Below are 288,358 nucleotides of genomic sequence, written 5' to 3' on the forward strand. Positions count from 1 at the left end.
CAGGAATGAGCAGAGAGTGTTCAGCAGGAGAAGATAAAAGGTAGGGAGGAGGGACTTGGAGGAGGGGCGTTGGAAATGTGATAGGTGGAAAGAGGTCAAGGTGAGGGTGATAGGTCGGAGTAGGATGGAGGCGGAGAGGTCAAGAAGAAGACTGCAGGTCAGGAAGGCGGTGCCGGGCTGGAGGGATTCGGCTGAGACAAGGTGGGGGGAGGGGGGATGAAGAAACTGGTGAAGTCCAAGTTCATCCCCTGTGGTTGGAGGGTTCCCAGTCGGAAGATAAGACGCTCCTCCTCCGACCGTCGCGTTGTTGTGGTTTGGCGGTGGATGAGTCCAATGACCTGCATATCCTCGGTGGAGTGGGAGGGGGAGTTGAAATGCTGTGCTACAGGACGGTTGGGTTGGTTCGTCCGGGTGGCCCAGAGGTGCTCTCTGAATCGCTCCGCAAGTAGGCGGCCTGTCTCCCCATTATAGAGGAGGCCACACCAGGGGAGGTGTGGGCGCAAGTGTTGCACCTCCTGCGGTTGCAAGGGAAGGTGCCGGGAGTGGGGTGGTAGGTGAGGACCAGTGGGGTTCTGTCCTGGTGGCGGTTGGAGGGGCGGGGCTCAAGGGCGGAGGAGCGGGAAGTGGAGGAGATGCGGTGGAGGGCACCGTCGACCACGTCGGGGGGGAAATTGCGGTCCTTGAAGAAGGAGGCCATCTGTGTTGTACGTATTTTGAACTGGTCCTCCTGGGAGCAGATGCGGCGGAGACGAAGGAATTGGGAGAATGGGATGGCGTTTTTACAGGGGGCAGGATGGGAGGAGGTGTAGTCCAGGTAGCTGTGGGAGTCGGTTGGTTTGTAGTAGATGTCCGTGTTGATTCGGTCGCCTGAGATAGAAACAGAAAGGTCTAGGAAGGGGAGGGAGGAGTCCGAGACTGTCCAGGTGAATTTGAGGTCGGGGTGGAAGGTGTTAGTGTAGTGGATGAACTGTTCAACCTCCTCGTGGGAGCACGAGGTCCTCACCTACCACCCCACCAATCTCCATGTACAGCGCATCATCCGCCGTCAATTCCGCCACCTCCAAACAGACCCCAGCACCAAGGATATATTTCCCTCCCCTCCCCTATCAGCTTTCCGTAGAGACCACTCCCTCCGCGACTCCCTTGTCAGATCCACACCCCCCACCGACCCAACCTCCACTCCCGGCACCTTCCCTTGCAACCGCAGGAGGTGCAACACTTGCGTCCACACCTTCCCCCTCACTTCTCTCCAAGGCCCCAAAGGAAACTTCCATATCCGCCACAGATTCACCTGCACCTCCACCCACATCATCTACTGCATCCGCTGCAGCCGGTGTGGCCTCCTCTATATTGGGGAGACAGGCCGCCTACTTGCGGAGCGATTCAGAGAGCACCTCTGGGCCACCCGACGAACCAACCCAACCACCCTGTAGCACAGCATTTCAACTCCCCCTCCCACTCCACCGAGGATATGCAGGTCATTGGACTCATCCACCGCCAAACCACAACAACGCGACGGTCGGAGGAGGAGCGTCTTATCTTCCGACTGGGAACCCTCCAACCACAGGGGATGAACTTGGACTTCACCAGTTTCTTCATCCCCCCTCCCCCCACCTTGTCTCAGCCGAATCCCTCCAGCCCGGCACCGCCTTCCTGACCTGCAGTCTTCTTCTTGACCTCTCCGCCTCCATCCTACTCCGACCTATCACCCTCACCTTGACCTCTTTCCACCTATCACATTTCCAACGCCCCTCCTCCAAGTCCCTCCTCCCTACCTTTTATCTTCTCCTGCTGAACACTCTCTGCTCATTCCTGAAGAAGGGCCTGTGCCCGAAACGTCGAATCTCCTGTTCCCTGGATGCTGCCTGACCTGCTGTGCTGTTCCAGCAATAAAGTTTCAACTTTGATCTCCAGCATCTGCAGACCTCACTTTCTCCTCCAGTTTACTGTTTCAGGCTTACATGTCTTAACTAACTCTTGTTGGTAATAGTTAATGTTTCAAAGTTAATATAATCTGTATATAGTTACTGAAGTGTAATAAACTACCTCTGTTATCTAAGGTAAAAGCCTCTTCTGCTTGAGACTTCATCACAGACACAAAACAATCCCTATATGGGCATAGACACGGGAAATGGTGGCAGCACTCAACTCCACCAATAAGCTGTCAGTAAATCAAGGTGACAATGATGGCCTTCTCATCACTGCTATAACAGATTTCCTACATGGGTAAATGACTCCTGTTTGCTAAAAATAAACCTCATTAGCTTCATAATCTTAGAGCAATGGCCGCTTCAGTGAGATGTTCCTTTGTCAAAAATTTATTTGGTGGGGAAAACATTTGAGCCTATTTGCAATGGAATTGCGGCTGATATAAATAATCTCCAAGTAAGTTCAGGACAAAATGGAAATGTGACATTTAACATTCCTGATAAATAGTTGTAAACTTTGTGCAATAGTGATAACCTTCGGGGAAAATGTTACATTGTGGCTGTTACCCAGTGGCCATATGGTTTGGATTTGCAAGGATGACTCATTTTTTTGATCGCATATAAAGACTAATAAGCATTATAATGATTTCAAAAGTTCGGATTCACAGTAAAATATTCTTGGAGAAACACATTGAAAGCTAAACTATTATGCTAAGAATAACATTACTGTCTTGTACTGTTATTGAACATAATGATAAGGTTATGAATTATTAACCAGAGTATAGATTGCTAAACAAGTCTTTGTGTTGAAATGTGTGCCTGCTGGTGGAGATGTGAACACACTGATGTGGAAGATGAAAGGAACAGCTCCTATTTAGAAAATGGCTCACCACTGGAACAGAATTTTACTCCTGGGATCACTGATCTTTCCATTATGCTACACAGCAGGTAATAGAATATATTGCTTTGTTAGTTAACTTGGTTATTGACATGTTAGCTCAGTTCATGTACAGCAACAGAGCTCTGATCTCAAGTGGTTAATGTTTATCTGCAAGTTTGTCAAGTTAACATGGGAAAGAGGCCCACTTCATTGAAGCCAAGAAAACTCATCAGCCCAATTACAGGTATATTCACTTGAGGAACAAAGACAGGGAGTATGAAGGCCACATTGCAGTAGATTCACTGCTAAACTGGAACAGTAAGTGTACAAAGACAAAAATGGAGACCCTGCCCCAGCCTGGAGCATAGGAGGTTCAGGGATGACTTTATAGAGATTTATAAAATCCTGAGAGGCATAGATAAGGTGAACAGTAAAGGTCTTTTCTCCACATGGGGGAGTTCAAAACTAGAAGGCATAATTTTAAGGTGAGAGGAGAAATATTTGAAAGGGACCCGAGGAACAATTTTTTCACACTAAGTGTAGTTTATATGTGGAATAATCTACAAGAGGAAGTGGCAGAGGCAGGTACGATTGCAAATTTTAAAAGACGTTTGGACAGGTGCATGAATAGGAGGGGTTTAGAGGGATGTGGGCCAAACAAAAGCAAATGGGACTAGTTCCGTTTCTGAAATCCAACATGGACAAGTTGGACCAAAGGGCTGTTTCTATGCTGTATGACTGTCTGACTCTATAATCTCTGCCATCAACCATGCACTGCAGTGTAGGTCCCAGATTCTAGTAGCCCTGCACTCAAATAACATATTATTTCAGGGAATAATCAACTTTTGTATTAAATATTCAACTCCTTTACTAATATCCTCCAAGCAACAAGATTGGCATTCCTCAGTCTGCTCTATGAACATCTCCAGAGCCATGCCAAAGTGTCTGACTCTCAAATGATCTCTGAAGTGGCCTCAGCATTATTTTACAACTATTTGGTACAGACAATAAATATTTTGCCACTCACATACTGAGCATGTTTTTAAAAATCACTAAAGTCCAAGAGGTAGTTTGAGATACGTATAGCAGAGCTATCAAGATGAAGTCTATTCACATTCAAAGTGTGCCTTCATCATTTTCCTATCTGAAAGAGGATATCTCAATACAAAGAAACCTGGAAAAATAAACTGAGTTCATGGCAAATTTCAGCAGCAATTGTTGAGTTAACTTGACAGTGGGCAATTGGTCACTATGTTTTTGTAGTCAATTTTTCAACTTTGTTTCTACCGTTGCACTAAAGAAAAGGGTTGCACGGTGCCTCAGTGGTTAGCACTGCTGCCTCACAGCACCAGGGACTGGGTTCAATTCCAGCCTCGGGTGACAGTCTGTGTGGAGTTTGCATATTGTCCCTGTGTCTGCGTGGGTTTCCTCTGGGTGTTCTGGTTTCCTCCCACAATCCTCCCCTAGCAGGTTAGGTGAATTGGCCATGCACAATTGTCCACAGTGTTCAGGGATATGTAGGTTCGGTACCATAGTCGGGGGTTAAATGTAGGGGAATGGGTCTGGATGGGTTACTCTTTGGAGGTTTGGTGTGGACTTGTTGGGTTGAAGGGCCTGTTTCCACACTAATAGGATTCTATGACAAAGCAATTTAATGGTCAGATTTCCCAAAGGGTGTGAATCTCATACAAATTGCCACTCTGTCCATTCTTTTTGATGAGAGAAGGAATTTCAGCATTTCTGCAGGGAGATTCCCCTCAGGACTTCCTCTGAAATGATGGGGTGTAAATCTATTATGACTGTCCCCCTGTAACATGGAACCATCAGAGGAAGACAAACCAGGCTCCCTATTCATAACAGTCAGCTGCTGGATTCTGACACTGAAAGGCCCTGACAGCCACTTTGACAGTTACTGTCAAACTGCATGTACATAACGTGAGTGAGGTTAGGATTCCATTGGAGGGAGATGGGAGGGCACCAGGTGGGGTGGGGTGGGGTGGGGTGAGGGGGAATAGAGTACTAGGTAAATAGGACTCACAGTGGGTGAAGTGATGGAGTGCCAGTTGGAGGGGAATAGAATGTTAGGTATGTAGAGTGCCAGGTGGTGGTGTGATGGAGTGCTAGGTATGTAGAGTGCCAGGTGGTGGTTTGATACAGTGCTAGGTATGTAGAGTTCCAGGTGGTGGTGCGCTGGAGTGCTAGGTATGTAGAGTGCCAGGTGGTGGTGTGATGGAGTGCTAGGTATGTAGAGTGCCAGGTGGTGATGTGATGGAGTGCTACGTATGTAGAGTGCCTGGTGGTGGTGTGATGGAGTGCTAGGTATGTAGAGTGCCAGATGGTGGTTTGATACAGTGCTAGGTATGTAGAGTTCCAGGTGGTGGTGTGCTGGAGTGCTAGGTAAGTAGAGTGCCAGGTGGTGGTGTGATGGAGTGCTAGGTATGTAGAGTGCCAGGTGGTGGTGTGATGGAGTGCTAGGTAAGTAGAGTGCCAGGTGGTGGTGTGATAGAGTGCTACGTATGTAGAGTGCCAGGTGGTGGTGTGATGGAGTGCTCGGTATGTAGAGTGCCAGGTGGTGGTGTGATGGAGTGCTCGGTATGTAGAGTGCCAGGTGGTGGTGTGATGGAGTGATAGGTATGTAGAGTGCCAGGTGGTGGTGTGATGGAGTGCTAGGTAAGTAGAGTGCCAGGTGGTGGTGTGATGGAGTGCTAGGTAAGTAGAGTGCCAGGTGGTGGTGTGATAGAGTGCTAGGTATGTAGACTGCCAGGTGGTGGTGTGATGGAGTGCTAGGTAAGTAGAGTGCCAGGTGGTGGTGTGATAGAGTGCTAGGTATGTAGACTGCCAGGTGGTGGTGCGCTGGAGTGCTAGGTATGTAGAGTGCCAGGTGGTGGTGTGATGGAGTGCTAGGTAAGTAGAGTGCCAGGTGGTGGTGTGATGGAGTGCTGGATATATAGAGTGCCAGGTGGTGGTGTGATAGAGTGCTAGGTATGTAGAGTGCCAGGTGCTGGTGTGATGGAGTGGTCGGTATGTAGAGTACTGGGTGGTGGGAGAATAGAATGTTATGTAAGTAGAGTGCCAGGTGGGTGAGTCGATAGATTGCTGGGTAAGTAGAGTTCCTGATGGCGGCATGCTAGAGTGCTAGGTATGTAGGGCTTCAGTGGATAGAGTATCAAGGTGTTAGGCAAGCATGATCCCAACTGGGGAGGGGTACAGTACTGAGGCAGGAAAGAAGATGAGTAGGAGGTAGACTGCAGGTTAGTAGAGTCCAGTAATGGGGGGTGGAGAGTAATGGCAGGGGGAGAGGATGTGGAGGATGTGGTAGTGACATAAGTATTAGGTTAACTGAATGGTTATTAACTTATTCTGAGCAACTGTAATTTTTCCCATAAGTCATCAGAATGCTCCAAAAGTCTCCAACTTAAATGGAGAATGTCAGGTGGTTCTAGGTGTAGGGATATTTGCTATTCGCCACCAGATTATTCAATCACTCCGGCAATTCTTTTAGTATCTGCTATGATTCCACAGGGTTTCCATCTTTGCTGAAATAATGACGGACCAGCCAGTAGAAAGTCTCGGCCTATGTGTTTACAAACCTTGAAATCAGAACGGCCTTAACTTGGAAAAGAATGTATTTATCATTTCAATTTTAAAGGCCAAAGTGCATTTTATGTAAGCACCTACACACGTACCCAGACTAGACATCTACAAAACAGACTGCAAAAAATGTACAAAAATTAACGAGGAAAAAATCTGTTTACATTACAGTTAAAGGGAACATTCCACAGAATTGTACAGATTTTCAAACTTCTTCTTGGAGGAATATTTTGCAAATGTTGGACCTCAGTGTCCAATTCATGCTGCACACCCGTCAGAACCCAGATTGTGCCCAACCTATCAATGACAGTAATGATATTCGGAATTCAAACTTTAATGGAAGTCTGCCCACAAAGCTAATAATGCATGGATACAGGTAATCAGAGACTATTTTATAGTTTTGGAGAAGCCTTGTAAAATATACTCACAAACGCAAGGGAAAAGTCATTAGTTGTGCATCATAATAAATAATTTTAACTGTAGGTAGGTGGGTAATGAAATTGGAATCCATCTGTTACTCTGGAAATGGTGTCCAGCCAATTGTAACGTCCTGTGCTTTTTACAAATCATGTTTTAGGAGATTAAACAATAGGAAGAAGTAGAAAATCCTGTAGTTCAGAGAGTGCCCAATAACATCACGTGGGAGGCTTTTACAGGAATTACCTCGAGGGACACTCTCATTAAGGAAAAAGGGAGCTCCTGGCAGGCAAGGTGTAAGGTTTATCGGGGGAGAACAGCAGAGCCCTCTTAAGCACTGGCTATTATTGTTGGTTGCCCTGAGCAAAATGCTGTCAGGACCTTTCCACCCGAGCTACCAATGAAATTTGCTGTGGAATCCCAGTGATGTTAACAATACCTGAGATGGCTAGTCAGGCAAGGTCTTGGTGGGCGTCCTTGCTGTCTGCTCAGTTAATATCAGCCAGCCTTGGTTCAGTGGTAATGTCTTCACTTCTGTCAGGATGTTGTGGTCTGTAAGGAATGCGAGGTTTTCTAAAATTGCTACATTTTGGGACTGTGTCTTTAAGTTAGGGCAGTGAGCAGAGATGGCCTGGTTCTAAAAGTTAAAAGTGAAGCACAGTGTGCGATACTAACAGCTGTAAACAATGACACATATAGAACGACAGTGAATTGCTATTCGCCAAACCCCAGGGAACTATTAAAAGTACCAAGTTGTGAATGGTTACACTTTAATCTGTCTGTTTAATTCCATGATAGAAACATTCAGGCAGTATTAACAGTCTTAAAATTTGAAATCTTGCTGAGTGATCCTTTCAGTCAGTAGCCACAAGTTTGAATACCTTTTTAAGAGTTATCAGTCTGCAACAGGAATCTAGCCTCACACCAGAGATCTCAATAATGAGGGAGTGCTGTTTGATAGAGACACTGTCTTTTAGATAAGTCTTTAAACTGGGGTCTCATCCATTCTGAAGTGGATGTAAAAGATCATGATGAAAGTTGTTGTGTTCTGTTTGTACAGTTACTTGAAAATGGTTAGCTATTTTCAAATCAGAACTTTGGATTTCAAAGTTTGTACTTTTTTGAACTCTGTTAGATATGTTGATGCCATAGAAATTACATGTTCAGCTCAATTAGGCATAATCCTAATATCACCCACTGAATGACTCTGTTTCTTAATTAACCAAAGAAATGTCGATAGAAAGGAAAGGCCTGCACATGCTGACTTTCAAAATTAATTACTGGAGATACAAATGCTCAGTTGAATTCAGATTCATTTGCAAACACACATGAATGCTCTGACAGCTCAGGCATTTTGACAATCCTGTGCATGTACATCCAACTGGCCATATCCAAACAGGCTCCTGATTCCTGCCAGCTGTCAGTCAGTGAGATCTCTGCCTCCACTGTTGCAATTTCATGGGAAGGCCCACTGGTGGCCCCACCGCTGCCTAAAAGGTTTGTGTTTCGATGTGCATTCCTGATAAGAAGAGTAGGTCACCTACCAGTTCTCCAGGCAGCAGTCAATACTTCCTATAGCTCAGCATGATTCCACTCCTTGTTTTTGTGTCTAACAATGGGCCATAATTTGCTGTCAATAAGGCTGAAGCCATTATCATTACTTTTATGCCAATTTTTTTTGTATTGCTCATTCATGTATTGTGGGTGTCACTAGCTAGGCCCACATTTATTGCCCATGCCTAATTGCCCAGAGGGCAGTTATGAGTCAACCACATTGATATAGGTCTGGAGTCACATGTTGGCCAGACTGTGTAAGGATGGCAGATTTCCCGAAGGACACTAGTGAAGCAGGTTGCAGAAACAAATGGTGAGGCACTAAAATACACTTGTCTGGAATGTCTCTCTTCACTGAAATGTTATGCATTTGTTAAAATAGCAGAGAAAGTCATAAAGTGAACTTATTCGATCTTTACTCATTAACATTCCACTTCACAGAAAATGTTGTGAAGAGCTTGAACATTTTTATGTTGATATTTCATTGTTTGTTCATTTTGCTGTTTCTGTCTAGGATCACCGGCAGTAAACCATCTTGGGTTGACACCTTGGCAAAAGAATTGCTTGATGCAATGGATGTGAACGTTGTCATTGTTGATTGGATTATTGGTTCAACAGCTTTATATCATAATGTAGTGCAGAATTCTGCTGAATTGGGTTTGAAAGTTTCTATTCTTATAAGAGACTTAATGGTAAATACCTGAATAGATATGTTAACTGAAAGTATACCCTCTAAGCTAAGCAGCTGTATCAACACCATTTTAAAAAATCAACCATTCAATCCCTTACTAAAACCAAAGTAATGTATAACAAATTGGTAAAGTGTAGATTTGGAGGCATGATGTCACATATCAAATCCTAAGCAAATCTCCATCCTTAACCTACCTTCATTCTCGGTGATTGCTTTTCATTTCCATGGATATCAGTTCCCTAAGGATATCAGTTGAAATTCCTACCCCTGCCTTGGCCCAGGTCTGCCTTAGCTCTGTAGGTGCCTCCAATGTTAAATCCTGTTTTATACATAAGAACGTAACAACTAGGAGCAAGAGTAGGCCATCCAGCCTGACGAGCCTGCTACACCATTCAATACGATCATAGCTGATCTTTTTATGAACTCAGATCCACCTACCCATGCTCTCACCATATCACTTAATTGCTTTATTTTTCAAAAAAAATCTACCTTAACTTTACAAACATTTACTGAAGTAGGATCAACTACTTCTCTGGGCAAGAACGTCCACAGATTAACAACCCTCTGGGTGAAGAAGTTCCTTCTCAGTTCAGTCCTAAATCTGCTCCATCTAATCTTGAGTCCTCTTGTCCTAGTTTCACCTGCCAGTGGAAACATCCTCTCTATTTCTATCTTATCCATTCCCTTCATAATTGTATTTGTTTCTATCAGATGCCCCCTCATTGTTCTGAATTCCAATGAATATAATCCCAATCTACTCAGCCTCTCCTCATAAGCCAACCCTCTCAACCATGGAAGCAACCTAGTGCCTCTACACCCCCTCCAGTGCCAGTACATCCTTTCTCAAGTAAGGAAACCAAAACTGCACGCAGTACTCCAGGTATGGCCTCACCAGCATCCTGTACGACTGCAACATAACCTCCTTGGTTTTAAACTCAATCCCTTTAATAATAAAGAACAAAATTCCATTTGTCTTCCTAATCACTCGTTGTACCTGCAGACCAATCTTCTGTGATTCATGCATAAGGACATCCAGATCCCTCTGCATAGCAGCATGTTGCAACTTTTTACCATTCAAGTAATACCTTTTTTACTGCAAGATTTGTGAAGGTTTGTAGCTCAGCTTGAGGTCTAGGGTGTAGGTTTGCTCGCTGAGCTGTAGGTTTGATATCCAGACGTTTCATTACCTGGCTAGGTAACATCATCAGTGGCGATGTTACCTAGCCAGGTAATGAAACGTCTGGATATCAATTCTACAGCTCAGCGAGCAAACCTACACCCTAAACCTCAACCTGAGCTACAAACCTTCACAAACCTTGCAAAAACCTATGGGCGCAACATGCTACAACTTGCCCAAAGATGGGAAAGGAATGCCATCCGAGAGAGTTCCACCCGCGAACAACTGTACTTCCTGCATGAATGTTTGAGAAAACAGGTACTGCCAAAATGTCTCCAATACAAACTGCCAATTCGCCACTGATGATGTTACCTAGCCAGGTAATGAAACGTCTGGATATCAAACCTACAGCTCAGCGAGCAAACCTATACCCTAAACCTTTTTTACTGTTACTCTGACCAAAATGTATGACTTCACATTTATTAACATTGTAGTCTACCTGCCAGACCTTTGCCCACTCACTCAATGTATCTATGTTCCTCTGCAAAGTTTCATAGTCCTCTGCACACTTTGCTCTGCCACTTACCTTAGTGTCATCTGCAAACTTTGTCACCTTACTCCACCCAACTCCAAATCATCTATATAAGTTGTAAATAATCAGTTGAAAGAAAAATAAGTTTTGCTTCCAATGTTTACACTTCTCTCACATTCACCAATCCATCTTTGACTTTTCATTTTCCTTCCTTGTCTTGACCGCTCCTACTTCTGGGGTTAGGCTTACACCAATATCAACTACAAACCCAACTGACACAGTTACCTTGACTATACTCCACACAGTCTGCTTCCTGCAAGGAATCCTCATCTCCATTGTGTCTGTTTTGATGATGGGACTGTCTAACTGGCTGCCTCTTATGTTACCTCCTTTTTTCTCAATGTAATTATGAACATGAACTTATATGTGCAATGCAGTGTTATCTGGGCAACCAATGTGCTTTCAGAAGCTCTTTTCCTCATTCCACTTGCTTTGTGAAGGATAGCTCTTGGCTGGCAGTGCTTGATGGTGCACTATAGCCGTCAAATATGATGCCAGTGCTGGGAATCCTGGGTGGTCCTGGCAATGGCAAGCATTTCTGCTATTTCTGAGCACACAATAGCATGAGGAGTCACCACAGAGATGTGTGCATGGACAACGAGATGAGCAGTGGAGGATTGCCTGAGAAAATGCAAGAGGATTTTCATGGAGAGAAGCCTTCTGTGAAACTGTCCAAAATGATACTCAGCCGGTTTTGGTAAAATTCAGTCCTAGGGTCCTTAAATGTCCTTACCTTAAATCTATCTAGTTAACCAATGTCTTGTCATCTCTACTAACTAGACAACTACTCTTTCATGTTATTTTCACCTATTTGAACTGCCCCTAACATTTTTTACAATATATATATAAAGTATTGTCCAATTGCTGCAAACTTATAAAGTTCTTCATAAATAAGTTGTATTTGTTTTCTGTATCCCCAATAAAACGATGAAATATAAATTAACCATATCCATATTTTCAGTCACATGGAAGCACAGAAGACTCTTTCCATTTGATTGGAATCAGTTTAGGGGCACATGTAGCCGGATTTGTGGGTCGCATGTTCAAGGGAAAACTGGGACAGATCACAGGTAACTTTATACAAAGAACTGTTTAAACCTCTTTTACTGAGAAAGGTTTTACTCATGAATAAATATGCCTCAAATTCCATTTGTTTCCCTCACTTTCTTCTTTGTTTAGAATACACATACATACTTCCAAACAAAAGGACATGGAAAGTATGGTGTTTGGGCTTTTCCAGAAGGTACTGATGTGTTTGATGTCCAATTAATCAGTTTTGAACAGTAGTTGCTGTTTTAATGTAGGCTGTTGTGAAAGATTGCACAATGTTAGCTACTATAAATTGCAATGAGATCAATTACCAGATACAAGTTGAGGAATTCAGGTGGATATATTTTGAGAACACTGATTTGCAGGATCCTTTCCCCAGTTGGAATGGTAAGGTCTGAGGCAGCCAGAGATTGATGCTCAGACTCCATTGTACAGGGGCCAGTAGAACGTGCCAATCCGATGGCAAAGATCAGGCATTCTGAGGTTAGAGTATGTAGGTCCATCACTTGGAATGCGGAAAGGATGGGAGGGACCTAAGAGAATATAAATCCAGGGATTTCCTAAGAATTAAGGGCTGACATAACACGTAGCTGGGGATTGGATTTCACATGTATAGATGTTGAGAATCATAGGAGTTAGAACCAGGAACTTAAAGATTACCTTTCAGCTATCCTTGCCCAATGGTGTGGGTGGTATAATTCTAGCTTTCATGTTGGACCCAAATGGCCTTAGAATAGTTGCTGTACAGTTCACTTTCTGAGTCACTGAATACAGCTACACTGTACTATTTTAGGGTAAATAAAGCTAGACTTATATGGAACTATAACTTGTCTTGAAGCATTCAGAGTTTTGATCTAAGTGATAGAAAGTAACAAATATTTTATGACTTAAAAAACATTTTTAGAAACAATAATTATTGTAATAGGCAATGGCTCAGCGTCATAAACAGAGTTTAAGTGGGTAAAGTGAATTTTAACTCTAATTTCTGGTGTCTAGTTTATGCTTCAGCAGGAACAATATTATTTGGTCAAAAATAAGGCCTGATCTATTTGGAGGTGGTGCAATAAAGTATTTACAAGGATGATACCAGAACTGAGAGGCTATGTCATACTGGAAATATTGAACAGGCCAAGGCTCTTTTCTTTAGAAGAGATAATGCAGATTGGTAACCTGATCAAATAGGCAGAGCAAAATGTTTCAGCTTGCGGGGAGAAAGCAAAACCGGGGATCATAAATATAAAATAGTCACTAGTAGATGCAACAGGGAATTCAGTAGAAGTTCGAGAATAGTTACAATGTGTTAAGGCAACTACCTTTAATATATTGAAGGGAACACCAGATAGATATGAGGAAGGAACAGAAGAATAATTTGACATGTAGACGGGTGACAGTAGGCGAGAATGGAGCAAAAATACAAACATTCTAAACAAAGGTTGGCCCAACAGTCCATTTCTGTGTACTTCCAATATAATTAAATATAATTAATATATATGTCTTTTGCATGTAGATCTGAAAACGTAATAATAGTGACATATTTTAAAAAGTATCTCATTACCATCCTATTTTCTCTATCTTTCAGGTTTAGATCCTGCAGGGCCCAAGTTTTCAAAAGCAGGTGTTGATGAGCGTCTTGATCCTGGGGATGCGGTCTTTGTTGAAGCCATTCACAGTGACTCAGATTGTAAGTGTGAGAAGGATTGCTCTCCTCTCCACAGTACACTGTCGGAGATAATGTTCAGCATTCTTCATGTTAGGAGAGAGTCTGGGTGACAGAACAAGTAACAGCAAAAACTGCTGCAGCTTTGGTAAAGGAAGAAAATTGAGGTACACATTTGTCTGCACCCTACGTGATAACCTGATGGAATGGTTTACTTATCTATTATAGAACCCTTTCAAAAATCATTCCATTCAGGTAAGTGAATAATTGGCAAGACTGAATGGTGAAGAGGTTTCTACATGTACTTGTCTTTTCCTGTTATTTCCTTTCTGTGCATCCAGGACCATTACTATCGCTATCCTGGGCCTGTCAACACCTTTTGCCAGAAAATCCCAGGGATAATGGTAACAAGAGTAGTCTAGAGAGAAATGGGGACCATTGATTCCTGATAAACAATGTTCTGCGGGTTGTAAGATTATGAAAATCTGCAACTTTGCATTTGTAGATCTATACTTCCATAACAATGCCAGTTCATGTTTAAAAAGGCTACTAAACAACAGCCTTAACTCTACATCTTGAAATAAATTCTGATTATGGAAAGCAACATGGAAAACCAACAGTGTGTAATAGCTAGATAATTGCAAATTTTCAGTTGTCAATCTTTGATGCAATTTATTTTAACAAATACCTGATATTAGTGTGCCTGTCTGTTGCCTTTCTTTTTTTTTAGCTAGCTAAAAAGTTCAAAATTAATCCAATATTCGGTATGATTTTGGTAATTTGCAGACTTTGGAATTTCTCGACCAGTTGGGCATATTGATTTTTACCTGAATGATGGAAAAGACCAACCTGGTTGTACAAGACCCTTTTTAACCTCAGGTAATGCTTTAGAATCATTAAACTTGCATTCCAAAACATGGCTGGTTTAATCTCACAGATATGATTGATTCAGTTACTTGAGGCTATGCTAGAGACGGATAACATCTTATTATAATTTGTGAATTTGAATTTTAAAGTTGAGGCAAAATAGATATTTCGCTTCAGTATCTGAATATATTTTTGTTAGGAGATCAGAAAGTCATTTGGAACAGTGAACAAAATACATCATTTCCAAGAAAGCATGTGATTTCAGTTAAATGCCTTGATATGTATCTGTGTAGTTAATTAATAAAGTGTTTACTAAGTTGAACTTTAATGACATATGAAAAAACACCGGGGCCGTTTAAGAACATTTAGGTTTCAGTTTAGAAGAAACACTTCATATCAGAAGAAGAGCAGATTTTATTTTGTTTTAAGAATTTTCAGGTTGTGAGAGTTTATAAAAGTCAGGTGGATATCAGAAATGGAAAAGAATCCAGCACCTCATAATTGGAAAGATGCCTTGAGGCCATAAAAAGTGGAAAGTGTCAGTTGAGTAAGACATCTTAAGTTAAATGGAAATGATCTTTCACTGGCATTGAGTATTTGTAAAGGATACTGCTGAGAAAAAGGCTGAACGTTCTTTTTGTTGATTATATTAAGATCTTTCTAAACTGTTTTATGTATGTCACTCTATTATAGGTCTTTTTCTTCCTTTATGTAATTAATTTATGTTCTTTTACTAAAAGATATTGGAAGCCTCAGGTGAAAAGATTCAGCGACTACCACAGTAAACAAACTGCAAAATTGAAACTGTTAAAATGATCTGTCATGCTGTGTTTTACTCTGATAACTGACTTGTTCAATATTACTATAAACTGGGATCATGACAAGCTTGAGAAGAGTTGCTCCCGAAGGATGTTATAGATTCAAAGCATTTGATTATTTTGCATTTTACTGATTTCTGCAATTTTAAATTAACTATATTATGAAATTATGTAAGGCTTCACTTAGGTCCTGGTGAAGAGCCTTCTTTTACATCATTTTAGCCAGAACATAACAAAAGCACAGGAAAAAATAATTACCTCATAAAGTTATTTATGAAGGAAAGATTCTCCACTGTTCCTTTCTGCTCCTACCCAGAAAAAAATAGCATAACTCCAGTATCTTAATCTGAAAGAACAATCTGCATTATACGTCCTAAACTGATGTTTGACATAGAATTCCACTGTCCCTGCATTTAACAAAATGATATGAAATGTATGGTGAATGTTTTAAAATGGGGCAAACATCTGCCTATGCTGTTTGAAAAATAAATGATGCCTGAAAACTTAACTTATTATCATTAATAGCTTAGATGTTTAAGAGAGACAAATAATGCAACAAAGGGGTTTCTATATGTTAACAATATTAACAGACCTTAACAATATTAACAAATCCTTTATCCTCCATTATTGTGAAAAACACAATACCCTATCAATGTGGTAAGCATATATTCATTCATATTAAACCTTAGGTGAATACTTTTCCATTGTTGTTATATAACTAATTGGTTTTGATAAATTTTGCTTCAGTTTAGTTAAAAGAAGCCAAGTTTACATCAAGAAAGCCAGACAAGCTTTAATTTGATTAGGGTAACCAATTGGCCTTTTCTCCTGCAACATTTTTGCGGTGCTGGTTTTGACCACTAGATCTTGTTACTAATTACTACAGACCAATATTCACAATTTGGAACTCAAGGGCTAAAATGTACCTGTCATTTTACATGGATAAGTTAAAGAATTCCATTTCATTTAAATGGATGGCATGGTGGCTCAGTGGTTAGCATGCTATCTCACAGCACCAGGGACCTAGGCTTGAGTCCACCCTTGGGTGACTGTATGGAGTTTGCATGTTCTCCCTTTGTCCGTGTGGGTTTCCTTCAGGTACTCTGGTTTCCTCCCACAGCCTAAAGATATGTAGGTTAGGTGGATTGGCCATACTAAATTGCCTATAGTGTCCAGGGATGTGCACACTAAGTGAATTAGCCATGGAAAATGCATGGTTACAGGGGTAGGGGAGTGGGTCTGGGTGGGATGCTCTTTGGAGGATTTGGTGTGAACTTGATGGGCTGAATGGCCTGCTTCCACACCAAAGGGATTCTATGCTATACAATCTAAAATTATTTCATTTTAATTTATGTATAATTACAAACATGTTTTAGTTTTATTAATCTAATATGTATTTGTTTTTCTTGTCTATACTTGTATTTTCATTGCATTATTTTCTATTTCTGATTTATTTTTGTTTTTCATCTTTCATTATTTTATGTTGTCTTTCTTGTTCATTTTATTTTTTATTAGCAGAATCAACCATATTCATGGATTGATCTGAACAGGTTTGTACTCTTTGCAGGATTGTGGGATATATAAACAATTCCTAATACTGGAATGATACAATATCAATATTTTCTCAAATCACTGAGTAAATGGAGATCTTGTGGATTGACTGAGAGGAGCTATTACAGTATCTTATTTAAACTTATTCTTTTGTGGGAATGTGGGTATCTGTGGCAACACCAACATTTATTGCCCCCCTCTAATTGCACTCAAGAAGGTGGTGGTTTAATAATATTTTGATACCTTCACAATAATAAGTCATTATAGAATTTTTAAAAACATGTCATTAGAATGCTTTTCACTATCCATCTCCTCCCCTGTTTGGGTATTGTTCCCATGGTGCCATTAGCAGTAGCCCGTAATTCACCCAAGCACTTGTTCTTTGCTTGTGAACCTGGACAGAGTGTAGGCACACTATTTGATTTGTGGAGAGCAATATAGTTGTGCTTGATTTTTGTCTCACCAATGCCTTCTCAAGTGTTCACAAACAGATACTTTCAAGCCAAATGGTGATAAGGACTATCATCCCCTAAAAGCCCAGGGGTGGCAACACCAATTAAAGTATTTTTATTACTGTTCTGTCTTGAATGCTGTCTTCAAGTTTTACAAACCTCAATATCTTAAGCAACATACTGAGTAGAACAAATAATACTAAAAAAAAGTCACATTTTATTCAGCTTTATTGTTTCAACAAAATTTTTCCAGATTACATTATTCTTTCATGTATTCTTTGTCAAATTAAAGTATTTTCTAAAAGAAATTTACAATGTACAGTAATTGTGAGCAAAAGGTATTATGAATTTATCAAGTTGCTTAAGCTTCAAAACAATGTTGATTCAATAGATTACTGTCACTGTTTACAGATGGCTCTTTGTTTTTCAGTATACAAATACTTAGTTTGTGACCACACCAGAGCAATTTTTGTGTATATCAGCTCCATCAAGAATCAATGTCCTTTGGTCGCTTTCCCTTGTCAGACCTATGAACTCTTCGCGAATGGACAATGCACCAATTGCAATATCCACCCACTACAGCGCTGTCCACGCATAGGTACTGACGATGCACTGGCATTTTTATTAGCATAATAAGCAAAAATAGAAAATACTACAAATATCAGCAGGTCAGGTAGAATATGTGCAGCGAGTCAACATTGTTCAGTTTATTAATCTTTCATTAAAGCTGTTTGGTTAGTATATTTACTCAGTAATGTTCAATCTAACTGACAAAAATTATTTAAAATATTTAACTGATCTCATTCTGAGCAGCTTTTAAGGAATCCATTGTAGATTCACTGGTTAGTCTGTTCTATCCATGTACCATGGATGGTGTATGTGTGGTTTATGCCACTTTGAAAACACTGTGAAATGAATCCCAAAGATGTTTTGAATGCATTAATCCTGTGTTTTGTGGAGGTTGATTGATGGGTGTTGTCAAATGTCATGTGCATGTTGCTCAACAAACTCTGAGCACTGCCTACTGGATTCTCTCTGGGAGGAGGAGTGGATCTGCGCTTGGTACACTTCTGTAATGATGTCAGTCATGCCCAACCAAGCCTTGCCCCCAGGAGAGCAGTTTGGACAAGCATGAGCAGACCACCACCAGTGACAGTAAGAAAGCTGCAGGCTACATGCTTTCATGTGACTCTATGCCAGTTAGTGCAAGGGAATGCATACCAGTTTCACGAAGGGCAATGGACTGGGCAAGACAATGAGTTCGGCTGGAGAAAGAGAGCAGACAGTAAGAGGCGCTAGGCAGCACCAGGCCTGTTCTGTTTGTATTGTTGCATGCACAGTGATGTCAACCACCACCAGCTTGAGGTTAAGATAATTTGCTGCCACCATTCTCTTTCCTTCACTGGGTCTAAAGGCCGTACTTTACAGTAATAAAGAAAAGCTGGTTACTCTTGTCTGCAACAAAATATTGTTTATTACATGATAACAATCAAGTAAAAGGTTAAAGAGTATGACTAAACTACTGAGAGCCGTGTGGATATGGGATGTTATAGGATGAAGATCCAAGGTGATCTTTTCCCCATTCAAATCTTTATAATATCATCAGATTGTGGGGGCCCTAATGCAGCCTTCAACATTAACCCTTTCAAACTAATACCCCCTCTGATATGTTTTCAGTGTGTGGATTTCCAAGGTCTATGCACGACATTGACTTCTGGAAGCTGAAGTCAAATTGTCAGCACATTAACTGGCATGTGCGGTACCTCAAAGGAGCTGAATTAGGGATCCAGAAACAGGAATAGCACCAGAGCCCCTGATTTCTCTTCTGGGCCCTGGCAGTAACCTTATCTGTGGATAAAAAGAGACTGCACAGATAATGATGTGAATGAAATCATTGGTGCTTTGTGCTCTGAGGATACCACACAACAGGTAAAATTAGTTTCTGTGCTCCAGGCAATGCTTCAAGCCATTCCTGATGTTTGCAGCTCAATTGTAGAAGCATCTTTTTCTTTAGTAGGGCAGCTGTGACCTGCATACGAATTAAACTCAGGGACATCTGTCACTGTTGGCCAGATGTAGAATGGTTTAGCATTTGAATGGTTTCGTCACTTTAGCCTCATTTGAGTACCATCACGATGCTGCTGTATGGGCAACTGCTCTGTGACTGAATCCATGTTGAGGTGGCTGACAATATGTCACTGATAATCCACCTACTTATTCTTGAACTGCCCAGCTCCTGCTATTTCTAAGGATGGCCCTTGCAGAACATGCTTGAAATATTCTGATTACATGAAATTCTCAGAGGAATCAATAATATTTACAAACATAAAATGTAATTTACTCAAGGAAAACAGATTAACATCTAAGTTCAAAAAAAGCTGAGATTTGGGTTTCCATCCACTGTGTACAATAAATATAGGACATTGCATTCTGCCCATGGTACATTAAACAGAAGCAAGTAGTTAGAAAATATACAACAAAGATTCTGGGGCACCTATTGAAGAATTAACACTCCTTCAATTTATGCAAACACTCAAAATTACTAGAATAGTTATAACAACACTGGCACATAGTGTTAACTACAGCAGCAAGCAGAACCTCAAATATAGTAATCTCTAGATATTTAAGTGATTACAGAAGTAAAAGGAATAATGATGAGGGAGAACATTTTTAGATTCTCAGTATACTGGGACTAGCTCTTGAGAAGATGGCGCCTGTATAAATAGGACATAGTGCACCTCAACAGAACTGGGGTTAAGTCCCTTGCAGGACATTTTTCTGGTTCTATTGGAGGCACTTTAAACTAACTTGGGTTCTAACTAGCTTACTCTTTGGAAAAGTCCCAGAGAATTGGAAAACTGCCAATGTAATGCTTTTATTTTACAAGGAAAGCAGACAAAAATGCCAGTTAGCTTAAGGTCTATTACTGGAAAAATCTTACAGCCGAATATAAAGGATCTAATAGCAGAGCATTTGGAAATGCATAATATAACCATGCAGAGTGAATGTGGCTTCATGAAGGCGAAATCATGCTTGATAAATTAATAAGAATCCTTTGAGGAAGTAACAAACAGTTTAGATAAAGGAGAAGCGATGGGTGCAGTATATTTGGATATTCAGGAGGAATTTGGTAAAATACCACGTATTCAGCTACTTACCAAAATAAGAGCTCAGGGAACTGGATGCAGTATGGATAGCGGATTGGCTAACTAATAGAAAACAGAGAGTTGGATTAAGGGGGGTATTTTGTGGATAGTAACCTAAAATTAGTGGAGTGCCACAGGGATCATTGCTGGGGTCACAATTATTACAATAAATATTCATGTCTTGAATGAGGCAAGTGAATGTACCATTGCCAAGTTTGTGATTGACAGAAACATAAATTAGAAGGCAAGTGATGAGGATGACACAAAGAGTCTGCAAAGGGATATAAACAGATTAAGTAAGTGACCAAACACTTGGCTGAGATAGATTTGTAATCAGTTCGGGAATCTAGGACTGTTGGGAAAAGTCAGAAAAGTGGTGTATCAGCCACGATCTCATTGAAAGCTGGGGCAGTCCTGATGGGCTGAATGGCTTAATTCTGTTCCTGTGTCTTATGGTCTTACTTTGCTATCACAGTTTTCCTACCCACTTTTGACTTATTTCTGATACCTACGTATTTTACATTACTCTTATAGGAGCTTTATGTAAGATATGATATTAAAATGTTTTCACATTATAGGACTTTTGGAGCGTGGGGGCTTGAGTGCAGATGTGCAGCCAAAGGAAGTTAAAGTGTACCTGATGACATCAAGTCAGCCACCTTTCTGTGGTAAGTGAGTATATCATCCCTCCACAAAGATACTTGCACACTCTGTCATTCAAAACATGAAACCATTTTAATAATGCATGGATGATGTGCATCACAGAGGTCATTATGGTGCTGGGTTGCCTTGGAGGCAGTATGAACTCAATAAGCTTTCTTCTGATGATTTATTATGTCATTTGAACTCTTGATTATATTACAACATTATAACATAGTCCCAACAATTTATTAATCCATATATAACTCAGATGTACCTTTGGGACCTATTGATTTGTAATACACCATGACTGGTGAGTAGTCCTATATTTATTAGGTCCTCAGAGTAGAATTTCAAACAACTCAATTTTAGACACATCAAAAGAAATCAAAATTTCCATCATTTTTTGAAAGCTACTGTGGTTCCTGACAATAAAATGAGATACACTAAAGGCTCAGGGCATTATTCATATATTTATCATTTAATAAGCTGTGCATTTATATATGCTACAAAGTTAAGGGACTGCCCAGATTTTAATGAGCACAGTGGGGCTAGTCACTTGCATAAACAGTCTGAACAGTTGCTTTAACTGCATGCTTGTACCTCCTCATATCTAATGATACAATAGCATACCCAGTGGTGTAACAAGAGGCTCTGGATACCTGTAACTTGTAAAATGTACTTTGCTATTGTTTCAAAGATGGACCGAGAAAATATTTGATGAGAAAGATGCCAGCTTATAAATAATTTAACAGCATATAAGCAAAAAGAGCAACAGTTACTTAGAGCAATGTTCACTTCATAATTACAATTGATACAACTGTTCCCATATTGTCATACAAAACAATGAGAACATGAGTGGCTATTTGAACAAAATCAGTCTAACTTTATCCCTTTACTGGGCGGAAATAGAATGCGGCAGGAAATTGATTTAAAAAAGGGTAGCTACCTTTAGTAGAAGGCAGTTGTGCATTTTAGAAATAGAATCCCTACACTGTGGAAACAGACCATTCAGCCCATCAAGTCAACACTGACCCTTCAAAGAGTAACCCACCCAGACCCATTTGGCAATAGTATGGCCAATCCATCTAACCTGCACATTTTTGGACTGTGGAGAGAAACCAGAGCACCTGGAGGAATCTCATGCAGACTTTGGGAGAATGTGCAAACTCCACACAGACAGTTACCCAAGGCTGGAATCGAACCCGGGTCACCAGTGAGCCACCATGCTGCCCACTGTATGCTCTGACTGCTAACAATTTTTTCAAACCACAGGAATGCCAGCCAACATTATTAAGTCAGATTGTGGAGGAACGTAACATTTCCACCAAAAGAACATGTGGCTATTTGCACACTAATCACACCCAGATTAAAATTCAGAATCCTACCTAGAGTTGTGGTTCTGCAACAAGGTTAGGGGTCACACTTAGATCTGTGCACGATCTGATTATGTTTCTATTTGCAAACCATTCAATTAAATTAAATATCTACAAGAAGCTTTATTATCTTCTATATTAACTTCTATGAATTTTCTGAGCCTGATCTGTTGGAGCCTGTTTTTATCTGGTATCCTATGCTATTTTTGGACCTGTGTACAATGAGATATCTTAATGTGTTATTTTGTGAGATCTATATTAATTAGGTTTCCTGTAAAAAGATACTTGCAGTAGCCTTAGCATAATTACGGGAGCAGATTGACAGAAGGAGAATCGACATTTCCAGCATAAGCCCTTCATCAGGAATGAGCCTTATTCCTGATGAAGGGCTTATGCCTGAATCTTCAGCTCTCCAGCTCCTCGGATACTGCCTGACCTGCTATGCTTTTGCAGCACCACACTCTCGATTCTGATCTCCAGCATTTACAGTACTCACTTTCTCCTGAAGAATGAGAACCACAACTTCCAAGGTCCTAGATACCAATGCGATAGATTCTTTTGGAATGATGCATCTCGGAAGGTGAAAAATATATTTGGTATATAAGACCACATAAAGAGACATCTAGTGTCATCTGAACTTATTGGGAGTCAGCCATCTGAGCTCCAGGGCATCTCTGCAGGAATTCCTCACGGTAGTGTCCTTGACCCAATCATCTTCAACTGCTTCATCAATGATCTTCCTTTCATTTTAAGGTCAGAAGTGGGGATGTTTATTGATTGCGCAATGTTCAGTTTCCATTCGTGACTCCTCAGATACTTAAGTAGTCCATGCTTAAATGTACCAAGACTTGGACAATATCTAGGCCTAGGTTTGGGGGCGGAACAGTGGCTCAGTGGTTAGCACTGTTGCCTCACAGCGCCAGGGACCTGGATTCGAGTCCTGCCTCAGGTGACTGTGTGGAGTTTGCCCATTCTCACTGTGTCTGCGTGGGTTTCTTTCCACAGTGAATTGGCCACGCTGAATTGCCCATAATGTTACGTGTATTAGTCAGAGGGAAATGGGTCTGGGTGGGTTACTCTGGTGGCACAGTGGATCAGTGGTTAGCACTGCTGCCTCACAGCACCAGGTTCAATTCCAGCCTTGGGCGACTGTCTGTGTGGAGTTTGCACATTCTCCCTGTTTCCTCTGGGCGCTCTGGTTTCCTTGTGCAGCCCAGGTAAATTGCCCATAGTCCTGATGAGGGACTTTTGCCGAAACATCGATTTTCCTCCTCCTCGGATGCTGCCTGACCTGCTGTGCTTTTCCAGCACCACTCTGATCTAAACTCTGGTTTCCAGCATCTGTAGTCCTCACTTTTGCCTAAATTGCTCCTAGTATTAGGTGCATTTGTCAGAGGGAAATTGCTCTTTGTTTCTGTGGTCCTCCCCTTTAAGTACACGCTCTTTAATGTAGCAATTTTTTTTTCATTGAATGTTGTATAGCTAATAGTTCACTAGATTTATCCACTGTTATGAGTCATTACAAAAGTCAATGATTTTATAAGGGATGCAATTTTGTCCAACTTACCTAATTTTCAGACCTAGCCTGATAGAAAATATGAACCAGGTTTCTGTACAGAACAAGAATCATTACTTATTACAAGTAATTAGACTCTAGCTACAAGTTATAAACCCATCAGCATATAATATTGCTAATTAAAAGTCTAATCTTAATCCATTTATACACACGCTTATTAGATGGAGGAGAAAATGTTCTGTTGTTGAGATGCATGTCACTTCAGTCCATTGCTTAGTTAGAGACACCAGGTGGCTGGTGCACTTTAAAAAGTCTCTCTTTTGTCAGTTAAAAGTCACAGCTTGCGACAACTGTTGAGGGAAAGGTCGGCTGGTTTTCATAAGGCTTACAATGAGTTTTTTAAACACAGAGGCTGCTTCTGAGCTGTGAATGAACTGACCACCTCTTTCTCTATAACTTGTTCCCAACTCCAAACTGTTCAGTTACCCTAGAATCAATCTCTCATTTGTTGGCAGGCAAAAACGTTTCCAACATGGATAATTAGTCATTAGTCCACAGACCAATCAACTTCTTGTTGTTGGAAAAGCTGCATCTGTATAACAGCATGACTCCAAATTGACTGCACTTCAAACTTCAATTACTGCTGGTTGAATCGTTGTTTATGATGCTTGCCTAGGATTGTCAGTTTGCTTGCTTTTTAAAACTGCAGTCACCCTTTCAAATATAGGGCTTAAAACAGGTCTTTCTCATTTCAGTAAACAGCTTTTTAAAGCAACACAAAATCATAGAAACCCTATAGTCTGCAAGCAGGCTCTTCGGCCCAGCAAGTCCACACCAACCCTCCGAACAGTATCCCACACAGAACCATTCCCCTATTATTCTACCTTTACCCCTGACTAACATGCCTAACCTACGCATCCCTGAACACTATGGGCGATTTAGCATAGCCAATTCAGCTAGCCTACACATGTTTGGGTTGTAGGAGGAATCCCACACAGCCACACGGAGAATATGTAAACTACACACAGACTGTTGCCTGAGACTGGAATAGAACCTGGGTCCCTGATGCTGTGAGGTAGCAGTGCTAACCACTGAGCTACTGTGCCACCCCACATTATAATAAATAGATTTGGTCCTTACACTATGTATCTAAAATGAGACCTACAATTCTATATGGGTTGTTCAAATGCACGTCTCATAGGAGTGTCATCAGAGCTGTCTGTGGACACATTATCAATATCATAAGTTACAACTGCCGGGAATAGCCCCAACCAGCAAACCAACCACCTATTACTGTCATGAGTCATGACACAGTAGATTGTCACATGATGAAAGCAGCATGGCAATTTTCTGACTGGTGCATGTTCAGAGATACGAGGGGGTGAGTCATTTCATATGTAAGATTAATGACAACTATTGTACCTCTCCTGGTCAATTTTCTGCACTTGTACATTATGTCACTTGTCCTTTCCACCGATGAGAACCTAGCCAGACTGAAGAACTGTACAAAGCTCTTTCTCTGTTTCCCTGATTTAATTGGGAAGAAATAGATTCCATGGCCCACCTATAGGTATCAAGCTCAATGCACGAACATACTCATCCTGTACTTAAGGCCACCAGATATTGTTGAGTATGATCAGTTTTGAAGAAATACAGAGCAATGGTGAAGTTGTCTACTACAGACAAGGCTGTTCTCCCAATTGAAATGGGCTGCATCTCTTCAGCTAGCTATTGACAAACCACCCAACAGAGAAGCACTGCTTTCTGATGCATCAAGGTACAGGGAAATTTAATTAACAGTTTTCCAACCTGAAATCCCAGCTGAGTTGGTGTCTGTGTGCAGACGGTAGAGTTTCTGTCATGTCTCACTCTAACTGCCCTCAGTTCAGGCCCTTCCAATTCATCATCTGAAGGAAATAGCAAAGCAAAAAGTAATTCCTGTTTGAGAAATTGATGTTCTCAGTACAAAAGTGAACTTTTTGCAAAACTGACTAAAATCACAATGAACACACTGATAGACCCAACAGACTAATAAAAAGTAAAACTGGTATGGGGACAAAGCAGAACAAACTGATACTGTAGAAATCAAAATGGCCTCTTCAGTGGAATGTGAGCAAAAGGCAGAAACAAAAAGAAACTTCATCCACATATGACACATTGACTAAATGTTTGCTTTTTCTCCAACCAGTGAAACATTTTCTACTAGAAATATTTTATGAACAATTAGGATCTCATGAGCAACGTGTCAAAATAAAATTTTTGAGCAACAGCCATTCTGACATATCAAACCTTCAGCTAACAATGTAAGTATTTAATTATAGGGGGCTCTCTTACCTCCAAATCAAGAATCCCAGTTTCAAGTCCTACTTACTCCCAAGATCTACATTAAAACCCTAGAGCAAGTTGAATAAAAAAAAAACTTTAATTTATTTTTTTTTAAACAGGATGCACATCATATTAATTTCATGCTTTCTGAAATGCTACAGGAGCTTAATCTGATCTATAAACTTTCCTTCCAAAGGATTTTTGATTACTTGTGACAATTGGATGTTAACCATGTAATTTCACATAAGGAACCAATTCAAAAACAGTGTGGTTCAGAACAGTGTACTACCACTATGGAATCTTGCAAGACTAATTGCATTTCACAAGGTTCTGTTATTTTAGTAGTTACTGTAGTAGTAACATTAGAAGTGAAACATACACAACAATCTGGTCAAAAGCTAACAACAAGGATGTAATGCAATAAGAACATAAGAAATAGGAATAGGCCATGAGGTCCCCTGAGTGTGCTCCATCTTTCAATAAGATCATGGCTAATTCGATTGTGGCCTTAACCCCAATTTCCTGCCCACTGTACCTAACCCTTGATTCACTTATTAATCAAAACGCAGTTTTGGGCCCCAAATCTCAGGAAGGACGTACTGGCCCTGGAGTGGGTTCAGTGGTGGTTCATGAGAATGGTCCTAGGAATGAAAAGCTTAACATGAGGAACATTTGAAGACTCTGGGTCTATACTCGATGGAGTTTAGAAGGACGAGAGGGGATCTGATTGAAACATACAGAATACTGAATGGCCTGGACAGAGTGAATTTTGGAAGATGTTTCCATTGGGAGGAGAAATTAGGACCTGAAGGCCATCCTTAGAGTAAAAGGAAGACCTTATAGAGTGGAGATAAACAGAAACTTCTTCAGCCAGAGAGTGGTGAAGTTTTGCAAGGTTTGTAGCTCAGGTTGAGGTTTAGGGTGTAGGTTTGCTCACTAAGCTGTAGGTTTGATATCCAGACATTTCATTACCTGGCTAGGTAACATCATCAGTGGCGACCTCCAAGTGAAGTGAAGCTGGTGTCTCCTGCTTTCTATTTATACCTTTCTCCTAACCCCTCAGAAAACGAACAGGAAATGACATCACCACAAACCCCAGCAACCCCATCCAGGAGAAAGATATAAATAGAAAGCAGGAGACAACAGCTTTGCTTCACTTGGAGGTCGCCACTGATGATGTTACCTAGCCAGGTAATGAAACATCTGGATATCAAACCTACAGGTCAGCGAGCAAACCTACACCCTAGAGTCGTGAATCTATGGAATTCATTACCACAGACGGCAGCAGAGACCAGGTCATTGAGTATATTTAAGACTGAGTTAGATAGGTTCTTGATTGTCATGGAGATCAAGGGTTACAGGAAGGAGGTGGGAGAATGGGGTTGAGCAACCTATCAGTCATGATTGAACGGCCGAGCAGACACGACAGGCTGAATGGCCTTATTTCTGTTACTATGTCTTATGGTCTTATAAAACAATGAAATAGATCAAATGCAGTTGTAGTCATGGTAATGAGGTCAGCCAGATGGATCTCACAGAATATGAGTCCCCTGATTGGAGCTGCTAATCTGGTCCAATCAGGGAATACTGGCTGACAGAGGAAAGAGTGTATCTGGTCTGCACCTGGGCCTGGCCAAACTGGCCATCAACAGGTCCAGGCAGCGGGCTGTGGAGGGGGCCGTTAGGGCCGACTGCCTGCCCCTCTTCCGCGGTTACGTTAGAGCCCGGGTGTCCTTGGAGAAGGAGCACGCAATGCCCACCAACACCCTGGAGTTGTTCAGGGAGAAGTGGGCGCCGCAGGGAGTGGAGTGCATTATTTCCCCCTCCAACTCTATTTTGATTTAGTCCCTACCCTCCCCTTCACTGTTTTGATCACACAGCACTGCCCTTTGATGTGAAGGACAGTGTTTGTCACTGGCCACTCGGGTGTTTTCCTATCTTCCTGGCGGTGGAAATTGAATAAAGATTTGTTCACTTTGTATCTTTCACTGTGTCTCACACCTGCACACACACACCATGGGTGCTGGGGAAAAAATAAGCACTACCGCGGTTAGGTGGTAGTGTGGGGGTTAATAAATAAAAAAGAGAAATAAGAAAAAAAAAAGTGTATCAGTAATTCTGACACTCTGGATACTGACTCTGATGTGGTTGTGCCAGAGTCAAGGACTCTGCACGTGTAAGTAAAAGGTGACTTGGTGACAGGATCTGTGGAGTTGTTTCAGAACTGATAAACTGAGGTGAAGCTCACTTTTATAAGCAAAGTAATACAAGGACTTTTAAGTCCCTCATCCAATGGAAACTAGCAGAATTTCCAACTCACTTATCACTCCACAGCATCCTACTGATTCGAGTAAATCAAGGGCTGAAATCAGGGTTACTATGCTATCCTCATGAATTTATTTGGGAGTATAGTGTAAGTTCCAGTTATGTGCATATAGAAGGACTCAGCCACACTTCTGACCATGTTAAAGTGATGGAACAGAAACTGGTTCAAAGAAATTCTGAGCAAAGGCATATCCAGAGTTTTGTCAAGTCAACATTATAAAGCCCAGCAGCAAAACAAACAAGAAATTTTGTGAATTCTCACAACCAACATGGACAATTATGGAGCAAGATTGAAAAGCATTATCAGATCTCTCACTCTTTTATTTTCCTTATAGACCTAAAAAACAATCAAGTGAAAGCATAATAAGAAAAGTAATACCATACGATGCCAGGTTTGGGAACATGGATGACATCACTATTCAACTGTTATCCAGTTGGCGTAAGAAAAGATCTCCAATTCATATTGAGAAGATACGCATTAGGGAGCTCCATTTCAATGGCAGGTAAATATTTCCCTGTGGGTAGCTGAAGTTGTATCATAGTATGACTTTTTCTTAAACTTCCTTCTCTTTCTTTATGGAGTCAAAGAACCATAATAGCAGACCCTTCCGTTCAACCAGTCCATGTCAACCATAATCCCAAACTAAACTGGTCCCACCTGCCTGTACTTGGCTCATATCCCTTCAAACATTTCTTATTCACATACTTGTCGAAATGTCTTTTAAACATTGCAACTGTACTCGCATCAACCACTTCCTCTGGAAGTTCATTCCACACACGAACCACTCTCTGTAAAAAAATTGCCTCTGAAATTTTCTTTAAATCTTTCTCCTCTCACTTTAAAAATATACCCCCTACTCTTGAAATCCCTGGGGTAAAGACACTTGCCATCCACCTTAACTATACCCCTCATGATTTTATAAACCTTTATAAGGTCACTTCTTAACTTCCAATGTTCCAGTGAAAGAAGTCCCAGCCTATCCAGCCTCTCCTTATAACTCAAACCCTCCATTCCCAGCAACATCCTGGTAAATCTCTTTTGAACCTCATTTTCTAAATGAGTTGACTAACTTCAAGACATGGTTCCACGTGGACCAGTAACTTTCATTAAAGTGACCACTTGAAATGTGAAAATTGTAATCTGTTTGACTGAAATGGGAATTATTTTGAAAATCCAATCCTCTCCCTCTCTAACACCTATTGTCAGAGTTTTTGTACACAAAAGTAATTGAATGGTATTCACAAATGGGAACTCAATTGAATTTTCCTCTTCGTATACAAAGGAGACAACAGGTATTTCTGACCTAATAAAAATCAGCAGAATTTGCACTCCAAACCCCACCTCAATCTCATGATCTTCGAACTGATGTGGTTTCTTATGAAGGTAATATTTTGGGGAGTAATATGGTTCTTTATAATTCTTCTGGAGGTGACAAATGTAATCCGTCATACTTGAATCTGAGATAAGATTCTGTTCATGTTTCACTCCCTCAGCAGGACTATCTATTTCTGCTTAGTGCCTCAGATGAAACCATCACTCATGCCTTTATTACCTCTGGTCTTGACTCTTCTAATGCTTTTTGCTACATCAACTGGAGCACATTCATATTCATGCATTGGCTGTCCATATCCATACTCAAGCCCTGTTCTGATAAACCATCATACATGATCTTGCTGGCTAAAATTGATTTCTCTGGCTCCTGGTTAAGTAACAGTCAGGATGTATCATTCTTCCCTTGTTAACAGATCCCTAAATGATTTTCCCTCTTCCTCATCTTTGTCACCTCCTTCTGCCTGACCACGTTTGGAGATCTCTGAGACTTCTCCGTTTCTGCCTTCCCTTTCCACCATTGGTGGTCATACCTTCAGCTGCCACTGTGTTAAGCGCTGGCATTCCCTTCTTTAACCTCTCTCTCTCTTCCTATTTACACATATAAGATTCTCCTTTCAATATACCTCTTTGCCCAAATACATGGTCATCTCTCCTCATATCTCTTTTTAAGCACAATGTTTTTCTGGTGAAATGTCTTAGGATGCTTTACCATGTTAAATGTACTATATAAAATTCAAATCCTTAAGCTGTTGCTGGCGATATTAATTTGTTTGGATACCTGCAGGTAGAAGTGAAGTAGACCATTCGAGCCCTCAAGCCTGCTCCACCATTCAAGAAGGTCATGGTAGACCTGTTTGTGTTTCAAATTCTGCATTACCATCTATCACTATTACCCAACAAAGGTCGATCCTGCATGTCACGAATGTGGGAAATGACGCACTTGTGTTAACACAAATGACTCTCGATCTCAGCCATAGCATGAGGAAATTTGATGTGTAGAATTCCATTTACTTACATCACAAAAGCAGAAAAAAGGCTGTAATGGGAATTAAAGAATCTTAGTACTATGCACAAGAAAAGGTTAATGTTATAACAGCAAACTAACTCTGGAAATGCTCAGAATTTACTTGTCCCATTACTAAAACCTTTTGTCTTGCGTCAACATGCAATTTTCATTTAATCTTTTGGGTCCAGTGACCCTTCCTCAGAACTGTGTCACTGGACCTGAGACATTAACTCTAATTTCTCTCCACAGATGCTGCCAGACCTGCTGAGCTTTCCCAGCAATTTCCGATTTTGTTTCTGATTTACAGCATCCGTAGTTCTTTCAGTTTATTTTTCACTGAATCTTTCCTCTTTTTCATCGCATCATATCCCCTCCTTATACACCTCTGTAAAAATTTGAAATGTGTTAAATTTAGTGTTGTCTTTGTATCTAATTATCTCCAGTTCTGGAAGTTCTATCTTTACTGATGCTACCAGATCTTCTAACTATTTCCAACATTTCCATTTTAGAACATAGAACAGTACAGGACAGCAACAGGCCCTTCGGCCTTCAATGTGGTGCCGAATATGATGCCAAATTAAGCTAATACCTTCTGCCTGCCCCTGGTCCAGATCCCTCCATTCATTGCATGTTCATGAGCTTATCTAAAAGTCCCTTAAATGTCCCTATCATATTTGCCTTTTTGTATTTCGTACTTGCAGCAACTGCATTGTTTTGCTCTTATATATGTTCTCCTATGTATCGTATATATACTATACACAGGAGAACATATTTAAGAGCAAAATGTATACTATACATCCATACGTATTTCAAAGTTTGATTAGATTTCTTACAGTGTGGAAATAGGCCCTTTGGCCCAACAAGTCCACACCGACCCTCCGAAAAGCAACCCACCCCCCTAACACTACGGGCAATTTAGCATGGCCAATTCACCTAATCTACACATTTTCTTTTGGACTGTGGGAGGAAACCAGAGCAAACCCACGCAGACATGGGGAGAATGTGCAAACTCCACACAGACAGTTGCCTGAGGTGGGAATTGAACCCAGGTCTCTAGTGCTACAAGGCAGCAGTGTTAACCACTGTACCACCATGCCACCCTATACTATGGGTCAAGCTATGAACCGATAATGACCCATGTAATGGACTGTCTTATGCAGATTGTTACCTTCTCTAACTCTAATCTTCTTTCTCTTTTTAGTGAAAGACCACCCCGCTGTATCTATAACATCCTCTTATACAGAGAAATACTGTTTGAGCAGCTTGCTAATTGTCTTTAGAAATGGCATGTCTCTATATCTTCTGTTGCTTCAAGAACAAGACATGGCTTTAGTTACCAAAATAACACAGTAAGATTAAATACTTCAAGATTTCTCTTCTAAGGAAAACAAACATTATGCCATATATTTAACTGCAAAGATTTATTGGGTAGATTATGAACAAAGAAGACTCCTGAATTTGGTCACATGAATTGAACGTAAAAATCTGTTTGACTTTGTTATAATTCAAGGAAATGTCAGCTAGTGTAATGAGGTACCAACTGTAGGGATACTATCTGTTTGGGACATATAGTTACAAGCAGCCTGACAAGAAGACATATGACCTGTTTATAGCTGTATTGTAGCTTTCACAATTACTCCACTTTTAGACTAAATCTTTCAATCAGTAAATTAAGGTTATTGTTAAACTTCATTCATCTAATTTTCTTTCCAATTCCTCCTCAAATTATCCTCACCTATTCATCCTGAACAATTATGAGAATTAGGCATACCAACCATTTATTTTTAAAAAATATATCACTTCCTAATTGACTTCAGTTGGTTTGCAAAGTGACATCTCTGGAGGAGATAATAGGCTCCAGTATCTGCAAAATACAAGCTAAATATTTACTTACTACAACCTTCCCCAGGCAGCCTGTCTAAAAATTTCAAGGATTGATATTTTAAATAAATATTAAGCATAAATGTCTGTCAAAATTGCAAGTTAACCCATTGGCTTAATGAGCATAGATTTTGATCCTTCAATTCATTTTATCTTCATTTTGATCACATCCTCCACTTCTACCAGAGTAATGGAGAGAAAATTAGACTATAAAAGATTAACAATTAACTTAATTCACAGCTTTAAATGTTTAATTCTAGAAGCAGTACAATGTTGACAGCTACAATACAACAATAAACAAAAATGTCCTCTTATTAGACCTATCGTAATGATATGTCTATTACAGTTCGTACATAAATATGTAAAAAAACTTGCCTGAAACTTTTATTGTTTTAGCACATAACGTGCAAGAAATTAACGGGTGTGCATTTGCACATGAAGAATGAGTGAATAAATGATTTATTGTCTCGTATATCTGGGGAGACACAGTGAAAAGTGTTCTGTTGCCACAATCTGCTGCCATTTTGAGGTACAAAGCAATAAAAAGAACCTACTTAAATAGAGTTTGCCCTCAATGGCTGGAGTCCCAAACACAGCTCCAGGACTTTTGCAAAGTCTCATCCAGGCCCCCTGCTCTGGGCCAATTGCAACCAGGAGTCCCCGTTCTGTCATTGCTGCAGTCAACGCCTTGCTGCCAATTCCAGGAGTCCATGCATCGGGCCTACAAAGTCAGGAGACCCTGCCACACTGCCGTGGCTTCCCTGTGACATCAGGAAGGTGAAGAAAAGAGAAAAAAGAAAACGAGTTAAAAAGAGTGAAAAAAAGATGCTGCTGGCCTGTAGTTGTTTGCATAATATATAATGCCATGTTAGGGTTATAGATTTGAATAATTGTTAGTGATGTATGGAATAAAAAAGCTGTAAATGATAAAAAAATTTACAATAAAACTGGAAGATATTAGAAATGCACAGCTGGCCCTACCAGAATCTAAAATGTGGACACATTAAAGTTCTGAGTGGAAACATTTCAACAAAACTGAGAAAAGGAGACAAATGGTCACTAGGTCTGATCTAAAGAAAGATGAGGATAATGAACAATAAATAAAAAATCCCTGGACCCACTCAGATTCTTTCATGATTCTCTGTGTTCTTCAGGTCTCAACACTGATGATAGCAGCTCATAGAATTCTTGTGTGCTTGCTTCAGTGTGGTGTAATGCTGTGGTACACCTGTCCCAGTTCTCTGTTGCAGATGCAGATCTTGGAGAAAGGGCATCAAGATTTCCTACACAAAGCCTTGAAAATGCAGGTACAGCTTCTTTAAAGTGAAGTTACACAACCGGTTTGGTAGGAATTCGAGGTATTGATGAATGGAATTGCAGAAGGTGTTAGAGATTGATGGTGAAGTCAGACAATTCTACGATTGCTGGGATTAATTACAAAGCATTTGTTCAGGGAATTGCAAGGCAGTGAGTTACGCTGGGGAAGCACTTGCTTATTGTAAAACTCCATTTTTGGATGAGGGGAAGGAATTCTGTGCAGCGAATATCCCTCACCCAAATCCCCAGGGAGACATGGTGCGAGGTCTGAACATACAAATCCAGAAGCTGGAAGAATTGAGGTTATTCTGTGAGGTGAGCTTACTGAATAATTTGAAAGAAGGGGCTAAGCCACAGGTGTGTTGAGGTTTTGCGAGGGCTTGTCACTGTGGGGTCTAGTGTGTTTCCTTGATGTATCTTGCCAAACTCAAATGATGAAGTACTGAGCCCACCCCATGGGATCCTTCACATCCACTTCCAACCCTATCTTCCCATATGCCATTCCTGGAGCACCCTGCCATTCAGCAGATATCTGCTGGAAGACTGGCAGCTCTTGTATCTGTGCCATCTTTAAATGGTCACTGTGCACTAGTATTCCAAAGCTGCCCTGCTGATTGACAGACAGAATCTAAACATGGTGGAAAGGGGCAAGATGGTGCCACAATTCACAAACAGGGACTTAGAGCACCTGGTGAATGGCCTGTGCCAACCTGACCTCTGCCCTGAGGTTGCCATGCAGATCAGTGCGGTCTGCAGGATGTGGAGGAATGACCAGCAGTGCTACAGTTTAGTGTGGCCAATCCATCTAACCTGCACATCTTTGGACCATAGGAGGAAACCAGAGCAAACCCATGCAGACACGGGGTGAACATGCAAACTCCACATAGACAGTCGCCCCAGGGTGGAATCAAGCCCAGGTCCCTGGTGTTGTGAGACAGCAATGCTAATCACTGAACCACTGTGGCAACCATCACGTAGAAGCAAGGTGAACAATATGTGTACATGGCCTTGAGTCAGGCTGATACCCTTTGCCCTCCTTATACAACATCTTTATTTTGTGGCCTCAGTGCCCGGAAGTCTATCTGTCAATGATTCAAATAGCCATGTATGTGTCAGGAAGGTACAGCATAGGAAGGGCAATAGATTAGGATGATCAAGGATTTCAGGCCCCATAGATCTGTATCCTGTGTAGTAGATGGGTCTGTGTGCAACATCCTTTCCCTTAAAAACCCTCTCATCATTGGCACGGTAACCCGTCCCACACATTTAGACTTATTTACCCACCAACACCGAGTATGGTCACAGTTTTACTTTTCAGCACAATGGAAGATGGCAGTGAGTATTCCTGGGTCAAGTGGTTTCCAACATCTGCCTGAACATCCCCAAACATCCAGATCCCCTTTCTGGTAACCTTTCCCATAAACTCACAGGTTTCATACTTCTTTGAGTCTTCCAATCCACCTACATAGACTTTCACCTGCCACCTTCCTCCTCCAGCCCCTGGTATTTGAGATGGCCATGCCATGTGCAGTTATTCATTGCTCCACCCATGACGCCAGGCTGGACCTGACCATGGATGATGCCCCTTAAGCATGACCCCATTCCCATCATGCTTTACCATAATTCCCATTTATAAATCCTGTTGCCCCCTTCACAATTGTAACCCTCCTTTCCCAAAGCTTACAGACCCCAGTTCCAAAATCTCACTTGCCGAGTCTCATTCCCACAGCACTGGTCACCATTGTTGCTTCTGACATCAAGATGGGTTTCGCTGGAGTTTGGGTTCCATTCAGCTATAAATCTGCCATTGCCTCTATGAGATTCCGACACCATTGTTTAAATTCATGACAGGGAGGGATAAAGCATCTGCTGAAATGCTGTTTCAGTGGGTTGGAGGATCTAGTTAGGACAAGGAGGGCAACAGGTTTGACAGAGAACAGGAATAATCATTTTTCAATATAAATGCTGATGGTGGAATTTGATTTAAGCAGAAACACTGTCAAATGTAAGAATAGGTTATGGCGAGTTTGGTGACAGACAGACATTAATCAGATTGGAGATGGGTGATGGGAGGATGCTACCATCTCTCAGCATCCATCCTCATCACGTGGGAGAGTGAAGGACAGGGTTCCCACTAACTGTGGCCCTTATGTGGGCTCTTAATGCTCACTAATGGATCCTCATCCCACTGCTGCTGGGATTAGCCCAGTGGTAGGTTGGAGGGGAGATGGGGTAAAGTTAATGGGGTGTCATCCATCATGCGTGGAGAATGAAAAGCAGACTTGGGCGTGTTTGCTTGTCAGCTTGAAAGGCATGTGCCTTGTCCTAAGGCTCTCAGTGCCTGATGAAGAGATTGTTTATGGGGTTCGGGGTGGGGGGCCACTGAGACCCACTTGCCAGCCCTTGATGCTGCCACCCTGTCCAGCACTCTCCCTTGACACCCATCCTGCTATCACCCAGCCATGCCTGGGCTCCTCCTCGAGCTGAGGTCTTGGAAAGGTGACTCCAGTCGTTTCCTCCTCAGTGCTGCTGCTGAATACAGATCGGTAATTGCTCAGCATCTTGTGGTGATTGGCTCCTACTTTCTGGGAGAAAGTGAGGACTGCAAATGCTGGAGATCAGAGCTGAAAAATGTGTTGCTGGAAAAGCACAGCAGGTCAGGCAGCATCCAAGGATCAGGAGAATCGACATTTCGGGCATAAGCCTTTCTTCAGGATTCCTGAAGAAGGGCTTATGCCCGAAACGTCGATTCTCCTGCTCCTTTGATGCTGCCTGACCTGCTGCGCTTTTCCAGCAACACATTTTTCACATCCTACTTTCTGGGGGCGATGCATGACGCTGGTCTGCTAAGTGCTTGATCGGTGTAAGTTGTGACAGATTTTCTCAAACTGATATGACTCGGAGATCTCAGCGATTCTTCAACCGGTGAAATTGACCCTCAGCCCCGGGTCAAGATTCCAGCCATAGAAGTGGCAAAGTTGTCATAGGAGATTTAGACACTGCTTATATGGAGGGTAAACATTAACGTGTGTTAGTTGTGCTGTGGTGGCTCAGTGGTCAGGGATTTGGGTTCAATTCCACCCTTGGGTGAGTGTCTGAGTGGTGTTTACACATTCTCCCTGTGTCTGGTGGGTTTCCTCCCACAGTCCAAAGATGTGCAGGTTAGGTGGATTGGTCATGCTAAATTTTCTACTGTGTCTAGGGCTAGGTGGATTAGTCATGGTAAATATAGGGCAGGGAGTTGGGTCTGGGTAAGATACTCTTTGAAGGGGTGGTGTGGACTTGATGGTCTGCTTCCACACTATTGGAATTCTATGGAATGCTAGACAAACATATCACCAGTGAAGATAGGTTCAATGCATATCTTTCATCTGTATCTATTCTGATTTTAAAATTCTCATCCTTGCTTTCAAATCCTTGAAAAGATCTCTTTCCTATTTCTGTAATCTCCAACAGCTCCTCTGAAACATCTATATTTCTCTAATCCTGGATCACCCCAGTTTTAATCATTCCACACTGGCCATTCCTTCAGCTGTCTGGGCCCTTCTCTGAAATACCTTCCCTTTAAAATACTTCTTAACCTCCGTCTTTGGCAAAACGTTTGGTTATCTGACCTAATACCTCCTTATGTGGTTTCAGTGTCACACTATATTCCATGATGCTCCTATGAAACAACTTGGAACATACAATTATGTTAAAGGCACTGTATAAATATCATTTTCATTTTCATTGATAACCCCATGAAAGAAGTTAAAAATCACACAACACCAGGTTATAGTCCAACAGGTTTAATTGGAAGCACACTAGCTTTCGGAGCGACGCTCCTTCTTCAGGTGATTGTGGACCCATGAAAGAAGGTTGATGTCAGATAGGCTTCATAATTTGTGTGTCCTCAGGAGATTTTGAGGGTCAACCCTGGAGCCATGGGTGTCTATAAATAGAAATAGTTTGTTATTGATAAGGAGAACATAGCGCAAATCCCAGGAGCTAGTTTCCTTCTGCAGATGCTGACTGACTTGCTAAACATTTCCACTATTTTAAGTTTTCCTCTGAAGATTCTCAGAAATTTCAGTTCCTTCTCTGTTGTCTATTGTTTCTTTAATAGGCAAGAAAAGCTACTGGTTTGTTCATGGTTATTGTTTTTCAGTAAAAGTTCTCACCTAATGGAAACATCTGCTACTCTGATGACTTCAGTGAACACTTACATTATCCAATTTTGCTGAAAATTGCTTGGTATTTCTTTGCCCAAAGCATTGTGTTTGTACATTTGAACGCACAAAATGGAAGGAATTGCATCACAGATTATTTGATATTTGGGCAAAAAAATGTTGAGCAATATTTTATTGGATAAATGTGGTATGGTTGCTTTGGCGCTAAATAAAACTTGTTTTAATCAGTCATAGAGTCATAGAGATGAAGCCTGAGTCTGAGGCACCAAAGCTAAGGGACATTAGAGGAATGAAAAATGATGAATGCTGAAGCTCAATGCAAAGTAACAAGTAGTGTAGTGTTATGCTATATACCTCAGTCAGTATAGTTTCAAGAGACATGCTCATGACATATGCACTGCATTATAGCATGTGACCTGAAGGTATAAAGGTCTCATTCTCCATCTTACCTCAGTTCACTTGAAGCATGACACTGTACTGGTAGGATGCTGCTCTGTTTTAACTTAATAGCATAATGTTAGACCTGAGAGTATGGTATCTGAGAAATGTAATGTTTGTTTGTAATAGTGATAATGTCTGTTGGATTCTTCAATACTATGACATCCAAGCCCTTTTTTTTATATTAGGAAGGATAACATAAGCATTGCCACAACACCCTGCTAGAGGCAAAATTACAACCAGTAGAATAAATGAGCTTCAAGCCGGAATATCTAGCTGACAAATGCCTCCTGTCACATGGGTGGAGCAAAATCTATCCTGCTAACCTCTTCATACAAGAGCAGGCCTAAAATAAAGCTAAAAGAATGCTAAAAGAAATTTGAAGGAAAAGCAAAGAGTGCAAATAGTTCCTTTAAACAGCTTTGTAAATAAATGCTCAGTTCTGGTGATTCAATTCCATTTGGGCTAAATCAAGAAATATGTGCATGTAGCATGAAGATGGAAAATAGCATTGCTTTTTAAATGGCATAATTTTTAGTTCAAGGATGTTCATTAACAACTTATTCTCACAAACAGAAATTTTCATTGTAGATGGAGAACTTTGCCCACATGTCCACACCCTTAAGTAACTAATTACATATCATTAAGAGATAAGGCAGGCATAAACATTGGGCCTGGATTGCTGCATCTTCCTTTTTGTCCCACATTGATAGTTCATTCCATGTTATCCTCCTTTTTGTCCCTTTATTGTTATATTTGATGATGAGCCTCTGACCACGTATGATGCCCATTCCTATTTTTATACTACTTTCCCTGCCTCAGTTCATCAGTTGCTGAAATTCCTATTTGTTACCCCTCCAACTTAGTATTCTAATGTATTCCTGGCCCTTTTACCTACATTTTTGCCTTTGTAAACTTGGGATCAGCCAAATCTCTGTTGCCTTTAACTCTCACTGAGTCTTATTCACCTATTATTTCTGTGCTCACTAAACTACATTGCTTGCCCCCAGTAAAGGGACAAGTTAATTTTAAATTGTCATCCATGCTTTCAAATTTCTCTCTGGTTCCACCTTTCCCTGGCTCTGTAATCTCCTATAGCTGCTATGTATTCTCAAGCTACAAGATACAGAATAAGCTTTATGTGTTGTAGTCCTAGTTTTGACCCCTGTTCCTCTGAAACAAGACATGTTGGCTGATATGACACTGAATTACTGTATATTTTTACAGAAATGATGCATCGTTATTCCTAAATGTGCCAGTAGGTGGCAGACGAGTAACAGTTTATTTGATACTGCCCGAGTGAGTTATTTTTGATTTGCAGTCATGAAGATATCACATCACCAGTGAATAAGAGAACATGGCCACCACATGCACAGCCTTTCTGAAATAATATTGTGGCTAGGCCTATTATAAAGGACTTTACTTTAGACCAAAGCTCAGGTGCATAACATGTCTACAGACATGGTGGCATGGTCGTTAACTCTGCTGCCTTACAGCACCAGGGATCTGAGTTCAATTCCACCACTGGGCCATTGTCTGTGTGGAGTTTGCACATTAGGGTGGCTCAGTGGTTAGCACTGCTGCCTCACAGCACCAGGCACCTGGGTTTGATTCCAGCCTCGGATGATTGTGTGGAGTTTGTACATTCTCCCTGTGTCTGTGGTTTCCTCCCACAGTCCAAAGATGTGCAGGTCAGGTGAATTGGCCATGCTAAATTGCCCACAGTATTAGGTCCATTAATCAGAGGGAAATGGGTCTGGGTAGGTTACTCTTCAGAGGGTTGGTGTGGACTTGTTGGGCCAAATGGCCTATTTCCACACTAATCTAATCATAAAGAGAAAGTGAGGACTGCAGATGCTGGAGATCAGAGCTGAAAATGTGTTGCTGGAAAAGCACAGCAGGTCAAGCAGCATCCAAGGAGCAGGAGAATCGACGTTTCGGGCATGAGCCCTTCTTCAGGAATGAGGAAAGTGTGCCCAGCAGGCTAAGATAAAAGGTAGGGAGGAGGGACTTGGGGGAGGGGTGTTGGAAATGCGATAGGTGGAAGGAGGTTAAGGTGAGGGTGATAGGCCGGAGTGGGGGTGGGGGCGGCGAGGTCAGGAAAAAGATTGCAGGTTAGGAAGGCGGTGCTGAGTTCGAGGGATTTGACTGAGACAAGGTGGGGGGAGGGGAAATGAGGAAACTGGAGAAATCTGAGTTCATCCCTTGTGGTTGGAGGGTTCCTAGGCGGAAGATGAGGCGCTCTTCCTCCAGCCGTCGTGTTGCTATGGTCTGCCAATGGTGGAGTCCAAGGACCTGCATGTCCTTGGTGGAGCGGGACGGGGAGTTGAGCCACGGGGTGGTTGGGTTGGTTGGTCTGGGTGTCCCAGAGGTGTTCTCTGAAACGTTCCGCAAGTAGGCGACCTGTCTCCCCAATATAGAGGAGGCCACATCAGGTGCAGCTGTGACTTCAATCCCCCAGTCTTGAGAATCAGTTCATCTCTTCCTTGAATCTTTTTATGACCGAGCTTAGATTTTCCCAGCTTCAAATAATATATTTGTCAATTGTTCTAATCTGTCTCCCTTCTTTAGGAGCAGCTGCTTTAATCCAGTTTCAACTAAGATACCATCAAACCTGAAACCAAAATGGCTTTCTTCAAGCTGTGGGCATTTCCCCTAAGACAAAAATGCACAATCTCTGGATCCTTCTTTCTGGAACCTAATTCAAAAGTGTTTGCATTGTTTGCTTATAAACCCACCCATAGAAACACAACCTCACTACTCTCCATGAAGTCTCTCACTTTACTGTGCTTTAAAGGAAATCTCCAAAACTACAGAAGTATGTACAAGCTCATCATTAATCCCTTTCATAGATACAGACCAAACCCACATGATGCTAGTTTAAAATTCAAAAATCCAAAATAAATAATGTTAAAATGAATCACACTTTTTTACATCACAATCCGGAAAACACAATTGTCTTATTTTCTCGGTAGTTATTCCTGATGAGATACCATAAAACTCCTCCACTAGCAAATAAGGTTTTAATGTTACAAACATATAAATTTGTTTGAAAAGTTCAAAAATTGTAAATCATATTTTGCACAATTTTAGATGCAGCTTTGGAATATGTGGTGCTTAGTTGTGACTGAAAGCAGATTAAACATAGAAGCATAGAAAATAGGAGCAGGAGGAAGCCATTCTGCCCATTGAGCCTGCTCTGCCATTCAGTAAGATCCTGGTTGACCCTCTAACTCCAAGCCATATTCCCATTTTCCCTCCATATCTCCTGGTGACATTGACATCTGGAAATTTATCTATCTCTCTCCTGAATATATTCAATAACCTGGCCTCCATAGTCTACTGTCATAAAGAATTCAATAGGTTCAGTAATCTTTAAGGAAAGAAATATTTCCTCAGCTCAGTCCTAAATGGCTTACCTCGTATTCTGAGACTATGTTCACTGGTTCAGACTCCCTAACAAGTGGAAACATTGTCCTTGCATTTAGTCTGTCCAATCTTTTTGGACTTTTATATAATTCTCCCTTGGCAACTTGGATTTCAAGCACACCCAGTACATTGCCCTCAGAGGCTATGAGCACATTTCCTGCATGTCCTACCTACATGGAATATGTCTATTGGTGTTCCAACCTCCATGGGGAGCCCTGATCGTTTTGTTGGGACCTGCATCAGTCAAGCAAACAAAACTCACGTTTTAATTTGAGTGAAGACTCCTCGTAAACAATATGGGCAAGAAATGTTTTGAAATCTATTTATCTTCTCATTCCCACTAGTGTCTGTTCTAGCCTTGGTATGATACTGTGCCAATCCAAGCCTCACTGTCTCCCCACTGCCCAGTATTAAGTGACTTTCATGTCTGGGATTTGAAATGGGGTCATGAGCAAGTCAATGTCATAGGCACAAGGCACCAAAGCATTAGTAACCCAAAATTTGCAATTAAAAATTAAACAGCAACAAATATAGGCAACACTTGTCTCGCCATTTAGAAACATTTTTTATTTTATCTTCGTCCTCTCAAAGCTCAAAATGAGATAGAATCTAATTACAGTGCTTGGAATTAAAAAGGAATCTGATTTATTTAATCCATACTTTTTAATCATGGTTAATGTAAACATATGGACATTAACATTAGTAGTTCATTAAATAAAAAATATTTAAAACCATTCTAATGGAGAGGCAATTCACTTAGCACAGAATCTATGCTATCATTATGGTTCTGTTTGTTGAGAAGATTGATGCAGTGATGACAACATTTCTCCCTCAAATTCTAAAATGCCAGCCAGAGCCCTGGACATCCCAAAGGAAATGTACACATTGCAAAAGAATCCTAGATTAAATTAGGACCAGACTTCATTTCATTTCATAGACTGCAGTTAGGAACTAGCACAAATCTCTTTTTGTTTATTTATTCCTCCATGACGTATGAACATATCGGGTTAGCCCAGCATTTATTGCACTTCTTTGATTGCCCTTGACATTAGATTAGATTAGATTACTTACAGTGTGGAAACAGGCCCTTCGGCCCAACAAGTCCACACCGACCCGCCGAAGCGCAACCCACCCATACCCCTAAATGTACCCCTTTTTACCTAACACTATGGGCAATTTAGCATGGCCAATTCACCTGATCAGCACATCTTTGGACTGTGGGAGGAAACCGGAGCACCCAGAGGAAGCCCACGCAGACACGGGGAGAATGTGCAAACTCCACACAGTCAGTCGCCTGAGTCGGGAATTGAACCCGGTCTCTGGCGCTGTGAGGCAGCAGTGCTAACCACTGTGCCACCGTGCCGCCCACATGATGGTGAGCTACCTTCTTCAACTACAGTAGTTCACTCTGCTGTTATTGAGGGAGTTTCAGGGCTTTGACCCATTTCTTTCAACTCATCTCTTCCAAACTCTCCTCCAGTTTAGTACAGGAGCATACGAAGCAGGAGCAGAAATAAGCCATTCAACCTCTTGAGTCTGCCACACCATTCTGTCCAATCATGGCTGATCAGCTACAGGCTTCAACTCTTCTTCCATGTCAGTTCCTTGTAGCCATCGCTTCTTAAAATACTTTCAGTGATCTGATCTCTACAACTTTCTGGGGTAAAGAATTCCAGAAGCAATTCCTTCACATCTCTGTTTTAAAAGAGTGCCCCCCCCCACCCCCCATTATTCTATATCTATGTCCCACTAGTGGTAGCATCATCTCAACATCTACCCTGTCAATGATCCTCAGGCCCTCAAATGTTTCAATAACATCATACCTCAATCTTCCAAAGTACCAGTTCCCACATAATGATGTCAGATACTAAAAATTCCGTCCTCCATGACTGTCAATGCCGCTGCTTAATACTGAGCACACCCAGTCTCCTTCTGAGTTATCAATTAGGTTTTTCATTTCAGGATCATAAACCCCATAAAAACAGGCAGGCTAGAAGGGAATGGAGGGCCAGTTTGAAGGGAAAGACAGAAGAAGGAGTTTCACTCAGGTCATGCCCAATGAAATAACTGGGCCTAATTACCAGATTGAGAGACTGTTGGTTGTCAGGCAGATAAGTCTGTGGTGCCAGGTCACAGCCAAGGCATCAACAGGAGGGATAGAAAAACCCAAAAGGGCCCATGGAGGGTATTGGGGTACCTGGAAGGACATGGCAGGCAATGGTAGACATGTAGGGAACATCAGATTGCAGGGAGATGGGTTGGAGAGGTATTCTTGGTGAAGAGCATTCCCACTCCTCTTAGCCCATGAGTAGTGCTACTCCAAACAAATGTCTTAATGTCATTTTGGCTGTTGCATATCCTGAAATCCAGGAAACATGGCAGGCAGTATTAAGACGGCAACACAGCAAAAACTCTGAGTCCTCCAATCTCACCAAAGTATCAAGCAATTGCCCCTCCTTGGAATGGTTAGCTGCAAGCTGCCCCAAATCCTTCCCTCTTCCCTTCCATCCAACATCCATTGAAATCAGATGTGTGCGCGTCAAGGCAGACGAGGTTAAGGTCTGTGCATTTTCTTTGTTAAAGCACATTTCTAAAATTTGTACCCCACACAAACCCAACCGATTTGAGGGTTAAAATTCACTGGGTTTACCACTCTTCTTTCGTTTCAGTGAAAAGATGGTGTACAATTGGGAATGATTTGGAGATGCCGGTGTTGGACTGGGGTGTACAAAGTTAAAAGTCACACAACACCAGGTTATAGTCCAACAGGTTTAATTGGAAGCACACTAGCTTCCAAAAAAAGCTAGTGTGCTTCCAATTCAATCTGTTAGACTATAACCTGGTGTTGTGTGACTTTTAACTTTGTACAATTAGGAAGGCACTCATGGCTTGCTAGCATCTGTTTAGCAATGTTTCAAATGACTCACCCACTCCTATTTCTCTAACCTCCTCTAGTCCCAGGCACTCCTCAGATCACACTGCTCTTTTGACTCCAATTTCTTGAAACTCCCACCCCCATCTGCACTAGAATTAGTTGTTATGCCTTAGGCAGCATTCTCCTGAGTCTGTTCCATATCACTGTCAAATGCCCCCTTCTCATTTACTTAACTCTTCCTTTCAAACAGCTTTTGGATACATCTTCACAGCGTTGGCTTGGCACTTGTTTTCTTCATAACTCTGATATCTCAAGGAAACTTTTTCTACATTATGTGAGTTGCTGTTGCCTACAAATAAGCATTAGCAGCACATTGTGTGGGAGTGAATGAGGAAGTGCACTTTTTAACATTGTTAGTGTAGGAAAATTTCTATGATTAGGTTAAATTTCAAATAGTTGTTTTGATTGAAAGTACCACCTTGTTTCATTAAGGTCAATGTGCTGCCAAGTCCATTACAGACCACTTCCCGATATCATGCTTCAGACCTTATTGTAATCTAAATGGTTTCTTGGCCAGCACAGGAAGGACAGCACTGATATAATTGCAGTGAATACGAGGTGTGTTTGGCTGGGGGCAACACACAAAACCATGCTTAACCTGAACAACATTTTAAAGAGACAAATATCGCTACAACTTCAAGTTTCTCATCTTTCTTGCATACACAGTGATTGAATACAATGAAGAATTATTCAGCTTTTTGATGAGGTACCAATATGAAACAGCCGAACAATCTGACTTGCCTACTGAAATATTGACCACAGTTCCTTTTTGCTCATAAATATATTGCAGTGTGTATACATTGATTGCTAGCAAATAACTAGTAATTACAAGCAGCAATAAGTATGTCAGCTCATGTAAAAGCAACGTAGGTCATCAATTTAGAATTATCACAGAAAGAGGTTTGGAGAAATTTCTTTCCACGGAATTGTCAGAGTCAGGAGTGCCATGCCATTAGATGTTATTAAGGCAGAGAACACTTTACCTTCAGGGATAATTAGAAAATACTTGAAGCAGGATGGTGGCAGAGGCCAGGCCAGTGTGATTAGTTTTAGATTGCTCTAGTAAAGAAATATACAGACAGAATGGGCCCAATAGTCTCCATCCAAGTTATAAACATTATGGCCCTTCTTCCTAAACTGGGGGTCATGACCCTCTGTGAGGACCTCAGTGACATTTTAAGGTCATGGGTACAGAGCAACAATTCTTTTTATTCATTCCTGGCATGTGGACATTACTGACTAAGCCAGCATTTACTGCACATCCTTAGGGAGCTCTCTTCTTAATCTGCTGCAGTCCGTTTACTATTCGCATCATCACAATGCTGCTAGGGAGGGCATTGTAGGATTTTGACCCAGTGACAGTGAAGGAACAGTGATATATTTCAAAGTCAGGATGATGAGTGGATTGCAGGTGGTAATGTTCCCATGTATTTGCTGTCCTTGTCCTTCTAGATGGTAGTAGACTGGGACTTGGAAGTTGCTGCCTAAGGAGCCTTGGTAAATTTTTGCAGTGCATCTTCTAGATGGTACACACTGCTGCTACTGAGCGTTGGTGGTGGAGGGATTGAATGTTTGTAAATGTGGTGCCAATCAAGCAAGTTCTTTTGTCCTGGTTGGTGTCAAGCTTCTTGAATGTTGTTGGAGCTGCACACATCCAGGCAAATGGGGAGCATTCCATCACACTCCTAACTTGTGCCTTGTAGATGGTGGATAGACTTTGAAGTGTCAGGAGGTAAATTACTCGCTGCAGTATCCCTAGTCTCTGATCTGCTCTTGTAGCCACTGTGTTTATGTGGTGAGTCCAATTGAGTTTCTGGTCAATGGTAACCCCAAGGATGTTGGCAGTGGGGATTCAGTAATGGTAACACCATTGAATATCAAGGGGTGGTGGTTAGAATGTCTGTTATTGGTGATGGTCATTGTCTGGCATTTTGTGGCGTGAACTTTACTTGCCACTTGTTGCCCCAAGCCTGGATATTGTCCAGATCTTGTTGCATTTGAGCATGGACTGCTTCAGTATCTAAAGAGTCGCAAATGGTGCTGAATACTGCAATCATAAATGAACACCCCCACTTCTGACCTTATGACAGAGGGAAGGTCATTGGTGAAGCAGCTGAAGATTGTTGGGCCTAGGACACTACCCTGAGGGACTCCTGCACAGCTGTCTTGGAGCTGAGATGATTGACCCTCCATAACCACAACCATCTTCCTTTGTGCCAGGTAAGACTCTAACCAGTGCAGTGTTTGCTCCCTGGTACCATTGATTCCAGTTTTGCCAGGGCTCCTTGATGCCATACTCAGTCAAATGCGGCCTTGATGTCAGAGGCTGTCACTCTCACCTCACCTCTGGAGTTCAGCTTTTTTGTACATGTTTGAAACAAGGCTGTAATGAGATCAGGAGCTGAGTGACCTGGCGGAACCCAAACTAGCCATCACTGAGCAGGTTGTTGCTGAGCAAGGTGTGGTTGGAATGTCACTCATCCAGGTAAGTGAAGAGGATTCCATCACACCTCTGATTAGTGCCTTGAAGATGCTGGACAGGAATTGGGAAGTCAGGAGGTACTGTAGCGAGATGCTGTAGATCCCTAACCTCTGACCTAGGTGTGCAATCTTAGAGAAAATTATCCTGGGAGAGATCTTAGAAATTTGGCCTCAGAGCAAGAAGATTGTGTATCCAAAATTATGGGAATGCTCCCCATGATTTGCCAGTATTCAATTCCAATAAATAAAGCCCATATGATATCAAGAAATTGTTGGAGACATTGCAAACGTATGGGCCCTGACAACATTCCAGCAATAGTACTGAAGACATGTACTCCAGAACTTGTCTTTCCTCAAGCTGTTCCTGTACAATTGCAACATTGGCATCTGGCTGACAAAGTGAAAAATTGCCAAAATATGTCCTGCACACAAAAAGCAGGACAAATCCAATCCCGCCAATGACTACCCTATCAGTCTACTGTCAATCATCAGTAAAGTGATGGAAGGAGTCATCAACAGTGCTACCCAGCAGCATCAGCTCAGCAATAACCTCCTCAGTGATGCCCAGTTTGGGTTCTACCAGGGTTACTCAGCTCCTAACCTCATTACAGCCTTGGTTCAAACATGAACAACACAGCTGAATTCCAGAGGTGAAATGAGAGTGACAGCCCCGACATTGACCAATTGTGGCATCAAGGAGCCCATGCAAAATTGGAAGCAAAGAGTATCAGAGGGCAAACTCTCTGCTGGTTGAAGTCATACCTGGCACACAGGAAGATGGTTGTGAATGTTGGAGGTCAGTCATCTCAGCTCCAGGACATCTCCGCAGGAGTTCATCAGGGTAGTGTCCTAAGCCCAACAATCTTCAACTGCTTCATCAATGACCTACCCTCCATCAGAAGTAGAGAGGTTCGGCAATGATTGTACAGTGTTCAGTACCTGTCAAGACTCCTCAGATACTGGAGCAGTCCATGTTCAAATGCAACAAGATGTGGGCAATATCTAGGCTTGGGCTGACAAGTGGCAAGTAACATTTACACCACACAGATGCCAGGCAAAGACCATCTATATTAAGAGACAATCTATCACTGTCCCTTGACATTCAATAGTGTCACCATCACTTAAACCCTCACTAACAACATCCTGGAGATTATCATTGACCAGAAACTCAACTGGACTTGTCACATAAGCACAGTGGCTATAAGAGCAGGTCAGAGGCTAGGAATACTGTAGTGTGTAACTCACCACCTGACACCGCAGAGTCTGTCCACCATCTACAAGACATAAGATAGTAGTGAGATGGGTAAAAACAATGACTGCAGATGCTGGAAACCAGATTCTGGATTAGAGGTGCTGGAAAAGCACAGCAGTTCAGGCAGCATCCTGATGAAGGGCTTTTGCCCGAAACGTCAAATTTACTGCTCCTCGGATGCTGCCTGAACTGCTGTGCTCTTCCAGCACCACTAATCCAGAAGATAGTAGCGAGATAAAATATTCCCCATATGCTTGGTGCAGCTCCAGCAACACTTAAGAAGCTTGACACTATCCTGGAGAAAGCAGCCCACTTGATTGGCACCCATCCACAAGCATCCACTCCCTCCACCACCGAAACTCAGAAGCAGCAGTGTTTACTATCTACAAGTTGCAGAAAATCATCAAAGATTCTTAGACAGCAGCTTCCAAACTCAAGACTAATTCCATCTAGAAGGACAAGAGCAGCAGATACATGGGAACACCACCACCTGTAAGTTCTTCTCCAGGTCACTCATCATCCTGACTTGAAAATATATCCCCGTTCCTTCACTGTCACTGGGTCAAAATCCTGGAATTCTCTCCCTCAGGGCATTGTGAGTCAAGCCACAGCAGGTGGATTGAAGTGGTTCAAGAAGGTAGCTCACCACTACCACCTTCTTGAGGGGAACTTGGCACAGGCAATAAATGCTGGCCAGTCACATTCCACAAGTGAATTTTAAAAAAAAAAATGCCTCTTATCGAAACAAAATCTAAATTCAGAGCACTACTTTGATATTTTCCATTTTGCTAACCAGCAATGCTGTGGTTTTTGGATTGAGGATGCTGATTAGTTCCAAATCACTGGCTGTACTTTCAGAAGCCTGTATATGTTGGGAGCTCATTTCCTAAAGAACACTTACCAACAATAGACAAGGCCATCTACCATCGGTCCCTTGCTGCTGAACCCAAAAATTAGAGAAAGCAGTTGGGAAGATGCCCGCAAAGGTGGAATTGGAGAAAACATTGAGAAAGAAACTGGCAGGAAGAAGCAGTGACATAGTGGGATTGTCATTGGGCTGGTAATTCAGGGACTCAGGCTAGGGACATGAGTTTGAATCCCACCACAGCAGGTGGTAAAATCTGAATCCAGTTGGTCAGTTAATCCCCATGGAAACATTGTTAAAATACATCTGATTCACCAATGGCCTTTAGTGAAGGAACGTTTGTCATCCTGACCTTGTCTGGCCTAGATGTGATTCCAGACTTAGAGTACTGAGGTTGACTCTTAATGCAAAAGGTATGAAATAATTGTTAAAACAAAACATGGGACAGAATTTACGACTCCCATCAATATATGTGAAGATGGTGGTGGGGTTGTAAAATAAAATGGAGGTATTGAGCAGAAATTAGTTCAGGAGCTGTATAGAGTCACCAGTTACCTTTCTCTGGAAACTGAACAGCCATGGATCTCCCCCGCAATGCAGTCACAACCTGCATGAAAATGCTTCCCTGAGTACCATCAGCCAGTTAGAGGTTGGCAGCTGTCCAGTGGCAGCAGTGTCACCAGGAGCAATAGGCATTGCATTGGGACTTAGCTTGGCAATCCCCAAGAGCTGTGTATGCACAGGATGAGGGTTCAGGAGGGTATTGATGGCGAGGGCAGAGCAGTGTCAATATCAAGGGAAGGGAAATGGTTTCCAATAGAGTTAATCCTCTCACCTCTTCCCACTATCAGGTCTATTGATGAGGTACAAATCTAAGCCCACTGGCAAACCCTGCCTGGTTCTTTGATCTCCCTGGTTGATGGGGTCTGTCAGCTGCCACTGGTTGAAAACATCAGTGGTAGACGAGACCCTTACGTGGCCACTTAGCCTCCAGTCAGGAGGAACACCCAGAAGTTTCCCAATGCGGACTTGATGAGAGGGAAATGGGAGGATGGCAGAATGTTCACCCTGCAACCTCTTGCCTGATCACATCCTGCCACCCGCCTCTCAACTCGCCTCAGGATGGCATTCAATTCTGTCCAATAAGTCAGATGACCAAAAGCTTGGTTAAAGATGTTGGTACTAAGCAGTGTCTTGAAAGGAGAAACAAGATAGAGAGTTGCAGACAGGGAATTCCAGAGGATAGGGCTAAGGTACTGAAGGTGGAGCAATTAACATTGAGCGTTCTCAATGGGAAAAATTGTAGGAGTGTAGGTGTCTCAGAGATGTTGGGGTAGAGGGGATTAGGAAGGGATTGAAAACTAGGGTGAATATTTTAAAATGAAGGTGATGCTTGACTGGCAGTTATTGAAGGTATAGAGTGATAGGTGAATAGGGCTTAGGATGAACTGGAATATAGCAGCAGGGTTTTTGGATAACTTCTGGTTTATGGAGGATGGAACAAGTGAGCGTGCCAAATGTTATCCCATCTCCCATAGCTCCCTTTGTAGCTGACAATGTTAACTGGCCAGCAGTGCAACCCAACATAATGATGTATTTCAATATGATTTATATCATTGCAACATGTCTTTGTTTACAAATTTAAAAAGGTTTTTCAAAGCACCCTTTTCAGAGTATGATGCATCCAGCAAGACAGTCAGACAACAGCTGTAACATTTGCAACATATCTTTTGTCAGAAAATTTCCAGATGGTCAAAACAATTACTGAAAGCCTGCCTACCCACTGCACGAGGCATGTCAATGCTAAATGATGCAGAAGGGAGCTGTTCAAAAGCTGGGTCACCATGGTAATTAGATGGGTAGTTTCTGAAGTGGCTGCGTGCAAATGATCATCAGAAGGTAAGGCTCATGCCTCATATCAATACATAGCAATGTTTAAAGGTCAAGCCTTTCAGCATCCTGTGTGACCTGCTCTGTACAATTCCAACTGAGTCTGATACATGATGCTGACAATGATATTTATGTTGAAGTTAATCGATGCCACAATATTTTGTCAGAACCTGTGTAAAGATCATTAATGCCTAAAAAACAAACTTTAACTCTTAGTCATTAAATGATTGAATCACACCCCTAGATTTCTTACTTTTAGACAGTAATAAACCATCGCTGTATATATACAAGTAATACAAATCTTTTTTTAGAATCCCTACAGTGTGGAAATAGGCGATTTGGCCCAACATGCCCACATTGACCCTCTGATGAGTAACCCACCCAGATCAATTCCCCTAACGACTGCACCTAACCTACACATCCCTGAATGCTATGGGCATTTAGTTTGGCCAATTCACCTGGCCTGCAAATCTTTGGAGTGTGGAGGAAACAAGAGCAAATCCACACAGCCAACATGCAAACTCTGCACAGACAGTCGCTCAAGGCTGGAATTGAACCTGGGCCCCTGACACTGTGAGGCAGCAGTGCTAACCACTGAGACACCATGCCATTCCTTGATTAGTGGTAAATGGAATTCAATCCAGATAAGTGTGAGATGATTCAATTGGGCAAATCAAACAAGGCAAGGGAATACATGATGAATGGTAGGTCCCTGGGAAGCACCAAGGTTCAGACATGCTTTGTTGTGCAAGACCACTGGTTCCTTAAGATAGCAGGATAGATAGATAAAGTGGTTAAGAAAACATAGGATACTTGCTCTCATTATCCGAGGCATAGAGTAGGGAGGTCATACTGCAACTGTATAAAACATTGGTGAGACTACAGCTTGGGTATTGCGTGCAGTTCAGAAATCCATATTATAGGAGGGATGTAATTGCACTGGAGAAAGTGCAGCAGAGATTTACCAGGACATTGCCTGGGCTGGAGAGTTTTCGTTATGAACAGAACCTTGACTGGGTAGGCCAGAAGGGAAATATTCTCCTTGATGGAGAGATCAGTGAACAAGGGCGTAGATTTAAGGGAAGGGGCAGAAAGTTTTGGGAGAATGTGAGGAAAATTATTTTTGGGCCAATTACCCAAATGGGATTAGAATAGTTAGGTGCTTGTTTTTGACAAGTGCAGAATTGATGAGCCGAAGCCGAAAGGCCTTTGCCTGTACTGTAGACCTCAGGGCTCCATAATTCCAATAACTTAACACTAGAATTCGTCAAGAGTCAGAGAATAAATTAAATTCCTTTTTTACTTCGTAATTCCACCTAAAGGTTGGAATCCACTCAAGAGGCTTGATCCACTTTGCCTTCTGGACTAAACCACACTTTGAAATTCACTTTAATTTCTCCTCAGTGTTTCAGCCATTCTCCATGCCCCAGGTTTCTTGGGCATCCTCCCATCAGCAATTGGCTAAATGACCATCTAACTTTCCTTCAGGACTGTTGGCTGCTCAGCTTACTGCATTAGATCTCAAGCAATTTACGTGTCAGGAGTATCCATGGTCCCCTGGATTCCAGTGACCTCTAGATTACTTGTCCTGGCTTGGACAGACTGACAGCTTCTCCCAGTCTGTTCCCACAGTGAGAAATTCTTGGTTCTACAGCTGCTTTTTCCAGTTCCTGGCAGATTCTCTGCCTAACTCCAAGGAGTTTGTTTTCAGTGAGAAAACAGAGACAGATCAAAAATACAGAAAATGCACTTTCCTGGATAACCTATCTTCATAGTAAAGTGGCATAGTAGAGAAATTCCCAATAGAAATATAAATCTTTAATCTTCAAAACAACTCTTTGATCCAGGACATTCATGAATAATGTACATTTCTAACGGAGTTAATGACTCTCTTTCCAAAGATGCTGGTAGCATCAAGAAACGTAATGTTTGCAAGTTTCTTTTAGTTTCTTTGCTCTGGGGAATCTACATGAATGATTGAAATCCTACCCCAGCTTACTCAAACTGCAAAGCATTTTCTGAATGCCTTGAGGAAAAATGGTTCCTCCAGATAGATGCCAATTAGCCTTTATAATCCTACACATCGATAATTCTTACTACCAGCAACAAAATAGAATCTCAGTTTGGAACTGAAAAGTTTCCATGTTTGAATTGTACTTAATTCATTCAGAGTTGTTTACCAGATTCTCAATTAAAGTCTATATTAATCATATTTAAATTTAATCCCAAAACTAAAATGTTATCTGTCCAAAACACATAAATTATGCATTTAGTTATCGGCAACAATTTTCACCAAAATGTTGAAGTCTTTTAATAAAGGTCCAGCAGAACAGAATTTATAAGGTTGCATTTCTTGCAAACAAATTATTCAGAAAAGCAATGTGTTTAAAATTAGAAACTATCATTACATCGATGAGACATTTTGTCCTGTCCTGGACCTGTCCCCAAAAGCCCCACAGAAATTTTCTGGGATACTTATCAAGATGTTAAAAACTACATATATGCTTTGGAATATAAACTGGGAAAAACAGAAGTTTAGACACAGCTGTGTTGCAGAGGATGTACCAGTTATGTGTTTTTGTGAAACTCCAAATTCAAAAACGGAACTGTGTGGTGTTCGCTTACTACTTTCTCAACATCCTGTTATTTCTGGAGGAGCTGAATTTGATATTTTTGTAAAACTAACTGACACTAGATGCCTTTGGGTTGAAAGCCTGTCTAGGAACAACATTTTGATTTTTACGTTGCAGTTTATCACAGATCTGAGAAGGGAGAGTTGAACTCCGATCTCTAGGAAGCCCTCAAGCCAATATAGGTCTCTCTCTTTCTCAACCTTTGTGAGTGAGAACACAACATTCAAAGACTCTTCAAAGAACTTCTAGCTCAAACAAAGACCTAGGTCTAACTGACTAGCCACCAAAATGAGGATTTTCTATAGCCTTACAGTCAACATGAACATGGCATCATCACCAAAAACCAAAAAAACTGCGAGAAAGTTGCCTCATTCCACTGTTTGTGTTTTGAGATCTAGATACACAGAATTTGTTACTTTTTGCCTATGTTTTCCACCTATGATATTTCTGCAGAGCTGTCTTGTCTGTCCTATTTATGAATAAATGTATGCATGTTAGATTTAAATGAGATACAATTTAAGTTTTATAGGAGTAGCTAAAAGTCTACTTGGTCACTGGTTAAGTAGTAAGCTTGTTCATAATAAATAAGATTTATTTGATTATTGTTAAATTTGTGTGAGTTTCTTTAGTATTAGAGAGCCTAAAAGTCAGACAATTAATTCATCTTGGTTATTTAATTGGTTATTTATACATTTGTAACCATTCATGACCTAGCAGGGTTTGACCTTGATGTTTCTGAGGACAGCATGAAACAGACTGATAAGCTTGAACAGGTTGATGTTAAGAAGAAGGATGTGCTGAAAATTTTGAAAATCATGAGGATAGATAAATCTCCTGGGCCAGATGGGATATACCCTAGGTTGCTACAGGAAGTGAGGGAAGAGATTGCTGCACCTTTAGTGATGATCTTTGTGTCATCACTGTCCAGTGGAGTAGTGTAGTTGATTGGAGGGTGGCAAATGTTATTCCCTTTTCAAGAAAGGGAATAGGGATAATTTTGGGAATTACAGACCCGTCAGTCTCAAGTCAGTGGTGGTAAAGTATTGGAGACGATTCTGAGAGACAGGATTCATGATTACTTGGAAAACCATAGTTTGATTAGAGACAGTCAGCGTGGCTTTGTGAGGGGCACGTTATTAGATTAGATTACATTATATTACATTACAGTGTGGAAACAGGCCCTTTGGCCCAACAAGTCCACACCGACCCGCATGCATCAGAAACCTTATTGAATTATTTGAGGATGTGACAAAACAAATTGAAAGTAGATAAGTGAATGTGGTGTACATGGATTTTAGCAAGGCAGTTAGAGTCATAGAGTGTTAGAGATGTACAGCATGGAAACAGGCTCTTCAGTCCAACCCGTCCATGTCAACCCGATATCCCAACCCAATCTAGTCCCACTGCCAGCACCTGGCCCATATCCCTCCAAACCCTTCCTATTCATATACCCATCCAAATGCCTCTTAAATGTTGCAATTGTACCAGCCTCCACCACTTCCTCTGGCAGCTCATTCCATACATATACCACCCTCTGTGTGAACAAGTTGCCCCTTTATATCTTTTATATCTTTCCCCTCTCACCCTAAACCTATGCCCTCTAGTTCTCCCAACCCAGGGAAGAGACTTTATTTATCCTATTCATGCTCCTCATGATTTTGTAAACCTCTATAAGGTCACCCCTCAGCCTCCGATGCTCCAGGGAAAACAGGCCCAGCCTGTTCAGCCTCTCCCTGTAGCTCAAATCCTCCAACCCTGGCAACATACTTGTAAATCTTTTCTGAACCCTTTCAAGTTTCACAACATCTTTCCGATAGGAAGGAGACCATTTGATAAGGTTCATATGATAGGCGCATTCAGAAAGTAGGAGGCATGGGATTCGGGGAAATCTGCGAATCTGGATGCAGAACTGGCTGGCCCATAGAAGACAGAGGGTGGTGGTTGATGGAAAGTATTCAGCTTGGAGCTTGTTGACCAGTGGTGTTCACAGGAATCTGTTCTGGGACCTCTGCTCTTTGTGATTTTTATAAATATTTTGGATGAGGAAGTAGAAGGGTGGGTTAGTACGTTTGCCAATGACACGAAGATTGCTGGAGTGGTAGATAGTGAGGAGGGCTGTTGGCGGTTGTAATAGGACTCAGAACTGAGCTGATAGGTGGCAGATGGAGTTCAACCTGGAAAAGTGTGAAGTGATTCACTTTGGAAGGTCAAATTTGAATACAGAATACAGGATTAAAGGCAGGATTCTTGGTAGTGTGGAGAAACAGAGGGATCTTACGGGTCCATATCCATAGGTGCTGTGGTTCTGTTCGCCGAGCTGGAAGTTTTTGTTGCAAACGTTTCGTCCCCTGGCTAGGCGACATCACCAGTGCTTGGGAGCCTCCTGCGAAGCGCTTCTTTGATGTTTCCTCCGGTGTTTATAGTGGTCTGTCCCTGCCGCTTCCGGTTGTCAGTTTCAGCTGTCCGCTGTAGTGGTTGGTATATTGGGTCCAGGTCGATGTGTTTGTTGATGGAGTTTGTGGATGAATGCCATGCCTCTGGAATTCCCTGGCTGTTCTCTGTCTGGCTTGCCCTATGATAGTAGTGTTGTCCCAGTCGAATTCATGTTGCTTGTTGTCTGCGTGTGTGGCTACTAAGGATAGCTGGTCGTGTCATTTCGTGGCTAGTTGATGTTCATGTATGCGGATTGTTAGCTGTCTTCCTGTTTGTCCTATATAGTGTTTAGTGCAGTCCTTGCATGGTATTTTGTACACTACATTCGTCTTGCTCATGTTGGGTATCGGGTCCTTCGTTCTGGTGAGTTGTTGTCTGAGCGTGGCTGTTGGTTTGTGTGCCGTTATGAGTCCTAGAAAAAACACACCGGATCATCAACACCACACTCACAGGAATCCGATTCACGAGAGAAGAAGAAAAGAATAGCCAACTCCCATTCCTAGACGTGATGGTACAGAGAACACCGAACGGAGAATTCACTACAAGGGTATACAGGAAAGCTACACACACAGACCAAGTCCTAAACTATGAAAGTAACCACCCCAACACACACAAACGAAGCTGCATCAGGACACTATTCAAAAGGGCCACAACACACTGCAGTACACCAGAACTGCAAAAAGAAGAAGAGGAACACCTATACAAGGTATTCGCCAAAAACGGATACCCGCGCAACTTCATCAACAGATGCCTAAGAGAAAGACCACGGAACGAGGACATACCACAACCAAAAGGACTAGCCACACTACCATACATCAGGAGCATCTCGGAACTGACAGCCAAACTACTGCGACCACTAGGACTCATAACAGCACACAAACCAACAACCACGCTCAGACAACAACTCACCAGAACGAAGGACCCGATACCCAACATGAGCAAGACGAATGTAGTGTACAAAATACCATGCAAGGACTGCACTAAACACTATATAGGACAAACAGGAAGACAGCTAACAATCCGCATACATGAACATCAACTAGCCACGAAATGACACGACCAGCTATCCTTAGTAGCCACACACGCAGACAACAAGCAACATGAATTCGACTGGGACAACACTACTATCATAGGGCAAGCCAGACAGAGAACAGCCAGGGAATTCCAGAGGCATGGCATTCATCCACAAACTCCATCAACAAACACATCGACCTGGACCCAATATACCAACCACTACAGCGGACAGCTGAAACTGACAACCGGAAGCGGCAGGGACAGACCACTATAAACACCGGAGGAAACATCAAAGAAGCGCTTCGCAGGAGGCTCCCAAGCACTGATGATGTCACCTAGCCAGGGGACGAAACGTTTGCAACAAAAACTTCCAGCTCGGCGAACAGAACCACAGCAATGAGCACCCGAGCTACAAATCTTCGCACAAACTTTGAATATCCATAGGTCCCTCAAAGTTGCCAGCTAAGTTGATAGGATTGTCAAGAAGGTGTTTGATGTGTTGGCTTTCATTAACAGCTGGATTAAGTTTTAAGAGCCGTGAGGTTATGCTGCAGCTCTGTAGACCCCTGGTTAGACCACACATGGAATACTGTGTTCAGTTCTGGTCGCCTCATTAAAGGAAAGATGTGGAAGCTTTAGAGAGGGTGCAGTGGAGGTTTACCACAGTGCTGCCTGGACTGGGGGGCATGTCTTATGAAGAAAGGTTGAGGGACCTCGGACTTTTCTTATTCAAGCGAAGAAACATAAGAGGCGACTTGATAGAGGAGTACAAGATGATCACATGCATAGATAGAGTGGATAGCCAGAGACCTTTCCCCAGGCTGGAAATAGCTATCATGACGGGGTATAATTTTAAGGTGATTGGAGGAAGATTTAGGGGAGCTGTCAAGAGGTAAGTTCTTTACACAGAGTAATGGGTTCGTAGAATGCACTGCCAGCAGTGGTAGTAGAGTCAGATACATTAGAGACATTTAGGCAACACTTGGATAAACACATAGAAGATAGTAAAATGAAGGGATGTAGGTTATCCTGATTTTAGAGTAGATAAAAGGTTGGCACTACATCGAGGGCCGAAAGGCCTGTAATGCTCTGTACTGTTCTGTTTTATGATTTATGTTCTATGTTCACTCTCTTCCCAACAGGGTCATGACAAAAAGTAAACATTCCTAATGTGATTAGCATCACAACATTTACCCCCAATATAACTGACTCTTTAGCTTGCTTCACTTATGTGTTTGTCACTTCTCGGCCTTTTGGCTGAGATCAAGTGTCTGTTCTTATCAGGACGGGTGTCGAGTTGCGAGTCATCAGAGCTAGTGGAGATCATGGCTGGATCGTGATTGGACATTGGAGGATCGTTTGGTTGTTGGGCAGCATGGTGGCTCAGTGGTTAGCACTGCTGCCTCACAGTACCTGGGTCCCAGGTTCAATTCCAGCCTTGGGTGACTGTCTGTGTGGTGTTTGAACATTCTCCCCACGTCTGTGTGGGTTTCCTCCAGGTACTCCAGTTTCTTCCCACAGTCCAAAGATGTGCAAGTCAGGTGAATTGACCATGGTAAATTGCCCATAGTGTTAAGTGCATTAGTTAGAGGGAAATGGTCTGGGTGGGTTACTCTTCAGAGGGTTGGTGTGGACTGGTTGGGTTGAAGGGCCTATTTCCACACTGTAGGGAATCTAATCTAATATGCTTCCAATAAGAAATTTATAGATTTTAATAGTAAATGATTGAGAATGAAATCGGCTGGCACTGATTAAAATAGGTGTGATGATCAATTATCCATGCAGGCAGTGCATTAAATTGGTGCTGCCTGTTATTCTAAGTGATAGATGTATACATTTAGTGGGATCTGCAATGTTCATGTACTGCATGCATCAGCAGTGGGCCCTACTACTTAAGGCTGCTTGGACCTCGGAAAGAAGAATTATAGTACATTGTGGCTGCAAGGAACTGTGGGAGATTTTTGAAAAGTGAATCTGGTTAAACCTATTAGAGTACATGCACCAAAGTTCAAATATTAACCTGGCCAAGAATTGGAGAGAGCATTGACATCCTATATCCAGGCAGTAGCATAAGGTCATCTGGACAGTAGTGGAGGAGTTCAAGGAAGATGGTCAAACATCCGTTTCCCTAGATGGCCTCAATTGTTGCAGAATATAACACATCCCTACAATGTGCAAACAGGCCATTTGGCCCAACATTTCCACACCGACCTCTGCAGAGTAACCTTCCCAGACCCCTGCCCCTATCCTGTTACTCTACATTTCTCCTGACTGAAGACTATGGTCAACTTAGCATGGCCAATGTACCTAAGCTGCATATCTTTGGATTGTGGGAGAAAACTCATGCAGACACGGGGAGAATGTGCAACCTCCACACAGACAGTCACCCAAGGCTGGAATTCAACCTGGGTCCCTGCCACTAAGAGGCAGCAGTGCTAACTACTGAGTCACTGTGCTGCCCTGACCTACAGAAGAGTTACAGTATGGCAGGAAGCCATTTGACCCATTGCATCTGCATCAGCTTATGAAACAAGCATCGTGACTTACTACCAATTTCCTGCTTTCTCCCCAGCCCCTTCCTCATTATTGTTATCCAAATAATTATCCACCACCTCTCTGAATGCCTCAGTTGAAACTGTCTCCACCACATTTTCAGGCGTCCTCACTGAGTGAAAAAGTTCTTCCTCACCCTTGCTTCTTTTGCACATCACTTTAAATCTATTTTGTTCTTGTTTTTTTTACAATTGAAAAGAACATTTCCCTATCTACTCTATTCAGCCCACTCATGTATTTGAAAATCTCTATCTGAGCTCCCCTCAGCCTTTTTCTCTCCAAGGAGTTTGAATAATTCAATAGTTTGAACAAATAAGCAGTTTAAAAATGTCCAATGAGTGAACACTTCCTGAATAGTAAACAAAATAACCAACATCTTAACAGCTTGCACTGGCTATTGTGCCTTTTGACAGTAATAAGATCAAATTCTAAACATAATCATCCAGAAAGTATGCTTTAAAACTACAGCTGCAAGCATCTCTCACACCATGTATAGTGCAAACTACAAGAACAGTTCAACTAATCAGTAACATATGGTCTTTTGAATTGCAATCGTGATGATTTCTTTCAAATCCTGCATGGCTATAAAAAGAATTTCATCAATTCCATAGCAATCTCATTCCCCGAATTTCATCTTGCATGAATTATCTTTTTAATTGTGTCAGGTTCACTTATGATTTGAAGGGATTGAGATTTTGAAAAAAAATTTTTTCCCCTGTACTGAAAAGAAAGAAGTAATAGAAGTAAAGAATAGCTCAGGGACAGTGACATTGATGAGGAATAAATTGATCCAATAGGCTGACAGCATATTTCCAGGAACATTGCATTAAAATTGCAGATGCAAGTTTAGAACTTGGAAGGTAACCAGAGAAATAAAGAACTGTCTCAGCAGAAGTGTATGATGCAGGAAATGGGAAATGGGAGAATCCAAAAACCACTTCAGTGCTGCAATAGAAATTGTTGTTATCTAGCAATTGTTGATAATGGCCTGGGCATTTATTACAATCCTTGAATTTAGTGGATGATATTGAGCTTCCTGAGTGTTATTGGAGTTAATCATAGATTCTCTACAGTGTGGAAGCAAGCCAGTCAGCCCATTGAGTCCACACTGACTCTCCAAAAAGCATCCTACTCAGACTCAGCCCCCTACCCTTACATTTGCCATGGGTAATCCACCTAACCTGCACATCACTGGACACTATGGGGCAATTTAGCATGGCAGAAGTGGGTAGATGCTGAAGATTAGAGTCAAGGTTAGAATGATGCTGGAAAAGCACAGTAGGTCAGGCAGCACCTGAGGAGCAGGAAAATCAACCTTTCGGGCAAAAGCCCTTCATCAGGGAGGATGAAGGGCTTTTGCCCAAAACGTCGAATTTCTTGCTCCTCAGATGCTGCCTGATCTGCTGTGCTTTTCCAGCACCACTCTAATCTTGATGGCAATTTAGCATGGCCAATCCACCTAACCTGAACATCTTTGGACTGTGGGAGGAAACCCCCACAGGCACAGGGAAAAAGTGCAAACACCACACAGATAGTCGCTTAAGGGTGGAATCAAACCTGGGTCCCTGGTGCTGTGAGGCAGCAGTGCTAACCATTGAGCACCATGCCACCCTTGCTTCTCTCTTTTCTTAAAAGTGAACAAAAGCAATGGCTGGGTGGTATTACTGTTAGACTGTTAATCATAGAATAAGTTGTACTCATTCAGGTACATGGAGAGTATTCCATCATGCTCCTGACTTGTGCCTTGTAGATGCTGGTGGTCAAAAGAATCAAGTGATTTGCTTGCTACAATATGTCCAGCCTTTCTCCTGCTCAGTAGCCAATGAGCTGAGGACCTCCCTATGGGCAGAACACACATGGAATAAAACAACAATTTCTCTGTAGCGTACAGCACTACTTACCAACTGAGTAGTGTTTAACTGATGTTGCACTTCCTGGCTTCCTGCCATCGCTGTAGACGGCAGGAAAGAATCAATCAGAGTACTGGGCTCTGGAGTCATAAGCCAGCCTGACTGGGTGAGATTTATTATTAATTGGATTTAAATTCCATTAGCTGCCATCTTGGGATTTGAGGTGTTCCCCCCAGATAATAAGTTTATGCCTCTGGATTACTCGTCTGGTGATAGACATTATCATTATGTCACTGCTTCCCCTCAATGTTAATTATTTATTGCAGTAAAAGTCTTAGAACTTGAAGTCTTGTCATGTAATCCCTTTAAGTTGATCACTGGCAATTCAAGTCTCTTTTTAAAGTTTGGTCTCTACAGAGATCATAACACAAGCAGGAAGCAAGAGATGCAAACAGGCAAATAGTAATGACTTGGAAACCTGTATGAAGTTCACATTTGCATGGGAATTGGACAGATCAACTGTCAAGCAATGCTCTGCAACTTTTCCTTTGACTGATTTCAGTTAAAAATAATTTTCAAGCAAAATGTCATTCACTGGCTACAGACAGTCTCAAACAAGATGACTGTTCTTCCAATCTCTGCCAAATCTTTCTTTTACCATAAGAATGGAATTTGAAGCTTATTGTCTTTAATTATAATGAGAAAAGGTAAAGAACAGTGTATTAATTATGATTTAAATATAGCATTGCACCAAACTGATGTCAAATGTCAATATGTCACCACACCAATACCTTATACTTAAGTTGTGCCTTTAACATAGAAGACCACCCCAATGCTCTATTTATAAAGCTTGATAGCTCAGTTTTAGATCAGAGCCAATTGATATAAAAGCAATATACTGCGGATTCTGTAAACCTGAAATATAAAGTGTTGGAAATACTCATCAGGCCTGGCAGCATCTGGGGAGAGAGAAAATGAAGTACTGTTTTGAATTGAATGTGATTCTTCTTCAGGACAGGACAGAAAAACAAAACATTTATCTTTTTCTCAACTGAGGATTCCGTGCTACCATGGTTGATGGGGGCCTCAGGTGGGTCCAACCCATTTCCCTCACTTCTATCCTCACCATTTCCCATCCTTCCTACAACAAAGATAGGGCCCCTTTGTCCTCACTTTCCATCCCACCAGTCTCCACATTCAAAGGATCAGAATCTGTCATTTCTGCATCCTCCAGCAGGATGCCATCATCAAGACACATATTCCCCTCTCCTCCCTGTCAGCCTTCCACAGGGACATCTTACTCCAGGTTTCCTCCACTCCTCAACTCCCAACATCCCTCCATATCACCACAGCACCTTCCTATGCAATTGCAGAAGGTGTAGCATTTGTACATTTACTTCCTTCCTCCTCACTATCCAAGGCCCCAGACAGATCTCCCAAATGAAGCAGTGATTTACCTGTCATTCATTCAGTCAACACTGTATTTGCTGTTCACAATGTGATCTCTTCTACAATGGGGTGAGGAAACACAGACAGGGTGACTGTTTTGAGGAACACCTAAGCTCTATCTGTGAAAATAACCCCTAGCTTCCAGTTGCTCACCATCTCAATAAACCATCATCTTCCCACGGCGACATTTCTGTCTCAAACCTATTGTGATGTTCCAGCGAGGCTCAATGAAAGCTGGTGGAATAACACATTATCTTTTGCCTAGGTACCTTACCGTCTTCAGGACTCAACATTGAGTTTAACTATCTCAGTGTGTTAACACCCTCCTCCATGTTTGTTACCCATCTCCACACTGCTAGGTCCTGTTTGTATGTGTTGCTCCAAAAACAGCCAACACATTTTCAACAATTTACACTTGTTGTTAGTATCCAACCTAGCATTTATCTCTCTCAGCTTACCATCAGCAATCTTGGTGCTTGCCTATTCCTTTTTTCTCTTCTTCCTGTTTCTAAGCACCATTTCAATATACTCAATTTGTCTCCTCCCTCCCACCCCACTACCATGGCACCCCATCATCCCACATCATCAGCATAAATAAATACTCTTTTCCAGCCGTTTTCAGTTCTGATGAAGGGCCATTGGACTAGAAATGTTAACACTGGTTTTCTCTACACAGCTGCTGCCAGACCTGGTGAACATCTCCAACAATTTCTATTTTGGTTTCAGATTCCGATCATCTGTAGTAGGAAAGATTATTGTTTGTTATTACTCATTATTTCAATAAAACTGTAAATAATGATGACTCTGTGCAACAGCAATGTGGGTTGACTACAGTGTTTAAAGAACATGGCTCACCAATACCTTTGGTGTGGACAATAAATGCTGACCTAGCCAGTGACACCCACACCCCATGAAAGAATTTTTCTTAACTGAAGGGATTAAAATAGAACATTAAGTTTCCAACTTTCAAGTCGGTGATTAATATCACTGTGATTTATATTTTGTGAACATGCCTATTTTAAAATACCAATAGGTTAACTCTTTTGACAGCATCGCTGAACTCCTGGTAGACAGCTGTATTGTGTATGCACTAGTAATGCAAAAGAAGGAATTGTTATTCTTCATGACAGCATCTAGAAAAATCTGAAACTGAACATGTTTCTGTCTCCGCTGCAAAGGTTACAGGTGACTCCTTCTCTACATGCTCCCTGTAAGTGGGACAGCAGGGACCAATAGGTTATCCTTATTCTCTGTCTTCTGTTGCTTACCCACTTACCTCAGAAACACTGGGAGGAAGATGGCAGTAGTTGCTGGGCCAGTGTTGGAAGAAATTCTGATACTCTGCTTGCAGTGAGATTGACTAATAGTGCAAATCTCTCTATACCCTTAGTCTGTAACCATTCAACAAATGAAGACCTTGGTCCAGTCTAGGGTGATAATGGTGAAACTACATGGGTCTTTGGAGTTCATTCTGTCCCATTATGCAGCCTCCTCCTGATCAGATGATAACTACACCTGCTCAGTAAGCATTTATTCCTGGCTAACAATGGTGAACTTCACAACATGACAGGGATGTCCTCTTGAATCTATTGAACTGCTCGAGTGTCCTGTCTGAGACATACAATAGGATGGAATAAAAACCTAACAGTCCTCAGAAAGACTCAGGGAAATTCAGCACAATATGTCCTCAGGAAATTCAAGTGTACTTCAAAATAAATTAAATGGCAAGTAACATTCACACCACACAAATGCCAAGTCAAGACCATGTCCATTAAGAAACAATCTAACCATCACCCCACGAGACTCAATGACATTGCCATCACTGAATCCACTATATCAACATCTTGGGGGTTACCACTGACCCAGAAGCTCAACTGGACTAGCCATATAAATACAGTGGCTTCAAGAACAGGTCAGAGGCTAGGAATACTGCAGTGAGTAATTCATCTCCTGATTCCCCAAAGTCTGACCACCACCTACAAGATTCATGTGAAGAATGTGAAGGAATATTTACCACACACTTGGATTAAAGCAGCTCCAAAGAAATTTAGGAAGCTTTACACCATTCAAGGCAAAACAGCCCACCTTAATTGGCACCACATCCAAAAATATTGCCTCCCTCCACTATTGACGGTCAGTGTACTACATATAAGATACATCACAGAAATTCACCAATGCTCCTCACACTGCACCTTCCAAGCTAGGATCAATTCCATCTGGAAGGACACAGGTAGCAGATATATGGAACACCATCATCTGCAAGTTCCTCTCCAAGCCATTCTTCATCCTGACTTGGAAATGTGTCACTGTTCCTTCACTATCACTGGGTCAAAATCCTGGAATTCACTTCCTAATGGCTTTGTGGGTCAACCCACAGCACATGGACTGCAGTGGTTTAAGAACGCAGCTCTCAAGGGCAGCTAGGGATGAGCAATAGATGCCGGCCTGGCCAATGAAACACATATCCCAGAGTCTCTAAAAAAATTGCTTTTGAATTTTAGTTGCTTTTGTCATGTAATGTATGTGACATCCCATTATGCTGAACAAAATCCTCCAATTAACTTCTTTTGAACCATCTTGGTTTCAGTGAAATGTTATCCTTGATGTCAGGAAAAGCATCAAAACCTTGAACCTCAAGGCACACCACTACTTAGCATGTCTGAAGCCTCTGAAAATATCTATTCAGTTAAATCCAACTTTAGATACATGGCCTTTGAGCTTACAGCCTTACAGTTGCATTTACATGTGTTTGTTAAATGTGATAGCTCTTTCTGACTTTATCACTCTTTCAAGTGAAGCTTTACAGACCCCCATCATCAACGGGGTGCAAAACTTTCTCCTCAAATAAAGACAGAAAGTATTGGAGAAATTCACCAGCATGTGTGGAGAGAGAAACAAAAGTTAATTATTCTGCCATGCACTTTCACTGTATTTTCCCTTATTATTGCTCTCTCTAAAGGAAGCTGTTCCTTCCTGTCCAGTCTGGGCCCTCCAGGATTTTAATAGTCTCAATTAAATCTCCCCTAAAGTATCTTCACTTTCAAAAAAAATCTATTCTTATAGAGTCATAGAGATGTACAGCATGGAAACAGACCCTGCGGTCCAACCCGTCCATGCCGACCAGATATCCCAACGCAATCTAGTCCAACAGCCAGCACCCAGCCCATATTCCTCCAAACCCTTCCTATTCATATACCCATCCAAATGACTCTTAAATGTTGCAATTGTACCAGCCTCCACCACTTCCTCTGGCAGCTCATTCCATACACGTACCAACCTCTGTGTGAAAAAGTTGCCCCTTAGGTCTCTTTTATATCTTTCCCCTCTCACCCTAAACCTATGCCCTCTAGTTCTGGCTCCCTGACCCCAGGGAAAAGACTTTGTCTATTTATCCTATCCATGCTCCTCGTAATTTTGTAAACCTCTATAAGGTCACCCCTCAGCTTCCGACGCTCCAGTGGAAACAGCCCCAGCCTATTCAACCTCTCCCTATAGCTCAAATCCTCCAACCCTGGCAACATCCTTGTAAATCTTTTCTGAACCCTTTCAAGTTTCACAACATCTTTCTGATGAGAAGGAGACCGGTATTGCACGCAATATTCCAACAGTGGCCAAACCAAACTCCTGGACAGCCTCAACATGGCCTCCCAAATCCTGTACTCAGTACTCTGATCAATAAAACAAAGCATTCCAAACGCCTTGTTCACTATCCTATCTACCTGTGAACCCACTTTCAAGGAGTTATGAACCTGCACTCCAAGGTCTCTTTGTTCAGCAACACTCCCTAGGACCTTACCATTAAGTGTATAAGTCCTGCTAAGATTTGCTTACCCAAAATGCAGCACTTCGCATTTATCTGAATTAAACTCCATCTGCCACTTCTCAGCCCATTGGTCCATGTGGTCCAGATCCTGTTGTAATCTGAGGTAACCCTCTTCGCTGTCCACTATACCTCCAATTTTGGTATCATCTACAAACTTACTAACTGTACCTCTTATGCTCGTATCCAAGTCATTTATGTAAATGACAAAAAGTAGAGGATCAGGTAGGTGTACCCCAGAACTCTGTGGGAAGCTAGAGAAGTGATTGCTGGGCCTCTTGCTGAGATATTTGTATAATCAATAGTCATAGGTGAGGTGCCAGAAGACTGGAGATTGGCTAACGTGGTGCCACTGTTCAAGAAGGGTGGTAAGGACAAGCCAGGGAACTATAGACCGGTGATTCTGACCTCGGTGGTGGGCAAGTTGTTGGAGGGAATCCTGAAGGACAGAATGTACATGTATTTGGAAAGGCAAGGACTGATTAGGGATAGTCAACATGGCTTTGTGCGTGGGAAATCATGTCTCACAAATTTGATTGAGTTTTTTGAGGAAGTAACAAAGAGGATTGATGAGGGCAGGGCATATGTGATCTATGTGGACTTCAGTAAGGCGTTCGACAAGGTTACCCATGGGAGACTGGTTAGCAAGGTTAGATCTCATGGAATACAGGAAGAACTAGTCATTTGAATACAGAACTGGCTCAAAGGTAGAAGACAGAGGGTGGCGGTGGAGGGTTGGTTTTCAGACTGGAGGCCTGTGACCAGTGGAGTGCCATAGGGATTGGTGCTGCTCTGACATTTTTTAGATTAGAGTGGTGCTGGAAAAGTACGGCAGGTCAGGCAGCATCCGAGGAGCAGGAAAATCGACGTTTCAGGCAAAAGCCCTTCATCAGGTGCTGCTCTAACATTCTCTAGTGTGATTGCACACTGTAAATTGGTGATCAGACTGGACACAGCATTCTTGCTGTTCTTTAAGTTGTTCTTTAGATCTAATTATACCTTAGCTCATAATTTTTTAAATAGAATCCCTACAGTGTGGAAACAGGCACTTCGGCCCAACGATTCCACATTAACCCTCTGAAGGGTATCCCACCCAAACCTATTCCGCTACCCTATTACTCTACATTTACCCCTGATTCATAATGAAAGATTTCTGCCTGGCTTTTGAACCACCTTGTCTATCTGGCCTGCTACTCACTAGGAATCAGCAGATACAATTGAACAAGATCCTTGTATTTCACTACATTTCTCATTTACTATGTTTTCCCCTCACTTTGTCTGTGCTCCCCAGGATTCATGGTTCTCCAGATTAAATTCCATTTACCACTTGTCTGCCTGCTCTTGTTTGAATGGGGACGTAGATTTTGTTTTGCATTCAACTGAACAGGTTGCCCGGGCTTTTGCTTATTACTTCACACAGTGAACGTTAACCGTGTCGGTCAATCAGGCAGCGTTGGTCCAAGTATTATATCTGCCATAAATGCTGTTGGTTGCGAATCTTATCAGATCAAATGGTTCAGTTAGACAGACAGTTACAAGCACTGAGGAATTTGCAACAGCAACAGTATGTGATGGATGGCAGTTATAGGAAGGGGGGAAAAGTCTCAGATACAGTCACAATGATGGGTTAACTCCAGGAAAGGTAAGAGAGGTAGGCACCTAGTGCAGGAGTCTTTTATGGCTATACCCATTTCAAACAGGTATACTGTTTTGGAAAATGTAGGGGGTGATGGATTCTCAGGGAAACGTAGCATGAACAGCCACATTTCTGGTATTGAGACTGGCTCTAATGCAACAAGGGGTACGTCGGGTTCTAAGAGATCAATTGTGTTCGGGGATTCTCTAGTCCGAGGTATGAACAGACGTTCTTGTGGCCAGCAGCGAAAAATCAGAATGATGTGTTGCTTCCATGGTGCAAGGATGTCTCAGAGAGGGTGCAGAATGTTCTCACGGTAGAGAGGGGCCAAAAGAGGTCATTGTCCACATTGGAACCAATGACATCAGAAGGGAAAAGGTTGAGATTCTGAAGGGAGATTACAGAGAGTTAGGCAGAAGTTTAAAAAGGAGGTCCTCGAGAGTAGTAATATCTGGATTACTCCCAGTGCTACGAGCTAGTGAGGGCAGGAATAGGAGGATAGAGCAGATGAATGCATGGCTGAGGAGCTGGTGTATGGGAGAAGGATTCACATTTTTGGATCATTGGAATCTCTTTTGGGGTAGAAGTGACCTGTACAAGAAGGATGGATTGCACCTAAATTGGAAGGGGACTAATATACTGGCAGGGAAATTGCTAGAGCTGCTAGGGAGGATTTAAACTAGTAAAGTGGGGGGGATTGGATCCAGGGAGAACGTGAGGAAAGAGGTCAATCTATACTGGTACAGTTGAGAACAGAAGCGAGTCAAACAGTCAGGGCAGGCAGGGACAAGGTAGGACTAATAAATTAAACTGCATTTATTTCAATGCAAGGGGCCTAACAGGGAAGGCAGACGAACTCAGGGTATGGTTAGGAACATGGAACTGGGATAGCATAGCAATTACAGAAACATGGCTCAGGGATGGGCAAGACTGGCAACTGAATGTTCCAGGATACAAATGTTACAGGAAGGATAGAAAGGGAGGCAAGAGAGATGGGGGAGTGGCGTTTTTGATAAGGGATAGCATTACAGCTGTGCTGAGGGAGGATATTCCTGGAAATACATCCAGGGAGGTTATTATAGACCCCCTAATAGTCAGAGGGAAATTAAGAAACAAACTTGTAAGGAGATCTCAGCTATCCGTAAGAATAATAGGGTGGTTATGGTAGGGGATTTTAACTTTCCAAACATAGACTGGGACTGCCATAGTGTTAAAGGTTTAGATGGAGAGGAATTTGTTAAGTGTGTACAAGAAAATTTTCTGATTCAGTATGTGGATGTACCTACTAGAGAAGGTGCAAAACTTGACCTACTCTTGGGAAATAAGGCAGGGCAGGTGACTGCGGTGTCAGTGGAGGAGCACTTTGGAACCAGTGACCATAATTCTATTAGATTTAAAATAGTGATGGAAAAGGATAAACCAGATCTAAAAGTTGAAGTTCTAAATTGGAAAAGGCCAACTTTGACGGTATTAGGCAAAAACTTTCGAAAGCTGACTAGGGGCAGATGTTCGCAGGTAAAGGAACAGTTGGAAAATGGGAAGCCTTCAGAAATGAGATAATGAGAGTCCAAAGAAAGTGTATTCCTGTCACGGTGAAAGGAAAGGCTAGTAGGTATAGGGAATGCTGGATGACTAAAGAAATTGAGGGTTTGTTAAGAAAAAGAAGGAAGCATATGTAAGGTAAAGACAGGATAGATCGAGTGAATCCTTAGAAGAGTTAAAAAGGCAGTAGGAATATACTTAAGAGGGAAATCAGGAGGGCAAAATGGGGACATGAGATAGATTTGACAAATAGAATTAAGGAGAATCCAAAGGGTTTTTACAACTACATTAAGGACAAAAGGGTAACTAGAGAGAGATTAGGGCCCCTCAAAGATCAGCAAGGCGGCCTCTATGTGGAGCTGCAGAAAATGGGGGAGATACTAAACGAGTATTTTGCATCAGTATTTACTATAGAAAAGGATATGGCAGATAGAGAATTTAGGGGAATAGATGGTGACACCTTGCAAAATGTCCAGATTACAGAGGAGGAAGTGATGGATGTCTTGAAACGCATAAAAGTGGATAAATCCCCAGGACCTGATCAGGTGTGCCCTAGAACTCTGTGGGAAGCCAGAGAAGTGATTACTGGGCCTCTTGCTGAGATATTTGTATCATTGATAGTCATAGGTGAGTGCCGGAAGACTGGAGGTTGGCAAACGTGGTGCCACTGTTTAAGAAGGGTGGTAAGGACAAGGCAGGGAACCATAGACCAGGGAGCCTGACATCAGTAGTATGCAAGTTGTTGGAGGGAATCCTGAGGGACAGGATGTACATGTATTTGGAAAGGCAAGGACTGATTAGGGATAGTCAACATGGCTTTGTGCGTGGGAAATCATGTCTCACAAACTTGATTGAGTTTTTTGAAGTTACAAAGAGGATTGTTAAGGGCAGAGCGGTAGATGTGATCTATGTGGACTTCAGTAAGGTGTTCGACAAGGTTCCCCATGGGAGACTGGTTAGCAAGGTTAAATCTCATGGAATGCAAAGAGAACTAGCCATTTGAATACAGAACTGGCTGAAAGGTAGAAGACAGAGGGTGGTGGTGGAGGGTTGGTTTTCAGACTGGAGGCCTGTGACCAGTGGAGTGCCACAAGGATCGGTGCTGGGTCCTCTACTTTTTGTCATTTATATAAATGATTTGGATGCGAGCATAAGAGGTACACAGTTAGTAAGCTTGCAGATGCCACCAAAATTGGAGGTGTAATGGACAGCGAAGAGGATTACCTCAGATTTCACGAAGATCTTGACCAGATGGGCCAATGGGCTGAGAAGTGGCAGATGGAGTTTAATTCAGATAAATGCGAAGTGCTGCATTTTGGGAAAGCAAATCTTAGCAGGACTTATACACTTAATGGTAAGGTCCTAGGGAGTATTGCTGAACAAAGAGACCTTGGAGTGGAGGTTCATAGCTCCTTGAATGTGGAGTCACAGGTAGATCAGATATTGAACAAGGTGTTTGGTATGCTTTTTTTATTGGTCAGGGTATTGAGTACAGGAGTTGGGAGGTCATGTTGCAGCCGTACAGGAGTTTGGTTTGGCCACTGTTGGAATATTGCGTGCAATTCTGGTCTCCTTCCTATCGGAAAGATGTTGTGAAACTTGAAAGGGTTCAGAAAAGATTTACAAGGATGTTGCCAGAGTTGGAGGATTTGAGCTACAGGGAGAGGCTGAACAGGCTGGGGCTGTTTTCCCTGGAGAGTCAGAGGCTGAGGGGTGACCTTATAGAGGTTTACAAAATTACGAGGAGCATGGATAGGATAAATAGACAAAGTTTTTTCCCTGGGGTTGGGGAATCCAGAAGTAGAGGGCATAGGTTTAGGTTGAGAGGGGAAAGGTATAAAAGAGACCTAAGGGACAACATTATCACGCAGAGGATGGTATGTGTATGGAATGAGCTGCAAGAGGAAGTGGTTGAGACTGGTACAATTGCAACATTTAAGAGGCATTTGGATGGGTGTATGAATAGGAAGGGTTTGGAGGGATATGGGCCGGGTGCTGGCTGTTGGGACTAGATTGGGTTGGGATATCTGGTCGGCATGGACAAGTTGGACCGAAGGGCCTGTTTCCATGCTGTACATCTCTATGACTATGACTCTTGGAGTGGTGCAGCAAGATGCTTACACTGAACCAGGCTGACTCTTGTCTGACTGAAACGTTGACCTTCGTTTGAATGTTGGACCAAATAGACGGGGCCCATCCAAACTTGGCGAGAATGTTGTCACAGAAACACTGAGGGCAGTGACTGAGAAACATCGAACTATTGTTCTCGTTTTAGAAAGAACTGCTTCCAAACTCAGCTTTGGGAACCGCGCAATGTGCATAATAGCCACTCAAGTAATCAATAGGGAAAGAAACGAAGGCAGGGAACAAGAAGTGAGAAATCTCTTAAAAGTTAACCCCTCAAATATAAATCAAACTATAATCAGTTTGCCTGTATTAGGTGCAGCAGGAAAAAAAAAGTCTGCTCACAATGTGGAAACAGCAGTGGATCACGAAAAAGTACCAAACCGTCAGGTCTTGGCTAAATTCACAATTATTGATTACGTTTGATAGTGGTCTGTAAGGTTTTCTAAGTCACTAAGTGGAGGAAAAGTTTTCCTGGCAACTGAATATGTTCAAAGGCGATGGTCAAGTTTTTTTTTGTAATCACTTTGCCCCATCTCAGAAAGCGGATTATGGTTTTAGAGCTTTGATTTCGTCCAACAAGGCGAAAAGGAATTGTGAAATGCCATTGATTTCAGTTTTAACATGTCACACTGGAACACAGCAATACTTCAAATCCTGGGAAGGAAGGAGCGGTCTAATTAAATTTGGGCTGGCGGAGAAGACAGAAACACAGAAAAATGGCAAAACCCTGAAGAAAAATAAAAGACGTCTGCAGAGAATTCTCACGGGACTAACAATTTCAATTCCAGGCTGTGAGAAAGCAGTGAGATTGAAAAAGCTCCAAATGTTCCACAGACCTTTCATTCCCTTCCGTTATCTGCCTGGTTGCATTAATTTATGAGACTGGGTGGTGGTGATGTGAAGGGGGGAGGGGGATGGTGAGTGTGGAAGAAATCCTAAACTGTTCTCATTCCTCTATCCTCAACTTTAAATGGTCAGGTGACCTCGGTTCCTCCAATGACGACGGTAAATTCCTGCAGCTATTCCTTCAGTCTCACTTAACCCCCTGCCGACTCCCTCGAAAAAAAGCTCAGATCTGCACAAATTCGCCACATCTGAGAGCGGGAGAGCTGATCTACTGGGAGCTGGGAGGTTTTCCCTTTTAGCTGGTGGACGGTGTTGGTAAAACTTGGCGCAGATCTGATGTTTTAGTGTTTGCTCCAAGCCACGTCAACAGGGGTGTGAGACAGCTTTAAATCCCGGAGTACTGATCAAATTTCCTTCGAGTCCCCTCCTCCCCGGGTGCCTTGTGTGGACCGAATCCCTGTCTCTCTCTTTCACACACGCTCAGTGCTAGTGCAACTCGATCATCGGAGCAAGATGGTAAGAGTCATTGCGCTTTCTCCTCATTCTTGCCTTTTCCAGCTTTTGTTACCTCTACACTGGCCGCAGTATCATTTTGTTGCATTGACGATCTGCCTCTTATTTTGAACAGGTATTCAAAAGTATTCCGTTTTTTGTCCTTCTAGCCATCGCCTTGATAAATGCTGAAGTAAGTTCGATCTCTTCATTCGCTCCCTTTTCACGCGATTTTCGTGTTCCCGGGGATAAAAGGGACCGATGTTTTGTTTCTGTCTGACAGGCTTGGGCGTTTTCAACGTGAAACAATCCTGGTTCTTTCTTTCTGTCTAGCGGGACTTCGTTGCAGGACAGTTAGATTTCAGGGATTGCTCGTGTTGTTTTTGTGTATGTAACAAATGGTTGGTTTTTCTTTGACTTGGGGGATGGGGCGTAGAGGGGGGATAACATTTGCTTGCTGCTGCAAGTTCAGACCGATCGTGAATGCATGCTGGAAGAGAGATGGAGAAGGGGTTAGTGGGTGGTACTGATGTTCGTGTGGACAAAAAAAAACACAAGACTGAGTCGAAAGCTGGTGGGAAGTAGTGTCTGTAAACTGTGAGATGGGAGTCCAGTGAAAAACTGTGACAAGTTTATCCTCTTGTTAGGTAGTTGGGAGCAGGGGATTACAAACCCTGTTCCCACAGCGACGAGAATTAACAAAAGAAAACTTATCGTAGAAAGTAAGTCGAATATTTTCTGGAAGTGAGGAGGGTCTCATTCTAAAAGTGATCCCCGCCCCCACATCAATAACCAAGAGGTGACACTGTGTAACATAGCCTTCCTACCCTTGGCTCTGCGGTTTAAGTTCGGCACCAGTGAATTCTCTCAGGGTTATCAGTGGTACTTTATCTGTCAGCATAAAGAGAGCTTACTTTGTCTTAGTTTAACTGTGAGCAGCATTTCAAACGCCCACTACAACCCAGAGCACCGTGTTTCAAGTGGCTGCATTTTCTTATTCTCATTGTTAAATCAGTCGTGAGAGCTACACAAAAAATTTTGCGAACTGGGTTCAATATTCAAGCTGTACCAACATGTTTGAAATCTCAAAATATAGAGGAGTCTTGTTACAACAATCCTTAAAGGGACAAGTATTTACTCATTAATTTAATTTACAACTACAAATAAATCTCAATAACATTATTGTTATTGCCATAGTGACTAATGTATCCAGTTTCATAAAGATTGAATATTTTTCTAGTTATTTGAATAAATCTAATTTTCCAATTTGAAAATGTCCATATGTCAATTGAATCTTATTTGTATTATTAATTCCTCTCGCTGTTGTAACTGTTAAATTTCTTGCTTGCAATACAGCTATGGTAATTGTTTGGGTAAAGGGTTCATTTCTCTAATGAGTGGGATCTGGCAACTAGTATTCCCAGAAATCTGCACTGGGTTGCCTGTCTTTCATCATCTAAGTTGACTTGGATAAGGGAATCAAGATTTGTCTATTCATTGCAGATGTCATTATTTTGGGAGGCATAATAACTCTTATATGGATGGGAGCAGCAAGTTGCAAAGAGACAGATCTTGGATCACAGTGAGTGCCAGATAGATTCAGTGCCAAAAAGTATGAGGTCATGTGCTCTGGATTTAAGATAAATTGGAATATTTCTTCTTAAGGGTGAGGGACTGTGGAGAAACAAAGAAATTTGGGTATCTATGTACACAAATTACTACTGTACATGTTACTTCACTGGTACAAATAGTAATCAAAACAGTCAAACCTCAAGGGGAGGCAACGTAAAAATGAGGAAGTGATACTTCAGTTGTATAGTCAATGTGAAGTACTGTGTACAGCTTTGTGCACTGCATTTCAGCAACTAAGAGAAACTGAGGACTGCAGATGCTGGAGATTGGAGTCAAAAAGTGTGGCACTGCAATCCCTCCAAGGATTCCTGATGAAGGGCTTATGTCTGAAACGTCGATTCTCCTGCTGCTTGGATGCTGCCTGAACTGCTGTGCTTTTCCAGCACCAGACGTTTCGGCACTGTATTTCAGGAAAGCTATATTGGTCTGGGAAGGTACAGTGCAGATTCATTGAAATACTACTTGGATTTAATGGATTAAGTTATGACAAAAAGTCTTGTAGGTTTGGCTTGTCTTCCCAAAACTTGAGAAGGTTGATAGGTGACCTAATTGAGGTGCATGGAATGGTAGTTCATGGAATAGGGATCAATAAAGTGTGGTGCTGGAAAAAGCACAGTAGGTCAAGCAGCATTTGAGGGGCAAGAGAGCCAGTGTTTCAGGCGGAACCCCTATTAGGCTGTAGGGTTAAGCCCGAAACATTTGACTCTCTTGCTCTTCAGGTCCTGCCTGACCTACTCTGCTTTTTCTAGCACTACACCTTATCAACTCTGACTTGTCCAACATCTGCAGTCCTCACTATCTCCTAGTTCTTGGAATAGGAAAGATGCATACAAGTTACACCCACTGGTGAAGTAAGCCTAATTGAGAGAATGCAATGTTAAAAGTTAAACCAACATTTAGGAATAAAATTAAGAAGCAATTTCTGATGATAAAGATTAGAGGAAGTCTGGAACATGCTCCCCTTCAAGAGATCATAGATAGTGAGTCAGTTGAAGTCTTCAAGACTACTATTGATAAGTACACTGAACACAAATCTTAATGACTCGTGACTCCGTGCAACTGAATTAAACCCTGCTGTTACTATTCAGTCAAAATCTCTCCCAAAAAATGGTCAGCACTGAGGATGACACATATTCTTTCTAATCACTTTACAAATCTATCTATAATAATTCATTTTCTCAAGGCCACCAGGGATGTGCAACAAATGCTTGTCTGATTTCTTGAATGAATAAATAATTGAGTGCATATAGTCTTTAAAAGATTCCTGTAGCAAATTCATTTGAAAGTGGTAGATGCTTTTAGTATCTACCTTGCAATAGACTTCTGGACAGATTGATGCTGAGTTATGATTACTACTTTGTATTTATTTTTAATTAGCCTATTCAGACATCCTGTGACACAATTCCAGGTCAAGTGAGATTTGAACCCAGGTAAAAACAACGACTGCAGATGCTGGAAACCAGAGTCTAGATTAGAATGGTGCTGGAAATGCACAGCAGTTCAGGCAGCATCCGAGGAGCAGTAAAATCGATGTTTCGGGCTAAAGCCCTTCATCAGGAATACAGGCAGAGAGCCTGAAGGGTGGAGAGACCACCGACACACTCCAGGCTCTGATGTAGGGACACCCTGGCACACGGTGACGCCTGGAATTAAGTCTAATAATGACCATGAAACCATTGTCAATTGTCAGAAAAAGCCCACTGGGTTCACTAATGTCCTTACGGAGGAGACTGCTATCCTTACCTGGTCTGGCATACATGTGACTCCATACCCACAGCAATGTGGTTGACTCTTAACTGCCCTCTGGCAAACAGGGATGGCAATAAATGTTGCCCTAGCCAATGGTGCCCACATCCCATAAATGAATAAAAAAAACTACCATTGTGCCATAAGATCTTGCATACAACCTTGTTGTGGAAAAAGTTGAGCTGGTTAAGAAAGTGGTTGAAAGGCAGGAGACAACATTAAAGAAACCGGCAGCAGCTGTAATAGGCAGGATGTGGCTTGTTTGGGGGCATCAACAATTCACCATGTTTATTGGTGACTTGGATGACAGGATAGAAATCAATATATTCAAATTTTCTAACAACAACAACAAATAATGGGAATTGTAAGCAACGTTCACAAGCATGAAAACACAAAATGATATGAATTAAGATTGGGTTCCTTTATTGGGTGGCATGGTGGCTAAGTGGTTAGCTGCCTCACAGCGTTAGGGTCCCAGTTTTGATTCCAGTGATGGGCGACTGTCTGTTTGGAATTTGCACACTCTCCCTGTGTCTTTGTGGGTTTCCTCTGGGTGCTCCGGTTTCCTCCCCCAGTCCAAAGATGTGCAGATTAGGTGAATCGGCCATGATAAATTGCCCATAGCGTTCAGGGATATATAGGCTAGGTGCATTAATCATGGGAAGTATAAGGTAAGGGGATGTGTCTGGATGGGATACTCTTTAGAGGCTCAGTGTGGACTTGTTGGGCCAAATGGCCTGTTTCCACACTGTAGGTGTTATATGGTCCTATGGAAAAACTAGCAAATGCATTTTAATGTAGGCAAACACTTTGATATCCTGTTTCCTTAAAATAAAAAAATTAAAACTCAGTTTTCTCCCACAGTCCAAAGATGTACAGGTCAGATGAATCGGCCATGCTAAAGTATCCATAGTGTTAGATGCATTAGTCAGAGGGAAATGGGTCTGGGTGGGTTACTGTTCGGAGGGACGGTGTGGACTGGTTGGGCTGAAGGGCCTGTTTCCAGCTATATAAGCCATCAAAGTACAATGAATAGGTACAAATAATTAGGGGGTTAGATAGGGTTGACAGTGTGAACCTTTTCCCGCGTATGGAGTCGGGTATTACAAGGGGGCATAGCTTTAAATTAAGGGGGGGTAGATATAGGACTGAAGTTAGGGGTAGGTTCTTCACTCAGTGAGTCGTAAGTTCATGGAATGCCCTGCCAGTAGCAGTGGTGGACTCTCCCTCTTTATGGGCATTTAAGCGGGCATTGGATAGGTATATGGAGGATAGTGGGTTAGTATAGGTTAGGTGGGCTTGGATCGGCGCAACATCGAGGGTCAAAGGGCCTGTACTGCGCTGTATTCTTCTATGTTCTATAATAATCAGTCAGCCCTGTGGAATGTTAGTCTTAATTATGCACAGGCCTAGAATACAAGGAGTGAGGAGTCATGCTCAAACTGTTCAAATCCTGGTGCAGGCCATGGCTGGAATCTGAGCAGTGTGGGAGCTAGACCTTGAGGTATCTGCAGCTATGAAGAGAATTGCAGTGACAATTTCCCAGCATGATGTCTTGACTCCCAATCATGAAAGTACAATAGGATTGTACAAAGAATTCAGAAGAGTAAGCTATGATTTCATGTTTCAAGATATGAAGGAAATGTTTGTGATGAATAGGGAGAAACTGTTTCCACTGATTGGAAAGTTCATGAAGGGTTTAAATGGCCCCCTTGTATTCCTATCATTTATTCATTGTCCAGAATAGAGGATCAAAGCACACCATGATGACATTCGGTCAAATATTCGATGAAATGTGGACTACGGTTTGTGAATTTTCTAATCCTCAGTAGAATATCAAATTAGGTTTTAGGAAGTACATCATCTTACAGAGAACTGTAATGATCCCAGCTGATAGTAATACTGGACAGGTCAGTGAGTGAAACATGGCTTGATAGATCATAACTGTGGTTTGCAGTTAGTTACTGAACAACCTTGACATAAATTGCAAAAAGCGAACCTCACCCCTTTTCCCGGCAACATCCTTCAGAGATCCCAGTGAAGTATCACTCCTATTTTAACTCCTTAATTTCTTTCTTAATGCTGGGCAAGAATTACCTTTCAATAACTTTCTATCTATTCACGACATTTGATTTCTGTTTGTGTCACACAAGTCCAAAGGTGTGCAGGGCAGGTGAATTGGCCATGCTAAATTGCCCATTGTGTTAGGTGCATTAGTCAGAGGGAAATGGGTCTAGGTGGGTTACTCTTTGGAGGGTCAGTGTGGACTTGTTGGGCAGAAGGGCCTGTTTTCACACTGTAGGGAATCTAATCTAAAAAAAAATTGCCAGGCAATAACAATCCCAAAGAAAAGCGAATCTAACCATTTCCCTTGACATTTTCATTGGCATCATTGTACTGAATCTCCACCATCAACAGCCTGGGAATTACCATTATTAACTTGAAATTGAACTGAATCAGCCATATAAATACTGTTGTTGCAGCACCAGGTCAGAGGCTAGGAGTCCAGTGGTTAATAACTTTCCTCTTGACTCACCAGTGCCTGTTTGCCATCTACAAGGCACAAGTCAGACTATGGTGGAATAGCTCCCCATGTGCCTGTTTGAGTGCAGCTCAGCAATAGTCAAGCAGCTCAGCATCTTCCAGGACAAAGCATCCCCTTTAATAGGCACCCAAACCTCCATCTTCAAAATTTTCTCCCTTAACCACCAGTGCATTGTGGCACCAGTGTACCATCCAGAAGATGCACTGCAGCAACTCACCAAGACTGCTTCAACAGCACCTTCAAAGCTTGTGATCTCTCCCACCTAAAAGGAGAAGGGCAGCAAATACATAGGAACACTAAGTCTCACCTCATTTTGACTTGAAATATTATCCCCATTCTGTCACAGTCACTGGGTCCATATCCTGGAAAATCCTAACAGTGCCCTGGGCGTGCCTGCACTCCTAGGACAACAGTTCTAGAAGGCAGCTTACTACTATCTTCTTGCAGGCAGTTGGTCATGGACAATAAATGCTGGTCTAGCCAATAACTTCTACATCCCATGTAGAAATTAATTTCTAAGAAACATACGCCAGGCAATGGCAACCTCCATCAAAATTTAATCATCTTCCCTTGGTGTTTGATGGTATTACCACTGCCAAAACTCCCACCATCAACATCCTGAGGCTTACAGTTGACCAGAAATGTAATCATTGTGGCTACAACAGGTCCGAGGTTCAGAACTTGGGAATTCTGCAATGAATAACTAATCTCTTGAATGCCCCCCAGACCCTGTCCATCATGTGCAAGAGAAAAGTGAGGAGCATGATGGAATATTGTCCACAGGTCTAGGTGAGCACAATTCTAACCACACTCTCAGCTTAACAGTTATAAGGACAAAGTAGTGCACTATTCAGTAGCCTTCTACATCCATCTCCCTGCACTACTGGTACACAATTGCAGCAATTTACCAAACCTTGTTTGACAGTACTTTCCAAACCAACAGTTTCTACCATAACAAGAGAAAGAGCTACGGAAAAGAAAGAATGCTACCAGCTACAATCTTCCCAACAAGTGACGCCCTATCCTGATTGCTCATTGTCCCTTCTCTATCACTGGGTCAGAACCTGGAAACCTCTCATTAAAAGTACTGTGAGTGTACCTCCTAACTAGTTCTCAAAGGAGTTACCTCAGAGTTCAACAGGACCTTGATCTGATGGGCCAATGGACTGACAAGTGACAGATGGAGTTTAATTTAGGTAAAGGTGAGGAGCTGCGTTTTGGAAAGGCAAATCAGGGCAGGACTTATACGCTGAATGGTAAAGTCCTGGACTGAGAGGGGAAAGGTCTATAAGGGACCTAAGGGCAACCTTTTCACACAGAGGATGGCATGTTTATGGAATGAGCTGCCAGAGGATGAGGCGGAGACTGGTACAATTACAACATTTAAAAGGCACCTGGATGGGTATATGAATAGGAAGGAGTTAGAGGGCTGTGGGCCAAATGCTGGCAAATAGGATTACATTTATTGAAGATATGTGGTCAGCATAGATGAGTTGGACTGAAGGGTCTGTTTCTGTGCTGTAAGTTTCTCATGCTGAGTTAAAGGTGAACAATGCAGGTTGGCCTTGCCAATTACACACCGACTGGTCAATGAATAAAAAGGACACACCTGTTTACTTGAACTGCTGTTTTCAAGGATCCATGTTCATGGTCTCCAAAGTTCCTGTATACAAGTAAGTATCCTGATATTTATGTGTATTTCTGTTTGTCTAAACTATTACCATTCACTTATCCAAAATGAATTCTGAAGTTTCTAGCTTTCTTCCTTACCGTATTTCCGCATGTTTCTGAATCTTGTCCCAACATTTAAGTCTAAATTATGTATATTTATTACAAAAAAGAAAGTGACTCAGTACTGGAAATATCCTTTTAGTCACAAAAACATCTATCACATTTTCCTTTGTTTCCTGACACTAACAATTTTTCTGGATTTGACTTATCTTCTCTTGGGTCCCAAGGGCTTTTGCTTTTCCTGACCAGCGAGCCATCTGGGAACTTGTCAAAAGTCTTCCTAGAACAAATGAAGTTCACCATCCCCATTAATCCTCCTTCTTAACTTCTTTTAACATGCTTCATCAACTTGGTCAGACCAGGCCTTTCCTGTATTGATTAATTTATTCCTTCTGTATGTGACAAGTAATCATGTCCCTCAATGTTTTCCTAAATTTGCCCATCTCTGATAATATTGAGTGATGTAAAGTTGTGAGCTATTCCACGCCCCATTTTGATATTATGCTACATTGTTAGCAATACCTAATTTCATGCCTGTGACAGGGAGGATTGGAAAATGATGGTCAGAGCTCCATTATTTCACCCCTAGCTTATTTTATCGTCAGGAATACATTTAATCCAGACCAGGCAATTTTCTTATTTAATGTATTCTCTCTGGTTTATTACATCCATTAACAATGATAACCATATTGTTCCTGTCTTTTGTGAAGACAGACACAAAGCATTCATTAAAAATCACATCCAGGTCTTATGTCTCCATGTATCAATTATTTTTCTGGTCTCCAATCAGCCAACTTTTTTCCTGGTTACTCAATTATGTATTTCTAGTATACTGAGATTTTCTTTTTATATATAATTGCATCACATGATGTTAGATATGAGAAATGATTATGAAATCAGTCACTGTGGTAACAAAAACGTTTCAGACTTTCTTTCTCCATTGGCCTAAGGCTAAGAGGCCTGTGTACTTTAACTAATTGGCTGTGCAACATAAAAAAGGTAAGAGACTCTGATGGTATGGCAGCATAGAAGAGTGTTGCAAAAATTGCAGAGGGTAGGGCAGGCACAATTGTTTGGATGGATCCCTCCCTTTGTTGTGCTAACGTTTTGTTTTTACAAGGTTCAAAGCCATGCATTGATTCCAGAAGATTGGCCAAATTCCTTTGCGATTCTATCTCCTATAACACTAGCTGTGTTCCTAGGTAATCTGTCTGACACAATTTGGAGGTGCCGGTGTTAGTCTGGGGTGGACAAAGTTTAAAAAACACATAACACCAGGTTATAGTCCAACAGGTTTATTTGGAAGGTGGTTGTGATGACCACTTGATGAAGAGGCAGCACCTCGAAAGCTAGTGCTTCCAAATAAACCTGTTGGACTATAACCTGGTGTTGTGTGATTTTTAACTTTGTCTGCAAAAAGCTATTGATCAGAGCACCAATCCACAAGTTTGATCTACATGTCTTAGCAAGGAAAGAGCTGGTAGAGTTGTAACTCCCAAAGCTGGATCCAAACTGAGCATGTGTGTTTAAAATCAGCTACAAGGTCTGCTCGCCGCATTCTTGCTCTAGAATGTCTTCCACAGTTATTGGCTTGGATCACTTTTCACTATTTTCAAAATTAGCTATCATTTTTTAAACCAGGGCTGTCAGTGTATGTAGTGAGCTACAGATCACATCTTCAATTTAAAGCGAGTGGAAAAGGTCAAATTCTATTTGCATTGAATGGGATTCAGATATTTGAAGGTATGGGAACAACATTCCACAATATCTTTTATTTTGCTGTGAAAACCATATCTCTTGATTCTAAAGGATTATCCTATTACTCATCAAGATCCTAATGCAAGTGTGTCCACTGCAATCAAATTTATGAGACATTTGTCCTGGAATGAACTTTCTCCTTCAGTTTCACACCAATGAATCCTAATGTGGCTCTGCTGAGAAACAGTATGGGAATCCTTCAAGTCCATTTCTATTTGACACATGGAGTACAAATTGAGTTTCTGATGAAAGAGGACTTTTTTTTTCAATAAAAGTATCCAGAGGACCACTTGAACAATTGTTCAACATTTAGAACACCTATCTGTAATTATTTCAAATATTTAACCGTACCATGACTTTCAAAATCCATACTTTTAACATATAATTTTTGGGAAGGGAGCTCATTGTCGTGCATATGTGAACCTGTCTCCTAGGCAGCAAATTCAAGTTTAACTCTGGCTGTGTTAGCGAGGCACTAACAACCTGAAACCTGAACTCCCAACTAGAACGAATCAAAGCCTGTAGCTTTAGTATAATGGATACTTAACTAATTCCTTCAAATCTACTATATTGTTTTGCTACTTAGAGCATAAAAACATGGTTAAGATTAAAGGCTAACATCTGTGTATGTGGGGCTCTTGAAAGCCAGACCATAACACCTATGTAATCACAATATGGGAGCAATGTGTTGCTGGTCCACTGGGAGCACAAGTAGTTTAATGTTGGCTGACTGATGAGGAGGATTTTACAAGCTCGGGTCACAGGAAATCTGTTGGTGTTGGTAGAACAAGACGCTAGATTAATGTAATTAATGTGATGCCTCTCTTTCCTGTTGGACAATTTGAGATTTTTCAAAAAGAAACTGCTGGAGAAACTCACCAGGTCTGGCAGTATCTGTGGAGGGAGATACAGAGACAACTTTTTAAATCCCATTTTACTCTTCTGTAGAACTGAAGGGGGCTGGAACAGTGAGCCTTGTGTTCCCATTTCATTCTGTGGGTGAAAAGATAAGGCGGAAAATGTAATTAATATCTAATGTTGCTTGCATTGCTTTCTGGATATTCAAACTGCTCAAATTTATAAAAATTATATCACACATCTATAATAGCAGAATATGAGGTTTTGCAATGTAACACTATTATCCTATACTATACCTGTACTGAACAAGTCTGATCCCTTGTTGTTGATATAAGAACATTGAAGCATAATCTGATACCACTGTGTCCACTAGCAAAAGACAGTCAAAACATTAAGATTCAAAAAGGTCAATACTTGATTCACTGTTTTTACGTTTTGTGAGTTATATTGCTTGAATGTTTGTAATTTTGTTTTTGATAATATGTTTAATTGAATTTCACCAGCAGCTTCTCCTACTTTGCAAACAGAATGAATGTTCATGTGGTAGAAAAGCAGTAAATTAATGAGTGAGAATGAGTCATTCACCTGTTAGCTAGCTTTCATAGGCAATTGAGTTAGCATACAATCAGAACAAAAAGTATTACAAGGCATTGCATTTGAAACGTTTAGGTATGTATGGAGCAGTTTGGACTGGGCTGGAGAATTTCTTGAGTAAATATCGTTCTTTTATCCAATAAAGAGATTTGTCCACATTTGATAACAAGATGCCTATTTCAGAACTTTTAAATTCTCAACTGGAGAAAAACATGATCACAGTTTATTTTAATAGAAATTGTCCAATAGATAAGGATTAGAGTACATTGGATTTATTATATCTCTGGATAAAATAAAATTTGATTTAAAGAAATTAAACTTCACAATAAGGAAGCAATACAGAATTGAGGAATCATAGGAGCTTTAGAAAGGAATTATAATGCTACAAGCTGGATCTTTAAAAGGTTGGACCATCTGTCCACAGACTGATGTGACGTTTACATTTGAATTTGAGGAAAGGCATTAGTTTCAACACATTACTGCTCCCAATCTTGCACCTACAGAGGAAAGTGGATAACTGAAAGTTAGCATACCAGCATCGCATGTGAGGTTGAAATACCATGCACTTCGTATCAATGTGATGAGGATCAAGGACCAAAGTGGCGTTTAAATCAAAACTCATCATATGATGGCAGAATGCTCAAGAGGATAAATAGCCTATTTCTTCAGTTCCGAGTTCAGAGGAATAATCTACTCTGAATTGCACTGTACCTGTAACAGTTTTTGCAAGTAATTAATATTTGAGATGTATGATTTGATATGAGTGTTGGTGTTTAAGAGCAGATTACAGCATGTTTACATTCTCATCACAGATCGGAGCTTAATATATGTTTGAGTCTGTTGTGATCGCTAATGTTAATGAAGTTCAGGGTCCAGAACTAGTTTCTATGTTCTGTAGTATCTACATGAAGAAAGAAGTTCACATGGTTAGTCCTAACTGGCTAATGGTAAATCAGCAGGACATTCCTGTACCCATCCATTTCATTCCTATTACACAAGAAAGAAAATTGTTTGTGTTATGAGATGTTTTCCATTATTAGCACAATTTGCACTCCAGACAAATTTTACCCCCAAGGAATACTCTTGATAAGTTAAGATTAAACAAAGCTAAGTGCTTGAATTCTGCATTGGCTGTTGGTAAAAATGTGCTGTCAGGATGTAATCACATGTCACATGGTTAAGTTGAAGGAAATGTGGGTTAGCCTAAATCTCAGTCTTTTGTGGTAATTTCGTTTTAATTTAATACTAGAATCATCGAGAAGTGACAACATAATCATATACTGAGGCAAAAGTTATTTGTTTAATAATCTCAGTGAGGAAGACAAACCAAACACAGCTTTATATTAAATTGGTTGATATCCCATGGTATTTTAGAAGCCACAGTTTTACCTGTCTTCATGCTTTCTTTCTTCTCTTTGACCTGTTACACTTCTGATTCTATCTTATCCTTCTTTCAAATCACAATCTACAGTACAATGGGAAAGTAATCACCTTATGGCTGCATCCTTCCCACCCTTACAACTATCACTTTCTCCTAGCCCTAAACTTTCACCATTGACAATCTTGCCTGTATCCTTTTTGATAGTACTCCTATATTTTCCCCTTTTAAATTATTAAAGCTTTGCACTCTCATCTCTCCTTTTTTCATCGTGCACTTAACATATACCGAGGAGGAAAATGTAACCCAAAGACCACTCATCTTCTACAGCTACTTTCTTCTGAATTATCATCGACCATCTCTTGACAATACAACTGAAAATAATTAATTGATTTAATAGCTTCCCATATTCAAAGAGGTTTCACAGGTAGGAGCAGTATTCCATGACTAGTTTCTAGAATGAGTGTGAATAATCTACTCAATTGAAGATGAAACTTGACCAATTTCGACTTTACTCACTTTCAATATCTGTGTCTGCCAAACTTAATGGGTCAGTCGAGAAAGATTAGCCATAGTTTTTAATGAAGCGATGAGGGTTTCCCCTGATGGTTGGAGAGTTGGCAGGAGGCCCAGAGTTTTTCCTTTGGGGAGGACATGATAGCTAGAAGTGGCTTGGACACAGAAGTAGCCAGTGATGGGCCTCCACTGAAATTAAGGAACCAGAGGTGGACGTCTCCTCTTCCCCACCCAGACTTAATTTAGATGGAAAGTGATCTGTCTAATTAAAAGTCCTACCCGACACCAAACTTGTGTCCTGAAGAGTCATGGAGTCATATAGTACAGAAACAGACCCTTCGGTCAAACTATTCCATGCTGAACCTAATCCTAAACTAGTCCCATCTGCCTGCTCCTGGCCCATGTCCCTCCAAACCTTTCCTATTCATGTATTTATCCAAATGTCTTTTAAACATTGTAACTGTACCTGCATCCACCACTTTCTCGGGAAGTTCATTCCACATATGAGCTACCCTCTTTTTTCTTTAACATTGCCTCTCATGTCTTTTTTTAAATCTCTCTCCTCTCTCCTTAAAAATGTGCCCCCTAGTCTTTAAATCCTCCATCCTATGGAAAAGACAACTACCACTAACTGTCTGTATCTCTCATTATTTTATAAACTTCTGTCAGTTTGCCTTTCAACCTTCTGTGCTCTGGTGAAAAGTCCCAGCCTTTCTTTACAACTCATACCCAGCAACATCCTGGTAAATCTGTTCTGAACCCTCTCCAGCTTTATAATGCCCTTCCTATAACTGGGCGACCAGAATTGGACACAGTATTCCAGAAGATGCCTGACCAATGTCCTGTACAACTTCAACATGACTTCCCAACTCTTGTACTCATGCCAAATGCCTTTGTAACACGCTGTCGATATGTGATGGAAACTTCAAAGATTTATATACCTGCACCCCTAGGTCCCACTTCTACAAGACTACCTGGCACGGTGGACGACACAGTGGCTCACTGGTTAACACTGTTGCCTCACAGTGCCAGGGACCGGAGTTTGATTCCAGCTTCAGGCGACTGTGTGGAGTTTGTACATTCTCCCCATTTCTGCGTAGGTTTCCTCTGGGTGCTCTGGTTTCCTTCCACAATCCAAAGATGTGCAGGTTGAGTGAATTGGCCATGCTAAATTGTCTATAGTGTTCAGAAATTGTAGGTTAGGTCCATTAGTCAGGGGTAAATGCAGAGTATTGGGGTAGGGGAATGGGTCTGGGTAGGTTGCTCTTTGGAAGGTTGGTGTGGACTTGTTGAGCCGAAGGAGTCTATGATTCTATGATTTACCCAAGGCCCAACCATTAATTGTATAAGCCCTACCCTTGTTTGATTAAATTCCATCCTAGGTGTGAAAATCCTACATAATTTTATCTCTTTCTAACTTACAACACTGAATCATTGCTTGAATGCTTAAATGCTCAGCAATTAATTTTGCAGGGCCTTGGCTGTTCATGTCCTAGAAATTGAGTCAGAGGTCCTACTGGGTCTACTCAGGCAGGAAGTATGCATGTATTTCCAGACAAAGGACTATTGTTAAAGAGCATTAGGACCCTGGAGTAAACTGATGATGATGCCACAGAGTTGCTGTAGCAATGCTAGTAGATTGTCTAACATCAGGTGGTAGAATTAGTGGAATATTCTTTCAATAATACAACTATAAAATGAGAACCATATATTTCTATGAATACCATCTATTATAGTGTTTAGTCTTCTATGATATAATGAAGTGATAATAAAGCTTTAGTCTAGAGTCAGTTCTTGACTTTGCCTGCTCCTCAACTGATGGCTTGAACCCAAACTCCTGAATGTTGACATGAAAATGCAAAACAAACGAAGGTGAACTGCCATGTTGGGTAAGAGTATATGAGAAGCATTCTCCACTCATTCCTGAGCAGACATGTGCCCTTTATATATGTAAATAAGAGGCCTTGGTGCTACTAGAGTATCAAATTTGATGGCAATTCTTATACAGCTGTGGCTCTTAAAGTATCTTGTGTGTTACAACACACTTTCATACCCATAACATCCCTTTGGCCAAAGTTGGCAGCATTTGTTGTAGTACAACCTATGCATCAGATTGTGTGATGTGGTTAGGGGTCTTAATAAAAGTCGTCAGTGATATTTTCCTGCTACAGTCAATGGGAGTGCCAGGATTTTGACCCAGCAACAGGAAGGAATAGCAATATACTTTTCAAGTTGGGACGCTGTGTGGTTTGGAGAGAAACCTGCAGACAGTGGTGAATCCATGCCTCTGTAGACCTTTTATCTTTCCTTTCCATTTGTAGAGGTCCTGAATTTGAAAGGTGCTGTCAAAGGTGTTTCATGATATTGCAGTGCATTCAACAAGAAACGTAGAAAATGATAGCAGAAGTAGGCCATTCAAAATGATCTTCTATCAACACTGTACTTTGCTGCTCTTCCCATACCTCTTGATGGTGTCATCCATGTAGCGGACCCAAAGTTTGGGTTGGATGGTTAGCAGAGCTGTTTGTTCGAGGCTCTGCATTACTGCCTCTGCTAAGAGCTTTGATATCAGAGATCTCATGGGTGTCCCATTGGTTTGTCTGTAAGTTTTGTTGTTGAAAGTGAAGCGGGTGGTAAGGCATAGTTACGTGGATGACCCCTTTGCCATCACTAAACGAAACAAATTAGAGGAAACCTTCAAGACGATCAATAATACCCTTACTGAATAACATTCACTAAAGAGGAGGGAAACAACAACAAACTGTCATTGCTAGATGTCACAGTAGAGCAAACAGCCAATGGGGAACTTCAAACCAGCGTCTACAGGAAAACAACACATATGGACCAAATACAGAACTACAGAAGCAATTATCCCAACATCCACAAACAAAGCTGCATTAGAACATTATTTCAATGAGCCACCACACACTGCAGCGCAGAGGATCTAAGAAGAGCAGAGAAAAATCACCTAGATTGTGTATTCAAAAAGGACGGGTACCCAATGAGCACAGACTGCTGATTTCTCAGCAACAAACCAAAACAAGCAGACAAAACGCACCCAGAAGCCCTAGCCACTCTCCCCTACATCAAAGACATCTCGGAAATGACTGCCAGACTACTCAGACTTCTTGGCATCATGGTAGCCCACAAACCCACCAACACACTAAAACAGCAGCTAATGAATTGAAAGACCCTATATTGACAACAAGCAAACCAAACATCATTTACAAAATACCGTACAAGAACTATAACAAACACTACATTGGACAAACAGGCAGAAAACTAGCCATCAAGGTACATGAACATCAATTAGCCACAAAAAGACATGACCCACTATCACTAGTATCTTTACATACAGATGAGGAAGGACACCACTTTGGGACAACACACCCATTCAAGGACAAGTCCAACAGACACGTACGAGAATTCCTAGAAGCATGGCATTCCAATTGGAACTCTTATCAACAAACACATTGATTTGGACCCCACCAACTACCCTCTGAGAAAAAGAACAGGAAATAACATCACCAACACAGGAAACGACATCAACCCAAGGAAGCCTAAACACATAAGTAGAAAATGGGACATAACACCAATGCTTCACCAGAGGCTCACTGATGATGTTACCTAGTATGATGACAAAATATCTGTAAATGAAAGTTCCAGTTAAGCAAGCAAACTTACATCGAGTAAGTACAATTTTATACATCTCATCTGCTTTATATTGGATGCACGTTTCCTCACCTGTTAGAGGTCCTAAGGTGGATGCTGGTGAATTGTTCCATCTTCAGTTCAGAGTTATAATGGGGAGTCTCTTTATCTCTCCTGTGTATCTGTTCTCCTGGTCAAAAGCTACGCTATAAGTTTCATTATGATATTTGACTATTGGAGTATCACATTTTAAGAGAATCCTGCCCAGGACCATGTTCATAGCCAGAATTAAAGGCAGAGGCAGTGGTCCTACCCACTAGTTCTTCAATATCAGTAGCTCCATAGGAAAAAATGGCCATTGCTGAGATTGCAGCCAGTTACTGGACCAAGTCAATGATGATGGTTCAAGGAAGGTGAGTAAGGCAAGCTTGCTAAGGGCTTCTTCACTGACTCAAGCAAGGAAGTGATTGCCTGTAGAAAAGCCAGGGTTGGGCAGTCAAGTAGACGAGGTCTGACCCTTACTGATGGGGCCTGGGGACCCTGTGTGGGAGAAAGTGGGATCAGTGCACTAAGTAGCTATGATTATGTTGAATGGTGAACAGGCTCAAAGAGCCGAATGGCCTACTCCTTTTCCTATTTTCTATGTACAAGGGGATGAAGTTATGTGTTAACTATCCAGCTGCTCATAAAATAACCGGAGGGTAGGCATCAAGCACAGCAACCACCATTCCAAGTAATTTTATAAACTTCACCCTCCAGTCCCAATGCAGGGCTAACATTCCATCCTGTATGCACATGTTCAAATGCATTCACTGAGCCATGATCAAGGTTGGGAGTTCTGGCTGAATGATATGTTCTTTAGGCCAAAGGGACTGAGATTAACTCTCTTACCCTTGCATGTATCAGCACATGTTAGGGGCTGAACCCAAAATTTAGCATCTAACTTCCCTAAGTTCTAAATATAGGACATTTTGCCAGAGTGCAATTTACATCTACCAAGTTAATGGAATCCTGTTGAGCAAAGAGGAGAGAAGACTCATCAGCTGGAATACTTTCCACAGCTTGAAGCCTTCGAGAATTTAGAACACTTTAGTGCCCCACAAAATATGAGCACATGAGCCAAGTTCAATATCATAGAATTGGCCTGATCCCATATTTTTTGAAGAATTAGTCGAAAGAAATCCATTTCTTATTTGTGTTACAGCACGGGAACTGGGAATGCTTCCTGTGTCGTTACATAGCCCCAGGGAAATGTTAAAATGTCTAGACGTTGCTGCTTAGCTTCACATTCTTTCAGGAAATGCCTAATTGTTTCACTTACAGGGGTTCAGAATAAGGGTTCTGAAAATTTCATTTGCACAACTTTTATTTAAGTATCTTACATGTTGTAACAAATTTCTTTTGTAAATAGTGAAGAAGCTCACTAAAATTACTTAACTTAATCCTTGTGTAGCGCTTTAATAAACTGGACATTATGGACAATTTCAGAACATTCAGAATTCAAAATGAGTTAACAAGATAATGTAGAGTGCTCCCACTCTCACAGAGCTAGTGAGAAGGCAGTGAAATGTGGATTCATAAGCATAGATGCTCTTACATAGGAGTGAGATTTATCCTAAATGATAGAGCAAAATGGACAATCACTTGGATTTAATTAGATACGTATTGAGGGCATTAAATGATGTTTCATTTGAGTAGGTCTGGGTTGAAACCTGGGCTAGATTTTCTACAATTGCCACTCTGTGCATTAATTTTATGAAAGGAGAGAGCTCTGTATCTCTGACAGGAGACTCCAGTTAGAGCACCCTCAGAAATGTGGAGCTACTGCACTTGCATGTTGATTAGTTCTTTCCTTGAGCAGAATTGGAAGGGGGGTTTTAGGGTGGGGTGCAGGCAGTTCCCCTTTTCACAGCAGCCAACTGCTGTATTCTGACACTTAAAGGTCCACTTTGACAGCTGCAAATGGTAAGTACTTGAGAATAACATGAGGGGAGGGTGGGTAGGATGCTGTGGGTATGGCACCAGATGGAGGAGAGTGACAAGTGTACTGGGGTAAGGTGCCAGGTGGTTGGGTTGCTAGAGTGCAGGGTAAATGATACGGTGTTTAGGGTAGCTATGGGTGGGGGAAGCTATCTGGTCTGGTGGATGAGGAGGGGAGGGTCTGGTGGGTAAGGAGCAAGAAGACAGGGCTGAGGTGGTGGGGGGGTTATGCGGAGGGATGTTAAGTCCAGCATTGAGGGAGGATGGGGCAGCAAGGGGAGGGACTTGGGTTCCTCAGGTGGGAGGAGCTGTGCAGGGGAAGGGAAAATGGGTCCTGGCGGTACGGAGGCTGATCAGGAATGAGGCAGGGAATTGGGAGGGCTGGCAGGGGTGGAGAGAGGGGAGGCAGATTGGGTCTGATGTGTGGGAAGGGGGCATCAGCAGGGAGATGAAGGTGTCACGTCTCAATTTTGGGGGGTATGTATGGGATTAGTTTTGCATTTACCCTGAAGTTTAAACTGTATATTTAATAGTCTTACTATTCCTGAGTAACTGTTTACTGAATTTCATTGGAATTCTCTGATCTGAATGGATACATCAAAGGGGTCTGAGAATAGGGGATTTGCCAGTAGAATCTTCAATTTCCCAGACAGGTCCTTCAGAGTCTGCTGTGAAGAGGATTCTGAAAGACCCTCATGTTCAACTCCTTATCTACACGGGAATAATAACTGCATCTGGCCGGCAGGAAGACTGGGGATCACATCAGCAACCAGACGGCTGGTGAAAGACTCGAATTGCTTGTCCCAGGGAAGACCCATTGATGCCAGATGAAGAGTTGGTAATGCCAGCAGTGAGTCTCCATCCGGAATGAAGCACCATCTCACCAGCAGCAACATGGAGGCTGTGGCTTGTGTGGAAGAGCATCCAGAAATGCAGGGGACCATGGAATAAGACAAGTGATATATGGGAGTGAGAGCAAAAATTGCCGAGATAAAAATCTTGGTGCTTTGGATTGAAAGATGCTTTCTCCCATTTGACATGTTGGGGAAGGAGACAAGACCAAGTGCAGTTGGGTTAATACCACACTTGGTGGGCTGATGCTATTAAGTGGTCTTTAATTGGCCACTGAAGAACTGTAGTTGGAAGTGGGATGCGGATCAATAATGGATTTTTTTCACCCCAAATGTAATTCCACTGAAGGCAAGGCAGCATCAGGGTTGATATATGCTATTATTCCACTGAATAAAATGCTCCACCTTCAAACTCTCCCATCTCCAGGAGCAGATTTTTCAGCCCATAAAGAAGCACTTACCAAAATTATGCTGGTTATTAAGTTGGGATAAACTTAATTGAAATGTTTCACTCTAAGTAAATGTTAAATGAATAAAGATTGGCTTGAGTATCCTCCTGAAATGTAACAGGCAATGGCAAATCAACAGCCTGTCTTACCCTAACACATCGTCATGGAGATGTACAGCACAGAAACAGACCCTTCAGTCCGACTCATCCATGCTGACCAGATATCCTCAGTTAATCTAGTCCCACTTGCCAGCACTTGGCCTATATCCCTCTTAAACCCTTCCATTTCATATACCCATCCAGATGCCTGATTTTCTTTTCAAGGATACTACTTCAAATGTCAGGAGTTCAGTAATACTGTTGTAAGTTTTGTTTTACATAACCTTAGAATGGACTCAAAGAAATATATTGGGTGCTAAAATTCTACAATCACCTAACCAATAAATGGAAAGTGAGATCAGGAACCATCATTCCTCTGAATAGATAACCTGGGCTGGAGCAAATGGTTTATCTCATCTCTAGGTTGTGTAATTGGAATTACTCTGTAAACTGGAAAGGGGCCAAGTCAATTCCATTTTAATGAAAGGCTAACTGTAAGTCTCCTTGTCTGAAGGTTGAAGAGCATTTAGTTTTGGCATATGACTGGAAAGTGGACTGAGCTCACTTTGCATGAACAGAAAGAAGTAAAATTCTCTCATCCAGGAATAGAAAATTGAGTGAGAGCACCCTATGTCAATGTTTGAGCGGTGAATGTCACACCTTACTGCAAACTGGCAACAACCTAACATTTTCTTGATTCTCTGTTGAGCTATGTGCTATACTGAATAGGTCTCATTTGTGGAGCTCTGCTATTTTTAAGTTTTCCTCTTTCAAACAATTTGCCTGTGATCCTTGTATCTCAGTGGGACTGGCAGCCAGATGCTTGGATTTAAGGAGAATGGTTTGAACTGAATTGCAAATAAATCCTGCCTTTCTACGCCATTGTCTGTCAGCTGTGTTCAGCCGTTATCAATTTATATCTGTCTATTCAGTGGCTGTGAAACCTCGGCATGAGGTGTATCGTTATCTACCATCAATTTAATTTCACACTAGCTAAACTGCCTTTGCACAACAACTGCATGCTGAAATTTTGTCTTAGATCTATATTAAATGAAGGATCCATGTCACAGAGGACTGCAGTGTCTTCACTTTGAATAACAAAAAGCCTTTTCAGTAGACATTATTTTCATGCTTTGCAGACCCGAGTCTTTAACTATTTTCATCTCCGTGAAATTAACAATTGGAAACCTCAAAGCACCATTTTTAGATGCTATAGTTCAGACATTGCAATCAAAGTAATAAAATTAAGAAGTTTTGTCCTCTGGAATATATTTTAATGAGGACAGACAATTATTAAAGTGCCAAGTTGGTGGAATTCTACAATGGTGATGTTACTTCATTTCATATCAGTATGTGAGACATACATAAATTCGTCTCACACACACTTTGGTAGGTGCATTGTTTGAAGCTTTACTTTAACTGTCACTGAAAATAAAGAGAAGCTGCTCTTTGTTGGGAATGGGGGGAGGGTGCTAAGCTCCACAGATTTGTCATTTTCTTGCATCCGGAGAACATGAAAGCAAACCAGTGTAATTCAGTTCCTTGCGTTTCACACTGTGAAAATGCTTCAATAGCAGTATATGAGTTTTTTTTCTGTGAAGGATTGCTAGCAAAGACGAGCACATGGGAACATTGTGTTTGAAGCAAGTTTGCAGTCGCACTTACCACATCAAAGCCAAACCCTCACCTTTGATTTGTGAACACTGATGTATATAAATTCATACTGTATCGATCCCAGGCTAATTTGAAGAAATAATTAATACAATCTGTCAACTACTTTGAAGTGGAAATACATATTGTCTTTCTGACAACTGAGCCGGATCATGGTCATAATTAAAAATCTTCAAATTTCCTTTTTCCAACAAGAAAGCAGAATGGTGGAGATGTTAGATCTGATTGATTGTACAGCAACTCATATAGCACTTCTAACAGAGTAATTTTCAATTGGTATAATTTATTCTGATTGACTTTAGTTTTGCCCGAAAGCTCAATTGAGTTTTCGAAAAGTTCCTGGGGCTAAAGCAATCAAAGGGTATGGAGTGAAAGCAGGAACAGGGAACTGAGTTGGATGCTCAGTCATCACCATTTTAATGGTGGAACAGGCTCAAAGGGCCAAATGGCCTATTGGTGCTCCTATTTTCTGTGTTTTTATGTTAATTCGGGGAAACGTTTTGCTTGATGCTTCCAGTTTTGCAGTAATTTGTTAACTTAGTGACAACCGACTGTCATTAAAGATTTCGGCTGTACTGTACTCAAACCATGGATAGAAATCATTATATATGTAACACCTTTCAATATCTCCAGATGTCCCAAAGCACTTTGCAACAAATTAAGTTTATTTTTGAACTGTAGTTACAGCTGCAAAGAAAAGCCTTGTGAAGACTGTTGCAAGCATCATTATTCACTAAAGTAAATTATGCTTCAGATACATACAATGTACTCCAATCACCATATAAATTGGGCATTGCAGCTAAAGTAGGTTCTCATTGGGATTCTAAAGAAACTGCTTCTTACACTGAATTTCTGTTGATGAATATTGCTTTTAGTGCTCCACTGGCATTTGGCCAAGCTGAAAAATATGACCGAAGGTAGAGATGAGCTGTTAAAGGTGTTAGTGGCTTCATGAGTCACACTACAGTATGCATTCACAAGATTTTCAACATCTCCTTTAATCACTGCTGCTATTTAACTTTGATCTACATAAAGGCTTAACCATAGAGGATGATACCAATTCAGAAACAATGCCAGAGTGGAAGGCCAACCTACATTTGATTCCTGATTTTGTAACATTCTCACTTAGAATTCCTACCTTTGTCTTCAAATGCCATTTTGATCTTGCTCCACTATATGTGGATCCTTCCAATCCTTTTATGTCCTCTAAATTCCTCAAGTGTTTGCTTGTGTGCTTCCTTCACAGCACCACTGTGGTTATGCGAGCAGCTATCTAATCCCTAAGTTCTATCATTTCTTTATAGATCTCTCCACCACTTTTTTTAAGATGTTCCCTCTGAGCCAAAGGTCTAGTTTCTGTGCTACAGACTTCTGGTTCTGAAATCCACCTTTTTTCTTGACTTAGCACTGGGTCATCTGCCTGAATATCCTTTTGTTTTGGTGTCCATTTTTGTCTCGATCCCTCCTGTGAAGTAACTTCAGACGTTAAACTGTGTATTTATACAGATTTTTTAAAAACAATGATACTGAAGGCGGAACCTCCCTTGTGGGATCCACTTGTCCTTTGGTGTCCTCCAGTTTTTTTTGGAAAAACTAACTTGCAATCTCTTCACTTCTCTGATGATCTGATTGAGCCTGGTGAGAGTCTTGGCTACTTTCCTATTCAAAGCACATGCACAAATCCAAGCAGACCGAGGACTCTAAATCCCTAGAATGCACCCCCTCACCTCCCCAGCATGATGAGCTGCCTAAACTGCTTTGTAAATCGGGGTGGGCGGCCCTTTTACCCATCCTGCCTAAGCCAAAATACATTGTAAACCAGGTGGGAATGGGTCTTTAAGTGGTCCTGCAGACATCACTAACTGACTGAGGACCTCAAATTGGTGGCAGGGTAGGAAGGTCAAGTTTGGGTTGTCTTGCCCTGAATCCAGTTTGGATGGAACTGGAAAGATGGTGGTGTTCTGGGAAGTCACTGTCCCACACGATTTAAGTTGCATTCCTGTCTCTGAACTTTGGGATTGAAATATTCTGTTCAAAAAGAGTGATTTATGTGCATGAAGTAGTTGAAGAAATAGAACTGTACGTAGATTTAAGGCTTGTCCTGTAGAATGACAGTCACCTATCTTATTGCAGGATTACAATGTATTCCTCCAAGGTTGAGGAGCTAGTGCCATGTTGCCCTGAAACTAGGGAGATCTAGGAATGAGGAAAGCAGATAGGAAAGGCAGTGACACCCCCAGAAAATATCAAGGGATGGATTTTAATCTTACACAGTAAAAATCAAAGCATTGAGTATGCAGTCAGTATCCATCAGCTGGTGTACCCAGGGTTATTTTGCAATGTGGCAATATGCTTGACTCTAACTCCATGTAAGAAGATGTACATGAGGGTTGAAAAAAGCGTGCAAAATCTCCCTTTATCTTTGAACATGTTTAGCCTAAAGTCCAAACATCAGCTCATTGGATGTACTATCTGGTGTGGAACTAGGTCATATTGATCAAGTAGGTCCCGGCTTTAATCTCTGGTCATTTGGTTGAGAGCTCCTAAAATTTCCATAAGTGCCTCTGGACTAAAGAGGGGCGCTATGGTGGCTCAGTGGTTAGTACTGCTGCCTCACAGCACCAGGGACCTGGGTTTGATTCCAGCCTCGGGCGACACTCTGTCCATGTCTGCATGGGTTTCTTCCGGGTGTTCCGGTTTCCTCCCATAGTCAAAAGATATGCAGGTTGAGGGAATTGTCTATGCTCAATTGCCCATAGCATTCAGGGATATGTAGGTTAGGTGCATTGGTCTGGGGTAAATATAGGGTAGGGGAATTGATCTGGGTGGGTTACTCTTTCGGAGGGCCAGTGTGGACTTGTTGGGCGGAAGGGCCTCTTTCCACACAGTAGGGTTTCTTCTATTCTAAATCTGCCAAGTTGCCATTGTAGAAAAAAATGTCTAATGGAAACTGTTTGTTCATGTAGGATTAGGAGTGATGGGCTTGCTTGTGTTGAAGCTCAGTAGTCCAGCATACTTGGCAAGGTCAAGGCTGACCATACTGCAGCTTATATCACCATCTTGGGGTGGGAAGAAATATGGAGTGAAAAGAAGTAACAAACAATGAGAATTACAGGTCATAGAGATGTACAGCATGGAAACAGACCCTTCGATCCAACCCGTCCATGCCGACCCAACCCAGATATCCCAACCCAATCTAGTCCCACCTGCCAGCACACGGCCCATATCCCTCCAAACCCTTCCTATTCATATACTCATCCAAATGCCTCTTAAATGTTGCAATTGTACCAGCCTCCACCACATCCTCTGGCAGCTCATTCCATACATGTACCACCCTCTGCGTGAAAAGGTTGCCCCTTAGGTCTCTTTTATATCTTTCCCCTCTCACCCTAAACCTATGTCCTCTAGTTCTGGACTCCCCGACCCCAGGGAAAAGACTTTGTCTATTTATCCTATCCATGCCCCTCATAATTTTGTAAACCTCTATAAGGTCACCCCTCAGCCTCCGACGCTCCAGGGAAAACAGCCCCAGCCTGTTCAGCCTCTCCCTATAACTCAAATCCTCCGACCCTGGCACTATCCTTGTAAATCTTTCCTGAACCCTTTCAAGTTTCACAACATCTTTCCGATAAGAAGGAGACCACAATTGCACGCAATATTCCAACAGTGGCCTAACCAATGTCCTGTACAGCCGCAACACGACCTCCTAACTCCTGTACTCAATATTCTGACCAATAAAGGAAAGCATACCAAATGCCTTCTTCACTATCCTATCTACCTGCGACTCCACTTTCAAGGAGCTATGAACCTGCACTCCAAGGTCTCTTTGTTCAGTAACACTCCCTAGGATCTTACCATTAAGTGTATAAGTCCTGCTAAGATTTGCTTTCCCAAAATGCAGCACCTCGCATTTATCTAAATTAAACTCTATCTGCCACTTCTCAGCCCTTCTGGTCCAGATCCTGTTGTAATCTGAGGTAACCCTCTTCGCTGTCCACTACACCTCCAATTTTGGAGTCATCTGCAAACTTACTAACTCTTATGCTCGCATCCAAATCATTTATGTAAGTGACAAAAAGTAGAGGGCCCAGCATCGATCCTTGTGGCACTCCACTGGTCACACGCAGGTCTTTGTTGCTTTGTGATAGAACAGCACGTAGTGTCGGGAAATGGTTTCACCTGCAAAGTAATACTCAGTTTAACAAATCCAGACACAGGTTTGAATAGGCTTGTCTATGAAGATCACACTGAGGTGACAGCAGCTGTTGGGCAGGCTTGAAGTTGAATACTGTTCTAAGGGTAGTGTTGTTTCTTATAAATTACGTCATTATTCTGAACAAACTTTGTTTTGTTCAGTGTGTTGCAGATGTTTGCAGTTTAAACTGTTGTGCGTGGGTCACAAGCCTATTCGGTCATAGACCTTGCACACTTCTTTTAACTCAACATCAAACTGCTTGCACTATGAAGGGTTGGGAGTGAGTATGTAATCTGAGCTCATTGTCATCATGTTGGAATGTATCGTTAAACTCTGCATCTGTTTCACATCAGTCTCGTTGGGTAATGCATGTTGAGATTACAATCCCCAAAGAAACAGGATTTCAGTGCTATGTGAGGCATTGTGTGGAGTTGTAAGGGCGAAAGTAAGGTTGGGAACGGACCTTTCATTAACTAGGAGGGCAGTTCACAACTAACTATAAAGAACCTAATGTCATTATTCTGAGAGGGCAACAAACAAACCCACTCAAAACATGCAGAGAACTTTTCATATATTTGTGTTTAACCAGGCCCCAGGTAGAGTTTAAAGATAACATCTGGAGCATTCCTGACTAGATAGCCTATGAGAGAAGAGAATGGGCCCCAGAGGAATCCAGAGTAATGTATGTTCTTCTGAGACCAACAAGTAAAACTCCTGCTTCCCCTACCCTGGGGTGATCTTCTTCCTTAAGAATATGCAACGCCTGTAAAATAGCACTAAATCTTCTTAAAGGGTCCTTGTTAGGAAGTTAACTCTCTAACATGGTTTCTCGAGATGTAACCCAAAATTGTACAAGTAATGAAGTGTTCAGCAAATATAAACCAGCATGAGGCCATTGGATTGGCTCTTTATTTCGAACACCAACAATTTTGTGAATGTTTCATCCCCTTTCCTCAAACTGAAGTGAGTGGAATTTAAACAAATCCTGAGTACATTAATTCATTCAAGTACAGCCTCTTGATAAGCAAAGGGGTGAAAGGTTATTGGGAGTCAGCAGGACTGTGAAATAATCAGATAGTCCAGGATGTTAATGAATGGCAGAGCTGTCTGGAAGGGTTGGGTGGCCTACTCCCTCTCCTCATTCATGTGTTTGTATGCAATTATGATAGACAGTAAATTCTGAAAAGACTTGATGCGTTATGGCAGAATGTTCAACGATCACACATGAGTAGTGAAGTTGAGTGGATGCATCTTGAAATGTCATATCCTAGCAACTGTACCACTTCCCGCTGATTGTTCAAATCACCACATCCCCATCATTCACTCACCTGCTAAGAAGCAGCAGCCTGCCAATATCCGCCTCTGTAGAAGCTCAGGCTACTGTCAGGAAATCTCTGCTTGCTGTCACACAAGTTCAGACCAATGCCATCACAGCTACGGATCATAGTGTGTAAAGATGCTTGGAAAGTGGCTTGCAACAGCCAAGCCATCCATCCGCCATCACATTGCTAGGATTATTGATAGCGTGGCAGTGCTCTCTCAAGATCTGAATTGTACCTGCTGCTCAGACTGTTACTGGTCAGGAAGCCAGTCAACTGCATTGTAGGTAAAACATTGAGCAAAAAGCAACTACCTTCAAGGTGGAGAAAGGGGAGATCAAACCAGACCATTACCACCAACCCACTTTAACAAATCTCTAAGCAACTAACATTTCTTATGGAGGCACAAGTAAAGGCATGGCTGAATGTAGTCTGTCCATCTTCTCAAAAATGGGAAGGCCATGTCAATGGTTTCATTCAATTGACGATAAACCAGAACAGCTTTTATAAAGATTATAGCCTTCAGCAAGAAAAAGACTTCAGAAGCTAAGTCTATTTTGAAGTTGTAATTTTATATTGGGCCCTTTATCGTATGGTTAATGAAGAAAACCTATTGGTTGTTTTGGATAGTAAGAGTGCAAAATTAGACCAAGATGGTTTTGGAGTGAAAGCAGTTTTTCACACAAGCAGTGCTCTCTTGTCTAGGTAGTGTGGGATAATTGCATTTTTGATGTCATATATTGATATAATTTTGGCTGAAAATATGTTGCTGGAAAAGCACAGCACGGCAGGCAGCATCCAAGGAACAGGAGAATCGACGTTTCGGGCACAAGCCCTTCTTCAGCCTTTCTCCTCATTGATATAATTTTGTTAAGTAAGTGCTATTGTGAAGGGGTTTCTCTTGTGGTCATGCGTTTTACTGTCAACACTTGCCTGTATTGCCCGTGAGATAGTAGTAGTGAGCTGCCTTCTTTATTTGCTGCAGTCCATGTGGTCAAGGCAGGTTAGTAGTGCTGAAAGATATAAAGGCTTTCAAAATTTTGATCCAGCAACAATGAAGGTATAATGACATATTTCCAAATCAGCATGGTGTGTGACTTGGAGGAGAACTTGCAACTGCACTTGCTGCCCTTGTCCTTCTAAGAGATTCCAAGTGCACTTGGCTGTTTTTTGATTATTACTTTAAATAAATCCAAATCTCCTGAAGGTTGCATTTAGGAAGTGGGGTTGAAGGAGGCTTGACAAGTTGGTGCACATCATCTTTTGATGACACAAGTGTGCTATGCTGGAGAGAGTGATGGTGGATGGGGCTCAGTGGGAATACTTTCTCTTGTCTTAAATTTTGCTAAAGATACTTGATGTGAGACTTGGTCAGATGCTGTTTTAATGCCTCCACATGGCTGGAATTGAGTTTTTATTCTTATTCAGGTTTGGCCAAGTCTAGAGCCAGATGGTCCGAGCAGAACCCAAACTGAGCTGACTTATTGCTGAATGAGTGTTATTTCTCTTTGCTAATGATTGTAAATGTTGACATATTGGTATCAGGCTGGATTAGATTTGTCCTGCATTCTGTGAGCAGGATATACCTGGACAATTTTCTACAATGTTGGTTAGATATAATTTTTTTAGCTGCTCCAGAACGGTTTAGCGAAAGGTGTAGCTACTTCTGAATGTGAAGCATTGCAGCCAGATGTTGTCAAGTACCATTGCCTTAACTATATCCGGTGCACTCAGCTGTTTCTTGATTTATTGCTTTAAATAAATCCAAATGTACAGTGATGCTGGGAAGCTCAGGTGGAGGCCAATATGGATCATCTGCTCAGAACACCATAATACTACCAGAGCATAAAGCTGTTCTCTCAGAGAGGGGTTTAACCTGAAGGTCACCACCCCTCAGGCAAAGGGAGAGGTTGAGAAGGAGAGTCCTTTATGATCTCATCTGGGATAGGAATTGAACCCACATGGCTGGCACCTAGATGGCACTACACTGTAAACCGTCCATCCAGCCAACTGAGCTTACCAACTCCACTCTATTTTTGGCTGAAGGTGGTTGCCTTGCCTTTTATACTGCCATATTGGATTTCCCCATCTTTGAAAGTGAGACGTTCATGGACCCTCCTCTTTTTCCCATTAGTTGTTTTATTTTCTACCACCATTCCCAACTAGATAGAATGGCATAGCGTAGTCTGTTGGTTGTGGGGTCACTTTTATTTCTGCTCACAGAATGCTGTTTCCATTGGTTAGTATCCATGTTGTCCTGTGTTTGAGCTTCAGGTTGACATCTGATTTTTAGGCCTGCTTTATGCTGCTTCTGCTGGCATGGCTTCTTGCAGTCCTTGAACCAGGATTAATCCCATGGCAGTAACACTAGAGTCAGAAATAGACAATGAGGTGATCCATTAAGGTGGAATGGTGCCAGGCTTGAATGTGCAGATCAGGTGATGACAACTTGAATAGCCACATTAGCCCTCCCTGGAAATTAGATTAGAGATTAGATTAGATTCCCTACAGTGTAGAAACAGGCCCTTCAGCCCAACAAGTCCACACCGATCCTCCGAAGAGCAACCAACCCAGATCCATTCCACTACATTCACCCCTGACCAATGCACCTCACACCACAGCCAATTTAGCCTAACCTGCCCATCTTTGGACTGTGGGAGGAAACTGGAGCACCTGGACGAAACACATGCAGACACGGGGAGAATGTGCAAACTCCAAACAGATAGTTGCCCAAGGCGGGAATTGAACCCAGGCCCCTGGCACTGTGAGGCAGCAGTGCTAACCACTGAGTCACCATGCCGGTTCCAGCCCAGCCTGTGTATTTAGAGTGGTATTTTAGTGACTGATCTTCAAAGAGATCAATACATAGCATCTTCAGCAAATGTCATGGCAACTCCTTCTCAAGTCTGCAAGATCTAGCTCACAGTATTGGGCTACCCAACCCCCACCCCGATCTATTGGCTCCAGTCCAGGATACTGTTCAATAGTACGGCTAGAACCCATCTCTGTAATCTTGTCCTTTTTTAAACCATAATTTGTATAATGTGACTATTTGAGCCAGCATCTCTTGGTGCCTGCTCCTGTGGCTGCGTACATTTTTGTAAAAGTGACACGGTAAGTTGAGGAACCGGCTTGGTTTCGGAAGCCCTTTCACAAGAGTTACCTCAAGCAGAGCCAGGGAGAGACATCATGGGCCTGATGTTTTTCCTGTTGCTGGGTGTAGTGATTTAACAAAGTCACCCAAGTGGACCTCATAGAAAATGAGTTTCCTGATTTGGGGCTGTTAATCTGGTCTAATCAGGGAACCCTGGCAGACAGAACCAAACAGGAGTGACTGAGGTTCTGCTCCCTCAGAGAGCTGGCTCTGAGGAATCTGCACCAGTGTCTGTGACTCTCCATGTGTAAATAAAGAATGACTTGGTGATGGATACTGACCTCTGGGGTTATTCATTGGTGTCGAGAGAAAAGCACACTCCTGAAGAAATTCATTCGCAACAGTTGTCTTTGCATTGGGATACTTATTTCTGATGACATGTCATTATTTGGAAAACTTGACTCATTCAATCCTGCTGTTGAAGACTGAGCCAAAAAGGTAGAAAGAATGCATTATTTTTTCCAGGCAAATCATATTGGGATAGATGAAAAGCAACGAATAATTTTCATGACAGCTTGTGGACGTGCAGCTTTTGTGGTTAATAGGAGCTTAACGTTTCCTGAGGCACCAGGAACTAAAACTTTTCAAGAGTTGATGGATTTCATTAAGGAAGTTTATGACCCCAAACTGCCTGTAATTCTGAAATACTATCAGTTTTACTCGCCAATTCAAGAACTGGGTAATTCATATTGGGGTTTTTGACTAGGTTAAGACAACGAATAGAGGCATGTGACTTTGTAAACCCTTAATGAGATGCGGAGAGATGTTTGTTTGCTTGGTTTGTCAGATTAATAGAATATAATAGAATAGCCTTTATTGTCACATATACTCAATGAGTGTGGTGAAAAGTTTATACGTTGCCAATTACAGCACGACTTAGATACAGAAGTACCTCGGCACAGCCTTCTTTGGTTACAAAATTTAGACAATAGAGAAATAAAATGTCCACCATTACAGAAATAAAAGTTCAGTACAGCAGACCACACTGGCACCTAGCTTCCAGTCCCCACTGGGTCCTGGCTCCACACCAGGACGCCGCTGCACCAGGTCGAGAGGTTGCCGTACCAACACAAGGAGGCCGCTGCAGTAGGCCACTGCGGCAGAAGTGATTGGGAATTGTTACTCACCAGAGGCTGAGAATCATTGCCAGAGGCTGAGATTTGAAGAGAAAGTAAAAGAAAGGAAGAGAAGAACGGGCGGAGCAAACACACTCCAGCTGGAGCTTCCTACTCTGCTGCCATCTTGCAACAATTAATGATGTGATCGTGCAAAAGCGCCTACCAGCTGAAGCCCAGATAGACTTCAATCTGGCGCTACCACTGGCTTTTATCATTGGAAAATGCGGCAAGTGCAGCTTATGAATTGCAGGGTATTCTGATGGGAGTGGGCACCCTCACCAGTCCGGGTGAGCTTTACCACTAGAGTAAAGGTAATTGCCTCGCCTCACTTAGGACATTTGCTGAACAGAGGGACTCTAGGTCAGCTCATAGTAAAACTCCAAAACAGCTCAGCCTCGGCCAAACAGATAACATTTTCTTCAGGATCTGGGCCGGCAAGCCATTGTAGCTGCTGCTGGTATATGGACTTGTGATAGCAAAGGAATCCCACGAGACCTAAATTGAGTAAGAGAACTCAGGCCAGTATCCAGGGGAGTGCACACTCTGGAATGTCTACCTACATCTGGTTTGGAGCAGTTAAATTGCTTAGCAACATCCAAATCAGAACCAATCAACATAATGTCTGGTTAAACATTCACCCGGTTATAATGGAAGTCAGTACCAGTGCGGCCATTTCAGTGATGGCAGAATCAGTCTTTAACAAAATTTGCTCTGGACTCCAACCCTTAAGTTTGTGCAAAACCTCAGCTAGACTGAGAACCTATACTGGGGAGCATTTACAGGTTAACTTTGCTCTGGTCTTTTATGAGAAGTGGCTGGTTCAGTTACCATTGATTGTAGTGAATTGGTTGAGAAAAATTCACCAAGATTGGCTCAGTGTTTCTCGATTTTGAAAATGGCTGCTCAAGTGAAGTCCGAACTAAATATCCTGACGTTTTTCAGGAAGGTCTAGGGACGATCAAAGGAGCCAAGTCCACCGTGCATGTTGACCAGGAAGTAATTGCACAATTCTGCAAGTCCTTCCCGTGCCATTTGCCTTACGGCCAGAAGTAGAGGCAGAAATCAGAAGGCTGGAAAGCGAAGAAATCTTCAAACCAGTGCAGTGTGCAGAATGGAGCACCAGTTATACTGATTGTGAAGCCCGACTGGTCGATTTGCTTTTCTGGGGATTTCAAACAAATGGTATACTTTTTTTCAGCTGGATAAATAGCCAATCCTTCACATGGAGGATTTACTTCCAAAACTGGCAGGGGGTACTATCATTCATGAAGCTGGACGTGAGCCATGCAGACTTACAATTGCAGTTAGATAGAGTCATAGAGATGTACAGCATGGAAATAGACCCTTCGGTCCAACCCATCCATGCTGACCAGATATCCCAACCCAATCTAGTCCCACCTGCCAGCACCTGGCCCATATTCCTCCAAACCCTTCCTATTCATTTACCCATCCAAATGCCTCTTAAATGTTGCAATTGTACCAGACTCCACCACTTCCTCAGTCAGCTCATTCCATACATGTACCACCCTCTGTGAAACAGTTGCCCCGTAGGTCTCTTTTATATCTTTCCCCTCTCAACCTAAACCTATGCCCTCTAGTTCTGGACTCCCCGACCCCAGGGAAAAGACTTTGCCTATTTACCCTATCCATGCCCCTCATAATTTTGTAAACCTCTATAAGGTCACCCCTCAGCCTCCGACGCTCCAGGGAAAACAGCCCCAGCCTGTTCAGCCTCTCCCTATAGCTCAAATTCTCCAACCCTGGCAACATCCTTGTAAATCTTTCCTGAACCCTTTCAAGTTTCACAACACCTTTCCAATAGGAAGGAGACCACAATTGCACGCAGTATTCTACAATTAATACCAATAAAGGTTTGTAACAATATATGGGATGGCGTAGGCTGATACCCCAAATGGCAATTTTTCAGCAGACGATAAAGAACATTTTACAAGGTCGACCTCAGGTAGCCATTTATCTAGATGACATGCTAATGACAGGGAAGACCAATATGGAGCACTAGGAGAACTTGGATATAGTTTTTAATTAGTTCTCCAAGGTGGTCATACACCTTAGGAGAGAAAAATGTATGTTCCAGAGCCCCAAGTGACCTACTTGAGCTACAAAGTCAACAAGACTGGGTTACATCCATTGGAAAATGAAGTGAGGGTGATCAAAGGAGTCCCAGTCCCACATTGGGCTGCTGAATTATTATGGAAAGTTCATACATAACCTTGCCTCCATCGTGGCACTTTTGCATCAATTCCTAAAGGGTTAGCCTTGGAAATGATCATATAGCCAAGTTGTAGCTTTCAGGAAAGTGAAGAAACAGCTAATCCTCTAAGGTATAGGCACACTATGATCCCAGGTGAGACCTGATATTAACATACCATGTCTCCCCGCATGGCATCGGGGTAGTATTAACTCATAGGTGGCCCAATATGCATCCAGGACTTTGGCCAATGCCAAGCATAAATGCGCCCAGATAGGGAAGGAAGGTTTAGTGGTTTTAATATGGAGTCAGGAAGTTCTAACAATGCCTTTACGAATGTAAATCTTTTAATAATAAAGGACCATAAACCCCTGCTAGGTCTACTTAAAAGAGGACAAGGCAGTGCTGCCCATAGCTTCAGACTGAATTCAGCAGTGGGCACTTATACTAAGTGCATATAAGTACAAGTTAGAACAACATCTGAAGGCCAGGTAGCAAATGTGCATGCATTGAGCTGCTTCCCGCTGGCCGATGCAACACTGGTGGTGCCGACACTGGAAGAGTCCATAATGGCTTTAAACTTTCTGGACATACTTCCGGATATGGCTGACAATATTAAACATTGGACGCAGAAAGACCAGGTCCTGCCAAAACTGAAACAGCTAGTGGTGATGGGGGAATCAAAGGGCCGTCCCAACCAGAATTTAAACCTTTTTTTTGGACCTGGAGAGACCACATCACAGTAGAGAATGGCATATTATTGTAGAGAGCAAGTGTGATTGACCCAAGCAAAGGTCGCCACCAGATACTGGCTCAACTCCATTGCGGTCATCCAGGGGTTTCCAAAATGAAGATATTGGTTAGAAGTAATGTCTGGTGGCCAGGATTGGATGCAGACATAGCTGCATTGGTGTGCAATGCCCAGAGTCCTGCAAGGGCAAAAATTACTGCTAGCGGCTCCCCCACATTCATGGGAATAGCCAGTTGAATTCCGGACTCAGTTATATGTCAACTATGCAGGTCCTTTCATGGGCTTAATGTTCTTTGTCATTGTGGGCACCGACTCAAAGTGGCTGCACATGCATGTTGTTCATTCGCCAAGTGCAGGAACAATAGAAAAACTACACATATCACGGACTCCTGGAAGTGTTGGTCACAGATAACAGGCTATCATTTATCAGCAGGGAATTTGAGTATTTCCTAAAGCCAAATGGTATTCGTCCTATAAGAACAGCTCCTTATCATCCATTGTCTAATGGTCTGGTGGAAAGACCGGTTCAGACTTAGAAGGGAGGTTTAAAGAACCACATACAGCTTCACTAGACAGCAATCCATCCCGGTTCCTGTTTGATTATAGGACCACCCCTCGTGCAACTACAGGGACAGCTTGAGCAGAACACTAATGGGGAGAAGACTCTGCACTAGGTTAAATCTGATCTTCCTGGACTCTTGTGGGGATGTGGGGTGAATGGGTGAACTGGTATCAGGAACGCCAATGCCAAACACATGACGAGAGAGAAATTTACTAAGCGAGAGAAACCGTTTACTTCAGGGGAGAAAGTTTGGTGTAGGAACCAGGGGAATGGCCCTGCTTGGGTAAGAGACATAGTTAATGTGAGGTCAGGTCCAGTGATATATAAAGTTTGGGTAGGTGTGACAGTCCTGAACTATCACGTGGACCACGTGAAAGATACAAACTGGCAAAATGTGCCCGGGCTTCTTAACTGCCTTTCTGACTGTTCCAGAACCCATGGGTTCTCTCTATCCATTAGTCACTGAAGGTGTCTCTGAATCTGAGATGAACATGGCAGATGGCACTGTATCAATGCCTTTGCTGCCTAGAGAATGAATTTCTTCTGAGATGCTCCGGGCACAAGAGGTGAGCTACTGTGCGTTACACATCGCCCGTATCAGAGGCAGAGACAGAGGAACCTGACGTGGTAAAACATCCCAGGAGGATCTACAAAACAAAACCAATCCATGTCCATGGACTTCGAGCAAGAGGGATACAGTGATTGTAATAAGGGCAGCGAAATGGACCTCATAGAATGAGTTTCCCGACTGGAGACGTTAATCTGGTCCAATCAGGGCCCTCTCGCTCACGGATACGAACAGGAGTGTCAGAGATTCAGTTCACTGAGAGCTGGCTCGGATGGAGCTAGATCAGTGTCAATGATTCACCCTTTATTTGCTCGTGGAAACTTGGTGATAGGATACTGGCACCTGTGGAGTTTTCTTTATATTTGTTTTCCCTGTTCCCTCACCCCAAACCCTCCGACAGCATGAACACCTTTGATGGAACATACTGTGTGAGCGCAACTTCTGGCACTAACGTGGAATGTCACAGTGCAGGTCCATGAATGACTACAACAGAAAGAGGAATGTTATAGGACTGACCAAACCCGTCCTCTCAAACTGTACGCACAGGTCTCAGCATCTACCCATGTTGGAAAATGTGCAGCTTGGAGGCCACCAATGCAAGAGCATAGTATTGGTGAAGTGGCAACAAATGAGATGATACCTTGTCCAAACATTGAATATCATTGTTTAAAGGAACAGGAGTGTTCATTGATAGCTGGATCCTGACAATGTCGTCAGGCGAGGGCTGAGGACCCTCCCGCAGCAGTTTGGCATGCACAGACTCTACAGCCTCCAAAGAGACTCAGTAAATGTTCAGGGAGTTTTGTGAAGTCACCTCACAGACATTTCCTGCAAATTGCAGACTGTGCTGGGTGGAGTGCAGGGGTGGTGATGTGGAAAGTAGTCTGTGTAGTCATTGGAAATAAAGATGGGGGTAGGAGCGAAGGAAGAGAGATGTGGAATTAACCACTGAACTTGTGTAAAAAGAGAGCAACTTGTATAATCCAACCCAAATTTCTCAGATCACAACCTTTCTAATCTCTATTCTAACAGTCGTTCTATCAACAGTCCTTCCATATTTCAGTCTTGATAACATTTAAATTTTAAAATACTTGTTCTTCAGATATGCCTTAAAGCTTTGCTACAATGTGTATTGTGCAGTCTGAGACAACCAGATGCACTGCAGCATTTCGAGGTGCTTGTTCACCACCACCTTCTCCAGGACATTAAGGATGAGAATAAACGCTGGCTTAACCAACAATGGCCACATACTGTAAAAGAATATTTCAAAAACTAAATTCCTCAGCCCTGTATTCTGTCCCTCTTATCAGTAATCTGTATATCTCACTTTTTTGTTTTGCCTTTTCTGTCTTTTCCTTTCTTCCCAGCATTGTCTGCTGTGGAATTCTCCATCTAAATCTTTGTGTTCTCTTCTCATAGTTCACCTTTTTGACCAAACCTTCAGTCACCGTACTGGCCTCTCAGATGCTCGCTCACTCACTCGCTCAGGGTCTTGTTTTCCATACGTGGATATGTGCAGCATCTTGGCACATTCTTCACATTATTCAGATGTAAATTCTTAGTTGTTGCACATTATTTGTGTATCAGCACTTTATATTTTGTGTTTTTATATTCTGGTGTTACTTTAAGATTTTACTTTATTAAAAATGTTTTCAAACATCCCATTGTGAGTGAATTGTGACAGTTCAAGTTCTTGCCAAAAGCAGTTTTTTTTTGTAGTGGGTGTATAATGGGTATCAGCTATGATTTTAAACCACAGAGAAAGAACCAGGTGTTAGACATTTCCTCAGGATTTTCCTGAACTATGAAGTAAGCCTTTTAGGCTAACACTGATGGTGGGCCTCTTTCAGAAAACGTATCTGGCAGTCTCCTATTGGTTAGTGCTGTTTTCTTTTCCAGTTAGTTGGCTAAACTGCCTGGTTTATTTAGTCTCAATGCTGAGACTACAGCTGCACTATGTTCTTGTAGACTTAAAGCTTTGTGTCATGCAAAAAAAATCTTGTATGCAAGTCTCTGTGATTTACAGCAAGAACAGCAAAAATTCCAGAAAAATATAGACAGCATAAATACAGCCCACTTCCTCTCTCCTCACTTAAGGAACTTGGTATCAGAACATTGTTGTACATCTGTAATCAGTAGGTAACATAACTCACATTCCAAAAACATGGTGCAGGTCATTTATTAAAGTGTTTAAAAAGGAGTTATCCAAGCACTTTAGTGGTCAGCCTGGGCACAATAGAATATTTTTGTTCTAACTTCAGATTTCAGTATAATGCAACTCTCTAAAAATTGTCATTAACAAGATTTAATGTTCTTGAATACAGAGAAACCTCGATTATCCGAATGAGATGGGCAGGCACTATTTCGTTTGGAAAATTGATTATTTGGATAATCGATTTTAGCTTAAACAGGGGAAGCCGTACTGATCTAACGCTGTGCTCTACTGGAGAGTTTGTTTAAATCTATAATTTTAATGAGTCTGCCATTTAAACAAACTAATCTTTGCAGTCTGCAAATTACAGGTTAACATGAGAAAAACTAAACCCTTACCATGAAATTCCAACATTAAACAAGGTCCTGAACAGCTTCTAGATAGCAAGACCATTGACACTATCCGTTTCCAGGCACTCAGTCTCGCGATAGAAAGACGGAGGCCACACCTCGCGCATGTCTCGGTCTTTTTTTAAAATGCACGGTTCAGCAAAGTGACGGGAATACCGTAAAACACTTACTTTTGTAAAGGGTTGTGTAACAAAAAAATATCCAGTGGCTGATGCTTGAGCTGCTTGTGTTTCTTTGTTTTTGCCAACGTTTTCACATCTTTACTACAGGTAAATCGCATATATTTATCACTTTGATGCAACGTTTTTGCGGGACCTTGAAATCTTCTTTGGATAATCCGATATTCAGATAATTGATATTTGGATAATCAAGGTTCCTCTGTATTTCTTTGTCTCTGCAGTGATTGCTGTAATATTATTAGGTGTTTTGTGTTGGTGACTGATTTGTTTATAAAGGAGCTAAAACTAATGTCTGATTGGTGTGAAAGCATTATTATGTTTGGATCAGAAAACTGAAGATTATGACGTGAAAGGAGTTGATAATTAACATTGCCTTGTTTAGTAAAGAATGCTTAGGATTACAGAGACTCCAGTAGATCTCCAATTGCAATTGTCCTTTATATTACTATTTTTGTCTTCTGGGGATACTACAAAGCAAGGAGTTATCTTTTCAGTTTCCTTGTACTAGATTCTGTAACTACTTATTCAGTGCTCTCATAAGGTTTGTCTTGAATGAGATAAATTCATAAAGAAAGAGAATGTAGCATACTCCTTGCTGATTCAATTCAAGTTCCTTTTTTGACCTTGGGATTCTTTTCATGAAAGAGTGGCTGCAGGGGTGGTATGACAGTCTGAATCTTTCTGCAGCATTCCTTCGAGTTTGATCTTGAATAATGAGTAGAAGAATGCTTAAGTCTGTCACTTGTAATTAGATGTAGTGACATTTTGGGTATTTTTTTTCTCATTGCTTTTAACAATCCATTCATTTTTTTTCCTCATTTGAGGAGGGAAGTGACATAATTATCCTACTTTGGACTCCTGTTCCCATTTGGTGTTTTTCATCATAGAATCCTTACAGTGTAGAAGAAGGGCAATTAGCCTAATGAGTCCACATTGACCCTCCAAATAGCATTCCATGGTTAATCCATCTAGCCTGCTCATCCCTGGACACTCTGGGCAATTTAGCATGGCCAATTCACTTAACCTACACATTTTTGGACTGTGGGAAGAAACTAGAGTACCTGGCAGAAACCCACACAGTCACAGGGAAAACGTGCAAACTCCACACAGTCACCTGAGGGTGGAAGTGAACCCAGGACCCTAGCACTGTGAGGTAGCATGCTAACCATTGAGCCACCATGATGCTTTTATGACCAAGCACCACTGGAGTTCATTTCTTTATTGCCTGCCATTCACTATGGTCATGCCCTTCAAAGTTTATACTTCTGCTCTCACTTCTCCTGGTTAGAGATAGACTATAATGTTTGCATTGTTGTTAATTTTCCTTACTTTTTGACACTGTGTGTAATGAGATGATGTAAACATTTAGACTTTGCTGTATTGTTCCTCATGTCTATTATACCACAGTTTTTTTGTAAATGTGACAATACCAAGAAAGAAAAACAGACAGAACCTACTATTTACATTACATTACATTTACATTACATTACATTACAGTTTGGAAACAGGCCCTTCGGCTCAACAAGTCCACACCGACCCGCCAAAGCGCGACCCACCCATACCCCTACATGGCCAATTCACCTGACCTGCACATCTTTGGACTGTGGGAGGAAACTGGAGCACCCGGAGGAAACCTACGCAGACACGGGGAGAATGTGCAAACTCCACACAGTCAGTCGCCTGAGGCGGGAAACATTAGTTTATTGGTAAAACATCAGTTTATTGTGAAGGGCCAACTTTAATCTCAGCAACTGTACAATGTTAATTCATTACATCAGGGTTCCTTGGGTACAATCAGGTAATCTCTTAATGAGTTGAACCTCTGAGCTGGGCATGTCTCAACTTTTTTAAAGAGACAAAAAATTTAGTGTTAGTGAATAACTCACAGTAAGATTAGTGACTAATTACCCATTTCAATGAAGCATTCTTAATGGTGGTATTAATACTACTCAAGCAGTCTAAAGTGTTAGTACAGATTGTGCCGTATTATCATTTTACATGAAAAGCTAACGGTGGTAGACTTAGGCAGAAATCTTTAATAATTCTCAGCAAAGACTTATCCCAGTGAGAAAGAAAGATGCTTTGAGAAGAATGCATTATCTGTGACTAACTAAGGAAGTTAAAGATACTACCAAGTTAAAAGGAATGCTCTCATTCTGAGAGGATTAGAAATGGTAAGAAGAGTTTAAAAATAACTAAGAAAAGTTAGAGGAAGAAATTATGGGTATGAAAAGAAGTTGGCTGGAAGTAAGAAATAGCCAGTAAGAGTTTCTAGAAGCAATCAAATTATGTGGATCAACAGCCTAGCAGTATGACCGCTAGATTGTTAATCCAGAGATCCAGGTAATTTTCTAGGGACCAGGGTTCAAATCCTGCCACGGCAGATGGTGGAGTTTAAATTCAATGAAAATCTGGAATTAAGAGTTTAATATGACTATAACGCCATTGTCAATTTGTCATAAAAACCCACCTGGTTCACTAATATCCTTTTAGGGAGAGAAGGTGAAGAATGCACCTACATGTGACTCCAGATCCACAGTAACATGGTTGACTCTTAACCCCCTCAGGGCAATTAGGGATAGGCAATAAATGCTGGCCTAGCCAGCAACTTCCTCATGCCATGAATAAATTTTAAAATAAGAGTATTAGCGAGTGTTAGTTCTTTAAAGCATGAGTCTGTGAACTAGTAATGGAAAGCCAGGAAGTGGCTGAAGTGTTGAACTGGTATCTTATGCCATCTTCACTTGAGAAGACCTAAACTTAATGCATGTACTTGAAATCAAGAGGTGGAAAGGAGCAAGGAACTTAGAACAATTGTCATCACGGGTCAAAAACACTGAGAACTCTAAAAACAATAATGGCTAGCACATCCTGTTCTGGCCTGCACCCTCGGGTTTGAAAAGGAAGTGATTGCAGAGGTAGTAGAGTCATTGCTACAATCTTCCAAAATTCTTTAGAATCTGGAAAGGTTCCAGTGGAATTGAAAATAACAAATGGAGGGAGACAAAAAGCAGGAAATTACAATTAGCTTAACATCCATCTGAGGGAAGGTACTACAATCCATTATTAGAGGTTAAAGCAGGGTGCACAGAAAACCATTAATGACATCAGCTTAAGACAACATGGTTTTGTGAAAGGGAAATCAAGTTTAACTTATCTATTGGAGTTCTTTTGAGGAGGGACCAGCTGATATCTGAGATTGCAGGACTGAAATATGAAGAGAGACGGGATTGGTTAGGACTGTTTTCACTGAAACATAAAATTCGAACAAGACTAAACTGGGCAGACCAGGGGGTAACAATTTAAGAATACGGGGTAAGCCATTTAGGACTGAGGTACAGAAAAATGTAGTTACCCAGAGAGTGGTGAGCCTTTGGAATTTTCTGCCACAATATGTGGTTGAGGCCAAAACATTGAATGTTTTCAAGAAGGACTTGGCCATACTAATTGTGGCTGAAGGGAGAAAGCAGGAACAGGATACTGAGTTGGATGATCAGTCATGATCATGTTGAATGGCAGAGCAAGTCTGAGGGGCCAAATGGCCTACTCTTGCTCCTATTTTTCTATTAATTCCATGATCTATGTTTCTATGAAGGAATAAGCAAAGTAGATAAAGTGGAACCTGGAGATATGGTGTACTTGGACCTTAAGGACATTTTATCAACTCCTACATCAAAAATTACACCACAACAAAAGAGTTCATGGAGTAGAGGGTAATATAAGCATGGATAAATAGATGGTTAGCTAACAGGAAGTTGAGAGTAAGGAAAACCGGCCATTTTTGGGCTGGCAGGCTATAACAAGTAAGATGTAACAGGGACCAGTGCTGGACCTCAACAAATTACAATCTTTGACAATGACTTAGATAAAGGAACTAAATGTCTGGTGGATAAAATTGTTGTTGATTCCAAGATAGGTCAGAAAGTAATTTGTCAAGAGGTAAAGAGCCTGCATATGAATATATATGAGTTGAGTGGGTGAAGTGTGGAAAAATGGAACTTTGTCAACTTTGGCAGAAGGAACTAAAAATGAAACATACTGTATTAAACAGAGCAAGATCACAAAAGTGCATGGTACAAAGAAGGCTGTGTCCTTGTAAACAACTTGCAAAAACTTAGTATGCAGATGCAGCAAATGATTAAGAAGGCAGATAGAACATTGGAATTTATTGCAAGGGAAATTGAATATAAAACTGAGAAAGTTTTTATATTGGGAGATGTACAAATCTCTGGTCTGATACCATACTGATTACTGTGAAGTACTGAAAGGACATAATCATAATAGAAGCAGCTCAGGAGACTCATTCAGGTTATTCTTGGGACTTATAAGAGAGGTTGAACAGATTGAACATATACCCACTGGACTTTAGAAGAATTAAAAATAAAAAGCCCTGAGGAAACTTGATGGAGTTGATACTGGGAGGATGATATCTCTTCTTGGGGAGGTAATAATTTGGTGACATGGTATAAAAATGAGACATCTCCCTTTTTGGAGAGATGAGGAAAGTTTTTTTTTCCCTGAGGATCTTTAGCCTGTTATGGAGGGGCTGGTGGGAAATCAGCACTCAAATCACAAGCAGATCAGCCACGGTATTATCAAATGGTGAGTTCAGCCAAAAGGGCCAAATGGCCTACTTTTGCTACTATGTAAGTCCTATGTTTCTTTATTCTTATTAGGAGACTGAAAATCCCATAATTTCAAATCATTTTGTTGAAGATATATTCCCTTTTAAGTATGAATTTCCTTTCCCTTAAACTTCTCTCGTTCAAACTTTCAAGCAAATTTTTCCGAGCATTGATATCACCTTAAACTTTCCTTTACAATAAGTGGAGAATAAAACATTGTTCATGGGCAATATTAATAAAATAACTGCTCAGGTCATTTAGATCAATGTGTAGACATTCTCAAATATACTGTTACGGTAATTATTGCTGTCAGTACTAAGCAACAACATAATTGTACTGTAGAATGGACAACCATCAGATGACAAAATTTGTAACTATTTGAGTTGCCAACTACAGCTTCTTCTGCTATAATATGTCAGTTGTGTTTCTCTGCAACCTCGTGCTATAGAAAACTCACTGTAGAAAACCAAGATAGAAAATCACGCTGTAGAAGATCGCTAATAGAAAATTGCTGTACCCGTTCAGTAGAAAGTTTGGGTTATCCAAGCAATACCCACAATTTTTCAATTGCAATGTAGCCAATTAGTGGTGATGAAATGTGTGTTATAGCAGAATGACCTGCAATTTTAAACAAGCATTGTTGAGAAAAGAAGCATTTTGTTGAAGCACTTAACCTTGCACTCAGGACATTTCACAAGAATACCAATTCAAGGGGAAAACCAACATTTGTGCTGCATGAAAAGAGAGTGCTGATTGGTTAGCAAGTGAAATCTGATAGGGGCATTGCTATTGCAGAATCTACTAGTTAATAATCGACAGTTAACTGCCAAGATTTTGGTTAAAGTTTAACCAGGCAGATTGCCTCTGATTCATCAGAGCATTACCCCGAGAAATGAATCAGTGAATGGTTGTTATCTATTTTGTTGAGTTGAAACAGGCACAGTGTGTGAACATATTCTTTCCTTCTGCAAGGAACAGGGCTTTGTGTATTAATACATGTGTACATCTACTGCACACAAATACACCACGCTAAGCCGATCTGACAATCCTAAATTGTTATTAGGGTGATTCCTTGCTTATTCGGGAATTTCCAAGAAACGTCCAATTGTTGAATCACATTGAATTTCGGACAGGTTTTATGAAACTTGCAGAATGGGCTGTTTGGGTAGGGTCAGTATGTTGTTCGTTGTGGATTTCCAAAGGGACATGCTGTTTGATATGAACTACCAGGACATAGAGCCTATACACTGGGCATCACACCCACTCTGCAATTCACATACCCACTATCCATTTGCGTGTCAGGCAGTACATCTCTTTGGCTTGAGAGTAGCATCATGTTAACATCAAACACCACTCTTGTTGCTACTGCATTGTAGCAGTGTGAAGCATCTATTTTCACCTGTTGTTCAAAGTTGTGAGAGAAACTGCCCCGGAAGAGTAAGCTGGGCTGACTGGGCACATTTCAGGAATGAGATTGGCTTTGGGTCTTTCTTGAATGCATGATGTACATCAAGAAACTGTGAATAGGGAAGCCTTATATTCTGGCTTCGATATGCCCCAAGTTCAGCATCAAGTATGTAAGGTGAGCAAATAGCTTGGGTCCTATTGCTACCACTGAGGTCTATCTTCTAGCACGCGCAACTGTAGAACCCCAATGTGTACACTGACCAGTGATGGTAGGTTTACAGTGGATAGTGACGGAGAATGCCCGGGTTTATTTCTCAACCAGGACATCAAGAGAAGTGATTCTACAAGGGACAACATTTGCTAGTGTAATTATTCACACAAACAACCAATTGAGGGTTATCAGTTAAGTGTGTAATGTCTGTTGCACTTGTGTGTACAGGAAGCTGCCCCTATTAATAACAGGACCCTGTACTTTACAAACAGAATATGTTGGTTCATTGCATCTCTATCCTTTCTTGTGAACAATTTTTATCACCCCAAATAAACTGTTATATATAAGTGACAGATTAGTTGAATCTAAATTTTAAACTAGCTAAAAATTAAAAGCGATAAGTAGAGATGGTCCTCCTGGGCTGATTTTATCCAATGACCTTCCAGTTTTGGCTGTCCTCACTTCTAGAATGTAATCAGTTCTGTATATTCAATAATGTTGGCTTGAAGTGTGTGCAGCTGCTGAAAATGTGTTGCTGGAAAAGCGCAGCAGGTCAGGCAGCATTTTCAGCTCTGATCTCCAGCATCTGCAGTCCTCACTTTCTCCTTGAAGTGTGTGCAACATTTCACAAAATGTTGCATTTTGATAAGCAAAACAGGTTGTACGATCAATAGACTGAAGTTGGACCATAGAATTTCGAATGGGTGGGGGGAGATTTCAGTTACCAAGAGATGGGAAACTGAGCTGTTGGCTTAACTTCCTCCTTGTAGCAACTTGAGACTTGCTGGGGATGAAATAATTTTTAAAAAGTACGTAGCCCACAGGTTTCCCCAGCAAAAACAAGTGAGTAATGGAATCAGCTGCCCAGATACCCATTTATTGGAAGATCAGTATGGAGGACTATTTCACGGCAGGGAGGCCTACAATTTCCTGTGACGACTGGAGGAACACCAGTGCTCCTGGCCCACATGGGGGGGGTGGGAGGATCAAAAACAACTTTTAAGTTTCCAATTTTGTGCCTGTATTGGCTCCGAACTCATTGCTGTTGAGTTGATGGGAAACCCATAGCTCCATTCTGACCAGACAGCTGAATAAAAAGGGTGCTCAGACAAAGTCATCTTTAGGTGGACATCTTTGTCAAATGCTCAGAAGATGACATCAAATGTTCCCAGTGGTTTGATCGGTGGGGTCCATTGAGTAACTTTGGGGATTTTTAACTACCCACTCACCTGGTTTAGGTTGATCCTGATCTGTCTTAAAGTGCATTTAGTTTTGAATTTGTGATGGCTGTTTTCAGCTGTTCTCAGCAGGAGAGGGTTAACCAGTTTTGAATCATCCCAGCGAACAAATGGTTGCAGATTCACATAGCATTTTTCTTTTAAACGAAAAGAATGCCGTAGCTATAGGCAATGTAGATGTGTGACTGTGCCTCATTATGTGAAGGGCACCTTGATTGTCATGGCAACCAACAGGCAGTCGAAGAGGTACCACAGAGGGGCAGTTAGCTTGTGATTGATTGAAGTGGTCTCAGAAGTCTAAGCCCAAGCTCAAAGAATCCGTCCTTCATAACCAATCCCTCGCATTTCCTAGAAATATTGTGGGTTTCTTTTCTTTTAGTTGTTATAGCAACTGGCTGGCTGTAATAGAACTTGAAATGAATTACACATGTAATGATTAGGGCCTCTCCATGTCAATGGGTTAGAACGTACAGGGGAATTTACAACTCAAAAGCTGCCTTGATTGCAAGCAATGTTTTTCTAACCGCCACCTAGACAGACATGTTCTATCTATATAAACTTTGCCATCAAGTTAAATTTTCCATGGTCTATTATTTATATTTACTTCTGAGAGAGTTTGGGGGGGGGTGGGATAGGAGTTTCAAGCTTCAAGTCGCTGAGGCCACATGGAGAGAGCACATGTATGAACAGTTAAAGAGACGTCATGCAGGCACGAGAGTGTGGTGTTGGAAAAGCACAGCAGGTCAGGCAGCATCTGAGGAGCAGGAGAATGGACGTTTCAGGCATCAGGAATCTGACAGGCACCTCGGTAAATTTTGAATAGTTTCTAACTGTTGCAGCAGTTCTGCGCAAGATTTTCATAGAAGTCAGTATTTATTAAAGAATCGTCATTCATGTTATTTGCAGGCATGTTTTCAATTTTTTTATGACAAGGCAATCACTTGGATAACATGAACAAATATGCACCATTGTCTTTGTAAAAATGGTGTGGTTAAAAAAAGGTATTGTTCACAAAGTTAGACATGATTATGGGATGACAGAATTTATTATAATTCAAATAGGGTTAAAATGCTATTGTTGTCACTTGGATGGTTTTTCTCCATTTCTCCCCTAAGTGTTTGTTCATCACTTCTTTCACAAAAAAGCAGCTCCCTTTTAAATGCATCCAACCAAAGCCGCTGTGTTTAAATGACTGACTGACAAACCCAATCAGTGTGGAGTGGGCAGCAGATCAGCATTACTTGTGAACCAGGGTGAGACAGCAGACCTGGTTGAGAAGGGCAGCAGCAGCCAGAGATTAAAAACTGGCTGCAGAGCTAGTTTCAACTCCTCCCACCCCTCCCCCCACAAAAAAAACGTTTCAATTTGACAGATCCACAATCTGACATCCCAGGAAACTGGGTAGGGGGTTGATAAGCATTCATTCCCTGTCTCTCGTGATCTGCCAAGTAGTTTAACGTGGGAGATATTACTATAGTGAAACAGTACAGTTAGGAAATTCACTTCTAAAATATTTAACATCTAAATTAATTAAATTGAAGAAGACTTGGTTGGTGATGTGTTGCAATTGCAGTATCTAGGAGCTGCTAGTGGCTGTTGAGATCCAAAGCGACCACATCTGAAGCAAGTATTGGCTGCTTGAGGAACTTTGCAGATTTGCTGTGCTGGAATCCAGGCAGTAGATATAGCGATACACTACGGAGGGGTAGAGTAACTTGGAGGGTATGGTTCAAGAGACAGTTACACCCCTTAGATTAATTACATCAAATTTGGCCAGTGGTGGGGAACGATAGGGTGTGACTACAATTGAGGCAGATACTGGGGACCAGAATTTAGCTTTGGAGGCTAGTGCTCTTGTCCAGTAGGTATGAGGTTCTTGATCCCAGTATGGATGACTGTACAGACTGCAGTGAAAGAGAGTTGAATGCCTGGCTGAAAGATGGCTGTGGGAGAAATGGGTTCTGATTCATAAGGCACTGGCAGTAGTAACTGGGGAAAGGGAGCTATGCAATTAGGATAGGTTTCATTTGAACCATGCTGGAAGCAGTGTCCCGGTGAGTCATTTAATTAGGGTTACAGATGAAGCTTTAAACTAATTAGCGGCTGGGAGATTTAATTGAAGTTTAAAAAAAAGAAAGAAAATTCATGGAGCAGATCTGCAAGGTAATGAAGAGGCAGATGAGAATCAGTATGTCCAGAAGTGGTAGAAAATAGATGCAGAAGAGTGCAGCAGAAATTAGAACCAGAATGTTTAATAAAACGTCAACGCTTAAGGTTGTGTAACTGAATGCGTATAGGATTTGTAACTAGATAGTTGATGATTTGACAGTACAAATAGAAATAAATTAATTTGATTTGATGGCTATTACAGAGACTTGGTTTGCAGGGTGATCAGGACTCAATATTCAAAAGTAGTCGATGTTCCAGAAAAAAGGGGAAAAGGAAGTTGTTAATAATGAGTGGTATCAGTGCATGGGGAGTAGTGATATAGGTACAGTAAGTCATGAGATGGAATGAATTTGATGGAAGTAAGGAATAAGCAGGAGAAAAAAATCACGAATGAAAATCATCTATAGACCTTGGGGGAATTGCCTCACTGAAGGACAAAATATAAATCAGGAGCTAATGGAGATGCTTAAAAAGGCTCTACAGTTGACATGGGTTATTTTAATCTGCATATTGAATGGATAAATCAATTCAGCAAGGGCACCGTGGAATTTGTACAGTGTATTGTGTTTTTTTTAATAGATACTCATTGCAGAACCTACCCAGGAACAGGATAATGGAGTGTTAGCGTTTGTTGCAAAGTATTTATGACAAAATGAGATTTTTTTTATATCTAGAGGGTAGTGATTCCTTGGAATTCTCTACCTCTATAGGGCCATGGAATGTTGCTAAGGCTACACTGGGTATATCCCCACCTGGACATCAATATCAAGTGTACATTGTGTGAAATGGTCAGTTTGTCATCACAGTAAGTGTACATATGTACGGGTGGTCAGGGCATCCACCTACACAAAAGGAGCAGCCATTATGTCTATTTCCTACCAGCTGATGTATCCTGATGCTGACTGGGTTCCCCAATACCTGTTGCTGTCTTCTCAGTGTTGGGATCACCTGTATCATCCCACTGTGATGGTCTACTAACTCTATAATCAGTGTGATCTGTGACATAGTCAAGGCCATTTTTAGACTGGTCTTGGGCTTTTCTTTTATTAAGTCATGGGACATGGGCATTGCTGGCTGGGCCAGCATTTAACGACCATCCCTAGCTGCCCTTGAAGGTGAGCTGCTGGTTTCTTGAACCACAGCAATCCATGTGACTGACTTTCTGCGTGCACAATCTGATTAATTAAGGATGATGAGTCAACAAAGTGTATGAATGGATCTGGTGGCATTTGTGAAGGAAGATTAATGCTTAGAAAAAAAACATTGTTTGAATATAATCATTTGAATTCAATACTGAGGAGTGCAAACTGAGAATTGGGATTTGAGAATCAATTTTCACATGTAAATAAAAGTCCTCTAATTTCTTTCCATTTCATCATCAGGAATATGTCTCACGGAAACAGAACAGATGAGCTGTTCTCAGACATCTGTAACTGTGCTGTGAAATCAGGAACATACTTTGACTGCCTTTTGATTGAATTTTTCTTGCCTGCAGAGAAGTTACTCATCTCCATGAGATCAGCGATGTGACATTTAAACAGCAGGCATGAATTTGTATCCTATCCCTTTCAGCAGAGACCATTAATACACCATCCTGAGGTCACCTTAGACTGTCTCCTAGTGACTAAAAACAGGTTGCAGATCAGAGGAACAGTAATTGATAGTAAGAGTTTGGTTACACTTCCCTACCAGTACTTCAACAACATTGAAATTTCAAAGAGCCTTTGTTGAAATGTCAAAGGATTTAAGTCCTCAACAGTGACATTCTTCTGGTGTAATTTCTTGAAAGTTGTCTACTGAATCTTAACAGAGAGTTTTAACAGTAAAGTCACCATAATCTTACTGTGTATAGGGCTGCTCTGTCTTGAGAGAGAAGACTGATAGTGGTTTAACCTAAGGGTCACCACAGTCAAGGGTTGAGAAGGAGGAACCTACATAATAACCTTAGCTGGTGTGGGAATTGAACCCATTTGTTGGTATGACTCTGCATTGCAAACCGACCCGCCAAAAGACCAGGGTCAGTTAGCTCAGTTGGCTAGAGGGCTGGTTTATGATGCCCACGGTGTGGGTTCAATACCTGTACTGGATTTGGAATGTCAATGCTGTGAACTGAATCAGCACATTGATTGCCAAGCACAGACTGTCCGAGTGGCTGCACACAGCATGCAACTTTGAGGGAATGTTGTTCTGGGGATGAGGAAGCAGGTCAACAGAGCTTGTTTTAAACTCTCATTAGCAACTTAAGAGTGGAGAATTTAAAACACTTAAAGCAGACCTTATCCAGCCTGTGAGTGTTTGCATTGATTTTACGATGGGAATTTGTGATTGTAATTAAGGTTAGTTAAAGCCTAAAGAAGAGGCTCGATGGAGTGCTTGACATTAAGTTCAAATGGCCAAGCTGAGTATACGTTGTGCCCGTGTGTGAGCTCTGCCCTGTCCCTTTGTCATGGCAACAAGAATTAAATGTGCCAGATAAAGGGCTGTGACTGTGAGAAAACCTAGCCTGCTCGCACTCTTGTCTCTTAATCAGATCATCATTGATTGCAGATTTCCTCTCCTTTCAAGATGGAGGGCATCCAATTGGTCTCCCCGTTTAGAGAGCCTGCTCACCCAGTCCCCTCTCCATTAAATAGCCAGTGAGCCCACCATCTTGTCATTCATTGGCTAATTTGGGAATATAACTGCGGATGAGGGTCTTTGCATAGTGCTAAATGTGACCCACAGTTGACTTCAAAATCAGGCACTCAATCCAAAAGACCCATTCTGCCCTACAGTGTCATAAACGTCACTGAAGTTACATGTTTTCCTGCCACATTTCCTCCATTAAAACAGAAATTACACTTCAGAAGTACTTTAATTTCCCTAACCCAGAACAGCCAATGCTGTATAAATGAACCTTTTATTCTCTTAAACTCTTTATTTCCATTAGACTGTGCAGTAATTTAACATGGCTGTGGAATAGTAATGTTGTAATAAATGTGCTTTATGTAGTTTGTATCCTTAGTAACCTTTTGGGTCTTGTTCAGCAAAATAGTATCAATAGAGCTGAATCTATGAATATATGTTTTATCTTCTCCACTGGGATGTGTTTGGCAGACAAAATTCACTTTGCATATGACTTTTAGCAGATAAAATCTTCACTTTGAATAGACAGCATTTATTCCCATGCTTGTAAACTGTAGGAATGCTATTTGGACTGACTATGCCATGGAATAGGGTGCTTTATAGTGTTCAATTTCTTAAGCTGGGGCAGGGTTTTAATCAGAGGCAAATGAAGTCATAATCTCACACTGTGTGGAGAAACAATTACCCATCCATGAATATAGTAATTAATAATACTTAAAGACACTGGGCAGGCAGATTAAGATAGTGACTTGGCTGCCTGTTTAGGTAAGAAAGAAATGGGGCAACCTCTATTTGAGGTAACCTTTCTCCAACTCTTTATATTTTTAAGTTTTAAAAAAAATGAACCATTAGGAAGTGCCTACAAAGCAGCCTGTGAACACAGCTGAAACTAGGCAGATGAAGAAGGCCTCAAAGCCTGTCTTGAGTTCTGGCCTCTGCCCTGCTGCTGTTGGGCACCTCCAGTCAGCTGATCTAGCTCCAGGGGACTGCAAGCCAACTGGAAAACTCCAATGAGTCTCGACCAAGTAGGGTTTAAGAAATCTTTAATTCCCCATAATTGGCAATATGTCACTTGGGGACAGGTGACCAAGCTGACCCTCATCCTGCCTCTGGGAAAAGACCCGAGGACAGGATAAAACTGGTGAATTGAAACACTGACAATGCAAAATCTTCAATCTGGAATGTTTGTAATCACCTGGGTGTACTGAGAAACACAATCATTCCATCCCACGCTCCAGGCTAGGAATAATTTCCACTATTTAAAGTACTGATAATTGAGGATGCCTAGGATAGCTGGAACTAAAAGTATGAACTTATTTCAAGGGATTTGAAGTGAGCCAAGCTGTAGAGAATCATGTTTTGACACACAGCAACCATCAGAATTCATGAGTTTATCCAGTTGATGTTTTGTAAACATGCTTTTTATTATTGATGTCATGATCATGGGCATTCATTTTAAATCGCAAATTAAGAATCTCTAACTTGAGGGAAATTCCAGAATTATTAATTTACAAGCCTCAGATCCTTTTATGTAAAGACATAATGGTTGTATCACTGCAGTGGGTCTGGGAATCTCAGTGAGAGACTTTTGGAATGAAGCCTGAAGTAAATTACAAACAACTGAGTAACTCTTGGAAGCTGTACTTTCTCAAATAACTTCAAGCTTAGAAGCAACTGTCTCCTTAAAGTCTGGATGTGGAATAATGATTAAGAATAAATAAACTGGATCTATTTCAAATGCATAACTGGCGGTCCAAAACGCCAAAAAGAAATTCAAGAATCCACTCCATTGTGATTTGAAAAATTGAATTGGGAGAATATATATCCATCATTTTTATGCTAACACAGCCTGCTGCTCAGAAAACCATGCTCAGAAAAACCAGTGCATTTTAAAGATATCTGATGCACTTCAAATTGAGTCAATTACAGCTTCTTGTCAACATTTTTCATGGCAATTGATAACTGAGGTCTGTGACTGAACCCAACAACAGCAACTTACTTACTATTTACATAGCACCTGTTTTAAATGTGGTGAAATCACCCAACGCTTAGCAGAAATATGCAAAAAGATATGTCACCAAGCCAGGAAAAGTTACATCAAGTGACAAAAGGGTATCACAGAACATAGGGCATGGGCAACTCTAAGTACAACCACCGATACGGCAGGTGCAGTTAGAAGAACATAAGAGGTCAGGATTAGAGGGTGCACATACCTTGGAGGTTTATATACTTAAAAGAATTAAAATAAAAGTAACCCACTCACTGCCCCTCAAGCCTGCTCCAGCCTGAATAAGATTATGACTGTTCTGATTACCTCAAATTCCTATCTACTTCCAATCGATGTTTAATTCCTTGTTTATCAAGACCGATCTATGTTTGCCTTACAAATAGTCAAAGACTTTGCTTCCGCCATCTTTTTTTCAGAAAGAGAGTTCCAAAGACTTACAAAGCATTCTCCTTATCTCTGTCTTAACTTGGTAACTATGGGTTGTCAAAGGTTGCAGAAATGGACTTTTGGATCTAAGGTGTCCGTAAATAGTCAACATCAGATGAGATGACAGATAAATGCACTATCTCAGTTGGAGTGCATGTCAGTCTTTGAGTGAAGCACAAGGCTATGAGGAATGGAATACTTGGTTAAACAGAGGTTGAGATTCAGGAAGGCTGGTACAATGGCAGCACTCAGCAAATGGAGGAAAGCCAACCATTTCTGCTGTACTATGGTATTTCTACGGTATTGCAAATTTCAGGGATGGCAGCAGATTAAAGTAATTAACCGGTCTATTCTGAACATGTTGGTATTTTGCTGGTACCTGAACAGTGCTCTGGATGTCTGGAGAATGCCTCAGTTGCTTCCTGTAATGAGGTGGATACGGACATTCTTTTGCCTTCCCTATGCCCTACTGAGAGAACACCCCAAGGTAAATAAGGACACGCATTCCCTGTTCAAATACAGCAAGATCTGGTTAGTATTCAAGGTTGAGCTGACAAGTGGTAAGTAATATTTGTGCTATATAAATGACACGCAATGACCATCTCCAATAAGAGACAGTTTAACCACTGCCCTTGACATTCAGTGGTGTTACTACCACTAAATTTCCCCACTATCAACATCCTGGGGGCTTACCATTGACTAGAATCTCAACTGGACTCACTGTATAAATACAGTGCCTACAAAAGCAGGTCAGAGGTGAAGAATAGAACATAGAACATAGAAGAATACAGCGCAGTACAGGCCCTTTGGCCCTCGATGTTGCGCCGATCCAAGCCCACCTAACCTATACTAACCCACTATCCTCCATATACCTATCCAATGCCCGCTTAAATGCCCATAAAGAGGGAGAGTCCACCACTGCTACTGGCAGGGCATTCCATGAACTTACGACTCGCTGAGTGAAGAACCTACCCCTAACTTCAGTCCTATATCTACCCCCCCTTAATTTAAAGCTATGCCCTCTTGTAATACCCGACTCCATACGCGGGAAAAGGTTCACACTGTCAACCCTATCTAACCCCCTAATCATCTTGTACACCTCAATCAAGTCACCCCTAAACCGTCTTTTCTCTAATGAAAACAGCCCCAAGTGTCTCAGTCTTTCCTCATACGATCTTCCTTCCATACCAGGCAACATCCTGGTAAACCTCCTCTGCACCCGTTCCAGTGCCTCCACGTCCTTCCTATAGTATGGCGACCAAAACTGCACACAATATTCCAGATGCGGCCGCACCAGAGTCTTATACAACTGCATCATGACCTCAGGACTCCGGAACTCAATTCCTCTACCAATAAAAGCCAGTACGCCATATGCCTTCCTCACCGCACTATTTACCTGGGTGGCAACTTTCAGAGATCTGTGTACATGGACACCAAGATCCCTCTGCTCATCCACACTACCAAGTATCCGACCATTAGCCCAGTACCCCATCTTTTTGTTGTTCTTCCCAAAGTGAATCACCTCACACTTAGCTACATTGAATTCCATTTGCCACCTTTCTGCCCAGCTCTGCAGCTTCTTGATATCCTGCTGTAACCTGCCACATCCTTCCTCACTGTCAACAACTCCTCCGACTTTCGTATCATCCGCAAACTTGCTCACCCAACCTTCTAACCCCTCTTCCAGGTCATTTATAAAAATGACAAACAGCAATGGTCCCAAAACAGATCCTTGCGGAACACCGCTAGTGACGGCACTCCATGAAGAAACTTTGCCATCAACTACTACCCTCTGTCTTCTTCCATCCAGCCAATTCCTAATCCAAACCTCCAACTCACCCTCAATGCCATATCTCCGTATTTTCTGCAGTAGCCTACCATGGGGAACCTTATCAAACGCCTTACTAAAATCCATATATACCACATCTACCGCTTTCCCCTCATCAACCTCCTTCGTCACCTTTTCAAAGAATTCAATAAGGTTTGTGAGGCACGACCTGCCCTTCACAAAACCATGCTGACTATCCTTGATCACATTATTCCTATCCAGATGTGCATAAATCCTATCCCTTACAATTCTCTCTAAGACTTTGCCCACAACAGAAGTGAGACTCACCGGCCTATAGTTACTAGGGTTATCCCTACTCCCCTTTTTGAACAAGGGAACCACATTTGCTATCCTCCAGTCTTCTGGCACTACTCCTGTAGACAAAGAGGACATAAAAATCAAGGCCAATGGCTCTGCAATCTCCTCCCTTGCTTCCCAGAGAATCCTAGGATAAATGCCATCAGGCCCAGGGGACTTATCTATTTTCACCTTTTCCAGGATTTCCAACACCTCTTCTCTACATACCTCAAAGCCATCCATTCTACTTATTTGTGACTCAGTATTCGCATTGACGACAATGCCCTGTTCCTGAGTAAATACTGAAGAAAAGTATTCATTCAGTGTCTCCCCAATCTCTTCCGCCTCCACACGCAACTTCCCACTACTATCTTTGACTGGACCTATTCCTACCCTAGTCATTCTTTTATTCCTAACATACCTATAGAAAGCCTTAGGGTTTTCCTTAATCCTACCGACTAAGGACCTTTCATGTCCCCTCCTTGCTGCTCTTAGCTCTCAATACTGTGCGGGTAACTCACTTATCTCCCTAAAACATGAAGACCACCATCTACAAGACACGAGTCAGGGCTGTGATAGAATACTCCCCACTGGTCTGGATGGATGCAGCTCCAACAGCACTGAAGAAGCTTGACACCATTCAGAACAAAGCATCCCGCTTGAATGACTCCACATCCACAAGCATCCACTCCGTCCACCACCAATGCTCATTAGCAGCACTGTGTATTATCTGCAAGATGCACTGCAGAGATTCAGGAAAGATGCTGAGACAGCACCTTCCAAACCCACACTCAGTTCCATCTAGAAGGACAAAGGCATCAAATACGTGGGAACACCACCATCTGCAAGATCCTCAACAAGTCACTCACCGTCCTGACTTGGAAATATGTCACTGTTCCTTCACTTCATTGGGTCAAAATCCGGAAACTCCCTCCCTAACAGCATTGTGGGTCAACCTACAGTACTAGGACTGCAGCCGTACACCAAGGCAGCTCACTGTTACTTTCTCAAGGACAACTAGGGATGGTCAATAAAATGCTGGCCATCCAGCAACACCCACCACCCATGAACGAATCCTCTCTGTGGTCCCATCTTTCATCTGTATGTGTACAGGAATCTCACTTTGTCTTGGATAGGACTGCCATCATGCCAGTAAAATCCAGGTCACTGAGCTGTTCCCTGGGCATTGACGAAATGGAATTCTTCCTTTAACAATTAGAGTGACCAGCCTCTGCTTTGAGACTGGCCTGCTGTGCACCTTGAACTCCAGTTGCTGCCAGTTCTTCTTGCTGTGCCTTTCCTGATCTGGTCATTTACTTTTATTTCCCCCATGTTTCCTTTCTATTAGTTAACATTGCATTGTGTGGTTTTACTCACACCCACTTTCCTTGCATCCCCCTGCAATTTCTTGAGGACTTTTTCTCTTTCCAAACGATGTATGCTCCTCGGCTTTACTATATGCTGAACATATTTAAAAGAATACAGATGGAGAAGGCCATTTGGCCCACTTTATTCTCTGTGGAAATGATTCTGAATTATGCCTATTGCAGCATCCAGTTTTATCTTCAGTCATTCCAAAATGTTTGACCCCACCACTATATCTGGAAATCCATCTGCATATTATCCACCTTTTTTTATGATGAGGAACATCCTGATACCAGCCTGAAATGTGACTTTTACCAGTTTAAACCTTTGTACTGCTTTCAGCATTTAATTTAAGGAAACTTTGTGGATTTATCTCTGTCATTTGAAGCCTTGTAACTCAACCAGATCATTTGTCTGATATTTCACTTTCAAGATGAAAAGCCCCAGTTTCCTTCAGCCTTTCTTTCCTCCAATCCAAAATGTTTAACACTAGGCTGATCTTTGAGTCAAATGCTTTACTTAAATGTGACTCTGTGTGTAGCAAAGCAAGAAACAAATGATCAGAATTTGCAGTATGATGAAGACCCTAATAACAGGTCTGAAAGACTGGGGCTGATGCTGACAGCCCTACCACAGCTATTTATAGAATCCACAGCTGTATTTTTTAGCCATACAAGAAATAATTCGTAGCTGTCAGGACTCTAGCTCCACATAGAATGGGTGCTCGGCCTCCAATTTGAAGAGCAAGCAGCTCACCAGTACCCATCAGATTGATGCCACTGCTGGGATGAGGCCTACTGAGAACAGGCTGTGTAGGGGTGGCAGGGTGCTTGGGTCAGCAGGACAGGCCTTAATGAGGGGGTGAACCTGTGGTGGGCGAGGGCTTGAATGAAAAAGGTTCACTAACGCGGCCACCTTTCGGAAACCAGCAGGAATGTTCACCAGGCAGCCTCCCCCATACAACAGAAGTTTCACACCCCCCTCCCAACATTTCCTGATGCTATGGTGAAAGATGGCAGGCTGTCATCCTCCTGCCTTCACTCACCATCTCTTAGTCATTTCAGAGCTTGTAAAATTTAAAAACGTGGTAAATGGGAGCAGTGTCCGATAACCTTCGTCATTTACCAAGAGGTTTTTCCAGGATGAGGGGTCAGGGCCATTTTTGGGTTTGGATAAATGTATCAACAAAAGGGTGGCCCTATGTTGTCCACGTAGCAGAAAGCAACAAATATCAAATGGTTAATCAGAAACAGGTTTTCCTGAAATAGTAAACCAAGAAAAAGTAAATGAGCCACTGAGCTGAAAAAGAATTGTTTTGCACTGTTAGGCTAAGAACCATTCTATTATATTTGCATTTGCTTTTTGTTTATCTCCTCGGTGCAGTTGAATGGAAAATGATTTTGTTAATTGGATACGACCCTGCTGGTTACATCTTCAGATGTTCCTGGTAGGGAACAAGTGCCCTTAGTTATCTTGATTGACAGGAGAGCTGAAAAGTGCACTGATTAATTCTGATTGACAGGAGATTCAGTACCTTGAATGGTGGCAGTCGATCAGATGCGATAGGCAGCAAAAGGAAAGAAGCCAGCATGTAAAAGGAACTGTTTCTGCTTTCATCATGTTATCAGTATTCCGCCAACATGCTAGCTGGAGCACGATTGAATCCACATCAGAGTAGGCATTTTCAATGCAGAATCTTGAAGTGAAAAATTGGAATTTACTGTATACATTATTATCTTACAAATTTATTTTTCAAATCTTCAGGCTACCTGACTGTTTGTGTCAATATTGTTTTGCCAACCAAAAGAGTAATTAGTTCGACTGATATTTTACAAAATAATGTTAGCTGTGGCTTTCCAAAACACTTCATATTCTATTAATGTGTGCAAATGCTTAAAAGCCATGTTAGTAAGGGTGGATTATAAATAAATATTTGGGGAGTTAATGTTGTTTTAATAATAATCGCCTTTAAAGGATATTATAGTCATTTAAAAGCTGTGTTCCATGCCCTGCTTTGGTCTCTTACCAAAATGTTGGTGAAAATTGGAATGAATACATCACATATCACTTACCCATGATGCCATTTTGAAGGAAATCATACATAATTTTTGATGCTTCTCTATCCATAGCTAAAATAATTGGCAATGTTTCAGACTGTGTGTCCTTTAAACCAGTTACACCAAGTATTGTCTGGCAGGCAGAACTGGTACAAAAAAGATTTTGATACCATTTTAGATAGTGCATTGCTGCACCACAAAGATAAAATGTGTCTAATGTTTCAAGGGCTTTATAATGATACTAATTTGTAGACTGTAGAAGTATTTGAAGGACTTTTGAGGCCTTCACTTATTTTTTCATTTTAAAATGCAGTTATGCCTTTCCTTATTATCAAAGTTGAGTAGCAGAAGAATGGCAGGATCACAATGTACTATTATCCAAGAGAGTTTTCTCAGCTACACTGTTACGAGGTGGAATTCTCCACAATTTCTCCAACACATGAATACATTCGCCAAAGTAGCTGACATTTTCCATTTTAAAGTTGGAGAATTAACTCTTCCATTGCACTTCGTGAAAAATTATTGGCCACTTCATATTTAGCCTTTTCAGTTTTTATTTTATTTTGGTTGTTTTCTTTAATTGTTGTTATTAAAGTGGCTAAACAATGAGTGGTGAATTATTTCCAACAAAGTGGGCATTCTCAGAGTTGATGAACAGTTGGATAAACATGCCATCATGTCCTTTAAATGTCATGAGGAAAGCCTATGCAAAATGTTGACAGCCTGAAGTAAAAATTAAAGAATTGTGGAAATCCTCAAAAGATCTATGGAGAGATTGCACCAATATCTGCAAAGATTTTCTGTTTTATATTTACAATAGAAAATAGGCCTTTTGTATGCTTAGATTTGTCAAGTTTGACAAGGGAATCCTGGTGATCAGCTGTCAAAAGACCTCCGTTGTGTACTGTACTGCACAATTCAGTGAGTAGGAATTTATAAAGAGGAAAAAATATTATGTGTACAGGAGACTGAAGTGTGGCTTGTAAATGAGTGGATAGTCCAAGTCTATCAAAAGATTGTAAATTCAACCTATTCAAGTAGTAGGAGGAAATCTGTATTTTAAGCCTGAGATCTCTGAAGTAACTCTTCACTTACTTTTAATTTGTTTCCTTAACTGAAGACATTAATTCATATTTGGTTAATCTTTCTTTGTGCTTGGATTTGACAATGAATGGCAGAGGCTTTTCAATCATGGAAGGTATTGTAGTCTCTTTCTGTTCTCAGCTGATGTCCACACATCTGATTGCTCAGTGTCGCATTGTGCTTGGCTACGGAATCAAGGACCGTCCAGACCTGTATGACTAATTTCCATGCTGGATAATATATTTGGGGTTCTAACTGTGCCTGATCAATTACCGTTTGGTATGTGTTACAGTGGAGATTAGATTCCCTACAGTGTGGAAGTAGGTCCTTCAGCCCAACAAATCCACACCAACCCTCCAAAGAGTAACCCACCCAGACCCATTTCTCTTTGACTAATGCATCTAACACTACGGGCAATTTAGCACGGCCAATTCACCTGACCTGCACATCTTTGAACTGTGGGAGGAAACTGGAGCACCTGGAGGAAACCCACGCAGACACGGAGAGAATGTGCAAACTCCACACAGACAGTCACCTAAGGCTGGAATTGAACCTGGGTCCCTGGTGTTGTGAGGCAGCATTGCTAACTACTGAGCCACCGTGCCACCCATTTTAAACTGGTCTGGCAGGAGGATAAGACCCTAAGCTGTAGTGTGTCATGACAAAAGACAGGCTGGTACAGAAGTTAGAGAACAAGCTAAATAAATAAGACCGACAAGAGCACAACCTAGAACAATGGAAGTCTGATGAACTAAACTACATTTATTTCAATGCAAGAGGCCTGACAGGTAAAGCAGATGAACTCAGAGCATGGATAGGAACATGGCTATTGCAGAAACAGAGCTGAGGGGGGACAGGGCTGGCAGCTCAATGTCCCAGTGCATAGATGCTAAAGGAAGGATAAAACGGGAGGCAAGGGAAGGTGAGTGGCATTTATGATTAGGAAAAACATCACAGCAGTAATTAGAGGATATTCCTGGAGGATTGCCCAGTGAAGCTATGTAGATGAAACTGAGAAATAAGGAGATGGTGATCACTGATGGGACTGTACTACAAGCTCCCCAGTAATTAACAGCAAATTAAAGAGCAAATATATAGGGAGATCACATATCCCTAAGAACAATAGGGTTGTAAATGTAGGAGAATTTAACATTCCAAACATAGATTAGGCCAGTTATACTGTTAAGGGTTTGGATGGGAGGAAGTTTTTTTTTAAAGTGCATGTGAGAAAGGAGATCTCCTTTATCTGTAAGAATAATAGGGTGGTTATGATAGGGGATTTTAACTTTCCAAACTGGGACTGCCATTGTTGGTGAGGTTAGCATTTGACTTCCATTCCATTGCTACATTAAAAGGCGAACAATTGCCATCTCTGAGAAACTGGACTATTCTCATCTCGATGTAATAGTGCTGAGTGTCACCTTTCTGACAGGTTGAGAATTATTCTTTAAATTTAGTGCAGCAATGTCTGACAGAATGGAATGGTTTAAACTCCGATTCAGCTGGTACATTTAACATCCTTCCATCTCCTCCTGGGAGGGCCCAAGATACATCCCTCAATCACAATATCATTTACATCGTCAGCGGGCTAGATGACTAATCAGGAGTCTTTTGACTTCTGCTTTGAATTTGTCACTGTGACTAAGATCTTCGATTACTATGCCTTGCTTATGCCAATTACTAGAAGTAACTGGTGGGCAATACACTCTCCCTTGGATTTTCATATCCGGTAGGTATTTCTGACTTAGCCGGCCGGCCTGCCTTGGGAGAAAATAACCATAAAGATGAGATTTACATTGTTCAGGAGGCAGACGTGGGCTGCAGGCGACTCGGCCAACGGTGAAAGGATGCATTCACAGACCACAGGGTCTGCTGTGTGAAGCGGCAGGCTGTTTCAAATGCCCACCCAACTCACAAGACATGAACTGATTGAGAGCTAAAGCTTCTGAAAGAACAACTTCCTACAGACAGTATGCAATGAAAATAATTCACCAGCTTCATTAGTTATCCAAATTGTTTGTGAGTTTATACACCAATTTCTTAAAATGTCAGGCGTTATTTCTCCTGGGCTTTTAGATAATTGCCATAACTAGATCCTATTTATCATGCTCTTATTTCTTTATTTTAAATCTTTCAGCATTTTAAGATAACACAACGTACTCTGATTAAATTGGAATCATTGTTTCTTTCGGTCAAATGAATTTTATGCAATAAAGACAGGTGATCGAACTGGAAATGGAGGAGAGGATCATGACACATCACAGAATGGAGCATTTATTCAATGTTCCCGTGGTTAGCCTTTAATTTCCTTACTATCATTCCCCAACTCCATACTACTCTGTGGATTTCTGGTGCAATGTGTTGGACAACTTAAGGACAAGTACACCTCTGAGTGATTCTGGGGAATATTGTGAAGTTTGTGTCTAAATACATTTTGACACTACTGCCCACAGTATATCTGGAACTTCTTTGAGTCAGTTATGAATTTTTACAACTACCTTTCTAATATGAAATGAAGAGCTGAGTGTCCAATTGATTCATGGCTAACATTAAAGGTTTGTTCGTTCTAATGAATGGTCATGCTTCCCTTATCACCTCTGCATCACTCATTAGACCTAGTCAGCTCTGCTAGCTTCCTGTCACTTTAAACAGACAACAGTCTCCTATGTGTACCAGAGGTATAACAGCATCACTCCATCACCCTCTCTGTCCACCAGGCCTGACCCTCCGTTTCAAAATGCCGAGGTAAATAAGGACCAAACCAAAACTCTCAGTGATCGGAATTGGGGTTGTAAATTTACTGTAACCATTTTGATGTGGGAACTAATGCACCATCAAATATTTAGGCTCCGGTTTTTGCTTCTGGCTCAGGTGCACCAAGCTGAGAGAATTCCAGGCTCAATGAAGCCAACCTTTAAAGACGGCTGCCACCATTTTATATTTTTGTTGTGGGGGCTGGGCTGCTTTGGGAGTTGGGTTGGGCCAGGTGACCTTTGAAGAGCAGAGAAGGTTGCCGTGTCCCAGGGCAGGCTGGACAGACGGGGCGCCAAGTTTAAAAGTGAAGAGTAAAATGTGTAGTATTCTCCTGCTCTTGCCTGCTCATTTCCCCCAATCCCTCCTTTCCAACCCATGCCACCTAATTTCCAGTGGCTGCCCCATGAAATTAAAAGAAAAAGATATACAATGTGGCAAAAATGAATGGTAAAGCATGATATTGGGAAAAAATTTTAAAAACCGACAACAGAAGACCAAACAGAAAGGAGGAAAGTAACTTTGACTGTAAACTTGCAAGAAATGTCAGGAGCTTTTTAAAATATATATACAAAGGAAGAGAGAAGCCAAAGTGAATGCAGGGTCATAGATCCAGGCTGGGGAAATAACAATGGGGAACCAGGAAGTGTCAAAAGATAGAAAGAACAATAAATACTTTGCATCAGTTTTCACAGTAGAGGACACTAACAGCAACCCAACATTGCTAAATATTCAAGGGGCAAAAGGGAGAGAGGAAATAAATGCAATAATTATCACTAGAGAGAAAAGTGCGAGGGAAACTAATGGGGCTAAAGACTGACAAGTTACCATGACCCGCGGGGATGCATCCTTGGATATTAAAGGATGTAGAAACAGAGATAGTGGATTCCCTTGTCGTGATCTTGCAGGAATCCTTAGATTCTGGAGAAGTCCCAGAGGAATGAAAAACTAAATGTTATCGGCTTTATTCACAAAGGGAGGAAAATAAAATGTAGGTAACTATAAACCCATTACATTAACATCTGTTTTGGGGGAAATATTGGAATCTATTATAAAGGATGTACCAGCAAAGCATTTAGAAATACATAAAATGACCAATCAGAGTCAGTGTGGCTTCATGAAGGTGAAATCATTCTTGACAAATTTATTAAAATTCTTTGAGGAAGTAACAAGCAGGATACATAAAGGGGAAGTGATGAATGTAATATATTTGAATTTTTAGAAGGTGTTTGAAAAGGTACTCCACAGGCTGTTTAATAAGATAAGAGCTCTTGGTGTTGGAGGTAGTATTTTAGCAGAGATTTAGAGGATTGGGTAACTAATCAAAGGTGAAGTGTTGGGGTAAGGAGGGCATTTTCAGGATGACAACTTGTAACTCGTGGAATGCCATGGGGATTAGAACTGGGGCCACATTATTTACAATATGCATTAATGACATGGATGAGGAAAGTGAGTGTATTATAGCCAGATTTGTGGATGGCACATTAATAGCTGGGAGCATAAGTGGTGAAGACAACAGAGTCGACAGAGGCATAGGGACAGGTAACATGAGTGGGGAAAATATTGGCAGATGGAATATACTGTAGGGAAGTGTGAGATTATGTACTCTGACAGAAAGAACGGGAGAAAAATATTATGAGAAAGACTGCTGAAAGATGCAGATCAGAGAGATTCGTGAGTCCTTGTCCATGAATCACAAAAACCTAGCAAGTACAAAGGTAACAGAGAAGGCAAATGACCATCAAGAGAAAATCTTACTATCTTGACATTCTATGGTGTTATCATCACACAATCCTCTACTGTAAACATTCTGGCATTTACCATTGACCAGGAACTGAATTGCAGTAGCCACATAAATACTGTGTCTATAAAAGATGGTCAGAAGCTAGGAATTCTGCCGTGATGTAGCCATCTTCTGACACTCTGACACCCTCCACTATCAACAAGTCACATGAAAGGAGCATGGTGAATAAAATTCTGTTTGCCTGATGGGTACAGCTTCAACAACCCTCCAAGAGTTTGACACCATCTAGGACAAAGAAGCCTGTATTGATTGGCACCACATCCACAATCTTCAGCATTTTCTCCCTTCACTGATGTACAGTAGCAGCAGTTTATACCATCTACAAGACCCCAATAACTCATCTAGCTCCTCCCAACAGCTTCCAAATGCATGACCTCTTTCACTTGGAGGGAAAGTTAACATCATCACTTGCAAAATCCCCTTTAAACAATTTCTTCAATATCTCTGGGTCAAAATCCTGGAACTTTCTCTCTAACAACACTGTAGGGCCTGGCTGCTACAAATCAATGCAGTTTGCCAGCACTTTCTCCAGGGTAATTATAGTTAGGCAGTTGCGGTTAGGTGGGTGGCACGGCGGCTCAGTGGTTAGCACTGCTGCCTCACAGCGCTGGGACCCGGGTTAATTCCAGCCTCTGGCGGCTGTTTGTGTGGAGTTTGCACATTCTCCCCATGTCTGCACTGGCTTCCTCCTACAGTCTAAAGATGTGCAGGTTAGGTGGATTGACCATGCCAAATCATCCATAGTGTTCAGGGATGTGTAGGTTAGGTACATTAGTCAGGGGAAATATAGAGTAATAGGTTTAGCGGAATGGGTCTGGGTGGGATACTCTTCTGAGGGTCAGTGTGGACTTGTCGGGCCAAACGGCCTGTTTCCACATTGTAGGGATTCTTAAAAAAAAAATTCTGGCTTAGCCAGTGACTCCCACACCCATGAACAATTTTCTTAAAAAGACTATGCACTTCTATTTAACGCAAGTCTATTTTTCACAGTCCCAAATAATTCTTACCTTTCCCAAAGGTGTCCTGGGACAGATGCAAAGAGGCACATCACATCTCTGGGTATCCGGGAGGGTGCACTGACAACACACCTGCTGTTACATGGTCTAGTCTCCACATTTCCGGCTTTAAATCCAGCGATTTCACAAGAATTATTTCATTGGAAGCTGCTGGTCATTTAAATGGTCAGCTACTTCCAGGATCCATGCGTGCCCCATTCCCAAAACCCACCCTTGCAAACATGAGTTGCCAGGTTTGCTCAGGGACGTACTGTTCCCAACTTCTTCTAGCAAAGGTTTCCATGGCTAGAGACTCCCTTCACCCTGACAAAAATCTGAGCCTTCATTAGGCTATCAAAACAAATCTTTGTCAAATCAGATTAAAGTTAATGCTTATCTTTTGAAAGCTTGTTTAAGTTGTTAAAAATGATCATGAAAGTCTGTCTCTCAAGGCAGCTGGCTTCAAGTAGTTTTAAATGGTCAGACAAAAGTCTCTAGTACAGATTGAAATGTGACACATTAGACTTAGACTTTATTCTTGATGCTGAATTGTAACTAGTCTTTGCCATTCACTTTCACAATATTGAAAGATATTTGGGGAGACAGGAGTATAAGGAAGGAGATAAAACAGTTGCCTTTCTCCTGTAAAATATTACCTTTCTCAAATATTTTTGTCGCTTCTGTACTTCGTGAGCATCTTTTGAGTGCCCTGCTATTGCCTCCAATCAGAATGCAGTGAAACAGTGTGTAATTGCAAACTGATAAACAGCAGTGCTGTATTGTGTGAAATGTGATTAATCTTTGCTGGTTTCATTTGTACTTGATGTATCTCTAGTATGTTGATGATTGAGATATCATTTGAATGTTACAGAAATTTCCACAACCGAAAGCTCTGACCACTGATGCAATCAGGAACTAAATAGGTGTTAATTTTATTTACCTGACCTCATTAATGACCTTTTATAGAAAGTAAATGAATGTCCATTCAGACTGAAATTTCTCTTCTGACAGAAACTGGACACTTCCATCCTCCTCCAAAGGGAAAATCCATCATTGTTCATGATGGTGTCTATTGACTAATTTCTTGAAAAACACACAGCTGAAGATCTAAAAGCAAATCCTCGGTTGGGTAATGGTGTGCAGTGAAAGATTGAGCCAGATTGATGGAAGGAGTGAAAATAACAGCAAAAATGAGAACAACAAGAAACTTGTAGTAATTCTGTTGTTCTGCTGAAAACAGTTCTGTCTTCTGACTCAGCAGAAAATGGATTGAATTCACTGTAAGCATGGATGATCTATTCAAGATCAGGCAGCCCTAGGCTGGAGCAGTATCCTGTAATATGTAGCAGCAACAGGATGCATATCCCTGTAAAAGCCAGCAGATAATTATAGGGTTTCTAAAGTTCCTGTATTTAGCAGATGCTTATTACTGGCACATTACTGTCTAGCACTCTCCTTCTGGGGCTTTAATTATGATGTAGGAGACTGTAACATTGACACTGTTTCTTTTGTCTTACAGTCTGTACCCTTGTCAGAACACATAACTCTCGTGCTTACACATTTTCGAAGTATGTGCACACTGCATATTATCAACATGAGCATTTTTCTAAAACAGTCAGACTGCCCAAAACCTCTCAGTAATTCAGTGATTAACTATAATGCGCAGTCCTTTTCAGGATTTGAGGGGTTATGGTAACTAACCACCATCTCACTGTCAGCATAGTTGCCCTAAACAAGATACAACAATGTTGATGCAAATAACTCACTCGAGAGTGCAGCAATAGAGGTATACCACCCAGTGTGAGGCAGGCTGTTTCTTGTTTATCTCTTGCACCCTTTCCGATACATTTTAAGATGATGTGCTACTATTCAGTAAAAGATTAACATTTCTTATTTGTGATCCTAATTTGATTCTACTCTTCTTGCAGATATTTGTCTGATATTTATGGATCTGTGAGTTGACACTAGTCCATCTACTTCTAAACTTCACTGTTAGCACACGATTCTTTTCTTAATAATCCTGCTCAATGCAAAACTAAGGTTCCACCGTACCACCGCACTTCTGTGAGCTAGATGCAGTGTAGAAGAAATGGTCTAAGAATTGCCTTCTACTATGTATTTCAAAAATGAAATCATTGATCATTTGTTAGTAAAAATCTGAAATTATGCAAGCAAATATTTCTTTTCAGGGCTGGAAATCTATAAGCCTGGAAGTGGCTCATTCTGCAGGATAGAAGAGAGAAAAAAGCAAATGATGGTTCTTGAATCCCACACCAGCCCTCTGAACAGCAACCCACCCCCTTACCCTATCACCCTACATTTCCCATGACCAATCCACCCAACCTGCACATCTTTGGACTGTGTGTATGTGGGGGGGGGGGGGGGGGGGGGGGGGGGGGGATGGAACTGAAGCACGTGGAGGCATCCCACTCAGACACTAGGAGAATGTGCAAATTCCACACAGATGGTCACCTAGGGGTGGAATTGAACCCAGATCCCTGGTACTGTGAGGCAGCAGTGCTAGCCATTAAGCCACTGTGCCACTCTCAGTGCCAGTATGTAATTGATTTAGAGGATAGCGGGTGTGACAAATATCTGAGGGGATTTGATACCAGGGAGGCAGAGCTGTTTTATCACACATATTTCTCAGATTGACCAGCATAACTGAGAAAATTTCTTGGAAATTGAGATTGTGCAGTATATGATACCATTGAGACTTAACAGTTTGGCATTTAGTTTTCACCCTTCGAATGGAAGTTCTTTTATCTAGAATAGTTAGAAGGGTGTCTGTGTAAAACCAGAAAATGTATCTTCAGCTGAGGAAAAGAAAGGTGTCAGAATTTAAGATTGTGTGGTTCTACCAGATATGGAAAGATAGGTGTTTCGTTTGATGGAGAGATATTGGAGAAAGTAAGATTTAATTCAGCTAGTGGCCAGTGCAGAAAGCAAACTTCTCCTAGAAGGAAGGATATCGGAGAAATAGATGGTTGATGATGAGTATGCTTGTGAACAATACTCTTTCAATGGGATACCACAGGGCAAACTAAGAACTGTTTAACCTTTGGGATATGCACCAGCAGCACCGTGTATGGTTTCCCTCTACCCATCCAAGCTGATAGTTATACTCTTCGACAGTATTGTGTTCACTGAGAATAAAAACGACTAATCAAGTTTCATTAAAATGAAGGGAAAGTAAATCTGGGGAATAAAACTGAACCTTCCCATAACAGATGGATAATCCACCAACTACACAGTGAATTCAGAAATATAATCTCTGCAAGCGTTGTCATCAGATTTACTTATTGAGGTCATGTGTCATATCCAGGCTTCAAAGTACAGTGGAAAATTTGGCTCTCAGCTGAAACGTGGAGTGAATTGTTGAAATGTTAATTAAAGCAATCGCCAACAGCTCTTATATTCATTCCCAGGTTCGGGCTCCAGGCTCATCAATCAAAATCAGAACAAAAGGTAAAGGTGACATGCAATGTGAGAAAGGCAATAATACCTGATTGCCTGTATTACCCAGGAAGTGGTGATCTTAATCTGCTGAGCTGCTTGCTCACACCACCTCCTCCCAGCTCTGTACAAATCAGGCCCAGTATGTCCCCATTGCTTCCTGCAAACCCTGTTACCTGGATGTTCTGATTGTTACTATTTTAATACCACATATTGATCCTTTTCTTAATCAGTTTCCAGCTCAAACAACCTACCCTGATCTTGATCAGGAATATGCTTTAAGTCTCAGTTAGTGATCTTGAATGAAATAGGCAGGTTTCATTTTGACACCAGCAAATTCAAAAAAGTCAGTGACCTACATCTCAGTTCTGATGAAGAGTCATTGGACTCTAAACATTTACTCTGTTCTCCACAGATGCTAAGAGATCTGCTGAATTTCTCCAACAATTTCAGTTTTTGTTGTGCCTATATTTTGGTGGTGTGTTACAGTTCCGTCAGGAAGTCCAAATTGTGTGGTAACATGAGTCTTGAAAGCAGATTGTAGTTTGGAGCTGTAGATACTGATAGTCGAGGTTTAACGTCCTTTCCTCATCGTGTGGCTGACTGGGGACCTCTGCTGTTGGAATGGAGGATTTGCAGCTTGGCACTCCTCGCACCTTCCTTGACCTCCAAGTCTGGGATAGGTTTCCAAACCTGGAACTATGGGCAGAGAGACAGGAACATTACTCACTGTGTAACCTTGTTCCGTTACAGTCAAACCCAATTTGTCAAATACTACTCAGTTTTATCAAGTATAAAACCTACACCTTCCAGAGTCAGGGTGGGCTGGAGTTGTGGCTACTGTTTCCTGAAACAACAGGCCCAAGGTAGAATGGAGTTGGACAGATACTGAGGACGCTAGAAGGCTAAAGGCCTACTTTCCTTCCATGAGACTGTGACTCAGTTTTCAACCCAGTTGTTAGGCTTCCTGGACCCTCCTGCCAACCCTCCCCCACATTTTCTCCATATCCCAGATACATCTCTGTGCCCCCAATGCATCCTTAATGCCCATTCACCATTATCTATTCTGTACAGATCATGAACGAGAGACTAACACAGGAAAGTCTTTGAAAGCTCAGGTCAATCTTGTTAAAATCTGGAGCCTTATTTATAGTTTATAATCACAAACAAATTGTAGAATTCCTTCCACAGCTATGTCAACAACCTGTGCTGAGCTAAATTCGCTAGTAGGTTTGGAACTCAATCATGCATTCATAATGGGATTAAATTGCAGAACTGAATAAATAAATCTGATAGAGCTCATCACAATGCTGCCTGTGTGGCTGGCTGACCAGATGTCCAGGATTCCACTTCATTTGTTTTAAAGGCTCCATGCAATTCCAGATGAGTTTTAAAAGCTCGACAGATTTCAGTACTGCACTTTACATCAATATAAACCTCAATACACTGTCTTGGTGACCCCTTTGATTTGGATTTGGATTTTGATATTATTAAATGCTGAACAGCACTTTATCTACAAGACAGAGTATTGAAATGCATGTGAACCATGTAAAGGTAAAGGCACAGACCTTTCTAAGGATAGGCACTCAATTGAAAACATGCTAAAAGCATCATGGCATTAGATTATTATACTTGAAGTTGGCAGACTTATCTGTCGAGAAGTTCCCCACTCCATAACAGCCTTCTTCCAAAGTTCACAAACTTTGCATTGTTCATTGTTCTACAGACTTGGAAAACCTACTGACTTTAATGAAAACACCAGTGTCAGGGACAATTGCATTTGCAGTCTTAACGTTACTTTGCCTAAGGTCATGCTCACCATGTATCCATTGCAGGGGAAAAGGAATCTGCTGTGAATTGGCTGCTAGTAGAAAACTGCAACCGCAAATGCAGCCACTTTGGACCAGACGACATGGGTTTACTGAGCATTGGAAAGAGGTGTTATGTGATTTTTTAACTTTGTACACCCTAGTCCAACACCAGCATTTCCAAATCATTGCAAAGAGAGAGTCTGGTACAATAGAACTGGTACCCACACTTGGTACAGTTGGAAACTTGGATGTAATTGACTGTAAGGACGTAATTTTCTTTGCTGAAGACAGCTTGGCATAGGTATATAGGTTCTGCTGTGCAGTGAGCAATATAATATTATCCTCTAAAGATTGAGTGTATAATTAATTTTGAGCCAGTGGCCTTATCATCCCTATAGTTCCAACCCTGCCTGAACTAAGTACATTTTGGGCATAACTGTCAACTATTGACTGGATTCACAATCTTACTTCTGTATTCCATGAAACTCTGTTTATCCTAACTAGGAGTAAGTTCAGCGTTTGTGCCCATATGTTTATTGACTTGCATTGGATCCTGGTTCAACAACACCTCATTCTTTTTTTACTTTTCACCCTTTTATTCAAATCCTTCCATGGCCTTTTCCTTCCCGAAAGTGAATAGTGAAATGTGGTCAAGGAGCTAATATTTTGTAAGTTTCAACGTTAAAACTGTGTTGGCTTTTTGTTGTCTTAGTGAGTACCAAATTTGGAGTGCTCAATCTTTGGCCTGAAATGTCCACTCTGTTTCTCTCTCTTCAGATGCAGTCATGACTGTTGAGTGTCTGCAGCATTTCCTGTGTTTATTCGTTTCTGATTTTCTGCACTTGGGAGTTTTTTCTCCACTTTTTAAAAACTTTCACTGCATGATCCTTCACTACCATCTAGTGGTCAAAATGTTTATTACAGATAATACTGGGTAAGGGCAAAATTCTATCTTCTGAATGACTGTCTCCTCGATACTGAATCTCAAAGACATTTTATTTTTTCCCCTCAGTCATGTTGGAATGGTAATTACAGCAATGTGTGGCCTGTGTTTCAAATGGATGTAACCTGCTAAGTTAGTTATGGTTCAGATGGTAACACAACTGTTTTTATTCTTTTGTTTCTCACATGGGTTTTGTTCCCATTCCTGCTCCAATGGATGAGGAAATAAGTTGATGGCGATGTAATGATCTCTCCAGTTCATTGGCAGTTCTTCTGTGGAATCTTTAGGCCTAATGATAATTAGGACTTTCCCCACCTTGGTCAGCTTATTTTAAGGAAATTTAAGGAGAAAATGTTAACACTATAAATTTTCAATTACACTGTGTGGAAGTTTCTAGATCAAACACAAATGTAGCGCTGTTTACCTTTTTGCATAGCTGTGACTAACTGGTGTGTTCTGTTTTAGCCACAGGAAATGAGTAGCAAGTCCAAGATTTGTGCCAACGTGTTTTGCGGTGCTGGAAGGGAGTGTGCAGTGACGGAGAAGGGAGAACCCACTTGCCTGTGCATTGCAGTAAGTTTACTCATTTGTTGCTCTGCCCTGTTCTTGAACTGAAGGAAAGTTAAAGGAATCCTCTCGTTCGGAAGGTGGAGGGCATTTAATGGGCTGATGGATGCCAGAACCTTTCCACCTTTCACTTATGCCCGAGTTAATTTGTGGGCAGAAAGCCCAAGTTCAACCTTTAAATTGAAGTCCTTAAGTGATCAGTTAGTGAGCACTGAAGGCGTATCCAGTGCCTGTGCTGCAGTTGCCTCCACTCCAGGCACGGTGAAAGGGAGTCCGCTCATCTAACTCAGAAACCGGTTTGCACAGCCTGTCATTTGGAGGTGTTTGGACCTCTTCTGTGCACTGATACATATGCAGTTAAGGGGCTCATAACTGAGGCTATTGCAAGATCCACCCTAGAATTCATTTCCATCCATATTGTAAAGATATTTTATTATTTTTCTGTATGTTTAATTGTAGACTGAAATGAGAAAAGAATTGGTTTGAAACCAAGGATAATTGTATGACTGTAGCATATTTTCCAAGCAAGTAAGCAGACACTCATTGTAAGCAGGAGAAAGTGAGGACTGCAGATGCCATAGATCTGAAGGACTTATGCCCGAAACGTCAATTCTCCTGCTCCTCAAAGGCTGCCTGACATGCTGTGCGTTTCCAGCACCATGCTTTCGACTCATTGTAAGCAGTGTTTACACAGCTGCTTGTTGAGCATTGGTTAAAGTTGCAGTCCATCTGAGGTGGAGGGTTGTGTCCAGCTGGAGATTTGTTTAATATGAATAGCTAATTGGTTTGTGGACTTGGTGTCCAGTTATTGATGACAAAGGCCTTCTGCTTGCCAACAGCTCTGTGATTGGTTCTCAGGTAGCAACAGCTTGGAATGGTAAACTAGGAACAGAGAACTTTTCAGAGCTTTCTCTCCTCCGCAGTAAAAGCTGCTTTAAGGGTGAAGAAAGGCTCTTTATCTTTTCTTCAGCTGTTGCTGTAAACTGTCACTTTTAATTAATATACAAATAAGTGACAAGCCACCCTGTGCCTCTTGCAAACCAATGTCTCTCACTGTCTCATCCGGCTAGGGGTTCAGTAGGGAAAAGCCAGGAACTCTTAAAAATGGGATGCAAGCCTATTGAAACTACAACACAGGATTTACATGCATACTGGAAAGAGGAGCACGTGACTTCCCCCAATAAAATGGTCAGATCAAAGCTCTGCTGTGCTATCATATCTACTTGTGAATTTTTGTCATGTCAAAATGTTTTCCAACATGAAAAGAAGTCCTTTGCCCCATTTGTGTCCACACTACTCATCAAGCACCCATCTACTTTAGTACCATTTTCTAGCACCAGGCCATAGCCTTGCCTGCTATGGCATTTCGAATGTTCATCTAAATACTTCTTAAATGTTGTGATGGTTCCTGCGTCTACCACGCTTTCAGGCAGTGAGTTCCAGAAACCCACTGACATCTGGTTGAAAAGAAATATTCCTCCAGACCCCTCTAGACCTGTAATCTTTTATCTTAAACCCCTAGTTTTTGACCCCTTTCTACTAAAGGGTTAAGTTTATTCCTATCTACTCCATCGATGCTCCTCGTAACTTTGTACATCTCAATCAGCTCACCCCACAGCCACCTTTTGTTCTAAGGAAAACAACCCTAGCTTATCTAGTCTGTGAAGCTCCAGCCCAGGCAACATCCTGGTGAATCTCCTCTATACTCTCTCCAATGCAATCACATCCTTCCTGTATTATGACAACCAGAACTACACAAGAACTATATCTGCAGTACACCACTGGAAACAGGCTTCCAATCACTAACCTACTGTCACTGAGCCAATTATGGATCCAGTTTGCCAAATTACCCTGTATCCGATCAGCTCTTAACTTTTTCAATATGATCTTCTCTGACAAAGGTTTGCTGACTATCCTTGATTAATTCTTGCCTCTCCAAGGGGAGATTTATTCTATACCTCAGAATTTTTTCTTAAAGGATTGCCGGCTCAGTGGTTAGTACTACAACCTCACAGCGCCAGGGACCCGGGTTCGATTCCAGCCTTGGGTGACTGTGTGGAGTTTGCATTTTCTCCCCATGTCTGTGTGGGTTTTCTCTGGGTGCTCTGGTTTCCTCCCACAGTCTAAGGATGTGCAGGTTAGGCGAATTAGCCATGATAAATTGCCTATTGTGTTCAGGGATATGTAGATCCGGTACATTAGTCAAGGGTAAATGTAAAGTAATAAGGAATGGGTCTGGTGAGATACTCTTTGGAGGTCGGTGTGGACTTGTTAGGCCTAATGGCCTGTTTTCCCACTGTTGGGATTCAGTCCTCTGGTACCTGTCCTCCCTTACCTTGCGCAGCCGCCTGGGATACATGAGGCCTAGGGACTGATTCAATTTAAAGCCTCCTAAAACCCCTAATACCTTCTCACTGTTAATGATAGTTTTTGTTCAAGTATATACTGCAGTGCCCCTCTTTGATTTCGATATCTGCATTGTCCTCCTTGATAGCAAAGCACTCATTAAAAACTTCGCTATGTTTTCTGGCTCCGCTCATCATGTGCCTCTATGGTCCCCAGTGGTAGGCAGACAGGCAGCACCATCTTTAGACAGACAACTGCTTCCCAGCACCTGAGAATCTTGGTAGCATTGTGTGCTCTCTACCACCTAGAGGGGGTATTCATAGGAAAGCAAATGTAATGTTAGCATTCATTTCAAGGGAGCTAGAATATAAGAACAGGGATGTACTGCTGAGGCTGTGTAATGCACTGGTCAGACCGCATTTAGAATATTGTGAGCACTATTGAGCCCCGTAGCTAAGGAAGGATGTGTTGGCATTGAAGGGGGTCTAGAGGAGTTTCACAGAATGATCCTGAGAATGGAGGGCTTGTCATATGAGGAGCAGTTAAGGACTCTGGGTCTGTACTCGATGGAGTTTAGAAGGATGAAGGGCGGATCTAATTGAAACTTACGGAATACTGATAGAGGGGAAATAGAGAAGATGTTTCCACTAATAGAAGAGACTAGGATCGGAGGGGATAGCCTCAGAGTGAAGGAGTGGCCATTTCGATCTGAGATGAACTGAAATTTCTTCAGCCAGAGGCTGGTTAATCTGTGGAACTCCATGTCACCAAAGGCTATGGAGGCCAATTCATTGAGTGTGTTTAAGTCAGAGATATATAGGTTCTTGATTAGTAACGGGTTATGATGAGGAGGCAGAGAATGGAGTTGAGGAATATATCCACCATGATCAAATGGCATCATTCTCTCCTATATCTTGTGGTCTTATGAAACTCCATCTAATCAAAAAGTCAAAGAGTGTTACATGAAGGTTGTAAGTTTGCTCGCTGAGCTGGAAGTTTTGTTCTCAGGACGTTTCATCACAATGCTAGGTTAACATCATCAGTGAGCCTCCATTGAAGCACTGGTGTTCTATCCCACTTTCTATTTGTGTGTCTTGGTCTGTTGTGGTGTGTTGGTTAGTTTCCTGCCCTCAGTCCAGTGTAATGTTTGTTACAGTCCTTGGAGGGTATTTTGGAAATGACATTTATTCTGCGGGTTGTTGGTATAGGGTCCTTTAGATTCATCAAGAGCTGTTTCAGTGTGTTAGTAGGTTTGTGGGCTACCATGATGCCCATGCCAGCAGGAGAGCTGCAGACCAGCGTTTACAGGAAAGCGACACACACGGACCAGATACTCAACTACAGGAGCAATCATCCCAATACCCACAAACAGAGCTGCATCAGGACATTATATAAATGAGCCACAACACCCTGCAGCACCCAGGAACTACAAGAGGCTGAAGAAAAACACCTACAATGTATTCAAGAACAACAGGTATCCGATAAACACAGTCCGCCGATTCCTATACAACAAACCAAAACAAAAAGACACAACACGCCAAGAGGCTGTAGCCACCCTGCCATACATTAAAGACACCTTAGGGATGACAACCAGACTATGGCCCCTTGGCAAGATGGTAGCCCACAAACTTACCAACACACTGAAACAGCTATTGATGATTTTAAAGGACCTTGCACCAACAACCAGCAGAATGAGCATCTTATACAAAATACCCTGCAAGGACTGTAATAAACATTACATTGGACAGATGGGTAGGAAACTAGCCACCAGGATACATGAGCACAAACTAGCCACTAAAAGATATGACCAACTATCCACTGGTATCCATACACACAGGCAAAGAGGGACACCAGTTCGACTGGGACAATACATCCTTCCTGGCACTGGCTAAACAGAGACACGCACAGGAATTACTAGAGGCCAGGCGTTCACACCGGAACTCCATTAACAAACATATTGATTGGGACCCCATTTACCAACCTCTCAGAAAAAGAACCAGAAGTGATATCACTCACCATAATAGAGTAAGACACACAAATAGCAAGCAGGACAGAGCATCAGCACATCATCGGAGGCTCAGTGATGATGTTACCTAGTATGGTGACGAATCATCTGAAAACAAATCTACCAATTCAGTGAGCAAACGTACAACCTGAACCACAACCTGAGCTACAAATCTTCACAAAAATCGCAAGGTTACATGAAGTCACACAAAGTAACTAGTAATTAAAAAGTCAAGCAAGATCTGATGTGTTCATGTGATAAAACCATTCAATAGTTTTTAAGTTTGATTTCTGGACTCGCTACAATCTTGGATAAAAGCACAGGGAGAGCAGGCCATTCATGGCGATGATACGAGATTGCCAACCCAAGAAACATTCCTGGAGGCGAAACAGTCATATAACATTGCTATTGAGTAAGGAGAATTTAAATCCAACAAAATAAATATAAACATTTAGAACTAAAAAAGCTGTGAGTGTAGGTGTGTTTGGTCAGTCATTGGCTCGTACAAAGTTTCATTAAACTTGTGGATCTTCATTTGTGGAAAAGTTCTCAGATGACTGCTCCCATTTGGAGAAACTTATATGTGGAATAAGAGTCCACCTAAAATAAGTGCTCTAATTTCTCCAAATAGTAATTTTAAAATGACATGCCTGAACATAGAGTAAAATGCCTTAATGTCTTTTTGTTTGTTTTTACTTAGAAAAGTATGAAAACGTAAAGCAAAGACTGCTCATTTCATAAAGTGCGATGGACATATGTTGATAAATATTGTGCTTGACAGCTCTCACTGAGCTGAGGAATATAACAAGTGCCTTGCCCTTTCTCAACATCAGGATGCCCTGTGAAGCGGACTTATTAAAATTCATTTATCAGGACTTCAAAGAATTAAACAAGTAATTATGGGATTGGATATCAGAAAGAAAACAAAAAAAATCAATGATGCTTAAGAGGACAATAGCCCTAAAGGTCGCATGTTCTCTCAAAGGGTCATTTATCAGTTTCAGTTTCCAAAATAGCTAGGAATGTTTCACACTTAAAGGTTGAGCTGAAAATATAACAGGGGATGGTTTGATCTGCAACAGTCATTGTAGAATTTATTGTTGTTAGGAATGCCTGATAAATGTTTTGTGTTTCTCTATTTAACCTAAACAAATGAACAGCTTGGTTAAATAGCCAGAGAAATACTTTACAAACATATTAAACATTTATCAACAGATTCTACAATGTATGTTGCATATCAAACCATCCTTTGGAAATAGAAACAGTCATGTGTATATTCAGTTTCTTTCTGCCATCTTGGTTAATTGTAACTTAGAGTCATAGAGATGTACAGCACAGAAAAAGACCCTTTGGTCCAACCCATCCATGCTGATCAGATATCTCATCCCATTTGCCAGTACTTGATCATATCCCTGTACAACTTTCCTATTCTTATACCCATCCAGATGCTTTTTAAATGTTGTAATTGTACCAGCCTCCACTACTTCCTCTGGCAGCTCATTCCACACACGCACCACCCTTTGCATGAAACAGTTGCCCATTAGATCTCTTTTATATCTTTCCCCTCTCACCCTAAACTTATGCCCTCTAGTTGTGAACTCCACCACCCTCTCCATGCCCCTCATGATTTTATAAACCTTTGATTTAGTGAATGTGAAATGGTTAGTCGATAAATTTAGGCTGTAGAGCAGATTAAGTATGTACTTCAGAAATATGTTGGATATTCGTTTTCAACAGTATTGTAAACTCAAGCATATTTTATCTTTAGTTATGATGACAGACTGTGAGCTTGAGTGTACATGGACTGCAAATTCATCGAGGAATGAACTCCCATTGTTTTCTAATGCAGCTGTATTTTTTATTTAAGGAATGCAAGCATCACAAGAGAGTAGTTTGTGGAAGCAATGGGAAGACTTATCGTAACCACTGTGAACTTCACCGTGATGCATGCCTGACTGGTATGAAGATTCAGGTCGCTCACGATGGCCATTGTGAAGGTAAACCAGGAAAAATCATTGCTTTTCAGTTCAGTGTTTCACGTGGGACAGCAACATGGGCTTTATTTGAAGTGACACATCATGAATGAAGATGTACAGCTTATTCATGGATTCCTTTTGTGTTTCTTTTACAGAAAAGAAGAATGAAAAAGTAGCAGCCAGTAGTCCAGGTATAAAATAGCGACTATTTCTGTGGGACATTAATGCCTGTGTAACTATCCACATCTAGATGGGTTAACGAGGATTTCAGTCACATTTTGGTATCATTCACAATGAGACTGAAGAAAAGTCTCTTTTCCCCAGCTTATGGAGACCTACATCTGTTATGGGATCATTGAGATTTGCCAATAATGACTGATCTTTGTTTGCATCTGCTATTTATTGCTGCATGTAAGGTGGACTAGGAAAACTTACAATTCCATATTCAGTGAGACAGGCAGTGTTTGGTTGGAATGGTTTTACTGGTTAGAATAGTTTTCTGCAGTTTAAACACCATCAAGGAAATGAGTGAATATATATATAAAGCAAATTCTCATTTAAAAAACTGAGCACGCTCGACACTTGTGACCCAGAACAACCGGTTCCAATTAAATAATGCTCTGGGCCTTTGAGCTCAGAATTAGTCCAATTACAGCATCAGCTAATAATTATGCAAACTGTATATTATTATTCATACCAGATTTTGAGAAAATCTAAGTGCTGCAGTAATTAACTGTTTGAAATGGGCTTTGAATTTCTACTGTTAACTGCTGGAGAGAGAAAATACTGTGCTGTGTACTATTGTAATTAAAGAGCAATTGTATGGAATTCTTTATCATTTTAAATTTTGAATTTTTTTAGATTTAGAAGCATTGTTCTTTCAGTATTCTGGCTGGTGAGATTCTGCTTGATTCCAATGCAAGATGATCATAAAACCATTGTTAATTGTTGCAAAAACCCATCTGGTTTATTGATGTGCTTTAGGGAAGAACTTCTGACATTTTTATTCACATGGGACATGGGTGTCACTGGCTGGCCAGCATTTTATTGCCCATCCCTAGTTGCCGATGAGAAGGTGGTGGTGAGCTGCCTTCTTGAACCTCTACATTCCATGTGCAGTAGGTTGACCCACAATGCCATTAGGGAGAGAGTTCCAGGATTCTGATCCAATGACACTGAAGGAACAGCAATATACTTTGAAGTCAGGGAATTTCCAAATGATATTGTTCCCGTGTGTCCCTTGTCCTTCTTGATGAAAGTGGTGATGGGTTTGGAAAGTTCTATCTCAGGACATTTGATGAATTTCTGCAGTGTGTACATGTAAATAGTACACACTGCTGATACTAAGCATCAGTGATGGAAAGAGTGAATGTTTATGGATGCGGTGTCAATGAAGCAGGCTGCTTTGTCCTGGATGGCATCAAGCCTCTTGAGTGTTGTTAGAGCTGTACCTATCCAGGCAAGTGGGGAGTATTCCATCACACTGCTTACTTGTGCCTCGTAGGTGGTGAACAGATTTTGACGAGTCAGGTGAATTACAGGATTCTTAAACTCTGACATTTTTGTAACCATTGTATTTATATTGTTAGTCCCATTTCCTCCCAACTCCCCAAAGCCTGACCAGGGTCTACAAGGCATAAGTCAGGGGTATGATGCTATACACCCTATTTGCTTGGATGGGTGCAACTCGAACAACACTTGAAGCTTGACACTATCCAGCACAAACAGCCCACTTAATTAGCACCGCATTCACAAACATTCACTATCTCGTACTTCTGTTCAGTAGCAGCACTGTGTACCATCTACAAGATGCACTGCAGAAATTCTCCAAAGCTTCTTAAACAACATCTCTCAACCTCACAACCAATACCATCTAGAAGGACGAGAGCAGCAGATACGTGAACACACAATCACTTGCAAATTTCACTCCAAGCCATTCACTATCCTGACCAATTAATATATTGCTGTCCCTTCAGTGTTGTTGGGTCAAAACCTGGAACTCCCTCCCTGATGGTACTGTGGGTCTACCTACAGCACATGAACTGCAGCGATTCAAAAAGGCAGCTCACCACCACCTTCTCAAGGGCAATTAGGTATGGGCAATAAACGCTGGCTGGCCAGCATCACCCACATTCTATGAATGAATAATATGAAAAGAAATCTTGTATTTAATTAACAGACTAAAGAGATTAACACAGGTGAATCAATGTTGTTTATGTAACCAATTCGATATCTGCACTGCACTAATTAGAGTAGAGCTCAGTAGCTAAGATGACATTATCACATTGTCTAGAGTAAGGTAAGCAGAACATATATAAAATCAGTACCGACCTAACACGGAAGATATTTGAATGGCACATCAATTCCAGGTTTGCATCTGTGAAATGTAACTCTAAAAGACTTACTGTGCCCATTAGCTTGACCTTCTGATCTAAGTACTTTAACAGTTTTTAGAGAACAGAGAAAGATGTCTTCTTGTGACATTCCTGCATTCAATTTACACAATGTACTGTGAATTTCTCATAGCTTCAAATCATGTTATGGCTTTAGTTTTGCATCCATGGATGTGCAGAGAGGTTCGTTAGCAGTATGATTTAAGGTAGCAACATTAGCACATTTGCAATTTATTACAGCAGTTCCTATAAAGCAAAGCAGTCCAACCCAAAAAGATCTTGCTGTTTTTAATCCTACATTGTTGCCATATTGCAGTGGTTAAAGATTATAGTGAATGTCAATTAGCTTGGTATTTCTCATGCCTGACTGAACCTGCTGTGAACTGCACCAGTTGTAATGAGTAAGAGCAGCTCAGATTACGGCTTGATATTTCAAATATTCTTAATTAAGAGGAATTTTGTAACTGTCAGCTGTTTCTGTGGAAATGACTGCTAAATCTCTAGGTATTGATGAGATTTCTTCCTGAGGTACCTTTTTATTGAGAACTGATTATAATAATCACAGCTTAGACTCTCAATCCTACCCATAGGCTTATGACAGCCTTTTGGCTTCAAGCAAGTTTTAAAAGGTTTGTTGTGGATACAAAGTTTAAAACATTAGATTATTGCTGTCACTCAAGTCTAGAGTATCTTTAATATATTATGGCACACTTGGTTCATTGCTTTGCAAGAGAGATAGCGAAACATGAGAAAGCTTCTTTGTTCTGATTCTCAACTTTGTGATTTATGATCTATGTTAGGTTTAAAGGGCTTGTAAGTTTTTATTGGAATTGTTGCTAATATTATAGTTCATATTTTGGGGTTCCATCTAAGTGTGCAAACACTGAATTAGAGACAAGATACAATTGATTAATATTTGGGACAAGTGATAATTTATTGTAAAAAAAAGTCAACTGAAAACAAGTACTTTTTTTATTGATTCTTTCTTCATGGTCAAGCTGATTCTTCGTCATAAGCTTAACAACATTGCCCTCACTGCACCTCAACTGCTGACTTCAGAGGCGTGGGACTGAGTAAGCCAGTCTATTATTTAGTTTGTAGGGCTTGTCAATTCCAGTGTATTTGGAGAAAGCACTACTTGCTGTTTTATGGTTTTAGGTTTGAGTCTCAAAATGAAACGTATCCTATAATTTTGTTCTATTTTGCACATTGAGTTGTAAGTCAATTCCAGGTGAACAACCAACATCTGATTGAAGTTGTCACTCATAACTATTAGAGTGCTATTTGGTCAGGATAATCATGGCCTGTTCCTTTGAACGAAGCCGTTGATTAACATCAGATCTTTTCTCCTGTAGTTGTCTGCTACCAGACAGACCGGGATGAGCTTCGGCGCCGTGTTATGGAATGGCTGGAGACTGAAATCATTCCTGATGGATGGTTCTCGAAGGGCATCAACTATACAAATATTCTGAACAAATACTTCACGGTAGGCAAGGCCTTGACCTCAACAGGATAGAAATAGTCAATGTTCCCTCTAAGTGTTAGCACACAGCAACTTGAACATTCCTGCTCAGCCTGCACTCTTAGTCAGCTCTTTTAAGTCATTGTGCACGTAGTCTCCACACAAAAAAAACATAAAGGGTCCACACTTCGATTTAAACAATTCAACAAGCATGTAAAACTTAAGGGTATTTGATAGCAATTTGTCGTGGGATTACAACTGAGCAAGATTGAATTACCATTCTATTACATTGTTTGTAATTTTTTTCCATTATGCAGTATTGCATGCAGAGCAGTACAGGTGAAGTGAAATGAGATGAAAGTGCAGGAATTAAAAGTATATTGCATCATGTGATGCAGCAAATCAGTCTTAGATACACTCATAGAAATTATAATGTGGAAGAATGCTATCTTCGGAACAGCATCTTTAACTCTAGTTTGGATAGACTGCGATCTGTAGGGGTTCTTTGTTCTTTATGTTTCATTGTGTTATTTTGCGAATAAATGTTCGTCTATTTTAAAATCTAGTAGTCAACCTAGCTATCTTACTCCGGATAAAGGGGTGTCCTTTATAGGGTTTTTGAAAATCATGAGGGGCATAAATCAGGTGAATAGCAAAGCTCTTTTCCATAGGCTGGGGGCAGTTCAAAACTAGGGGTCACATTTTTAGGGTGAGAGGAGAAAGATTGAAAAGGGATCTGAGGGACAACCTTTTCACACAGAGGGTGGTTGTATGTGGAATGAACTGCCAGAGGAACTGGTAAATGCAGGTCCAGTTGCAACATTTAAAAGACATTTGGATAGGTACATGAATAGAAGGATTTACAGGGGTCTGGGCCAAATGCAGACAAGTGGAACTAGTTTAGTTTGGGAAACCAAGTTGGCATGGACTAATGGACTGAAGGGTCTGTTTCTGTGCTGTGTGACACTATGACTCTATGACTATGATTCTATAATACATGCATCAATCAGCAACCTCTTCTCTTACAGTATAAATTGCTATTCCCTTTAAGACTTGGCATTCTCCTGGTTATCCTGATGATTGCAAGATGAAGAACTACATCAGCAGCTATCTTTTTCAGCAATATTCGAGTAGTGCTAAGTGGTTCTCTGTTTTAATATTTACCGGGGCTGTGCAAACAGTAAGGTGATGGATATTCAGTTGGAAAATCTGGTAGTACATGTTACCTGGGTGCCCTGCTAAAATTAGATGGAAAGCATTTCAATATTCTTTCAGCAAGTTTTGCTCTGACAATTGAAGGTCAAAATTAAAAATACAATTTAAACTGAAAGCTCAGATCCCCCTTGAATGTTTCTACTGACCAAGCCACTATCTGAGAGTCCATTTGGTCTCCCTACCCACCTTTGTTAAAAACCAAAAGTAAACAAGTAGGATCAAGTTTGATATTTGAAGAGAATTCCGCACCCTCCCCCAACAAACCCCATCATGAGGGATTAAAATTCCTTTTTACGAATTAGTCTTCCAGATGCTCATTTATTGGAAATGTGTAACAAGAATTGAGGTGTTTGATTTTGTGCTCATTAATTTCATCCACTCAGTCAGATGAAACATGCTAACTTCCATGTCCCAGAATGCAGAATATACTCTGCATTGCATTAGGAATGTTAATTTGTAAGCATTACCTCCTGTATTTTCCCCAGTGGAATAAAGTGCAAAAAGGGCATGTAGACCTTTTTTAGCATTTCCCATGTGATGCTGTCCCTGTCCTTCTCCCAGAATCCCAGATACCTCTTCCCTGCCTCCACCCATTTTCCTGGCATCTTTTCATCTTTTCTTTCTTTGTATTTCTCTCAAAGTTTACTCAGATCTAAGCTGAAATAGCATTGACAGAAAATTAATTTTATTGTCGACTCAGTCTGTCCTGGTTTTAATACTTTAGACTCTATTGTTCCTTGAGAAATGGCGTAGAGGTTATGTTCTGTGAAAATCACAATGTGATATTGTTATCCAAGAAGCAAGATTGATCATTATCTTAGCCATATTACAGACATCTGTTACTACACTTAATGTGCAGCGAAAGGCCCCCACAAGCAAAGCTTTCATTGTTGGCAAGGTTTTAGCTAAATACATCTGATAAGCTTGGTTACATGCTTAAGATTTTGGTTTGATTTATTACTGTCATGTGTACCAAGGTACAGTGAAAAGTATTGCCTTTCATTAAACAGGCAGTTCGTACTATACAAGCACATCAGGGTAACAGAATAGAGTGCAGGATACAATTTTACAGCTACCAAGAAGGTGCAGAGAGAGATTGACATTAACATTAAATAAGGGTCCCTTCAAAAGTCTGATAACAGCAAGGAAGAAGCTATTCTTGAATCTGTACATGTATAAAAACTTTTATATCGTCTGCCTGATGGAAGAGGGTGGAAGAGTGTATAACTGGGCTGAGAGGGGTCTTTAATTATGTTGGTTGCTTTCCTGATTCAGCAGGAAATATAGATGAGGTCCGTGGATGGGAGGTTGGTTTGCGTGATGGACTGGGCTGTGTTCGCAACTCTCCGATCCTGGGAAGAGCAGTTGTCATACCATTCTGTGATGATCCAGCTAGGATGCTTTCTGTGGTGCATCTACAAATATTTGTAGAGACCTGCTAAATATAACCTCCCAGTTCAATAATGCATGAAATTTTAGAGGACTTCTGTGACATCTGTATCTTTTTTGTGTGAATGTTGGAAGCTTTTATACAATAATTAATGGCTGTATACAATAGATCAGTCAAATGTAAGAGAAAAGATGGGTGGATTTCTACCTGAAATGTCAGATGTGTTCATATATTAATTGCACTACTTTTTCTATTCATTCACAGGACCTGGGTGTCCCTAGCTGGGCCAGCATTTGTTTTTCTTACCTAATTGTTCTGCAGAAGGTGATGGTGAGCTGCCTTCTGACGGTTGAAGTCTCTGGTTTGTAGGGATACTCACAGTGCTGTTAGGAAGTCTCTGGTTTCGAGGGGAACTTATAGGTGGTAGTTGAACTCACATACATCTGCTGCCCTTGTCCTTACAGACAGTGATGGTCACTGGTTTGGAAGGTGTTAATGAAGAAGCCTTGGTGAGATACTGTCATGCGTCTTGTAGGTGGCACACACAACTGCTGTGGTATGTCGACAAAAGGAGTAAATGTTGAGGGTGTTAGATGGATTGCCAATTAAGGAGGCTGTTTTGTCCTGGATGGTATCACTCTGACCTGGTATTGTGGCCTTAGTATTTATATGACTGGTCCAGTTGTTTCTGGTAAGTGGTAACTCTCAGTATGTCTGGTGAGAGACTCAGTTATGGTAATGCCATTGAACAACAAAGGGCAATGGTTAGATTCTCTGTTGATAGAGATGGTCATTGTCAGGCTCTCGAATGCCTGTTTCTCATTCCAAACCTGGACATGGACTGCTGTACTATCTGAGGAATGGTGCTGAACATTGCATGATCATTGGTGAACATCCCTACCTCTGACCTTATAATGGTGGGAAGATCATTGATGAAGCAGCTGAAGTTGGATTTTTGTCAAGGATATTATCATAAAGAACTAAGGGCTCTTGTGGCACAGTGTCCCTACCTCTGAGCCAGGAGGCCCAGGTTCAAGTCCCACCTGCTCTGAAAAGGTTGATTAGAAAATACTCTGAGGAACATCTGCAGGGATGTCCTGGAACTGAGATAACTGATCTTCAACAGCCACCACCACCTTCACTTGTGTCAGGAATGACTCCAACCATTTGAGGGTTTTATGTGATTCCCATTGACTGAAGCTTTACTAGGGATCCTTGGTCAAATGCAGCCTTGATGTCAAAGCAGTCACTCATGCTCCATCTCTGCAAATCTGCCATTCTGTCTGTGTTTGACCAAAGTTTGTCTTCTCAAAGTGAGAAGTTCATCTTTAGGATTTCTGAAGCAGTGCCTCAGTAAATCATGACCCTCCAGGACCCGCTTCCCATCAGTTAGTTCCCTTGTGGCTCAAAATCCATGTTGAGAAGGGCACTCACTCAGGCATCCTCTGCAAGTGCCAGGAGCAACTGAATAATTCTAAAGAACTGTTACAGCCCAGCCAGCCAATTTGAAGTCAACTTTCCAAGCTCAGATCATGCAGGTCCATCCAACGAATTCATTCATCACTCAAAGATCAAGCATTCAGCTGTGGAATGGGACCAGCCCTAGTAATACTTTAAAAATACAGACATCCAACTTGCAAATAAAATTGTTTAAATATCTTCTGTCTCTGGAAATACTATAGTGTTATTGGAGGTGTTCATGGATTTAGCAGAGGCTTTGCTGCATCCCTAGAGGAATGAGAGAGGATTTGGTAACATGTCCCTACAAAGCAGTAACAGGTCGGGGTAACTACAACATTAATGTCTCTGGATCAGCATAACAGGGAAATGAAGTATAGGGGAAGAGTGGACAAGTTCTGCAAATAGGTCACACACAAGGAAATTGTCATGTCCTGTTGGATGTGGAAACTGGGAGATGAAAGGAGAGGACTAAAGGAATCCAGCTATCTTTCTGAGAGGAAGAGGAAGGACTGACAGCACATGTCTGGGAAATTGAATGAATTCTGTCAGAGCCTCGGCAACCACAGAGAAGGAGAAATCTTTACTAAGGGAAAAAGAAAGCATGTACTTTTGCTATAATAAAACCTGTGTGATAAAGTTCTTGTATGGCTTTGGGACATTGGAATATTCATGCCTTTCAAAATCTTGTGTTTTGTATTACATCTTGAAGGTGACAATCTGGACATGAGTATGTATGAGATGCAAAGCTTGAGGTTTTATGTTTGTATGAGAGCGAACAGGGATGAGGAATATGTCGGAAACAATCAACATTGTGGCAGTAATATTGTAGTAGTCAGTAAGGTCTCGGTTTATATTTGGTTCCTGCTTCACTTCAAATTCTAATGCTCACTGTTTTCTCCTCCATTGTTTTGTGGTAGGGTATTGTTTTGCTGTTCTGTTTTCAACAGTATTGCACTGGATTTTGGCCTTGGAGGTCACTTTCTCTTTCTTGGTCTTTAGCATTTTAGGTATCCAAGAAAAAGGAATGCAGCAGAAGTTAGTGAGCTTGAAGAATTTTTAGTTACTAACATAAAGAAGTTGGTGCCTGGGAATTTTGTTGTAAGCTGGATCTGATTGTTTTATCTGATCTATAACTGTCATTTATTCTTTAGCACTCAAGTTATTGGCAGAAGTGCAGTATGAATTTAAATTAAGGGAATTGGCATGCAATTTTTTTGAAGGTGGATAAATCATTGAAACAAATAATATAAACATGGGGTTTGGAATAAAAAAACTGAATGTTTTAATGAGAAAATTAATGAGATTGAATTTCCAGGTGGCTTCTGTCTCCTCAAACTTGGGACTTCTCCAGGGTTTCTGCAGATCTTCCTCCGCTTGTTCCTGTGCTGTCATAGATGCTTTCAAAGTGGAAGCAAATTCTACATACAGCTACTGCACCTGAGCTCTGCCTCTCCAGAAATCATTTTCTAAACACTATTTCCTGCGTTGCACCAGCTGCCTCAGTTATCTATTAGGCCTCCTAATCTCTGTCTTTAGTTCTCCCTTGTATGTCCATACTACATAAATATTAGACCATCTCAGGAAAACTAATGTTACCGGGCCGAGCACAACACGTCAAGTACTTCAAATGCATAAACTAGGGAGCCAACAGAATATACATTGGTAGCTTTTGGCCAGTTTCTCTGCAAACTCATTAAATTGTCAAGTCCCTTTAAAGCTGTGCCTTGACCTTCAAAGCCAGCCTTTTTGTGCCGAGAAGAAATTTCTTCAGGGTGCAGGGGGTATATGCGTTTCTCAGATGAGCAGAAACCCTGGTGTGCTACTAAAGGGAAGTGTCCTCACTGCCTGAAAACAACATACAGATTTAAAATGCTTATGACTACTTTCATCTCTCAGTTCAGCCAAACTTCAATGAAATGAAGCCTAGAAATTTGTGACAGTTTTAAGCTATGTGCTTGCTGACTAAAAGTGTTTTGCGTGAGTAAATTACGGAATATTGCTTGGTTTGTGGACATCTAAGTGTCTTGAAGCCACATTGTAACAGCATTTACTTCTGCGAAGGTTCTTCTGATGGTCTATTTGAAACTTCAGCAGATTCACGGATAGTTTGTGTGTTCCAGAGTTATGGAAGATGTTATGGAAAGCCTACTGATATTCTGCCTTGGCATATCTAAGTTACTTAGATTTGTGTCTAAATGATCTGATATTTGAAAATACTGGCAAGAATTTTAATTTCTTTCCTGACAGAGTTATGATGATGGTGACTCCTACCTAGATTCTAATGAGTTCCTGAAATTCGTAGAACACAATGAGACTGTTATCAACATTACCTCATACACTGAGCAGGAGGACACCAGACTTCTTCGGTGAGGAACAAAGCAGGGGAAATGTTGCGCCTAATGGACTATCTAACTTTATGGTAGAGCTAAATGATTTGACTGGAGTTATGGGAGAGTTTGAAAAGATTGGAAGAGATTGAGCCACATGGCATTGAATGACAGAGGAGGATAAAAGCTAAAACTAATATTTTTAACAATACCATTTGTTTGTGGAGTATCTTTAGAAGCTGCTGTATGCAGATTCCCTCTGGGCAGATGGTGCGCGGGCTGCTACCTGCACAATCTTCATTATTGATGCCATTGAAGAATGCCACATAGAGAGCAACCTATGGTATTCTGTCCTCAGAATTATTATAGAATGTGTAGCACCACAACACAAAAACAAATCATTTCCTTTGGAGGTTGAGGTATTCCAGTTGGAATCGTTTTCTCTTCGTTCACCCATGGGATGAGAGTGTCTCTGGCTAGGCCAGTATGTATTGTCCATCCCTGATTGTTAAGAGTCAACCACATTACTGTGGATCTGGAGATGTGTGTGGGCCAGACCAGGTAAGGACAGCAGAAGTCCTCCCCTAAAGGATATCAGTGAATCCAGATGGGTTTTACTGACAATTGGCTGGTTGGATGACCACTAGACCCTTAGATTAGATTAGATTACGCACAGTGTGGAAACAGGTTCTTTACTGAATGCAAATTCCACCTTCGGTGGGATTCGAACTGAGGTCCCCAGAACATTAGCTGAATTTCTGGATTAATAATCTAGTGATAATACAACCAGACTATTCCCACGCCATATCTGTGGGGATGCATTCAATCACAGAATGTCGGAACCAGAGCTGCTTCTCCCACGTTCAATTATTTAAAAAGAATCATAATTCTATACAATTTCAGCTTTGCACAGTAACTGAGAATTTGCTGTGCGAAGTAGCCTTCAAAAATTGTGCTTTGGGTGGAATGTGGCAGAACTATGTCCACTTATTTCAGAACTGCAAAGGATAAGTTCCAAAATGTCACTACCTTTGCCCAGATGCTTGTTTATGGCACCATGTGTGCTTCCACAAATATGGTATCCAGTGTGTGAAAGAGCAAAGCTGGGGGAAGGAACCCCCAGCTAGAAAGTTTCCTCAGTCTCCACTTTGATCCACAGATGGCACCTAGGCTAGATAAATTCTAGCCAGTGACACCACACACAGCAGCACTAAGAGCCCACCGCCAAAGAAATCATCACTCCTGTCCCGATTCAGATGGAGTTGCAATGTAGCTGTGCCAACCTTCTGTAAAAGCACACTGACAAAATGAGCAATAGCAATAGCAAATCCCATGAGCCAATATTGCTCCGTCTGTTGGATCAAAGACCATGTTCATGTTTATTGTTTATGGATTTTTTTAATTTGGGAAATTTACGTTTCATAATTATATGTTGGTGGATGAACGTTAAAGCTGAAGGAATAGTCTGGGTTATCTTCTAACATAGACTGAGCCATGCCTTTTCTTTGTAGGGGCCTCTGTGTGGATGCACTGATTGAGCTTTCTGATGAGAATGCTGACTGGAAACTCAGCTTCAATGAGTTTTTGAACTGCCTGAATCCTGGCTTTGTCCCACCTGAGAAAAGTGAGTACAAACTGATTACATTACACCGAATGTACAGAATATTCAGCTATTTATTGTTGAAATCACCCTGCTTTCTAGCTTCCTCACTTTATTACCTCTATATTGTGTAATTCCTGATTTCAGGATAGTTGTCTGCAGGACATAGGTTGGGCTTTGAGTTTGTTGTACTTTTAGCAACCAGCCCTGTTTGTGCTGATCTGATATCTAATAAGGAACATTGTATGGATGTGAGGAGCAGCAATTCTATGTAATTTAGTTCCATTCTAACACAACAGAGTTTTGAAATCACTGTTGGCAGCTTCCCACTCTCCCATTATTGAACATAGAGGAATATTCAAATCTGGGACTTTTCTCTGGGGTTCATTATCAGGTCAAGTGTATATATTACCCTATCAGTGGTCAGAAGAGCTACAGAGATTACTTTTTAGTCATATCAAAAGAAAAAGTCAGTTGCAAAATCTTTAAGTGAGGAACTGAAAAGCAAAAGGATTCAACATTCAGAGGTTTGGACTTGCTTTGTTTTTAAATGTTGCCATCCAGTGAAGGGTACATATTCTTTTTACTCACTTTCAACTTGGACTGCCCACACTCTCCGCAAAGTGGGCAAGTTGAAAGAGTTGTTGCCAAAAACAGAGTGGTTCTGTGGAGCATGTTTGGATTATTTTGCTCTCGCTTGTGGTGAGACTTTAGTTCCTATCCACTCAATGCAATGTGCTTAATGTTATAGAGCAGCTGAGCACTTGAAATAACACTCAGAATGATATCCTTCTAAATACAGTCTTTTAAATTGAAGCCTTTCTGAAAATGTCCAAGCCAGCGCTCATTCTATTTCAGAATTCGATGTCATTTCCTGCCTGTCACTTAACTGACCTTTCTCTGGTGACTTTTTGTGGTTTATACCCATGGCACGGCCTATCATTAGAATTGATTTATTTCACATATTTCCAGTTTTTCCCAGTACAGTAATATCTACTGTCAGCTGATCATATAGTATCAGGGGCACAACCACCTGTGGGACAGGCTGGTCAGCTTTCTTGGCTGAAAGAGAGAAATATACAAGGTCTGTGAGGATTGAGAGACTGGTAAAAGATGGAGAACGAAAATGACAAAATCGCAGCAATTTTATCCGAAGCTATATCCATCACAGCCTCTAGATGGAGCTAGATAAGAATATATAAATTCTTCAAAGTTTGGGAGAAGATTTGTAGCTCGGGTGCTCGTTGTTGTGGTTCTGTTCGCCGAGCTGGGAATTTGTGTTGCAGACGTTTCGTTGCAGACCACCAGACTCATAACAGCACACAAACCAACAGCCACTCTCAGACAACAACTCACCAGGACGAAGGACCCGATACCCAGCATGAGCAAAACCAATGTAGTGTACAAAATCCCATGCAAGGACTGCACAAAACACTACATAGGACAAACAGGAAGACAGCTAACGATCCGCGTCCATGAACACCAACTAGCCACAAAACGACATGACCAGCTATCCTTAGTAGTCACACACTCAGATGACAAGCAACATGAGTTCGACTGGGACAACACTACTATTATAGGACAAGCCAAACAGAGAACAGCCAGGGAATTCCTAGAGGCATGGCGCTCATCGACAGATTCAATCAACAAACACATCGACCTGGACCCAATATACCGGCCACTGCAGCAGACAGCTGGAACTGACAACCGGAAGCGGCAGGGACAGGCCACTATAAATGCCGGAGGAAACATCACAGAAGTGCTTCACAGGAGGCTCTCAAGCACTGAGGATGTCACTTAGACAGGGGACGAAACGTCTGCAACACAAATTCGCAGCTCGGCGAACAGAATCACAACATATAAATTCTTGTCCAGTTTATTCATAAAACTTCAGATTTAAACTTGATGCCCTGGCCTGTAGGGGAGGTTAAGAAGTTTGCTAACAAGATGCCATACTTAGTAATGACAGGTTTGAGACGTAAAGATGCTGTTTTGTTTCTGCTGTTACCAATACAATATCATTCTATAATACTCGAGAAACACAAGTTTTAACTGTACTTCTGCATCAAATTCATTATGCCAGTATTTCTCTCCTCGTGGAGATATGAATTGACTCTCAAAGTGTAGAACTTGGTTGTTTTTCTGCAAATCAAGTCTAATGTTGTCTGGGACCACAGAAAAAAATAGTTCAATCAAAGGCCTTGCAGCCTTTGTAATGTCTCTGTAACTTAAGTCAGCAGCATACAGATGTATCCATCAAGTCAGCCAGGCCAAACTGGCACAGTTTCTCAATCCAGATAGACACTACATCACATACACAGGTGATCCTAAGGGAACCTGGTCAGCTTGAACATTTTGACTGAAACCCCCTTTGGATGCATGGATGGAACTAAAGTTATTCCCTCAAACTCTGGCATCTCCCACCCTTCCATTACCACAAGGCCAACCCCAGAGAAGGTACAATGCGAGGCCTCTACTCACAAGGACATTAATTACACTGGAATACAGATCATTGCAGCCTGCCTCACGCTGCACATCTTAGCTCTGTGTTCTGAGGGGGGATTTGGTGCTGGGCTTAGAGAAGCTGAGAAAAGAAGTCTCTCCTCCAATGAGGAGCAGCAGGTGAAGGAGGAGGAGGAGGAATTCCATGTGGATGAGGAGAGTGTGGGTAAAGTTCAATAGTAAGGGCCCCAGAGATGGACAAAGCAACATTGTCATAGAGGCCATGAGGAATCTATGTAGGAACGCCATAGTGAATCAAGATCTTCTGTCATAAGTGTGTCACATGATAGGAACCTTCATTGATATTGAAGCCTGGGCTGAAAGGCACTGAGGCATGCTTGAGACACAAGCGAAATCATTATAACATGCTGCAAGCAAACGTGAGGATTGATCAAGGCTAACTGGATGTGGTGGTGGATGAGATATTAAAAGACCTTTGGCCATGTGTAAAGTCTGGTATTTTGTAATAATAGTGTAAATAGGTAACATTTTGCACAGATAAAGGTTGTTGTTTAACTTTACATATGTTTATTATTTCACTCTACTCAGCTTATTTAAACACCACAGTGACCCAATTGGTAAAGTACATGATGTGTCCTCTGCTCTCAGACACTCCTATTATGCCCGGCTTATTCTGGAGATAGCTATGGATCAGGGTAGCCTGTGTGTCTGTGGCAGTCAGTGTTTTTATGCAGGGACCCATTGGAACTCTCCTTATGACTGCACTACCTGTCATCTGCAAGGGCAGGCAGCCATCCTTGTTTGGACCTGGCCAGCAGATGGAGTGCCAGGCTGAGGGACCTTGGAATCTGAGGCCAGTGAGATTCCTCCAAAATGTATGGATGCCCCTGCCTCAGGTGTGTTGCCCCTCTCAGTCTGCCACCTGTGAAATAGCCCTGTTCAGTGACTGCAGCTCTTCTCCTAGGGCAGGCGATGGTGCAGTCATATGGTTACTGGACTAGTAATCTGGGGAATGCTGTGGGACCCACAACAATGTAGTTGATTTTTGACTGTACCCTGAAATGGCCGAACAGGCCACTTAATTGTATCAAACTACTAAAACGCTCAAAAAGGGAATGAAACTGGGTGGACGAAACTGGTTCAACCCAGTCACTAGAAATAACAATGCTAAAATTAGGAGGACGTCTCACCAACTAGTCAAGCAACAACCTGACCTAGCCAGACTCACAGAAACATACCTTACAGACCATGCATAGACAATGTCATCATCATCCCTTGCAGGACAGGCCCAGTAGAGGTGGTAGCACAATGGGTTACAGTTGGGAGTTGCCCTGGGAGTTCTCAACATTTACTTCTGGATTCAACAAAGTCTTATGGCATTAGGTCAAACATGTGCAAGAATGTGGTCAAACATATGCAAGCTGCACTACACAACTTGCTAGGGTTCTTAGATAACACCTTCCATACCTGTGACCACTACTGTCTAGGAGGACAACAACAGCAGATACACAATGACCTGAAAGTTCCCTTCCAAGTCACTCACCATTCTGATTTGGAAATGTATCACTGCTTCTTCAATGTCAATGGATCACATTCCTGGAAATCCCTTCCTAACAGTATTGTGGATTTGATCTACAACAAATGGATTGCAGCAGTTCAAGAAGGTAGCTGACCACCCACTTCTCGAAGGCAGTTTGGGGTGGGCAATAAATGTTTGCTTAGCCATTAAGCCTAAATCCCCACAACGAACTGTTCCGCGACATAACAGGTGCCACTGTAAAGGAATCTCATACATCTCACATGTACTGCATCTACAGCCAGATGTGGTGTTTATTCTCTTGTAAACTTTAACTCCTCCTACCTACTTGTGCTGTGCAATGCCCTCAATGTTCCCCACTCGTTCTTTGCTCTTAAACCCATTGGAACCTGTGTTTCTGGGCAGGTGCCTCCTTCCAGAGAATGTGGTGATGCTGCACTATGGGAAATTTGTGCCTCACCCCTGTGTCCCAGCCTGGTCCCCTCCCATCAACAGACAAACGTCATCAATCCCCAAACATGAGGTTGCATCCAAATTGCATTAAAAATTGCCTTGAAAAGGCAAAGGTCCCAGGCAAAACCAGTTGAGTGTATGTTTTGGAAACTGCAGAAAGATTGAAGATTCATCTTGAAAGCATGAGAGTAAAATCTGGACTCCTCCCTTCAGAAGCAAAACCAGAGACATGTCCATACCGTATCATGCAGAGCATTGAAATCCTGTTCATAGGTTTCTTTCTCAACTGTAAACAATATGGGGATTTAATTTTACACCCCAGTTATACCCAACATAAGTAGATTGCTACAGCCACTCATGAGTGCATCTGACAAGCTTAGGATTCGTTGCTGCTAATTTCTTGCTTGATACAAGTTATCTGATACTGAAATAAAAATGACCTTCCTTTGTTGTGTCATAGAATGTGCCTTGGAAGATGAAACCTATGAGGATGGAGCTGAGACTACAGTGGAGTGTAACCGATGCGTCTGTGCATGTGGCAATTGGGTGTGTACTGCCATGACCTGTGATGGTAAGTTAAAATGTTAACCTAGAAACAATATTGACATTGTTCTCTTCCAGGATTTTCCAGTAGGGGAAAGGTGGTGTCAATTTGCTGCATTCCTCCTTATGTATATGTATCTGCGTTCAGAACCAAGACATGCCTACGGTACCTCGCTTCAGGTAGATAAGGGAACAATGAATTGCTTTGGAGAAAGTGAAATACAAGCTCTTTAGGGCAAATATTGACAATTAATGAGTGCAGATCCCAATAAGTTTTTTTTATTTAGTCACAGGATGTCGGTGTCACTAATGTACCTTTTAGAAAACGATGGTGAGTCAATTCTTGAACTGCTGCAAAAATAGGTGTATCCAGAAGATTTTCAGGGAGGGTGTTTCAAGAATTTGACTCAGCGATTGTGAAGGAAGAGTAAAATAGTTCCCAAGTCAAACTGGTGTGTGAATTGGAAAAGAAATTGGGTGGTGTTCCCATGTTCTTTTCTATGTAATTAAAAATGATCTAGTAAAGCAATAAGAGGAAATCCAAGCAGAGCAACATTTAACGTTTTCCAAAACATTTCAGAGCACTAGGGTGTAAAATTATTTTTTGTTTGGTGTTTGAGATTATTTTTGAACAAAGGCACTGTTTATATACTCCCACTAAACATATGGACACCTGAAGGTTCATAAGGACTATGATATAAAAGCAAAAATAAATGACAATCCACAGAGCTGTGCAGTTCCGGGCACTTTAACTGAGTTTGGAAGTAGAGTGAGACAGGGAGTGGGATGGAAGGAGCTGCTATTTAATTATATGACTTGGCACTAGGGTGCCTGAGCATTTCCAAGAATAAATTCATGATGCACCCAGACACTGACCAAAAAGCCAACCACATTTTTAATGGCCGAAAGAAAAACATTTAAACTGAGGATGAATGCTGGAGAAATTCAGCAGGTCTGACAGCATCTGTGGAGTGAGAGAAACAGAGTTAAAGGGACTAACTGGAGAATGGGATTAGCTGGATATCTCTTTCAGGAGTCGGTACAGACTCAATAGATTTAATGGCTTCCTTCTGTACTGTAGGATTCAGTGATTTCCTATATATTATAACAGGGACTACACCTCAAAAATACTGAATCAGCTGTAAAATGTCAAGATGTTTTTGCCTCTCGTCATACCTAACTACAACCTACTTAGTCCATAAAATGACTGAAATGGATGATAACCTGACTAATCTGTTAGTTGGAGATGGGTTGTTTTGGCACAGACTTGCCATTAATTAACTCTGAGATAGTAGGTATTACAATTGTAAAGCCTATGCTTCTTGTAGAATCTGTTACTTTTTTTTCCCATTACTGTATTTTTTTTCTTTAATTTCCTTTTTTATACATGATTCACTCGTTCCTTTGTCATTTTTTTTCCTGTGCCTTATAATTTTTTCGTTGACTTCCTCAATGAAGATAAAAATAAGGACGTTCCTGAGGAGCAGCCACAAACTACTGTCGATGATGAGATGACTGAAGAGGAGTGGACAAAGTACGTTCACGAGCTCAACAAGCATCAGGTTAGTAAAGCAGCAGTCTGAGACTGATGGGCAGGCTTCCTGGGTAACAGGTGGATGTTCATCTGTCATCCATTCAGGGAATGTTAATTTTCTCTAAACATGCCTCCAATTCTATTCGCACTGCATAAGGTCTGAGTTATAGATTTGCCAGAGCATTCCAGGTCTGTGACTAAACTGTCCCAATGCAATTACCAATTGATATTTGTCAATGTGAGACATTATGTTGCCAAGATAATTAAGCTAAAATGGAAATACTTTACATAGATCAAAATCTGATTTTTATCTACTTTGGATAGTTAAGATTTGTATTTGCTAGGGTTTTGCAGGGCCAGCGGCAACATGATTGAAGCATATAAAATCCTGAGACATCTTGCCAGGTGCATGTAGAAAGAATGGTTCCTCTGAATCTAGAATGTTTAAAAATAAGGGGACTTCCATGCAAGACTGAGATGAGGGGAAATACCTTATTGTGAGGGATGCGAGTCTTTGGAATTCTGCTTTCACTGCTTTTTGGTGAAACGTGTATTTTAATAATTTTAAGACAAAGATAGATTGATTCTTAATAAGTAAGGAGGTGTGCAAAAGGTTTTTGCGGTAGGAAGGAAAGTGGAGTAATCAGATCAGCAGTGGTTTTATTGAATGGCAAATGGGCTGTGGCCAACTCCTTCCGCTCCTAATTCCTGTTTTCATATGTTCAAGATGGCAAACTCTAACTACTGAGAGTCTGCAGCTATTTACAATTTATATAAGATTTTGGATAAGCCGGACTCTGTAGTAGCTACATTTGTTGATACAAAGATAGGAAGGGCAAGAAGTTAGAAAGAGATCATTGAGTGTCTGAAAGGGGAAAATATACAGATTGACTGGACCAAAAGTTGGTATGTGGAGTATAATTTAAGAAAATATGAGGTTACCCACTTTGGCAGGAGGAACATAAAAGCAGAATACTAGTTAAACAGAGGGAGACTGAGGGATGATGCTCACCTGTTGAGTGATCTGGGCTGGCTTGTTAGTTGTGAGGAGGAGGCAAGGGGGCTTCAAGTTGATTTTGACAAGTTGAGTGAGTAGAAGATGCAGTGCAACATGGCTAAATGCCAAGTTAGACACTTCAGGTTGAAAAACAGAAAGAAAGCATATTAATTCAACTCTGATACATTGTGAAGTGTGGATGTGTACAAAGGTATCCTTGTAAACCAGTCAATGAAAGATGCAGCAAGCAATTTAGAAGGCAAGTGGTATATTGGCCTTCATTGCAAGAGGATTTTAATTCAGAAGTAGGGATGTCTTACAGCAGTTGGACAGGATATTGATGAGATTACACTTGGTATTGTTTGCAGTTTTGGTCTCTCTACCAAGAAAGGATATATTATCATACAGGGAGTACAGTGGAGGAGAGTAGGTCTTTCAAGCCTGCTCCACCATTCAGTAAGCTCTGTTCGTAATCCAAATTCCACATTCCCATCCATTCCTAACAGCCTTAGATTCTTTGAGAGGTTCCTGATGAAAGGCTCCTGGCCGATACGTTGATTTTCCTGCTTTTCGGATGCAATGACCTGCTGTGCATTTCCAGCACCACTCTAATCTTGAACCTTAGATTCTTGTTGGGCAAGGAATCAATCGACCACAGCCTTAAAAATATTCAGGTATCGATCCTTCACCACCTACTGAGGCACACAGTTCAAATGCACTCAACTCTCAGAGAAAAGAAACCCCTCTCATCTCAGACCTAAATGTAACCCCTAATTTTAAAACTGTGTCCTCAGTTCTGAACTTGCCCACAAGAAGAAACATTTCTCCACACCCATCCTGCTGAAAAACTGTTCAGGGTCTTATGAATTTCAATTGAATAACCGCTCACTCTCCTTAAGTCTGGTGGAAATGAATCCAGCCTTTCCAACCTATCTTACTTCCAGGTATCAATCCAGCAAACAACCTCTGAACTACCTTCAAAACATTGGTGTTGCTCTTTAGATAAAGAGGCCAGAACTGCCCACAGTCTTCAAGATGTGGTCTCACAAATGCCCTGCATAACTGAAGAATAATCTCCTTCCTGTTATGTTCAATTCCTCTCCTAATAAAGGATAAGATTTCATTAGTCTCCTCAATCACTTGCTATTCCTGCATACTAACATTTTGTGACTCATCCACTAGAAAACCAAGGGCAGAATCTTATACTGACCTGAATGGTGTAGACTGTGGTAAGATTTGTGGCAAAGTCATGCCATCAGCTGCATCACTACAGTTTTTCAAAGCATTTGCCAAACCATTCACAATTTCCCAAAGGCAAAATATGTCTCAGCAACTATTTTGTCAGACCCTTTGAGAATCTTGTATGTTTCCATAAGATCACCTCTGTTTTCTAAATTTCAATTCGAAGAGACCCAACTTGCTCTTCCCTTGTTAGACAACTCTTTCCATCACAGGAAATCGACTTACTGAACTGCTTCCAGTGCAGGTGTAGTTAGCAGAATCGTACTGGGGTCTGATTAACATAGATTATGCTAAGATTTGCAACAGAATCATAGGAGACGACCAAAAGGCCATTGGAGCAACTTGCTGTATTTTTGTGTTTGCCAAATAGTGAGAGTTTCTGGCTTAACATTGGCAAATTGCCAATCAAGGAGGGTTATAGCTTGTTAGATGCCTTATTAAAGCCATTAATGAAACACATGATATTGCTATCCTATCAATCACGCCAACCAAGCTAAAGATCAAGAAGACTCAACAGGGAGGTTAGAGCAGGTAATTGGGAATTTCAGTTTGTTGGTTTCTCCAACTGACATGTTGGACACTGGTCACCAACATAACCCTGAAAATTAGGGTAAATTCAGAATGTAGCAAAGGAAGACTAAATATCTAACAAAGAGAAAATAAACAATGAAGACAAACTAGTGAGGAATAATAAAAACTGACAATAAGAGCTTCTTTAAATACATAAAAAGTGAACATAGACCCCTTCGAAAATGAATCTAGTGAGACAGTTTTGGGGACCAAGGAAATGGCACAGGTGTTAAATAGATATTTTGCATCAGTCTTTATGGTGGAAGATATTTCAAACATCCCATTAATAAAGAATACAGGGAGAAATGAAGTACCAATTCCATCACTAAAGCAGTGTTATTAGACAACTTAACGGGGCTAGAGGCAGATAAGTCCCTTTATCCTGGTAGATTGCATCCTAGAATCCTAAAAGAGGTAGCTACAGAGATAGTGGATGTTTTGGTAGTAATTTTCCAAAAATCGTTGGTTTCTGGAGAAGTACCAGAGGGTTGGAAAACTGTTAGTGTGATCCCCCTATTCGAAAAGAGAGGGAGGTGATAGGAAAAGTATTGGAATCCAGTTATTAAGTAAGTAATGGCAGAGCTTTTGGAAAATCATAACCTAATCAAGTAGTATCAGCATGGCTTCATGACAGGGAAACCCTGTCTGACTAATTTATTAGATTTTTTGAGCAAGTTCAATGAGACTGGACAGGGGGGAACCACCTAGATGTGTTGAACTTGGACTTCAACAAAGTGTTTGACAAGGTACCTCACAAAATGTTAAATCATAAGATGAGAGCCCACAGTGTTGGTGTAGTATATTGGTAAGGATAGATAATTCACTAACAAGACAGGAAACAGTGAATAGAGTTAAGGGGTTCTTTTTCAGGTTGGGACCTGTGACCTCTGGAGTTCCACAGGGATCAGTGCTGGCACGGCAACTGTGTACAACATGTATGACTCAGTTGGAGGAAGGAGGTGAATCTACTCTAGCCAGATTTGCAGATGACTCAAAAATAGTTGTGGAAGAAGATTGTGAGAGGGATACGAACAGTTTGCAGAATGACATTGACGAGTTAAGCAAGTGGACAAAAAGTTGACATATGGAGTATAATGTGGGAGAATATGAAGCTATTCAGTTTGGAAAGGAGGTTCTTGATCAGTAGGGGAATCAAGGGTTACGCGGAAAAATATAGGAACGTGGGCATGAGGAATATCGGATGATTTTATTGAATGGTGGAGCAAGCCAAATGGCCTTCTGCTGTTCCGATTTCTTAGGTCTTATTATCTCAGGGCATGATCCATTGGCCACACATGCACCACTGAAACGCTGCAGCAAGGATGCTGTGCACTCAGGACACGAACCCAGCCTATGGACTGGACAGGCAGCATCTCTGAGCTAAAAAGAACAGAAATTGCTGGAGAAAGTCAGCCGGTCTGGCAACACCTGTGGAGAGAAAGTAGAATTAATATTTCTGGTTCAGTGACCCTTCTTCAGAACTGATGGTAGCAAGAAAATGGTATATATGCTGAAAACAGGTGGTGGGTTAAAGGAGCAGCTGATAGTTAAAAGTTGAGTCAAAGGGAGAGAAAGGCATGCGGACAAAGTGATGGCTATTAAGAAGCCAGGCAGAAAGCAAAGCTGCTAATGGGGACCATAATTAAGTGAAAATCGGTTGGCTATGCTGAAAGTGCCCCAGATGTTAACAGGGCCTGGGGTGTGGGGGTTGAGTTATGGATTGAGGAGAAGGTGTTCAGGCCCTAAAATTATTGAATGTGATAGTGAGTCCTGAACATAGAACATTACAGCGCAGTACAGGCCCTTCAGCCCTCGATGTTGCGCCGACCTGTCATACCAATCTGAAGTCCATCTAACCTATAGTTTTCCATGTACGTCCAAATGCTTGTCCAATGATGACTTAAATGTACTTAAAGTTGGCGAATCTACTACCGTTGCAGGCAAAGCATTCCATACCCTTACTACTCTCTGAGTAAAGAGACTACCTCTGACATCTGTCCTATATCGTCACCATACTTGGAAAAAGGCTCTCCCTGTCAACCCTATCTAACACTCTGATTATCTTCTATGTCTCTATTAAGTCACCTCTCAACCTTCTTCTCTCTAATGAAAATAGCCTCAAGTCCCTCAGCCTTTCCTCATAAGACCTTCCCTCCATACCAGACAACATCCTAGTAAATCTCCTCTGCACCCTTTCCAAAGCTTCCACATCCTTCTTATAATGCGGTGACCAGAACTGTACACAATACTCCAAGTGCGGCCGCACCAGAGTTTTGTACAGCTGTAGCATAACCTCATGGTTCCGGAACTCAATCCCTCTATTAATAAAAGCTAAAACACTGTATGCCTTCTTAACAATCCAGTCAACCTGGGTGGCAACTTTCAAGGATCTGTGTACATGAACACCGAGATCTCTCTGCTCATCTACACTACCAAGAATCTTACCATTAGCCCAGTACTTTGCATTCCGGTTACTCCAACCAAAGTGAATCACCTCACACTAAACTCCATTTGTCACCTCTCAGCCCAGCTCTGCAGCTTACCTATGTCTGTCTGTAACCTACAATATCCTTCGTCACTATCCACAACTTCACCGACCTTAGTGTTGTCTGCAAATTTACTAACCCACCCTTCTACGCCCTCATCCAGGTCATTTATAAAAATGACGAACAGCAGTGGACCCAACACCGACCCTTGTGGTACACCACTGGTAACTGGACTCCAGGATGAACATTTCCCATCAACCACCACCCTCTGTCTTCTTTCAGCAAGCCAATTACTGATCCAAACTGCTATATCTCCCACAATCCCATTTCTCTGCATTTTGTACAATAGCCTACTGTGGGGAACCTTATCGAACACCTTGAAATCCATATACACCACATTAAATGGTTTATTCTCATCTACCTGTTTGGTCACCTTCTCAAAGAACTCAATAAGGTTTGTGAGGCACGACCTACCCTTCACAAAACCGTGCTGACTATCCCTAATCAAATTATTCTTTTCTAGATGATTATAAATCCTATCTCTTATAACCTTTTCCAACACTTTACCAACAACTGAAGTAAGGCTCACTGGTCTATAATTACAGGGGTTGTATCTACTCCCCTTCTTGAACAAGGGAACCACATTTGCTATCCTCTAGTCTTCTGGCACTATTCCTGTAGACAATGATGATTTAAAGATCAATGCCAAAGTCTTGGCAATCTCCTCCCTGGCTTCCCATAGGATCCTAGGATAAATCCCATCCGGCCCAGGGGACTTATCTGTTTTCACACTCTGCAGGATTTCTAATACCTCTTCCTTGTGAACCTCAGTCACACCTAGTCTAGTAGCCTGTATCTCAGTATTCTCCTCGACAACATTGTCGTTTTCTAGAGTGAATACTGTCGAAAAATATTCATTTAGTGCTTCCCCTATCTCCTCTGACTCCACACACAACTTCCCACCATTGTCCTTGATTGGCCCTAATCTTACTTGCATCATTCTTTTATTCCTTAAATACCTATAGAAAGCCTTAGGGTTTACCCTGATCCTATCCGCCAACAACTTCTCATGTCTCCTCCTGGCTCTTCTGAGCTCTCTCTTTAGGTCTTTCCTGGCTACCTTGTAACCCTCAAGCGCCCTAACTGAGCCTTCACATCTCATCCTAACATAAGCCTTCTTCTTCCTCTTGACCAGAGATTCCACTTCCTTCGTAAACCACGGCTCCTGCGCTGTACAGCTTCCTCCCTGCCTGATAGGTACATACTTATCTAGGACACAAGGAGCATTTCCTTGAATAGGCTCCACATTTCTAATGTGCCCATCCCCTGCAGTTTCCTTCCCCATCCTATGCTTCCTAAATCTTGCCTAATCACATCGTAATTGCCTTTCCCCCATCTGTAACTCTTTCCCAGTGATATACACCTATCCCTTTCTATCACTGAAGTAAACATAACAGAATTGTGACCGCTATCACCAAAGTGCTCACCTACTTCCAAGTCTTAACACCTGGCCGGGCTCATTACCCAGCACAAAATCTAATGTGGCTTCGCCCCTTGTAGGCCTGTCTACATACTGTGTCAGGAAGCTCTCCTGCACACACTGGACAAAAACTGACCCATCTATAGTACTCGTACTATAGTGTTCCCAGTCAATATTTGGAAAGTTGAAGTCCCCCATGACAACTACCCTGTCTCTCTCACTCCTAGCGAGAATCATCTTTGCTATCCTTTCCTCTACATCTCTGTAGGCCTATAGAAAACTCCCAGCAGGGTGACCTCTCCTTTCCTGTTTCTAACCTCAGCCCATACTACCTCAGTTGACAAGTCCCCAAACATCCTTTCTGCAACTGTGATACTGTCCTTGACCAACAATGCCACACCTCCCCCTCTTTTACCATCTTCTCTGTACTTACTGAAATATCTAAATCCTGGAACCTGCAAAAATCATTCCTGTCCCAGCTCTATCCATGTCTCCGAAATGGCCACAACATCGAAGTCCCAGGTACCAACCCATGCTGCAAGTTCATCCACCTTATTCTGGATGCTCCTGGTGTTGAAGGAGACACACTTCAAACCAACTTCTTGCTTGCCGGTGCCATCTTGCGTCCCTGAAACCTGATTTCGGACCTCCCGACTCTCAAACTTTTCTAAACTCGAACTACAATTTTGGTTCCCATCCCCCTGCTGGATTAGTTTAAACCCACCCCAATAGCCTTAGCAAATTTCCCCCCTAGAATATTGGTACCCCTCTGGTTCAAGTGAAGACCATCCTGCTTGTAGAGGTCCCACCTACCCCAGAAAGAGCCCCAATTATCCAAGAATCCAAAACCCTCCCTCCTGCAGCATCCCTGTAGCCACGTGTTCAACTCCTCTCTCTCCTTATTCCTCGCCTCACTAGCATGTGGCATGGGCAACAAACCAGAGACAACAACTCTGTTCGTCCTAGCTCTAAGCTTCCATCCTCGCTCCCTGAATTTCTGCCTTAAATCCTCATCTCTCTTCCTACCTATGTCGTTGGTGCCTATGTGGACCACGACTTGGGGCTGCTCCCCCTCCCCCTTAAGGATCCCAAAAACACGATCAGAGACATCACGAAGCCTGGCACCTGGGAGGCAACACACCAACCGTGAGTCTCTCTTGTCCCCACAGAACCTCCTATCGGGGTCCCCCTAACTATGGAGTCCCCAATGATTACAGCTTTGCTCCTCTTCCCCTTTCCCTTCTGAGCAGCAGGGACAGACTCTGTCCCAGAGCCCTGTGCCCCACTGCTTTCCCTTGGTAAGTCGTTCCCCACCCCCCTCGCCGACAGTATCCAAAATGGTATACTTATTGTTGAGGGGAATGGCCACAGGGGATCCCTGCACTGCCTGTCGGTTCCCTTTCCGTCCCCTGACTGTAACCCATTTGCCTTTTTCTTGTATCCGAGGAGTGACTACCTCCCTGTAACTCCTCTCAATAACCCCCTCTGCCTCCCAGATAATCCAAAGTTCATCCAGCTCCAGCTCCAGTTCCCTAATGCGGTTTTCGAGGAGCTGGTGTTGGGTGGACTTCCCACAGATGTAGTCAGCAGGGACACTAGTGGTGACCCTTACCTCCCACATTCTGCAGGAGGAACATTCAACTGCCCTAACCTCTATTCCCACTATCCTAAATTCCCAAAGAGACTGAAGGCTGCAGAGTCTTCAAGCAGAAAATGAGATGATGATCTTCTAGATTTTGCTGAGCTTTACTGGAGCACTGCAGCAAGCATGAGACAGAGATGTTGGCCAGGGAACATGGTGGTGTGTTGAAGTGGTAGGCCATTAGAAGCTCAGGGTCATTTTAGCAGACAGAATGTTGGTGTCTGCATTTCATCCCCCCAGTGTAAAGCAGACCAGATTACGAGCAGTGAACATGATAGATTGCTGCTTCACTTGGAAGATGTATCTGGGGCCTTGGATAGTGAGAAGGGAGGAAGTCAACGGGGAAAATGCTGGAGGATTGTGGAGAGATGTTGAGAGTGGAGGGCGTGTTTTCCTGAGGGAACAGTCCATGTGAAATACTGTCAAAGGAGGGGAGGTAGATATGTGTCTACTGGTGGTACCCTACTGGAAGTGGCAGGGATGGTGGCAAATGATCCTTTGGACATGGAGGCTAGTGGATGGTGAGGACAATGGGGACCCTATTGGTGTTGTGGGAGGGAAGGAGAAATGGTGAGGGCAGAAATGTGGGAGATGGGTTGAACATAGCTAAGGGCCCTGTTGCACATAGCGGGGAATCCTTAGTTGAGGAAGAAAGTGGACATTTCTGAAATCTCCCCATTGTGGAAAGTGGCATCATCAAAAAGGATGATAGAGAATGGAATGGAGCCTTTACAGGAAACAGGGTGTGAGGATGTATAGTCAAGACAACTGTGAGAATCGATGGATTCAGAGTGGATATTAGTGGCTAGCCTGACCCCAGAGATTGAAACACAGATGTCAAAGAAGGGAAGGGAGGAATCTGAGATGGACTAGGGAAGGTGAGAGTGGAATCGAAATTGGAAGCAAAATAGATAAACTTCACCAGTTCCAGGTGAGAGAGGGAAGTAGCACCAATGATGTCATCAATATACTGAAGAGTTGTGAGGAGAGATCTAAGTAAGATCAGGACAAGAAATGTTCAATGTACCCTAATGAGATGGGCAGAACTGAGGCCCCTGTGGGTACCCATACTTTTGATCTGAAGAATGTGAGAGGAGTTAAAGGAGAATTGCTCAAAGTTGGGACAAGCTCAGCCAGGTGGAGTAGGGTGGTGGTGGATGGGGGTAGTTCAGGTTATTTTTCCAGGAAGAAGTGGAGAACCCTGAGACCTTCCTGATGGGAGATGGATGTGTAAAGGATTACATGTCAGTGGTAAAAAGGTGGTTGTTGCCCATGTACTGGAAATTCTGAAACTGCCGTAAAGTGTCGGACGTATCACGGATGCAAATGGGAAAGGACTGGACAAGAGGAGAATACATTTATCTGTAGGCTTTTCACTTGCTGTCATAGTGATCACTAACTCTGAGCCTACCTGGATGCTCACAGCATTCCTGTCTTGCCTTGTGTTTTTGCATTTTGTCCCATCAATCAGAGATACCAAGCTCATCAGTTGTATTGCTATATAATGGTTGTCAACAATTCTCAGTCAAACTAGTAGCCTTCTCTCCAGAGTGCCTTGGCACAGTAAGTCAAGAGCAGCCTCCCAAACCAGTCCAGGAGCTTGGACACTGTCAAGTCAGCAGCTCAGGGTGGTTAGTGTCTCGGATTGACAGTACCAGGATGACCTGATAGGCAGTACTCGACTGGAATGAGGACAAGCCCACACTTGATTCCCACTGAATAACCATGTATGATGTGCAGGCAGCTGACATATGCCCTGGATGTGAGATTGCCCTCATGTTGGGAATTTTCCACATCTAGCTCATTTAGTGCATTTGGTAAAATAAAAAGCTGAGTATTAATCAGGTGCGTTTTGGTATTGATAATGTGATTATCAACACACACCCCCACCCCCCCAGCTGGCAACTCATCACTGTCTAGTGAGCAACTCTCACACATAAAAGTGCAGCAAGTTGCTCCTGATGTAGAGCTAGGCCTTTCCAGACTTCTCATATGACTCTGTCATAAATCTCAACATAGACCCATGTTCGTTCAGACCCTGGAAAGATTCTGCCCACTATACTTACAGTGGAGGCAGTTCAGTAGGTTGATTCCTGAGCCCAGAGAAAGTGAGGACTGCAGATGCTGGAGATCAGAACTTAAAAATGTGTTGCTGGAAAAGCGCAGCACATCAGGCAGCATCAAAGGAGCAGGAGAATTGACGTTTCGGGCATAAGCCCTTCTTCAGGATTCCTGAAGAGCTTATGCCCGAAACGTCGATTCTCCTGCTCCTTTGATGCTGCCTGACCTGCTGCGCTTTTCCAGCAACACATTTTTAAGCTCTGATTCCTGAGCCCAAAGAGTTGTCTTAAAAGGGCAGGTTGAGCAAACTAGATCGATACTAATTGGAATTTAATAAATGAAGGTGACCTTACAGAAATGCACACAATTCTGAAAGGACTTGAAAGAGTAGTTGCCGAGAGGTGGGAAATCTAAACCTGACCAGCATTGTTTAAACTTAAGGGTGTGTCATTTATGACAAATGAAAGGCTCCTTCTCTGGGAATTGTTAATCTTTGCGCAATTCATTAACCTCGAGAGCAGTAGGATCTGGATCATTGTCTAAAGCAAACTTCTAATAATCAGATTTTTGACTCCATTGTTGAACAAAGATTATGGGTTAGGCAGGAAAGCAGAGATAAGTCCCAATAAGATCTTCGTTGATCATACTGAATGATGGGGCAGGTTCACGAAGTTAATTGATTTGCTCAGTGCTTATGACCTTATGTTCCTCTGCACCACACCATTTGAGATTGGTCGATTGTGTAATTGGCAAGAGTGATTCCAAAATTCATCATACAAGTGATCATCATTGTGATGGCAGATAAAGGGCCAGATTTTCTGAGGAGTGACAATCACAGGCAGATTTTTTATGAAAGGAGACAGCTTTGTACGTCTGACAGGAGATTTTAATCAGGACTCCTTCAGGAAAGTACAGAACTGACAGGGGAAGGCAAACAATGTTCAGTTTGTGTGTGCAGCCGTCAGCTGCCATATTCTGAAATGTAGAGATCCAGAATCACATACAGCCACTTTGACAACTGCTGCCAGATGGTGTATGCATATGGTGAATGTAAGGGTAGGGTGCCAGTTGAGTGAGGTGTCAGCTGAGTAGGGTGCAAGGGAAGTGATGCAAGATTTGATGTGCTAAATGAATCTAGCAAGTGATGGTGGAAGGCAGGTTGGTGAAGTACAGTGTCAGCAGTGGAGAGTTGAGTTTTCAGGTAGGGGAGGCAGAGGCAGATTCGGTCTGGAGTGGAGCATGGGGAGGTTGGCTCCAGAATAAGGGAAGGGGGTTTACCTTCTGGGGATTAAAGGGGAATCAGATCTGCCGCAGGTAATGAGGTGGGGAGGGGCCAGAATGGTCAACTCCTAGAGGGTTTTTTAGATTAGATTAGATTACTTAGATTAGATTACTTACAATGTGGAAACAGGCCCTTCGGCCCAACAAGTCCACACTGACCCTCCGAAAAGCAACCCACTCACACCCATTCCCCTACATTTACCCCTTCACCTAACACTATGGGCAATTTAGCATGGCCAATTCACCTAACCTGCACATTTTTGGACTGTGGAAGGAAACCGAAGCACCCGGAGGAAACCCATGCAGACATGGAGAGAATGTGCAAACTCCACACAGACAGTTGCCTGAGGCGGGAATTGAACCCGGGTCTCTGCCGCTGTGAGGCAGCAGTGCTAACCACTGTGCTACCATGCCACCCACTCTCTCTGGGGCTCTGAGTTTTAAAGTCTGCTCCCCGTTCAAGAGACTGCAGCAGCACACTACGCGCGAGCCCCCCGTCCCCAACACCGTCCCCGCAAAACCACCCCCTCGCCTGCACCTCAAACCCAGTACGGTTACAACAGAATGGGAGGATCAGCTCCAGTGGCTGGGAAGGGGCTTCCAATCCAGCAGCAGGGAATTGGTGGAATGGTTATGGTGGGGAGCTGATCCCAACAGAGCAGGGATGATCTGCTCAGGTTCTGGGGTTATAAGTGGAGTGGGAGAGATGAAGTTGGGGGTGTCTGAAGTAAATATGGGAAGAATTGAATAGTTACACGGGAGTTACACTGTGTATTTAATAGTCTAATTTTACATGAATTACTATTCACTTACTTTCCTGATGAAGGGCTTTTGCCCGAAACATCAATTTTGCTGCTCCACGGATGCTGCCTGAACTGCTGTGCTCTTCCAGCACCACTAATTCAAAATCTGGTTTCCAGCATCAGCAGTCATTGTTTTTACCTATTCACTTACTTTCACCAACTCTCTGAATTCTCTAATTTGTAAATAGAGACATTTGGAAGTTTCCAGGCAGAGGACTTGCCTGGCGGAATCTTCCAATATCCCCAGCAATTTCTTCATAGTCTGCTATGGTGGGGATTCTGCAGGGTCCCCATGTGCAACTCCCATCTGCACCGAAATAGTGACTGTCTATCTGTGTCTGGATGTCGGAATATCCAGGCCAAAGTTATAGAATGCCTGAGATCATTTCAAATTTGAGAAGATCCGAAGTTTGCCAATAACAACATGGCAGCCCATTGTGGAAAGGCTTAGTTTTGAAGTCTACAATCACATTGCTACGTTTTAGATGTAACTATCTGGGTTTTTTTTGTACCAAACCAGTTAATCTCATTAAAAACTCCACGCAAAGTACTAAATTAAGGAACGTTACCAATTTATCTCTGACATTTCCAGACTGGCTTAGTACAGAAGCTCTAATGAGGTTATTTTCCTATTTTCTTTAGGAGACTGCTGAGAAGGCTAAGAAAGTGAACATAAAGGAGACCTAAAAATATATGCTGTGGAAGAGGAACAAAGTTAATCTTTATTTTCTAACCTGTTTCTCTCCATTCAGCCAACCAGTAAACACTTGGAATTTCAACAATCACTACTAAATATATATATATATACACACACACACGTTATAAACAGTATTTTTTGGGGCTTTGTGTTGGGGACAAAAGGAGTCCTTGGTTTTATTCAAACAGACTTCTTATAATGTACTGTAATGTTAAACAAGAGTTTAGTAGAAAAGCTAGCCATAAATGGTAATCTGATGGTTTGAATTGTAACAGCTGCATAGTCCTGTGATGGAAGATGGTGGAAATTATATCCTGCTCCTTATTAGTTACCGATGTTCCTCTGTATTACACACAGAACCACAGGTGGACCTTCATTGGACAGGACCCCTAGACCAGAATTCTAAATATTAAAGTTTCCCAGTATGTCCTAAAACTCTGGTGCAACTTTAATTAGGATGATGGCATCAACATTATTGAAAAGATTGATTTTCACTAACTCACATAGAATTGTGATCTTTGAGCTGGCAGAGTTCAGTCATAGGGGTCCAAAGTTATGGTTTTATTTCTTGGTGTTCATTGATAATCAAAGTTTTCAATTCACCCTGAATTCTGGGAAGAAAACAAGTTCATGTAAGAACACTTTGGAAGTTTAAAGTTATTTCTTTTTTTGTAAATAAATACCTACAATATTAATTAGTGATTACATTGTCCTTAATACACAGTTATAAAGTGATTCAGAAAATCTGTTTGGCTGTTGCTGTGCCACACTTTGGATCTCTTCAGTTTAGATGCTCGGGTCTTATCAATTTGGGTACTTAAGTTGTCACTAATATAGTGGAATAGAAGTTCTATCGACCTAACAATTGAACCACTACAATTAAAGGAAAATATTGTGAAGGAAATCTGAAATGAAATCAGAATGTGCTGGAGAAACTCGTAGTAGTGGCAGCATCAGCAGAGAGCAAAACAGAATTAACATTTCCAGACCAAGATGACTTCTTTGGACCTCTGGACTCAATTTTAAGTCCTGTTTCTCACTCTACCAATGCTGCTCAACCTGTTGAGTTTCTCCAGCATGTTGTTTTATTTCTAATTGCACCACCACCTCAGGCACATTTCTATCTGTGTTTAGAACACATTGAAAGGGAGATGAGGAAAGCCTGCGATTGCAGGGTTCTTCTCCTTCAGCAGCAGATTAAAAAGACCATCTCCTTTTAATACCAGAGAGAAAAATCTATTCCCTTCTGTTAGTTCTGGCACAAGATGGTGCCAATCAGTCACCTGATGATTGATTGATTGCCATTTGATGGGTGAGTTTCTTAATCTTTTAAGGCTGCTTGAGCAAAGCTGGACTGCAGTAACATTTTCCATTGAGAACCAATTGGATTGCCCTACCAAGAGTGATAGAAAATGTAATATGTGAGGCCACTTTTCATCCTTGCCTTCTTTTAGATATGTTCTAATCAACCCATTCAGACGAATTATTACAAACCTCTGGAGCAGGTGGCCCTTGAACCAGGCCTCTTGGCTCAGAGGTACAGACACTACCACAGTGTAACAAACGCCCTTCAATCACATCTTTTAGGCCATGCACTTTAATATCCAGCAGATGTACATTGGAAGATCACTACAAGGACTGTTAGCAGACCAATAGCCCCCGTTGACTTTTTCCACACGCTGTTTGGTCTGTGGCAGAAGATATAATTAGATTTCTCCCTATGATCTGTAGGTTATGTAGAGGATTAAGGAAAACTTAACAGTAGCCATCTTCCGCAAAGGTTTACAAGCATTCTATTGACATTTCACAATGGTGCTACATTCCTTCTTTCCTTTATATCATATTATATATATATATATGTATACACTTTATGTATTATTTGCAGTTTTTTGTAACCTCTGGAGTGTCCAAACTTTTATTTAAACTCTTGTGTGTTTTAAAGAGTATCCACAATGTTGAACATAAAAAAATGAGTGCCTAAGGATAGATGTGAAGTCTTGTAGAAATTGGTGGTGTCAGGCTTCAGTCAGCATGTTAGGTTGTCAAATTGCCATGGTGCTGACAAAAAGGAGGAAACTGCCTTTTACCAGTATACTGTAGAGTGCTGAGATCCAACTGAAATATTTGTTAAAACAAAAATCTGAGAAAGCGAAACTGTATGCCAGAAAATGCTGTTTTAGAAATGCTACCACTATATTTTCAACAGTCCATTCAACATTGTAGCATGATACTGTAAACTGATTATTGCAAAGTGAATAATTCAAGTATTCACAACACCATTGCTGGGAAACACTGATGTTCTCAACACTATCTGAATCAGCATCATTGCAGGCATACTTTATGTCTAAATTGAGGATCATTTCACCAAAACAATTATTCTTACTGAGATCCTGCTTTAATTCCAAGAGCTATACCTCCCCATCCAGAGTAATTTGCAATGAGTATGTTAGTGCCTCAATCTCAAACTGGACCTTGTACAGACTGATGGTGGAGAGGGAGGCACAGACATTGCTAAAGGGAAGGTGACAGCCCATCTCAATAGTTTTCAGACTTTTCCAATACTTGCTCTGTGTTGGTATTTCAAGATAATACCAGATGTAAGGAGATCCGAATCACCTACAGCAGGTAGAAGGAGTTTCATGAACCTTTGAGGTGACCCCAAGGATGTAATTTGCTCTTTTGTGAAGGTTTGTAGCTCAGGTTGAGGTTTAGGGTGTAGGTTTGCTCGCTGAGCTGTAGGTTTGATATCCAGACGTTTCATTACCTGGCTAGGTAACATCATCAGTGCCGACCTCCAAGTGAAGTGAAGCTGTTGTCTCCTGCTTTCTATTCCAGGACAAACATATAAATAGAAAGCAGGAGACAACAGATTCGCTTCACTTGGAGGTCACCACTGATTGTGTTACCTAGCCAGGTAATGAAACGTCTGAATATCAAACCTACAGCTCAGCGAGCAAACCTAACCCTAAATTTGCTCTTCTCATTAATCAGAAGGATGCTCTAAGTGTGAATGCCATAGTTTCAGGAATGGGGTTATGAGCCACGATTAAGAGATAGGAACAAACAGTTTGAAGTATTTTTGGCTTATTTTATAAAGGTAGATCAGCTGTTGTATCCACACATCATCCTATTAAAACAAATGTGTTACAGTTTGCCTTTCACCTTATTATCTCTGGAACTGGTTTGCAGACTGTGGTTAATGAATCTGATTGAATATAATCGAGAAAAACCCACCCCTCACCCATAAAAATCAAAGATCATCATTGAAAGATAGATATGTGATCAGTTTCTGCATCCTGACAGCTGTCAAAATTTTATGAAGTGTCAACTTGCATATGTTTGCACCATATATTTCTTACTTTCAATGTGGTTAATTGTTGTAGGCTCGAAGGCTGTATTTCTGTGACCTTGTTTTGAACTACTATCTTATTGAATCATAAGAGGAACCATGTATACTCCATGACCAAACTATCATAAGAGGATTTCATGTATTGTAGTTTCCTTTTGTACTTTTTTGGCATTTTTGGGTTTAATGTCAATAAATTTTCTTACAAAAATGTTTTTAAAAAATCATGGTTTCTGTTATTGAAAACCAGAATGACACTCTCTTCTGCTTTAATTTTATCATTCATATACAATATGTTTATGGTGGCAATTTGTCTCAGGTGGTGGCCAGTATTAGATCTGCTGCCTGTTATATAACTAAACCTCAGACAATGAGTACAAATGGTGAACTACCACCTGGAAACAAATTTCTACCCCTTAGACTCTTATTTTATCTGATGAGTGTGAAACAGGTAGCTAAATTCATTTTTTGTTAAAAAAAACTAGCATATCATATCTTTCTGTCAATTACTCCACAAACTTTGTATCATATGTTCAAGAGAGTAAAATCCATTTTTTGTCTTCGATAAGTTTGTCTTTTTTTCCAAAGTTGGATTATTGCCTATGGAATATCATCGAGTCCAGCGGCTATGGTGTTACAAAAGATTCCACACACGCAAGTCAGATAAGTAATAAAATCTGATAAACGGCCACATAGAGATACCTAATTAATCATTAACACAGCAACAAAATGATGTGCAGATAATTGCCTTTGAGGAAATGAAAGAGAGAGAAAACTAAGGTCTGGAGTTACTAAAGTCCATTTTGAGATCAGAGTGTTTAAAATAAACTAGGATTAGAAACTAATATCTGAAGATCCTGAGCTCACTACTATATTGACTCATGATCTGTCAATGCGTAACTTTAAAACTTGCAACCTAATTTACAGATTCCTTCATGGCTGTCCTGCTACTATGTACCTTGAAAGATCCGAGCTACATATGCCTTTTTGTGAGCTATTGCAGTCCTATCCAGGGGTATACCCCCCCCCCCCCCCCCCCCCCATCATTGTTACTGCTGCGTTAATGATTGTGTTTGTGTCATGAACTGGAAAATTTCACTAATTGTTTTCAGTTTCCACCCATCAGCTAACTTCACCTGGTCCATATCTGACCTTTCCCTTCCATTTCCTTGATTTCTCTGTCTCCATTCTGAAAACAGGCTATCAACTAACATTTAGTACAACATGTTAGATATGTGATCAGTTTCTGCATCAGTTTCAGCTACCTTGGTTACAGTTCCTTGTACCCTGCATTCTGTAACAACTCCACTTCTTTTCCCCAATTTCTTTGTGTCTGTTCATCTCTTCTGATAATGTACTTTTTCACACCAGTGCTTCTGATATTTTCTCTTTAACAGAAGATTCACATACTCTGCTCTTGTCCCTTTACCTCTCTGTTAGAACCATGAAAAATTGTCTTGTCAACACCTTCCACCATGCCATTCTCTGTATTCAATGGGTCATAATCTGGCATTTCTGCCAGCTGCTGTGTAAACTATTACCAGTACATCTTCCCTTGCTTCAATTTAACACTATTTCCTCCACAAAACTCTTCAGTCACCCCAATACACCTGACAGTTTGTCTTTTCTCAAGTGCAGGACATGTAATATTGCCCTTTTTCCTCATCCCTTCTCATACCCAAGGCCCAAAATAATTCTTCAAAGTGTAACAGCAATTTACTTGTGTGTTTAACTTAGTATAATATATTCACTGCTCGCGATATGGTCTCCTGAACACTGGGGAGACCAAACATGAACTGGTGATTGCTTTGCCAAGCACCTTTCATTCAATTTGCAAGTATGACCCCAAACTTGGTGTCATTTTTCATTTTAATTCTCCATTTTGTTCCCAATCTGACCTTTCAACCTATAGCCAGCAACAGTGTTCCAAAGAAGCTCAAGATCTTTATCTTTCTTTTTTGGCACGCTACAGAGTTCCAAGTTCTATAGAATTGAACAACTTTAAATCATAACCTCTATCTTGGTTTCTGTGTTGTTTTAAAGACATTTTCAAACAAACTATTATTACACACACTGGACTTGTGGGATTTGAACCTGGACCTCAGAAGGGATGCTACCAGAGTCCATTTTTTTTTCAAATGCCGGCTAGTTTCTTTATCCTGTGATGTTGTTTCATTCAGATAGCTGCTATCTAGCCATTCCCATCTGAGCTGGACACAACGTTTGTGTCTTCACAGCACCATTACCACACACTCTTTGGATTTTGCATCATGAAATATTCTGTTAATAAATATTTCCTGCATTCCATCCTATTTCAGAGCTTTTCATTCTTCCTGTGCCACCCCTACACCCCTGAACAATTCTGTCTTCCCTCTGTTCTGATTAAAAAGGTCATTGGCCTGAAATGTTAACTGAATATCTCTCATGAGGTGCTCTCAGACCTCTAGAGTACGCTAGGATAGTTTCTCATTTCTGATTTCTAGCTTCCAACTTGTGCACTGAGGTACGCGGTGCATTGATAGGTCTGTCAGGCAGTCTCATGCCACTCTGGACTCCAAAAGGCAAAGACATGGCATAGATATTGGAAGCTATCCTTTCTATTGTGAAGATGATGGCCAACTCCATGACTGCAGGGTGGTTCTATCCATGATAAAAACCCCAATGGGCATTGTCCCTGATTTCTATGCAATGCAGGCTAAAAGCTGCAATCTCAGTGCTGCAGATTAGGTCAGACCAAGGTCATAAGATCTATGCTTGCAAGGTTTGGCGAAGAGGATGCTGTGATGGGATGTTGCAGATGAATGAGGATGTGGAGAATTGTGGAGTATTGGTGTGAGGACATTTTAAGCAAACCAAACTCTCCATGATTCTCGCAGCACATACAGGGTGAAGGGGTCCCTCTCTTGCTTGTTTTCATCTCCTCCTTCTAAGTTAGCCTTTAGGTGCCCTTTAGCAAGGCAATATTGAGGTTATTAATGGAGAAGACCACCAATATTTGGAAACAGGCTCCAGTGAATATTGTAGGACTCACCATCTACATATGAGTAACAGATGCCTGACTGAGGTGGAGGTTCAAGAAATGCTGCCTTCTGTGGAGAGCCGAGCTACACTCTGGACATCTTCCCTTCCCTGCAGCCTCTATTCCATTTCCCTGTCAAATTGCAGATCAGGACTGCAACTGCAGCCCCATAACTGTAGCAGGCATTCTGTGTGCAGATCAGAAAACTCTCACTTGCTGCCCGAATCTGGCAATCCTCACCAGTAAGTCACCAAAATGCCTCCAAGAGCCCTTCCTCACAATTTTGCAAGGATTCTTTGCCTCCAAGTTGGATGACTAGCCCTGTGAATAACATTGATCAGGGGTCCCTTGTTCATTAAGCACAAGTATTTAGCAGAGGGAATTAACTGAATTAGCAAAAGTATATATTAAATCATGAGAAGCTGTTTAACATTGCAGTCTGTCCACAGACATTCAGGTACCCACACCACACATTAGCACTTGTATCTGATGATAAGTCACCAGCTTTGTGGAGCTGAACTTAGTCAATGTTTTTGCTGTGAAGCCATCATCAGAATTTCGATTTCCTAAGGTATGACCCACTATTAACTTGTCTTCTCTCCATGTGGTTGGAGATTGGGGCAGCATGGTTGCTCAGTGGTTAGCACTGCTACCTCACAGCATCAGGGCCTCTGGTTCGATTCCAGCCTCCGATGACTGTGTGGAGTTTGCACATTCTTCCTGTGTCTTTGTGGGTTTCCTCCAGGTGTGCTCTGGTTTCCTTCCACATTCCAAAGATGTGCAGGTTATGTGGATTGGCCATGCTAAGTTGCCCATAGTGTTAGGTGCATTCATCAGAGAGAAATGGGTGTGGGTGGGTTACTCTTTGGAGAGTCAGTGTGGACCTGTTGGGCCAAATGGCATTTTTCCACATAGTAGGGAATCTAATCTAATCATGTCAAACTGCTGAGCTTTTTCTATTTTGCTTCAGTTTTCCAGTATCTGCAGTGGTTTGCTTTTTTTTTCATTTGTAGATAAATTATTAGAAAGGATTTGTTGCTATCAAGGCAAAATCAGCGCAATAATTCATCTGCGCCGTCTCCATTTTACAGCGAGCAGTTTGCATTTGCAATTAAGTATTCGATAAAAGGAGCAGAACAGCCAAATATGCTAAAAATATCTCTGGGAGCCATACAAAAATAGAGCAAACAACAAAAAAAAGGAATGAAAGGTTTATTTATAATTTTTATCGTGACTAGTTTGTTCCTTAAACAATGTACAAATTCAAATTGTAGGATCCCACCACATGACATCCAAGTCTCCCAGTTGTTAACCAAATGAAAATAGTCTTTGTCTAAATGACTTGAAAGAAAGAGTTTGCATTTCAAAAGCAATTTCTCTAGAATGTTCCAAAGCACTTTACAGTTCAGTGTAATAATTATTAATGTGCAAGCAAAGCAGCTGTCAGTTCACTCAAGAGTCACACCCACACGCCTCTGAGTTTTATGAGACCTGCAAGAGTTGGGGGGGGGGGGGGGGTGTAATGCAATATTTTTGCCAGCAATGGGCAAAGTACAGGATTGATCTCCTGGACAGAAGCCTATCAAAGGTCTTTTCCTACCACTGTTGGCATTTTCCCAAGTCCACGAGGAGACTGCAAGGTGAACTCTGGCAACTTTCCTGTATGCTTGCTGAGAAAGGGAATTGACTTCAGTTTAGGCACTCTGCATCTCCTGCCCCTCTGGCAACAAAACCCTACCTTAATAGTCACCTTGACTGGCTCCAATCCCATTTGCCACTCTGTGAAGTTAGAGTTTGATTGATAATTCTCTCAGTTTGATCTCAGTAATGGCCAGCACTTATGGTGGTGTGAATGGAACTGCAGAACTTACAGCCTTTTTAATGGCTGCTAAGTTTGGCACGTGGGCTCTTGTCCTTTGAGGGGTATAATCCAGCCAGTGTTTTCCTGCAAATGACTTCTGGGGGGTGGAATTGTCCCTGGTTTTCCAGTCTGTCAATGGGCAAAACTGTCCTTACTAATTCTAACTATCCCACGAACCATTTATAGGTGAAGATTAATGACCTATTTCCATGATACTGGTAGGGGGATAAAGATAAGTAAATACACAATAAATAATAACAAAAGAGGGATAAATATTGGCCAGGACACTGGAAAGAACGACACTACGCTTTGAATTGTTTAGGCCACTGTTGGAATATTGCATGCAATTCTGGTCTCCTTCCTATCGGAAAGATGTTGTGAAACTTGAAAGGGTTCAGAAAAGATTAACAAGATATTGTCAGGGTTGGAGGATCTGAGCTATAGAGAGAGGCTGAACAGGCTGGGGCTGTTTTCCCTGGAGCGTCGAAAGCTGAGGGGTGACCTTATAGAGGTTTACAAAATTATGAGGGGCATGGATAGGGTAAATAGACAAAGTCTTTTCCCTGGGGTTGGGGAGTCTAGAAGTAAAGGGCATAGGTTTAGGGTGAGAGGGGAAAGATATAAAAGAGACCTAAGGGGCAACTTTTTCACACACATGTTGGTACGCGTATGGAATGAGCTGCCAGAGGAAGTGGTGGAGGCTGGTACAATTGCAACATTTAAGAGGCATTTGGATGGGTATATGAATAGGAAGGGTTTGGTGGGATATGGGCCGGGTGCTGGCAGGTGGGACTAGATTGGATTGGGGTATCTGGTCGGCATGGACGGGTTGGACCGAAGGGTCTGTTTCCATGCTGTACATCTCTAATGACTCTATGGCTCTATAATAGTTTCAAAGGATGTATTTGAGGGACAGGTGGAGCCTTGGTTTATGAAAAAGCATTTTTAATATTGAAGCTTTCCTTCAGTCATGCTCTGAAGTGTCAGCCTTGATGATGTGCTCAAGACTCTAGAATGAGAATTGTAGAATGACATTTCTTAAAAATTAAACTACTTTGATCACCTGCAGAGCAGGAATAGCTCCTTCTTTGACCAGAACCATATAGGATCTCTAGCAGGATGGGGCTTTGTGCCCACTAGTTTTGTTCCGTCGGCATTAACTGTGAAATTTTATATTTTGGTTTATAACCCCTGTGATTAGGAAGAGGAATGGTTTGGTACTGTGAAAGAACAAAGAGACGTGGGAGTACTGACTCACAGAACATTAAAGCAGCAACCTGATTGAAAAGGATGTGAGAAAAAATATTAGTTTTTAACCACAAGAGGTAAACAACAGAAAACCAAGAGGTAATGATCTGCTACATAAAACTAAATGAGACCTTAGTTAAAACACAGTGTGCATTGTTGGGCTCTAAAGTAGGAAGAATCAGCTTTAGAAGAGGCACCGCTCATATTTATTGAATGTTGTCTGAAGGCAGAATAGGTAAAACAATGGCTGCAGATGCTGGAAACCAGATTCTGGATTAGTGGTGCTGGAAGCAGAATATACAAATATGAAAAACCAAATAAAATGTTGCTACAACTAAGTTGGTCATGGAGCAATAGGATAGCAGTGTTTAAAATTGAAAATGAAAGGATGGATAGTGTAGATGGAAGCACTGTTTTTAGTAGTTCGGTCAGTAACATGGCTCTCTTGGTTAAATTTAAGGGACTTAGACCAGAGGAGGAGAAATTTAATACAGTATTTTGGGAAGTTGAAGAATTCATATTCAGGGCTAATGGTTAAGGTGAAGACTATATCAACATTCAAGGTATGCAATCTAAGCATCTTGTAGATAGTCTCTGGCAGCACATTCCAGATCTTAACCATGTGCTGCGTGAAAATATTTCTCCTCATGTCCCTATTGCTTCGCTTATCAATAAATTTAAGTCTTTGCCCTACTCATTCTGTCTCGACCTCATGATTTTGAACACTTCTCTCAAATCTCCTCTTAACCATGGATGCTCCAAAGTAACCAGTCCTAACCTATCCACACTATCCAGTTTGTCATTTCTGGGACTACTGTTGTGCACTCTCTTTAATGCTTTCACATCTTTCCCAAAGTGTGGTACCACGATCTGAACTCAATACTTCAGTTGAAGCTTCTTGGAACATGGAACTCCCTCACTAAAAGAACTGAGAGTATATCTACACATTATATAGTGATTATCTAAGTTCTAGCTTTGAGAATGCAATTTTTTTAAAAGGAACTATTTTGTGTCAGTAGATTTTCCTTTAGTATTTGCATTTGGGATTCATTGAGAAAAATTGTTATGAATAATTGTTCTTTTTTTCCCCTAATTATTCATAGGGAGATCACCACATTTCTTACATTCTAAGTTTTACATCCTAGTTTCAGTGGTTTATTGTACTGTAAGATTTGTCACAATACAAAATTGGCAATGAATAGCTTAAAGAATCACTTACTTAACAACATGTGCTCCCGATATTTTGGGATAGAACATCTTCTAGTCTATTGCAACATTTCAAATGGACTTTAAACCTGCTGTACAGCTTTCAGCATTTAGCTTAGGTATTGCCAAATATAGGAGAAGGCATCCAGTATGGAACAGTAAAACTAAATTTCCATTGCCTGCAGTAAGCTTCAAGTTATGGGCATAGGCCATTACAAACAATCCCAGTTCCTTCTATTTATTTCATTAAGTAATTCCACCTTGATGAAAAGGACTTGGCAAATTCAACCTTTTGAATGGTAGACAATTATTTAGTAGTAAATCTGCTTTGCTGATATCTATAGTAAGATGGAAAAGAGAAAAGGAATGATTCAGTTACTTTGAGCACTTTTCTTAAGTGTTATGTCATAATCTGAGCTCTTGGACTTTGCCACCAGAGGTTGGATTTCATCAATCAAATTATGTGACGCTGTTTGGAGCAAACATTTATTTTAAATGCATCATTAACGTAAGCCTATATTAAAATGACACCTAAGCAAGTAAATTGCCTGAATAATAAAACAAGTAAAACATAAAAGGAACTGCCTTGACTATATAAAAGCATAAAAGGGCAGAGTTGCCCTTTTGGGTGCATCTGAGAAATTGAACAGAATGTAAAATGACATGGGTTGGCTTACAGGTCATGTTTCACTAATATCATTTGTCTAATTAAGCAAATCATTGTCCATGAACCACTGTAATTAAGCAGCATAAGAATACAGCATAAAAACATAAGTAGCAGGAGTAGACTGTATGAGCACCCCGAACCTGCAATGCTTGAATGTAGTAGTTCCTATTTTTCCATTAAAAATTTGCTTATGTATTAAAAATGGGTAACTTAGTGTTGTGTGTTATTACAGCTGCAAATATCCAAAAAAAAAGTTTTTAATGAGTTGTTTTTTCATAGAGAACTTGAGTATTGCTGTAGAAAGATGCATTTTGTTGAAGCTTTTTGTATTGCACACATGATGATAATTTGCAAAAATATCAATTCAAGGGGAAAAATCAATATTTATAATTGATGAAAGAACAGTACAGATTGTTTGGCAAGTAGAGTCTGATTGGTAGAGATATTACCATGGGAATGGACCAGTTAATGATGATTGACATTAACTGCTAGGCTTTGTTTAAGTTTCAAATCAGGTAAGTTGACTCTGGTCAATGTATTGCACTGAAAAATTAACTGACAAACGCCTGTAGCCTGTTTTGTTGAGTTGAAGTAGGTGCAGTGTGTGTACATGTTCTCTCTGCATTTCTACCCTGGCCATTATTATAGATTTTCAGGACAGCAGTTTTCTCAAAGAACACTTCAAAATCTGTTTTGCTTTCCAGTAGTTCCAGGAAGTGGTAGAGGCGGGTACAATTACAATATCCAAAAGACATTTGGACAGGTATGTGGAAAGGAAATGTTAAGAGGGGTATGGGCCAATTACAGGAAAACGGGACTGGTTCAGTTTAGAAAATCAAGTCAGCGTGGACAAGTTGGGCCAAAGGGCCTGTTTTCATGCTGTATGACTCCATGACTCTGATTCTATGCTTGCTATTGTAATAATATGGCTCATTATTTGTGTTTGTAGTCTATACAAAGTGAATGGGCATAGAAAGAGCATGAATTGGCATGGTGTGTGAAGGACTTTGAGAATTGGCAGGGGAAATTATTTGCCATTGAGTTGGCTTCAAGAGTGTGATGGAGCACGGGTTGGCATTGAGTTTGCTTGGAGGGCATAAAGAGGAGTGTCTGAGGGGCAAGAGTAAGATTATACCTGAAACAGGAAAGTAGAGAGTTGAGGCAGTAGTTTCTGAAACAGTGTGAGTGAGAGCAAGGACAGCAACTTCATAAAAAATGGAAAAGAGTGGGCACAGCAGCTGCTGAAACAACAGGAAAAGTTATGTAAGCAGTTTCACAAAGAGCAGGAGAGAACACAGCTTTTTCTGAAACAGCAAGATAGAGAGTGGGGACAGCAGCTTATGAAATAGTGCAAGAGAGAGCAGCGCCAATAGCTTCAGAAACTTCAGAGGAGAGCAGGGACTGCAGACTCTGAAATGTCTGAGAGAACAGGGACACCAGCTTCACAAAGAGAAGGGCATAAAAGAGTAGTATAGCAGGAGATAGAAAACAACAGCAGAAAGTGCCCCAACATAATTCTGTCTGTCAGAGCCAAAGTTTATTATCACATGAAAATAGAATCATAGAGATACACACAGAGAGACAGATCCTTCGGTCCAACTTGTCCATGCTGACCAAATATCCTAACTTAATCTAGTCTTATTTGCCAGCATTTGGCCCATATCCCACTAAACTCTTCCAAATCAAGTACTCATCCAGATGCCTTTTAAGTGCTGTAATTTGTACCAGTCTCCACCACTTCCTCTGGCAGTTCATTCCATACACATACCACCTTTTGCGTGAAAATGTTACCCCTCAGATCCTTTTTAAATCTTTCCCTCTCACCTTAAACCTATGCCATCTAGTTTTGGACTCCCCTATCCTGGGAAAAATACCTTGGCTTATTCAACATATCCACGTCCCTCATGATTTTATAAACTTCTACAAGGTTACCCCTCAGTTTCCCACATTCCAAGGAAAATAGCCCCAGTGTATTCAGCCTCTCTCTATAACTCAAATTCTTCAATCCCACAACATTCTTGTACATCTTTTCTCACCCTTTTAAGTAAACAACATGTTTCCTTTAGCACGGAGACCAGAATTGAACGCAGTATTTAACAAGTGGCTTAACCAATGTGCTATATGGACGCAATGTGCTATATGACATTCCAATTCCTATACTCAGTGCACTGACCAATAAAGGCAGGTGTTCTCAATCACTACCTTCTTCACTCCCTGTCGACCTGTGACTAATGTTATCCCTAACCAAAAACGCCATTCCCCTCCTCTCTTGCACCCTTTCTATGCTTCCTATAGCATTTAGGTGGCTGATTGGTGGGTTTTTCTTCTGTGACCCTAAATCAGAAGACACTATTACAGCTGAAGAGCACAGTTAGGAATTTCACTTCTAAGCATTTAACATCCAAATTAATTAATTCAATAGAATAGAGATGGCTGAGTAAATAATCTAGTGTGGCTATAGTTTGTGGGAGCTAGTGGACAACGGTGTAATTCATGGTGACTACATTAGCTGCAAGTGTTGGCTGCTCGAGGAACTTCAGCTCAGGGTTGATGAGCTGGCATCTGAGCTGCAGACACTATGGCACAGCAGTGACAGAGAGAGATAGCTGGACACTGTTTCAGGAGGTGGTCACACTTCTTAAATTAATTATATCAAATTTGTTCGGTGCAAGACCAGTGTGACTGTGAGCAAGGCAAGTATAGAATCTAGAATTTAGCTTTGGAGGAGACTTAACAAGTGCACTTGCCTAATTGGTGAAGGTTTCTCACTCCCAGGGTGATCGAGGGCACAGACTTCAGGGACGATGAACAAACTGACCACAGCACCCTGGTCCGGATCGATGTTCAAGTGAGAGGAGAAAAGAAAAGTATTAGTAACAGAGGATAGCATGATTAGAGGAATAGATACTGTTCTGTGCAGCAAAGACAGAAAAATCCAAAGGTTATGTTGCTATCTGGTGTGAAGTTTCAAGACATGTTCTGACTTGGGAAGAACTTGAAAAGGGAGGGGAAGGATCCAGTTGTTGTGGTATATGTGTGTGTATTACGACATAGGACTAGAGAAAAATTATTCCGTGAAGGGATTACGAGCAGCTCAGGGCTAAATTAAAATGCTGAAGCACAAAGTTAATAATTTCCATATTAGTACCTGAGTCATTTGCAAATTGGTGTAGGGTAAATAAGATTAGAGAGGTTAATGCATTGTTCAAACACTGATGTGAGAGAAGTGGGTTCTGATCCATGGGGCACTGACACCAGTAGCAGGGCAAGAATGAGCTGTTCTGTTGGGACGGACTTCATTTAAACCAGGCTAGGACCAGTGTCCTGGCAAATTGCTGAACTAGGGTTGTAGATGATGCTTTAAACCAAGTAGTTGGAGTGAGGATTGAATTAAAAGGAAGTTTAATTAATCAAAAAGAAACAAGACTGCTGTGATGCAGGGTAGCAAAGAGGCAAATGAACATCAAAGTGCAACAAGAAGTGATAGAAAGTACACATGGAAGAATGCAGCAGAAATTATAAGTAAATAATAATCATATCAAGTTAAAGCTTAAGTCTGTTTATCTGGATGCATGTAGCATTTGCAATGAGTTAAATTGACAAATAGAAATAAATGAATATGACTTGATAGCTATTACAATGACATACTTACAGGGTGACCAAAACCAGAAATTACTATTCTGGATTTCCCAATGAACCACAGACTGATTAATTGCAGAATGGAAATAGAGAGGTATTGCAGCAGCTGTGATTATCTAGGTCAGTTGTTCTTAAACTGAAAGCTGCAAATCCTTGGGAGCTTTTACAGACTTTCCAAGGTGTTTACAAAATATTGTGAATAAGATCTATTGCTCTGATAGCTTGAAATGGGCATGGGATCCTATAGAGTCATAGAGATGTACAGCACGGAAACAGACCCTTCAGTCCAACTCATTCATGCCAACCAGATACACCAACCCAATGTAGTCCCACCTGCCAGCACCCAGCCCATATCCTCCAAACCCTTCCTATTCATATACCCATCCAGACGTCTTTTAAATATTACAATTGTACTAGCCTCCATCACCTCCTCTAGGAGCTCATTCCATACACGTACCACCCTCTGCTTGAGAAAGTTGCACCTTAGGTCTCTTTTATATCTTTCTCCTCTCATTCTAAATCTGTGCCCTCTAGTTCTGGACTCCCCCACCCCAGGGAAAAAGCTTTGTCTATTTATCATATCCATGCCCCTCATGATTTTATAAACCTCTATAAGGTCACCCCTCAGCCTCCGATGCTCCAGGGAAAACAGCCCCAGCCTGTTCAGCCTCTCCCTATAGCACAAATCCTCCAACCCTGGCAACATCCTTGTAAATCTTTTCTGAACCCTTTCAAGTTTCACAGCATCCTTCCAGTAGGAAGGAGACCTGAATTGCATGCAATATTCCAAAAATAGCCTAACCAATATCCTGTACAGCTGCAACATGACCTCCCAACTCCTGTACTCAATACTCTGACCAATAAAGGAAAGCATACCAAATGCCTTCTTCATTATCCTATCTACCTGTGACTCTACTTTCAATGAGCTATGAACCTGCACTCCAAGGTCTCTTTGTTCAGCAACGCTCCCTAGGACCTTACCATTAAGTGTATAAATCCTGCTAAGATTTGCTTTCCCAAATGCAGCACCTCACATTTATCTAAATTAAATTCCATCTTCTCAGCCCAATGGCTCATCTGTTCCAGATCCTGTTGTAATCCGAGGTAACCCTCTTTGCTGTCCACTACGCCTCCAATTTTGGTGTTATCTGCTAACTTACTAACTGTACCTCTTATGCCCACATCCAAATCATTTATGTAAATGACAAAAAGTAGTGGACCCAGCACCAATCCTTGTGGCACTCCGTTGGACACAGGCCTCTAGTCTGAAAAGCAACTCTCCACCACCACCCTCTGTCTTCTACTTTTGAGCCAGTTCTGTATCCAAATGGCTAGTTCTCCCTGTCTCTGGACTCTCGTTGTCTCATTTTCCAGTCGTTCCTTTTACCTGTGAACATCAGCTTTTGAAAGTTTTTGTCTAATATTGTCAAAATTAGCCTTTCTCCAATTTAGAGCTTCAACTTTTAGATCTGGTCTGTCCTTTTCCATCACTATTTTAAAACGAATAGAATTATGGTCACTGGCCCCAAAGTGCTCCCCCACTGACACCTCAGTCACCTGTCCTGCCTTATTTCCCAAGAGTAGGTCAAGTTTTGCACCTTCTCTAGTTGGTACATCCACATACTGATTCAGAAAATTTTCTTGTACACACTTAACAAATTCCTCTCCGTCTAAACCCTTAACACTATGGCAGTCCCAGTCTATGTTTGGAAACTTAAAATCCCCTACCATAACCATCTTACTTTTCTTACAGATAACTGAGATCTCCTTACAAACTTGTTTCTCAGTTTCCCGCTGACTATTAGGGAGTCTATAATACAATCCTAATAAGGTGATCATCCCTTTCTTATTTCTCAGTTCCACCCAAATAACTTCCCTGGATGTATTTCCAGGAATATCCCCCCTCAGCACAGCTGTAATGCTATCCCTTATCAAAAACACCACTCCCCCTCCTCTCTTGCCTCCCTTTCTGACCTTCCTGTAGCATTTGTATCCTGGAACATTAAGCTGTCGGTCCTATCCATCCCTGAGCCACATTTCTGTAATTGCTATGATATCCCAGTCCCATGTTCCTAACCATGCCCTGAGTTCATCTGCTTTCCCTGATAGGCCTCTTGCATTGAAATAAATGCAGTTTAATTTATCAGTCCTACCTTGTTCACTGCTTTATCCCTGCCTGCCCTGACTGTTTGACTCACTTCTTTTCTCAACTGTACCACTCTCAGATTGACCTCTTCCCTCACTATTTCCTAGAGTCCCCCCACCTCACCTTACTATTTTAAATCCACCCTAGCAAATCTCCCTGTCAGTATATTAGTCCCCTTCCAATTTAGGTGCAATCCGTCCTTCTTGTACAGGTCACTTCTACCTCAAAAGAGATTCCAATGATCCAAAAATGTGAATCCTTCTCCCATACACCAGCTCCTCAGCCATACATTCATCTGCTCTATCCTCCTATTCCTACCCTCACTAGCTCATAGCATTGGGAGTAATCCAGATATTGCTACTCTTGAGGACCTCCTTTGTAAATTCCTGCCTAACTCTCTATATTCTCCCATCAGAATCTCATCCTTTTCCCTTCCACTGTCATTGGTTCCAATGTGTACAATGACCTCCCCCCCTTGAGAACATTCTGCACCCTCTCTGAGAGGACCTTGATCCTGGCAACAGGGAGGCAACACACCATTCTGATTTTTTGCTGCTGGCCAAAGAAAAGTCTGTCTTGCATTGGACTAGAGAGTTCCCTAACACAATCAATCTCTTGGAACCCAACGTACCTGTCATTGCATTAGAGCCAGTCTCGATGCCAGAAACGTGGCTGTTCATGCTCCATTCCCCTGAGACTCTATCACCCCCTACGTTTTCCAAAATGGGGATAGCGACAGAAGGCTCCTGCACTACCTGCATTCCTCTCTTATCTTTCCTGAAGTTAACCGATCTGTGTGACTATATCTGCGACTTTTCTCCCTTCCTATAACTGCCATCCATCACACCCCCTTGCTCTTGTAAATTCCTCATTGCCTCTAACTGTCACTCCAACTGATCCATTCAGTCTGATAGGATTCACAACCAATAGGATTTATTCCAGATATAATCCTCAGTAACACGTAAACTCCCACATCCAACAAGAAGAGCACTTCACTCTAATAAGGACCATTTTTGCTTCTTCCAATCTGCAGACCCACAAAATAGCACTGTTTTATTCATCTACAAAACACTGCTCCAGGCTAACTTAATACTCATGGCTTACATTTTTAAGTTTAATCAAGAGTCATATCTCAATTAACATATAATCAAGAAAGAACCCACTCTACTCACTACTGCAGACTTACAGCAGGGCCATACTTAAAACTATTTACTTACCTGTTTCCGTGCTGTGACCTCTCCCAAACAGGTTCCTCCAAGATCAGTTGTGAATTTCACTATTTGTTAATTTTCACAGATGCACTCTGATGTCCAGCGATCCATGAATTCAAACAGCAAAGGCAGTAACTGTGCAGGTGCACTGCTGTGTCTTCTTTCTCTCTCTCTCTGCTGCATTGACCTGACCTTGTTTGTCACTTATTTTGATTCCCCATTTTGTTTAGTATTTCAAGGAGGCCTGTGAGAGACTGAGACTGGGAATCTTGATTGAATGATTTGAGTAGGCCTGCAAGTCTGAGTCAGCCAGTTCAGAGATGATAATGTTGTCATTCCATGAAATTATTTATAAGTTTCAGTTGGTTTATCCCACAACCATGCACATTCATGACCACCCATCACTCATATGTTCATCAGCACCCTGATCCACCAAACCCCCCCATTGAATTGGTCACCATCACAAACCTACTTCCTGCCTCAATGATCAATGTGCCCCTTATTTTATCTCATTAGAGTTAGTTACATTGGATCGGCATGTACTGTTGGCTATTACTTTGATGTACTTCATCAGCTCAAGTGGGACAGCTGAGAGCTCACATCTCAGGGGGTTCAGTGTAAGAGAGACAGTGCCTGGTAGCTTGCTTTGCATATGGGCAGGTGTCTGGAATAGCTGGCTTGCATGCTGACTGAGAATGCTAACAACGTGAACAAGAGGCCAGGCAGGGTAGGAAGAAGCCTCCATCACCACCATGTCCAAATAGCAAAGCTTTGCTAATTCAGAATAGCTACTAGGCCTGTGACAGGCCACAGAACAAAGCAATGGTCCTACTTACTGTCAGTATGATGGCAGAAATATCATGCAACAGGCAATGTGTCAATGATGTTCCAGCAAAGACAGACAAAGGGAGACAAATACGTAAAACCCCCAGCAGTCGTGCAGTGAGTAGGTAGGTGGTGGAAGGTCAAACCTAAGGCCAGTATCCTTCATGGAGCCTAATCACCCTCCTAGAAAGCAGTGAGATGTTAAGCAGTGAAGGAATCAACAGATGTGTTGTTGAACCCTATAGTTTTATCTTTAACTAAATTAAAATACTGGTAGTTCTCCGATAATGCGATGGTTGCGTTCTTGTACAACTCTACATTATGCAAAAATTGTGCTTTAGAAACAATGCTGAAAATGTTGGTGATGTAATTGCATTACAGTCCACCCACGTTTTAAAAGTACACGCTTTAGGAATAGTGTCCCCAGCGAGTTTGCAGTAATGAAACGCGCATTATAGCAGAATGATCAGTAGATGTTTTCACATGACCAATCTCATCAATGGTTATCAAATTAGAAAGAATGGTAACATTTCATCTAAGTTGTTAAAGGGTATATTAAAGAATATAAATGTGTAAGACATATATAGCCTAATTTATATGAGGGGGTCGATGGTTACTAAAAGAACTCCTTCAACTGAAAAAGCTCGAGAACCGCTGCACTAGGTTGGGGTGATTGAAACAGGAAAACACAAGGTATTCTCTTTTGCCACCGTGTGAGATTGCTGCTAGATTGGAAAATCTGGTTCATTAAACAAACAGAGCCTTCTGTCAACAAGTAACACTAAGTGCTCTTACAAAAGAAGTAAAAATGCAATTGCACTAGCGGGCAAGCGGGAATCCACTTTGTTTCAAACGGTTGAGAAACATACGCACAAATGCTCATGTTTAAAATAAAAAATGTTTCAAAAGTGGAGAGCAGGTTGACTCATGCAATAACAAAGCACTACAAAGTAATTTCTTGATGAACTAATTTTACAATCCTGTGCTTTAATAGAGAACGTGGGCTGAAAAACTGGACTCATACACAGCTTTGTCCTCTGCTGTTTGGGTACATTCCTGACTGTAGTCATTTGCATAATAAATGCTTCAGTACTGATGGGCAATTATTTAAAAACAATTACCAGATATAGTTTTAAAAGGTGCTAACCAATTTGGTAACAGATCAAAGTCAAAGAATTCTGTGAGACGGCATCATATTGCAGGATAAGTTCCATGTTTCTAGCACAGTGCCTCACTTCTCAGCTCTGACAATCAGAAGTGGAGAAAAACTCAATGCATGAAACTCTCAATTTTTCAGGTATTATAGCCCGATTGGTAGTGCTTCCAATTTTCTGTTCATTACTTTTGAAGCAGATTGAATGGAACAAAGTCCCAGCCAATGTGAATAGCTGTTCTATCATTTTGGAAGTGCTAAAGGTCATTCCTGAGTAAGTTGATTAATAAAACTGCCCCCTTTTTAGAGGAACACAATTAATAGCAAGCAGTTGAAAACTGAAGAAAGAAAACATTACATGGACTAATATTATTTCCACCATCGACACACTGCAGTTCTTGTGGTGCTGAATGGATACAGATGGCCTCATGCATAGCAGCAGAGACCATGGTCAAGATAGTATGGGGCCTTAGCTAGCTGGGATGAAGGTGTGCAATGAAACATTGGATGGAGTGGTTGAGGGTGATGTGCCAGTAGTTTCATGCCTTTGCTGGTGGGGAAGATAGCTGACACCCTTAGACAAAATGTAGCTTTTAACTGGCCAATTAAGGTTCAAATTAGAGTCTCATTGTAATACAAAGGCTAGTTGGCACTTTGCCATGTGGAGAGATGACCAAGTATACTCAGACAGCCTCCTAGTGCAGTCAGAAGGAGGAGGAGGGCGCTTTCTAGTCAGACACTATGTGACTCACTGGGCTTGGAAATCAACCCACTTCTCATCAGACACCATCATCAGAACCTGCTTGTCTGGCCCAGGAAAGCCCAACCCACTAACCTCCATTCTGGTTGCCTGGCTGTGGTATCATTAGTGCACCATTTGCACTGGTACTGCTGGGAAGGAACAGCTGCTGGCCTCGGAAGAAAGCAGTGAACCTTGAGAGTGGAACTTCATCCCTTAAAGAGACTGAAGCTTTGACAGCACCTGCCTATAAATTCCTATCAGTGCTTCCAGAACCAGGCAAGTGGGGTTTTCCCTGACATTCTGGTCAGCAGATAGGTTAAACTTTCACAGGCCATGTTGATCCTATATGCTTCTTCATCAGGATCAGTGACCTTATTGCAGATTTCTGCAGTAATGAGTCTAATTCAGAACAGAAAAAAAACAGTGCGATGAAATATTTGGAAGCAACTTTAGAGGTGAAGACGTGACCAAGCAGCTACTGTCCTTGTTGTACTGGGTAGTGGAAGTCATGGATCGATAGGTACCTTGGTGAGTTGATTTGCATTTAGCAGATGGTACACAATTACAGACATGGTGTACCAGTGAATGATTGAGCATTAAAGTCGATAGATGAAGTGTCAATCAATTGGATTGCTTATCCTGACTGGTAATACAAGTAGTTCTTCTATAACGCAATGGTTGCATTATAGAAAAATCACACTTTAGGAATAGTGCTTAAAGTGTTGGCAATGTACTCACATTACACCCAACACACATTTTAAACATTTATACTTTAGAAACAGTCTCCCCAATTTATCAATCGCCTTACAGCGAATTCACATTAACGAAATACAGGTTATAACAGAATGACCTGTACAAATGCAAACTAATGCAGATACTGGATGCCTGAAATAAAACTTCAAAATTATGGAAATACTTAGCAAGTTGAACAACATCTGTGAAGAAGGAGATTGAACATTTCGGATTGATGATTTTTCACAGAGCTGAGAGGTTATAGACCTGAAGCATTAATCATCTTGGAGTTCTTGAGCTTCTTGCAATAGGTATTTAGAAAATGTTTGCACCATGTAGACTGTGTAGAGTTTTTAAGGGTCAGGTGATAAGTAAGATACTTCAAAAATCCCAGCTTCCAAATTACTCAGGTAACAACAGCTGGCTGGTCCAATTGATTTTCTGGTTAATATTGATATCCACAATATTATGGGCAATTCAGTGATCATAATAACATAATGGTTAGACTTCCATTGTTAAGACAATTATATTTTACAACTGTGGTATCAATCTGTCACTTTGCCATACCCAGCTCAAGTCTGGACATAGTACAAATCTTGCTGCTGATGGGCATGGACTGTTTCATTATCTGAACAAGCATCATTAGCAAATATTTGTTCACGCAGTTTCTGCCTCCTGTTAGCTATTTAATTGTCCACAACCTTTCATAATTAAATGTGGCAAAACTCCAGAGTTTTATCCCAAGCATTTGCCAATGAATTCTTTTTTCAGCTCTCAATGGAACCTGCTGTCTCCATTATTTAGCATGTAAAGAGTCTGTGTGATAATGTTGGCAGGTAGGCATCTGAATTTCATAAACAGCTGTTAACAGTTTCTGGCATGTTCTTCTATGTTCTGCATTGAATCCAGGTCAATTATATGGCTTAGTAGTGATAGAATAATGAGGACTATACTGGGCAATGTTGTTACTTTATATGGTGGAATGTAACTGTTCCAGTAATGATGCCCAGTTTTCTGAGGCTGGATCCAATAGTAATGTACCCTATTTATTATAGTAGAAGCATTGCAAACATGATAAAGGATGTCCTCAGTGTCAAGATTAAACTTGGTTTTCACAAGATCCATGTTGTGATCACTTTCAATAATAGAATCACAGTCAGACTTACCTGTGATATGTAGATTAGTGAGAACAGCGTCTGGTACATTAGTCTTTTGTTGGTTCTTTCATCATTTGTCTTAGCTCTGGCACCAATGTCCTTCAGAACTTGGACAGCACAGGAAGTGATCCATGTTTGGTGTTGGAAGGTAAGGTCTCAGACTATATTTTGTATCTTTGCAACCCATTTAGTGTTTCCTTCAAGTAGTAGTGCAAAGAGAAATGTATTTGCTGACAGATTGTGACTGTATGGAACTCTCCATTCTAGACAGTTATGGATACTTAGTTGTTGCACGTGTTTAAAGCCAAGATAAACATTCATTTTATCTCTTTGGGAATCAAAAGATATGGGAAAAAAACAGAAAACTGGAATTGAATCTGAAGACCAACCATGATCATGTTGAATGGCAAAGCTGGATGGAGGCCTGGTAAGTTTGCTGCTAATATTTCTTATGTTCTTATCTGACCAACATAGAGGAGCAATGGCATCTGCGCTGGTGTGGAGGTAGGTGGTAGGTGAAAGCTTATTCTTCAAGGTAACAGGTTATGGGTTTTGAAGGTGCTGTCAAAGATGCTTTGGTGAGTTGCTGTAATGTGTTTTACAGGTGGAACATGTCTATGCCATTATGTGTCAGTGGTGGAGGAAGCAAATATTTAAGACAGCGAATGGATTTCAGTCCAGTACCTCTGTCCTGGAAGGTGTCCAGCTCTTTCTTCATTGTTAGAGTGGCACTCATCCAGGCAATTGGAGTATGTTTCATTCATAGACCTGACTTGTGCTTTGTGGATGGTGGACAGTCTTTGGGGAGTCAGGTGGTGAGTTAACCCCTACAAGATTTCTAGCATCTGACCTGCTCTTGTTGCCACAGTACTTACATGACCTCGTACTTGTGTGGCACAAATGTTATTTGCCATTGCCAGCCCAAACCTGGATACCATCCAAGTGTGGCTGCATTTGGATTACATCAGAATCTGAGTCATGAATGTTGTCAGTCATCAGCAAATATCTGCACTTTTGCCTTTATGATGGAGGAAATCCTGCAGAGCTGTCCTGGAGCTGAGGTGACTCACCTCCAATCATCACAAGCATATTCATTCGTGCCAGCTATAACTCTGTCTTCTGCCTTGTATGTGGTGCACATGCACTGAATAGAAAGTAATTGAATTACGTGTCTCTTACCTGTTCTTGCAGTCACAGCATTTATATACATGGTTCAGTTCCATTTCTAGTCAATGGTAATTGCCAGGACATTGATAGTAGGGGATTTTATCATAGTTATGCCATATATGTCAAGGACTAATGGTTCAAATCACTCATGCCTGGAGCTTGTGTCATTATTAGTCAGCTTTCAGATAAAGTTTAGGTGTTGTCCAGGTTTTACTATACGTGGACACTGACTGCTTTAGTATCAACAAATGGTGCTGAACATTGTACTACCATTGACGAACGTTCCCTCTCATGATGGGAAGATGGTCATTGAGGAAGCGGCTGAAGATAGTTCAGCCTAGGACACTACCCAAAGGAATTTCTGCGGATATTAGTCCTGTGACTGGAATGGTTGAGCTCCAGCAATCATAACCATTTTCCTTTGTGCTAGATATGGCTCCAAACAGTGGAGGGTTTTCCCCAGTTCACACTCTTGTTTTGCTAGGTCCCTCAATGTTACAATAGTTCAAATGCTGCCTTAAATGTCAAGGGCAGTCACTCACCTGGCGAAGGTCAGAATTTGAGTTGCCATAGCATAACTCAAACTGAGCACAACCAACTGTTTTTGCAAGTATCATTTGACAGCACTGTTAACAACTCTTTTCATCATTTTGCTGATGCCCAAGATATTGAGGCAGTAATTAGGCTGGTTGGATTTGTCCCTTTTTTGCGCCAGGTATAACTGGACAATTTTCCTCATTGTTGGGTCAATGTCAATGTTGTAGCAGTATTGGAACAGCTTGGCTAGAGGTGTGGCAGTTCAGGTTCTGAATGGTTTATTTTTATTTGACCTGTAACTATGGTGCTTGAGGGAGAACACAAGAAGATTGTAAATCCTCCTGATTAAGCAGAAAGTTTTCTTAATGATTTGTACAGAATGTTCATTGTGTTCTTAACAATCACCAAATAGCAGCTTCAATAGAAATGCAACAAATGGAGTACAAATTGACTGGCAGTAGTATTTTACATTGCCATAACAGAGAGCCTGAATTTTCACAAAAATGTTAAAAAGCTATCAGAGGACTGTATTCTTAAAATCAACCCCAAACACCACCCCTGATATTATTTTTGCAGGCTGAGGAGAATGGGGTCAGGTTGCATTTCACATACACACATTTTGTCAGGGCAGCAGTCTATATGAAATTGCAACTGCCCCAGATCAGGTCTGATTTTTGTCAGCTAAGAGAGGGAAATGCAATTTGTGCAGATTAGACCTAGTAGGAACAAGTCTAAATTTTGTGGAATTACTTGAATACGGAGGAGAGGTGCAGGGTAACTGCTACAGAAGTTGCATTAGATCTCATGGAATATAGGGAGAACTAGCCATTTGGATACAGAACTGGATCAAAGGTAGAAGACAGATGGTGGTGGTGGAGGGTTGTTTTTCAGACTGGAGGCCTGTGACCAGTGGAGTGCCAGAAGGATCAGTGCTGGGTCCACTACTTTTCATCATTTATATAAATGATTTGGGTGGGAGCGTAAGAGGTATAGTTAGTAAGTTTGCTGATGACACCAAAATTGGAGGTGTAGTAGACAGCGAAGAAGGTTACCTCAGGTTACAATGGGGACTTGATCAGATGACCCACTGGGCTGAGAAATGACAGATGGAGTTTAATTCAGATGAATCCGAGGTGCTGCATTTTGAGAAAGCAAATCTTAGCAGGACTTACACACTTAAAGGTAAGGTCCTAGGGAGTGTTACTGAACAAAGAGATCTTGGAGTGCAGGTTCATAGCTCCTTGAAAGTGGAGTTGCAGGTAGATAGGATAGTAAAGAAGGTGTTTGGTATGCTACTTTTATTGGTCAGAGTATTGAGTACAGGAGTTGGGAGGTCATGTTGCAGCTGTACAGGACATTGGTAAGGCCACCGTTGGAATATTGTGTGCAATTCTGGTCTCCTTCCTATCGGAGGGCTGTTGTGAAACTTGAAAGGGTTCAGAAAAGATTTACAAGGATGTTGCCAGGGTTGGAGGATCTGAGCTATAGGGAGAGGTTGAATAGAGCATGGTAGGCTTATGCGGAAAGTCAGGAGGCATGGGATAGTGGGAAATTTGGCCAGTTGGATAGAGAACTGGCTAACTGGTCGAAGTCAGAGAGTGGTGGTAGATGGTAAATATTCAGCCTGGAGCCCAGTTACAAGTGGAGTTCTGCAGGGATCAGTTCTGGGTCCTCTGCTGTTTGTAATTTTTATTAATGACTTGGAAGAGGGAGTCGAAGGGTGGGTCAGTAAATTTGCAGATGATACGAAGATTGGTGGAGCTGTGGATAGTGAGGAGGGCTGTTGTCGGCTGCAAAGGGACTTAGATATGATGCAGAGCTGGGCTGAGGAGTGGCAGATAGAGTTCAACCCTGTCAAGTGTGAGGTTGTCCATTTTGGAAGGACAAATAACAATGCAGAATACAGGGTTAACGGTAGGGTTCTTAGTAAGGTGGAGGAGCAGAGGGATCTTGGGGTCAATGTTCATAGCTCTTTGAAAGTTGCCACTCAGATGGATAGAGCTTGAAAGAAGGCCTATGGTGTATTAGCGTTCATTAGCAGAGGGATTGAATTCAAGAGTCGTGAGGTGATGTTGCAGCTGTACAGGACCTTGGTAAGGCCACATTTGGAGTACTGTGTGCAGTTCTGGTCACCTCACTTTAGGAAAGATGTGGAAGCTTTGGAGAGGGTGCAGAGGAGATTTACCAGGATGTTGCCTGGAATGGAGAATAGGTCGTACGAGGATAGGTTGAAAGTGCTAGGCCTTTTCTCATTGGATCGGCGAAGGATGAGGGGCGACTTGATAGAGGTTTATAAGATGATCAGGGGAATAGATAGAGTAGACAGTCAGAGACATTTTCCCCGGGTACAGCAGAGTGTTACAAGGGGACATAAATTTAAGATGAAGGGTGGATGGTATGGGGGGGATGTCAGGGGTAGGTTCTTTACACAGAGAGTGGTGGGGGCATGGAATGCGCTGCCTGTGGGAGTGGCAGAGTCAGAATCAGAATCAGAATCATTGGTGGCCTTTAAGCAGCAATTGGATAGGTGCTTAAGCGAGGACAAATGTTCGGCACATCATTGTGGGTCAAAGGGCCTGTTCTGTGTTGTATTGTTCTATGAGCATTGGAGGCTGAGGGGTGACCTTATAGAGGTTTATAAAATCATGAGGGGCATGGATAGGATAAATAAACAAAGTCTTTTCCCTGGGGTGGGGGAGTCCAGAACTCGAAGGCACAGGTTTAGGGTGAGGGGGCAAAAATATAAAAAAGACCTACGTGGCAACATTTTCACACAGAGGGTGGTACATGTATGGAATGAGATGCCAGAGAAAGTGATGGAGGCTGGCACAATTGCAACATTAAGGGAGCATCTTGATGGGTATATGAATAGGAAGGGTTTGGAGGGATATGGACCGGGTGCTGGCAGATAGTACTAAATTGGGTTGGAATATCTGGTTGGCATGGACGAGTTGGACCGAAGAGTCTGTTTCTGTGCTGTACATCTCTATGACTCTATAACTCGAAGTTGCAAAACTTTATTTGCAAGCCAATAGTACTCGGAAGGTCAATATATTTTTGCCCTTACTGACTTGGGCACCCAAATAACCAAGACAGCATACGAGAATGGGGCACATTGTATTTTATACCAAACCAAAGATGAAATAAGAGTCAAAATTAGATGGTGCTGGAAAAGCACAGCAGGTCAAGCAGCATCCGAGAAGCAGGAAAATCGATGTTTCGGGCAAAAGCCCTTCATCAGGAATGAGACTGGGAGCCTTGGGGAGGGAGAGATAAATGGGAGGGCGTGTTGGGGCTGGGGGGAGGTAGCTGAGCGTGCAATAGGTGGATGGAGGTGGGGATGAAGGTGATAGGTCGGAAAGGAGGGTGGAGCGCATGGGTGGGAAGGAAGATTGACAGATGGGACAGGTCATGAGGATGGTGCTGAGCTGGAAGTTTGGAACTGGGGTAAGGTGGACCCCGAGGCTCCTAGCCTCATTCCTAATGAAGGGCTTTTGCCTGAAACATTGATCTTCCTGCTCCTCGAATGCTGCCTGACCTGCTGTACCTTTCTAGCACCACTCTAATCTTGACTCTGATCTCCAGCATCTGCAGTCCTCACTTTCACAAAGATGAATTAAGTATGGCACCTTGACACACACAAATGCCTTCGATACAAGAGCAAATTCAGCCTGGCTAATTACTACCCTGTTCACTCTCAATCATCAGCAAAGTGATGGAAAGTGTTTGAATAGGCTGTTGAGCAACAATTTCAAAGGAATAGCCTCCTCACTGCTACTTTGGGGTGGCACAGTGACTCAGTAATTAGCACTGCTGCCTCAGTGCCAGGGACCCAGATTCGATTCCAGTCTCAGGTGATTGTCTGTGTGGATCTTCCACGTTTTCCCCGTGTCTGCGTGGGTTTCCTCCGGGTGCTCCGGTTTCCTCCCACAGTCCAACAATGTGCAGGTTAGGTCAATTAGCCATGCTAAATTGCCCATAGTGTCAGGTGCATTAGTCAGGGGTAAATATAGGATAGGGGATTAAGTCTGGGTGGGTTACTCTTTGGCGGGTCGATGTGGACTTGTTGGGCTGAAGAGCCTGTTTCCATACTGTAGGGAATCTAATCTAATCTAATCTACTCAGTTTGGGCACCGCTGCAACACTCAATTCCTGACCTCATTGGTCTTGGTCCAGACATGAAGAAAAGAGTAAGTCCAGAGTGAGATGAGAGCTGCTGCCCAGGACATCTAGGCAGCATTTGAGCTAGTGTGACATCAAGAAACCCTAAACTGGAGACAATGGGAACTAGAGCAAAACTTTCTGCTGGCTGCAGTCATAACTAGCACAAAGGAATATGTTTGTGGTTGTTAGCTCAATGACTGCAGGACTTTCTCAGGGCTGTTTATCATTGTCATCACTCCAACTTCCAGGCTTCTGCAGCTACACCTTTTCCTCTGCTAAATCGATGATTGTGTTGGCACCACCTTGTGCTCCCACGAGGAGGTTGAACAGTTCATCAACGTCACGAACACTTTCCACCCTGACCTCAAGTTCACCTGGACCACCTCAGACACCTTCCATCCCATTCCTGAATATCTCCATCTCCATTTCCATTTCCATTTCAGGCAGGCGACTCAACACAGACATCTTCTTAAAACCCACCAACTCCCGCAGCTACCTGGATTACACCTCCTCCCACAAAAATGCTATCCCTTACTCCCAATTCCTCCACCTTCACTGCATCTGCTCCCAGGAGGACCAATTCCACCACAGGATATCCCGAATGGGATATGGAAGATACAGACTGTAGGGAAATAGATGGTGACACCTTGTAAAATGTCCAAATTACAGAGGAGGAAGTGCTGGACGCCTTGAAATGCATAAAGATTGATAAATCCTCAGGACCTGATCAGGTGTACCCTAGAACTCTTGGGAAGCTAGAGAAGTGATGCTGGGCCTCTTGCTGAGATATTTGTATCATTGATAGTCACAGGTGAGGTGCTGGAAGACTGGAGGTTGGCTAACATGGTGCCACTGTTTAAGAAAGGTGATAAGGACAAGCTAGGGAACTATAGACCAGTGAGTCTGATGTCGGTGGTGGGCAAGTTGTTGGAGAGAATCCTGAGGGACAGGATGTACATGTATTTGGAAAGGCAAGGACTGATTAGGGATAGTCAACATGGTTTTATGCATAGGAAGTCATGTCTCACAAACTTGATTGAGTTTTTTGAGGAAATAACAAAGAAGATTGATGAGGGAAGAGTGGTAGATGTGATCTATACGGACTTCAGTAAGGCGTTCAACAAGGTTCCCCGTGGGAGACTGATTAGTAAGGTTAGATCTCACTGAATACAGGGAGAACTAGCCATTTTAGATACAGAACTGGCTCAAAGGCAGAAGAGAGAGGGTGGTGGTGGAGGGTTGTTTTTCAGACTGGTGGCCTGTGACCAATGGAAAAACATAAGGATCGGTACTGCGTCCTCTTTTTGTCATTTACATAAATGATTTGGATGCGAGCATAAGAGGTACGGTTAGTAAGTTTGCATATGACACCAAAATTGGAGGTATAGTGGACAGCGAAGAGGGCTACCTCAGATTACAACAGGATCTTGACCAGATGGGCCAATGGGCTGAGAAGTGGCAGATGGAGTTTAATTCAGATAAATGTGAGGTGCTGCATTTTGGGAGAGCAAATCTTAGCCGGATGTACACACGCCCTGCTAAGGACCTAGGGAGTGTTGCTGAACAAAAAGACCTTGGAGTACAGGTTCATAGTTCCTTGAAAGTGGAGTCGCAGGTAGATAGGATAGTGAAGGAGGCATTTGGTATGCTTTCTTTTATTGGTCAGAGTATTGAGTACAGGAGTTGGGAGGTCATGTTGCAGCTGTACAGGATATTGGTTAGGCCACTGTTGGAATATTGTGTGCAATTCTGGTCTCCTTCCTATCGGAAAGATGTTGTGAAACTTGAAAGGGTTCAGAAAAGATTTACAAGGATGTTGCCAGGTTTGGAGGGTTTGAGCTATAGGGAGAGGCTGAACAGGCTGGGGCTGTTTTCCATGGAGCGTCAGAAGCTGAGGGGTGACCTTATAGAGGTTTACAAAATTAATCTCCTCTACATTGGGGAGACAGGAAGGCAACTCACGGAATGTTTCAGAGAACATCTCTGGGACACGGACACTCAACAACCCCACCGTCCTGTGGCCGAACGTTTCAATTCCCCCTCTCACTCCACCAAGGACATGCAACTCCTGGGCCTCCTCCACCGCCAGATTCTAGCCACCTGATGCCTGGTGAGAGAACCCTCATCTTCTATCTGGGGTCCTCCAATCAAATGGGATCAATGTTGATTTCACCAGTTTCTCATCTCCCCTCCCCCCACCTATCCCAAATCCAACCCTCCAACTTGGCACCACCCTCTTGAACTGTCCATCTTCTTTGCCACCTATCCGGTTCACCCTCCGCTCCGATCTATCACCATTTCCCCCCCCCCCCCCCCCCCCCCCTTCACCTCTATCTACCTATCGCATTCCCAGTTATCTTCCCCCAGCCCCACCCCCTTCTATTTATCTGTCAACCCCCTTGGTCCTGCCCCACATTCCTGGTGAAGATATTATGCTCAAAACCGTCGATGTTGTTGTTCCTCAGATGCTGCCTGACCGGCTGTGTTTTTCCAGGACTATACGTTTTGACTTTAGCTAACAAGTGACAAGTAACATTTTTTTAGAATTAGAATCCCTACAGACAGGAAACAGGCCCTTCAGCCCAACAAGTCCACATCAACTCTCGAAAGAGTAACTCACCCAGACCCATTCCCCTACCCTATATTTGCCTCTGACTAATGCACCTAACCTACAAATCCCAATGGCGCAATTTAGCATGGCCAATTTACCTGACCTGCACATCTTCGGACCGTGGGAGAAAACCGGAGCACCCGGAGGAAACCACCCACACAGACACGGGTAGAATGTGCAAACTCTACACAGACAGTCACCCGAGGCTGGAATCGAACCCAGGTTCCTGGCACTGTGAGGCAGCAGTGCTAACCACTGAGCCACCAGGCCACCCCAATTTGTGGTACACAAGTGCCAGGCAATGACTACCTCTAATAACAGAGAAACAAACTGTCAACCTTGGCTTTATCATCATTGAATCTCCAACAATACTATGTGGGTTGCCAGTGACAAGAAATTGAATTAAGCCAGCCATATAAATACTACAGCTACAACAGCTGGTCAAAAGACAATATTTTATATTATGACTGATAAAATATGGTGCTGGAAGAGCACAGTTGGTCAGACAGCATTGGAGGAGCAGGCCAAGTTGACTTTTCAGCTCAGGACCCTTAATCAGGACTGATGAAGGGTTTGACCCAAAATGTCATCTTTCCTGCTCCTTTGATGCTGCTTGAGCTGCTGTGCTCTTCCAACACCACATTTTATCGACTCTGACTTTCAGCATCTGCTGTCCTTACTATCCAACATTTTATATTAGCTTGGTCTATAATGAATGCAGGGAGATTTCTCTTTTTTTTGTAAATACTCTTACGGAGAAAAAGATTTTGAATTTTTTACAAAAATATAAAATTACTACAAAATAATAGAACAATCTTGCACTATAACAACAATAACCATTAGCAAATTACTACTCTACACTACAAACAGTCTAGGAGAAAAAAAACTCTACACAAACTATTCAATAAATAACTAAACCAAAGCAAAAAGCAACTAAATTAAACCAAGTTGAACCAAGGTAAATTACATTGAATTATGTTAAGTTACAACATTCAGCACAATCCCACCAAAGCTCCCCATCACCGAGACCATCAGTTGGCATACCTATATTTGTTCAGAATTCTTCCTCCCAGAGGCCTCTGGGCAGCCAAACACAGCCCTCACGGCTACACAAAGGCCCTGACCAATATATCCGACAAGTCCGCGTCTATATGGTTCAAAAAGGGCCGCTATGTCCTATAAAAAAGTTTAGCTTTCTAGTGCACCATACTTTTCTGGATGTCCAGGGGGATGTGCTCCATAACTAACCTACGCCACCCCAAGAGTCCTGGAAGATTGTCCAATACCCAGCTCATCAGAATGTTCTTCCTTGCACAATGTGAAAGAACACTAAACAATTTCTTTCCATGCACGCCCAAAGAGGGGAGATTCGGCAAACCCAAGAGGAGGGTCACTGGATCTACCTTGACCTTGGTTCCCAAGACCCCTCCCAAAACCCTCACTATAGTGCCCCAATACCTACGAAGCTTGTGGCATGACCACCAGCAGTGAGTAAGAGTACCAATATCTGGTTTACATTTGGGGCACACTGGGGACGCTCGTGTCTTAAATTTCACAAGCTACTCTGGTGCCAAATAAACTCTGTGGAGTACCTCCAATTGCATAAACTGCATCCTACTGCAAATCGAAATCTTCCTTATGTTCTCCCAAATATCCTCCCACTCCTCTGGTGAGATCTCCACATCCAATTCCTGAGCCCAGATTTCACACAACCACTCGATGTCCCGTGAGACACTATCTCCTAATAAACGATAGAGGGTGCTGACCGAGAGTGTGCCCGTAGACTGAAGCACTCTCCTCTCCATATCCGACTTATAGGGACTAACCATTAATGTAGTCTTTTTCTGTACAAAGTCCACAATCTGAAAGTAACAGAAGAGGTCCCTCCTAGATAGCTCATATTTCTGGCTCAGCTACTCGAAAGACATCATGACCTCCCCATCTAACAAGTCTCCCAAACAGGAAAACCCCTCTGGATTCCCAGAGACCTTAAGCTGGAATCCATCAATCCCGGCCGGAATCCTACTAATCCTACAATGGGAGTAAAAGGGTACTTTTTTGTAAATCGCCCTTACTTTGTCACATCATTCTTCATGCTTTAACCATGTTAAGGTCAAAACATTTTCTGCAATCATCCATAACAATCCTCCCCTGTCCATGAACAACAGATTAATGAGGGGGCATTTTGCCTGGGAGGCATCGATATCCAGCCAAATTGTCCGTGGGTCTTGGCAGACCCAATCAGCCACATAGGATAGTACGGAACTTAGTTGGTATTTCTTAAAGTCTGGAAAATGCACACCCTCCATTCCCTGCTGAAGCTGCAATTTGGTAAGCTTAATAAGAGGTTGCCTGTGACGTCAGATAAAAGAGCTGAGGCAACTGTAAAGTCTCCATAACGCCTGCTTGGGCAGCACCAAAGGGAGCATTCGCATGGGGGTATAATAAATGAGGAAAAACATTCATTTTGACCACAGCTATTCTACCCAACCAGGATATCGGAAGATCCTCCCAGCACCAAAGATCCTGTCTTATCTTCTCAAGCAACTGCACAAAGTTAGCTTTATATAATTGATCGAAGGTGATAAAAATGCCAAAATACAAGAAATCTCCCTGTTACCATCTGGGAGGGAGTCAGATCCACCCCCAAGATTGGGTACTCTAATAAAACCCCCAACAGGCATGGCCTCCGATTTCATAAAATTGATTTTATACCCCAAGAAAGAGCCAAATAAATTAATCACTTGTAATAAAAGAGGCACAGATATCATCGGGTTAGAAAGAGAAGAACATAATCCTTATAAAGGGTGAGCTTATGCCTTTCTGATCCTACCTCGGGGGCAGTTATAGTGGGGTCCCTCCGGATGGCCTCTGCCAATGGCTCAATCACCAATGTAAACAATAGTGGCGAGGGAGAGCACCGTTGTCAGCTGCCTCTGCCAATGCTAAAGTTGTCAGACCTTATACCATTAGTGAGCACCACTGCTTTAGGATCACTACGTAACACTACCACCCACCTGGCAAAAAGCCCTACAAGGCTGAACTGTTCCAGGACATAAAAGAAGTACGGCCACTCCACCCAGTCAAACGCTTTCTCTGCATCCTGGGAGACTACCAAGTCCGGAATCGACCCTTGCTGTCACACCTGAATCATATTTAGCACTCTCCTAATATTATTAGAGGATCTGCGACCCCTAATAAAACCTGTCTGGTCCTCCTTTACAATGAAGGGCGAGAGCTTCTCCAGCCTCAACGTCAGCATTTTCGACAACATTTTAAAGTCCACGTTTAATAATAATACAAAGTGCAATCCTGTGGCGCTTTCCCTCTCTTGAGAATAAGAGAAATATTTGCTTCTCTCAGAGAGGATGAGAGGCAGTCCTGACTGTATGAATAATTGTATATATCCAACATTGGCCCAACCAGCATGTCTATGAACTCCTGATAAAACTCACTCTGAAATCCATCTGGGTCAGGTGCCTTACCACTCTGGAGCTGCCTTGCTGCCTCCTGTATCTCTTGGAATGTCAGAGGGGCATTCAAAAGAGACGTCTGCTCTGAAGTTACACCTGGGAGGTCCAAGGTCTGAAAAAAGGATTCCATCTTCGCCAATCTGTCCTCACAACCCTCCGACCAGTACAACCCAGAGTAGAACTTCCTGATTTCCTCATTAATCTTTTAGGAATCGCAGGTGATATTACCAGCACACTCTCTAATGGATGTGATAGATTGGGGGGGCACCCTTCTTTCTGGACAAGTACGCCAGATACCTACCCAGTTTATCACCATTCTCGAATAACCTCTAGGTAAGAACAATGACTGCAGATTCTGGAAACCAGATTCTGGATTAGTGGTGCTGGAAAAGCACAGCAGTTCAGGCAGCATCCGAGGAGCAGTAAAATCGACATTTCAAATACCCTGATGAAGGGCTTTTGCTTGAAACATCGATTTTACTGCTCCTCAGATGCTGCCTGAACTGCTGCGCTTTTCTAGCACCACTAATCCAGAATCGAATAACCTCTGTTTTGCAAAGGAAATCGCCCTCTTTGCTGTCTGGGTGAGCGCAGCATTCAGAATATCCCGGAGGGCTGTAATCCGCTGCAACTCAATTACAAACGCTCTGTCAAAGTACGCTGTCTCGGCTGCCTTCAGCTGCTCTCCCTTCTGCCACTTCAGATTCACCGAGTAAGAAATAATCAAACCCTTTACATAGGCCTTGGCAGTCTCCCAGAGCACCGATGGATTACTGGCCATACCCGAATGAATGTCCCAGAAAATTTTAAATTCCTGTGAAAAATATGTTGTGAAACTTGAAAGGGTTCAGAAAAGATTTACAACGATGTTGCCAGGGTTGGAGGATCTGAGCTCTCGGGAGAGGCTGAACAGGCTGGGGCTGTTTTCCCTGGAACATCGGAGGCTGAAGGGTGACCTTACAGAGGTTTACAAAATTATGAGGGGCATGGATAGTATAAATAGGCAAAGTCTTTTCCCTGGGGTCAGGGAGTCTAGAACTAGAGGGCATAGGTTTAGGGTGAGAGGGGAAAGATATAAAAGAGACCTAAGGGGCAACTTTTTCACACAAAGGGTGGTACGTGTATGGAATGAGCTGCCAGAGGAAGTAGTGTAGTCTGGTACAATTGCAACATTTAAGAGGCATTTGGATGGGTATATGAATAGGAAGGGTTTGGAGGGATTTGGGCCGGGTGCTGGCAGGTGGGACTATTTTGGGTTGGGATATCTGGTCGGCATGGATGGGTTGGACCGAAGGGTCTGTTTCCGTGCTGTACATCTCTATGACCCTCTCCTTTCTAAGGCTCGAAAGTATATTTTTTCTCTTAATCGGCGACTGATTCCCCTTAATGTTCCATGCGCACCATTTAAACGAGTGGTTAGCCATAGCCACCCGAAGCAGCCCGTGACCCCCCGGGGAGGAAGAACCCCATTTATAGTGTGCCAAGTGAAAATAGTAAACAGTTCATATAAACTTAAAAATACAACTACAAAAACTACCAAATCAAAACTTCTAACAACTACTTCTCCAATTAACCAATATATAACAGAAAATTCTCCTTAATGTGTTTGTACATCAATCAGTGCTCATTCACATGATGACTGTGCACACCACATTATTAGCTTAAATTCCAATATTCAATAATGTTGCAGCAGTATGTGATAATTCTTACAACTCACTGCTGTGTGCAACTGGTGCTCTTTTACTTGGACCTGTGTGTATGTATCAAACAACTCACCTTACCAGGTGCTGGCAGGTGGCAGATTGGGTTGGGATATCTGGCCAGCATGGACAGGTTGGACCGAAGGGTCTGTTTCCGTGCTGTACATCTCTATGGCTCTGCGAACTTGCTATCCTTCAGGAGGAAAGGGTCCATGTGCCAATGCCGCGAGCCTGTCCCATCACCACTGGCCTTAACCTCTTCTAAGAACCTTTTCTAAGACTGAATCCAGGATCTCCCAAGATCTGTTGTGTTTACTACAGCACTATTTCCAGACATGCCTTCTTCACTGTGATGGGAGGATTGTACCAGCCAGCAGAGTACTGAATTTGTTTCCTGTTTATTACATTCTCCACTAAAACCTACAAGTCCTGGCCACTGAACCTTGGCACAATGGAACCTATTCCTTCACCAGGGGTCTCCTGTCTGTCATGTTCTAGCAATACAAACTAACACAAACAGGATCAAAAGCCATGCATCTTATAATGTTCTCAATCATTTGTGTGCTTGCATGCACTAACTATTTTTGCACTATCACCAATCAATACTGCTGAGATGTATTGGAAGAAATGCATGGTGCCATATGGATGTTGCAGCTGTCACTTCAGAGAGAAATCTGTGCTACTCACCTTGATTATCCGACTGGCTTACTCTCTTCATCAGACTGTTATGCCATTACACTGTACAGATGTGAGGGATCTGATAAAGGGTCAACTGTGTGAGTGCAGCCTGACAGATGGGTGATAAGAGGACGGATGGATAAGTTAACATCTGTGGCATTACTTATTGTACACCCACTGAGGCATAACAATGAACTACATTACTGCAGAATATCTTTAGCAGGTGGTGGAGCCAAGAGGATGCCACCTTCATAGCTGTATCTTGTGAAGCCATTCCATGCTTTAAATTGTTCATTATACTCCTTCAGTACTGTGTGAATAGCAGCAACAACTACACTTTTGTTTCCCCTCGAGAAAGCCTATGGTAGACCATCTGCCCCAGAGTGAAAAGGAGATTTCCAAATGAAAGGAGATACAGAGAATTGGAATTTTTTTCCCAAAATCAGCAGCAAAACTATGAAATCATAACAGAATTAATTTTAAAGTGTTGGAACTATGAAGAAAGAGAACACTGAGTTATATTACAACATAGATCTCACTAAAAAGCAGAAAAGACAGGCAGGAGAAATTTTGCAAGATTTGAAGGTACATTTTGAAAGTTTTTTGTTTGATGTCAGGTCTCAAAGGAAGAGAGAGACCATTGATCAGGATGTGACTGCCCTCAGATTTAGCCCTTAGTCTCCAGTACCTTAGGCCTGCTGATCCCAGTTTTTTATAGCTGTATGATCGGCAGGATAGAGAATGATGACCAAGCACATGCAACACATATACAATCTCATACAAATTTCCAGGGTTTATATTTAAACACCAAACCTTAACTTTATCTGAATAAAATGGTTTCCCATGGAGAAATATAGACATATTGCACTAAATTGAAATGTAATTTTCAGCAATATTCTTTTGATAAACAAAGTTTGCTGGCAGATGTAACATTTTGTGCCTTTAGCGGGTCAGAATAATTTTCTCAGAGACACTCAAAGCATTGCAGTTATAATTAATTATTTTGAGATGCCAGTTGCTGATATCTTGTATGCAAACACAGGAAGTCCTACAAACAACAATGAAATCAATTAATTTGTTTTTGCTAGTGTTGGCCAAGTTAGCAATGTTGGCAGAACATCAGAACTCCCACTGTTCTTCAAACAGTCCGACAGAATATTTAATGTCCTGTCCAAAAAAAATTTAGAAACACAGCAGTCCAACATTAATATAAATGTCAGTTTATTCTTTTAAATATGGAATGTGATGCAAAGTCAGGAATAATATAAACTGAGCCTCAAAGATGTTTTGAGGTTAATTTCCATTACTTTCTGTCTTGGATGTGATTGTTTTCTAAAGGTTAAGCAAAGGAAAATTAGGTAGTGAACTAGTTATATCATTTTCTGCCCATCTAAATATCATGCTCAATTCTCATGGCTGCTTCATTTCATTTCAAAGCTGTTCCTATCCATAATAACGATCTTCAAATTTTGTATAACCCGACTGTTTTGATTTGCCAGGTTAAGGGGTGTATCTGTTTGTGGTTTTATTTGATGGGTACTGTCTGACATAAACACAGTATAAGGATGATCAAAGAATGGGTGCATGTCAACAGTTAGTGGTGGTAGTGGTGGAAGTAGTGTGAGGGTTGATAGAGACCCAAAACAGCAGAAAGAAAGCGAGTCCAACAATGAAGTTACTCTAACTAGAGAGATTGGATGGAATCTTAGAGTTTTGAGACTGTAGCGATTGGAACAAGGTCAGTAGGTAGACCTCATTGAATATGATTCCCTCATTGGGGCTCTTAACCGGACCAATCAGGGAGTCCTGGCTAACAGCAGTGTCGCGGTTACGTTAGGGCCCAGATGTCTTTCACTGTGTCTCACACCTGCACACACACACCATGGGTGCTGGGGAAAAAATAAGCACTACCGCACTTAGGTGGTAATGTGGGGGTTAAATAAAAAGAAAAAAAAATAATAAACTTGAGTGTCCCCCCTCCAACTCTATTTTGATTTGAATAAAAAGAAAAAAGAAAAAAAAAATACACAGCAGTGTCGCGGTTACGTTAGGGCCCGGGTATCCTTGGAGAAGGAGCACGCGGTGTCCACCAACACCCTGGAGTTGTTCAGGGAGAGGTGGGTGCCGCAGGGAGTGGAGTGCATCATTTCTCCCTCCAACTCTATTTTGATTTAGTCCCTACCGTCCCCTTCACTGTTTTGATCACACAGCACTGCCCTTTGATGTGAAGGACAGTGCTTGTCACTGGCCACTCGGGTGTTTTCCTAACTTCCTGGTGATGGAAATTGAATAAAGATTCGTGCACTTTGTGTCTTTCACTGTGTCTCACACCTACACACACACACCATGGGTGCTGGGGAAAAATAAGCACTACTGCAGTTAGGCGGTAGTGTGGGGGTTAAATTTAAAAAAAAACAGGAGTTGGGGAAAAAATAAGCACTATCGCACTTAGGTGGTAGTGTGGGGAAAAGAGAAAAAGAAAGAAAAAGAAACAGAAGTGTCAGTCCCTACCCTCCCCTTCACTGTAAAAAAAAATACACAGCAGTGTCGCGATTACGTTAGGGCCCGGGTATCCTTGGAGAAGGAGCACGTGGTGTCCACCAACACCCTGGAGTTGTTCAGGGAGAGGTGGGCGCCGCAGGGAGTGGAGTGCATCATTTCTCCCTCCAACTCCATTTTGATTTAGTCCCTACCCTCCCCTTCACTGTTTTGATCACACAGCACTGCCCTTTGATGTGAAGGGCAGTGTTTGTCACTGGCCACTCGGGTGTTTGCCTATCTTGAGAGTTGGAGCAGTGTGAGAGTGTGTTTGTATGTGCAAGGTCTCTCCTCCTTGAAGGGGACTGTCCCTGGACTAGCTGCCCCACATCGGGAGAGAAAGGAAGAAGAGGAGGAAGCAGAAGGAGGTGAGAGATTTTGAGTCTGGGGCCTACTTTTGGAGCTGCAGCCTGGGCCTCACCCAGGTCAAGGGAGTGTTGCTACTGATCTGGGGCCCACTCCCACTGCTGGTCTCTGGGACCCCGCCCGGACCTGCCTCAGTTGTTGCTGCTTGGGGCCTGCCTCACTGCTGCTGCCTCGGACTTGCCTTGGGGCCCCTCCCAGGACCTCCACCACTGCTGCTGTTGTTAGAGGCCCACCTCCACTGCTGCTGCCTGGGACTCAATTTTGGGGCTGCCTGGGACTTGCCTTGGGGACCCTCCCCGGCGGTTCTGCCCCCCACCGCTGCGACCAAGGAACTGCCTGGGACTTGCCGGAGGCCTGCCTCCACCGCTGCTGTTGCCTGGGGCCTGCCTCCACCACCGCTGCCTGGGACTCGCCTTGGGCCCCTCCCCACAACCTCCACCACTACTGCTGCCTGGGACTTAATTTTGGGGCTGCCTGGGACTTGCCATGGGGACTCTCCCCAGCAGGTCTGCCCCCCCACCGCTGCGACCAAGGGCCTACCTCCACCGTTGCTGCTACCAGAGGCCCATCTCCACCGCTGCTGCCTAAGGCCTACTAAAATTCAGCAGCAGAGTATGGGGAGTCCGAAGGTCGCGGGGCCCAGCCGCACCTACGCCGGGGTAGCCGCTGCCTTAAGCTCGGCTGTCCCAACCCCAGCCGCAACTACGACCCCCTTCAGGCACTTAACCAAACGCCTGGGGGTAAAGGCCTATCCCCACCCCAATATGACCATCGAGGCCTGCAGCAAGGCCATGGCTAGTGTGGTCGGCCCACTGGCCATCGTCGCTGCGGCCCGGATGTACGGGAATGCCGACTTCTTCCTTAAGACTGAGCAGGTGGTCCACCTGGCCGTGGAGAGGGGGCTCACTGTGGGCGGGACACATTTGCCCATTGACCCTCTGGAAGTTACGCCCTAGAGGGTCGTGATCTCCAACGTCCCGCCCTTCATTGCCAGCGAGCTCCTTCTCCCCCACCTCACCACATTGGGGGAGATCCGGTCAGGGGTCCAACCGCTCCTGCTCGGTCTTAAGGACCCCGCCCTCTGACTCATCTACTTCCGACGCCAGGTGCTCATTTGCCTGGCCCGGGAGGAGGTCACCGAGGGCTCATTCACCCTCCTCCATGAGGGCGCGGCCTACCGCGCCTTCTGGACGGCGTGCGGTGCCACCTGTGCCGCGAGGTGGGGCACATTAGAAAAAACTGCCCCACCCAGAAGGCTGCCCAGCCCACGCCAACGGCTGATGGTGGTGCCGCCGCACCCACTCCCCCTCCCCCGAAGTCAACACCTCAAGCCCCGGCACCGGAGGCATCCAATGCTCCAGCTTCTGGCAGGGAGGGAGGTGAGCATCCGGCAGGCCAGAAGGCACTGAAGAAGACGCGACGCGTCAGGCCGCCCATGGGGAGACCACCCTATCCCCTTCCCTGACCCCTAGCCCACGACCTGCCCCGCCCCGACAATGCCCCTGCGGCTGTGCCAGCGTCGCCCCGGCGCGGGAACCCTGACCCCAAAACCCGTATCTGACCCTGGCTCCACTGACCCCAAATCCACCCCCCACCCCGATAGAGAAACCCCTGGGGCTTCAACACCTGCCCCTAACGTTGTAACACCTGGCCCAGGGGCGCCTGAGCCCCGCCCACCCAGCCACACCCTGGCACTAACCTGGGGGGAACCACCGCTGCCCCACCTCCTGCAGCAACCGTGTCTCCGGGCCCCGGAGAGGGAATTGGGCCCCAGCCCCGCCTGTTGTCACCTGATAAACCAGGGGAGGGGCAGGAAGTGACACCGCTGAACCTCCCCACCCTGGCCATGCCCCCTGTCTTGCCCCAGCCAATCGTATTCCGGGAAAGGCTGGGGGGGCGGGACCTCGGGCCCCATGACCACCAAGGCGGGCTGGGAGGGGAAGGCCCATAAATTCTCCCCGGTCTCTCTGGGGAAAAGGCACTGGCCCTTGGAGGAGAGAGACACTCCAGCAGTGCACCGGCAGCACTGCCCCTCTCCAGGGGATGAGCCAACGGTGCCTCTTGACTGTCCCGCACTGCGGCCTGACCTACCAAAACCCCCAGGGGCTATAGCAGGGCCTCCTGCTGCCTCAACTCCTCCGGCCCCTGGGGAGGTCTTTAACGACCACACAGGCCACGGTGTGGGAGATGACGGAGGACCCTCTGCTGGGTCGTCGAGCGGAGGAGGGTGTTATCCTCGCTCCTCCCTCCAGACTGTTTTTCCGGGTGCCTTGGCCCTGGGGGAGGACCTTTTCCATGAGGAGCTGGGCGTCCCGGTGTCGGGAGACGAGAGGGGCCCCGAGCCTCTGCCGCCTGACGATCTGAACTCGGGGTGTTCCGGGAAGGGGTGCACCGAAGAAGGTACCACCAGTGACCCTGGGGGTGGGGGTCGCCGGGGGTTTGAGGACAGTTGGCGGCGCCAGACCAGCTCCCATCCTCTCAGTGGGGGAGGGGTCGGTGACCGAGGGCGACCTCCCGGAGGAGGGTTCGGGATCGGTGGCGGACTCCGGGGACGATGCGGACTCTGTCTGCAGCGATATTTTTGAATCTCAGGTTCTCCCCACCGATCTCCCCCTCATCCCCCTTGAGGAACTCCGGGAATTTGTCGAGGAAACTGAGTTGCCGGGATAGAGCCCAACTGGCGCTCGACCGCTGGAGTTCCTTTGAAAGAGTTTACTGGTCGGCCCACGCTACTCGCCAGGCGTCTGGGCTCGACGTAAATGAGCGAAAGCGAGTCAGGAACTTCCTGGGGATGCTCCTGGTGAGGGTGAGGGACTTCTGTGCCCCTCCCCCGTCCTCCCAGTAAATATGTATATAGGTTCGTCAACTGTACTGGTGGTGGTTGCACAAAGCTTCCGACATGGAGACAACTATAGCCAGCCTCAACATCAACGGCAGCAGGGAGTCATAGCGCAGATTCCAGACCCCCTCGGTCCTCCGGGACGGGAGGTATGCAGTGTGCTTCCTGCAAGAAACCCACACTACCCCGGGAGACGAAGCCACCTGGCTCCTGGAATGGCGGGGGGGGGGGGGGGGGGGGGTCTACATGAGTCACCTCACCCGCAGATCTGGCGGGGTGGCTATCCTGTTGGCCCTGCATTTTCAGCCGTGGATCTTGCGGGTCAGGGAGCCTGTGCCAGGCCGTTTGCTTCACTTGACGGTTCGGCTGGGGGGCATGGTGCTTCACTTGGTGAACGTCTACGCTCCCCTGGCCAGGCCGAGGCAAGTGAGCTTCTTCGAAGAAGTGTCCACTCATCTTGCTTCCATCGACGAGAACCAGTGCGTCGTCCTCGGGGGAGATTTTAACTGCGTCCTCGAGGGCAGGGACCACGGCGGTGCCTGCACTGGTTGGACATTGGGTAGGAGGTTGGGGGACTTGGTCAAGTCCTTCGACCTGGTGGACGTCTGGTGGAATGTCCATCCCAACTCCATCGCCTTCACCTTTGTGAGGCCTGGGATCGGAGCGTCCAGAATTGACCGCCTGTACGTTTCGTGGGCGTACGCCTCCTGTTTTCCGAAGGCCTCCACGTGGCAGGTGTTGTGCACGGACCATCACCTGGTGTGGGCGGAACCCCTTCCGTTCGGTGCCAGGCTTGGCTCCGCGTACTGGCACTTTAACAACCTGCTGCTGGAGGACGAGCGGTTCCGGGACTCGTTTCGTCGTTTCTGGGCCGGTTGGAGAAGGAAGCGGGGATGCTTCCCCTCCCTGAGGCTATGGTGGGACGTGGGCAAGGCTCACGTCCACGTCTTCTGTCAGGAGTACGCGAGGGGGTCGACAAAGAGGCGGAAATCCAGGATCGGCGAATTGGAGAGGGAGATGCTCGACCTGGAGTCACGCCTCGGTCAGCCCGAAGCGGACCCGGCCCTGCGCAGGGCGTACGAAGAGGAGGCCGCGCTCCGGGACCTGCAGCTCGTCGGGGCTCAGGGCGCGTACGTGAGGTCGTGGATCCAGCTCCTCCAGGACATGGACCGCGGCTCCCCCTTCTTCTACTCGCTGGAAAAAAGATGTGGCACCCGTCAGCAGCTCCTTGTGCTGCTGGCCAACGACGGGTCCCTCACCTCGGATCCGGAGGGCATCAGGGCCCACGTCCGAAACTACAACACGGCCCTGTTCTCTCCGGATCCGTCCAGCGAGGATGCTCGCAGAGCTCTGTGGGAGGACCTGCTGCAGCTCGGCCCGGAGAACGCCAGAAGGCTCGACGCTCCCGTCACTTTAGAGGAGCTGACCGGCGCCCTCGACCAGCTCTCGAGGGGCAAAACCCCGGGGCTGGACGGGCTGACTGTGGAGTTCTTCAGGGCGTTCTGGGACGTCCTGGGGAGCGACTACGCACAACTCCTGGGGGAGTGTCTAAATGCCGGAGAGCTTCCCCTTTCTTGGTGCAGGACGGTCATCGTCCTGCTGCCAAAGAAGGGGGACCTTCGTTCTTTGAAGAACTGGCATCTGGTCTCCCTCCTCAGCACGGATTACAAAATCTTCACCAGGGTGTTGTCTTCTCGCCTGGCCTCCATGCTGGCCCACATGATTCACCCGGACCAGTCCTACACGGTCCCGGGCCAGAGGATACACGACAATGTCCACCTGGTCCGGGACCTGATCCATTTCTGTCGACGGGCTGGTCTGCCGAGCGCCTTCCTGTCTCTCGACCAGGAGAAGGCGTTCGACAGGGTCAATCACGAGTACCTGCTCAGGACTCTGGGCATTCTGGTTTGGGATGCAGTTTTTTTTCGCCCAGATCCAACTTTTGTATGCCGCCGCAGAGTATCTGGTTAAAGTTAACGGGTCCCTGACAGCGCCCCTTCGCTTCGGGAGAGGAATGCGTCAAGGCTGCCCCCTGTCTGGCCAGCTGTATTCCCTGTGCATGGAGCCTTACCTGCGCCTCTTGCGGAGGAGGTTGTCGGGGCTGGTTCTGCACAGCGCGGGCACGGGGGTGGTACTCTCGGCCTAAGCCGATGACTTGCTCCTCGCCTTTCACCAACCCGTCTGACCTGGGGAGGATGCACGAGTGCCAGGCCTTGTACTCGGCAGCATCTTCCGCCAGGATCAACTGGGCCAAATGTTCCGGACTACTGGTTGGTCCGTGGCGGGTGGAGTCTCTGCCGGAGGAGTTACGGGGGTTCAGTTAGAGTACCACCCATCTCCTCTACCTGGGGGTCTACCTCGGCCCGGCTGAGGAATCCTGGCCGGCCAACTGGCAGGAGCTGGAGGCCAAAGTCTCTGCTCGCCTAGGCCGCTGGACAGGACTGCTGAGTGCTATCTTACAGGAGTCGAGTGCTGGTCATAAACCAGCTGGAGGCTGTCATGCTGTGGTACCGGCTGGTCACTTTGGTCCCTCCCTGGCTTTGTCGCTGACATCCAGAGAACGTTGGTCGACTTCTTCTGGGACAAAAAGATGCACTGGGTCGCTTCGCAGGTTTGGAGTCTCCCTATTGAGGGCGGTCAGTCGCTGGTGTGCGTCTGCACCCAGGTCGCAACGTTCCACCTTCAGACCTTGCAGCGATACCTTTACGTCGAGCCTCCTCCTAGGTGGTGCGCCCTGGCGACGTATTTTTTCCGCCAGGTGCATAACCTCAACTACGACACGCAGCTCCTGTTTGTCGACCGTGACGGTTTGGAGGTCGCCCTCAAGATGCTGCCTGTCTTTTACCAGGACCTGATCACTGTTTGGAACATGGTCGAATTGTGGCGTGCCTACCCTCCGGCTGGAGTAGCGGCTGTCGTCAGGGAGCCATTGCTCAGGAATCCGTACCTCCATACTCGCAGGTTCGAGTGGGTGTCGGAGGAGAGGGCCGTGGCGGCGAGGGTGACCAGGGTCGGGGACGTGCTGGGTGCCGGGGGCCTGGGCTGGACGCTGCCGCAGAACATAGCGAGCAGGGCACCGGTAGACGTCCGGTACGTGGCCACCGCCATTCGACGCCTTAAAACGGCAATGCTCGAACCTGACGTAGTGCACCAGTTGGAGGACGCTCAGGGGTGCGGTGGGATCCCGTCCATGCTCACCCCAGCCCAGACGGAATTTCACATTGGCCCCAAGGTCCCGTACTTCCCGCGGGAGCCTGTGTCCCACAACCTGAGCGACCTCCGGAATTTTAATTTTGTTCCCTTCCAGGGGGTAAGAAGGAGGGCCTTGTATAGACTGCTGCTGCACACCGTCCACCTCTTCTCCCTCATCCACCGTCCGGACACGCCTTGGCGTGCCCATTTGCCACGGGATGGTGGGGATCCCCAGTGGAGGTCTCTCTACGTGGGAGTCCTCCCCCTTTTTCTCGGCGATCTGGGGTGGAGGATGCTGCACGCAGCAGTTCCCTGCAACCGCAGATTGCGGTGGTTCACGGACTCCCAGCCCAACTGCTTGTTCTGTGGAGTCCGTGGACCACATGTATATTGGGTGTGGGTGTTTGCACTCCCGTTTTTGATTTTCTCAAAAACCACTTCCTCTGCTTTTGGTTGCACTTCAGTCCCACGCTCCTGATCTTCAGGTACCCGGTACGGAGGAGGTAGGGCAGGTCTGAAGACCTCCCTCGGTCTGCTCCTGGGCCTGGCCAAACTGGCCATCAACAGGTCCAGGCAGCGGGCCGTGGAGGGGGTCGTTAGAACCGACTGCCTGTCCCTCTTCCACGGTTACGTTAGGGCCTAGGTGTCCTTGGATGGGGAGCACGCGGTGTCTCCCACCAACACCCTGGAGTTGGTCAGGGAGAGGTGGGCGCCGCAGGGAGTGGAGTGCATTATTTCCCCCTCCAACTCTATTTTGAGTTAACCCCTTGCCCTTCACTGTTTGATCACGCAGCATTGCCCTTTGATGTGAAGGGCACTGCTTGTCACTAGCCACTCTGGTGTTTCCTTTCTTCCTGGTGGTGGAAATTTGAATAAAGATTTGTGCACCTTATGTCTTTCTTTGTGTCTCACAGCTGCACACACATGGGTACAGGGGCAAAGACAGGCACTACTGCAGTTAGGCAGTAGTGGGGGGGTTAAAAAAAATAAAATAAACAGCAGTGTCAGAGGTTCTGTTCGCTCTAGGAGCTAGCGGGGTCAGTGCCTTCTACTATGCGCATGTATATAAAGGGTATCTTAGTGACATGGAGTTATTTCAGTGGCAATGAGAGCAGGATGAATGATATGACCAGGTAAAAGCACCTTTTAGTTGAAGCCCAACTACACTTCAAACAGGCATTACAAATGGCTTTGTGATTAGAAAATGCAGTAAGTGAAGCTTATGAGTAATGAGGTAGTCCGATGGACACCCTCGCCAGGTTAACTGAGCTTGGGGAGCACCAACTGAGTGAAGGAAATTGCATAGCTTCAGTCAGGACATATCCTGAACAGAGGATCTCTAAGTAAGCCCAAAGCAATGCCAAGCCTTGACCAAACGATTAAAACTTTCTCAAGGAACCGGGTGGCAGGCCATTGGTGGCAATTGCTGCAAGGATGCAGATTCAAGATAGCAAAAGAGTCATACAAGGTCCGAATTCAATAAAATAACTTATAGGCCATGATCCAGGAGAGTGCATACCCTGGAAAGTTCACTTACAGCTGGTTTGGAACAGTTAAATTGCTTAGCAACATCCAAATCAGAACCAATCAAAACAAACATTTGGTTACATGGTCACCCAGTGCTAATGAAGGTCGATATCGGTGTGGCTGTATCAGTGATTATGAAACCAGTCTTTACCAAAATTCAAATATCACACAACACCAGATTATAGTCCAACAGGTTTAATTGGAAGCACTGGCTTTCAGAGTGCTGCTCCTTCATCAGGTGGTTGTGGAGTGTAAGATCGGAGGATGCAGAATTTATAGCAAACGTTTACAGTGTGATGTAACTGAAATTATATATTGAAACAGACCAGATTATTTATTAAATCTCTCATCTTTTAGAATGGCCATGTTGATTCCAGAACTTTCTTCAAGTTACATTCTCAAGTGGGCCATGTTGGCCCAGATAATGCATTGAAAGTGTGAGGTGCTCTGTGTCAGGCTATTTGTGCTCCAACGTTTAGACTGATTCTAATCTAAAAAGGGATTTATAGAATCTTACATGGATTCATGCAGTTTTTGAGCAAAATAAATGTAATTTCACAAGTAGAAATTCATCCCACAAATGTATATGTGTGTGTTTGTGCAGGGGGGTATGAGTGTGAGTATGTGTATATGAGTGTGAGTGTGTGTCAGTGTATGTGTGAGTATATAACAGAGAGCTTGTGTATGAGAGGGTCTGCGTGAGTGTACGCATCTGTAGGACCTTGTGTGTGTCTGGAGGACTGTGTCTGTGTGTTTAATGCAGTGGGTTCACCTGTAGTTGGACAGGGTTTGGGCTGTGGGCGGTGTTGGATGGGGTAGGGGGTGGGCTGTGGGCGGTGTTGGATGGGGTAGGGGGTGGGCTGTGGGCAGTGTTGGATTGGGTTTGAGGGCGGGCTGTGTTGGACGGGGTTTGGGGTGGGCTGTGGACGGAGTTGGAGAGGGTTTGGGGTATGGGCAGTGTCGGACAGGGTTTGGGCTGTGGGCGGTGTTGGATGGGGTAGGGGGTGGGCTGTGGACGGTGTTGAATGGGGTTTGGGGTGGCGGGCTGTGGTCGGTGTTGGACGGGGTTTGGGGTGGGCTGTGGGCAGTGTTGGACGGGGTTTGGGGTGTGGGCTGTGTTGGACGGGGTTTGGGGTGTGGGCTGTGTTGGACGGGATTTGCGGTGTGGGCTGTGTTGGACAGGGTTTGGGGTGTGGGCTGTGTTGGACAGGGTTTGTGGACGGTGGTGGACGGTGTTGAATGGGGTTTGAAGGCGGGCTGTGGGCAGTGTTGGATGGGGTTTGGGGGCAGGCTGTGGGCAGTGTTGGATGGGATTTGGGCTGTGGGTGGTGTTGGATGGAGTTTGGGGGCGGGCTGTGGGCGGTGTTGGATGGGATTTGGGCTGTGGGTGGTGTTGGATGGGGTTTGGGGGCGCACTGTTGGCAATGTTGGACGGGGCTTGGGGCGGGCTGTGGTCAGTGTTGGATGGGGTTGGGGGGCGGGCTGTGGGCGGAGTCGGACGGGGTTTGGGGTGTGGGCGGTGTTGGTTGGGGTTTGCGGTGTGGGCTGTGTTGGACGGGGTTTGGGGGCGGGCTGTGGGCAGTGTTGGACGGGGTTTGGGGGCAGGCTGTGGGCGGTGTTGGATGGAGGTTTGGGGGCAGGCTTTGGGCGGTGTTGGATGGGGATTGGGCTGTGGGTCGTGTTGGACGGGGTTTGGGGGCGGGCTGTAGGCAATGTTGAACGGGGATTGGGGGGCGGGCTGTGGGCGGTGTTGGACGGGGTTCGGGGTGTGGACGGTGTTGGATGGAGTTTCGGGGGTGAGCTGTAGGCAATGTTGGACGGGGTTTGGGGGGCGGGCTGTGGGCGGTGTTGGACGGGGTTTGGGGTGTGGGCGGTGCTGGATGGAGTTTCGGAAGTGAGCTGTGGGCAATGTTGCACGGGGTTTGGGAGCGGGATGTGGGCAGGGTTGGATGGGGATTAGGGGCGGGCTGTGGGCGGTGTTTGATGGGGTTTGAAGGCGGGCAGTGGGCGGTGTCGGACAGGGTTTGGGGTGTGGGCGGTGTCGGACAGGGTTTGGGGTGTGGGCGGTGTCGGACGGGGTTTGGGGTGTGGGCGGTGTTGGACAGGGTTTGGGGTGTGGGCAGTGTTGGATCGGGCTTGGGGGCGGGCTGTGGGTGGTGTTGGATGGGGTTTGGGCTGTGGGCGGTGTTGGACAGGGTTTGGGGGCAGGCTGTGGGTGGTGTTGGATGGGGTTTGGGCTGTGGGCGGTGTTGGACAGGGTTTGGGGGCGGGCTGTGGGTGGTGTTGGATGGGGTTTAGGCTGTGGGCGGTGTTGGACAGGGTTTGGGGGCGGGCTGTGGGTGGTGTTGGACGGGGTTTGGGGGCAGGCTGTGGGCAGTGTTGGATTGGGCTTGGGGGCGGGCTGTGGGCGGTGTTGGATGGGATATGAGCTGTGGGCGGTGTTGGACAGGGTTTGGGGACGGGCTATGGGTGGTGTTGGACGGGGTTTGCGGCGGGCTGTGGGCGGTGTTGGATGGGGTTTGTGGGTGGCCTGTGGGCGGTGTTGGATGGGTTTGGGGGGCAAGCTGAAGGCAATGTTGGACGGGGTTTGGGGGGTGGGCTGTGGGCAGTGTTTGGGGTGTGGGCGTTGTTGGATGGAGTTTGGGGGGTGAGCTGTGGGCAATGTTGGACGGGGTTTGGGGGCTGGCTGTGGGCGGAGTTGCATGGTGTTTGAGGGGCGGACTGTGGGCGGTGTTGGACGTGGTTTGTGGGCGGTGTTGGATGGGATTTGGGCTGTGGGCGGTGTTGGACAGGGTTTGGGGGCGGGCTGTGGGCGGTGTTGGATGGGGGTTTGGGCGGGCTGTGGGCGGTGTTGGACAGGGTTTGGGGGCGGGCTGTGGGCAATGTTGGACGGGGCTTGGGGCGGGCTGTGGGCAATGTTGGACGGGGTTTGGGGGCGGGCTGTGGGTGGTGTTGAATGGGGTTTGGGGGCGGGCTGTTGGCGGTGTTGGACAGGGTTTGGGGGTGGGCTGTCGGCAATGTTGGATGGGGTTTGGTGGAGGGCTGTGGGCAATGTTGGATGAGGTTTGGGGGCGGGCTGTGGGTGGTGTTGGATGGGGTTTGAGGGGCAAGCTGAAGGCAATGTTGGACGGGGTTTGGGGGTGGGCTGTGGGCGGTTGGACGGGGTTTGGGGTGTGGGCGGTGTTGGACGGGGTTTGGGGGCGGGCAGTGGGCAATGTTGGATGGGGTTTGGGGGCGGGCTGTGGGCGGTTTTGGATGGAGTTTGGGGGGTGAGTTGTGGGCAATGTTGGACAGGGTTTGAAGTGTGGGCTGTGTTGGACGTGGTTTGGGGACGGGTGTTGGATGGGGTTTGGGGGCGGGCTGTGGGCGATTTTGAATGGGGTTTGGGGGCGAGCTGTGAGTGGTGTTGGATGGAGTTTGCAGGCGGGCTGTGGGCGGTGTTGGATGGGATTTTGGCTGTGGGCGGTGTTGGACGGGGTTTGGGGGCGGTGCTGGATGCGGTATGGGGGCGGGCTGTGGGTGGTGTTGGACAGAGTTTGGTGTGTGGGCGGTGTTGGATGGAGTTTGCGGGCGGGCTGTGGGCAGTATTGGATGGGATTTGGGCTGTGGGCGGTGTTGGACGGGGTTTGTGGGCGGTGTTGGATGCGGTATGGGGGCGGGCTGTGGGTGGTGTTGGACAGAGTTTTGTGTGTGTGCAGTGTTGGATGGGGTTTGGGGGCGGGCTGTGGGCGGTGTTGGATGGGGTTTGTGGACGGGCTGTGGGCGGTGTTGGATGGGGTTTGGGGGCGGGCTGTGGGCAGTGTTGAATGGGGTTTAGGCTGTGGGTGGTGTTGGACGGGGTTTGTGGGCGGTGTTGGATGCAGTTTGTGGGCGGTGTTGGATGCAGTATGGAGGCGGGCTGTGGGTGGTGTGGGACAGAGTTTGGTGTGTGGGCGGTGTTGGACGGGGTTTGAGGGCGGACTGTGGGCGGTGTTGGACAGGGTTTGGGGTGTGGGCGGTGTCAGACGGGGTTTGGGGTGTGGGCGGTGTTGGACAGGGTTTGGAATGTGGGCGGTGTTGGACGGGGTTTGGGGGGCGGGCTGTGGGCGGTGTTGGACGGGGTTTGGGAGCAGGCTGTGGGCAGTGTTGGATGGGGCTTGGAGGCGGGCTGAGGGTGGTGTTGGATGGGGTTTGGGCTGTGGGGGTGTTGGACAGGGCTTGGGTCGGGCTGTGGGTGGTGTTGGACGGGGTTTGGGCGGGCTGTGGGCGGTGTTGGACAGGGTTTGGGGGCGGGCTGTGGGCAATGTTGGACGGGGTTTGGGGGCGGGCTGTGGGCAATGTTGGACAGGGTTTGGGGGTGGGTTATGGGTGGTGTTGGATGGTGTTTGGGGGGGGCGGGCTGTGGGCAATGTTGGATGGGGTTTGGTGGCGGGCTGTGGGTGTTGTTGGATGGGGTTTGGGGGCGGGCTGTGGGCGGTGTTGGATGGGGTTTGGTGGGCGGGCTGTGGTCAGTGTTGGACGTGTTTGGGGGTGGGCTGTGGGCAATGTTGGACGGGGTTGGGGGCGGGTGGTGGGTAGTGTTGGACGGGGTTTGCGGTGTGGGCTGTGTTGGACTGGGTTCTGGGGCGGGTGGTGGACTTTGGTTGTATGGACACTTAGAGGAGCAAAAATTGATTAAGGATGCTCAACATGGTTTTGTGTGAGGAAACACTTGATTGAATTTTTTGAGGAAGTTACCAAAAAGATAGATGATGGCAGAGCAGTAGATATCGTTTACTTGGACTTTAGTAAATCCTTTGACAAGCATGGTAGACTAATTACTAGATAGGTCACATGGGAGTCAGGGTGAGCTTGCAAATTGGATACAGGAGACAGAGAATAATGGTGGAGGGTTGCTTTTTGGACTGGCGGCCTATAAGCAGCAGAGTTCCACATGATCAGTTCTGGGTCCTCTTTTGTTTATCAATTATAGAAATGATTTGGATGAAAATATAGAAGGTATGGTTAGTAAGTTTGCAGATGACACCAAAGTCGGTGGCATTGCAGACAGTGATGGTTTTCTAAGACTACAAAGGGATCTTGATCAAATGGGTCAATGAGCTCAAAAATGGCAGATGGAGTTCAATCTGGATAAATACTAGGAAGGCATACCACGTTTGAATCTAAAAATAAACCAAGAGACATATCCAGAATTTACAAAAAGAATAAAAAGTTAAAATTAAAGGTTCTGTATCTGAATGAACAGCATTTGAAAAAAAAGTGGCAATTAAAATGGGTAAGTACAATTAATTGGCCATAACAGAGACATGCTGCAAGATGACAGGGATTGGGACCTTAATCTTGAAGAAGACTGGATATTTAAGAAGGACAAGATTCAAGGAGGATGTGTAGGGTTGCTCTGTTCGTTCATGATTGTACTAGCACAATTGAGAGGGATGGCCTATATTCTGAAAACTAGGCTATGTAAATAGTTTAGATCGAGATTACAAAGAATAAAGGCAAGGAATACTTGTTGGAGTAATGCATTGGATACAATATTGGTCACCTTACTTAAAACTGCATATGTGTTGGCAGCAATTCAAAGAAAGTTTTCCAGACTAATCCCTAGAATGAGTGGGTTCTCCTACGATGAGAGGTTGGACATGTTAGGCTTGTATTTGGTATTTAGAAGAGTAAGAGACAACTTGATTGAAACATCTAAGTCCCTGAGAGGTCTTGACAGGTTAGTTATGGAGATTTTTCCTCACATGGGACAATCAAGAACTAGGAGTCACTGTTTAAAAAAAATCAGGGGTCACATTGATGAGGCAAAATCTTTTTCTCTTGAGGGCTTGAAAGTGGAGTCGCAGGTAGATAGGATAGTGAAGAAGGCGTTTGTTATGCTTCCTTTATTGGTCAGAGTATTGAGTACAGGAGTTGGGAGGTCATGTTGCAGCTGTACATGACATTGGTTAGGTCACTGTTGAAATATTGTGTGCAATTCTGGTCTCCTTCCTATCGGAAAGATGTTGTGAAACTTGGAAGAGTTAAGAGAAGATTTACAAGGATATTGCCAGGGTTGGAGGATTTGAGCTATAGGGGAGGTTGAATAGGCTGGGGCTGTTTTCCCTGGAGCGTTGGAGACTGAGGGGTGACCTTTTCGAGGTTTATAAAATCATGAGGGGCATGGATAGGATAAATAGACAAAGTTTTTTCCCTGGGGTGGAGGAGTCAAGAACTAGAGGGCATAGGTTTAAGGTGAGAGGGGAAGTTTATAAAAGAGACTTAAGGGGCAACTGTTTCATTCAGAGGGTGGTACATTTATGGAATGAGCTGCCAGAGGACATGGTGGAGGCTTTGGGCCAGGTGCTGGCAGGTGGGACTAGATTGGGTTGGGATATCTGGTCAGCATGGACAAGCTGGACCAAAAGGATCGGTTTCCGTGCTGTACATCCTTATGATTCTATGGCGATGTGTCTTTCAAACCCCCTTCCTGAAAAGATGATGGAGTCCTTTGAACATTTTAAAGTAGATTGTGTGCAATTCTGGTGTGCAACATTGGTTAAGTAAGGGGGTGAAAAGTTACCAGGTAAGTGAGAAAATATATTTGGGATTGCAACCAGGTTAGCCATGAGCTTATTAAATGGGGCAAGCAATTTTGTTCACAGATGCATCTAGGAAAGTGGAGAGTATTCTATCACACTCTTGACTTGTGCCTTGTAGATGTGGACAGTTTCTGGGAAATCAGGTTCATTACTTGACCCAGGTTTCCCAATGTCTGACCTGCCTTTGTATTTACTGTATTTAAGTGTCTGGTCCAGTTCAGTTTCTGGTCAATGATAACCCCAAGATATTGATAGTGGGGGTTTCAGAAGCAGTAATGTGTTTGGAATGTCAAGGGCTGATGGTTAGATTCTCTCTTGCTGGTGATGGTCATTGCCTGGCACTTGTATGGTGCAAATATTACTTGCCACTTATCTGCCCAAGCCCGAATGTCCTACCAGTGAGCAAAGGCAACAGCCAACCACTGAAGAAGAATCTGGGATTTCTCAAGTTATTATGAAAATCGTGACAGATCGACAGCTTGGAGAAGACGGTGAGTAAAAGAGACGTTTTGGGGCGGGAGAAAATCTTGAACATTATCTGAATGATAAGATTCAAGAATTTAAGAGTGAAATCTCCAGAGTTGCAGACCGCCGGCTGGAAGAGTGGGCTCACATGACTTCCTGTGCGATCACTGTCTTCTCTACTTTTCAGAATTGAAGACGAAGGCTACTTTGAACACCAACTGACCCTTTGCCAGTCATTTATAAGACGTTGAAGGCCAGCCGTCAATTATTTAATTTTCACTAGCGCTCTACCACTCCCCTGCGTTCTCCCACTGAGGCCTCACCAAGTCACGCACCAACTGCCAACTCCGGCCGACCTCCCCTCGCGGGCGATACGTCCTGACGCCATGGCATTCACGCAGACACCACGTGACTCTGCCCCGGACGCTGCGTACTCGCGCTGTCAGCTGTCCGCCTCCGCGGGCCGTTATGGACAATTCGGATTCCGGGGCGGGGACTTGACATCGGGCGAGCTATTTGAGTGCTGTGCCACTGCCAGTGAACTGCATTTGGATGGTTCCTTCCACCTTAGTACTCTGATTAAGTTTAAAATGTTCGCTTTGCCGGGGTCAGCTATGGACGTTTTGGAGAATATCGAAGGAGACAGCGTGCTGAACTTGTCCAGAATGAATCTGGATACGGTGTCTTTGGAAGACATCAGCGAAGAAAGGAAAAACGAGACTCAACAGTTATTGTTGACACACAACAGATTGATTGTTTTTCCTGAAAGTATCGCCAATTTTAGGAACCTGCTCTTCCTGGACATCAGCTCCAATGGTCTCTCCGTCATCTGCGACGATATCCTGGAACTGACCAAACTTCGGACTTTGATAGCCAAAAATAACAGAATGGACGAATTCTCCCTGCCCAAGGACTTGGGAAAGATGGGTTTGGAAGTTGTCAATTTCAGTGGCAATCGTTTTGAAGAGGTTCCTTCTCAGCTTCTAGAATTGCAAAGACTCAAATCTCTTTCACTTGGGGGAAACAGACTTAAAACTATACCACCAAACATAGAAAACTTAACCAGGTAAGATTTGCCTTTTAATTTCCCTTGAGAAATAATATGGTTACATAGTTTTAATATTTGTACAACCGTGTTATTTTCTAGACCAAATACGCGCCTATAATTTGTTGTATAATCTGAAGATATTTCATTTTCTCAATATGAAACTTGAACTTTACTAAGTTGCTTCACTGATCTGGATGGTTTTCTTGAAACAGCAAGGTCATTCGAGTATTTTTTTCTAAACAAATGCACTTGGCAATTACAAGGTGTTCTGTGAGGTGACATTAACTATTTTCAGTAACATACTGTTACATGTGCAGTAATGTTCAAAAGAACAATGCCATGGAATAAAAGAGCATGTATTAGGCTTGTTGCATGTTATTAAGTAACAATTTGGGACAGCTTTCAATTTTGTAGTTTAACCAGCTCTCCAACAGCTGATGTTTTATAAAATGAATTATTCTCTCAATACTGACTTTACATTAGCCTGTTGTGGCCATTATAATGTTAGTGTATGTACTAACAACACTAAGAACCAGGTCTCCTCACCTTTAGTAAATGTGTGTATAGTTTGAAATAACTTAACTTTAAATTCTGGAATCACTTGTTAAAATTAGATCGGTGTCAACTGAGCTGTCATTCAGCCTTTTTAACTTATTTCTGTATTATGACTTTGATCATCTAATGCAAACTGATCATAGGAGACAACATTTACTATTCTTACCATCATATTTCCTCAGATTCCATTCTTAGCTTCCTATTTCTTACCTATGTGTTGTCTTATATATAAGTGAATTTGTAAAAGTATGCTGACGACATGCAGCTCAACTTTGTCTATATGGTCTGATTACTCGTCTAATGTTCAACACTGAGTAGATTTCCTCCCAGTTACCAGAACGACCAAAGCCATTGTCTTCGGATCCCACTACAAAGTCTGTTTCCTAGCTAGTCACTCCATTTCAGGTCAATGTCTGAGATTAAATCAGGCCAATTTTATTATTCTAGTTGACCTTGGTGAATTTCTGATCATTTGCACAAAAGCCACTTATTTTGATATTCATTACATTGCCTCACCCAGCTCATTTGCTGTTGAAATGCTCGTCCATACTTTTAAAAGTCGAATTTAGAGGTAATGATTGACCTCTCATCTACCATCTTCCATAAACTTAGTGTTGTCTTAAATTCACCCAGTACTCCTGTGCTCACTACCATATATTTATTTCTGGTTAAATAATGCCATAATTTTAACATTTTTAATCCATATTTTCAAATTCTTCTGAGGGCTGTCCCATTCTAACTCCAGACCCTGCTCAAATCTTGTAACCCTCTGAGTTATCTCTGCTCCAATTCTGCCCTCATGCACATCTCCAATTATAATTTGCTGTACATTCTTGGTCTCACATCAGGTACATAGGCCATAGATGCTGAACCTCTAACTCCAGACTCCTGTTTCCTCTTCTGAATGATCTTTTGGTTATCTAGCTAATATCTCCTTATGTGATTCAGTGTATTACTTGCTCGTAAACGCTCCTTTGAATTGCCATGGGATAGTTCATACATTAAGGCCATAAAATGTAAGAGTAGAGATAGGTTATGAGCCAATTGAGTTTGCTTTGCCATTCATGACTTACCTGATTAGTCCTCAATTCCATTTTCTTCCTGCCTTATCCCATTACCTTCCCCTTACTGACTTAAAAATTTGGGGATCTCAGCCTTGAATAAGCTTAATGATCCAGCCTCCACAGCCCTCAGAAATAAAGAATCGTTCAGATTTGCTTTCCTTTGAGAGAACCAATTCCTCCTCATCTGCTCTAACTGAACAGCCCCTTACTCTGAGATTATATCTTGACCTGGATTTTCCTGTAAGGGAAATAACCTCTCAGTATCTGCCCTGTTAAACCTCTAAGAATTTTGTATGTTTCAGTAAAAGTGCCTCTCATGTTTCTAAACTCCAGTGAGCACAGACCTAACTTACTCGACCTCTCATCAGAAGAAAATCCCTCCATATCTAGGATCAATCTGGTAAACCTTCAGTGGATTGCATCCTAAACAAGGGACCAAAACTGTTCACAGTATTCTAAGTGGTGCCTTGTATAGTTTTAGCAAGATGTCCCTATTTTTATATTCTATTTTATTTAAACTAAAGGCCAACATTCCATTTGGGTCTTTCTTATTATTTACTAGATACATGTAGTAGCTTTTTATGATTGTATGCATTAGGATTCGTAAATCTCCCTATGCTGTAGCTTTGTGAAATCATTCCCCATTCAAATAATATTCATATTAATAAAGATGCCGTCCAAATGAGTTGTTTCTATTGTACCTGGTTCGTAATATAATCCATTCTAAGAGTAAATACTGTAGTAACATTCTCCACTGAAGTGTCAGTTTCAGAATCTTTAGTCCAGTGAAGTGAATTCAGATATCTTTATTTTTGAAGATGCTTGACCAGGACCATTACTAAATGCAAATAGGCCACATTTTTTATTACTCATAGAAGAAGAGCCCTTTTTAAAATTTTCTGCTACAAGTGTTTAGTTCTCTGTAATACAGCTTTAAGATCCGATTCGATGGCAGACCACTTGTAAAACCTCAGGGGTATACTTTTTCACACATGCCAAGTTGAGATATCAGATGGAAAATCTGGCTTCACTAACTTATCTTTTGAATATGTTGTAACCTTTTGCCAATCCATATCAGTTTTACTTTTAAATATAAGTTAAACTTCCATATTTCATCACTAACATATTTCAAGAGAGAGCTATAAGTTGTATTGTCATTTTTCTTTGCAATTTAAGGTAATTTGGATGTATATAAATCTAAAAGCATTTGAACGAGGATGTCTCCACAATATATCCTACCCTCAATAAGCTTTCATTACCTTGCCTAAACAATCTATTTACCTCTGCTTAAAGATATTCAAAGTTCCTGCTTCCACTGCCTTTTTGAGAAAACATGTTTCAAAGACTCTCAATGCTGAGGGAAAAATTCTCCTTGTCTCTATCTTTTAAATGGGTGATGTTATACTTTTGGGTGGTAATCATCAGATACGGAAACAAGTAAGGGTGTAAGAGAAAATAAAGAACTGAGGATGCTGAAGATCTGAACAAACAAAAAAAAAACAGAAATTGCTGGAGAAATACAGCAGGTCTGGCAGCATTTGTTGAGAAAGAAGCAGAGTTAACATTTCAAGTCCAGTGACTCTTTATCACTGGAAGTAGCTAGGAAAAGATAGTATTAATATTGATGACTGGGGCTGCGGGGGTGAGTGGATAGGTGAAGAGAGAGCCTACAAGGAGAGAGAAAAAAAAGGCTGGAAACAAAAGGACTGTTGACAGTAAGTCACTCTTTAACTTTGGAACTGCTGCAATCCACAGTGACGCCAGCAAGGGAGTTTCACCATTTGAGCCAGTGATATCTTTTCCAGTTATTATGATGTGTAATTTGGAAGGGAACTTTCAATAGGTATCCCCTTATGTATTTGTTGCCATTGTATTTCTAACTGGTAGAAATTGTGGGTTTGAAGGGTGCCATTGGTAAGACCACATCTGTAGTACTATGCGCTGTACTGGTCACCTTTTTAAATAAAGAAACATGTAAATAAGTTGGCAGCAATTCAGAGAAGGTTTAGCACTGAAATGAATGTGTTGTCTTGGAAGAAAGCTTGTACTTGCAAGGTGTACATCTGCTAGGATTTAGAAGAGCAATACTTGATTGAAACATGTAAGGTCCTGATGGGTAGATCTGAAGAGGTTGTAGAAAATTTATAAGTAGTGGTCACTCATTTAAAAATGAAGGGTCACCAATTCAAAATGAAGATGAGGAAAGAATTATGATCCTTTGTGAGAAATGTCTTTGGAATAGTCCTCCTGGAAAAGGCAGTGGAAGCAGTGTTGTTGTGTATATATCTTTTATGACAGAAATCCAAAGATCCATGTAAGCAAGAGGTTTGGGGGCGATATGGATATGTGGTTACAATCAGATCAGCCATTCTCACATACAGTGTGGAGCAGGATCGAGAGCCAGATGGCCTACTCCTGCTCCTTCCAGTAACATTCATATGTTATCTTAATTAGCACTTTTAAAGAATTAGAATTTTGAGGAGGCTACTATAGAGAATGCCACATATCATTATTAGTGGACGTTATATATGCAGACTAATGCAGGATATAGGGCAATACATGATGGATGCAGTATATTGAGCATGGATGTGGTGAAACTTTTTGGGAGAAAGTACATGGAGAGACGTTTACTAAATATTGTTCTGTGGGTGGTACAAAAATAAGCAACCTGGGGGGGCATATTCGCAAATGTTTGAAAGTGATGGAACAAGTTGGTAAAATCGTTGAGAATGAATTTAAAATATTTGACTTTATATATGAACATTGGATACAAAAATTAAGGAAATCATGCTGTGGAGCCTCAGATGGAATATTGTATGTAATTCCGTGAACCACTTTATGTAGGTTGTGAAGTCCCTGTACTGGATATAGAATCTCCCCTCTCCTTACAGCAGGGATGGATAGGAGAGACCTGAAAAATGGAGAAGTCTTAATAAAGCAGATAGGGAGAATTGACATCCTCAGAAAGTGAGTCAGTGACCTGAGATCTTAGATTAAAAATAAACAGCAAAATAAATGGAGGGAAAATGAGGAGAAATGTTTTCATGTCAAGTGTAGAGAAAAGCTGTAACTCCATGTGTGAAATTCTGATTCTACCAGATTTCCATATAATTTTTGGTAGACAATTCGATGTGTACTTGTGAGCTTACTTCCAGGGTAGCATACTGGGAGACCTCTGAGATTATCTTCAAGAAAAGAGACAGTCTGACTGTGGAAATTAGAGGGAGTTCTGTCTCTCCACCATGGAAATGGTCATCCTGCTATCTACTAATGTCACTTATATCCTGAAGAATTTTAATTGAATGAATTGGGAAGCCTGTTTCCTTTTGAGAATCAATGACAAAGAGGTCATTGAATGAAGGACATTAAGAAACAGACGTTAGGAGAAATTTCTTTTTTGCAGAGGTATGTTGGATCATGACATACTTTGCAGCTTAAAGCAGAGAGAGTTGGATATATATTTGTACCTTCAGAAATGGTCGTGGAAACTGGGCCAGTAAATAATAAAGTGAGGTGAATAGAGCCATTCCATGTTGTTATCAAATACTTGCTTCATTTTGCTTTATTGAAGCTTTGAAAGTTGGTTTTCACTGCCTAAATAAACCAACTTTCAGAACATTTTAACCTAGCATATGAGTTGGTTGATACAATAATCTCAACAACGATTAATACTTGACATAGTGGGCAAAATGTTTTTGCCCCACGTATTTCAATTCAGATGATGCAGCTGTGGCTAGTATTGCATCATCCTTCTAGTAGCTCTTGTACTAGGGGCCAGCTCTAAATCCCTTCAAGGTCTGTGTTTATGTGGCATAAATATTGGATTTGTTCTTCAGTAAAGGTCATGATGATCCTGTAGAATTAGATAAACTGCCCTATTGTGAAAGCATGGTAAAAAGCTCGAGTTTGTATTGCTGTCCTATGCCATTGTACAATGGCAGTGAAAGCATTTACAGTATTTTCAGGCTGTTGTTGTCAATACCTACTGAAGCAGTCCATGCTGATTCTACTTAAATCCACCATTGTCCATTTGTAACCAAATACTTTACCTGTCTTGGTCATCTGTGTATTGTGTCCATAACATCCTACCTGTATTAACTGACATACATTTACAATGTCTTCCTTCTACCATGTCCAAATTCTTTAGCCTGTTTCATCAGTTGGTTTTGTCAGATATTAAAAAAGTCATATTTGCCTTGAAGCATTAACTCTCTCCTTAAAATCTGACAGACAACCTAAGTATATCCAGTGCTTTATTTTTATTTCCAATATCCACAGTATTTGTTTCTTTTTATTATTGGCTGGCAAGTCAGAAAATGTATTTCAGCATAGGCTAATTGCATTGTTATCTAGCTAACGTTGGGAGTTGTTCAGTCGTAGACAGGCTTTTATTGAAAATGCTTTCTATGCAACTGTATTTGCTGAAGAGCATCTTTTACGCAAATAATTTCAGTTACTGATGCCTTTCCATCACATTTAAACATTTGTTTATTTTTTTTGGAAGAAAGGTTATAGAAACAAGGTGGATATATACAGGAAGGAGAAAAGTTTGTTAGATTTAATGGAGGAGGTTTCTGTAGAGCAAATTTTAAAGCATCGACCTGCTGAATCAAATGCCTTTTATAATCTTGTACTATTGTGTGTAGTCAGTTTTTGCTTTGTTCTCCATGGGATGTGGGCATCGCTGGGTAGGCCAGCATGTATTGTCCATCCCTAATAATTGATGACTGTTGACAGTTTTTATTGCTGATTTAGGCTTCACCAATGCAGTTTCTGCAGAATCATTTACTCAGATACTGCAGTTTAGAGCAATGCACAGAGCAGTGGATATGGGCAGATTTGTTAGTTGAATCAGTATTACATGGAGATAAGTTATAATAAATTAAGCAAATGCTATATGTTGGTAGTCCATCTTAATCAAAATAGAAAAATTCTTAGCATTATGGTCTTTGGCCAAATACAGGACATCTCCCTAAAGTCTATTTTTTAATTTGTATCACTCCCTGCACATCATGCTTTTATGAAAATCACACTGGGCAGATGTGTTTTGTTTCTCCTGGCCCACCCCACCAGCTACAAGAATACAATTGAAGAGTTTAACCTGGTTAAAAAATCCTTACCAATTTCAATTGAAGAGGAACAGAAACAGCCCTTCAAGCTGCATTGAGATTGTTTTGCCATTCAAAATTGATCTATATCTCAATTTTATTTGTTCACTGATGCCTTGATTGTCTTATTCAGCAAGAAATGCATCATTCTCTCTCTTTCAAAAATGTACTGCATTTCATTCACCATTTGAGTGTAGGCATACTTTTTCCATTTCCCTCCTAAATAGCAGAGGTTTCATTTGTGACCAGTCATATTCTTGATTTCCTCACTGGAAATAAAACTCCTTTTGTCACTTGAGCACCTTGATTAGATCACCCCTCAGCTCTACAGTGAGTAAAATACATGTTGATGCAAATTATTCTCATATCTTATTCCTTAAGGTTTAAGATCTCATCATTTCAATGAATATGTACTGTATGCCTTACAAGGCATAATATTATTCCAGTTACTCATTGGTCAAAACTGCGGTACTCCAGATGGGTTCTATCAAGAATCTGCATAAATTCAAATTACTAATGAAGTTAGTTTCCTTGATCTAAAGACCAATACTTCATTTGATCTGTTAATAACTTGTGCACCAGCTGTCATGTACTTCTAACCTATCACAGAGTCACACAGCATGGAAACAGACTCTTCGGTCCAACCAGTCCATGCCGGCCATAATCCCAAACTAAACTAGCCCCACCTGCCTGCCCTTGTTCCAAATCCCTTACGGGGATTTCTGGTTTGCGATCAGTAATTTGCTGATTTTTTTTTAGGTGGTTCAAATCACCCCCAGATCCCTGATTCTGACACTGGACTTATTTAGGGAATGTGAAATGAAGAAGGCGGTAAACAGGTGTTTCAGGGCAAAAGAATGCGTTTATTTAACTACAACAAGTATGATACAAGAAATAAAAAGGCAATTGCGATAAAACAGTGAAATTGACAGTTGTACAGAGGACTGAAGGTAGATACACTATATCAAATTAAACAGAGGTTAAAGCTCTATTCAAAGCTAAACAGCAGTTTTAATCAGACACTTTCTTTGGGGTTCCTGCATTGTCCCCCCTCCCTGCTAGCTAGGTTGGAAACTTTGCGGTCTAGGGAGCTTCAGCTCCCCACTGGGTAAAACACAGCTTTAAAGTGCGTTCAGTTGTTGAAGTTCTTGCCGTCAGTTCTCTAGGCTTGAAACAAGCCTTGTCTGGAAGCATTTGATCGGATAGCGCTTGGTTGGCTTCCTACTGTTTTTTTGGATTCTTTTGTTGTGATGATGCTCTTGGTTTGCCTTCCCGGTTCAGCTTCTAGGTTTGTCCTCTGTGGTTAGTGGTTCCAAAGCTAATTGTTGGGGCTAGAGTCTGTGGGGAAACTGTTTGTTCCTGCTGGACCTTGATGTTGGGAAAGTGTCTCTGTCTCTGTGTCTCCCTCCTTCGGTCCAACCAGATGTCCCACCTGCCAGCACCCGGCCCATATCCCTCCAAACCCTTCCTATTCATATACCCATCCAAATGCCTCTTAAATGTTGCAATTGTACTAACCTCCACGACATCCTCTGGCAGCTCATTCCATACACATACCACCCTCTGTGTGAAAAAGTTGCCTCATAGGTCTCTTTTATGCCCTCTAGTTCTGGACTCCCCCCTCCCCAGGGAAAAGACTTTGCCTATTTACCCAATCCGTGCCCCTCATAATTTTGTAAACCTCTATAAGGTCTCCTCTCGGCCTCCGACGCTCCAGGGAAAACAGCCCCAGCCTGTTCAGCCTCGCCGTATAGTTGAAATCCTCCAACCCTGGCAACATCCTTGTAAATCTTTTCTGAACCCTTTCAAGTTTCACAACATCTTTCCGATGGGAAGGAGACCAGAATTGCATGCAGTATTCCAACAGTGGTCTAACCAATGTTCTGTACAGCCGCAACATGACCTCCCAACTCCTGTACTCAATACTCTGACCAATAAACGAAAGCATACCAAACACCTTCTTCACTATCCTATCTACCTGCGACTCCACTTTCAAGGAGCTATGAACCTGTACGCCAAGGTCTCTTTTTGTTCAGCAACACTCCCTAGGACCTTATCATTAAGTGTATAAGTCCTGCTAATATTTGCTTTTCCAAAATGCAGCACCTCGCTTTTATCTGAATTAAACTATATATGCCACTTTTCTCAGCCCATTGGCCCATCTGGTCAAGATCTTGTTGTAATTTGAGGTAACCCTCTTTGCAGTCCACTACACCTCCAATTTTGGTGTCATCTGCAAGCTTACTAACTGTACCTGTTATGCTCGCATCCAAATCATTTATGTAAATGACAAAAAGTAGAGGACCCAGCACTGATCTTTGTGGCACTCCACTGGTCACAGGCCTCCAGTCTGAAAAACAACCCTCCACCACCACCCTCTGTCTTCTACCTTGGAGCCAGTTCTGTATCCAAATGGCTAGTTCTCCATGTATTCCGTGAGATCTAACCTTGCTAATCAGTCTCCCATGGGGTACCTTGTTGTACACCTGACTGAAGTCCATATAGATCACATCTACCACTCTGCCCTCATCTATCCTCTTTGTTACTTCCTCAAAAAACTCAGTCAAATTTGTGAGACATGATTTCCCACGCACAAAGCCATGTTGACTATCTCTAATCAGTCCTTGCCTTTTCAAATACATGCTGAAAATGTGTTGCTGGAAAAGCGCAGCAGGTCAGACAGCATCCAAGAAGCAGGAGAATCAACGTTTCGGGCATGAGCCCTTCTTCAGGAATACATGTACCCTTTCCAAATACATGTACATCCTGTCCCTCAGGATTCCCTCCAACAACTTGCCCATCACCGACATCAGACTCACTGGTCAATAGTTCCCTGGCTTATCCTTATCATCCTTCCTTCTTAAACAGTGGCACCACGTTAGCCAACCTCCAGTCTATCGACAATTCGCCTGTGACTATCAATGATACAAATATCTCCGTAAGAGGCCCAGCAATCACTTCCCTAGCTTCCCACAGAGTTCTCTGGTACATCTGATCAGGTCCTGGGGACTTATCCACCTTTATGCATTTAAAGACATCCAGCACTTCCTCCTCTGTAATTTGGATACAAGGTGTAACCATCTATTTCCCTACAGTCTCTATCTTCCAAATCCTTTTCCACAGTAAATACTGATGCAAAATACTCGGTTAGATCTCACGGAATACAGGGAGAGCTAGCCATTTGGATACAGAACTGGCTCAAAGGTAGAAGACAGAGGGTGTTGGTGGAGGGTAGTTTTTCAGCCTGGAGGCCTGTGACCAGTGGAGTGCCACGAGGATCGGTGCTGGGTCCTTTTTGTCATTTACATAAATGATTCAGATGCGAGCGTAAGAGGTACAGTTAGTAAGTTTGCAAATGACACCAAAATTTGGAGGTGTAGTGGATAGCGAAGAGGGTTACCTCTGATTACAACAGGATCTGGACCAGATGGGCCAATGGGCTGAGAAGGGGCAGATGGGGTTTAATTCAGATAATTGAGAGGGGCTGCATTTTGGGAAATGAAATCTTAGCAGGACTTATACGTTTAACGGTAAGGTCCTAGGGAGTGTTGCTGAACAAAAAGACCTTGCAGTGCAGGTTCATAGCTCCTTGAAAGTGGAGTCGCAGGTAGATAGGATAGTGAAGAAGGTGTTTGGTATGCTTTTGTTTAATGGTCAGAGTATTGAGTACAGGAGTTGGGAGGTCATGTTGCGGCTGTACAGGATATTGGTTAGGCCTCTGTTGGAATATTGCGTGCAATTCTGGTCTCCTTTCTATCGGAAAGATGTTGTGAAACTTGAAAGGGTTCAGAAAAGATTTACAAGGATGGTGCCAGGGTTGGAGGATTTGAACTATAGGGCGAGGCCGAACAGGCTGGGGCTGTTTCCCCTGGGGCATAGGAAGCTGAGAGGAGACCTTATAGAGGTTTACAAAATTATGAGGGGCACGGATAGGGTAAATAGGCAAAGTCTTTTCCCTGGGGTTGGGGAGTCCAGAACTAGAGGGCATAGGTTTATGGTGAGAGGGGAAAGATATAAAAGAGACCTATGGGGCAACGTTTTCACACAGAGGGTGGTACGTGTATGGAATGAGCTGCCAGAGGAAGTGGTGGAGGCTGGTACAATTGCAACATTTAAGAGGCATTTCGATAGGTATATGAATAGCAAGGGTTTGGAGGGATATGGGCCGGGTGCTGGCAGATGGGATTAGATTGGGTTGGGATATCTGACTGGTACGGACGGGTTGGACCGAAGGGTCTGTTTCCATGCTGTACATCTGTATGACTCTACTGCCACTGGAATTCTTTTCAAACTAAGCTGATATGGTATGGGTGGCACAGTGGTTAGCACTGCTGCCTCATAGCATCAGGGACCTGGGTTCATTTCCAGCCTCTGGCGACTGTCTGTGTGGAGTTTGCACATTCTCCCATGTCTACGTGGGTTTCCTCTGGGTGCTCTGGTTTCCTCCCACAATCCAAAGATGTGCAGGCTAGGTGAATGAGCCATGCTAAATTGCTCATAGTGTTCAGGGATGTGTAGCATTAGTCAGGGGCAAATATATAGTAATGGGTTTGGGTGAGAGACTCTTTGGAGGGTTGGCGTGGACTTGTTGGGCCAAAAGGCCTATTTCCACACTGTAGGGATTCTATTTTCATTCAGTACAATCCCACATCCTGTAAGATAACAATGAGATGAAAAGTCTGAACCTAGGAGGAATAACTTTTTTTTCCAAAGTAATTCCCCAGTTTATAATGGAAAACTATACAGCACTCTTATTTGTTGACTTTTTTTTTTGCGATGTCAAGAGTTTAGCTCCATGGAGACCTGCCAGATAGATCTCCTGCTTCCTGCTCGCCTGCTGTGGGAGTGTCTCAAAATAGCTTTATTGAATACAGTTGGGAGTGCAATTGGCCGGAGAGCTTTCTACCTGCTCATTAATTTCTATCTGTGAAGTTAGTATTGTTCTTCCCACATTTTCAGATTTGTAAAATGTGAACAAATGAGACATTAATAAAAGTAGCTTAGAGTGAATATTATTTCTCAAAAGGACAAAAGCCTTTTGACTTCTTTTACATAGGATATACAACATGAAAACAGGACATCTAGCCTAAATAGTCCCAAGACAGCATTATGCTCCACTTGAATCTCTTTCTGTCCACAATCTCCTTCATGTACTTATCTGACCTTCCTTTTAAGTACACCTAAAGGATTTCTTCAACCACTCCCTTTGATGATGATTTCCACATTCTAATAACGCTTTGGATAAAGAAGTTGATTCTGAGCTATGTTCATTTTCTCTATTTTGTCTAGTTGGAGATCCAATCCAAAAATGACCAAGTGTACAGAGGTAGTTAACAAAACTAACAATGTTACACCTGATTTTTAAAGTGTAGAATAGATATTAAGAATCACGATTAAACTGAGTTTCCTGATTTGTAGTACAGTGGTTAATTTTTCATTTTGGCATGGGCGGAAAACTCTCCGCAGCTAAACAGCTGTATTTTATACACATACCTTTTTTTTCTCTTTTCCAATGACATAATTATGAAACATACTCTGACTTTATCTGCTTCTACTCCTCCCAAAATAGTACAGTAGTTATGTGTGGTTACCTTGACCATTTCACAACATTGAGATTGTATTTCTTTATCTTTCTTTCATGTGATCTTTAATGTCATCTCCATAATATTCAAGTGCATTAAATCTGTTAAGTTACCATGTGATACTTTTTGTCCCAGCGCAGTAAAATCCAGAATGTAAACTCATGCCAAGTTTCGAAAACTTTTCCATCATGAGTTTTTTATTATTACCCTAAATGGGGCGGGGGGAGAAAACAACTATCATTAGATAATGATGCAATGCACTAAGGCTTGAGTGTTTTGCAGACTGCCTGACTGTGCTGAATATTGTACTGTTCTTTGTAGTCAGCAGAATTGTAGGCCAATTGCTGTCAGCATGAACTTGACTCTCTCCCTGGAGTTCTTCCAATCATAAATAGCTCTGAAGTAAGAAAACTCTTTCTACCATTTTCCTTCTGAATCTATCCTACATTTCTGAATTTTTGTTTTCTGTAGCCTATTGACTTGAACTTAATTTCACTTGACTATTCTCCTCCTTTTTCTGTTGGCTAATTGAGGATGTTACCCAGATGCAGAATAAGTACAAACTTTCATTTTCCAAAATGTTATTAGATTGTAAAAATTAACTTAAGAATGTTTGTTTGAAAATGACTAGTGTTTGATTCAATTGTAAAGGGATCAGTTGAAATTTTCTTGAAAAAATATTTCAATTCACAATGTTTACCATTTGTTATCCATCAGATAGTGAAGCAGTCCATGTTCCCATGCAGCAAGACCTGAACAATGTCCTGGCTTAGGATAACAAGTGTCAAGTAATACATTTTGAGAGAGAGGCAGAAATGGGAAATCATAGGCCAGTTCGCCTGATCTCAGTTGTTGGTCAGATTTTAGAGTCCCATTTGTTAAAGATGAGATTGTGAAGAACTTTGAAGTGCATGGTAAAGTGTGCTGTGTCAGCATAACTTTGTCAAGGGGAGGTTATGCCTAAGAAATCTGTTAGAATTCTTTTGAAGAAGTAACAAGCAAATTACACAAAGGTGACCCAGTAGACGTGATCTATTTGGGTTCCAGGAGGCCTGTGGCAAGGTACCACACATATGGCTGCTAAATAAGATAAGAGTCCATGATGTAAGGGGCAAGGTTTTGACCTGGTTAGAAGATTGGCTACTGGCAGAAGGCAGAGAGTAGGCATAGAGGGGTCTTTTTCAGGATGGCAGCTGGTGATGAAGAATTCAGCAGGGTCACGATTGGGACCATAACTTTAGTATTCGCATTATACATTTAATGAAATGGACAAAGGAACTGAGGGCATTGTTGCTAAAGTTGCAGATGACACATATGGAGGGGCAGGTAGTGTTGGGGAGGCTGCAGAAGGATTTGGATAGGATAGGAGAGTGGGCAAATAAGTAGCAGATGGAATGAAATGTGGCAACGTGTGAAGTCATGCACTTTTGTTAGAATATTAGAGGCAAAGATTATTTTCTGAATGGGAACAGGCTTCGGAAATCTGAAGCACAATGGGATTTCGGATTCTCTAAAGATTAACAAGCAGGTTCAGTTGACAGGTTAAAATGCAAATGGAACGTTAGCATTCATTTTGAGAAGTCTAGAATACTAGAGGAGGGGTGTACTGCTGAGGCTGTATAAGACTCTGGTCCGATTGCATTTGGAATATTGTGAGCAGTTTTGGGCGCCATATCTAGTATTAGAGGGGATGTTCACAGAATGATCTCAGGGATGAAAGGTTTGTCATTTGAAGAGTGGTTGAAGGCTCTGGGTCTGAAATTGGTGAAGTTGAGCAGGATGAGGGATGATTTCAATGGAAGGTCTGGTTAGTGTCAATGTGAAAAATCTTTCCACTAGTAGGAAAGACTAGAATTAAGGAAACCCATGCAGCGAAGATGTAATCTTTGGCACTGAGATGAGGAGGACTTTTTTCAGCTAGAAGGTGGTTTAATCTGTCAAACTCGATGCCATAGAGGGCTGTGGAGGCCAAGTCATTGTGTGTATTTAAGACAGAGATGGATTGGTCCCCTTACTAATCAAGAACCTATGGTTATGGGGACAAGGCAGGAGAATTGAATTGAGAAATGTATCTGCCATGATTGAATGCTTAAATTTGAAAACTGAATATTGGAATGGACATCACACCTATGTGATACAGGCAGCGTATCAACTGTGTGCTGTTTGTTGCATATGAGCATGGTGGCTCAGTGTTAGCACTGCTGCCTCACAGCACCAGGATTCCAGGTTCGATTCCCGCCTTGGGCAACTGTGTGGTGTTTGCACATTCTCCCCATGTCTGCGTGGGTTTCCTCCAGGTGCTCCTGTTTCCTCCCACAGTCCAAAAATGTGCAGGTCAGGTGAATTGGCCATGCTAAATTGCTCATAGTGTTAGGTGCATTAGTCAGAGGGAAATGGATCTAGGTGGGTTACTCTTCGGAGGGCCAGTGTGGAGTGGTTGGGCCAAAGGGCCTGTCTCCACGCTTTGGGAATCTAATCTAATCAGAGCAGTGTTATACTGTTCAATGCATCGTCAAGGGGTCTGATAGTAAGTGCCATTTCTAGTTGAAGGCAGCTTGCACCTTTTTAAAGGAGAAGTGTGAAATGGTGGCAGGTTTTGAAAAGTGAATCTGTAATGTGTATGGTTTGAGAAATAGCTGACGGTGTAAGAGAATGAGCACTTAAATTTTTAGAAAATACATTTGAGGCCATGGTCGAAGAGGAAGAGAGAGAGATCCTGTATTCACTGAGGAGGCAGAAGATTCTCCTCAAATATACCCAGGAGGCAATGAAAGGAAGTATCAACAGAAACCAATAACAGTAATATTACTCCAAGAATCTGGAATGCAGAGCAGGAAGATGTTTAATAATCAGGCATGTTCTATCAATGTTCAATCTTCAAGAAATTCACCAATTGCACCTCTATTCTTATCCATACCTCACTTTGTATGCCCTTAGAGCCACTTAATAATCATCTCCATCAGTGCTTGTGCTTAATTTCTGCGCTTCTTTCACACTCTGAACTCCTAGCTCACACTGACTGGTGGTCTTTCAAATATGATAGCCACATCAGCCTACTATATTGCTGGATACTTAGTGAATCTCTGCCCCCTTTTTAAGATTAGAATATAGTTTTTAAAAAAAAGCAGGGAACTCGAAAGAACCAGAAAAAGATAAATACCTGTTGTTTTTTTTAAACCCAGTGGAGGAGATAGTATTGGTTGTCATGAGAAGGAGCAACATTTGAAGATGTGGTAATTGACTGGATAGATGATGAGGGTATGTGTACCTAACTCTCCACTCTCTTAACTTTTTAATTGATCCCACAGTCTTTTCTGATGGGCAAGCTGTAGCTAGGAGCAATGGTATATTGATGATATTAATGGGCTAGTCATCTAGAGTCTGAACTAATGATCTGGTGGCCAAAGATCAAATTCCACTTTTTCAGCTGATCATTTTAAATTCCATTAAGAAATTTGTAATAAAAGCTTTATGAAAACTATTAACGATTAAAACCTATCATTAAGCAGTTATAAAAATCACTAGTAAATGACTCTGACTTTAGCACAATGCCCTTTTGGTGGAAATTTTGTCCTTTTAACCTATGTGATTACAGACTTACAGCAATGTGATTGACTCTGACTCTTTTTTGGCCCTTTGCAATTGCATCGTGAGTTAATAAGTTAAAGGTTAACCTTTTTTAAGAAGAACCTACTGCCCGTTTTCCAACTCCGATTAGCCACCTCCTGCACTGGATCGGCAAACATCCTTTGGACCAAGGAGTGGAAAATACAGGAAGTCACTAACCAGTCCTTTCTGATGCTCTGTCAAATAGAGTCATAGTCATAGAGATGTAGAGCATGGAAACAGACCCTTCGGTCCAACACAATCATGCCGACCAGATATCCCAACCCAATCTAGTCCCACCTGCCAGTGCCCGGCTCATATCCCTCCAAACCCTTCCTATTCATATACCCATTCAAATGCCTCTTAAATGTTGCAATTGTACCAGCCTCCACCATATCCTTTGGCAGCTCATTCCATACACGTACCACCCTCTGCATGATAATGTTGTCCCTTAGGTCTCTTTTATATCTTTCCCCTCTCACCCTAAACCTCTAGTTCTGTACTCCCCGACCCCAGGGAGAAGACTTTGTCTTTGTTAGGTTTTCATTTGCCCCAGTAAGAATGGTCCTTCCGGAATAGATTCAGTCTGGGTCAGTGCCCTTGTGCAATCAATCTCCATTGCTGAGAGCTCAGTACAAATCATTTATGAATTTGTGGAGAGATGTACAATGCTGCACATGATCAAGCAATGTTCCCTCTACAGACTAAATACAGGACTAATCACTTTACGCCCAGCAATTAGAGGCTATAGACTGGCTGTGGCGATGTTTTTCACTGAAATAAGAAATAAATGAGAGTTAACAGTAAATAGGGATCGGAAATAAATGCTGGATGACAGTGATGCCCACATTGTGTGCATTGTGTAAATTTTAAAAATGATGTATGCACTCACTGATTACTTTCTCACCTTCCCACATCAAAATATGACTGATGTCCATTTTTCATTTCAGGTGCACAAGAAATAAAACTTTTCCAAACGTTTAGAAAGAGAAAGATAGCAGTGAAATTGCAGAGACAATATTGCTTTCATCTTTCACTATCAATGAGCAACTTAGAGTCTGATGATTTACATGCTGGTCAGGCTCCAACACAATTTACAGAAGCATGGATGGTAGATGGTGTAGGAGTCAGCTCACTAGGAAGTCACAGTTGCACACTAATTCTGTTGTGGAAGAAGGTGGAGAAACCAAATGCTTGCTGCACTGTGGACAACCTATGGACAATGTCAAGAAACATGGCCTTGAGGACCAGTTTGGTGCAGGCTTTGTGCAGACCTTGAAGTCCATCCATTCCAGTGTCAAATCAATGGTCACCGCCATCAGCACTTCTTTAGAACCCACAAAGATAATATCTGATCTCAAAATTCCTATTGCAGTGCATATCAATGGTCTTGTGTGCAGAATTGGCAGTTCAGACTGCTGCCATCATTGGCTACAAATACCATCGTTAAAAGAGATAGCCATGGTATCCAGCATTTGTTCTTCAAGGATTGTTGATATCAGAGAATGGTAGTGGCTTTGAGGTGGAGGAGTTTTGAGTTGGTTGCCATTCCTACTCCCAATCCTGTCACTATGCTCATGTCCTTGCCTGTCAGCTAGCCAGCCCAAGCTGAATTGATACAATCTGAAGTCAAGTGCTCTAAGTTAAAAACTGTTTGAGACTGTTATCCAAAGACATTCATGTTCTAACTCCATTAAATCTCAGCAATCTTCCTCTAACCATACTTCAGCTACTAGGAATCATTTTATCGGATCACAAGGATAGCAAAACATGCACAAATGTTTACGTAATTACTATGTTTGTAAAATTTGATTAGAATGCATATTTTCCGGAGTTTTTGTTGCCGGGAGCAGCTATCTGGCCCATTACCTCTTTGCTGTCTCTGCAGCAATTTAGTCCTCAACTCTGCTTTTCACTCAAACCTTGCAAAACCATCTTCTTCAAGCACATGACAAATTGACTATGAGATCTGATTCCACAATCATGCTGCAGATCTTACCAACCCTCTGTATGAAGAATATTTTTCTTTTACCCTCCAATTTTAATCTATGATCTTTTGAGTGTTGGGGAAAAGATAATGTGTTGATTTACTCTTAATGTATGGGGTGGTGTGGTTGAGGATTCTGGTATTGCTCATTAGTTATTTGATCCTTTAGAGTCTAGGCAGAAATAAGCCGACTACATGGTGTCTGTCAACTTCTTTCTCTGTCTTCTCTTTTTTAGATCCTATTCATTAGCTTCTTGTTGGATAGACAGTGGTAATAGACAGTTGGATATCAGTGTTCCCTGATATTACCAATGTTGCATTGCATGCTGCTCCAATATCATTTAGCTGAGTATTGAAGCCCCTTCCCAAACAATCCTAATGGTGTCAGTCACACTACACCTAGTCCATTTTTAAAATTTGAAATCACGAGCTTTCAGAGCGTTGCTCCATCACCTGATAAAGCACTGAAAACTTCTTGCCCTGCTTTGTGTTTGCAGTTTGACCGCAGAAGTTGCCAGATTTCAGTCACAAATTCATATGAAACAAGCTTTTCATATGTTGGTTGTCACTGACATTGTGATCAGTAAATTGTCTGTAAAGACCCTTTCCACATATACATTTCTCTGCCACCTACATTCCTTTTGAGCAGAAAGGAAATTTGCATAACCTCTGCTTGTCTCAGTCATGTTCAATCCCTAGGTGAAGCCCTATCAGGCTACCCATTTCTGTACACAACTTGTTTCAAGCCAAATTTAACCTAAACAAATACCATCCAGATCATTTTTTTGTTGTTGATTATTCAAACTACATCTAGGTCTAGAAACAGACAATTGCATCAGCAGTCAGAAGAAATAATCTTACCACTAAGCTAGTAGATAGTTCCTGATGCCTTTTAAGTAGCACTTTTGGGGCCTGTTTAACATTATTTCAACCTTACACAACTAAACATAGGGTATTGAGGGGAATGTGCACTTTGAAACTGGGAGGACTAGTATCCGTTGCACAAAGACTTGCTCTGCATGCAGCTTTTCATTAGGCACATTTACAAACTCCTTCGCCTACATTGCGTTGTGTGTGTGTGCTTCCTGTTGGATAAATGCTTGTGCATCTCAGACCCCAGTTTTGAATAATCTCATGTTCGTGTAACATCTTGGGGTGCTACACAAATCAATTTGTACCCCAGTAACTCAGTTAATCATCAATCCCTGTTTTTAAAGCCTTGTTTGCAGTGAATTTTTTTTCTAGTCTAAACATTGCTGTAATTTTATTGGAACTGAATCTTGTGTAATGATGTTAAGCTAGTTGATAAACCAAGGCATGTGTACTTGGGGAGTACTTCTATGTACCATATCTCCTGAATGAAATAGATAAGATTTGTTTTGTGTTTTGAAAATGTTTATTTTTAGTCTAATATTTCCAGTCACTGAAAAGGTGCTTTCTGTCTTAGGAAAGAGCAGTTAGTCGAATTGGAAATTGTAGGAAACTGCTGGCTCATGTCCAGTGCAGTTGGCATGTATGAAGCGGTGAACTCATTTAACGCCTTGCATTTTGGCAATACTTGACTTGACAACTGCTAGTGGCCTACTGAAATAACAGTCTAATATATTGTAATGTTACATCACGTGAGTTGCTCCAAATGCGAAGGTTAAAAATTACTAATTTGTTAAAGCAGTGATTTTCTTTCTTGTGTACCATTTCAAACTCATTCTGAAGCAACTGTATATTTAGAAGTGCACTAATGCACTGCTTTCATTCTGTTGGAAAGAATTTTTTTTTTTTTAAAAATGCATTTCCATGCACATGCAAGGAAACCTTTGCATGTTTAATTTTTTTGAAAGGTTAGTTTTCTTCAGCAACAGTTGAAGTTTTTGGAAAAGCAAAACATCTTAGTTTCTGGAGATCTGAAATAAAAACTAAGTGCTTGAGAAACTCAGGTCTGTCCACAACTGGGGTGAAAGAAACAGAGTTAACATTTTAAGTCAGTATAGTCTCCAAGGCTAGAATGTGTTTTGTGTTAATCATGTTTCCTGTGTTGTGCTGAGACATGTTGCCCAATATTCCTGATATATAAGGCTTGGCACACTTAGCACAGTAAGAAAAACAGAAATTGATGGAAAAATTCAGCAGGTCTGGCAGTATTTGTGGAGAGAAAGCAGAGTTAATGATTCTGGCTAGAACTGACCCTTCCTCATCACCGTATGTAATATTAAAACATTTAAACCACGTACCACACTGAAAGAAGAGTCATAAGCAAAATTTACTAATTTATGATTTTCAAGGATGGCAGAACATAACCTGAAAAGAATCCCAGTTACACAAAAAATGTGGTGACATATTATTGTAAGCTAGTCACCTTTTTCTAAATGTGGATCTGTCTGAAAATCCATTTATTATTTAGTGAAGCTTAAAGTATCCTTTTCTCCTTTTGTCAAACACTTGAAAATTTGGATTGTAATGAGAAGAGGTTTGGGACACATTGCTCTATGCGAAGCATCAGCAGACAGCAGCCAAGGACCTGCATTCTGAAAGAATACTCCTAGTAAATGAACTTTTTGTTCCATTCTATTTAACTGCATAATTGACAAGTTCCTTGCATTATGTTGCATTTTCCCTCCATTTTAGCCATGCCCACCCGCCCCATCTCCCCGCCTCAGTTCCTCTTGAACCCTACCCCCAGTTTTTATCATGTGCAAATTTTGATACTAAGTTACTTGTTCCTTCAACTAAATCAGAAATGCAAATTATGAATAACTGTTCCCTTTGTTTCTCTTTGTTTCACTCTGTCTGGCTCTCTCTACCTCTGCGGTGATACTGATATGCTATATTTCACAATTGTGTAGAACCTCCAGTCAGTTATTTCTAGCTTTTACCCCACCTTTTTTTGCTTTCTAGTTTTTATCTAAGTTGTTATTTATCTCTTTGCCCTAACACTACATGCCTTAAACATTGTCACAGTCATACAATATGACATTGCATGTTACTGAAACCGTTCTTGCTGACTCACTATCAGGCAGTTTTACACGACCAGTGTCAAAGTGTGGTAGTGGAAAAACACAGCAGGTCAGGCAGGAGAGCATCTGAGGAGCAGGAGAATTGATGTTTCAGGCATAAGCCCTTTGTCAGGAATGGAGGGGGGATGCGGGAGGAAAGGGGCTGAGAGATAAAATAGGAGGGTGGTGTTGGGGAAAGGTAGCTGGGAAGATGATAGATGCAGGTGGGGGTGGTGGGGAGGGAGGAATGGATAGGTGGGAAGGAAGATTGGCGGGTGGGACAGTTCAAAGGGTGGTGCCAAGTTTAAGGGTTGGATCAGGGATGAGGTGGGGCGGGAAGGGAGATTAGGAAACTAGTGAAGGTGATGTTGATGCCGTGTGAGTGAAGGGTCCAAGGTGGAAGATGCGGCGTCCTTCCTCCAGTCATCAGCTGGCTAAGATTTGTCAGTGGAGGAGGCCCGGGACTTGCATGTCTTTAGTGGAGGGGGTGTTGAACTGGTTAGTCACAGAGTGATGGAGTTGTTTGGTGAGTGTGTCCCAGAGATATTCCCTGAAACACTCCACAAGTTGATGTCCTGTTTCCCAAATGTGGAGGAGACCACATAGAGAACAATGAACACAGTAAATGAGGTGTTTGGATGTGCAGGAAAATCTCTGCCGGTGTGGAAGGATCCTTTGGGGCCTTGGATAGAGGTGAGCATGGAGGTGTGGGTGCAGATTTTATACTTTTGTGGGTGACATCCACCCTCCCAGTCCTGAAGAACCTGAAATGTTGACTTCTCCATCTCCTGATGCTGCCTGACTTGCTGTGTTCTCCTGCTTGTCTACCTTGGATTCCAGCATCTGCAGTTTTATTGTCTCTTAATTAGAGAGGGAATGCTGAAATTTTGACCGTGATAGTGAAGGAGTAGTGATCTATTTCCAAGTCTGGATCGTGAATAGGTCGGTGTGGAATCTGCAGGTGGTGGAGTTTCTGTGTATCTGCTGCCCTTGCACTTCTCAACGGAAGTGGTCATGGGTTTGGAAGATGCTGTCTGAGGAACTAATGTTGGATTTCTGCAGTGCATCTTGGTAGATACTCACTGCTGCTTCTGAGCGAGGTGGTGGATAAGAGGGGATGTTTTGTAGATGTGATGCCAATCCAATGCTCGATTTGGTGTCAAGCATTTTAAGTGATGTGATGCTGCACTCATGCAGGCAAGAGCAGATATTCCATCACACTCCTAACTTGTGCCTAAGTTGCAGCAAGCTCCAGGGAGTCAGGAGGTTAGTTATTCTCTGCATAATTCTTGGCCTCTGACCAGTTCTTGTAGCTGCAGTTTGTGACTACACTGTAGTTTGGTTGAGTTTCTGGTCAATGGTAACCTTCCCAGGATGTTGATAATGGGGTGATTCAGTGATGGTAACTGCCACTGAATGTTGAGGGGCATTTATTAGTATCTCTCTCTTGTGTGGGATGCTCATTGCCGGTGTTTTGTGTGGCATGAATGTGACTTGCTACATTTCAAACCAAGTCTGGAAGTTGCCTTGTTCATGAAAATTGGACTTAAGGAATTACCTGGGGGTCAAAAAAAACTGTCAGAATTTTTGCTAAAGTAAAATTTGGGCTTGAGAAAAGATAATGCTCTAGTTATAGCAAATGCTGCCAATACTGTTTGGTTTCACAAACCATCTGGAAACACTCTTCCCTTTATTGAGGATGAATTAGAGGTCCTGCTGCAGATTGTGCAGCAAAGAGGATTATCCTTCTTCACGTGGATCTGGTAGAGTGTATCAATGGAAGAGTCAAGCTGCGCAGAAACAAAAACAGTTTGTGCTTTAAAACATTGTGTATTTGGAGAAGTGCTGAAGTAAATGTTTGGCACATGTAGGTAATGTATTTTGTTAATGGAGCACATTTGCGTAGGTTAACCCAAATTTGTGAGCTGTATCATGTTAGCTGGCAAAGTATAGAGAGAACATTTTTCTTCCCCCTACTGCACACATTTTTATTGTTGAGAAGGTGTTAAGCACAATGTTTATGGTGGGGTTTTCCAGAGGGCTTTACAGTCCTCTGAAATTGGAATTACTGCTGTATGGTAGGAAATGGAGTAACAAGCTTTCACTCCTCAAGGTCATGCAAACAGCAATGAGGTAAATGATCAGATCAGATAATGTTAATGATGCTGGCTGATGGATAACTACTGGCTGTAACATTGCTCTGTCATTCTTTGGAAAATACTAAGGGATCTTTTGCATCCACTTGAGAGAGCAGGGCTTTGATATAATATCTCATGCAAAAGCTGTCACCTTTTGACAATTTAACACTTCCTCCAGTGTTGTACTAAGGTACAGATATTGGTCTAGACTAGCATTCTGAGCTTTTCTACTGGGATTTAAACCTACAACCTTCTGAACTGATAGTGCTACAATGATTGATCCAATATTGCTAACAGAACCACATTCTATATGAAACTCCCCAGCAGCCATTATTACCAGTTTTTCTTGAAGCCTCGTACCTTGAGGCCAACCTTGAGAGAACAGCCAGGGAATTCCTAGAGGCATGGCACTCATCCACAGATTCAATCAATAAGCACATCAACCTGGACCCAATATAACGGCCACTGCAGCGGACAGCTGGAACTGACAACCGGAAGCAGCAAATCACTATACATGCTGGAGGAACATCACAGAAGCGCTTCACAGGAGGCTCCAAAGCACTGAGGATGTCACCTAGTCAGGGGACGAAACGTCTGCAACACAAATTCCCAGCTTAGCGAACAGAACCACAACAAAGAATAATTTGATTAGGGATAATTAGCACGGTTTTGTGAAGGGTAGGTCGTGCCTCACAAACCTTTATTGAGTTCTTTGAGGTGGTGACCAAACAGGTAGATGAGAGTAAACCGGTTGATGTGGTGTATATGGATTTCAGCATTTTGATAAGGTTCCCCACAGTAGGCTATTGTACAAAATGTGGAGGAATGAGAATGTGGGAGATATAGCAGTTTGGATCCGTAATTGGCTTGCTGAAAGAAGACAGAGGGTGGTGGATGATGAGAAATGTTCATCCTGGAGTCCAGTTACCAGTGGTGTACCGCAAGGGTCGGTGTTGGGTCCACTGCTGTTGGTCATTTTTATAAATGACCTGGATGAGGGCATAGAAGGGTGGGTTAGTAAATTTGCAGACAACACTAAGATCGATGGAGTTATGGATAGTTGTAGGTTACAGAGAGACATAGATCAGCTGCAGAGCTGGGCTGAGAGGTGGCAAACAGAGTTTAATGCAGACAAGTTTGAGGTGATTCACTTTGGCCAGAGTAACCGGAATGCAAAGTACTGGGCTAATAGTAAGATTCTTGGTAGTGTAGATGAGCATAGAGATATCGGTGTCCAGGTACACAGATCCTTGAAATTTGCCACGCAGGTTGACAGGATTGTTAAGAAGGCATACGGTGTTTTAGTTTTTATTAATAGAGGGATTGAGTTCTGGAACCATGAGGTTATGCTGCAGCTGTACAAAACTCTGGTGCGGCTGCAGTTGGTGTATTGTGTACAGTTCTGGTCACCGCATTACAAGAAGGATGTGGAAGCTTTGGAAAGGGTGCAGAGGAGATTTACTAGGATGTTGCCTGGTATGGAGGGAGGGTCTTACGAGAAAGGCTGAGGGACTTGAGGCTATTTTCGTTAGAGAGAAGAAGGTTGAGAGGTGACTTAATAGAGACATAGAAGATAATCAGAGGGTGGACAGGGAGAGCCTTTTTCCAAGTATGGTGACGGTGAGCATGAAGGGGCATAGCTTTAAATTGAGAGGTGATAGATATAGGACAGATGTCAGAGGTAGTCTCTTTACTCAGAGTAGTAAGGGTATGGAATGCTTTGCCTGCAACGGTAGTAGATTCGCCAACTTTAAGTACATTTAAGTCGTCATTGGACAAGCATATGGACGTACATGGAATACTATAGGTTAGATGGGCTTCAGCTTGGTATGACAGGTTGGTGCAACATTGAGGCCGAAGGGCCTGCACTGCGCTGTAATGTTTTATGTAATGTTACATTGAAAGCTTCTGTGTTGTTGATCCGGGTCAGCAAATATGGCATGTTGCACATCTCTCATTCCCTAATTCAGATCTGATGTCTTTGTTAAAAATTAGAAATGATTCTCTTAAGGGTTGCTGGGTCACATACTTTTTACTGTATTCGTTTCTGCAATGTGGTTGTCACTGACTAGGCCAGCATTTAGTGCTCAACCCTAATTGTTCTCTAACTGAGAGGCTTGCTTAGACATGTTAAGAACCAATCACATTGCTGTAAGTATAGAGTCACATGTCGGCCAGACTGGGTGAGGATGGTAGATTATCTGCCTAAAGGGCATTAGTGAACTCTGAAGCTTTGCAGCAATCAGCAATGGCTAAATGGTCACTATTCGGTCAGCTCTTACTCTTACTTACTTTTATTTAATTCACATTTCACCATCTATAGTGGGATTCAAACCCAGTCCCCCAGAACATTACCCTGAGTTTCTCGCTTGCTAGTACAGAGACACTGCCTCCCCTGACAGTGAATAACCAGCAGATAGCATTGAGACTAAAGCAAACATAAGTTTACATTGCATGCCTGAAGACACAATTTCGATTTGCATTCACCAGATCTCGTCTGGTCTTGACTTCTGTTTATGTCACATTTACCTTCTAGGAAATGAATGTAGCCCCATTTTATCTGTGTTCCTCATAACCCATTCTATGCACACACCTAGATTCTTTTGAGAGGCAAGGTAATGCCTGGATTATTGTTATCGTTGACACTGTAGGTATAAGTGCTCCTGTGGTACTGTGGTAGTGACCTTCTGGCCCTTAGGTAGGGATAAGTCTCACCTGCATCCGAAATGTGTCACAATACGTGCTGAGGTTTACAAAGTCATGAGGGGCATGACTAAGGTAAATTGACAAGATTTCTTTTTTCCCTGTGGTGGGGTAGTCCAAAACTAGAGGGTATAGATTTAAGGTGAGAGGGGAAAGATTTAAAACGGACCTATGGGGCAACTTTTTCACAGAGGGTGGTGCATATATGGAAAGAGCTGCCAGAGGAAGTGGTGGAGACTGGTACAATTATAACATTTAAAAGGCATCTGGATGGGTATATGAATAAGAAGGGTTTAGAGGCATATGGGCTAAATGCTGGCAAATAGGACTAGATTAATCCAGGATATCTGGTCAGCATGGAAGTGTTGGACTGAAGGGTCTGCTGTACATCTGGCTGAAAAGGTTGAGTCAAAATACTTGCATTTCTGATTGGATTAGATTCCCTCCTGTGTGGAAACAGGCACTTCGGCCCAGCAAGTCCACACTGACCTTCCAAAGAGTCAATCACCCAGACTCCTTTCCCTACATTTACCCCTGACTAATGCACCTAACACTCTGGGCAATTTAGCATGGTCAATTCACCTGACCTGCACATCTTTTGGAATGTGGGAGGAAACCAGTGCACTCAGAGGAAACCCACACAGACACCGGGAGAATGTGCAAACTCCACGTAAACAGTCGCCCGAGGCTGGAATCCAACCCAGGTCCCTGGCACTGAGGAGTGCAAACCCCTGAGCCACTGTGCTGCCCCATGGGCATGGATCAGTCAACTATATAACTATCTAGTAGCAGTGGGTAGGCTGTGGCTTACTGCTTTGTCTGAGAGATGGTTCCGCTGAGTGGTGTTTAGATGTTGCGTTATACCTATTACTTGGATAACCGTTCAAGAGATTTCATTGGCTTTGTTTCAGGAGGATCCATACTGTTTACAGTCTATAACCTAATATGCAAAGGTAAACCATCTGATAAAAATATTCAGATCCAACAATTAAAATTAGGGTGACAATCTAGTGTGCAAAAAGCCATAAGCTGTCAAATAATTGAAATTAAATATCTTTGAATTAAAAATACACTAACCTTCTTGACTTGAAAATATGGAGAAAACCGATATTGCTTATTTCATGAGTAGTTCTCTTTTGAATCAATGATGCAACTTTGTATTCATTTTAATGTTGTGTGGTTTGATGTTTTGTTGTTCAATGTCCACATTCATTTTGCCATAATTGAGACTGATTTTTTATTTTCTCTTTGACAACTTAAAATATTTTATTTTGTGATTTGCTTTGCCTAGGTATTCAGAAAACGTTTGGAGAGTATTTGAATTTGTATATATAAAGTGTAGATCATTGAATTTATTCAGGTTAGATATTTGTTTGATGAGGAAATGCAGATTGAGTGGGAATGCAGATAGAAATCAACCATTCCATTATTGAATAGAAGCACAAGCTTAAAGGCCCAGCACTGCTCCTACATTCTCTAGTCTGTCAGGTTTTGCATCCAGATAGCTCTTTTTTTATGTGGTTGGAAAGATATTCATGATTGGCTGACTGGGTATGTTATAATTTTGTTCTGCATTCTATAGTTAATCAATTGTTTAGTCACTTTTGATTTTTAAATATCAAAGGTTTTTCTGAAGTTTAGGATTTTGGAGTTTCATAGTTGTTTGATTCTACATATGTGTATTTTGGGATAGAGGCTTAAAATTCTACTTCTGGATCTCCAGCTTCATTTTCTGTTGTGAATTCTTAATGTCTTGTGAATTTGTCCCAGATTGTCTGTCTGTCTGTCTGTCTGATTGGTGAGTTGTGAATTACAGGTTTCAGTCAAATAGAAATCTGTTAAGGACAGACACCAATTGCCATTCCTACTGCCTCTTGTTTAATGTGACAATACAGAGTATGGCAGAAGAGAACAAACCTAGTGTTTTTGTGTTGATGATGTCCATGCAATTATGGTTTGTCAGTTGTGGTATTTGTAATTGTTTTTAGTTTGCTATTTTCCCCACTTTTTAGAGTCATAGATGTATACAAAAAATATTCCTTTTTTAAATCTTTTCCCTGTCAATACAATGCCCTGTAGTTTTGGACTCCCCTATTGAGGGAAAGGATCTGGCCTATATGCCCTATCCATACCCCTGATGATTTTATAAATCTCCATAAGGTGACTCCTAATCGTCCTGGGGGATTCCAGCCTATTCTTATATTTAATTAGATTAATTTTGGTATGGCTTAACTGTTGCTTTGTCAGCAAAATGCACAATAAGTAGCTCGTATGTTGGATCTCAGCGCAATTCAAGAGGGTATGAGACCTTTTGAAATAGCCAAGAAATCTTAGTTTGTGTCAAATCTCTTTTAAAAAGGGTACATACAGTTATTCTGGAGCTTAGCTTGTCGGCTGGAAGTAGACTTTTGCACCTCCACGTACAATTATCTCCTCAGCTGAAGGAAGGCTGTGAAACTAGGCAGTATTTCAACAAAATGCTACCTACAACAAGCTAATGCGACCAATGTCCAGTATGTGCTGGCAAATGAGATCGAAAGTCCAAAAGCTATAAAATGTATTATTGATTTGACTTTTTTGAGTAAAATTCTGTGATGAATTTCCAAGGCTATGGATATGGATAGATGCAGCCCCTATTGGACGTGTGGCACAGCATAATCATCTCTTTAAAGTCAAAATGCTTCAAATTAATTATCCAATTTAAATTTCAATAATTTGTAATACTTCTAATCTAAGTTTTCATGACACAATTTTCAATAAATATTGTGTGCATCGTTTCCTTCTGTCAACTATGTAACCTTCACAGAGGAACTCTGAGGCTCCAAAAACTCCCTTTTCTGCTTCCCATATTCCCACACTGCTGTAAACTTTCAAAACAAGCAACAATAAAATTCACATCTATGGAGCATTGTTATTGTAAAAAAAATTCTAATGCATTGTGCATATTGTAATTGGACAAAATGCCAAGTCCAGACAGTGGATATTAACAAAAGATTAATGGACCCTTGGAGCTGGCACCAAGACTATGCAACACGACAAACCCATGACTGTTCCTTCTGATGTCAGCATCATGGAAGCTTCTTACTGCCTTTTAATTTAAACCTGGTTTTCTAATCAACCTGTTCAGAGCAGTTATTTTTCACCTGTAGTGTTAGGTTCCTTTCGTGAGGTTTCACACACGAGATGCAATTCGCGCACACCAACATCTGCAAACAGTTAAAGTTCATTAAAGCTTGTACAAGCTTGGTGACCCATTTTTGGCCCTCTTCACAGGCATGCGATGTCCGGTCAAAGTGAGGCCCTGAACAAAGAAAACACATCCCCTTTATACAGATTAGTTGGCCATGCTCACAGATACTCCCCCACAGTCACGTGCCACTCAAGACAGCCCCCAGTTACTCACAGTCACACATTACCCCAGGTACAATGGTAGGATGAGATAATGCTAATGCCCTAATCTTGGGGAATCGTTATGCAGATGATTTCCTGACTCAGTGATTCCCCTAGACAATGCAGGTGCAACATATCTTTGCCTAGAAAAAAATTTCTGAATGATAGTTAAACTGACCAATAGCAGGAGAGTCGTAGCAAATGACTGTCTAAATGAAGTGTGAATTACAATGGATGGTCATCACATTATTTCATGATTGTCATCCCCACCCAAAGACAGCACAGTTTAACCCATTAATGTTACATTAATGTCCAGAGAGATATTCCCATTTAATCTTTTAACATTACAGTAGAACAGGATTGGACTTGAACTTGGGGCTCCTGGTTTTTAGGTAGGAACACTACCATAGCATCACAAGCAGCCAATGCTAAATATGCAGTTGTCTGATTGCATGCCTCTGCAGTTATGGGAGTTTCTGCATCTTATATTCACAGTCTCTAGGTCAGATAGTACTATTACAGATACTTGAGATAACATTTGAGATAACGTGGAGGTCGGATCTGCATGTGGTAATACACTGGATGTGAGTGGCCTGCAGACAGCTTAGATAACATGGACAGTGCAGGTGTCAACTCCCTGGAAGGCAACGTCATACATGAAGAATGCTGCAGGGGACTCCGATGAATGGGGTAGCCTATCAAAGAAGGCTGATAGGAATACACAGCAAAATATCTGATGCATTGGGAAATCTGCAATTAATGTTGGGGACCATAGAGCATTCTAGCAGAAGACAAAGCACAGAGCTGTTGCTTCAGCATGGAAGCAGTTATCAACTCTGGCTAATACTTGTGAACCCATCAGTAATGCAGTGTCCATATCTCAGCATCCATTACCGTTAAAGAAGAAACCATACAATACTGCTGTGGAAGTTCAAACTGGTATCTTATAAGCTTAGCATACTGTTATGCAAACTTAGACTGCTGCCATGGCTGTAGATACAAGAAGGAAAACTTTGCAGATTGGTGACATGTGTTAGTGCAAAGGAAAATGGTTGTGTTTGTTGGAGATCACAGCTCTCTGCTCCAGGACATCTCTGCAGGAGCACCTGGCAGTACTGATCTAGGCCCAACCACCTTATGCTGCTTTATCAGTGCCTTTCCCTCTACTGGAAGGCCGAAAGTGGTGACATTTGCTGATTTGCACAATGCATGCCATTTGTGACATTTTCAGCTATAGCAGAAGTCATTCAGACTTGGGCTGGTAAGTGGCAAGTCATCACATTTGCACATAAGCACCAGGCAATGACCATCTCCAACAAAAGAAAATCTAACCAATTTCCCTTAGAACATAGAACAATATAGCACAGAACAGGCCCTTCGCCCCACGATATTGTGCCGAACATTTGTCCTAGCTTAAGCACCCATCCATGTACCTATCCAATTGCCGCTTAAAGGTCACCAAAGATTCTGACTCTACCACTCCCACAGGCAGCGCATTCCATGCCCCCACCACTCTCTGGGTAAAGAACCCACCCCTGACATCTCCCCTATACCTTCCACCCTTCACCTTAAATTTATGTCCCCTTGTAACACTCTGTTGTACCCGGGGAAAAAGTTTCTGACTGTCTACTCTATCTATTCCTCTGATCATCTTATAAACCTCTATCAAGTCGCCCCTCATCCTTCGCCGTTCCAACGAGAAAAGGCCTAGCACTCTCAACCTATCCTCGTACGACCTATTCTCCATTCCAGGCAACATCCTGGTAAATCTTCTCTGCACCCTCTCCAAAGCTTCCACATCTTTCCTAAAATGAGGCGACCAGAACTGCACACAGTACTCCAAATGTGGCCTAACCAAAGTCCTGTACAGTTGCAACATCACTTCACGACTCTTGAATTCAATCCCTCTGCTAATGAACGCTAATACACCATAGGCCTTCTTACAAGCTCTATCCACCTGAGTGGCAACTTTCAAAGATCTATGAACATAGACCCCAAGATCCCTCTATTCCTCCACCTCACTAAGAACCCTCCCTTGATAGTCCATGGCATTGCCATCGCTGAATTCTCCTATTGTCAACATCCTGAGGTTTACCATTCACCAATAACTGAACTGGACTGGTGATTTAAATACTGTGATTACAAAGACAGATCAGTGGTTAGGAGTTCTGCAGTGAGTAACTCACTTCATCACTACCCAAAGCCTGTCCACAAGATATACGTCAGGAGTGTAATGGAATACTCTCCACTTGTGTGGATGAACACATCCAGGACAAAGCAGCCTGCTTGATTGGCACCACATCTATCGCCTGCAACATTGCTGCCACTGTATGTTGGTGGTGGTGGTGGAACTGTGTGTGTGTGTGTGTGTGTGTAAGCATTGACAAGATGCACCGCAGTATCTCACCAAGGCTCCCCTGACAGCACCTTCCACATCCACTGCCACATGAACGGACAAGGGCAGCAGAAGCCACGAAAGACACCACCCTGAAGATTCTGTCCAAGCCACTTACCATTCTGACTGTTCCTTCAGGGTCTCTGGGTCACAGTCCTGGTACTCGCTTTTGAACAGCATCGTGTATGGTCCTACACCCTGAGACCTGCAATGGATCAAAACGATAGTTCACTACCACCTTCTCCAAAGAAATTATGAATGGACAATAAATGCTAGACTAGCCAGTTACACTCACTCTAACAAATACAAAAAGTGTTCAGAGAGCTCAATAAGTAAACTACTGGGATTGAAAGCAAATAAGACTCTCTGGCCTAATGGCCCACATACTAGTGCCTTGTAGGAAGTAATAGCAGCGATAGTGGATCCATTGATTTTATAATATTCCAAAACTCCTCGGTAGTGGGAAAAGATCCAGTGGATACGAAAAATGTTAATATAATGCTCTTATTCAAAAAAGCAGGCAGAAAGTAGGAAGTTATAGACGAGTTAGCTTAACATTTGTTATTGGGAAGTTATTAGAATTCTTTCTCTTAAAGTAATAACACAGCACTTGGAAAGTCAAAGCACATTCCATCAGAGTCAGCATAGTTTTATGAAAGATAAATCATGTTTGACTAATTTTACTAGAGTTCTTCAAAGATGTAACAAGCAAAGTGGATAATGGGGATCTTGTAGGTGAAGTATGTCTAGACTTCTAGAAGGCCAGTAAAGTGAAGATGAATACACAATTAAGATCAGGTGGGGTTAGGAGTAATTTGTTAGTTTGGCTAGAGGATTGGCTAACCAACAGAAAGCAGAAACTCTGGATGAAAATGTCTTCTCTGGTTGGTAAGATATAACTAGTGGGGTGCCACAGGGTTCATTGTTGAGCCCCAACTATTTACAATCTATATTAATAACTTGGATGCAGGGATAGAAGGTACTACAGCTGGATTTGTAAATAACCTAAAATAGGCAGGAACGTACATTTTAATGAAGAAATAAAACATTACACATGAATGTTGTTATGTAGATAAGCCAAGGTTTGGCAAATGGAACGTAACATGGATAAGCATGAGTAATCCGTTTTGATTGCAAGAATGGAAAGGCAACTTATCTAAATGGAGAGAAACATCAGAGTGCTTCAATACAGAAGGATCTGGATGTCCTTGTGTATGAATTACAGAAAATTAGTATGTAGGTACAATAAGTAACAAGGAGAAAGTGAGGACTGCAGATGCTGGAGAGTCAAAGTCGAAAAGTGTGGGTCTGGAAAAGCACTGAAGATCAGGCAGAATCCGAGGAGCAGGAGAGTCAACATTTCCGGAATAAGCCCTTCATCAGGAATGTGGAGGGGGAAGGGGCTGAGAGATAAATGTGGGTGTGGGGCTGGGGGGTGGGGGGGGAAGGTAGCGGGGAAGGCAATAGGTGGATACAGGTTGGGGGGGGGTAATTGTGATAGGTCAGTGGGGAGGGTGGAGCAGATAGGTGGGAAGGAAGATGGACAGGTCAAGAAGGTGGTGCTGAGTTGGAGGGTTGGTCCTGGGATGAGGTTGGGGGAAGGGAGATTTGGAAACTAGTGAAGTTGATTTCGATGCCGTGTGGTTGAAGGGTCCCCAGGCGGAAGATAATGAGGCTTTTTCCTCCAATTCTCAGGTGGCTTTAATTTGGCGATGGAGGCAGCCCAGGACTTGCATGTCCTTTTTGGGGGAGTTGAAGTGGTTGGCCACAGGGCAGTGGGGTTGTTTGGTGCGTGTGTCCCAGAGATGTTCCCTGAAAAGCTGCAGGAGTTGTCATCCTGTCTCCCCGATGTAGAAGAGACCACAATGAGAGCCACAGACACAGCAGATGAGGTGGGTGGATGTGCAGGAAAATTTCTGGATGTGAAAAGACTCACTCCTGGCACCTTCTGTTGCTGCTGCACAAGGTGTAAAACCTGAACCCACCAACCCCTCCCTTAAATCCCATCCAAGGCTCAAAAGGATCTTTTCCTTACTCAATGGAGGGCATTGAGTAAATTTGAGAGAAGATAAGTCAGATTTTTAATTAGTAAGGTTGTGGAGAGCAGGCAGCAGTGTGGAGTTGAAGCCAACATGAGACCAGCTGCAATCATATTGAATTGCAGAGCAGGCTCAAGGAGTTGAATTGCTGTTGACTGCTCCTAGTTTTTGCGCTCTTTTATATTCTTTTTGTATTACAATAGCTCTGCAATCTGTCTGCCAAATTATTTGATTGTTGAGGTTTGCTCCAGGGATTAACTGTACTTTGCTTACAAACCTTCTGTTTTTTTTTGCTGGTCATTAGATAGCCCTTGGTGCCCAGTAGCCAGTCGCTGTACGGGTGCTTCCAATGCAGATGATACAGCAGCAAGTTGCAGAATGAAGGTGTGGTACAGCTGCCAGGGGACAAAGGTTTTTAATATGTATTATGTGCTCAGTATCATTGCACACCTGCTCGATATTGAAGGAGTGGAACCCTTTCCAGTTGTGTTACTGTCTCAGAATTTACAGTATATATAAAACAGACGCTTTGGTCCAACTTGTCCATGCCAACCAGATATCCCAACCCAATCTAGTCCCACCTGCCAGCACCCAGCCCATATCCCTCCAAACCCTTCCTATTCATATTCCTATTCATATACCTTTTAAATGTTGCAATTGTACCAGCCTCCTCCACTTCCTCTGGCAGCTCATTCCATACATGTATCACCCTCTGAGTGAAACAGTTGCCACTTAGGTCTCTTTTATATCATTTCCTGCTCACTCGAAACCTGTGCCTTCTAGTTCTGGACTCCCACCCCAGGGAAGAGACTTTGTTTATTTATCCTATCCATGCCCCTCATGATTTTATAAACCTCAAAGGTCACCCCTCAGCCTCCAACGCTCCAGGGAAAACAGCCACAGCCTATTCAACCTCCCCTATAGCTCAAATCCTCCAACCCTGGCAATATCCTTGTAAATCTTCTCTGAACCCTTTCAAGTTTCACAACATCTTTCCGATAGGAAGGAGACCAGAATTGCACGCAATATTCCAACAGTAGCCTGACCAAGGCCCTGAACAGCTGCAACATGACCTCCCAACTCCTGTACTCAATACTCTGACCAATGAAGGAAAGCATATCAAATACCTTCTTCACTATCCTATCTACCTGTGACTCCACTTTCAAGGAGCTGTGAATCTGCACTCCAAGGTCTCATTGTTCAGCAACACTCCCTCGGACATTACCATTAAGTGTATAAGTCCTGCTAAGATTTGCTCTCCCAAAATGCAGCACCTCATATTTATCTGAATTAAACTGCATCTGCCACTTTTCAGCCCACTGGTCTATCTGATCAAGATCTCGTTGCAATCGGAGGTAACCTCCTTCGTTGTGCACGACACCTCCAATTTTGGTGTCATCTGCAAATTTACTAACTATACCTCTTTTGCTCACACCCAAATCATTTACATAAATGACAAAAAGTAGTGGACCCATCACCGAACCTTGTGGCACTCCACTGGTTACAGTTCTCCAGTCTGAAAAACAACCCTCCACCACCACCCTCTGTCTTCTACCTTTGAGCCAGTTCTGTATCCAAATGGTTCGATCTCCCTGTATTCCATGAGATCTACCCTTGCTAACCAGTTTCCCATGGGGAACCTTGTCGAACACCTAACTGAAGTCCATATAGATCACATCTACTGCTCTGCCCTCATCAATCCTCTTTGTTATTTCTTCAACAAACTCAATCAAGTTTGTGAGACATGATTTCCCACACACAATGCCTTGTTGACTATCTGTAATTAGTCCTTGCCCTTCCAAATTAATGTACATCCTGTCCGTCAGGATTCCCTCCAATAACTTGCCCACCACAGACATCGGACTCACTGATCTCTAGTTCTCTGGCTTGACCTTGTCACCTTTCTTAAACAGTGGCACCATGTTAGCCAATCTCCAATTTTCTGACACCTCACCTGTGACTATCGATGATACTAATATCTCAGTAAGAGGCCCATCAATCACTTCCCTAGCTTCCCACAGAGTTCTAGGGCACACCTGATCAGATCCTGGGGACTTATCCACTTTTATGCATTTCAAGACATCCGCCACTTCCTTCTCTTTAATATGGACATTTTGTAAGATGTCACCATCTATTTCCCTACATTCTATATCTTCCATATCCTTTTCTACAGTAAATACTGATGCAAAATACTCATTTAGTATCTCCCCCATTTTCTGCAGCACCACACAAAGGCCACCTTGCTGATCTTTGGGCGTATTCTCTCCCTAGTTACTCTTTTGCCCTTTCGATTCTCCTTAACTCTATTTGCCAAAGCTATCTCATGTCCCCTTTTTGCCCTCCTGATTTCCCTTTTAAGTGTAAATCAGGTAAAAACAATGACTGCAGATGCTGGAAACCAGATTCTGGATTAGTGGTGCTGGAAAAGCACAGCAGTTCAGGCAGCATTCAAAGAATAGGAAAATCAACGTTTCGGGCAAAAGCCCTTCATCAGGAATATTCCTGATGAAAAGCTTTTGCCTGAAACATCGATTTTACTGCTCCTCGGATGCTGCCCAAAATGCTGTGCTTTTCCAGCACCACTAATCCAGAATACTCCTTCTTACTTTTATACTCTTCTAAGGATTCACTCGATCTACCCTGTCTCTACCTTACATATGCTTCCTTCTTTTTCTTAACCAAACCCTCAATTTCTTTAGTCATCCAGCATTCCCAATACCTACCAGCCTTTCCTTTCACCCTGACAGGAATATACTTTCTCTGGATTCTTGTTATCTCATTTCTGAAGGCTTCCCATTTTCCAGCCGTCCCTTTACCTGCGAACATCTGCCCTCAATCAGCTTTCGAATGTTCTTGCCTAATACCGTCAAAATTGGCCTTTCTCCAATGTAGAACTTCAACTTCCACATCTGGTCTATCCTTTTCCATCACTGTTCTAAAACGAATAGAATTATGGTTGCTGGCCCCAAAGTGCTCCCTTACTGACATCTCCGTCACCTGCCCTGCCTCATTTCCCAAGAGTAGGTCAAGTTTTGCACATACTGAATCAGAAAATTGTCTTGTACACACTTAACAAATCTCTCCCTATCTAAACCCTTAACACTATGGCAGCCCTAGTTTGTTTGGAAAGTTAAAATCCCCTACCATAACCACCCTATTATTCTTACAGATAACTGAGATCTCCTTACAAATTTGTTTCTCAATTTCCCTCTGACTATTAGGGGGTCCAAAATACAATCCCAATAAGGTGTTCATCCCTTTCTTATTTCTCAGTTCCACCCAAATAACTTCCCTGGGTGTATTTCTGGGAATATCCTCCTTCGGTACAGCTGTAATGCTATCCCTTATATAAAAAAAACTCCACTCCCCCTCATGTCCTGCCTCCCTTTCTGTCCTTCCTATAGCATTTGTATCCTGAAACATTTAAGCTGCCAGTCCTGCCCATCCCTGAGCCATGTTTCTGCAATTGCTATGATATCCCAGACCCATGTTCTCAACCATGCCTCGAGTTCATCTGCCTTTCCTGTTAAGCCTCTTACATTAAACTGCATTTATTTCAATGTATCAGTCCTACCTTGTTCTCTGTTTTGTCCCTGCCTGCCCTGACTGTTTGACTTGCCTAGTGCTTCAAGATAAACCTATTGGACCATAACCTGGTGTTGTGATTTTTAAATTTGTATGTGTAACACAAGTTGATGTTTAAGTTGTGAAATGGAAACTGTCTACACTGAGGTTACCAGGAAACTTTAATCATTGAATACTTATTAGCATGGAGCATTGAAAATGTGACCTCAAACCCTGGATGTTGTGTGAGTGCATAGGTGGTTATTTAATTTGATTAACAAAAATTGATTCCATTTTGGTGAGAGAGTTCTTTGTGTTAGAGATGTGTCAGGATTGTCCCTTCTAAATGTGGTGTTTGAGGTTTGTTCTTGGTTTAAGTTTTAAGTGACCTTGAAATCTATATTTAAATTTAGTTGGCAAAGAACAAGCAAAACTATAAACCTGTTTGTAATTTGTAGATGCCTTGGACTTTGAGACTGTCTGTTTTTATCAACAGCTGCCATTACTAGCAGGCTGGGTTGCAGTTCGCTTAACTGTGAATATTGGGAAAATGTTTGAAGTTACTATCATCACAGCCTCTTGCTGCCAGGGTGATGCCTTAACGATGATTTTTGATTTATTCTTGAGATGCAAACATTGTTGGCAAAGCCAGCATTTATTGCCCAACGCTAATTGCCTTTGAGAAGATGGTGATGAATTGTGTACTTGAACGAGAGCACTCCTTGTGGTGTATCCACGGTGCTGTTCAGAATGAGGCTCCAGGACGTTCACTCTGTGTTACAGTTGAAGTTTCCATGTACCTGCTGCCCTCTTCCTTCCAGAGGGAAGCAAGTATCAGATTTGGAAGGTGCTGTTGTAGAGACTTGGTAAGTTGCAATTGTGATCTTGTATCTATTTTTGTTAAAACTATTGTTAGTTAGTTTTCTGTCTTTAATTGTTGAGGCTGGGTCAGTTTTGTGCTGCCCATTGGTAAGGTTAGGTAAGGATTGTGCTGTAAATCTAACGTCACTAAGGATTTGATTGAGATTTGTGTAAATTATCTCTTTTTAGAATCTTCCAGCTGGCTGAGGTAAAGTAGCTTTGGGTGGGTTGCGCTTTGGCGGGTTGGTGTGGACTTGTTGGGCCGAAGGGCCTGTTTCCACAATGTAAGTAATCTAATCTATTCCAATCGTTGTTCTTCATGCTTGCAACATTAAATGAGCCTACCATGTTGGACAGACTATAAATAGTTCTATTTCTTCATTAATGTTGTACAATATCACTTCCAGATATATTGAGTTGGATCAAAATTTCTGCCAGCAATAAATAGAATCCTGGTGCAGTAATCCCTGCTAAATACTAACCCATGTAGTTATTGAGTGAGACTATAAGGATCTCCATGATTATAAAGTAACATTCATTGTTTAGACTTGTGTGAGATCAATGGAGAGTTGAGGTTCCCTGTAACCAGACCTGGATACATCACTGCCTTCAGGCCTGAAGAAAGATTGAGGGGGGGATAAAAGTATTTCATTGCTGACATTGAAAGCCTTTCAAAATTTTTAAGAAGCAAAATTATTTAAAGTTGCCCAGTCTTAAATAGGTGAACTGTATTAGTATGAGGAGTGAGGTGGTTAAGATAAATAGAAAAACTTCATAAAAAGATATGATGATGATGATCAAGAAATAGCTAGTATTAAAAAAAAATGTAATTTCCATCCAGTGTGAACTGGCCTACAGTGCTGCCAAAAAGAATAGTAAGCCTGAGGCTTGGCAGAATGTTTGAAATTTAATAACAGAAGACCAAGATACTGAACAGGAAAGAAAAAAGAAGAGTAGACTATTTTATGCAAAGGCATAAAATGGATCATAAATGTTACTACACGTATATAAATAGGAAACGATTAGAAAAAGTAAACATGGCTCACTAGGGGTGGAGACATGTAACATTGTAATAGGGAAGAACCATTTAATCAAATATTTGTATCTGTTTTTGTAATAGAAGACACAAACTTTAGGAAATAATGGTGACCCAAGGATTAACAAGAATGGGGTATTTGAAATCGATATAGCAAATAAATAAGATTAAATGACAAATCTCTGGACCTGATGACCTGCATCCTCTGGTTTTAAATGAGGAGGCAATGAAAATCAGTAAATTATTTTTGATCTTCCAGAATTTCTTAGATTCTAGAACAGTTTCAAATGAATGGAAAATAGCAAACATAATCTCGCTATTTAAGAAAGGCATGAGAGACAAGATTTGATTCTGTAGGTCATTCAGTTAACATCATCAGTAAGGAAAGTGCCCATATCTATTATTAGGCATGCTATAAAAGGGCAATTATAAAATCATAATATGATTAAGTAGTCAATATAGATCTATAGAAGGGAAATCTATTGTTATGAAGTTGAAGGTGTGTACTGTAACTTTGAGAGAGTGAACACTTTTTTGTTTTGAGAGCTTACGGGCACCTGTCATATGACTAACTAGCAGTCTCAGTGTACTGGAAAATTGAACTTGTGTTACATTTGCCTGTGAAATAGATAGCTGAGTTGGCTGCTGTTTTGACAACAATTTGAATTTAACCAATCAGTTTAAATTATGCCCCAGGATACTAAAACCTAACTGAATTTGGTTCAGTTTTGGCAAAACCATAAATTCAAGCAGATTCTCTGATGTTGGGAGGATTTTTTAAAAAAAAGGCAGCATTTTGAAAGTCAGAGTAACTGTCATCGAGAGAGAGCCAAAAGATTGAAACACACTCAATCAAAAGTACCTTTCTCATATGAAACATCTTCTCAGTAAAAACAAGACAATGACCCTGGGAGATCTTCAGCCGGAAGAAGACAGGCACCGCAGATGACAGCCACTGTGTGGTTTTGAAATTAAGTTGATGCAATTTTAAAAAGTGGTTTTATTGTAACTGTATGTTATTATAGAGTTAGAGGTGGATAATAAACAGTTAAGAGAAAGGGTGCTTGGAATTGTGACTAGGTGTTGTTTAATGTTCACTTTTAGAGTTTAAGAATAAATTGATATTTTCTTTAAATAGTGGAATTTGAGAATTCTGTGTCACTCATATTTTAACAGATTACAAGGCGAGGTGAGCTTTTCTAGGTGTATAGTTTAATTAACAGAGGGGTTCATTGCTGTATTGTAACATTATTAACAACTACTTTTGGGTCTGTAATTAGATAAGAGATAAGAGGGAATCTGTGTAATATATATTGTACTTTCAAAAGGCATTAACAAGGAGTCAATCAAGATTTTGTTGGACAAAATTAGGACTCCTGCATTGGGAGACAGTATAGTCTAACCCCCTAAGCAGCTCATCACCAAATGGAATGGACCAAGTGCCTGTGTGAATTTTTACAAGCAAGTTTTGACTGTTTTTAATTTATGGGCAATAAACATTTTTCAACAAGTGGAAAAACAATAAGTGTTTACCCAGTCTTGTGTATAAAACCATAATAATGGTTAACTTTCTTCTGTCCTTTCACAGCTTAGAGCTCTTGTATCTAGGTGGGAATGGAATCATATCGATCCCTCCAGAACTAGCTAACCTGCCATACCTTAGCTATCTGGGGCTGTGTGACAATCGAATCCAGGGCCTTCCACCACAGCTTGCACAGTAAGTGTACCAAGACCCTTGCTGAAAATAAAAAAAAATGTTGCTACAATGTAGGAAGTCATAGATAGTCGTCATAGAGATGTGCAGCACAGAAATAGAACATTTTGGTCCAACTCGTCCACGCTGACCAGATATCTAAACTAATCTAGTCCCATTTGCCAGCACGTGGCCCGTATCCCTCTAAACCCTTCCCATTCATATAACCATCCACATGCCTTTTTAAATGCTGTAATTGTACCAGCCTCCATCACTTTCTCTGGCAGCTCATTCCATACTCCCACTACCCTCTGCATGAAAATGTTGCCCGTTAGCTCCCTTTTAAATCTTTCCCCTCTCACCCTAAACCTATGTCCTCTAGCTCTGGACTCCCTCACTCCAGGGAAAAGTCTTGTGTATTTACTCTATTCAAGATTTTATAAACCTCTATAAGGTCACCTCTCATCCTCCGATGCTCCAGGGAAAACAGCCCCAGACTGTTCAGGCTCTCCCTATAGCTCTAACCCTCCCACCACTGATAACATCCTTGTAAATCCTTTCAAAACCCTTTCAAGTTTCACCACAGTCTTCCGATAGGATGGAGACCAGAATTGCACACAATATTCCAAAAGTAGCCTAACCGATGTACTGTACAGTTGCAGCATGACCTCCCAACTCCTATACGCAATGCTCTGACCAATAAAGGAAAGCATACCAAATGCCACCTTCACTATCCCATCTACCCATGACTCCACTTTCAAGAAACTATGAACCTGAACTCCAAGGTCTCTTTGGTCAGCAACACTCCCCAGGACCTTACCATTAAATGTGTAAGTCCTGCTCTGATTTGCCTTTCCAAAATGTAGCACCTCGCATTTATCTAAATTAAACTCCATCTGTACAGTTTGCAGCTTTCATTTATTGTTGGTTTATTTAATTCATTCATTAATATGGGTTCTATTTGAGGGTAGGTGCTTGGCTTATTAGCTGAAGCAGAATCAGACGCGGCTGTTCCTTGGCAGTTTTTTGTCAGTAGTTGTTTACCACTGCTCCTCCCTCTAAGGGGCAGGAGAAGGTGGCAGGTCATCCTACGTCTGGTCAGAATGGGAATCAAACCCACACTGTTATTCTGAATTGTATTCTAGCCATCCATCCAGCCATCTGAGCTAACAGGCCCCTTTTAAATTAATAAATCAAGAAGTGTTTCCCCTTCAGTTCTCTATGAAAAGCCTTTTACTACCCATCTCTGTAAACTGCTAGCTGCACTGTTACCTCTGTATGTTTCAGGTTGAACTCGCTACGGTCACTGAGTCTTCACAATAACCTACTTACATATCTTCCTCGAGAGATCCTCAACCTGGTCCATCTACAGGAACTCAGTCTACGTGGCAACCCACTTGTCGTGCGATTTGTAAAAGACCTCCTCTATAATCCACCATCTTTACTTGAGCTGGCTGGCCGCATTGTGAAATCCCGTAATTTAAGCTATTCACTGAAAGACATGCCTGGGAACCTGGTCTCCTACTTAGATTCAGCCAGCAAATGCCCAAATCCCAAGTGTGCAGGTAAGAAAGTGATGATTTAGTCTTTAATCAGGTGTTCAATCCACAATTTGCTGTCTGCAAGCACTTCTTCACACAATAACTTTGTTCCCATTAGCACAATGTCCTTGTGCTTCTCCTCTCCCACCATGCCCCCCCCCCAAAAAAAAGCCCAAAACAGCAGTTCAGTTATAATTATTGAACAAATAAAGGTGCGTGGAGCTGAGATATAGATCAAATATGATGTAACATGATGGGATAACTGGTCTAGGGAAGCTGAATGACTTGCCCCTGTTCCTATTGTATGTTGACTGCTGTCTCAGACCAAAGGAGGCATTTTCTTTATTATCACTTTGAAAATCTTCAACTAAAAATAGAAGCACAGAAAATTTATTGCACCGGAGGAGGCTATTCAGCCCCATCATATCTCTGCTAGCCAAAAAAGCCTTGGTTTGTAGCCCTGTAGATTTTGGCACTTCAAATGCCTATCAAGTGCATGATACTTGCTGTTCAAGGATTGAGTTATAAGGAGGTGTTACACTAGGGTTGTACTCCCTGGAATTTCAAAGGGATAATTTGATCAAAGTTTTCAGGATATTATGAGAACCAGGCAAGTATAGAAACTATTCCCACTAGTTTGGGTGACTAAGGCTCAGAGACATAGAAAAAAATAAAGCCAGTGTTCGGAAATGAAATACTTCAGTAGAAAATGTTTATATACAGAGGCTGGAAACATGTTTCCCTCCGGTTGGGAGCCTAAACTAAGGGAGCTGCTGCTTCGGTCTGAGATGGGAAATTGTTACTTTGAGGGTTGTGAACCTTTGGAGCTCTCTACTACAGAGGGCAGTAGAGGCTCAGTCTTTGAGTATGTTTAAAGTAGAGATTAATAGATTTCTTATGACCAGTGATGTAAGGGTTATGGGAATAGGGTGAGTAAAAGATTTTCAAATATTTCAATGAGGAGGGCTGAACAGCTGACTCTTATTCCTATGTTCTTATGTTCCCAGACCTCTGGTTCATCATTAGTTTTTAACACTCAGTACGATGAAGGAGCTAAAATTTAATCAAAACCTTGAAAAGAAGGTTCTGGCAAAAGATTTATGTGCTTAAAAGGTGACTTCTAATCAAAGTGTCACTGGAATAGACCAAAGCTCCATCTCATTCATTTCATTTTTCCAAATTCCCTTGTTACCATATACACCATACGTGAGAATGACATAGGCCTTTCTATTGCATATAGTTAAGGCAATGTGAAAAACCTTTTATGAAGTGAATACTTAGGATCTGGAGTGGAATAGAGAAGGAACATGCAAGGATATGCAGCAAAAGCAGATGAGTGCGAACAGCTAACATACTCTTTCAGAGAACTGTATGGACACAAATGGTGGCCTCCTGTGCTGTAGTCATTCTATGATTCCATAAGGGATCCTAAACATTGCAGGAATACAGCTTTGACCCTTTGCAAAAGTTCCATGCACCGTCGATATTGGTGTTTTATTTTCACCATCATGAAAGACTGAAATGCTCTTTGCTGTCTCAGTGCAGCCCTGGAAAACAGGGCCAAGTTGAAGTTGGCATTCACAAGAGCCTTTAGATCCTGATATAAATCAACAGCTCAAGTATGTGAACCTTATGTCGTCCAGTCAATGTCTTTGAAAGCTCCTCTTGGACTTCCAAAAACCATGCTTATTCACTGGGGCACAAGTTTGCTGATTGAGGAGTTAAGGGACCTCATGGTGTGTTTGATCTCAACATTTGGTAAATATCTAATGCATGTCATTCACTGCCCAGCAAACCGGAGCTACACAAGCAGCCAAATTACTTTATTAATGTTTCAAATAAAAGCTCCAAGAATTGTTAGTTCATTGTAAAGATATTGCATTGTTTCAATCATGGGAACTTTTAATGTGTTTCTCTAGGAGTATTGTTCCCACTCAGATTGTGAATCACTTTGATCTTTTGGTCATTTGCTTTAGTATCTTTTGAATCTCAGTGATGTAAAAGATAAGATTGAAGTCATGAGTCTCAAGTCAGTTTGTTTCAGGGTAGTATTCTCTGTGATCATGTAGAATTTTACAACTTAGATTTTACAGCCAGCACTGGGTAAAGAAGAAAGTGGGGGAGTGGGAAAACTAAGCATTTTGTTTGATTTCAAGTGTTCTATGATTTTTATTCCTGCTTCCTAGGAGTTTACTTTGACTCTTGTGTTCGTCATATCAAGTTTGTCGACTTCTGTGGCAAATACCGCCTCCCACTAATGCACTACCTGTGCTCTCCACAATGCTTCTCGCCTTGTAGCTCAAATTCACAGAGTGACTGCGACTCAGAAGATGAATTCAACATTCCACAGCACCGGATGCAGAAAGTGCTCCTTGGTTAAATGTTTATGGAAATAAACAAATCCACTGTAAAGACTGGATCACTGTAGTCCTGGAACACTTGAACTTATCTAAAGCTACATACCAGGGTTTTGTTGACCACAATCATTATTGCTATTATGATAATGTTCAAACCTTCACATCAACTTTGTGGTATAATGGATTATACAGTGTTCATAATCTTTAGTATTATCATGAACTCTAAAATATTTGTACACAAGCACTATATTTTTATGCCAGTATCTGTGAAATGTTCTGGTATTCATTAATATTGGTTGTGGAAGAGCTATTTTGAATAACCATTCTTTTTAAATGCTTTAATGTGTAATGCCTTTCAAACTGAAGATTACATGTTTAGTAATCTAGTGTTGCATTTGGTGAGACAAGTTTTCTTTAAAAAGAGGATCCTGCCTCTGAAGTTAAAATATACTCAGCAGGATTGACAGACAGGATTAAATAGTGGGAGTCAAGTTTTCTCTTTTTGCACCATGCTGACTGAGAATTCCAGTTGAGAAACTACCTGCTATGGACTTCAGTAGCAATTTATAATTGCAAAAAGGGACTTGACTATTTGGAGTGACAGACCCCATTTCAATCTCATTTTGTCAGTTAGTTTTTCATTGTGACATTGAGCGTAACAAATTAAAATAAAAGGGTAGTAACCAAGTTAGAAATGGAATAATTGGGAATCTGATAAAGAAAGTAAGTAATCATCTGCAACAAAGATTTGAAAGGATATCTTTACACAACCACAAATTGCTTAGAAGGTATTAGACTGTGGTCATTATTCAGATTTAAACTTCTGTTCATAAGATTTATTATTCATATTGGTATTTGAAAGCATTTGGGTATTTTTGTAGTTTAGGTAGGTTACGGATAGCAGGAATGTTTTACAGTTTCATTAAATTACATTGATGTTTTTAACAAGTCTGCCAGCCTAATAGCTTTCCATCACACCCCAATAGAATTGGAAGAACGTCCTTTTGCTGTGACTTAAGTAACTCTTTTTGTGTAACTTCTGGTAAATTACCGAAGTTTGTTTGAAGTGTTCTGAGCTTTCTTCTTTAAATTTTGCTTTCATTTCATCCAGTGCAGTTGAAATGAGTTGGAGGGAGATAGCCTGGTGTGGAAGAGGTGTAAGGGGCTTCTGCCCTTGTCTCTGTCTACACTAGTGTTTCATTATTGTTGTGCTATCATTTAAATGTTGATGATAAGAAAGAATGGGATAAAGTAACAGAATTCCTCTGAGCTACATGATACAAATGGGATAAAAGCCAACTTCATTCCCATGGAAACTATGTAAACCTAATAGATGGAAATTTTGGGATGATGAAACCTTCAATAAAATGCTGAAGGTACAAGGCACAGAGAATTTTAAGAGTTCAAAACTGTGTTTATCATAAATTCATTTATTCTGTTTGGTTCAAAATACAGAACAATAAACAAAATAATTAACTAGATGTCTACATAAATGACTTGAGTGATTTTTATTTTTGAACAGTGGAGAAGGATTTCCCATGTAGACTTCTGAGCACAGTGGCTCTGAGGACATTTTGAAACTGGAAGGCCTATCAGAGACCTTTTCAGCTTGAATGTGGCATGAGATGCAATACAAGGAGCTCTCTCTTACATTTTCAAGAATTAACTTTTTGAAAATTGGCTTTTGCAGTCTTGACGCCATGTATTTAGAAGACAATATGGAGGAGAATCCTCTCTACAGGGCAGTTTGCAGTTGTTGTTCCACCTGGGCAGGCAGGGAAGGCCTATTTGCTTTCCTCATGGTCTGATCTATTGGTATGCCATGTGGACGCCAGCTCTGACACCTACAGCGACCCAAAAACAAACTAGAAAATCCCAATTAGCCTCCTTTTCAATGGCTCTTTGAGTCTGAACTGCTGCCTGCCACATGTGGGTGGTTAGCCCTATTTGCCAATCCACTTGACCTCTGGGGAAAATTGCTGTTATGAAGATTTTGGACAAGTTTTTTTAATCAAAACACACAATCTTTTCAATAACTCATTGCTCCTTTTAATCTTTTCAGGTTTTATTTCTTGATGTAACCTTATGGTATACCATGAATAATAGAGTCCAGCTCTTTTTGTTTTTGAAGGTTAGTCCTATAATTTGGACCTCCCAGCGGGAAATGCTATTTACTCCGAGCACACTTTTGAGGGTTTGCTGGTTGCGCACCAAGATGTTCTGTTGTTGATAATTTACTAAATTCACATATGAATGGCCATTGAGGCAATGGCATTGAGGTCATGACAACGTACTGGAAATAGTACTAAAGATTTATATTCCAGAATTTGCTGCTCTAGCCAAACTGGTCCACTATGGCTACAACATTGGCATCTAGCCAACGATGTGAAAAATTACTCAAGTGTAATCTGTAAACAAAAGGCTTTCAATCTACTTTCAACCATTACAGTGATTGGAGGTATGATCAATAATGCTAACAAGCTGCACTTGCTTTACAATAATCTGCTCAATCATGCCATTTTGTTCTGCCAGGTCACTCAGTACCTATCCTTTATTACAGACTTTGTCCAAACATGGACAAAGGAATTAGATTCCAGAGGTGAGGTGAGAGTGACAGCCCTTTACACCAAGATCACATTTAACCATATGTGGCATCAGGGAGCCCCAGAAAAACTGGAGTCAATAAGAATTAGGGGCAGCTGGTTGGAGTCTTGCCTGGCACAAAGGAAGATGATTTGGGTTGTTGGAAGTTAATTATCTTCGTTCCAGGACATCTCTGTAGGACTTCCTCAAGGAAGCGTCCTAGGCTCAGCCATCTTCAGCTGCTTCATCAATGACCTTCCCTGCATCATAAGGTCAGAAGTAGATATGTTTACATAATATTCAGCACCGTTTGTGAATCCTCAGATCCTGAAGTAGTCAGTGTTCAAATTAAACAAGAACTGGACAATATTCAGGCTTGGGCTAAAAAGTGACAAATAACACTCAAGCCATACAAATGTCAGACAATGAACATCTCTAGCAAGGGAAAATCTAACCATTACCCTTGATACTCTCCCTTTACCAATCTCATAACTGAATCAACATCCAGTATGAATATCCTGGGGATTACCATTGACTAGAAACACAACTGGATTAGACACATTAATACTGTGGCTATAAGAGTGGGTCATAGGCTAGGAATACTGTAGCAAGTAGTTCATCTGATTCCCTAAAGACTGTCAATCATCTACAGAGGTGTAATGGAATACTTCTCATTTGCCTGAATGAATGCAGCACCAACAATACTCTAGAATGGAGTCATAGAGTCTCACAGCACTGAAACAGACCCGTCAGTCCAACTCATCCATGCTGACCAGACATCCCAATTTGACTTAGTTCCATTTGCCAGCATTTGGTTCGTATTCCTCTGAACCTTCCTATTCTTATAACAATTCAGATGTCTTTTAAATGTTCCAATTATACCCGCTTCCACCACTTCCCCTGCAGTTAGTTCCACATACCCACCACCCACTGCATGAAAAAGTTACCCCTCATCCTTTTTAAATCTTTCCCCTCTCACCTTAAACCTATGCCCTCTAGTTTTGGACTCCCCCACTCTAGGAAAAGGACCTTGGTTATTCACCCTATTCATGCTTCTCGTGATTTTATAAACCTCTTTAAGGTGACTGCTCAGCCTCCGACGTTCCAGGGAAAAAAGCCCCAGCCTATTCAGCCTCTCCCTATAACTCAAACCCTCAAGTCCCAGCAGCATCCTTGTAAATCTTTTCTGCACCCTCTTTTCCAATAGATGGGCAACTAGAATTGAATACAGTATTCTAAAAGTGGCCTCACCAATATCCTGTGCAGCCACAACATGATACTCCAACTCCTTTACTCAATGAGTAATAAAGTGTGCCAAACACTGCCTTCACCACCCTGTCTACCAGTGACTCCATTTTCAATGAAGTATGCACCTGTACCTTTAGGTATCTTTGTTCAGCAACACTCCCCAGGGCCCGACCATTAACTTTATACGTCCTGCTCTGGTGTGACTTGCCGTAATCAACACCTCCCATTTTTTCCAAATTAAACTCCAATCGCTACTCAGCCCACTGGCCCATCTGATCAAGGTCCCATTTTACTCTGAGATGATCTTCTTCACTGTCCTTTATATCATCTATTTTCTTTATCTGTAAACTTACTAATCATGCCTCCTATATTCACATCACTTATGTACTTGACAAAAAGAAGTGAACCTAATACCAATCCTTGTGGCACACTGTTGCTCACAGAAATCCAGTCCATAAAGCAATTCTTTACCACCACCCTGTCTCCTAACTTCAAGCCAATTTTGATGCA

The 288,358-nt window shown here is 42.3% G+C and overlaps 3 protein-coding genes and 2 long non-coding RNA genes across 8 annotated transcripts in view; 3 read left to right on the forward strand and 2 right to left on the reverse strand.

Moving 5' to 3' along the window:
• Positions 1–2,719: 2,719 nt before the first annotated feature.
• pla1a (phospholipase A1 member A) lies at positions 2,720–33,680 on the forward strand. Of its 2 annotated transcripts, XM_043701010.2 has the most exons (11): positions 2,720–2,876; positions 6,571–6,775; positions 8,885–9,062; positions 11,732–11,840; positions 13,400–13,501; positions 14,264–14,356; positions 17,596–17,763; positions 20,890–20,979; positions 26,031–26,145; positions 28,828–28,995; positions 32,033–33,680. In XM_043701010.2, exons 1-11 carry the CDS (start codon positions 2,810–2,812, stop codon positions 32,109–32,111), a joined length of 1,374 nt encoding a protein of 457 aa, XP_043556945.1. In that variant the 5' UTR covers positions 2,720–2,809; the 3' UTR covers positions 32,112–33,680. The 2 variants fall into 2 exon arrangements, with proteins under 2 accessions (XP_043556945.1, XP_043556949.1); XM_043701014.2 differs by lacking the exon at positions 17,596–17,763.
• Positions 33,681–37,845: 4,165 nt separating this feature from the next.
• On the reverse strand, positions 37,846–138,995 carry LOC148148528 (uncharacterized). Its single transcript, XR_015758847.1, has 4 exons — positions 138,860–138,995; positions 84,175–84,288; positions 81,416–81,469; positions 37,846–37,960 (listed from the first exon to the last, which is right to left on the reverse strand). It is a non-coding gene; the product is annotated as an uncharacterized LOC148148528 (long non-coding RNA).
• On the forward strand, positions 73,763–187,149 carry fstl1b (follistatin-like 1b). The gene is made up of 11 exons (XM_043701009.2): positions 73,763–73,907; positions 74,020–74,076; positions 145,523–145,630; positions 151,843–151,972; positions 152,107–152,142; positions 155,700–155,830; positions 162,120–162,238; positions 163,711–163,823; positions 168,713–168,823; positions 170,254–170,357; positions 183,534–187,149. The coding sequence occupies exons 1-11, from the start codon at positions 73,905–73,907 to the stop codon at positions 183,576–183,578; spliced, it is 957 nt and encodes a 318-aa protein (XP_043556944.2). The 5' UTR covers positions 73,763–73,904; the 3' UTR covers positions 183,579–187,149.
• A 51,707-nt stretch (positions 187,150–238,856) lies between these two features.
• On the forward strand, positions 238,857–285,498 carry lrrc58b (leucine rich repeat containing 58b). The gene is made up of 4 exons (XM_043701007.2): positions 238,857–239,426; positions 280,015–280,143; positions 281,407–281,684; positions 283,847–285,498. Exons 1-4 carry the CDS (start codon positions 238,951–238,953, stop codon positions 284,038–284,040), a joined length of 1,077 nt encoding a protein of 358 aa, XP_043556942.2. The 5' UTR covers positions 238,857–238,950; the 3' UTR covers positions 284,041–285,498.
• The window catches only part of LOC148148529 (uncharacterized), a 197,298-nt gene continuing 179,837 nt past the window's right edge, over positions 270,898–288,358 (reverse strand). For 2 of the 3 annotated variants that reach the window (XR_015758843.1, XR_015758842.1), the window contains one exon: positions 286,529–286,860. This is a non-coding gene — a long non-coding RNA (uncharacterized LOC148148529). Of the gene's footprint in view, positions 271,132–286,528; positions 286,861–288,358 lie in introns of those variants that run through there. The other variant, XR_015758844.1, reaches the window with a different exon arrangement.

The sequence above is a fragment of the Chiloscyllium plagiosum genome, unplaced genomic scaffold (genome assembly GCF_037043375.1).
Source record: "Chiloscyllium plagiosum isolate Xiang-an unplaced genomic scaffold, Cpla_swu_hap1 HiC_scaffold_12, whole genome shotgun sequence".
Classification (NCBI taxonomy): Eukaryota; Metazoa; Chordata; class Chondrichthyes; order Orectolobiformes; family Hemiscylliidae; genus Chiloscyllium; species Chiloscyllium plagiosum.

Excerpts from the sequence above, each read along its gene's own strand:
- fstl1b (XM_043701009.2), top strand. Across the intron at positions 151,973-152,106 it reads TCACGATGGCCATTGTGAAG|AAAAGAAGAATGAAAAAGTA; the intron begins GTAAACCAGGAA and ends TTTCTTTTACAG. Across the intron at positions 168,824-170,253 it reads TACTGCCATGACCTGTGATG|ATAAAAATAAGGACGTTCCT; the intron begins GTAAGTTAAAAT and ends TCCTCAATGAAG.
- pla1a (XM_043701010.2), top strand. The coding sequence starts at position 2,810 with ATGGCTCACCACTGGAACAGAATTTTACTCCTGGGATCACTGATCTTT. Across the intron at positions 9,063-11,731 it reads TTCTTATAAGAGACTTAATG|TCACATGGAAGCACAGAAGA; the intron begins GTAAATACCTGA and ends CCATATTTTCAG. Across the intron at positions 26,146-28,827 it reads TCAAACCTTCAGCTAACAAT|ACCTAAAAAACAATCAAGTG; the intron begins GTAAGTATTTAA and ends TTTTCCTTATAG.
- lrrc58b (XM_043701007.2), top strand. The coding sequence starts at position 238,951 with ATGTTCGCTTTGCCGGGGTCAGCTATGGACGTTTTGGAGAATATCGAA. Across the intron at positions 239,427-280,014 it reads AACATAGAAAACTTAACCAG|CTTAGAGCTCTTGTATCTAG; the intron begins GTAAGATTTGCC and ends GTCCTTTCACAG. Across the intron at positions 280,144-281,406 it reads CTTCCACCACAGCTTGCACA|GTTGAACTCGCTACGGTCAC; the intron begins GTAAGTGTACCA and ends TGTATGTTTCAG.